Source organism: Bubalus kerabau, chromosome 9 (genome assembly GCF_029407905.1).
Source record: "Bubalus kerabau isolate K-KA32 ecotype Philippines breed swamp buffalo chromosome 9, PCC_UOA_SB_1v2, whole genome shotgun sequence".
NCBI classification, from domain to species: Eukaryota; Metazoa; Chordata; class Mammalia; order Artiodactyla; family Bovidae; genus Bubalus; species Bubalus kerabau.
Window position 1 is genome coordinate 107,019,647 of NC_073632.1, and position 288,358 is coordinate 107,308,004.

Here is a 288,358-nt window from a genome sequence, read left to right on the forward strand (position 1 = left end):
GGGACCCTTAAGAGAAACCACATCCGGTTTGCATGTGTGAGAACGTGTGCAGCTGAACACGCAGCCTGAACATTGAATTCCAGATTCCCAAGGAAGGGAGAGAAGCTAAGGCAGCGCATGGGAAAGCGGGAAAGCCTGTGCCCGTGGCCGCTCAGGTGGGCCTCTGCCTTCCTCTCTGCCCTGGCTGGCTTCATGGTTGGCTGCCCCCGGAAAATGGAATCTGAAACTGCCTCCCAAGCAAAGGGCGCTGCACCCTGCTAGGTCTGAAAATGAATAATGATGAACCCCGGGGCTTAGTCCTGGTTGGATAAGGATAAATACAATTTAAAATTGGAAATTCGTTTTAAATGGGCTGTTAATTGCTGTTGAGCTTTAAATATTTGAGTTTATTAATTTCTCCCTCACCCCCTGAATTATATTTCAGCAACATTCCCCTGTTATTAGGCTATTAAATCAGACATATCAAAAAGGAAGCATTTATTTATATCTTCAGAGACATGTACATCTAATTAAGATAGTGTTACTGTGCATATTTTATATTAGGCAAATGCCGCCTGTGCTTTGTCTCATCAGCTCTGAAGGGCCTTAATAAGTGTTTGGAAGATTTGGCTTGAGCCGGAGGAAGAAGACGCCCTATGTCTGTCTGAGCAGTGAATTCTTAAGAACCTTCACCCTGAAAGAACAAAGAACGAGCTGTTCCTAGACACTGTAATCCCCCTTTTAAAGAATCCAAAATGGATAAACTAGGAGTCTGGAATTAACGGATAAATGTGTGTGTGTGTGTGTTAGTCGCTCAGTCGTGTTTGACCTTTTGTGACCCCATGGACTGTAGCCCGCCAGGCTCCTCTGCCCATGGAATTCTCCAGGCAAGAATACTGAAGTGGCCTGCCATTTCCTTCTCCGGGGTACCTTCTTGGCCCAAGGATCAAAGCCGGGTTTCCTGCATCGCAGGTGGATTCTTTACCATCTGAGCCAGCAGAGAAGCCCTAATGTGTATATATATATACTACTGTATATAAAATAGGTGAACAAAAGGACCTACTGTATAGCATAGGGAGCTATATCTAATGTCTTATAATAACATATAGTGGAAAAGAATCTGAAAAATAATATATATATATAATACACACACACACGGGCTTCCCCTGTGGCTCAGCTGGGAAATAATCCACCTGCAATGTGGGAGACCTCGGTTCGATCCCTGGGTTGGGAAGATCCCCTGGAGAAGAGAAAGGCTACCCACTCCAGTATTCTGGCCTGGAGAATTTCATGGACTGTATAGTCCATGGGGTCCAAAGAGTCGGACACGGCTGACCAACTTGCACTTACCTTCACACCCACCCACCCACACACACACACACACACACGTATAACTGAATCACTTGGCTATACACCTGAAGCTAACGCAATGTTGTAAATTAACTATATTAATTTTTAAATGGCTATAGGGGAAAAAAGAGACTCAAAAATAGCAACCTCTAGAAATAAGAGGTTGGAAAATCGGCTGTAATGCCAGAATGAATGTGATGAAACCAGCCAACATCTGGAGAGCACCTAGTGCATGCCACAAGCTCTTAATGAAATGAATCCTCATCATCTCATGAAATAGTTTTATCCCCATTTTACATATGAGCAAGACAGACGCTTAGAGATGAAGCCTCCCAGGTGGCGCTAGTGGTAAGGAACCCACCCAGCCAATGCAGGAGATTCGGGTTTGATCCCTGGGTTGGGATGTTCCCCTGGAGGAGGAAATGGCAGCCCACTCCAGTATTCTTGCCTGGAGAATCCCATGGACAGAGGAGCCAGAGGGGTTACAGTCCGTGCGGTGGCAAAGAATCAGACGTGACTGAAGTGACTCAGTACGCAATTTGCCCAAGAGGCAGAGCCAGGACTAAAACTAAAACCTGACTGGAGCCGGTGCATGCCTTTTTGACTTCACCCCTCTTTGTTGCCAAGAAGAGTTAGTTCATTCTAGAACATTCTCAACCAAGGTGATATTACCCCTTCCCCCTACAAGGTGATGAAAATTGGTTCTTGGGAAGCAAGAAATTACACTGGTTTTACATAAAAGCACAGATATGCATAGAGCACGTGGTCAGGTAAACAGTGCATCTGTGGTACTAAAATTTCATAACATGTGTGTCCAGCTCTTTGCAATGCCATCAACTTAGCCCACCAGGCTCCTCCATCCATGGGATTTTCCGGGCAAGAATACTGGAGTGGGTTGCCACATCTTTCTCCCTGGGATCTTCCCGACCCCGGGATTGAACAAGGCGCTCCTGCGTCTCCTGCACGGGTAAGCGAGTTCTCTACCGCTAGCACCATCTGGGAAGCCCTTCAGCTACACTGGCCACATTTCGAGGGCTCAGGAGCCACAGGTGGTCGCCACCAGGACAATACAGATAAAGAACATTTCTACCCAACAGAAAGTTCTATGCCACAGAGCTGTCCTAGAGACAGGAAACAGGTACTTTTCCTGTAACAAATTTTCATTGCAAACCAGCTTTGTGTAGACCCTCTTATAAGCACGAGAGACGCAGCCCCAAGGCCCTGCGCCTAAAGGAGCGCTGCTATTATCCTTCCTACAGGTTTCTGTGGTTTCCTCAGCTCTGGGCCCTGAGATGGGTGTCCATTCAACACCACACGGCCTTTGAACCACGCTGCGAGCACTGGGGTGTCCATGGCGATGGTGGCCCCACAGCCCTGAAAGCCAGGGTGGCCGGCGGCCAAGGGACCGTCGGCCTCCCCTGCGTTGGGTGCTGTGGTGTTGTTACCTCTCCATCACCTCAGAATCTCTCCCCCAGGCGACAAGCCTGGGAGGGGAGTGGCTTTTCCCTCATCGTGGTTATTTTGTCCAGAGAGTGCCAGTTATCATCTAAAAGAAGGCATGTGTCAGAGTGACTCCTCTTACAGCACTGGATAGAAAAGAATCCTGTGCTTTCAAGAATGTTTTGTGACACACTCAAATTTTGATAGAAAGATAATTAACATTATGAGAAATCGCACATGGAAATCCTTGGACACAAAGAAAGGGCTATAACCCTCAGCCAGGTTTGAACTTCCCTGTCAGAAAATGAAATGTTTTACAAAAGTGATCAATTTCACTCCATGGGCAGTGAGGTTGTGAATAAAGAAGTCTTTTTTTTTTTTTAATAAAAAGGGCTTTTTCTTGTTTTCTTGTCCTCCAGAGTCCAGAACTTTGTTATATTCCCATCAGGAAACCCCGAGAATGAAAGTTACAGTCGACTTGGGATTATTCATGGGTCACCTGGATCGGTTCCATTTCCTGCCGCCAAGTGGGTCTCCGTCCAATTACTCAGTTCAGGCGGTGAGGGAGGTGGGCTCCCCCCTCCTTCCTTCCCCTCTGGCAGTGAGAGGAAAGGAGGGAGAAACAGCAGAGAGAGAGAGAGAGAGAGAGAGAGAGAGAGAGAGAGAGAGAAGGGAAGGCATCAGCATTTCAAAGCAGAATAACAGACCAGGAATAATTCAATCACCAAACGACCGGAATTGCTAATGCCTGTGAACCTCTGGATAGCTCTATTGTTGGTTTTTTTTGTTGTTGTTTGGTCAGAAATGTTTCTGAAAAATATTAAGCAATTTTATTTTTTCTAAACTTTTAATTTATGATGTTATTTTATTTGCGATAGCTCCAGGTGAACTGCAAAGGGACCCTGCCATCCATATCCTTGTATCCAAACTCCCCTCCCATCCAGGCTGCCACATAACATTGAGCAGAGTTCCCTGTGCTGTACAATAGGTCCTTGTTGCTTACCTATTTTAAATATAGTAGTATGTACATGACCTTCCCAAACTCCCTAACTGTCCCGTGGCCCCAAGGAACTAAGCAATTTAATGTCTAAGTAACAGGGACCAACATAGTTTTGCCTTTGCATGAGAAGGGTATGTAGTTATAACTCAATGCAACGTAGAAGCAATTAGGTTATTCTTGGGGGTTGAGAAGCTTTCTTTTTTTAAGGCCTGCAGTTGGTTTTTAGGATGTGATTGAACGTGTAACAGAAAGCCTGGCCCTGCTGCTTGGACTCTGATTTAGACCATCATAATGTGCTCCTACTTCCTTTAGGATCGTGGGGCAGTTGGGCATGTATGGAAACGTCGCACGGGAAGCGGAGGGAAGCAGAGGAAGTGTATGGATGGTGAGATAAAGCGTGGAAACTGTCACAAAGCAGCGTCTCCCCTCCCCTCTGCACGGGCATGGAGGGCATGAGTGAGCGGGCAATCGCAGCCTCATCCATAAGGCACAGTGTGGGCTTCCTTGCTGCCGGCTCGCCTCTGCACAAAGGCACTCTGCAGGGGGCTTCACGACAATGGGGGCTGATTCCTATTTGGATAAAGCTAACAGCTGGTGCAGTGGGAAAGAACCCGCCTGCCGAAGCAGGAGACGCGGGTTCGATCCCTGGGTCGAGAAGATCCCCTGGAGGAGGAAACACAACCCATTCCGGGTATGCTTGCCTGGAGAATCCCCAAGGACAGAGGGGCCTGGTGGGCTACGGTTCACGGGGTCGCAGAGAGTAGGACATGACTTAATGACTAAACAACAACATGAATAAACCTGAAATTGACTCTGCGTGTGTCACGGCTCGTTTGGGATTAGAAAAACAACGGGAGAGGGGAATTTCCGGCTCACCTGTGAAGAGCTGCATATCAGAGGCCAGAATTAACTTGGGGGTCCCTGGGGACACATGGAGCCCCCCCCCCCCACCCCAGTAACTGAGCAAGCAGACCCTGACTTACCACATCTGGGGGGCCCATTGCCTCCCTCCCTCCCTCTCCTCCTGGCGGCTCTGTGGCTCTGCACTGCTCGTTCTGGCTCCATTAATGCAGCCCCGGATTTCCAACACCTACTTTAATTTATGACATGGTTTGGACACACTCGCCAGCCGTGACCTTGGCCCTCACCCTGCAATATTATTTTCAGCGCTGCCCTCTGGCTCTCCCACTGCGACCATGGGCAGGAGGTGCTCCATCCCGTCTCGGCTGAGAGGGACAAAGGCCCACGCAGAGCAGTGCACGTCCCACCCCCAGCTCCTGGGCGGGCGAGGCGCCCAGTCGGGATGGAGCAGAGGGATGAAGTCGGCCACGCTGAATTCCTACTTTGAGGATGATAACGCCAAAAAAATGCTTTTTTTTTTTTCAGGTTGCACTTCTGTGAGCCTGACACTCACTCAAGTCTCACCTTTGCGGAGACAAAATCTGCACACGTAGTGACTTGAGAAGATGTGTAACGCTCTGCCTGAGAAGTGCCTACGGATAAGCTCAGGTCACACTTCACCCAAAATAGGGCCACACGCCTAAAGAGAGGGGATTCCCAGGGGGTAAAGGCTCCACCTGCCAATGCGGGAGATGTAAGAGATGTGGGTTCAACCCCCTGGGGTTGGGAAGATCCCCTGGAGGAGGAAATGGCAACCTGCTCCAGTATTCTTGCCTGGAGAATCCCATGGACTGACGAGCCTGGTGGGCTACAGTCGTTGGGGTTGCAAAGAGTCAGACATGCATGCCATCAACATCATCCTGATGCCTAAAGAGAGAGGGTCGAGGGAACAGCGGTCCACCCTGGAGCGTGACGTTTGCTCCAATCTTCAAGGACATGGTGGACACAGCCCAGGACAGGCGGTGGGGAATAAACAGACGTCCCGCCCAGGTGGACAGTACCCACGGCACCAACACAGAGAAGCTGGGTCCAGCTGACACACCAAGTAACTGAATATGGGATGGAAGTTCCCCATCACGGGGCCAGAAATAAACCCCATGCAACGGGCGACTGCCAGTCAGAACAGTTCCCACGGCAGACAAGAGTCACCAGAGAAAACCCGCTCAGGAACGGAAAAGCTCTACCAATAGACCCAAAAGGAACAGGAGGATCATTTAAACCAGTGTGATGTTAAAGAACCTATCTTTGTGTGGTTTTATCCTGCTGCTGTTTTCTCAGGTGATTCTCTAAAACACAGTTGACTACATATGCGTTGTAAATAACGTATCTGTAATTCACATTTTTCTAATTGAAAAAATTTCAGTCATAGCCCCAAGTAAATCATACGCATGATTTAACAGCAGATGAATAAAACTTGGTGGGGAAACAAAACAAAACAAAACTCTGAAATAGTGCTGTTTCCTAACAAAATACAGTCTGGTTTTGATCCTTGGTCCTGTAGTCCTTTCGTTAAGACTATAAACTGGAATGGTTTAGGTTACAGGCGCCAGAATAACTTGGTTTACCTTTTATTGCTGAGCACTTTAACTCGGAGGCGCCTTTCAACCTGTTCTGGACTGTGTTCCCCATGTCGGCCACATGTGGGTTTGACCACAAGCTTCCCCCTTAGCCTAGGGTCCCGCTTGCCAGGGAGTGAAGCAAGAAGAACAATGACCCCCTTTGCTTCGGTGTGAGCATGTATCGCTCTGACTGCCTCTGACCCCTCCTCATTTCTGGGGACCCCCCCTCTCTTCTTAGGGGAGACTGCTTCTCTCTCACTGCAGCCTGCTGCTTCCAGTGGGGACTGGATGACAGAGGGCGCGTCCCCACCCAGGGCCCCTCACCCCACCTGAGTCCAGGGGAGGCTTTCCCTGGGACTTTCCAACTGGCGTCAGGTTGGGGGCGAGGAGGTGGGCAATTTTAGTCAAGTGGCTTTTTTATCTTCTTCTTTTCTTCTTGTAGCAAAATTGTGAGATAGGGGACGCAGGAGTTGCCGGTAGCGGTGTGTCCAACCGCATGCAGGAAGTCTGTCTGAGGAAAGAAAGACAGTATTCAGTGAGAAAAGAAGAGAGGAAGTCTTGTTAGCATTCCGATTTCTGGCTCCAGGGGTCTGTGAGGCTCGACTGCTTCTTTTCATCTGGGATTTCCCCGATGGCTCAGCAAGTAAAAAAAAAACAAAAAACCAAAAAACCCACCTTCAATGCAGGAGACACGGGAGACGCGTGTTCAATCCCTGGGCACGAAGATCTCCCGGAGGAGGAAATGGCAACCCACTTGCGTATTCTTGCCTAGATAATTCCATGGACAGAGGAGTCTGTGTTATTTGAGACTGTCAGTAAAATTTTTTTATCCTTCAACTATTTCCAGTTGAGTTTATGTTTCTTAAAAAACCAAAGGAGTCGTAACTAACCTATCTGTCTGCAGTGTTACACAGCACACATTTGTTATAATTCACTCTCATATCTGAAGGAACAAGACTCAGTGAAGTTATCCCAAATCTTACACTGAGGTGTTGGTATAATTATGTCATTCCCCAGTATACGTTATTAGGAGCCTATATATGTAATTAATAAAGTTTCACGCACACCATCTCCTTTGATTTCTATAACAAGCCCTTGAAATGGGTTGGACTTGGACAAGCATTAGTGTGTTAGTCGCTCAGTCGTGTCTGACTCTTTGTGATCCCCATGGACTGTAGCCCACCAGGCTCCTCTGTCCATGGGATTCTCCAGGCAAGAATATTGGAGTGGGTAGCCATTCCCTTCTCCAGAGGACCTTCCTGACCCAGGGATCGAAGCCGGGTCTCCTGCATTGCAGGCAGATTCTTTACCCCTGAGCCACCTGGGAAGCCCAGGTTTCACAAGCCTTGTTAGCCTTAATTTTAGGTGAGAAAACTGAGATTCAGAGACAACAGGCAATTTTTCTCCTGTCGGACAATCAGCAAGTGATGGGACAGGGCTTGGACCCGTGCCTTCTGATCTAACATCCAGTGGTCTCTCCAAGCACAACTCACTGCATGTCCACACATTCATCGAGACACACATAGACGTGAATGCACACCGAGGTTCCAGTCAATCAAAAATGAAAACTGAATTCAGCCAAATAACTGTTCTAAGAATATTTTTTAAAATATTAAAAAATATCTTAATATTTTAAAATATTGCTGTTTATAATTATTTGTACTTTTATTTTCTGCCAAAACATTAGTTTAGAAACCATCTAACTTCTGCAGATCTAACTGTGATAAAATATATTCCATTATCTTGAGAACTGATAGCACATAAACAGCTTCTACTGTGTCTCTTTTGGTTTTGATACCTAATGAAATGTGAAAAAGCAAGATGACACATAAGAGAAAAGCAAAAGATAACTAATTCGGGGATTAACTTTGGAAAAGTTCCAAAATTAGATCATGTAATTAGTTCACAGTTTAGAAGACTTTGGTGGAATTAGATTTATGCAAACAAATTCAATTCACATAGTTTAGGAAGACTGAATGATTTTGTAGGTGAATTCTGCTTAAAGTTGAGGATTACGTAAGTCTTATTCCTCATATTCTCTATATATCAACTGGTTTAACAATCAAGAAGACCCAAGAACAGACATTAGGTTATTCACTGGAAAAACTGGTGGTGGACATGAAAATGGTAGAAGACAGGCCATAACAAGGCCAAATCACAGCCACTCCTAAAGACGTAAACAATCCTGGAAGGCAAAGTAGCCAAGGTAGGTAAGCTCCAAACTTGATTGCTTTGGTTTTCACATCTTTGTGCGTCACTGTACAGGGGTGAGACAAGTAAAAGGCTCGAGAGCATCACTGGTTTTTAAGTTCTATTTTTTTGTTGTTTCAGGAAATCTAACACAAAAAATAGTCAGCGGTAGGATCGCTGTCCTTGCAGGGGTCAGGGAAGGGAACACGGAAGCCCAGGGCGCTGTCAGCCCCTGTACGTGACAAACACTATGGGCCTGTCTCACCTGGAGCATTTGCTACTCAGTATGGCGTTGGTGGTCGACAACCCGCCTGCCAGTGCAGACAGTGGAAGAGGCGGGGGTTTGATCCCTGTGTCAGGAAGATCCCCTGGAGGAGGGCATGGCCACCCACTCCAGTATTCTTGCCTGCAGTATCCCATGGACAGAGGGGCCTGGGGGGCTAGGGTCCATAGGGTCACAAAGAGTCGGACACAACTGAAGTGACTTAGCACACAGCACATTAGCTGCATTTAACCATATGTTCAAATCTGGAATATGGTAATTTGATCATAACTTCAGACATTAATCCACCAAAATTCCTCCTTAGGTTATGAACATTCAGATCTAAGATGCAACTATGTAGATGACTAAGCAGTATAAACAAACCACCCAACGGAGTAAGTCAACTCATCAAATGTTAAAAAGAAAATGTTGACTTTTTTTTTTTTAACCGAATTGACTGGTTGTCTGTCTATATGACAAAATAAAATGATTATTTCACTGTGCAAATATTTTTTGGATGGTTTCCCCCCGTTTACGCAACCAGCTATTTTCAGACGAGTTGGTCCATGTATACACTGTCAGAGTGTGGAGGAAGAGACAGGTCAAGGAAGTTTTGAATTTGGCATTTAGCCAGAACACTTTGAATTCAGTCTGGATTCAGGCTCAGCTGTGAAGCGTGTGCCTCCGTGTAGGGCAGTAACAGTTTTAGGTTGAAAAAAACATCGTGATATGTAACAGCTGACACTCCCAGCGCTTCCATGAAAACAGTGGGCCGGGCTGCCAGTTCACATCACGTGTGCAAACTGTGTGTAAACATTCTGAGACAGGCTGTGTTTTTAAACTTTGAGTCGGGTGAAGGTTTCGAGGATCAAATATTTGTGAAACAAAACCCACAAACCTGGTGAAATGTGAGACTGGATGCGAGACTGTCGCTTCTAATATTTCAGTTCTGAGTTAAGACTTCATAGAGATGTTTTCATTTATTCCTGCTGTTTTAATACAGATTCAGATCAGTTCTGGTTTGAGAAAAGATGATGTTCTGCAATGCTTGTCTATTTGCATGAAACTCCGTGGTAATGAAGCTGAACTGGAGAGAAACAGACGTTTGATGAAGGAGGCGGGCTCCAAGGTTTTGCGAGGATGAAATGCCAAGAGCTGCCTGTATTTAATGTGTTATTTAGTTGTGTTTTAAAAAAAAAAATTAAAAATTATAAACTGTTTTCCAAACATATATGCATATATATTTGAATTAATCAAAAACTTCAAATTTTGCCTATATTTCTCCACACATGACCACTTCTCTGACCTTTTGCGTGCTTTGCTCTGATGCCAGGAGAGGTTTTGTCTCAGGATGATTTGCACACAGGTTTTCCACCCATCCTTGGACCTGAGCATTTCTGTGACCCTGGAGTAGTTTACATGACGTACTTGGAAGGGATCCTCAATTGATAGACACCAAAGAAGCTACCTAACCAGGGACAAACTATTTTTCTTATCAGATTTTTTTGCTGATTTCTTATTCCATAATTAATAAATATTTTCTAATTATCATAGAAATATAGCTCGGCAAGAATAAAATAACAACAAAATAAAAATTCTTTCTTCTAAATCAGCAGTCCTTAACCTTTTCATCCTCAGGGACTGGTTTTGTGGAAGACAATTTTTCCATGCACTGGAGCAGGAAGGATGGTTCTGAGATGATTCAAGTGCATCACATCTATTATGCATTTTATTTATTTTATTATTACATCAGCTCCATCTCAGATCATCAAGCATTAGATCTCAGAGGTTGGGGACCCCTGTTCTAAATCTTCCACATTAGAAATAATATTGCTGTATCTTTGCACATGTATGATTATTTACACAAAATAAATTCCCAGAAATTATGGCCCAAAGGCAAGCAAAATTCCATATCTGGTCTCATCACTTCATGGGAAATAGATGGGGAAACAGTGGAAACAGTGTCAGACTTTATTTTTCTGGGCTCCAAAATCACTGCAGATGGTGACTGCAGCCATGAAATTAAAAGACGCTTACTCTTTGGAAGGAAAGTTATGACCAACCTAGAAGCATATTCAAAAGCAGAGACATTACTTTGCCAACAAAGGTTCGTCTAGTCAAGGCTATGGTTTTTCCTGTGGTCATGTATGGATGTGAGAGTTGGACTGTGAAGAAGGCTGAGCGCCGAAGGATTGATGCTTTTGAACTGTGGTGTTGCAGAAGACTCTTGAGAGCCCCTTAGACTGCAAGGAGATCCAACCAGTCCATTCTGAAGGAGATCAGCCCTGGGATTTCTTTGGAAGGAATGATGCTAAAGCTGAAACTCCAGTACTTTGGCCACCTCATGCGAAGAGTTGACTCATTGGAAAAGACTCTGAAGCTGGGAGGGATTGGGGGCAAGAGGAGAAGGGGATGACAGAGGATGAGATGACTGGATGGCATCACTGACTCGATGGACATGAGTTTGAGTGAATTCCGGGAGTTGGTGATGGACAGGGAAGCCTGGCGTGCTGCGATTCATGGGGTCGCAAAGAGTCAGACACGACTGAGCGACTGAACTGAACTGATTATCTATTATTATTGAAAGACATAATAGAAATCTTCTATCAATTAACAGTATTATCGTTAGCATTTGAGAAAGCCTTTTTCCTTGCTTTGTTAACAGTGGCTTATATCATTAAGATGTATTTTTCAATTTTATGGGCAAAAAATACTTGTCCTTTTCTTGGACACTCTTCCATACTGTACAGGGTTTGTCTTTTAAAGGTTATAACCAACCGGCTATAAAAAAAAAAAAAAAGCAAGAGAGTTCCAGAAAACCATCTACTTCCCCTTGTCCTCTATGCTGTTAGATGTTTCCTTTATGTGTTAGTCTCTCTGCCACCACCAGATACAAAAAAAAAAAAATGTATTCCATTTCACATGAAACCCTGTTCTAGAACATTCTAGTGTATTCTTGTGCATTCTTCTACAGGACACTGTTGCAAGGGCCTGAATTTCCTCCCTTAGTGTATTCTGTGTTTTAAAATACAGCTTTTCCCCCCTCTGCACTGAGGTGAATCCAATACAATAATTTCAGTCAGGTCTTAACAACTGATGGCATTCTCCCAGGATACATATATGTTTTTTAAAGGCTATAACCAATAGGCTATTAAAAAAAAAAGAAGAAGAAGAAAGAAAGAGAGTTCCAGAAAACTATCTACTTCTGCTTTATTGACTATGCCAAAGCCTTTGACTGTGTGGATCACAACAAACTGTGGAAAATTCTTCGAGAGATGGGAATACCAGACCACCTGACCTGCCTCCTGAGAAATCTGTATGCAGGTCAAGAAGCAACAGTTAGAACTGGACATGGAACAATAGACTGATTCCAAATCGGGAAAGGAGTACATCAAGGCTGTATATTGTCACCCTCCTTATTTAACTTATATGCAAAGTACATCATGAGAAATGCTGGGCTGGATGAAGCACAAGCTGGAATCAAGATTGCCAGGAGAAATATCAATAACCTCAGATACGCAGATGACACCACCCTTATGACAGAAAGTGAAGAAGAATTAAAGAGCCTCTTGATGAAAGTGAAAGAGGACAATGAAAAAGCTGGCTTAAAACTCAATATTCAGAAAACTAAGATCATGGTATCCGATCTCATCACTTCATGGCAAATAGATGGGGAAACAGTGGAAACAGTGACAGACCTCATTTCTTTGGGCTCCAAAATCACAGCAGATGGTGACTGCAGCCATGAAATTCAAAGAAGATTCCTCCTTAGAAGAAAAGCTATGACCAACCTAGACAGCATATTAAAAACCAGAGACATTACTTTGCCAACAAAGGTCTGTCTCGTCAAGGCTATGGTTTTTCCAGTAGTCATGTATGGATGTGAGAGTTGGACTATAAAGAAAGCTGAACACCAAAGAATTGATGTTTTTGAACTGTGGTGTTGGAGAAGAATCTGGAGAGTCCTTTCGACTGCAAGGAGATCAAACCAGTCAATCTTAAAGGAAATCAGTCCTGAATATTCATTGGAAGGACTGATGTTGAAGCTGAAGCTCCAATACTTTGGCCACCTGCTGGGAGGAACTAACTGATTGGAAAAGCCCCTGATGCTTGGAAAGATTGAAGGCAGGAGGAGAAGGGGACGACAGAGGATGAGATGGCTGGATGGCATCACCGACTCAATGGACATGAGTTTGAAGAAGCTTCGGGAGTTGGTGATGGACAGGGAGGCCTGGTGTGCTGTAGTCCATGGGGTCACAAAGAGTCAGACCTGACTGAGCTACTGAACTGAACTGATAACAGATAGGAATTTTAAGAAATAAAGTAGACTTGTGAGGAGTGTATTTGTAGTCAAGGGAGCTCTGACTTGGAGAGCCTGAACTGACTGCAGGCAGACCATGGCCTTCTGTGGTGGCTGCACAGACAGTCAGTGGTCTGTTTTTGGTCAAGGTGTGACTCAGATGCTAATCTCAGTCTCAACCGGGTGGTGACTGTGGGTGGCTCATTACACGAGGCCTCCTTGCCGGGTCTCCTCAGAGCTTTCAGCAGCTTGAAGGATGGGCCTTAGTGGGCTTGAGCCACATACCACCAAGAGGGGTAATGATTCTGTATCTATTTATGCATAAATTAATGAAATTTCTGTGTGTTTAATTTTTTTGATCAAAGCCACGCAACAATCATTTTGAAACATTTCCTGAATATTCATACTGCTTTCCTGAGTTTTATACAAAATGCCCTTCTGAAATACTTTCTAAGCAATGTATTTCCCCCTCCCCTCAGGGGCAATTTGAAACACTTTTGTGACACTTTCATTAAATTTTTCTTTAAAACCTAGATACAGTTCCTTTAAACTTAGATATAGTCAGGTGCCTATGCCTTCAGACAAGAAATAAGTGACTATGAAATAATGCTAAGCTGATACAATTCCCTGTCTTTGCATGAGATGAAAGATTGTTAACAATTTCTCTGAACAGTTTTTGTCTTCATTTTTAATGATGAAACTGATTTTAAAAACACCCTGGTTGTGAGCTAAGCTAAGCATATGTAATGCTTAGATCATAAGAATAGTTACATAAATAGACCATGGTCAATTATTATTCGGACTTCCAATAACTAAGAATCAAGTAATCTGTTACTGTCTGATACTGTAATCTGATACTATCACTCCAGTGTGTAGGGGAGTCTTCTCTGTGTGAAAAGGGAAGTTGGAGACTCACACTGGGCTCTCTGTCCCCTCCCCTGGAGCTGCATCGAGGCTGTGAAGGCCCGAGACAAGATTTCTCAGCCTTCTTTACACCCTCTGAAGATAACTGACGACGAGAGCCAGGTCCGTACGTCTCAAATTCATCAAGAAGTTTCAAAGATAACAAACACGACCTTACTCTTTTTATATATTATGAATTACAAATAAATACCAAATGAGGGCTAATGTTTTTTACAAAAGAAAAAAAAAAAGTACACTTTTAAACCTAACACCTGAAGCAAACACTCAAGATGGTTACAGAGCCAGCAGTTGGTGCGAGCAGGGCCTTGACCCTCTGCCCTGGCATTCTGTGTTCACAGGAGGACAGAACAGAAGATGATTAAAGGTTGGAAAGATGACTGTTCCTGGCAGTGTGGTATTAAGGCCATTAATACATCTGCATTTCAGCTCCAGTGTGCCCACACATTATTCTATCTATTAAAATATCATAAGGATTCCCTATAATTAAACATGACTTAAGAGTCTAAGCAGTAACTAGATGTAATTTCATGCAATCACATTTAGGGTGAATTCACTTTAAAGTAGAATTTAGCTAGTCTAATGAAAACATTATCTACTGGGCACTGGGAAAAAAAAAAAAGATTCTATATGGTCAATGCAATATAAACCCCGAAAACCTTCTTATGCATTCATACTCAAATCGTCTGTACTGAAGGAATATGTACAGAGCACTGCCTAAAAGAAAATGTTGGCCAGTTCTTTGTTTTCCAATAAAAGATTTATTTCCAATATGGAAACGTTGTCCTTAATTTTCTTCATCGGGGGAATAGCCGGGCAGCCCGCCCTCATTTTTCAATCATGTTTTATTTCACATTTGTACCGACTTGACACCCCAGTTACATTTGCAACTCCTGAAAGCCAAGATGAAACTTTGTTCCTGCTTTTGTGTTGAGCTGTACAATCTATTTCTCTCCTGGCAACAGATTTTAAATCTCTCTTCCTCCCGCCACCCCCCCTTTTCTTCCTTTTCATGGGAACTGTTTGGTGAGCGCCGACAAAGCGCTGTGTGTGTTTTTTTCCCCCTTTGCCTGGTTTCTGTGTCGGTGTGTGCAGGCACGCATTCATTAACGTAATTCCTCAACGTCCAACAAGAGCGCATCATAAACCCGGGAGAAAAAAGCCTCATAAATATTTAGATGCTCCTTCTACCTTCCAAACGAGAGTGAAAAAGCCTCTTTAGCGAGGAGTTGGTCTGGGTTAATCTGCATGTGAATCAAGAAGAGGGACAAAAGGATGAAAAGGTGATGGAAACTCGAATACAAACCCTCTGGTCTCCAGGGGGTCATTCATCTTGTTCGTGTCGATACCCTGGCGAGGCTTGGCTTTTTTCTGCGCATGAGCAAACAGAGCGGTTTCCAAAGACAGCTGGCGCAGGGTGTGTGCGCTTTGTTCTGTCCTGTAGTTTTCTAAGCCACGAAATTGCTGGACACTTCATATTTGATTTCTTCATTCTTCGTCGTCGCTGCTATACATGGAACGATGCCTCTCTATTTAGTGATGTATGCAAATACACGCGGCGAGAAGTATGGACAAGATTTTTCTGCGTGGCAAAATATACGTGAAGCTTACCGTTGTAACCTTTTTTTTTAATGTGTACAATCCAATGGCATTGACCACAGTCACAGCGTTGTGTAACCGCCACCGCTGTCTATTTCTGGAACTTTTCATCACCCCAAACAGAAGTTCTGTACACATTAAACAACTCCAGACTCTCCCCTCCCCCAACATGAACAGCATTTTTTTTTTTCCCCTTAAACTCTGTCCCTAAAGTCCCCATATAGAGTTAGAACTGGCACTCGATTTGGAAGGGACTTGGGTGTGCAAAGCACGGAAGAATGGAAGATAAAGAAGTGACATAAAGCTGGAAAAGTCTTTTCCCTTCAGTGTGATTTCCCTGAGCCAATGAACTCAAAGCCTGGGAAGGAATATGAGGAAAGAAAAGTTGGATGCCAAATGGCCTGTCTAGTTTTCACCAGAATGAAAGAAAATGATAGTGAAAAGTTAGCAGCTTTTGAAAACGCTCCATTTATTTTTCTAAGAAATTGGTGTAAGTAAAAATTTCAAAATAAAAGACAAAACCTTGTACTACCCGATATTATTTGAGGCAAAAAACTGGATTTTATATTTTATAGAATTACTCCACCAAATATCGGGGGCATACTACACTTGACTGAAAACTGAAGTGAAGGCCAGGAAGATAACCAGCTGTAAAAAATTCAATTAATTTATGTTATTTCCCATTTTGCAAATCTCTGGGGTTGCAAATATGTTTCTTTAAATGAAAAACATATTTAGGTGTTATTGGTCAAATTCCGTTACAAGGTAACATATTATGCAGGAAATTTGCAAACCCAACCTCCAAATTCACCACTTATTTTAAGAAATTTTTAATATAAGTTCGGTGCAATTAAAAAAATACATCTTGTAATGACCTATAATGGAAAAGAACTGAAAAAGAACACACATACATAGTCTTTGTGTGTGTATATATGTATATATAAACTGAATCACTTTTCTGTACACCTGAAACTAACAGAAAATTGTCAACCAACTAAACTTAATTAAAAAAAAAAAAAATCTGGGCAGTCCGATTGAGTTTGTTTTAATGGCATCTTGTTTCTGTAGAACCTAGAGACAGTCTCCCTAAGAATGAGTATGATCAGTTGAGATCACATGAAAGTGACTAATATTCTTCTTTCCTTAGTGCAAGTCATGCTTGTTACTATCACTAATTATTTAAGGAGTTTTAATGTTTTATATAACGTGAAGATAGGATTATCAAGAGGATTTTCGAGGCCAATGTGGGTGGGGGTGGTTGGAGAGAACCTGCAGAGTCAGAGGACTCAGGGAACCAGGGGAAGGGGTAATGCTGGTAAATTGGGAACTTGCAGTCATTACTATTATTTAATGGGGGGAAACCCCCCAAAAAACAGCTTCTAATTAGCTTAAACAAAAAGGCTCACTGATCAAGGTGACTGGGAAACAGGAGTCAGACAATAACAAAGGCGGGAGCTCAAAGAGTGTAAGGAAGCGTTCTGCCATACTGGCGCACTCTCCGTGTGGGCATTTTTTTTTGACGAGCTCTCTCCATGTAGCAGTTATCACCGTGGCCACTACTTCCCTAAACTATCCTCACCCACAACCACCAAGAAGTCCTGTTTTCCTGACGTTTCGGTGGGCATGGTGGTGATGATTGATTAGCCTGCCTTGGGTCTGGTGGTTCTGTGGGAAGGATGGGGAGTCCTGTGTGCCCTGCTGAGGGTGGCAGAGGTTTTAAACCATACCAAAATCACATACATTTCCCACTCTAGGAGGGGATCTTCACGGAAAGGTGGAGATGGGGAGAGGAAATATGCTGAGTAGACAGCTATCGCTCCAATAGTTCACTACAAAATCGATCCTTCATTGAGCTCAGTATTCGTGAGCTGTATTGGTAAGGACGAGCTGGGATGCTAGCCAAATGGACATTAATTTAACTACAATAAAAATGTCTCCTTTCTAGGTAACAGAATTGTGCAGGTGAAAAGGTCTGTTGAAATGGCCCTTCTCCAGGCAGTGCTTTTGGGACGCATACCTTCAAGTGTCCATCCACAGGTCCCAGAGGGACAGACGATGGTGGAGGACACCCCTCAGCTCATATTCTAGAGACGAGAACTCAGTCATATGGCCACATGTAACTTCAAGAGCGGTGGGAAGTGTAGATGAGCTGTGTGCCCAGGAAGAAGAGGAAATCATTTTGATGAACCGCTGATCTCCGCCTCATCAGTCACCACTGTCCTGCACATGAGCTGCAGACCACAGACACGCGTAGTGACCTAAACCAGGCAGCTACTTAGTTCTTACTCTGTGCCAGGGGTCCTTTCAGGGGCTTTGCATGTATCAACTCACACCTTCTCCCTCATCAGCCTGAGACGAAGAAGCAGAGGCACAAGGGAGGCTAGTGACTTGCCCAAGGTCGCAAAACAAGAAATTGTTGGAACCAGGATTTGATACAAACAGGTTAACGACACGGGTGATGTTTGTAAAAGTTGTGCAGGGAAACAGTGCAAGTCATGAGGCTCCAGAAGGCTCTTTCCTACTGAGTCCACAGGACCGCTGTGGGGGCCTGGATCCCTTCGTTAAATCAGAGCACTTGTTGAACCAGCCAAGTTCACACCAGGGCGGGATGAACCGTTAAGGCTGCCTGCACAGGTCAGCTTTCCAAGGGACCACCTTCCCACCAGGATCTGCGTACCCTTCCCCTGTCCCGGGCCTCAGGCTGAGTTAGTCGCTCCCTGCTCCACATCCTGAAGGACTTCAATCATGATCCCACCAAAAGCCCATTGCTTTGTAACTGTTTACTCCTCCCTTTTGCCCCCATGTAAATTTCTTGAATGCAGAGACAATGACTCACTTTGTCTCAGCGACGATGCGTCGTATCAATGCATGAAACAGAGAAACGTGCCCTAATAGTGGTAACTGGATGTTGACAATAATTCTAATAGCCAAGACGTGTTGAGAGACACTTTCTTCCCAGCATGGCTGAGGGCTCCATCATCATTGTCTCCCTTTATCTGCGCGGTAATACTCTGAAAAGTGAAAGTGAAGTCACTCAGTCCTGTCCGACTCTTTGTGACCCCATGGACCACACTCCTCCGTCCATGGGATTTTCCAGGCAAAAGTACTGGAGTGGGGTGCCATTTCCTTCTCCAGAGGATCTTCCTGACCCAGGGATCAAACCCGGGTCTCCCGCGTTGTAAGCAGACACTTTACCGTCTGGGCCACCAGGGAAGTCCTAACACTCTGAAGGGGTATTGTCAGGGTCCTCCTTTTGCAGCCGAGGAGACTGAGCATCGCTGAGCTCATGGGGTCTGCCCAGCATCACAGCAGAGCTGGAGGTTGTCATCACAGCATCACCCTGCTGGGCTAGCTTGGGTCATGGAGATGCCCCAGAGAAGCAGGGAAGCAAGTGCAAGGTCAGTGAAGAGGGTCCAGCGGGTAGTCTGGGGTTTGTGTGTGTGTGGGGGGTGGTGCGGTAAGGCTAGATCCCCATGGCCTCCACCAAGAGGGGCTCCATTAGGGACCCCGGTGGCAGACTGAAAGTCAGAACCGGCAGCTTCAAGCCCAAGAGAGAAGACTTGGAGGGGAAGGAAGACAGGAGATGGCGGGGGTCAGAGAGTGGGCTTGGACTCCCCAGGCGCTAGGGCAGCACCCCCACAATGAGAAGGTGTCCCGGGGACTGCCCCTCTGGGAGAGATTAACAAGCACATTCTGGAAGTCTTGGAAATGGTTGACCCAGGTCTTCATTGAAATGTAAATGAGGTCAGGCTCTGAACTCCTGGTGGACTTTCCTGAGAGTCTCTCCCAACCTTGTAATTTTCCCCTGTTTGTAAGTTTTACGATGACCTTTCTGTAATGAAGACTCCTTCGGGCTTTTCCTAATTTGTTTGTTTTGGAGGCCGCGAGCCCAAGGGGAGGTTGAGGGCTGTGCTGTGCTCTGCGGGCCCCCGGGAGGACGGCTGGAGCTGGTGGAGGAGCAGGGAGGAGCTGAACAGGAGAAGTGAGCGGCCTCGATTCCAGGGGAGGAGACAGGGGGACAGGTGGGGCTGAAGGGCGGCTGGGGACACAGGGGATGGGGTGGGGGGGTGGGGGCTGGTGCTCTTCGGCCACTTCTAGGACTCACCTCTCAGACCCAGGACGCATCTGTATCACGGCGGATTTCATGTCGGTATCAGGCAGGAGCCAGAGCATGCACTTACCTCTTTATTACAAGTGCAGTTGACAGTAAATTAGGAGGGAAAGACACAAGCTTTGCAAATCTCCTTTGAAAGGATTTGGGGATCAGAGACACGGGACAGCTGAAATCACCTGAGGCTTAGCGTCACAAAGTGGGAAGTTCTGTTCTGTTTGCAGAGGTGGGGACGGGAGGCACTGTTCCATAGGAACTGCTGGACCCTGGATGCTTCTGGCTGCTATGCAGATGAGGCCCAGGCAAAACCAACAATGAGGTTTAATTAGCATGAAGATCTTCCTTTGGACGCTTAGGAGGGAGAACATATAGTGAATGACAGCATTTTTCTTTTTTAGTCTTATGAGGTTGATCACCAATTTAATAACTAGATTCCAATAAGAAATGACAGGTCTGAGGACCCTTTTATTTTTATCTTTTCAGAAATGCTTTCTAATATGTAGCTATCGTTAACCAGGACCTTTTCCTCAACAGTGTAGATCTCACCAACATTTTCAGTAACAGTACAGAATCTTAAAGCCCTCTGAGCCACTTCCAACCAACTTGAACTTGAAGGTCTATGGGAAGACCACAGCCACTGGGGCACTCTGGGGTTGAGAGTCGGATGGGCTGAAGACTGAGCTAGCAGGCAAGGACTGGTAGTTTTGTGTTTAGAACTTGAAAAATAAAACTGCTGTTCAGCTCATTTCCTGGCAGATTTGCCTTTTGGAAGTTGTTTCCTCGGTTTCTTTTCTTTCTCATGCAAGTGCCCTTTCCTGCCTTTATAGAATGACGTCGTTAATGAATGCTGTGCAAAGTTGAGACTCCTGAAGACGGTTCAAATGAAGGATCAATGAGAGTGACAAATCTTCCATTAAGGATTTTTTTTTTTTTTTAAAAAAAGCTATATTTGTTGGAAACCCAGCAGAGTTTCCCATCTAGAAAATGCAATGATAGACACCGAGAACACAGTTATGGGATGCACACAACAGGGTGCCAACATGCATAACTTAAGTCACGAATAGAAGATTCTATGACATTGTACCAACAAGTTTCACAATTAAAGTAACTCATGGCACCTCTGAGACCGTGTGGACAGGTGGCTGGGGTGATAGGAAGTGACCCTCTGACCAAGATGACAGAGAAAACAAGAGAAGGCACAGGCAGAAAGGCAAGATATTGAACTTGAGACTGAATGGGGCAGGGGGCCCACCAGAGAGAGGGCTGAGAGCCCTGAACCCAGATCTGTGTCATCTGCAGGACAGCTCAGTGATGTGGTCGAGATTTTGCCTTGGGAAAGTCTGGTCTGAAAATAGGAGACTTAAGTTTTTTGCTGTGGTCTATAGCTTGACCCTCGCTTAGTGCATAATTGTTGTATACTAGTTACAATAAGCCAGTTTTATAAAACTAGATATCCAGAGGAAAATTCTTATCAAGCCCTTATAACGTCAGGGATCCAGTTATAGTTCAGACTGACTCACACCCTCTAGGAATCTATTGATAATAACTCTGGCCCTCCTGGTAATAAGAAAACATGATGATGCAAATGTAAATTTTGTTCAGCATTAGTATCACAAGGGGCATGAGATTCACGGTGAAGCCAGACTCACAATTATAACATCGTCTATCTGAAAGATTCTTTTTTCAGCCACCTTGATTCATGTGTCCTGGCCTTCACTCTGAAATGATGCGCTGGAAACCATTTGGCTACATTAGGCTACCCTGAAAACCTCTTAAGAGAAAGTGTTCGCTCCACTGGTAAACTGCTTGGAGGCTATATACACAGCCTGGGGCTGAGTGAAGGTGACCGATCCATGGGATTCTCCAGGCAAGAATACTGGAGCTGGTTGCCATGCCCTTCTCCAGGGGATCTTCCCGACCCAGGGATCGAACCCAGGCCTCCTGCATTGCAGGCAGCTTCTTTACTCTCTGAGCCACCAGGGAAGCCCTACAGATCTCAGGGCAGTGGACATCCTGGTCTCAGAGATCTAGTCTGGCTGACGCTGAGGCTCCTGGAGGTTCACTTGCAGAGGTCAAGTTCACCTCCGGGAACCCAGTGCTGCCACGGTCTTCCAGTTGCTTCAAGTGTGATCGAATAGACTGGCTTGCAGTGGCCACCTGTGAGTGTTTGCCTCCTCCCACCCTACTTGGCGATTTTAAGTTCCTCAAAACATGAACTATTTTTTTTCCCCCTTAATGTCTGATTTAAATAATGAGGGTGGTATTCATTGCTTTGCTTAGCGATGTCTGCTGGGACATAAGGAAGCATGGTTTTGCTTAGCGGGAGGGTGGGGCAGACGCCCCTACTCCTTCACTCAGCTGTGCCTGCTGGTTTGAGCCACCCATGCTGGGCACCAGAGAAAGCCCCTGACCTGGCCCCGTGCATCCCAACAGTTGCCCAGACCTCACATTTTAAGCCCTGGGCCGGCCCTCAACTGTCAGCGGAATGGAGGTTGCTGCAGGTACCGTGGGAACTCCTGCACTTTCTGGCCAGAAGGCAGGATCTTCCCAGGTCCCTCCTCTTAACTCCAGCCTGAGGGGGGGGACCTGGAGACAGGGTGGGAGGGGACAGCGCCTCCTCTACCCCATCTGCCCCACTGCTGCAGAGCTGTTTCTACCAGGTCTGGGAGAGCATGGAGGCCCCGGGCCAGCTCTGGATCTCCTGGCTTACAGCTGACAACCCAGGCAGCCGGGGATCAAGGCTCCTTTGCATCAGGTTATTTGTCCTTTTGCTCCCTAGTGTCAGCAGTCCTGGGAACAGGAAACGTTTTTGTGCAATGGGAAGTGACAGGAAACTGGTGACTGACGACTTTTGAGCTTTGCAGATACAGTTTCAACATGCATGGAGATACTGACACACATTCCGAGACACTTGTGCATGGATAAATAAGAGCTAAATCTAGACTTTACTCTGCTCAGGTTTTAAGGTGGTGCTGTTTATTGACAGCTTCCTGTGCTCTTGGGACTCTGCTAGGCCCTTCAGTCCTTCACAGAATCCTGACAACCTCCTTGGGTTCCATGGTCCGCTTTTACAGGGGAGAAGAGAGTCTGAGGCAGCTGACGTAGTCGCTGGTAAGTGCCAGGACGTCCTCGGCTCCTGGTCTAGACGCCTGTCCTCAGCTGCCTCCTCTAAGGGCTGGCAAACTTCAGGCTGAATGTTCTGGGGCGTGTTGCACTGCATGGGGGTGAAAGAATTCCTCCAAATCATCCGTGAGAAGAGCGTTCCCGTGGCTTGGCAGGTCACTCCGTGGCCAGGCAAGGTATTGTGATTTCATATGTTCACTGTGCAGAAGGAAGTATTTCTCAGGCCACCACTGGCATCGTCTTGAGTCTAGAGATGAAAGGCCTCTATACCCCCACCAGGCCCAGAGCTCGCAGCCCAGACAGGGAGATGGCCATCTCCTCCCATTCTGCTTGGTGTCCGCTCTGAAGCTCCAGCTGAGTGGCCAGGCCCTGGTGATTAAGTGAAAGCATGCCTTCCTGGAATCAGGCCCTACACAGGCTGAAATGCAGAGACCTGGTCAGTTGCGGGGGAGGGGAAAGTCAAGTCTGGCCATCGGTCCTGGAGGTCAAGGAGCCTGGTGCAGGGAAGGGCCTGGGGCCTCCACTCACCAGCAGCCAGGCGGCTGGAGAGGAGGCTGGTCCCCAGGGTGGGTGGTGGATTACCGCTGTCCGCTGATGGGACAGCTTATGAGAATGCTGCTGATGGGGACAGCTTATGAGAGTGCCTCTGAACCCCGTGAACCCGAGTCTTTCTTCCCTTTCCTCATTTCACAATTTAACAGTTTCGTGTTCTCGATTCCCTCCTTATATTCTCTCTGCTTTCCTGATAGCGTTACCTGGATGGGGAGATGACGGTAGCCCCGCCCACTGTGTGCCACCGAGCCGGCCGGCAACTTCCTGCTCCCACTTCATTCCAGACGCAGCTAGAAATACAGGGCATTGGTTTTAGAACTTTGGGGACAAAACGTGTTACTCATTTCACTACGCTATGTTTTATTTCCACCTAGAAATGATGCCTCCTGCCAATGGATATGAAGAAAATGTCATTGTAATTAATGCCAGTTAATCAAGTTGGTGGCCCTTGAAGATCTATAAAAGGGAGCTGAGACACAGTTTTACACGTGGATTTGAATAGAGTATTTAGGAAACAGTAAATGCTGTCATCATCAGCCTGACTTTGGACAGTTTAGCCAGGGTATGTGAATGGCCCTATAGGACTGGGGAGAAAGCCAGGCAGCCTTACTTCTTTGGTGGGAAGTATAAAGAGTTCACCATAAAGAGAATGAGTCATCATTTTTCAGCTCTGGAAACCTGTTTCTGCAAGCATTATTTGGTGAAAAGTAGAAAATAAGACTGAAGACTTTGGTATTTCATTGTAACCCAGTAAATATGATTTCTAGAAATCTTCTAATTTTGGATATGTGCTCAAAGAACTTATGCATATTTTAGACAAAAAAACTATCCATTTTAGGTGCAGTTAGTAGAAACTAGCAAACTCAAGCTTAATGGACATGAAGATGTGAAGCAAACAACCAAATAAGCTGACACAAAGAGAGATAATATTGAAAATGTTTTTAACAACTGGTATGGCAGGTGTGCAGATGAGCTCAGAGCCTGCTGGCCAGGTGGGAGCAGGGTGCCAGGTGTCAGGATCAGGGGATTCTTGGGGGTTCTGGGAGAAGGGCTTGGTCGTGTGGCTAAGAGCTCAGAGCAGTAACTATGCTCTAATGGGTATTGAATATCAGTGTTGCCAATAATTGCTTTTTTTTTTTAGTGTATTAAAATTTTTTGTGAATAATTGCTTTTAATTTTACATCTAAATAAAGTTAAAGTGCCTCTGATAAAATATCATTGCTATACAAGTCCTTCAATATTAAATCAAGAGGTACCACAGATTCAGGGGATCGTGGATGCTATGGGCCCATTGTCCCAAGCAGTCTGTTTCTTGCAGACTGAGACCATCTCACACTCTAGGAACCATTGCATCACGTTGCAAAAGCTCTTCCCACAGTGGCAGACACTGTGGCCCCTCCCTGTACTTCTGTTTCCTTGGTCACCAAGGGCAAGGATTTTCAGATGCTACTGTTTACTTAGGTAATTATTCTGGGGTGTGAGGAGATTAACAGCTGCTTGCCTTCTCTGGAGCTCAAATATGTCTGTGTTTCTTTTTGTTTGTTTGTTTTATTCAAACAAATAATTATTGAAAGGAGATTACTTGTAAAGCATTTAAAAAGCAGAAAGAGCAATAGGCCTTGAAGTCTACCCTCTAGGAATTTTTATGTTCTCCTAGTATAAGTTTTCCACTAGGAACGCTAGATACAAGTTTTTAATGTTCTGCTTTTATTAAGTTGTAATACGATTTTTAAAAAGGAGAAGATTTGGTTTTAACCCTTTGGAAATTATAAAAATAAGGCTTTCAGTCAAATGCATTGTATTGTTTAAGGGAAACAAAAATCCATACATATAATTTTATTTCAACGAGGAGTACAAAATTGGACAGCTAAGATTTTAAAATACATTTTTTATTGCTATTGCGAGACTACCCATCTGTACACGGGGTTATCCTAGGCACAGAAATTAAATTACAACAAAGTACTTGTGGATGTGGATGAAAACGCCTTATACAGAGTCACAGGATTTCAGAACTTCTAAAGACTTCCAAGATCACTCAATGCAACTCTCAGGGACTGAGCATCTCCTTCAGTGCCACACAGCTCCTTCGGCTACAACTGAGAAAGCCTTTTTATACCCAGCCCAGCATTCCTTTCTCTATGTGACACCAGCAGTATTTCAATTAGACGGAAGAGCTTGACGTTTGAAAAGCTTCCGTATCACTACTGGTTAGAATACTGAAGAAAGACAGGCAGAGTTAGAAGACGACAGCATTTTAGCCATGAATAGACACACTTCTCAGGGCACCCAAATTTAAGTTGTAAGAGGGGGCAGCAGGGTGCTGGAGGAAGTCACTTGAGACTTGGAAAGTCTGGTTTGAACATTGTCCCCAGAATTGTCCCCTAGTTGTGTGATGAGTCATGTCGTTTTGTTAACTCTCTGAGCTGCTGGTTCTTCGCTATGAAGTGGGGGTAAGACTCAGTTCAGAGCCGCTATGGACTCAGCGAGGTAGTAACTGAAGTGCTTGGCACTCCCTAGGGATTCAGTAAACATCAGCCCTCTGTCTCCCTGGTCCCACTGGGAGCTTAGAAGATACAATACGTGGACTCTGTTGGGTGGGGGATGATTTGGGAGAATGGCATTGAAACATGTATAATATCATATAAGAAACAAATCGCCAGTCCAGGTTCGATTCAGGATACAGAATGCTTGGGGCTGGTGCACTGGGATGACCCAGAGGGATGGTATGGGGAGGGAGGTGGGAGGGGGTTCAGGACTGGGAACACGTGTACACCTGTGGTGGATTCACGTTGATATATGGCAAAAACCAATACAATATTGTAAAGTTAAAAAAAAAAAAGAAGAAAATACAATACGGAAGAGAGAAACTCTGGAAAAACAGAACATTTAGCCTACCATCAGTTGAATTTCAGTAAAGGATAATGGCATTTGACTAAACGGCTAGGATGTGAGTAGGCACACTTCCCATGCTCCTAAAATGTTCACTCACACGAGCTATTTAAAACTTAATGCAGAGATTAGGGGTTACACAGTATCCGTTCAATATGTCAAAAAAATTTAACCACCGATTCATCCCAAAGGAACCAGATCCTAAAGAACAACACATGAACCCAGTCCAGGGACACTACGGAAATCGTTTTGCAGTCATAAAATCTTGAAGGTCGGAAAGGTGATCAAAACATGACGGGTATTTAATTCACTCCCATAACCCTGTAATTAACAGACAATTGTTTTTTAGTTAGTGTCTGTCAAAATATGGAATGAAGATTGGATTTCATAGCACAACGGTCTGCATCTTGGCTGGGAATGGTTTTACCTCTAAAGTTTCCTTTAGGGTCAAATGAGTAGAAACCTAATACCACCGGCTAACATTTAACCCCAGCAGAGGTTTAAACTCAGTGTTAGTATTACATCTTGAAGGATCTTAGTGGTTTAAAAGGTGGCACAGTTAACATTAGATGGGAGTAGTGCCTTTTATTTTACAAATGCTATATTTATGCTAAGAGATATAAATATGCCTCACTGAAGGAATCCACAGTCATTTTATTGGTTTCTTTTTTTTTTTTTTTTTTTGGTATTAAAAACAATTCCCAAAGCTCTTCTCTAGGAACACACTCGGAGAAGGCAATGGCACCCCACTCCAGTACTCTTGCCTGGAAAATCCCATGGATGGAGGAGCCTGGTGGGCTGCAGTTCATGGGGTGGCTAAGAGTCGGACACAACTGAGCGACTTCACTTTCACTTCTCACTTTCGTGCACTGGAGAAGGAAATGGCAACCCACTCCAGTGTTCTTGCCTGGAGAATCCCAGGGACGGGGGAGCCTGGTGGGCTACTGTCTCTGGGGTCGCACAGAGTCGGACACGACTGAAGCGACTCAGCAGCAGCAGCAGCAGCAGGAACACACTAGCTTGATACTCAAGGCCAACCCCAGTCGGGCACCTCCTGTTTTTTATGGAAACTCCTACTGTAGTCTGTAAGTCTATACTTTCCCATTTTCAAAGTTTTTCTTTATGCCCTCCCTCAGTTCTGTTGCTCTGCCCCAAGCAAGACAGCAAACTCAGCTCCCCATGCTGCTGCTGCTGCTGAGTCACTTCAGTCGTGTCCGACTCTGTGCGACCCCATAGACGGCAGCCCACCAGGCTCCCCCGTCCCTGGGATTCTCCAGGCAAGAACACTGGAGTGGGTTGCCATTTCCTTCTCCAATGCATGAAAGTGAAAAATGAAAGTGAAGTAGCTCAGTCATGTCTGACTCTTTGCGACCCCATGGCCTGTAGCCTATGGGGACAGGCTCCTCTGTCCATGGGATTTTCCAGGCAAGAGTACTGAGGTGGGTTGCCATTGACATCTCCGCCCCATGCAAACTCACTTAGGTACTCATTTCCATTTGTAAGGCACCGTGTCTTAAGCGTCCACTCTGTTTTGGTAACTTTTCATATGTATGTGATATTAGCTCCCAGCTTAGTCTGTAAGCGCCTTAGGGTTAATGACAGGTATTCGCTCAGTCGTGCCCAACTCATTGTGACCCCATGGATAGTGTAGCCTGCACCAAGCTCTTTTGTCCATGGGATTTTCAAGGCAAGAGTACTGGAGTGGGTTGCCATTTCCTTCTCCAGGGAATCTTCCCAACCCAGGGATCGATCCCAGGTGTCTCTCATTGTAGACACACGCTTTACCCTCTGAGCCACCAGGAAGTCTCATTTAGATATAACAGGGACTCAAATATTTGTTAAGATATTCACGCTTAAAATGTGTCATTTTTAACCTTTTAAACAGCAGCTGATAAACCATCTCACAATTTAAAAGGATACTAAAAAAATCTATTCAGGTGATAAACTTTACAAAGATATTGGAAAAAGTCCATTCCCTTTTCGGACAATCTAAGGACTAAGACTTTTAAAAACAGAACATTTAGGACAAAAAGCCGTCAGAGACTGATGCTTAAAGTCCGAGAAGCATTTTCGTTCCTGTGAGAACTCCATGGTGAAAAAAATACTATAACTTTCTATTTTTAAACGTCAAGAATGGCAACAAACATTGCCAGTCAAATTTAAGAGAACAGAAAGTGTATTTCCACTCATGGTTAATTACTGATAGATGTGGGAACATTTTTAGTGTCAATATATTAGATGACGTGGGCCTCCAGGGTGGCTCAAACAGTAAAGAATCTGCCTGGCTTCTCAGGTGGTGCTAGTGGTAAAGAACCTGCCTGCCAACGCAGGAGACGCAAGAGACTCGGGTTTGATCCCGGGGTCGGGAAGGTCCCCTTGAAAAGGAAATGGCAACCCACTCTAGTATTCTTGCTGGAAAATTCCACGGACAGAGGAGCCTGGTGGACTATGGTCCATGGGGCTGCAAAGAGTGGGACACGACTCAGTGAGCAGTAACAGTATTAGATGACATTTCTCACAGTGAAAAAAGTTTTATAAGGATCTTCAAATAGGAGCTCACCCATACATATATTGTAACTTTCTGTGTAACATACGAATATGTTGTATCTTATTATGAATATCAAAAAGATGTTTTTGTAATAATAGTCTTTTCCACTGGAGAAGGCAATGGCACCCCACTCCAGTACTCTTGCTTGGAAAATCCCATGGACAGAGGAGCCTGGTAGGCTGCAGTCCATGGGGTCGAGAAGAGTCGGACACGACTGAGCGACTTCACTTTCACTTTCATGCATTGGAGAAGGAAATGGCAACCCACTCCAGTGTTCTTGCCTGGAGAATCCCAGGGACAGGGGAGCCTGGTGGGCTGCCGTCTATGGGGTCGCACAGAGTCGGACACGACTGAAGTGATTTATCAGCAGCAGCAGCAGCAGTCTTTTCCACATTAAGTTTTAGCTGTTTAAGCTACTGCAAGGCAAACAATGTATTCCAGGAATTTCTGTTCCTCCCTGTACTTGTCATTTGTTGTGTAATTAATGGTGTAATACATACACGTCAAATATGCGCAAGATTGGAGTTTGAGATAAAAGGAAGAGCTACTGTGGATACTGGCGGACAGGTGGGAGGCCTCACCCTTGTCTGGACCCAATTCTGCCCTGTATGGTCCAGCTACTTACTGCTCTAAAGCACTCTCTCTCCTTTTGAAATCTGGCTATTCACACCCACCCCAGATGTTTGCTCTGTGGATTAGAAGAAATAATGTAGGTAAGGGTTTTGCATAGTTCCTGGTGCATAACAAGTACTTAATATTTTTTGGAACATATTTTTAATCTGCCTACACGTACATTCAGTCTTGAGGGGTTGGGAGTTCCAAACAGAATAAAGTAAAGTCTTTGCTCTCAAGGAGCTCACAGTGTAGGGGGAGGGGACAGACAAATTTAACCATAGGAAGACAGTGTCATGTAGGTATGTGAGAGTTGGACCATAAAGAAGGCTGAGTATGGAAGTATTGATGCATCTGAGCTGTGGTGTTGGAGAAGACTCTTGAGAATCCCTTGGACTGCAAGGAGATTCAATCAGTCCATCCTAAAGAAAATCAGTCCTGAATATTCATTGGAAGGACTGATGCTAAAGCTCCAATACCTTGGCCACCTGATGGGAAGAGCAAGCTCATTGGAAAAGACCCTGATGCTGGGAAAGATTGAAGGCAAAAAGAGAAGCGGGCAACAGAGGATGAGATGGTTGAATGGCATCACTGACTCAACAAACCTGAGTTTGAACAAGTTCTGGGAGATGGTGAAGGACAGGGAAGCCTGGTGTGCTGCAGTCCCTGGGGTCGCAAGGAGTCAGACATGACTGAGAGACTGAACAGCAACAAAGACAGTGTCAGATGGAAATAAAAGCCATGAAAAGAATTATAAGAGGGGTGGATGGGTAAGCAGAGAGCAAATGGCAGGTGTGTGTGTCTTAAATACATGCATACACTATTTTATACAGGGTGGCAGGGGAAGCCTTCTCTTGTAAGTCTTGAGAAACAGTGTATGCGGGGCGGGGGTGGGGGTGGGGGGGGCAGTGCTTAGAGATGTGTGGGAAAAACTCAGCAAGGAGAGGAAACACTGAAGCAAAGTCCTGGAATAGAAGGACCTTGAACAGAAGGGACTAGGGGCTGGAAGAGCCCAACACAAGGTTACCAAGGCAGCAGGAGCTGAGAGCACCTGGACCCACAGGCCTCTGTAAGATCTTTGGGCTTTTTGCATCTGTGGTGGGGGGACCACTGAAGAACTGTGGGCAGAAAAGTTATCTTCAAAGATTTGAAAAGGCAGAACAGAGTAGCTATTGTCAAATGGTGTAACCATAAGGGATTTGATACATAGGAAATAAATACTGTCTATCACTGTTCTTTAACTCTGATGTGGTTCATCTAGACTGTAAGAACCAGTTAGTCATATGAAACTGCAGTTTCTATGGGTCAAAAATGGTGGACATCATCAAAAGTCCCAACCTTATTGGATAGGGTTAGTAAAGGGGCACAGAACACAGGCTTTAGAATACAATATAACTGGATTTGAATTCCACACCTAGGACTCATGAGCAAGATATTTAATCTCCTTCTTCTTGGGTTTCCCCTTATGTAAAATGGGGCTAATAGCATAACCTAAGTTACAAGGCTGAACTAAAAATTAAATGAGATATACATTCAGCACAGGGCCTGGGAGCTTAATAAAGAAGTGAACAGATTTCGGAGACTGAACATTTTACACTAAAGTCAAATGAATAACTGAGTACCAAAACCCTTCCCAACTATGATTCTGCTGGCCACTAAGGAAACACACCTTACCTTAGTTTTTGAAAAGACAACAGGTTTTGATTAAATTACCATACCCTGCATTTAGAATATTCATCCTTTAATAGATAATTAGGTGAATATTCTTGGCAACCCACTCCAGTCTTATTGCCTGGAGAATCCCCGTGGACAGATGAGCCTGGCCAGGCTACAGTCCATGGGGTTGCAGAGAGTCGGACGGGACTGCGCGACTAAGCACAGCACAGCTCAGGTCAATCTTCAATAGCTCCACTAACAATGATGGGTGTTGGTGAACTTAAAATATTTCAGTTTAATGTTTACGACTTTGTCTAGCAAAGCAATTCCATTTCCTCTATCGACTTAGCTTGATTTTAAAAGCAAACTCACTTTATGCTTTTTAAATAGGCCAGAAGCTACTTGCAACTCTAGTTTTTGTTTGAAATTCATTTAATAGTTTCAATACAACTCAAAAAGTGTTCCTCAGAATCTGAAACAAAATTTTATGAAAGAAACAAAAAAACACGCAACAAACCCACTTATTTAGAACACGGTAGACATGACTGCGGCCATGAAACTATTTCAGCATATGTCACTCATACAATGGTCGGTTTTTGTATACATTATTTTGTACACATTATCAATTGAACATGTCATAAAGGGTTTGCAATAAAATGCAGATACACATTTGGTGGCTGACCACATTCTGCAAACCAAATTTTTTGAACTGCAGTGTGGCAGTTCAGAAAATTCCTTCCCAAAGAAATAAAAATGTTTGAAATGTACTCTAACCGCAGGAAAATCCTCCTTGCCCAGTGTACGGTTATTTCTGCATGTGTGCAAATACCAGTGTTGACTTTGCGCTTTTCCAACTCAGGCACCCGCTCCTCGGTTCGCCTCGCCATCGCGGCTGCATGGGATCATTACTTGACACCGAAGCCGTCGCGAAGCGCTGCAGACGGCGCTCCCGATCTGCTCCGGACTCGGCCCCGGCGGTGCGCGCGCCTCGCCGCAGCGGCTCAGGGGAGGGCTGGGGGCCACGGAAGCGCGGACGTCCCCCACGCCCGGACCCCGCCGCACCGCCCCGGCTACGCCGTCGGGGGGGCCACGGACGCCCACGGTGGAGGAGAACCCGCCGCGCAACCCCCGAGGCCGGAGGCGACCGCGAGGAGCCCAGGGGGATCGCCGTGCGCGCCCACCGTGTACCCGTCCTGGCGCAGGACGGCCCGGGGGCCGGGAGCGGAGACTACGCTACGTCGCCGCCTCCGCGGGCCCGACGGCCCGGCCACCGCGCGGTGGTGGCGATGGTGGGGGTTCCCCACACCTGGACCCCCCCCCACACCCCGGCACGCGGCCCTCCCCCTCCCCCTCCCGGGGCGCGCCCCCTCCCCGGCCCCGCCCCGCCCCGCCCCACGCAGGCGCGCGGCAGGTCCCGCCCCTTCCCCCTTGGCTCGCGGAGCCCTGGCGGGGGCGGGGCGACCCTCGGAAGGGGCGTGGTCGCCGGCCTCGACGCACGCACGCACGCGCTCTCGGGCCTCACGGCTACGTGTCGGGCCACGTGACGCCCACCCCGAAAGTCCCCCAGTGAAGCAACAGGACGTTAAAAAAAAAAAAAAAAAAATTTGTTTTGGGGGGGTGGGGGCGGGGAGGGTGGCTGAGTGGCTTTTAAAAAAATCTATAGTAACGGGGGAAGGGGACGGGGCCGTGCGGCGGCGAGCGCGGCCCTGACACGCCGTAGCCCGTCCCGCTGGGAAACCCCACTCCCCCTAACGCCAGAGCCCGACCGCGCCCGCCAAGAAGAGCCGGCCCGGCGGCACCCCCTTAGGCCCCACACGCCCCAGTCCAAAACACCGCCGCCGCCCTCCCCAGTCCAGCGGCCCCGCAGCGGCCCCTCCCTCCGTTCTCCGCTCGCCCGAAGCGGCGACCCTCCGGCCCGGCGCCCAGGCCGGGCTTGCCGTGCGCCGCCTCCGTCACGCCAGCTGCCGCCGTTCCCCTCAGGCCGCCTGAGGGAGACGGCGCGGCGGCGGCGGCGGTGGCGCCTGGGCCGGGGGCCGCGGGGGGCGGCGGGAGGAGGAGCGCGCCGGCCGGGCCCCGCTAACGGCCGCCCTGCGCGGCCCCGCCCGCCGCCCGCCCCCGGCCCTCCCCGCGCCGCCGCCCCTCGCGCCGCCGCCGCCGCCGCCGCCGCTGGCAGCGCCGCCTGAACTGAGGCGAACTCCGCCGCCAAGTGAGTGAGGAGGAGGAGGCGGCGAGGAGGAGGAGGAAGAGGAGGAGCGGAGTCAGAGCGCGGCGGCAGCGGCAGCGGAGAGGCGGCCGCGGCGGGGACCAGCCCAGAGAGACCCCGAGCCCGCGGCAGAGGCGGCGGCGGCGGCCGAGCGGGCGCGACCAGCCGAGCGAGCGAGCGAGCGGGCGGGCGACCGGCGGCGGCGGCGGCGGCCCGGCTCCTCCTCGTCCGGCGCCGAGCGGCCCCGCGCCCGCACTCGGCCCGCGGAGACCCGCCTCCCGCCCGCCGGCCTCGTGAGGGACGCGCCGAGCCGGCGGCCGAGGAGCGGCGGCGGCGGGCCGGGAGCGCGTCGGGCCGCGGGCGGAAAGTGCCTGCGGGGGCGGGGAGAGCGCGGCGAGCGCGCGGTCCGGCCGCCCGGGCGCCCGGCGCGGGAGCGGAGCGGAGCGGGACGCCGAGTCCCGAGCGGCCGGCGGCCGGGGCTCCCCGCCCCTCCCTCCCTCTCCGGCGGCGGCGGCGGCGGCGGCGGCGGGCGGAGTGAGCTGCGGAGCCTGGAATATGGTGGGGGAAATGGAAACGAAGGAGAAGCCGAAGCCCACCCCAGATTACCTGATGCAGCTGATGAACGACAAGAAGCTCATGAGCAGCCTGCCCAACTTCTGCGGGATCTTCAACCACCTCGAGCGGCTGCTGGACGAAGGTGAGTCCTGCCCGGCCCGGCCCTTCGCGGCCCGCGCCCGGGCGGCGGCCCCTCTCCCCGGGACCCGACGCCCGCCGGAGTGTGGGGAGGGCGGGAAGGTCGCGCGGCCGCCGGCGGGGGGACCGTGCGCCCGGGGCCGGCGAGGCCCGGGCGGGGCGCACGGAGGCGGCGCCGAGGCCGGGGGGCGCGGGGCGGGCGGGCCGGGGCCGCGGCTCGGGCGGAACCCGCGGGCGGGACGCTCCCCTTCTACCCCGGGCTCCCTCACCCCGGCCCGGCCCTGCGCCGCTGGCGCCCCGGCGGGTGCGCTCGGGGAGGCTGCGGGGCCGCCGGCTCCCGACCCGGCCTCGAGCTCCGCGACGGCCCCGAGCTCCGCGGGCCTCCCGGGGAGCAGCCCGGCCTCGCCCGCCCCGCGCCTCGCGGGCGCCTGAAGGACACCGGCCTCGGGGCCGCTGCCGGAGGGGCCACCCCCCCCCCCCCCCCGGCCCCCATCGGAGGTCCTGGCGGTTCCCCGAGTGGGGCTTGTGCTTTTGTTTTTGGAAGTTTGTGCAGCTTGTAAATACTCGAGGGGACCGAGGACCGTGGGGCTGGGTGAATTGAAAGGCATCCCAGAGTCGACCGAAAGTACAGTCGCCGTAGCCGAAGGCGAGGACAAAATGACAGCGGAAAGCACTTTTCTGTCCTTTTGTTTGGGGAAGCGAGCCCCGTCGGGGAGTTTTAAGTTCACTTTCGGGGTGGGGGGGTGAACGCGAAATACCGCGAGGACGCGTGCGGGCGGCGTCCGACTTGGAGAGAACTTGGGCGGAGAGCTTTCCCCCGGGGCCGCGGCCGCCTCGGTGTGTAGGACAGGAAGCCGAGGCGCCCGAAAGGGCGAAGACGAAGCGAGCAAAAGTTTGCAGCAGGGCTTCGTCGGCGGAGAGCTGCGAAGAGCTGCGAAGAGCGAGGACCTCCGAGGACGTTCGTTCCGGCCGACTCGAAGAGGGCTCGACCGAGGTCCGCCGGCGCGGCCGGGCCGGAGCGTCCCCGTTCGGGGACGTTTCCGTGGCCGCCAGGGGAAAGGCGACCACCACGAAGGGGGTCATTTTTGAAAATCGAGTAGCGTGGAGTTTCTTTCTTTCTTTTTTTTTTTTTTCCTGCTTAGAAGCATCTCCTTGAGGACTGTTTGAAGAAAACGGAAAACTGCTGCATAGCGATGAACATTGGATTGTAGGTTTATCGCAAGGATTTTGAGAGATTTTTACAACAGACCTGGGAGAAAGGAATCTGAAGGTTGGGGAGTTGGAATGTCACGCAAGAACAAAAGACCGGAAATATCTGCGTGATAAAAGGTGGTTGAAGAAGCATCCCAGGAGCTTTGGTTACCATGAAAGTCTCAGAAACAACTCGAAAGCTAGAAAACTGTTGGATATTACTATGTACTGTGTGTGTGTGTGTGTGTGCTTATATGTTAAACATACAGCAGTAGATAGATCTCATTGAGATGAGCTTTTTTTCCCCCATAGTTGAAACGAAACAGCAAATCTGTTCATATCAAATTGTTCCGGGGAAAACTTGAGCTGTACCTTTAAGGGGTTCTGCTTTTCCTATTTGTGTTGGCATTTGAAAGATTGTGGAGGCAGAAAACTTTCTGGAATGTCAAAAAAAAAATTGTTGGAACTCTTAAATTGAGTATTTCCAATTGTGGGCGCTAAGGGGCGCCAGTTATTTTTTTTTAAGCATAAGAGATGTTTGGAGCAAAATGTGTAACATTCTCAGTTACCTGACCTATATTAAATTTAGTTGAAACTTAAATCATAGGTTATTTTGTCATTCTATGTCCGTATATATATATTTGAAAACATTTCGGAACACTTTAATCACATTTCATGTGATTTCATGAATTCCACATGCGCTGTGGAAGTAATAACGCTATTTTTTCTTGGCACATTTTGATGCATTTAAAGTTTTAGTAGTATTCGTAAAAACTTTTGTTAAGCTTTTTCTTTAAGCCTAGTTTGTTAAGTTTTTTCTTTAAGCCTAGTTGTATAGAAGAAATCCTTTATAGTCATTAAAATGAAAATAGGCTTTGATTATATTAGGGTTAAAGTTGAAATCTGAATTAAAATGTTGGATTCAGTAAGACAGCATAGGAGATTATAAAAAGTTTGCAAATGTTTTCTCCTCATTTGTACTATTTGAAGTAAATAATTTGAGTTTCTCTGACTAGTTTTGAAAGATTTGTAGTGTTATGTTGGCCTGAAATCTCTAAATGGTAATTGAAGTTGGTTCTAATCTTTGGCGTGATAATTTTTAATCTTCTAAATCTAGAATTCCAGTTATGTCCATTATTTCTAACAAAGGTTGGTTTGTTCGTTTCTCTCTGTTTGGAAATAGTAATCGTTTGAGTTTTAAATGTTGTAAACCACTGGTTGAGGAGGAAACAGTCTGAGTAATACGTATTTTTTATTTTTATCATGGTTTACTTCATCTCTGTCTCAGTCTCTCTTGAATTTTAGCCTTTTCAACTCCCCAGCATAAAGAACGCTCCTGTATAGTAGCTAGGATGTTTAAAAAGGGACAGCATAATGACCAGGAAGTTGGATTGTTTTTTATCAGACCAGTACAAACAGGGAGGGAAGGGGCTTATTCCTTAGTGTGGAATAAGCTGCTTCCTGTAATTGTTGGCCTTATTATAAACTTAATTTGACTTAAAAATATTGGTTTCTGAAGTTCATCACGTTTTTATCTGTGCTGGATTGGATTCTCAATTTGGCAAGTTGTCCTTTACTCCTTTGTGGCCTATCATTGTCCAAAACAAATTAATCTACTTGTTTGTGGTTAGGAATTATAATTTCCTTTGTCCATATGATTGGCTGAAGAATTCTTTTTAAATTTAGTTAAAACTAAATTTTATTTCAGTGATTAATCAAGATATTGTACTTACTGACAGTAGTTGTATCTTCTGATAATTGGAAGTTTTGAATGAGTAGCAGTTTTATTTTGAAATATTTTTCAAAAGCTTTAAACAAATTTCTTGGTCAGTTTGAGAATATTTGGTCAGTTACACATTGGGGATTTCTGGGTTCTAGATTTTGTTTGGTTGATTAAAACTTGAATGCTTTAGAGTGAGCATTTTAATTTTATGCCAAGTTAACCTTTATATTTTGACTGTGGACTGTGAACAATCTTTTTTTGTTTACTGTGTTGGTTTTTTTGTTGTTGTTGTTGTGGGGCAGGGTGTCAGATTTTTCTCTGAAGTAACTTTATTTAGCATGGTTGTTTTTTTAGGTTGTTGAATGCATTCTAGGTTGGACCATGAAAGACAGCATCGGTTGATAATTCTGATACTTACTTAGTCTTCCATTGAGATAGAGACGATCACAGATAGGTTTGAGGTTTTAAAGTGTTAAACTGCTCTTCCTTTAAAGAGAAGTTTTCCACTGAACCACCGTGGGACTGTCCGTGGGAAAGAATAGGTTTTTTTTTTGGGAACCTTCCCTTGTCGTGAAAATGAGACTTAAGCAGGAACAGTATTTGAATACAAATTCTGTTTTAATAAAGTATTGCAATTTAGAATTGAGACAGCATAAAAGTAAAAATAAAGTCACTCCATTTAAAAATCCCAAATAGGGGAAAATGGAGATCTATAGATATTAAAATTAGATTCTGAGTTTTCATTTTTAGGCAGATATGAAAGTTAATGTGAATATATGGTATAGTTTTTGAGGAAGGCTAGCCTAAATCTTTTTATTGTGAATAACTAAAAAAGTAGTGCATGGTTCAGAAAAAGCAAACGTGTTAGAGTTCACATTAGTGATCTGAAAAATTTGTGTTCAGTTTTTCATGATCTTTTTTGGGGTTGGGGGGTGAGGAGAGATGTAAATTTTCTTTTTGACCTCAATTTATTTTTTCTCACTGTTTCCTCTCCCTTGAAAATGAGGGCAAAAAAATATTTTAAATTAAAACTTGTTTTGCTAGTTAAATGTTTGTTTCCATTCATTATGCATTCATTATTGAATGTATCATTTTTAGTTTTCCTACACTTTTTTTTTTTTTTGAGAAATCTTGCTCAGTTTAGAATTACATGTTTGTTTTTTTATTGAGAGGAATTGTGTTATATAAGTTTATTATAGTTGGTTGTTTTTTTTTTCCCCCTGACGAAGCATTGTTGACAATAATCAATATCTGTGACAAACTGATTTTAAGTTGAAGTAATTAATTTGTTCTTTAGGAGCAAAGGTTGTGTTTTTGTATGCACGGACCTTTGCATTATTAGTAATGAGAAAGAAGCTAGTTTTTGTAATCAGTTTTCTCCATTATCCTTTTTTCTCCTCACCCAGGAGGTGTCAGCAGCTATAATAAGGTAATAAAGGAAATGATAATTTGTATCATGGGTCATTTATTCAACATTTATTCAATACTTTTGAAGCTTAACTTCTAGACAGTGTGTATATAAAATGCTTGTACGTACTATGATGCAGATGATTTCTTTTTCTTAACTTTATCCAGTTTACATGATTTTTGTAGTAAATCTGTATTCTCAAGGCTATAATGTACTTGAGTTAATAGAAATAGGTCTCTGCTAATCACATTTGCTAGTGTGTTTGGTATGAGCACCTTTTCTTAAATGGCTTTGAGAATATCAAGTGAAAACAAGATAATTGTATCTTTTAATGCTTTGTACACATTTTATTCCTGTTGTTATCCCCCTACTAGTCACAATCCTGAAGTTGAAATGCATCCGTTTTTCATAAGAACAGATGGTTTTTGGCTTCCTTCTTAAGGGAAATAGATTCCTGCAACAAAAGACATGAAGTGAACCCTTCTTCCCTTTCCTGAGCATGATTCAGGTGCTCCTTTTTTGAGGCCAGTATAAGGTTTTTGTTTCGTTTTTTGACTTTTTTTTGGGTGTTAAAGAGAATTACACCAGTGTGATTATAAGGGCAACTTTTATAATCTGACTGGAACCACATTTTATTTTACTTGAGAATTTAATGCTGTTAATGTACTTTGTTTGATTTATGATGCAGTTATAAGTAAAACTTGGCCTTACTCTGTTGGAAATGTTGGAAGTGCTATCCTGTTGTTTTAGTTTTTGATTACTTAAAAGTTGGAGCCCACTGAGCAATTTTCTGTTACTTACATGTCAGCTATTGTGAGATATGTAAGGATCTATTTTAGGGTCAGCGGAAGCGGTCAGTGCATGGGCCCATGTGAAGAAGTCATAGTTAAAATTATGTGCTGATTTTTTATTTACATGATTGACAGGACTTTGTCATGTGCTCTGACCCCTCTTTTTTTGACATTGACAGTTCAGTGTGAATTCTAAGTGCAAAAATGTATTTTTCTCTTAATGAGAACTTTTAGAAAATGCTTATCCCTTTTTTGAATTGGCATTGCAGTGTTCAGACTCAAAATAGCTAGGTTGTTTGATGCCCAAGTAAGATTTTTACAGGTTTATTTTCATTTAATAGAAAGCAAAAATAGCATTAATCTTTTCATAGTGAGTACAGTTTGTTTTGTTAGTGTGACTCTGTTAGGAAATTTGACTATAAATACAACCCCCTGGCCTGTGTTAGGTACTACTCTCTATATGGTTATCAATATACTTAACATGGTAATATCATCTCTTTTTTTGTCAGTCCCTAGTTCGTAACGTCATCTTTCTCTTTTGTTTGTTAGAAATAGTTTCTTGAAAGTGGCCACCTCATAGCCTGCATATGTGCGATCTCAGATATTTGTTGAATTAATAAATAAGTTCACACTTCAAATTCTTTTTTCATTTCTAGTTTCTCTACAGGATTAAGCAGATGGTTTTGGGTAATTAGGAAAAAAAGGTACATGTTTTTCTTAAAAATTGTATTTTTTAGAAATCTTAAAATATTTTTTGCAGTACATGCCCTCAAGGAGCTTAATTTTATTTTACTACCATTGGTATGAATGAGAATTAGGAAGATGAAATTGCTTTACTTAAGCAGTAGTTTCTAGCCAGTCTTATACAAAGTGGATCAGTCCATAGGCAGAGAAGATCTGTCAGTGTTCATCTCAGCTTGTGCATGTTTTGGCATTTATGGAATTACATAGGTGAACCTTCCCCTAGTCAGTTAAGTATAAAGGCAACATTCAGCAGATACGTATGTCTTGTACTCTGTGCAAAGCACAGTGAATATGAAAGATTTCTTTTCCCTAATGCTTTGATGTGCTCAGGATAAATAAGGACTATTTGAATGGTTTTAGTTTAGAGGAAAGCTGAGTAAACATATGTGGCCGTTACAGTAATTTAACACAAATAGCAGTTTTTAAGACACAGGTGTTTATTGAAGCTAAGTTGAAAGTGTCACTACTTAGAAGACTGATAAATTGAAAATTTCAGTTAACTGAAATTTAATTCTCTTAAAAGGAGTCTACTTTTCTGCTTTATCCGTAACAGTGTTTAAAGTAAATCTGTCAAGAGTTTAACAATAACAAATACATAGCTTGTTGAAGTTAAGTGATTTATCCAAAATTCTTGTCATTAACAAGGTGATGACAGTACTTCATGTTCTCAGCATTTCCTCAGTTTCCTGAAGCAGAAACTCATTTCAAAACCTAGCAATCCTGGCAAGTCTTAATAAAATAAACAGAATTGTGTTCATGTTCATACTGTTGTTTCATATATTTGATTCTAAACTACATATTTTTATTAAACTAAGTTTTGAGGTTGGTGAAATGATTCAATTTACATTTAGCATTTCTATCACATTACTTTTGTTAAAGCAGAATTTATCAATTTGAATGCTATTCAGGGAGGTTGAAGTCTCAGAAACACATCAAAGTGCAGTTAAGTCCATGAAGCGGTCCTGTGCTACGCAGCCATGGTTGTAAGGAAAGGGTGTATGTGTTTGCATGTGTCCAAGCCTGCCTGTGTATAAAGGGAGCCATGCAGTGGATGTGAGCTGGCCTTGAAATCCTTGCGCATGGGTGCTGCAACTGTGAAGTTCAGAGCAAGGATGTTTTTCAAAGTAAAAATCTGTCTGGCCTCAGGATTGAAATGATTATATATCAACAGTGGAAAAGGGAGTGGATATTAAATATCTTGCTTTTGACTTGAGTGCAGGACGAGTTGTTGTAAAGATGGGGCATGATCACCTGGTCATTTGCAGATTCTTGGAGGAAAAGTACATAAGATACATATATTTATTACATTAAAAAGAAAGCACTAGTAAAAAGCAAACTTGTATGCAGTTTTTACTTGAAACTTTTCCATTAACTCAATGTCATAGTATTTTACAGGGTCTGAAAATTCATTTACAAAGAGTGTTTGAAGAGGCTTATGTGTGGAAAAAACTGGGAGAAATATGAAACATTTCTTAGATGCAGTTGAGTGTAAGGTGTGCTAAAGTGATGCCCGAAGATGATGGAATTTCAGAGCTACCAGGGACTGTGAGGTGGGGGATGAGGTTTCATTTCACAGGTGCAGAGACCTGTTAGGGACAGGTTAGGGAGCCTTGTGACTGGTCCAGATCACACAGCAGGGTGGGGGGCTTGCGGGTTGACCGCGCTACTGCCTACAAGGAACAGAGGAGGAGAACTGCTGATGCCTTGGGTTGTGGACATGACGGGAAAAAAAAAAAAACAGATGAGGGTTTTCCTGATTCTGTGAAATGTTGGGCTTCAGCAAAATGCTGGTCATAGTTTTGGAGCTAGAATACACACACACACACATTATTATTACACTATTACACTATTCAGTGGTAGATCTTTATGATAATTGAAGGGCTAATAATAAAGTAAACACATTTTTAGAGAATTTCAGCTCATTCACTTAAACTGATTAGTAGCCAAAGGATAGAGCTTTAGCTCTTAAAATAACATGGTGCAAATAAATCTAGTGAATATTGAGTATTGTTTCTACTCTTTATTACTGTAAATTCCTATTTTTGAAAACTACTCAAGAGGAAACTTGTGTCAGAGTTTACTATTGTTGGGCAATTCAAATCAGGACTATACAAACTTGTATCAGTTTCAGATTAGCATAGGGTGGTTACAAGCATAGGTAGGCAACTAATGGCAGCCAAAAGGTGGATGATAATAAATCCCATGGAAATAGAGCTGCACTAGATAGCCCCTGCATCCTGTTCCTGAGGCCCACATCTGGAGCTTTCACTGTTTTCAGTAGATACAAAGGAATTGAATATAAACCACCGTTACTTGCCTTTTTACGGTAATGTGTCAACTCTGATAGAATTGATAAGAAGAAATAAAAATTTCAAACTAAGACCATACATCAGTTGCTCTGAGAGTAACTTCCCCCAGTCCTTTGTTAGCGTCGCTGCTGCTGTCCCCATTGTGCAGTGGTGCCCCCGGTGTTAGAGCAGGCATTCGGGTGTTGACTGTGCATGGGCCTGTGTACACGTGTGTGCCAGCATGAACATGAAAATGAATGTGTGTTTCTGTCCATATGCTAATGAGACTTATGTTGCAAAGTGGTAACACTTCTTTGGCTTGGGAATCTGTTCATGACTTTACAGCTAACTGATTAGTTTGGTGATCTTGGACAAGATCTGTAACCTTTCTGAACCTTAGTTTCTAAATGGAATTATCAGCTACGCTGGTAACTTCAAAATGCTCAGAAGATGGGGAGAATATCATATGCAAGAGAGTTCTTTAGGCTATAAGGCAGCAGCATCTAACTTCTGTCAACATTTTCAGGTTGTTTTTCATAGGATGGGCAACCAGATAAGCAAAGCAGTTTGTAGAGAAGGAGAGAAGAAAACAAAAGGGAGAAGGGTAAATTATCCAAATGAATATCACTAGTTTTTGTGTTCAGGAGAGTCATTCACTTCTAGCATTCTGGAAGTTCAGAAGTCACTTTATGCTGAACTGTCTAATAAGGATTTTTTAAGAAGTAGTTGGTATTAATAGGTGAATGGTATTATTAGTTGGTTTTTAATGAGGTGAATGAGAGGGTAAAAGATATTCCAGCAGAAGGGAAAAGTGAAGTAGTATCAAAACAGTGGTGATGGGAGATTGAAAGACTTTCATAAAAGTGTTTTTCAAGGAGGTTAGTTGAGATGACAGATGCGTGAAGAGAAGCAGTGAGAAGGAAGAGACGAGCAGGGCCAGAAAGCCAGTTTACAGCTGTATTGTGCTGGGCTCTGAACTGGGGTGAACGTTCAGGTTTTACTCTGTCCTGTAAGGAACCGTTGATGACTTGGGTTGTATCAGGATGACATGATGAAATCTCTGGGGATAAACTAGCAAGAGTGTATAGAACAAATAGATTTAAGGAAGTAGACTTTGGACACTGGAGAATTAAGACAGTAGGGAATTTGGAAAGAATCTTGTATTTTCTCCAGATATTTAAGAAAAAATATTTTTTGACTTTTCTGTGTTTTAGATTTTAACTTTTTAGAGTTTTTTTAAAATGGTGTTTTAACTGAAAATATACATGCAAATTATTGTTTTCTTTACCTGTAAGTTACTGTATTCATATTAAAGTATTGAGAACACATGGGGCTCATGTTTTTACCTGTCAGTCCAGTTTTTGGTTACTTAGAGTTGAACTTTCATTTCTGTGTGAGTTAAAGAGAATTGAAGAAACTCTTGGTTTGGGGAATCTTGGGAATTTTTGACATAGTTTGACTTAAAATTTTTATTTCAACTGTACTTATCTAATACTGTTAAATATATGTGTTTTATCAAGTACAGTGAAGACTTGCTGGGAACTTGACTGCTTCTCATCCATTTTACTGTGTGTGTGTGTGTGTGTTGCTCACTTGTGTCCAACTCTTTTGCCACCCCATGGACTGTAGCCTGCCAGGCTTCTCTGTCTGTGGCATTTCCCAGGCAAGAATGCTGGAGTGGGTTGCCATTTTCTTCTCTGGGGATCTTCCCAATCCAGGGACTGAACCCAGGTCTCCTGCATTGCAGGCAGATTCTTTATTGTCTGAGCCACCAGGGAAGCCCACACTTTAATTTATTTAAGGTAAATTAGAGATTTTGGCATTCTATCTCTAAATATTTATGTATCTCTTTAAAAACTAACAAGTTTTCTACATAGTAAATTCACACTGAACAAAATGGATTAATCCTACAATTCATGTAATAAGCAATCTGTAGTCAGATCCCCTTGTGTGCCAAGTTGGTTTGATCCTGTCGAATGCTTTGCAACCCCTTGGACTGTGTAGCCTGCCAGATGCTCTGTTCGTGGGATTTCCCAGGCAAGATACTGTAGTGGGTTGCCATTTCCTTCTCCAGGGGAACTTCCCAACTCAGGGATCGAACCCCATCCTGCATTGGCTGCGTCTTGGGCACTGCAGGCATATTTTACTGCCGAGCCACCAGAGAAGCCCCTCAGATTTCCTTTTATCTCCAGAATATTCTTTATTACTGAACTGGCTTGTGGAAATCAGAATCTGACTCAGAATCACTCAGTGAATCTGACTGTTAGAGCTTGAAGCCTAAATCTAGAACCATCTATCTCTCTCTTTTTTTTATGACACTGATGTGACTTTCTTGTTACTGAGCTTGTTCCTTTATGTCTTCTGTATCTGTTACTTTGGAATCCCGATCTAAGGATGGACAGGTTCAAGTATAACACCATGGGTGTCTCTTTCCCCTGGGAACCCAGTTTTGGTTCTGCCTGAGGGAACCTAGAATATGTTCCCAATGGAAGAGTTAGATAGATTCTTATTAAAGAATTAATTCTTATTAAGCGTTGGTTTTCAAAGTAAAGTGTTGGTTTGCTAGCTAGCTCAAAAGATGATGAATGAATTTTTTCTGTGTTTCATGATAATTATTAAGGGCTCAAGAATCTTAATAAACTCACTGCAATTAATATTCTTTTTGATGTTCAAGTTGTCACAATTTTGGCCTGTGATAATCTTAACTGGCTTTTGTGTCTTTTGAAAATCTTCCTTGTTTGCTGGGACAATTTGATGCCCCAAACTCCCTTGCCCCACAGCTAGAATTAACCCTTTCTGCAAGGTGGTTTTTTTTTTTATTTAAGTGGAAATGGTATTAGAGATGTGAATTTAGTCCCTGAGCATATTGGTTGCTGTCAGGGTGAGGTTACTTCCAAGCCATTGGCCATTTTCTGTGAACAGAGCTCAACAGTTAATGAGTTCATGTTTGTACTTTAAATTCAATCTTAACATTTATTTAATTTTATAATCGTATCTTTCTTTTTCTGCCAACACCAAAATAATGTGGTTTCTGACAGTGACAGAATTTCCTATTTACTTTATGCTACAATATACTTCCAAAATAATATTGCTAATAATTGTAAAACTACTGAATATATTTATAACATTTTTAATATATTTTAGACATGTTACAAATTATAGATACAACCAGTGATCTCTTATTTTTCCAATTGATATAATTTTCTTCTTTCTTTCTTTGGCTTTATTCAATTTGTAATAAGTATTTTTTTCTGCCAAATCTTGTTTTTGAGTTTTTGATGTTGTCAGTTATTAGCTAAGTTCTTTTGCTGTTTTACTGACTGTTTCTATTAGTTTTTACCCCATGTCCAGCAGAAATTATGGGAAAATATATTTTATAATTAGGGGTTAGTGAGTGTGTGTATTTATGGAGATATGTTCTAGAGCGATAGAGAACTTTAAGATAACCTAAAAGGAAAAAGATTGTGCTGTTCAGGTTACTGCTTTGTATCTTAAGCCTAAGGATGGAGAGAGAAGAGAACGTAGCAGGCAAAGTGTTTTAATTTAGTGAATTTTTCTGAATAATGTTGGTAAAAGAATAAGGATAGGTCTAAGCTTTTAAGGTCCTTTGAGTTAGAGGGAAAAAAATCCCTAGGTAGAAATTAAGTATTGAATTTTATTTTTAAGTAGTTGCAAAATCTCTACTGCAGAGTTTTTGTCCTTAGGAACTTTGGTAGTAAGAAAGTTCTGTTCCAGCAGATGGAGATATTAGTACACAAAAGACAGTGTTTAGTGATTAAAATGTGTTGAGAGATAACTGTCTTGCCAGAATAGGAAATTTTTCTTCCTTAAATTGTAAGAGAAGAGTTGTTGTTCAGGAATATGACAAATATTAGTTGCTGAATTTAATTTGGGGGTAGTACTTAAATCAGTTGTGATATTTCTTTAAAGAGTTTTTTTTTTAAGAGACCATATGTTACTATGTTGACTATATAAAATATGAATGGTTTAGGACATTGGATTGATTACAGCAATATTCTGAAATATTCTCTGCCTTTACAGCTTCGTTGTTTGAATAGTTTTGGTTTGTTTTGGAAAGGGACTCTGTCAAGTCTCTTTAAACGTATTGTTTGTATGTTAGCTTTGCAATTCTAAAATCTTTACCAGGCAGTTGATTTCTGTTTGTTAATCTAGGTATGAAAAAAAGTGTGTGCCATAGTTTACTATTACATGTTGTATAAAGAGAAAGTTCTTTTGGAGATTGTAGTTTTATTATAGTAATAAAAAATTATCAGCAGTAAAAGGTAATTTTGTCTCACTTTATTATCGTTTATAGCATTCCTTATCAGCTTTTTTTGGTTGGGTGAGTATTATATATTTTGCTTTGAAAATGGCTTGCAATTTTAAGTTCCTTCTTAGGAACTTTTTGATTTGTGGAAATACGTGTTTTATTATTAGTTGCTGCATTTAAATTATGTTTCTAGTTGTTATACTGAGCGTTTTTTTTTTTTAATTGACAAGTCAGTTGTAAAATACCATTTTTCCTTCCATTACTTGAAGTTGAACTCGGCCATGAGAGAAGAAGGATGGATATGTTTTCTTTGTTAATATTTGGAGGACCAGGAAGAAGAGGTCTACTGTGGTGCCTTTGTAGAGTGGATAATAGCTTGCATTTTACACTCCCCTCCCACCCCCCACCAATTTTGCTCTTTTTTGTTATTCCTGAAATGTAGAGAATCGAAGATGCAAACTTTTTTTTTTTGGCCTTGTGGCATGGCTTGCAGGATTTTAGTTACGCTAAGGCTGTATATTGTCACCCTGCTTATTTAACTTATATGCAGAGTACCTCGTGAGAAATGCTGGGCTGGAAGAAGTATAAGCTGGAATCAAGATTGCTGGGAGAAATATCAATAATCTCAGATATGCAGACGACACCACACTTATGGCAGAAAGTAAAGAGGAACTAAAAAAAAAAAGCCTCTTGATGAAAGTGAAAGAGGAGAGTGAAAAAGTTGGCTTAAAGCTCAACATTCAGAAAACTAAGATCATGGCATCTGGTCCCATCACTTCATGGGAATTAGATGCGGAAACTGGAAAGAAACAGTGTCAGACTTTATTTTTTGGGGCTCCAAAATTACTGCAGATGTTGACTGCAGCCATGAAATTAAAAGACGCTTACTCCTTGGAGGGAAAGCTATGACCAACCTGGATAGCATATTAAAAGCAGAGACATTATTTTGCCAACAAAGGTTCGTCTAGTCAAGGCTATGGTTTTTCCTGTGGTCATGTATAGATGTGAGAGTTGGACTGTGAATAAAGCTGAACGCTGAAGAATTGATGCTTTTGAACTGTGGTGTTGGAGAAGACTCTTGAGAGTCCCTTGGACTGCAAGGAGATCTAACCAGTCCATTCTAAAGGAGATCAGCCCTGGGATTTCTTTGGAAGGAATGATGCTGAAGCTGAAACTCCAGTTCTTTGGCCACCTCATGCGAAGAGTTGACTCATTGGAAAAGACTCTGATGCTGGGAGGGATTGGGGGTAGGAGGAGAAGGGGACGACAGAGGATGAGATGGCTGGATGGCATCACTGACTCGATGGACGTGAGTTTGAGTAAACTCTGGGAGTTGATGATGGACAGGGAGGCCTGGCGTGCTGTGGCTCACGGGGTCGCAAAGAGTCGGACACGACTGAGCGACTGAACTGAACCAGGAATTGAACCTGGGCTCTGGGATTGAATATGCTGAGTCCTAACCACTGGACCACCAGCAAATTCCTGAAAATGCAAAGCTTAATTCACCTTTCACAGTACGGTGCTCTGTGGTCTCTGAATCCTGGGAAAGGTGGTGCTGTGAAAGCAGAGAAGTATCCTAGCATGCTGTCTTTGAACCTTAATGTGAATTATTTTTTTTTTTGAAATAAATTATGTCATGAGTATTTCCCCTCCCATTTTATATCATTTAACAATACGGTTTTTATGGTAACAGTTCATCTTATAGAGGTATATTTATCAACTTTTCGCTATCGTACATATCATTTTGTTTTCAGGAAGCTTGAATGATGATATATCAGTGGTTTCAGAAGTTTAATTCTTAACTGTTTAAGAAGCCTTAGGTTACTAAGTGTTGTAATTCTTTTATTTTTGTAATGTGGTACTTGGAAAGCAGTGTTTTATGCTGCATTCCAGTAGGAAGTGATTGCTATTATGTGACATGCAATTTTTGAGTAATGTCAGTTGCAAATTCCACATAGTAGCTTTTAATGGCAACATATTTATTTGAAGTTTTTTTATTCTATTTGCAAATATTTGAATGCATACTATGTGTGACATCTTAGGAAAAATACAGCAAAGCTTCAGATTCATTCCATACCTTTAAGTTGTTTGAGTAGTAGGGTAGGTCAGTCAGTTCAGTCGCTCAGTCATGTCCTACTCTTTGTGACCGCATGGACTGCAGCACGCCAGGCCTCCCTGTACATCACCAACTCCTGGAGTTTACTCAAACTCATATCTATTGAGTCGGTGATGCCATCCAACCATCTCATCCTCTGTTGTCCCCTTCTCCTGCCTTCAATCTTTCCCAGCATCAGAGTCTTTTCTAAGGAGTCAGTTCTTTGCATCAGGTGGCCAAAGTATTGGAGTTTCAATTTCAGCATCAGTCCTTCCAGTGAATAGTCAGGATTGATTTCCTTTAGGACTGACCATGTGCAGTGATTTTGGAGTTCAAGAAAGTAGAGTCTGTCACTGTTTCCGTTGTTTTCCCATCTGTTTGTAGAGTAGAAAGAAAGTGAGAGTCACTCAGATCAGATCAGATCACTCGATCAGTCGTGTCCGACTCTTTGCGACCCCATGAAGCACAGCACGCCAGGCCTCCCTGTCCATCACCAACTCCCAGAGTTCACTCAGGCTCATGTCCATCGAGTCAGTGATGCCATCCAGCCATCTCATCCTCTGTCGTCCCCTTCTCCTCCTGCCCCCAATCCCTCCCAGCATCAGAGTCTTTTCCAATGAGTCAACTCTTCGCATGAGGTGGCCAAAGAACTGGAGTTTCAGCTTCAGCATCATTCCTTCCAAAGAAATCCCAGGGCTGATCTCCTTTAGAATGGACTGGTTGGATCTCCTTGCAGTCCAAGGGACTCTCAAGAGTCTTCTCCAACACCACAGTTCAAAAGCATCAATCCTTCGGGGCTCAGATTTCTTCACAGTCCAACTCTCACATCCATACATGACCACAGGAAAAACCATAGCCTTGACTAGACGGACCTTTGTTGGCAAAGTAATGTCTCTGCTTTGGAATATGCTATCTAGGTTGGTCATAACTTTCCTTCCAAAGAGTAAGCGTCTTTTAATTTCATGGCTGCAGTCACCGTCTGTAGTGATTTTGGAGCCCAGAAAAATAAAGTCTGACACTGTTTCCAGTGTTTCCCCATATTTCCCATGAAGTGGTGGGACCGGATGCCATGATCTTCGTTTTCTGAATGTTGGGCTTTAAGCCAACTTTTTCACTCTTCACTTTCACTTTCATCAAGAGGCTTTTGAGTTCCTCTTCACTTTCTGCCATAAGGGTGGTGTCATCTGCATATCTGAGGTTATTGATATTTCTCCCGGCAATCTTGATTCCAGTTTGTGCTTCTTCCAGCCCAGCGTTTCTCATGATGGACTCTGCATATAAGTTAAACAAACAGGGTGACAATATATAGCCTTGACGTACTCCTTTTCCTATTTGGAACCAGTCTGTTGTTCCATGTCCAGTTCTAACTGTTGCTTCCTGACCTGCATACAGATTTCTCAGGAGGCAGGTCAAGTGGTCTGGTATTCCCGTCTCTTTCAGAATTTTCCACAGTTTCTTGTGATCCACACAGTCAAAGGCTTTGGCATAGTCACTAAAGCAGAAATAGATGTTTTTCTGGAACTCTCTTGCTTTTTCCATGATCCAGCGGATGTTGGCAATTTGATCTCTGGTTCCTCTGCCTTTTCTAAAACCAGCTTGAACATCAGGAAGTTCACGGTTCACATATTGATGAGAGTTGCTCAGTCATGTCTTATTCTTTGTGACCCCATGGACTATAGAGTCCATGGAATTCTCCAGGCCAGAATACTGGAATGGATAGCCTTTTCTTTCTCCACGGGATCTTCCTAACCCAGGGAATGAACCCAGGTCTCCCACATTGCAGGCGGATTCTTTACCAGCTGAGCCACAAGAGAAGCCCCTTTGTAGGGTAGGTAGCATGAAACAAAAGTAATAAAATTGGAACTTCCACAGCCATCCGATGGTTAAGACTTTGTGCTTCCACTTCAGGGAGTGTGGGATTGATCCCTGCTTAGGGAACTAAGATCCTATAAGCCTCACAGCCCATCTCCCCCACCTTAAAAAAAAAATAATATAAAGTCATATAAACAAGAGAGGACTAAAGACTGTTGTTAAAGAGGTAGCTAGGACATGCCAGGTAGGATCAATTCTCTACTGTAGATAAGCTTAAGTGCCTGGAGTTTAGCTTCTGTCCCGTTGATAGTGAAGGGGCTTCCCTGGTGGCTCAGAGGTTAAAGCGTCTGCCTCCAATGCTGGAGACCCGGGTTCGATCCCTGGGTTGGGAAGATCCCCTGGAGAAGGAAATGGTAACCCACTCCAGTATTCTTGCCTGGAAAATCCCATGGACAGAGGCTACAGTTCACGGGGTCGCAAAGAGTTGGACACAACTGAGCGACCTCACTTCACTTAGTGTTTAGCTTCTGTCCTGTTGATATTGAGAGACCCATTTAAGGGTTTTTCCTTTTATATCTTACTCTTAGGATTTTTTCTTCTCTTTTATATGTCTCCATATTTATGTTCAGTGTGTATTAATGTGATAGATTGCTATGCTTGCTGCATATTTTCATATTCTTGAATTTACCCCCTTCCCACCCCCATTCCAGTATTTTGCCACTTCAGTTCAGTCACTCAGTCGTGTCTTTGCAACCCTGTGGACTGCAGCACACCAGGTTTCCCTGACCATCACCAACTCTCGGAGCTTACTCAGACTCATGTCCATGGAGTCAGTGATGCCATCTGACCATCTCATCTTCTGTTGTCTCCTTCTCCTCCTGCCTTCAGTCTTTCCTCAGCATCAGGGTCTTTTCAAATGAGTCAGTTCTTCTCATCAGGTGGCCAAAGTATTGGAGTTTCAGCTTCAGCATCAGTCCTTCCAATGACTGTTCAGGACTGATTTCCTTCAGGATTGACTGGTTTGATCTCTCTGCAGTCCAAGGCACTCTCAAGAGTCTTCTCCAACACCACAGTTCAAAAGCATCAATTCTTCGGCACTCAGCTTTCTTTGTAGTTCAACTCTCACATCCATAAGTGACTACTGGAAAAACCATAGCTTTGACTAGATGGACATTTGCTGACAAAGTAATGTCTTTGCTTTTTAATATGCTGTCTAGGTTGGTCATAGCTTTTCTTCCAAAGAGCAAGCGTCTTTGAATTTCACGGCTGCAATCACCATCTGCAGTGATTTTGGAGCCCCCCAAAATAAAGTCAGCCACTGTTTCCACTGTTTCCCCATCTATTTGCCATGAAGTGATGGGACTGGATGCCATGATCTTAGTTTTTTGAATGTTGAGTTTTAAGCCAGCTTTTTCACACTCCTCTTTCACTTTCATCAAGAGGTGCTTTAGTTCCTCTTCCCTTTCTGCCCTAAGGGTGTTGTCATCTGCATATCTGAGTTTATTGATATTTCTCCCAGCAATCTTGATTCCAGCTTGTGCTTCATCCAGCCCAACATTTCTCATGATGTACTCTGCATATGAGTTAAATAAGCAGGGTGACAATACACAGCCTTGACGTACTCTTTTCCCAATTTGGAACCAGTCTGTTGTTCCATGTCCAGTTAGAACTGTTGCTTCCTGACCTGCAAACAGATTTCTCAGGAGGCAGGTCAAGTGGTCTGGTATTCCCATCTCTCTAAGAATTTTCCTCAGTTTGTTGTGATCCACATAGTCAAAGGCTTTGGCATAATCAATAAAGCAGAAGTAGATGTTTTTCTGGAACTTGGTTACTTTTTCGATGATCCAATGGATGTTGGCTATTTCATCTCAGGTTCGTCTGCCTTTTCTAAATCCAGCTTGAACATCTGGAAGTTCATGGTTCGTGTACTATTGAAGCCTGGCTTGGAGAATTTTGAGCATCACTTTGCTAGTGTGCGAGATGAGTACAATTGTGCAGTAGTTTGAACAGTCTTTGGAATTGCCTTCCTTTGGGATTGGAATGAAAACTGACTTTTTCCAGTCCTGGACCATTGCTGAGTTTTCCAAATTTTTCTGGCATATTGAGTGCAGCACTTTCACAGCATCATTTTTTAGGGTTTGAAATAGCTCAACTGGAATTCCATCATTTCCACTAGCTTTGTTTGTAGTGATGCTTCCTAAGGCCCACTTGACTTCGCTTTCTAGCATGTCTGGCTCTAGGTGAGTGATCACACTCTTGTCGTTATCTGGGTCACGAAGATTTTTTTTGTAGAGTTCTTCTGTGTATTGTTGCCACCTCTTAATATCTCTTGCTTCTGTTAGGTCCATACCATTTCTGACCTTGAGTGTGCTCATCTTTGCATGAAATGTTCCCTTAGTATCTCTGATTTTCTTGAAGAGATCTCTAGGCTTTCCCTTTCTATTGTTTTCCTCTATTTCTTTGCATTGATCATGGAGGAAAGCTTTCTTATCTCTCCTTGTTAGTCTTTGGAACTCTGCATTCAAATAGGTATATTTTTCCTTTTCTCCTTTGCCTTTTGCTGCTTTTCTTTTCCTAAGTATTTTTTTGTAAGGCTCCTCAGACAACCATTTTGCCTTTTTGCATTTCTTTTTCTTGGGGATGGTCTTGATCACTGCCTCCTGTGCAATGTCATGAACCTCTCTGTCCATCGTTCAGGCACTCTATGTCTATCAGATCTAATCCCTTGAATCTATTTCTCACTTCCACTGTATAATCCTAAGGGATTTGATTTAAGTCATATCTGAATGGTTTAGTGGTTTTCCCTACTTTCTTCAGTTTCAGTCTGAATTTGGCCATAAGGAGTTCATGATCTGAGCCACAGTCAGCTCATGGTCTTGTTTTTGCTGACTGTATAGAGCTTCTCCATCTTTGGCTACAAAGAATATAATCAGTCTGATTTCAGTATTGACCATCTGTTGATGCCCATGTGTATAGCCTTCTCTTATGTGTTTTGTGGTTTTTTGCCACTTCTTTTTTTAATCTGTGCATACCTGCTTTGGCTTTTTGTTTTGTTTCATTTGGATTTACTTACCCTTTTATTATGATGCCTTTTAGTTACTGTGTGTGTGTCTGTTGGTTATTGTTTTAGGGTTAGGTGCAGGGAGGAGAGGGACATCTGGATTAGTGAATGTGTAGCTTTTAGAATGGTGAGTTTCAGCTGTGTACTAAAGGTGAGTTGCTAGCCTCTCTTGGTCTGCCTGTGTGGTAGGGGCTTCCCTTATGTCTGGTTTTCATTGGTCTCCATTTGCTTGGCTGTAATGGCTTGAGAGATTGCACTCTCATGTTGGAGGGGAGATGTGGAAGATATGCTAATTTAATTGTGGTTTGTGAGAGGCTTTAGGAAAGTGTTTTTGAGGCCTGTTTCTTGTAATGCTGGCTTCTTCAGGTGGTCTGAGAATAGAAGGGTTCTGTAGTCGAAGAAGTGCTACATATTCTTTTGTGAATTCAGTATGTGTTGATACATTAAATATACAGGACCTGCAACCAAGAATTTTCTGAAATTGGGTAAAAGAATGCTTTTTTTTTTTTCTTCTTGAAACAAACGGTCTGAGGATATATTATGGGAAATACTAGAAAGAGGATTATAAAGACCTGTGTATCTAGAGAGAGGAAAGTTTATATAATAATTGTTTGGGAATCTTGATTTTAAATGAGAATGCTGATTCAAGTCAGATCAAAGTACCCTTTGAAAAGACAGTTAAACTTCATTCAGTTTGGGACTATTTCAGATTCCATCTTGAAGCAAGAAAAGTGTCCTTTCTGGCTTTATATAACAACTGAGACAGAGGGTTTCAATAGTGAATTTTATTTGAATCAATGCATGTTACTTCAATAACAATGTAGATACGGTATTTAAAAAAAACTAAAGTCCTGAAAGTAAAAACAGAATTTTGACAATTTAAATAACAGAGTAAAACATGTTTTGAAATAGATATGCATATAGAAATATGTTGGTGTACTAATATATGACTGGCTCAAGTGTAAAATTTTTAAATTTGGAAACTACTGAGTTTTAAGGTGAAGAAGAAGTGGTACATTTTGAAAAGAAAAATATTTGAATTGTTTAATGAACATTGAGATGCAGTGATGTAATAGTTTTTTGAGGTCTGTAAATCAGTAACCTGTTGAGTGTTTTCTGGGATTTCAATTTTAATTTATGCATATAAGATGGTAGCTCGCTCTGTTGTTTCAGTAGTTACTCAGTCTTATAAAAATGACATTTTGATGACATTTATAGTTTGCAGCAGCCTTTCAAAAGGGGGAAATACAAGGGTTGGATTTCACTTGGAAGGCCTGAAGGATTTTTATTTAAAAAATTTTGTCCTTGTTCAAAGAAAAACACTATTATTCAGATTTTAAAGCTGAAATGAATATTAGAGATCACAGTTCCATCTTTTCATAGTATAGTATGTAAATACATTTCATTTACAAAGGATATGAAGACATTTGACAAACTAAAAACTACTGGTTTCAGAAGTGATAGCTCATTTGGCTCTTGCGGCAGAAGTATATCTCTAAGTTATGTTAAGTTATATTGCTGGCCAGAAAGTACTTTTGGCCCTGATCCCCTCCATGGAGAATTATATCAGGACTGATAATTTGCATAAGGTGACTCCCTTCTGATGTGAGTAGTCTTAATTATTTTAAATTTTATTTTAGTACTTGAAATATCTGCCTACTGTGTTTTAGCTTTTCCGCTGAAGAGTAACGCTAAGCATCTGACACACACAGTGATGTTGTCATTAAACTGATGTTAAGTCAGAAGGTTCTCTTGTTTGTTGTAGTCTCCTTCAGCATTTTCTTGCAGGCTGAACCTAGGTCTGGGAACAGTTTAATGTGTATTTCCATAAGAACTTTCACTGTCCATATTTTATACAAATCTTTTAAAGTCATTTGTTAAAGTTATTCCCCCTTGCTGTTCCCCCCACCCCACCTTTCATTATAGATCATGTGTCTTTTGAACAACGTGATAAAGTCCAAGATAGAGATAAGGGAAAGTGAGAAAGCCATGTGGTATGTTTTGAATACTCAGTTCAGATTCGCTGTCATCGCTATGCTAATACTTAGGAGCATTTGCATTGATGTTCTGTAGAGGTTAAAAGAGGTGTCTGTAAGAAACTTTGTCTTAAGTTAAAGACCTAAAGGGTAAGTGAGTAGAGGGATGGATAAATGGATCAGTTAGAGAATGCTGGTAATGAAGGAAGGTGAAAGTAAAGATCTGAGCTAGAAAATCCTAGGCTTCTGTCTAGGTTATAGGAAAATGTACAGTTGTCCCTTAAGTGATACAGTTGTGAATTCCACGGGACATTTATGTGGACATTTTTCAACAGTAGATACTATAGTATGGCGAAGTCCATGGGTGACTGAATCCACAGTTGTGGAGAAACTGGATGTGGAGGGCCAATGTAAACTAATACTGGCTTATTAATCTCTCTGTTCAAGGGTCAGTTTTGTTTATTTTACAGAGTGGTAGGGGGTGTGAGAAGTTAAAATCTTTGACTTTGTAAATTGAGTCTCTTTTGATTGTATACGTTATTTGTTGAATAGCAAGTATATATAGACTGACAGTATAAAAGTGAATTAGAATAAATGGTATAAATATGAACCAGAAAAGGTATATATCTTAAATTTTTAAATGTTTCCTAAAAAGAGACATACTTTGTTATGTACACATACATATATATTTATATAATAACTGAAATGAAAGCTTCATGAAATAATTTTTATTACCTATGGTATAATGTAGTATTTTTGTGTTCTATTCCATTAAAAAGATACTGGTTTTGACTAATACTGTAAATTTAGTGGATTGTGATCTGTGTGATTTTAGGAAAACTTATGTTGACTCCTGCTGTAATTTAGTTTTCAGTACACTTAAAAAAAAATCTAGTACTTTGCTGGAGATACAAAGATGAAGAAGACATAGTCCAGTTTTTAAGGAGACATACAATGGAATGAAGATAGAAATGAACTGAGAAGTGCAGTACACGCTTTAACTGCCGAGGCAAAGGTACACACAGGTTAAGATGGAAAGGGACCACATTTCCTAGCAGGAAAATGAAAATTTTTTCTAGGTTCACATTGTGTGTGCGTGTGTGCTAATTTGCTCAGTCCTGTCCAACTCATTGTGACCCCATGGGCTGTAGTCTCTGCTAGGCTCCTCTGTCCATGGAATTCTCCAGGCAAGAATACTGGAGTGGGTTGCCATGCCCTCCTCCAGGGGATCTTTCTGACCCAGGGATTGAACCCGGGTCTCTTACATCTCCTGCATTGGCAGATGCAGTTGTCTCCACCACTGAGCCACCTGAAAGTCCAGGTTCACTACGTATGATCTGATAATTTCTCTTACTACAAGCTTCACTTAATGTGAAATTGAGTTCTGTTTTTTCCCTGTAAATTCTAAAATGAATACTGTCAAATTAACTTGAAAATAAGAAATTTCTGAACTTTTGGTGTACAGGCCAAGTTTGTAAATGTTAGTTTTATAGATAATATTTAAAAAAATTTAAATCTCACAAGTGAGTAGTATTGTTGTCCTAAATATGATATGGTAATTGTAATGCCATTATTTTGGAAACATTTTTATTTTTTTTCCTTTGAAGTTTATGTTGTGACTTATTAAGAAGGTAAAGTTAGATAGAAGTGTTCTATAAACAGATATATCTTATAAATTATCTTTGACCATTGGTTGTTTGCCCAGATAGTGAAAGTTAAACTACAATACAAACCATGAACTTTTAAATGATAGGGTAAAGATAGATACTTAATTATCCAGCACTTAAAAAACCATTTTGTCTCTGTATTGGAATTTGAAAATATTCTGTATATTGACTTTTGTGGTTAATTTTTGCAATAACATTGATTGTGAAAGTTAGGAAATCGGTTGCCTTTTATTTTAAAAACTGAAACCATGGCATTTCTGTAGAATCGTGTTGTTTTTGTGGGTTACACGGCTGTTTCGCGTCCTTCGTTGAGTGACAGGCTACTGCACCTGGTTGAGGGCGCTAGTGTCTATGGGGCTGTGGTCGTTGCCTTAGGATGAATTCGCTGTTAGCAGTGAAAAATGTTTTCCTTACAGTTCTTGTGCAGCAGGCCATGGAGTAAAGCACATTTTTATAATAAAGGTGATGAATTTAATCGCAGACTGACAGCCAAATGGAAATTGCAGACCTTGATACTGGGAGAAAATTGCCTATAAAGCAACTCTTGAGAGAACAGGCTTTAAATTTATCCACCCATTTCGACATTGAGGAGAACATAGGAATCACAGAATATTTTGCTTGGTCTGTTTAGTTCAGATGAATGACACTTGAGTGTTCTGTAAGAGTCAGAGATAGTTGGTTTAAAGTTGCTTATGCTTTATACATAAAGCCTTTAACACATTTTTGTATTTTATTAAAATTCTAAAATATTGCTGCCTTTTTGTATATCAGCACATTGCTAAGAAAGTGAAGTCGCTCAGTTGTGTCTGACTCTTTGCGACCCCATGGACTGTAGCCCACCAGGCTCCTCTGTCCATGGGATTTTCCAGGCAAGAATACTGGAGTGGGGTTGCCATTTTTTTCTCCAGGGGATCTTCCCGACCCAGGGATGGAACCTCGGTCTCCTGTGTTGCAGGCAGATGATTTATAGTCTGAGCCACCAAGAAAGCCCGCACATTGCTGAGAGTAATGAATTGAAATCCATTCACCACACTTCCTGTCATGTGCCATGTAATTCATATTTCGGCCATTTATATGGTGGAGCACACTCTTAAAGGATGCAGAAAAATATGGGTTTATAAGTAACGTCGGGCCTCTCCGGTGGCTCAGTAAAGAATTTGCCTGCAGTGTGGGAGACCTGGGTTGGGAAGACCCCTGGAGGAGGGCATAGGAACCCACTCCAGTATTCTTGCCTGGAGAATCCCCATGGACAGGGGAGCCTGGCGGGCTGCAGTCCAAGAGGTCGCAAAGAGTCGGACTTAACTGAGTAACTAAGCACATAAGTAACATTGAATTGATAGAATGTCTCTCATATAAACTGTCAGTCTTTACTATTTTATATTTAAACAGCTTATATTATAAAATTTAAGCACAGAATGGTAGAATTTGTATTATGGGAAATCTGGACTTTGTCATTTTTTAAGTAATTAATGATTGTCATTTCTTAGGAATAGCTTAACCCTTGATCCAACGTGCAGTATTTAAAGTGTTTAACCTTGAATCTTGGTTTTATTGTTGCATGTATTTTGAGGTGTGCTTTCCCCCCATCGTACACATATTGTTAACAGATATGTGTCCAAATTTAGAGAATTATTTGTACAATTGAAGAGTGAGAGGCCTGTCAGAGGATGGTAAATGTTTAGAATGTAAAGGGCCACTGGAAAATATAAAAATATTTCTTAATATACTTATGGAAATCACTGGGTTCCAGAAGGAAATAGGAATTACCTCTAGGAGGTTATCAAATTTTGCTTGGTTGTACAACCCTGTTCTGATAGATTTTATTTTCTGGATAGTATGGTACATTATATCATAAGAGTATAGCTGTAATAAGTGTGTGTAATTTGTGTGTGTGTGTGTGTGTGTGTGTAGCAGAGTTTTATTAAAGTATGCAAAGGGACAGAGAGGCTTCTGACATGGACATCAGAAAGGGGATGGAGGGCGCCCCCCTCACTGTAGTCTTATCAGTGTGTTCTCTTTAGGTATAGAATTATGGAAGTGTTTACTTTTAAAGTAAATATGGAAATTTAATATATTTTGATAGAGCAAGAATAGAAGGAAGAAAAAAGTCTTAGAAATTTTGTTTTTAGACAACAACTTATTAAAGTTGTGCAGATGAGACTGAGGGTAAGAAAACAAGAAATAAGAGTATTGTTTTTTCTTATTAAAACAAGTACCAGCAAGTGTGTCTTTGCCATTGGACGTAGTTTCATTTAAATTACTTTAGTGGTAGATTGATTGTAATAACATCCGTATGAGAAGTAAGCTTCCATGAATGTTGAAGGCGGTAGAGTGCTTAACCATCTCTGAAGTTTGCAAAGTTTAAAATAAATCAACTTCTCTCTTCTCTTATCTGTGATGTATGCTTGATCTTTGGTTTATTTGGTGGAAGTAAACTGTGATAGACCCTAAAGATAGTATTTGTGCTATACGTTTGTGAGAGAAGTATTAAGTATTTTAACTCTTATTCTCCTGGTCCAGTAAATTAGTATATGGAAAACTGCATTTTCAGTTTCAGAAAAAAACTATAAAGTTTCATGCACTTAACATACAGGATAAAGTTAGAATAAGGTATATGGACCATATATAACTTGTGTACATATATAATATGTTTGTTGATAGAGTTCAAAAATATATTTTGTACATATAATATTTGTATATAAAAATATAATGTATGTATGTAACATATATGACTTTAATGATATATAAGCATTGTGTATGTATTTGCCCACATGTGTAATGTGTGTGTACATACCTGTATACTTACAGTACTTCTTTGAAACTGTACTATTTGTCTGTAGTAGGTTGAGTGTAATTAGTTATAAGCTGACATTGAATTCAATTTCCATAGACACTGATGGTGGTTTATTTTTTAAAAAGGCTTTTGTTTGTCTTACTGCTGTGCTTCCATTCATATATAAATCTATTATTGTGATGAAGGTAGTCGGAGTTTAGCTCAAGATTATCTATTACTGTGATAAAGGTAGCCACGACTTAGTTCAAGATTGTCTATGTCAGAGTCTGAAACACCTGAGGCATCGAAGATTATGAGTTCCAGGTGAATTTTAGAATTACATGTTTGAAGAGTCATATCACTGAATTAGCTCAACATTGCAGGTTTGCTAGTGGAGTGAAGGAAGGGGAGTGTCCACAGTAGCATTGTGGTTTCAAGACGACAGTGTAAGATACCATCCTTTTATGTTGTGCTGTTTTTGTGTAGATGACTATTTTAAGGTATTAAGTTGTAGTTACATAAAGATATATTACAAACTAGAATGTCTCCTCAACTTCCTTCCCTCAATTTATTCATTTGATGTTAAAATAACCTTAAAGCTCCTGCTGCTGGTGCTGCTGCTAAGTCATTTCAGTCATGTCCGACTCTGTGCGACCCCATCGATGGCAGCCCACCAGGCTCCCCCGTCCCTGGGATTCTCCAGGCAAGAACACTGGAGTGGGTTGCCATTTCCTTCTCCAATGCATGAAAGTGAAAAGTGAAAGTAAAGTTGCTCAGTCATGTCTGACCCTTAGCGACCCCATGGACTGCAGCCTACCAGGCTCTTCCATCCATGGGATTTTCCAGGCAAGAGTACTGGAGTAGGGTGCCATGGTTAAACCTAAACAAGTCAGATCCTGGAGCAAAACCTTTTTTAAAGACAGTATTGTGGGAAAGGTGCTGTAGAGGACGGTCACTCCAAGTATTCAAGAGTCATTTCTATAAGCCAAGTGTACTGTGGGGTTTTTATTCGAGTAGTTTGTAAGAGTTTCCAATTATATGTTTGACTCTTTGAGGATCAGATCAGATCAGATCAGTCAATCAGTTATGTCTGACTCTTTGCGACCCCATGAATCGCAGCACGCCAGGCCTCCCTGTCCATCACCAACTCCTGGAGTTCACTGAGACTCATGTCCATCGAGTCAGTGATGCCATCCAGCCATCTCATCCTCTGTCGTCCCCTTCTCCTCCTGCCCCCAATCCCTCCCAGCATCAGAGTCTTTTCCAATGAGTCAACTCTTCACATGAGGTGGCCAAAGTCCTGGAGTTTCAGCTTTAGCATCATTCCTTCCAAAGAAATCCCAGGGCTGATCTTCAGAATGGACTGGTTGGATCTCCTTGCAGTCCAAGGGACTCTCAAGAGTCTTCTCCAACACCACAGTTCAAAAGCATCAATCCTTCGGCGCTCAGCCTTCTTCACAGTCCAACTCTCACATCCATACATGACTACAGGAAAAACCATAGCCTTGACTAGACAGACCTTTGTTGGCAAAGTAATGTCTCTGCTTTGGAATTTGCTATCTAGGTTGGTCATAACTTTCCTTCCAAGGAGTAAGCGTCTTTTAATTTCATGGCTGCAGTCACCATCTGCAGTGATTCTGGAGCCCAGAAAAATAAAGTCTGACACTGTTTCCACTGTTTGCCCATATTTCCCATGAAGTGATGGGACTGGATGCCATGATCTTAGTTTTCTGAATGTTGAGCTTTAAGCCAACTTTTTCACTCTCCACTTTCACTTTCATCAAGAGGCTTTTGAGTTCCTCTTCACTTTCTCCCATAAGGGTGGTGTCATCCACATATCTGAGGTGATTGATATTTCTCCCGGAAATCTTGATTCCAGTTTGTGTTTCTTCCAGTCCAGCATTTCTCATGATGGACTCTGCATATAAGTTAAATAAACAGGGTGACAATATACAGCCTTGACGTACTCCTTTTCCTATTTGGAACCAGTCTGTTGTTCCATGTCCAGTTCTAACTGTTGCTTCAGAGCTTAGTAAAAATGAATTGGAAAAATTAAAATGTCGCTTTATTACTCTGTCTCCTTTTGCCATTTGTGGTGAATTAACCTGTAAGAAGTCATTTGCAAACAGTATTTGGTAGGTGCCTTTTCTAGGTGTCTTTTATGCCTATAGCTTCTGCAAAGAGATCCATTACAGATTTTATGTAACAGGTACTCGTCAGATCAGCAAACACTGTCTTTCAGACCCACCTGTCAGGATACAGCATTTCCAGAGCATATCATTTTGCATCACAATCATCTTTGATAGAGATGATGATATGGACATGCTTAACATCAGGCATGTTTGCTTCTCCCCTCCCTCCCCCTCCTGTTTCTTTCTTTGCCCTTCCTCCCCTCTCCATCTCCCTTCCCTCCCTCCTTCTCTGCCTCTCTCTCTCGCTTTCCATTATCTCCTTTAATCTTCCCAGCAATCCTATGGAGCTTCTAATAACTTCATTTTATAGATGATGAAATGGAGGCTGAGAGACTATAATTTTTTTCCCCAAAGATTGCACTTTGAGCAATTTTTCTATTCATCATAGAGTTTTATTTACAAGTCTTTAGTCAGCTGTTCTGTAAATTTCTTAAAAAGTAAAGTTTAACTTGTTTAGGTTAATTCTGGATAAAGACCTGGAGAAGCAAAGTTTTTCTTTTTAAGTTGTCCTTAAGAGACAACTTTATATGCACATTACATTATCTTCAGTTCAGATCAGTCGCTCAGTCATGTCCGACTCATTGTGACTCCAGGAATCGCAGCACCTCAGGCCTCCCTGTCCATCACCAGCTCCTGGAGTTCACTCAAACTCTTGTCCATCGAGTCGGTGATGCCATCCAGCCATCTCATCCTCTGTCGTCCCCTTCTCCTCCTGCCCCCAGTCCCTCCCAGCATCAGGGTCTTTTCCAATGAGTCAACTCTTCGCATGAGGTGGCCAAAGTACTGGAGTTTCAGCTTTAGCTTCATTCCTTCCAAAGAAATCCCAGGGCTGATCTCCTTCAGAATGGACTGGTTGGATCTCCTTGCAGTACAAGGCAGTCTCAAGAGTCTTCTCCAACACCACAGTTCAAAAGCATCAATTCTTCAGTGGTCAGCTTTCTTCACAGTCCAACTCTCACATCTATACATGATTACTGGAAAAACCATAGCCTTGACTAGACGGACCTTTGTTGGCAAAGTAATGTCTCTGCTTTGGAATATGCTATCTAGGTTGGTCATAACTTTCCTTCCAAGGAGTAAGCGTCTTTTAATTTCATGGCTGCAGTCACCATCTGCAGTGATTCTGGAGCCCAGAAAAATAAAGTTTGACACTGTTTCCACTGTTTCCCCATCTAATTCCCATGAAGTGATGGGACCGGATGCCATGATCTTAGTTTTCTGAATGTTGAGCTTTAAGCCAACTTTTTCACTCTTCACTTTCACTTTCATCAAGAGGCTTTTGAGTTCCTCTTCACTTTCTGCCATAAGGGTGGTGTCATCTGCATATCTGAGGTTATTGATATTTCTCCCGGCAATCTTGATTCCAGCTTGTGCTTCTTCCAGTCCAACATTTCTCATGATGTACTCTACATATAAGTTAAATAAGCAGGGTGACAATATACAGCCTTGACGTACTCCTTTTCCTATTTGGAACCAGTCTGTTGTTCCATGTTCAGTTCTAACTGTTGCTTCCTGACCTGTATACAGGTTTCTCAGGAGGCAGGTCAGGTGGTCTGGTATTCTCATCTCTTTCAGAATTTTCCACAGTTTGTTGTGATCCACACAGTCAAAGGCTTTGGTATAGTCAATAAAGCAGAAGTAGATGTTTTTCTGGAACTCTCTTGCTTTTTCCATGATCCAGCGGATGTTGGCAATTTGATCTCTGGTTCCTCTTCCTTTTCTAAAGCTAGCTTGAACATATGGAAGTTCAGTGTTCACGTATTGCTGAAGCCTGGCTTGGAGAATTTTGAGCATTACTAGCATGTGAGATGTGTGCCCTTGTGCAGTAGTTTGAGCTACAACTCTAAGGAACGTAGTGGTGTGTTGAATGCGTAAATAGCTTGCTTGGCTTGAAAGTGTTATTCTTTTCATAAGAAAAGAAAACTGTACAACATGTTCAGAATGCAGGAAGTATATTAAGTTTCCTTCAAAACTTGTTCCATTTAATATTGACCTTTTGAAAGTGGGTTTACTTTATAAGTCTTGATACTCTGATGTCTTACTGAAGGTTCCTACCAGTGTCCCCAGGCACCTGTGAATTGACCCGGTGTTGAGAACTTGTATGGGCTTCCCTCATATCTCTACTACCACTACCACTACCACAATGCGGGAGACCTGGGTTTGATCCCTGGGTTGGGAACTTATATGGCCTTTTCTACCTTGTTGTTGTTTAGTTGCTAAGTTGTGTCCGACTCTTTGCAACCCCCTGGACTGAGCACCCCAGGCTTCCCTGTCCTTCACTATCTCCTGGAGTTTTCTCAAATTCATGTCCATTGAGTTGGTGATGCCATCTGTCTAACCATCTCATCCTCTGCTGCCCCCTTCTCCTTTTGCCCTCATCTTTTCCAGCATCAGGGTCTTTTGCAGTGAATTGGCTCTTTGCATCAAGTACTTTAAAAAAAGGTATACTGAGGGGTTTTAGTGTACATATTATCTTTTTCTTGTCAATGAAATTATTAGTCTTCAAAGGGATTTGGCTTCAAACCACTATTAGGTAGGGTTTCCTCTTTAGTGACAGAATTTCACTCATTTTTCAGTGTGATAAGGGTGGTACAGTGTAATTAGAAATAAGGTTGTTTTTTTGATTTTGGTTTATATAAGTAATTTTCCACTTGTCCCTATCAAGGCAGGCTTTGGTAAAGACAGAACTTTGTTCTTAGAAATTCTGATCATTATGAACTTTGCATGGGGAAAAATACATATAGTTTTCAAGGAACAAATACCCAATTTGGTAACTTGCATATCTTTAAACCTTAGCGTGGCTACTCTATAATAAATAACCTCTGTATTTGAGACGTTTTTCAGTAAATGAAGTACCTAGAGCAAGAAAAACAGAACCACTTGCCTGAATAATCATAGATATTACTAAAAATAAGTCAGAAAACTAAGATTTGGGGGAAAAAAATCCTTAAGTGGGACAGAAGAATATATTTTAAGCTTTTTTCATGTATCACATCCATCAACATAATTATGTATCGTAATAGTGATATACATGTCCATGCTTTTTCACTTTTATTCTCCTTTTCTTCATAATGATTAAGGTGAGAGTTTATGTATCTAGAATCCAGTTTCCCCTCGCTTGGTCTTTTCCCACTTGTTCAGTCGCTAAGTCGTGTCGGACTCTGCGACCCCATGAACTGAAGCATGCCAGGCTTCCCTGTCCTCCACTCCCTGTCCTCCACTGTCTCCCAGAGCTTGTTCAAGTTTATGTCCTTTGAGTTGGTGATGCTCTCTAACCATCTGATCCTCTCTCGCCCACTTCTCCTTTTGCTTTCAATCTTTCCGACTATAGAACCAAATGAAACCATAGAACTTGGGCTTACTCTCCAAAAAGTGCTTTGTCTATTGTTCAGGCCCAGGTATTTATATCCCAGAACACTCAGCCGCATCCATCAATCAGTTCTAGCAGTCTATAATTTGTTTAAGTAGAAACCAGTTCTTACTGCTGGAGTGCCCAGACCATGCTGCTTACCGTGTGTCCCCAGCACGGTGCCTTTACCGCAGAAGGAGGAGTCGTGTTCAGTCAGAAATAGTTTCTTGAGCATTTTTTATGTGTCAGATACTCTACAAATGTTTACTTGATTGAAATAATTTTTCCTAACTCAAAAGCTTAGAGCTAGATGTCTTTATCTTAGATGTCCTTAGAGGTGAAAGTCATCGTAGGCCATGGAAAGCTTGCATGATTTATTGGTGGATATGCAGCCAGTTCCTGGCAGAGATTAAACAAGAATCTCTCCTTTGACTTTCATTTGGACTGTACATTCTTCCTGTCCTTAGTTATTATTGCATATATATTTCTCTGTGTTTCCCTCATATCTCTGATTTGTACCCTCTTTACCATCTTTTTTTTTTCCCTTTTCTGTCTGGCTCCTACTGTCAGCCATCACTGCTTTTCCCATTATTCTAGACCATTTATTCTAGTAGCAGCTAAATTTAATTTTGGGAGATGGAGCAGTAAGGTATGGAGACAGACCTGGGTTTGAATACTGACTTTAACTTTCAAGTTATGTGATGTTTGGTGAAAGTATTTAATCCTCAAATCCCAGTCTCTGAACTACGAAGTGGAGATGAGAATAGTGTGTATGTGTAAGGAAATCCCCCTACCCAGACTGGAGTCATAAGGTGCTGTCCTGCAGGGCAGACTTTGTAGGGAGATGCATCCTTCAGAAAGGATCTGATCTCATGACTCCCCTCTCCTCCCACATGAGGGAACTCTGTTTCGTCCCCAGTGCCTTCGTGCTGGGGCATTCCAGGCAGCCCTGGAGAAGGTCTGGATAATGGGAAAGAGAGACTGAGTAGCAGCTGGCTAATTTGTTTACAGAGGAGAGTTCATTTTAAACTCTTTCCTGTAGGGAGGTGATGCTTCTTTGTCCAGTTCTGGTAGGCTCCTTTTTCCTGGGGGTTTTGTCAGTATGTCTACTCTTGGGAGCCCAGTCTTGAGCAGAATGTGAAGCCTAGAGGAAGCAGGAGCTCCCAATCATAATTAGATTATTGTGCATTTTATCTCTCATTTGATCTAAAAATACAGTAGGGGAATTTAACATTGGTGTAATAAACATGTTACTAAGCAAGTGCTGCTGTTGGTGGTGGTTTAGTCGCTAAGTCGTGTCCAACTCTTTGTGACCCTGTGGACTGTAGCCCACCAGGCTCCTCTGTCCATGGGATTCTCCAGCGAGAATACTGAAGTCGGTAACCATTCCCTTCTCCAGTGAATTCTCCTGATCCAAGGATTGAACCTGCTTCTCCTGCTTGGCAGGCAGATTCTTTACTACTGAGCCACCTGGGATGCCCAAGCTAATGCTAGATTCTCACAAATCCAGAATAAAGAGAGCTCATTAGAGAAGGTGAATACGTTCCTGTTACTTTAGAAAGAAGAGGAATAAGTTGTCAGCATATAACCTGTTGATGCTTTAGTGAAGTTTCAGGAATGTATTGTAGCTTTGTATGCCAAGAGCCCTAATGAGGTTTGCTTAGTCTCTGTTTTTTCCAAGGATTTAGATGTTGGGAATATAACAAATGGCAAAAATGAAGCTATCTGCCCTCCAAGGGTTTACATTTCTTTTGTAGGAGACAGGCAATAGGCAGTATATACTTTTATGGTATATTAGACAGTATGGGAGAAGGTAATGGTACCCCACTCCAGCACTCTTGCCTGGAAAATCCCATGGACAGAGAAGCCTGGTGGGCTACAGACCACGGGGTCGCTAAAAATCAGACACGACTGAGCGACTTCACTTTCACTTTTCACTTTCATGCATTGGAGAATGAAATGGCAACCCACTCCAGTGTTCTTGCCTGGAGAATCCCAGAGACGGGAGCCTGGTGGGCTGCCGTCTATGGGGTCGCACAGAGTCGGACACGACTGAAGCAACTTAGCAGCAGCAGACAGTATGAATTATAGGGATACATTGAACAGGATACAGTGAATCAGAGTGTTTTGGGTGGATTGGCAAATTGCAGTTTTAAATAGAGAGATTGGGGTGAGCCTCATTGAGAAATTGACGTTGGAGCAGAGATTTGAAGGAGGTAACGGCGTGAGCTGTAGTGCTGTCTGGGGAGAATGGTGTTCTAAGGGGAGAGAAGAATCCGCGCAGAACCGAGGCCAGAACCAGCATCTCTCTGCATGGGCACAGCTGCGTCTGTGAGTGCGGGACGGTGGCTTGGTCAGGAGAGGAGGGTGGAAAGGTTGAGGGGGAGCGGCACAGTGATTGAGAAGGAAAATCCCAGCAGGGTACCTATAAACCTGGTCTGGCCTAGGAAGTCTCTGAGGTCTAATTATTTACGATAATGTTATCTGACTTTTTCACTTGTCCTCCTTGCTTGAGTGTACATTGGAGTGTTCAGAGGCTGCGTGATACTGCAGCCGATTGAATTGAGAAGAAGCTAGGAGAATCCCACTGTCTCCGTTAAGAAAGACATTTAAACCATTTGCAGAAGTATAAAACAGTGCCTCTCCTCACTATTTTGTTGGAAAATAAGAGTATTTTCTATGAAATGTTTTCTGTTAACATGTAATAGAGTTCGCTGTTTTTTAGAGTAAATCAAAATTAATTTAAATACTTCACTTTTTTTGATTTCTAGTATAGTAGGTATTAATAGATATAAATCTCATGGACATAAGCTCTCCAGGCTCCTTGTGGTAATATTTTAAGCCTGGGGTCCTGAGACCCAAAATTTTGAGAACAGCTCCACTAGAGAGTTTTGAGCAGAGGAGTGACATATCACTTGGATTATTATAGGCTAGCTCTGGAAAATAGAGAATAGATTGACAGGGCAGAGGTGGAAGCTGGGAGACCAGTTAGGTTATTTTAGTAGTCACAGTGGGAAATGCTTGAGGCTGGAACTAGGTGGTGAAAAGTGGAGTTGTGTATGTATTTTAAAAGGTGAGCATGTAGTACTTGCTGGTGAATTGGATATGATGTGTGAGTGAATGGACTTGCCACTTTCTGAGATGAGGAGGAAAACGTCTAGGGGAGGCAGACACAGAATCTGATTCTGAATGTGTCAAGGGTGTGTGTTTAGAAGGTGGTTAGAGACAGGTGTCTGGAGCTCAAGGAGAGGGTTCATCTGAAATGTCCTCCACCTCCACTAGATTTTGTTGGATTATATCAGTAATGTTTTTATATGATAGCACTTTAGCTTCCATTGCATGTGCGTGCTAAGTCGCTTCAGTTGTGTCCAGCTCTGCAACCCTATGGACTGTAGCCCACCAGGCTCCTCTGTCCATGGGATTCTCCAGGAAAGGATACTGGAGTGGGTTGCCATTTCCTCCTCCAGGGGATCTTCCCAACACAGGGATCGAACTCATGTCTCTTACCTCTTCTGCATTGGCAGGCAGGTTCTTTACCACTAGCGCCACCTGAGAAGCTTCCGTTATAATGAGTTAAAGCTATATGATGCAAAAAGCATGCTGTATTCTGCATTTTAAAAGTTCACATTAAAACTGCTTTCCAAGAATATTAAATGATAGTAGAATGTGCACTTTGAGTTAGTAAAACTGTAATACAAGTAATTATGTCAGTGGCATATATAGCATTACTTAGATTTTCTGAGTCTAGTTCTTTGTAAAGTAAAACAACTTTGGTTTAAAAAAAGGGGATCATATTGTTTACCATATTAATGTTTTTAATACCCATTATGTTGACATGTGAATATGTTGCTCTTGTTACAAAGATGGAAGTTTTATTCTAATTCAGTTTTGATACTTGATATAAAAGGACCTTTTTGAATATTGCGTATAGTAGATTTTTTATTAAGGCTTAAAAAACTCAGCTTTTTCATCGTATGAGGCATTTCTCTCGTATATGGGCTGCTGTAGCACATGTGAATGTCGTGTAATGTTAATTTGCTTTAGTTTGTGGGAGTAGGGTGATGCACGGTAAATGTAAACATGTTGCATTATTATACATCTGAGGCTTTTCCTACATTGAGCTTAGGTGGAGTTTAGAATACAATTAAAAAAGAATTAAAAATCTAATTGTCCCCTGCTGCTGCTGCTGCTGCTAAGTCGCTTCAGTTGTGTCCGACTCTGTGCGACCCCATAGACGGAAGCCCACCAGGCTCCCCCGTCCCTGGGATTCTCTAGGCAAGAACACTGGAGTGGGTTGCCATTTCATTCTCCAATGCGTGAAAGTGAAGTTGCTCAGTCGTGTCCGACTCTTAGCGACCCCATGGACTGCAGCCTACCAGGCTCCTCTGTCCATGGGATTTTCCCTAGGAACAGCAATTAATCTCTCCCCCTCACACAGACATAATTCCTTCGAAATTTGGGGAAGTTCTGTTTCATTTTCACTCTGATTTAACAAATTCCCTTTAAAGCCCTCAGAGACTTGGAGTTTGAAGAGGCTAAAACACAGAGATGGACATCTTCTCACCTTCTCAAATACGACTGTGGTAGAGCCTGCTTACCTGAGGGTTTGGTGCTTTATAAGAGTATCATTTAAACTGAGTCTTGGTGCCTAGGAGTTTAAGACATTTTGGAATGTGTAATTCTGACAAAAGTAGCATTGTTTGGGCTTCTTAGTTGGTCATTGAATTTATTATTAGTCATTTCTTGTGATGTATTGATACAGAGAGAGCACAGAATGGGGTTCTCTATGAAGAAACAGGAGGATGCACCCCCAAACAATTTTAGAGCTGGCAAAAACTATACATGTGATCTGGTCTAACCTCATTTCACAGAGGAGGAAACTGAGACCCAGAGGTTAAGGTCAAAGCCACACAACTACAAATTGCAGGAAATCAGAAATAAAGTCCAGGTTGTATAAACTCAAGGTCAGTGTTTTTTCTCCTACTGCATGTAGTTCTTGGCTCTTTGCGACCCCATGGACTGTAGCCTGCCAGACTCCTCTGTCCATGGGATTCTCCGGGCAAGAGTACTGGAGTGGGGTTCCCTTCTCCAGGGGATCTTCCAGATCTCCCATGTTGCAGGCAGATTCTTTACCATCTGAGCTACCAGAGAAGCCCATTTCTACAGAAAGGTCATCATTTATTGATTGTATTTTTCCTTGTTCTTAAAGAGCATTTAAAGTACATATGTTTTTTAAGCAATATCTGATAAAATTAAAGAGATTATTTAAAAATTTTTAGTTATTTTGAATTAAAGATGATATTGAATGATTTTGAGATCCTCAGTGTTATTGCTAAACAGATGTTTTCTTTTTCGTTTTTTTTAGATACTAGAAAAGTAAGACGTTTGCATGGCTTTCATTCTCTCCCACAACTATCCTCCTCCATTAGAATAAGTAACTTCGAAGGCTAAAGCAAACAGTTTTCTGAAAAAGTGAGTTTAGACTTACTTATAGAGAAACAGGAAAAATAGTGCAGACGTTAATGTTAACTCACATGACTAGGAAATTAACATTGATTCGAGATTATTTACTCATTTGCAGATACTTCCTCAGATTTCACTGGTGTTTCTACAGGTGTGCTTTTCCTGGTCCAGGATCCAATCAGAAATCCCATATTGCATTTGGTGGGGATGTCTCTTTAGTTTCCTCCATTCTGTGACAGCGTCACATTCTTTCATGATACTTTTCTTGACACTTTGGAAGGCAGCTGAACATTGAAGAACATTCTTGAACTTGGACTTGTCTGAGTTCAGGCAGTTTGGACCAGAAAACCACAGAAGTGCTGTTGGACCCTTCTGAGCACATCACACCAGAGCACATGTCTTTCTCTTGATATTGACCATCATCTGGTTAAGGTGGTGTCTGCCAGGTTTCTCCACTGTGCAGTTTTCTTTTTTCCTTTGTAATTAGTACATGTCTTGTGGGAAGATACTCTGAAACTGTGCAGATAGCCTGTTTCTCTTACTTTTGTTCACCCATTTTAGCATCCATTGAATAGTTTTCTTGCTTGCAGTAATTATTACTCTGGTAGTAATCTATGATGATTTTTCTTATCCGTCTTTCCTACTATATATATTATTGAAATTCTACAAGGAAAACTTATCTTTTCTCCCACTTACATTCATTATTCAGTTATTTATATCAGTATAAATGGATTATGGATTATAATCCATTATTGTATTACAAGTAAAAGCTTCTTAAAAATGTAATTTTGAAAAGTTAATACATGGAGATGATTCAGAATTCAAAGGCCTGTTAAGAGAGTATATGGTGAAAAATCTCTCCTCCACTCCTGTATCATGGTTACCCATTTTCATTGCTATGAATTTATTTTTATTCTTCCAGAAATATTCAGAGGATTGGGGAAAGAGTTCTTAGTAAAAATTGCTAGATTCTCAAGTATTAACTATTTATCTGGATTCTGATAACACCTACCATTTTACCATTACATATTCTGCAGATATTCATGGAGAGATGTTTCTTAACTAGCTTTCTTAACTTTTGGATTTAAATTTTAATAACAACAAAAATTAATATAAAGACTGGTTTCTCCTGCATATTCTAAAAAATAAATGACAAGAAGGCAACATTTTTATTAAATAATACTTGATATGTAATAGGTAAAACTCACCAGATTTAAAAGTAACTAACCTCCATACAAAATTTAAATAAGTTTCAGTTTTTTTTCAGTTGATTTTTATTCACTTAAAAAATGCTTTCCCTTTTTTGTGATGGACTGTTGCCATTTTTCAGTTATGTATCCATTTACTCATTTAGAATTGTCACTTTTCTGGGAACCAAGGCCTAGAGTTCATTCATAAAACTGCTTTCTTTTAACGTGGCGTGAAAGAGGAGGGCTGCAAAGACTCTTGGTAGTTGCTAGTAAACAGTGAACATATTGGACTATGCTTGTTACAGTATGGCTGTAGCAATAAACCAAAAATTGGTTTATTCCAGTTTGTTGTTTTATATTTGTAATTATTATTAACCATCTCTTAAAGTGAGTTTTAAGGGCTTCTTGTTCCAGAAGTCCTTTCAGTTCAGTTCAATTCAGTCGCTCAGTCATGTCCGACTCTTCGCGACCCCATGAATTGCAGCATGCCAGGCCTCCCTGTCCATCACCAACTCCCGGAGTTCACTCAAACTCATGTCCTTCTAGTTGGTGATGCCATCCAGCCATTTCATCCTCTGTTGTCCCCTTCTCCTGCCCCCAATCCCTCCCAGCATCACAGTCTTTTCCAATGAGTCAACTCTTCGCATGAGGTGGCCAAAGTACTGGAGTTTCAGCTTTAGCATCATTCCTTCCAAAGAAATCCCAGGGCTGATCTCCTTCAGAGTGGACTGGTTGGATCTCCTTGCAGTCCAAGGGACTCTCAAGAGTCTTCTCCAACACCACAGTTCAAAAGCATCAATCCTTCGGGGCTCAGCCTTCTTCACAGTCCAACTCTCACATCCAAACATGACCACAGGAAATACAATAGCCTTGACTAGACAGACCTTTGTTGGCAAAGTAATGTCTCTGCTTTGGAATATGCTATCTAGGTTGGTCATAACTTTCCTTCCAGGGAGTAAGCGTCTTTTAATTTCATGGCTGCAATCACCATCTGCAGTGATTTTGGAGCCCCCAAAACTAAAGTCTGACACTGTTTCCCCATCTGTTTCCCACGAAGATGGGAAGACCAGATGCCATGATCTTAGTTTTCTGAATGTTGAGCTTTAAGCCGACTTTTTCACTCTCCTCTTTCACTTTCATCAAGACGCTTTTTAGTTCGTCTTCACTTTTATGAAACCCTAAATAAAAGTTGCTTGGGCTATCTGTGATCTTGGGCAAATTCTTTAATTTCTGAACCTTTTCTTCCTTCCTGCTTTCCATTCTCCTCCCCCCCCCCCTTTTTTTTTTGAAAATGTATATTATAATAAATACTATCTTAGATTCTGGGAGGATCACATGATAATTCATGTACCGAATTTTAACATGGTGAGGTGCTCATATTTTAAAAAATAGGTAAGTGTGGTTTATTTTTAGACTTGAGAGTCAATAACTTAATCCTCATTATAATTTTATATGGGGAATCCTATTCTGCATTTTGATTTAAATGAGTTTCTACCATCCTAATGAAAATAACTATCATTTTCTAAGTGTTACTGTTGTAAAAAAAAAAGTTCATGAGGTAACATGAAAACTAAATTGTCCCTGTAAACTTACCTTTTAGAGATGACTACTCTTAGTCGTTGTTATATCCTTTTGTTGACTTCTGTGTGTCTGTCTGAAAATTCACATACTTCGGTTGTGATCATATAATAGACTTTCTTTTCTGTAATCTTTGAAAGGGCCTTTCCAGGGAAATGCAGCTACTGTTAAACACCTTTCATAATACATAACTGCTGCTGAGAACAGTCAAGGAACTAGGACGGACTATTTCATATTTTTATGTGAAATTTACCAACAATTTGAACAGTTAATTTTGGGCAGTTTAAAGAGGGCTGCTGAATTTCATTCATCATTTTTCTTTTTGTACTTCCAGTTCTGGATTGATTAAAGAGTAAAAAGGGCCCCATCTATAGCATTGGCAGTAGCTTGATTCCTGCCCCACACCCTGCTAGTTTCAGTGTAGTTGACTCAAATTTAAATCAGATATATTGGGTTGAATAAGCAAAATACGTTCCATTAAGTAGTGGATATTCTCTAGTAGCCTGCTTCTTAATTCATTTCTTTTCTTTACCTTGTGGCTGTGGCTTTTTAAAATTAGAACAGTGAAGTTATATTATTCTGTGGGTTTTGCTGTGCTTAAAATATGTTTAAAACCCTCTGTATTTAGTAAACCCTGAATTAGAGGTTTCTTTTTTTAGAAGAGATGTTTGTTGCCCCTACGTGTACAGGGCACATAACAGCCATCTCGTTGTGTGTTGGCAGGTGTCTTTTAGTTATAAGTAGACTTTTAATATTATTGTTATAAGATTTAATGAATTTCATGTGAATAGAGACTGGCGATTTGTTAATTAAAACCTAAAACAACTAAAATCTTACTTTGCCCTTTGTCTCACTGTACCAGTTTAGTGTCCAGCAAGAGATGGATGCAGATAGTGAAGAAATCATTGATCCCATTTAAACTTCATTTGGAATGATCAAAGCTGTCATTTTAATTTTGTTTATAAAATCTATACTGTGTACCTCAAAGCATATATATATTTATAAGTAGTTGACTCTTTACTGAATAAATTAAGGGAAAATGTTAAATTAAAAAGCTTTAATGGTCAGATGATACAGTAACCTTTTCATTTCTTTCTGTATTTTAACTCCAGTTATATTAATTATAATACAGATAGTATTTTTGATGAATTTAAGTGTAAAGGTCAAAGAAAAGCATGTAGATGCCCAAATAAAGTGTGAATGTCTGTTGTTTGATTACAGCCAGTTGTTGTGCAGTTGCAGCTGTGTCCGACTCTTTACGGCACCGTGGACTGCAGCACGCCAGGCTTCCCTGCCCTTCACCGTCTCCCGGAGTTTGCCCAGGTTCGTGTCTATTGAGTTGATGATGCCATCCGACCATCTCATCCTCCGTCGTCCCCTTCTCCTGCCTTCTCTCTTTCCCAGCATCAGCGTCTTTTCCAATGAGTGGCCAAAGTGTTGGAGCTTCAGCTTCAACACCAGTCCTTCCAGTGAATATTCAGGGTTGATTTCCTTTAGGATTGACTAGTTTTATCTCCTTGCAGTCCAAGGGACTCTCAAGTGTCTTCTCCATAACCACAGTTCGAAAGCATCAGTTCTTGAGTGCTCAGCCTTCTTTATGGTCCAGCTCTCACATCCATGTGTGACTACTGGAAAAACCATAACTTTGACTAGACTGACCTTTGTCGGCAAAGTAATGTCTCTGCTTTTTAATACACTGTCTAGGTTTGTCATACCCCTTCTTCCAAGGAGCAAGCATCTTTTAATTTCATGTCGGCAGTTACCGTCTGCAGTGATTTTGGAGCCCAAGAAAATAGTCTGTCACTGTTTCCATTGTTTCCCCATCTATATGCCATGAAGTGATGGGACTGGATACCATGATCTTCGTTTTTTGAATGTTGAATTTTAAGCCAGCTTTTTAACTCTCCTCTTTTCACCTTCATCAAGAGATTCTTTAGTTCTCTTTGCTTTCTGCCATAAGGGTAGTATCATCTGCATATCTGAGGTTATCAATATTTCTCCCAGTTCGTAATTCCAGCTTGTGATTCAGCCAACTCAGCATTTCGCATGATGTACTCTGCATATTCCTGTGTGTGTTGGAAAAGACTCTTGAGAGTCCCTTGGACTGCAAGGAGATCCAACCAGTCCATCCTAAAAGAAATCAGTTCTGGGTGTTCATTGGAAGGGCTGATGCTGAATTTGAAATTCCAGTATTTTGGCCACCTGACTCATTTGAAAAGACCCTGATGTTGGGAAAGATGGAAGGCAGGAGGAGAAGGGGCTGACAGAGGATGAGATGGTTGGATGGCATCACCGACTCAATGGACATGAGTTTGGGTAAACTCCAGGAGTTGGTGATGGACAAGGAGGCCTGGCATGCTGCAATTCATGGGGTCGCAGAGTCGGACACAACTGAGCACCTGAACTGAACTCTGCATATAAGTTAAATAAACAGGGTGACAGTATGCAGCCTTGACACACTCCTTTCCCAGTTTTGAACCAGTCTGTTCCATGTTCGGTTGTAACGGTTGCTGCTTGACCTTCATACAGATTTCTCAGGAGGCAGGTCAGGTGGTCTGGTATTCCCATCTCTTGAAGAATTTCCCACAGTTTCTTGTGATCCACACAGTCAAAGGCTTTGGCATAGTCAATGAAGTGGAAGTAGATGTTTTTCTGGAACTCTCTTGCTTTTTCTGTGATCCAGTGATGTTGGCAGTTGGATCTCTGGTTCCTCTGCCCTTTCTAAATCCAGCTTGTACATCTGGAAGTTCTCAGTTATACTGTTGAAGCCTAGCTTGGGGGATTTGGAGCATGACCATGCTAGCATGTGAAATGAGTGCAATTGTACAGTAGTTTGAACATTCTTTGATATTCAGTGAAAACTGACCTTTCCAGTCCTGTGGCCACTGCTGAGTTTTCCAAATTTGCTGGCATGTTGCATGCAGCACTTTCACAGCATCATCTTTTAGAATTTGAATAGCTCAGCAGAAATTCCTTAGCCAGTTGAGCAATTAGAATTAGCTGTCACAACGTTAAGTTTAACATGTGGTTTGCATCAGATTTTGTTCAGTGTTTTGAAAAGTCATCCTTAAAAAGTATTTCTTTTTGGCTGTGCAGGTAGGTCTTAGCTCTGGTTTGGGGACTCAGTTGCCCATTGGCATGTGGGATCTAGTTCCCTGACCAGGGATCAAGCTTGCATCCCCTGCATTGTAAGACAGATTATTAACCACTGGACCACCAGGGACATCCCCCTGAAAAGTTACATTTTAATCTGCATTGTTAACAGATTCTTAAAATAATTTTTTAATCCTTTTTAAAATGTATATTATTAGGTTTTTTTTCCTTCACTACTGAGGTGGTAAATTTTTTATATTTCCTAATCTTGTTTTCTTGGTTTAAATTTTTTGTTAAAATTCTAAATCAGAAAGTAAAATAGGGCTATATTTTATTCTTTATCTAGTTTTTCATTTTTGCAGCATTGAATTTATACATAGCATTTTCTACTGATCTGGAAATGACTACTTGATTTTGTAATTTAGATTTCTCAGTCTGTATTTTTCTGTTCTCCAGTATTTTTTTTTCATGTTTTTATTTCTGACACTCTATTCTTCCACAGAGTGGTTAGCTGTTAATTTGATAATTCAGATTTTAAAAGAATGTGCTACATTACTATGTATAAAATAGATGACTAATGAGAATCTACTAATAGCACAGGGAATTCTACTCAGTACTCCGTGGTCACCTAAATGGGGTGGAAATCTTTAAGAAAAGTGGATATATGATTTACTTTGCTGTACAGCAGAAACTAACACCACATTGTAAAGCAACTATACTTCAAAAAAATTTAAAACTGTGCAAAATTGTAAGGTGGCAGTGGATGGGATGCATGTACAGCAGTTCAGATACAGTCAAAGTGGTGGTAATGGAAAAACTGAAAGCCAAAGTTAGATAAGGCTTAATGAAACATAAGAATGATTTTAAAACAAAGCTTTTAGTTAAATCCATAGGTGAATTAGGGGAAAGGGAAATGACTCAAGGCCAGTGAGGTATTAGTAGGTTGCATAAAACAGAACTGTGTAATAACTGCTTTTCCTTTTAGGAGCATAATTCACTGACTGATAATTGAGCTTTAGTTTGGAAAAGGAAAATATCAGGATAATTAAAGCAGAGAAATATGAAGAGACAAAGCAGTACAGCCAAAGCAGATTTTCAGGACTGGATAAAAGAATAGTTTTTAAGGTATTAGAATTTGAAAAAAAAATGTGAGGACTGAGTATCAATTCAAGAAAACATGGAAAATGAGAGGAGTCTGACTGCTAAAAAGGTTAATACTCCCCAAAGCTGAAAAAATTATAGCACAGCCTTTAGAGTCCAGAAGTGATTGTTTCCTGTTTAGCTCTCGTGGATCCAGAGGAAGATTCCAGTTCTAGTGTAGCTTGACATGTCATCAGATAGTTGATAAAGCGTGCCTGAAGTCTTAATATCCAGGTTGGAGAAATACGTGTGGTGTGAACTCGCAGTTAGTTGGATCCTTGCCTCACAGAATAGTTATCCCTTAAGAATGTCAGCTGATAGATTCTCAGTCTGAAGCTATTAGTCTGGTAGAAAGCAACCATGAAAAAATGTTAATTTGTCTCCTGCTAAGGAAACAGCCGTAGAAGTATGGAACGGTTGAAACTTAGCTTTGACCTTGTCAGCAGTGCAGTTTGCTGGCCAGAGCAATTAATATTCTTGAAAGGTGCAAAGGAAGCGGAGTGTTTGGGACTGGAGGTAGGCAGCCTTAGGCTGCGTACTCATTGGTGGTCAGGGAAGGATGTGTGTGGTACAGGGTTTTCCATTTTAAGAGAGACAGACGAATTACACCTAAATGAGTAAGAGAGTATGAAACTATGTCATATAGCTTAGAGAAGAGGGCACTTAGATTTCAGAACTTTTTTATGAGCTTTGGAGTGTTGAGTGGGGGTGAGTGGGAGAAATTTCAGGACAGAGAAAATTCAGTAAATTTATAACGTTTAAGAACTTAATTTAGAGATGTCTAAAACAAGTTTTCTTGATATTGGGGTTATTTTGGGGTAATTATAAGTAGTAGGAATTTGTATACTTGGTGAGGAAGCAAATGGCTCTGAACTTTTACTTCTGTAAACCACTGCGGTAGTTTGATGAAGGTAGTGTGGAGATGGGGACATTAATATCATTGTATCTTGTAATGTTTGATGCAACAAAAGAATGTATAAAGCATACTAACTATGAGGCGTTTGTATGGTTCATAAATGAACACCTGTGAGCCCACCACTTAGGAAGGAATTAGAGCATTACCCATGCCCATACCTATGACAAGTTTCTGTAATACTTTGCCTTTGATCATATCAGCTTGATAGGATAGCATTAACAAAAGCTCTTCTTGCTATCCTTAAGAATGAAGTGCTTTGGAGGCAGCTTTGAAAACCATTGGAGTTACGGGGAAAATAACAAATGAGTTTTTGCCTAGTGAGGTTGGAATCCAGTGGATTCAGTCACCATCATTCGATAAGCAACCTTTAATTATATGAAGTACAGGCTACCCACTCCAGTAGTCTTGGGCTTCCCTGATAAACTTTTGGTAAAGAATTCGCCTGTAATGCAAGAGACGCCAGTTTGATTCCTGGGTTGAGAAGGTCCCCTGGAGAAGGGATAGGCTACCCACTCCAGTGTTCTTGGGCTTCCCTTGTGGCTCAGTTGGTAAAGAATCCGCCTGGAATGCCGGAGACCTGGGTTCGATCCCTGGGTTGGAAGATACCCTGGAGAAGGGAAAGGCTACCCACTCCAGTATTCTGGCCTGGAGAATTCCATGGAGTGAATAGTCCATGGGGTCGCGAAGAGTCAGACGCGACTGAGCGCCTTTCGCGTACGCTTTTCACAGGCACCGAGAGGTTAAGTAAGAGACTCTAAAATGACACGGTTACTGTTAGAACTGGCATCAGGACTTGTTCTGTCTTGAGTGTCCTAAGTAATGTGCCGAGAAGTGCTCATGATTTTCTGGCTAGAAAGGTGCTATTGATAAGGTGTAGTACTCAGCTGGTTGTACTCCACAGTGAAAATTCTAAATATCTTGTGAACTCAAACTGTCTTAGTCGTCTTTTCATTTCCATTAGTGCTGTCTTGTATGTAATTTCTTTTCTATTATTAAATTGAGTGATATATTTTAGAGACTGAAATAAATAATTTCATTGTAATTTTGTTTCACATACTCCTGTCATTAGAAAACAAAGTCAGAGTTCTTGTCCTCTTGACTTCTTTCTTGATCCTGATACCCTGTCTGTAGCAGAGTTGACGATGCCTGCTTTTGTGTCTAATCCGTATCTCTTACTTACTGTTGTTCTACCTTAGAGTGCCTCTGTATTCATAGACCTCCCATATTAGACTAAATTTTTTGAGAGCTGGGACCATGACTTGTTTAACTTCAGTGCCCTAGAACCTGGCTCATTCCTCTCTCCATTCACCCATCCATCAATCCCGTTTACTGAGTATTAATTGAGGACCCACTGTATTCCCAGCCGCTGTTGTAAGAACCAAGGATATAATAGGTAACAAAATTTCATGGAACTTTTAAGGAATTAAATAATCACAAAAATGTTTCTAGAAATACAGCTTAAGTGGTAAATGTATCTTTTCTTCCATTATATCATCTGGTCAGATAGATATATGTTACTGGGTTTTTTTGTATATTGTTTTTAAGTCTAGTCATCTGAATTTTTTAATTTATAATTGATTATTTCAACTTTTCTAAGTTAGATAAATGTATTTACCTGAAAATCACTTTTTCCTCTGCAGCCTATGTATTACTATGTTAATAGATTAAAAAAATACTGACTTATTGTTGCATTCATGGTGTAAAATCCACCTTGTCTTAGTGCATTGTGCCAGTGATGTCTGTGCATTTAGGGTATTTCCATCTCTGTCTGTAAGCAGAGTTTGTCTGTGGTTTCCTTTTATGCTATTGTCAGCTTTTTATTTGAGTGTTATTAGCTTCATAATAAGAATTGGGCAGCTTTTGAAGAGGAAATTTTAATGGAATAAACTAATGTCGGAAGTGCTTCTACATAGAGACCTGGACTGAAGGATAGATGTGCAGTTTTAATTAGATTAAATTTTTCTCATGCCCTCCATTTAATTATGTGCTATAATTACATAATTATGTAAACAACCATTTATATTTAAATTGTTGGTCACTAGAAATTTGAGAATTGCTGTCATATGCTAATTTTAAGATAAACATTGATTTGATACTGGACATCTTTGGGGATGAGTTCATTATGAAAGCAAAAGTATAAAAAAGAACTTAAAGAATCAAATGTTGCCCTTATCATGTAGTTAAATACAAGGTACCTTTTGATTTTCTTTTACAAAAGTTCACCTGCTATAAGACATAAACATTTGGTAAACTTTGACAAGCAAATTGTTAAAGAGATAAGATTTGTCATAAAATGAACATTGCCATCAGTGAAGCAGAAAATATACTGTAGTGCAGAATTCTCACCAGTTGGACTAATAAAGCTGGGTAAAAACATCTTTGATCATGCCTTTTTACTGTAGTGGATTTTATTTAACTGAAAGCAATTTAAATAACTAAGAAAATTAAAGTGTGCATTGCTTTTGATAGTTCCTTAATAGCAATAAATTGAAATTCAATGTTTGGAAGGGATACAAATACAACAGGAGTGGTAAATGTATCTCTCTCTCCAGGTGAAGTTGTTTTTTTTTAATATGTATGTATTCTTTAACCTAGTCATCTTATCTAAATTTTCTTATTAATAATTAGTTCTTTTGGGATCTTATTTTTAAATATCAATACTAATGGACCCAAGCCTCTTCCCAAAGGAGGACATGGTCTGTATCATTGAGAGTTGGTTACAGAAACATTCAGCTAAATTAATAATGACAGCTGTTAGTAGTGTATTGCAGTAGGCTAGGGCCTGTCCTTCAGCACTTTGTAAAAGCTACATAAAGAACTCTTGAAAGAAGTGATTTCTTTGTATAGGACTTGATCCATTATAATAGATTTCTCATTTTTTTTTAAGAAGTCATAGTTATACCTGAGAGCTGTCATGATAATTGTTTTTAAAAATCATTGACTTTAGGTATCTCTGGTTTCTTGTATTTCATTCATTAACTCAGTGTAGTTTGATCTCCATACCGTCTTTTCCTCACAACTTCTGGGTCAACATTGACTTAATGGTCAAATCCAAGGTACCCTCTTTTTGCTCTTTACCTTATCACGCTTTTGTGGTATTTGATACTGTTGATGACCCTGTCCTTGAATCTGTCATTTCTTAGCTTCTTAGATGCCTCTCTTCCCTAGTTCCCCTATCTACCTCCTTTACTTCTTGGTTTGGAGCTTCTTTTCTTACTCCTTAGAAGTTGCTTTTCCTAGGGTCATTCAGTTCTTTCTCCTCCCAATCCCCCCTTAGGACATCTTTTTTGTTCTTGTAGCTTTAACCAGTACGTTTGTGTATCACACTCAGACTTCTGAATCTCTCTATCTATTGGACATCTCTGTTTGGGTATTCCAGAGATACTTAAAATATCTAAGGAAGTGGTCCAGTTTGAGTTTCATTCAGATGATTTCTGAAGTATAAAGGAGCCTTTGGCATTAGTGTTGTCTGCTAGGCATTCTCGGGGAGGTATTTGGCTGAAGCTGTCATTTGTTTAGGCATGGAGAAATTAGGTAAAATAACTGGTTTGTATTATAGTGAATAGGAGTGTGGGCTCTGAAGTTATTTTTAATAAAATATATTATTTGGTGTAAATTTGGTTTCTGGTAGAATTTACTTAAGACTGTAGTTTGGTTATACGCAGACTTAATCCAGAGAATGACAGTATAGGTCAACAACTCTTGACTTCTTTGAGTTTTAACACTTAATCAATGAAATCCTCCCTTACCCTCTTATTTATTTTTTTCCTGGACTAGTAAGAATATTTTTTTGTCTAACACATTTAAAATTTTTACTTTTAACAGAAATTAGCAGAGTACGGAAAGACATGTACAATGACACATTAAATGGCAGTACAGAGAAAAGGAGTGCAGAGTTGCCTGATGCTGTGGGACCTATTGTTCAGTTACAAGAGAAACTTTATGTGCCTGTAAAAGAATACCCAGATGTAAGTATATTTTGTTTATATTCAATGTTTTGTTTTGCTTTTTTCCTGATTCACATTCTTTGGAAAGAGATATATCTGGTGGTAAGCATTGGCAGCTGCTTTAAAAAAATTTCACACGAGGGACTAGACGTGTGAATAATATAAAATTACTTAAAAATATATATTTTTGTTTGGATGTTGCTGTGTCACTTTGGAAATGCACATAGTAAAGACTTAGTTCTAGATTTCAGAATTATGGAAAGAACTTTGGCTTGAATGTCAGAAAGCACCAAGTACAACTTAGTGCTTGTCTTTGGCCCAGCCTCTGAAGCTGCATCACCCTCTCAGCAAAATGAGGGGCTAGGCTCTGATAGCTAAGGTTCCTTGCAGTGCTTAAATTTTTATCATAACCACTATTTATAATTTTTTTCATCTTCGTTCCTTGCTCAGCTATTCTCTGAGTATCCTGTCCTGGATAGCCTCCTTATACTATACAATTAATTTATAAAAGGCTCAAAACTCTTTGCCTTTTGTTACAAAGCCCTATGTGATATGGTACTTTCTATCTCTGACCTCATCCTAAACGATTTTCCTTCTTCCTCAACACCCTGTAGTCACATTAGCTGTTAAGAATAAGTCTATTCCTAGCCCAAGTACCTTTATGTTTTCTCTGCATTGATCTTAACCGGCTGGCTTCTTCTTGTCATTAAGATTTTAGCTTAAATGTCACTTTAGAGAGGCCTCCTCTGACCTTTTAATATAAAAGCAATCTGGTTACTCATTATTTCATATACGTCTCTATTTTTCTGCAATAGCACTTATTATCTAGTTGTTTTTTGTTTTTGTTTTTAATTTCTTGTCTCACCCCAGCAAAATATAAGGTACCAAGAACCTGTTTTTGTTATTTACTTCTGTATTCCCAGTGCATGCAATATTGGCACATAATAGTCATCCAGTAGCTACTGAATATATTGAGGCAAATCAAATGTCTTTTTGCTGAGCTTCAGAGGACTTTTCTGAAAGGAAGTACAAGAAGGAGTTGATACTATAAAGTCAGAAATGTGATGTGCAGTCTGAGATGGATTGATTATGTGGGTACTATCGTAGTTTGGAGATTGGAAATAAATGGCGAGTTGATGGGGGAAAATGTTGATATTACATAAGGTGCATTTCTATTAATAATACAGTTTTCTTACAAGTTAATAATTTACTCTTTTTTTTAATAAGTATTTTTGTTGCAAATATATAAACAATTCTGGATGATTTAGGCAAAAAGGAGTTTGTTGGAAGATAATTGGGTGTAGTACTAAGGGTTAAAGGAATAGCTGGAGAACAAAGCTGTATATAAGACAGGAACCAGGGCAGGTTTGAGAACCTCAGTAGTGAAAGTTTAGACCTTCCCTGTTGAGAGCCTTGCTCTTTTTCTGTTTTTAACTTCCATTTAATAATATTGTGGTAGTTCATACAGATACATGTATAAATTCTCCTTCAAACTCCGATTCCATCTAGGCTGCCAGGTAACATTGAGCAGCATTCCATGTGCTACATAATTTGACATCATGCCTCTCAGATTTTATTTTCAAACTTCATATTCTTAGGAGAGAGAATGTATTTTGGGCCAGTTTGCCATGAGTAAGGCCTGGGATTAACTGACATAACCTAGACCACCCTGGGTATTGGATTATTTTTAGGGATGGTAAATTGTGATTTGGGCAGCTGTCCATCCCGGTTGGTGTCTACTACTTTTGTGTTTCATTATCTCTTTAAAAGATAGCGACGTTCTCATCTGCTTGTTTAAAGGATAAAGATCCAGCAGTAGTCTTTAACGTAGACTGTGTAAGAGCATGAGACTGTGTTAGAGAATAACCTTAACTTGCCTGATCCCCATTCTTAAAAAAAATGCCATGTACGGAGTGATGTTTATAGTGCATTACTTAAAAGACACAAGTCCTGTATAATCCTCTGAGTCAGAATAGATGTGTTTTATGTTGTGGATCCAAAGCGGGGAGGCACCTTTTTACTATATTCCTGTCCTTTTCCACCAGTTGAGATTCATTGTCATGGTCAACTTCAGTTGCTGACAGGTGTGTTGGAGTGAAACAATGTTTAGTTCACTGATTCTCGAAATGTGGTCCTGGGACTGTAGTATCCACACCTCCTGGGAACTTGTAAATGTTCAAACCTCAGCCCAGACTAATTGAATCAGCAACTCCGGGCCACAGCTCAGCAGTCTGCCTTCCAAGCCACGTGGACAATAACCATGTACGCTGAAGCTTGAGAAGCCCTGCTCTCATTTGTGTAGGTTGTCATCCTAGGCCAGGCTCAAAGGTTGTCACGTAGGGTGCTTTTACCAGGCGTTGTTTCAGGAGGCAGATGGGGGCAGTGAACTCTTGAGGAGCAGGCATTGCAGTAGTAGAGACAGACAAGAAGCAAGAGGATGTTTTCTTTAGGTCCTGTCAGTGCTGTGGGAAAAAGGAGATGCACAGTGGCTATGTGTTTACAGTCAAGGAATCTCTTATAAGATGAAGGGAGTGCAGAGACAAGAGTAGAGTGATGGGGGGAGGGCATTCAAATCATCTGGGGAAAGGCCGTTCCAGGCAGAGAGATCAGCAGCAGTTCAGTGCACGCTTGGCAAGTGTGGTGAGATTCGAGGTTAGAAAGTTAGCAGAGTGCCTATCATGTAGAGATTTTGGATATTCAGTTCAGTTCAATTCAGTCGCTCAGTCGTGTCTGACTCTTTGCAACCCCATGAGTCACAGCACGCCAGGCCTCCCTGTCCATCACCAACTTCCTGAGTTCACCCAGACTCATGTCCATCGAGTCAGTAATGCCATCCAGCCATCTCATCCTCTGTCGTCCCCTTCTCCTCCTGCCCCTAATCCCTCCCAGCATCACAGTCTTTTCCAATGAGTCAACTCTTTGCATGAGGTGGCCAAAGTACTGGAGTTTCAGCTTTAGCATCATTCCTTCCAAAGAAATCCCAGGGCTGATCTCCTTCAGAATGGACTGGTTGGATCTCCTTGCAGTCCAAGAGACTCTCAAGAGTCTTCTCCAACACCACAGTTCAAAAGCATCAATCCTTCGGGGCTCAGCCTTCTTCACAGTCCAACTCTCATGTCCATACATGACCACAGGAAAAACCATAGCCTTGACTAGACGGACCTTTGTTGGCAAAGTAATGTCTCTGCTTTTGAATATGCTATCTAGGTTGGTCATAACTTGTCCTTCCAAGGAGTAAGTGTCTTTGAATTTCATGGCTGCAGTCACCATCGGCAGTGATTCTGGAGCCCAGAAAAATAAAGTCTGACACTGTTTCCACTGTTTTCCCATCTATTTCCCATGAAGTGATGGGACCGGATGCCATGATCTTAGTTTTCTGAATGTTGAGCTTTAAGCCAATTTTTTCACTCTCTGCTTTCACTTTCTACTGAATGTGAAATGGAAAGCTGCGGAGTGCTGTGGGGTCATTTAGGTTTTAGTAGCTTATTTCTGGCTTCTGTGTGGAGAAAGGCTATGGGTGATACTGACAGCAGGGAGACCAGCTGGGGGCAGAGGAGGAACTTGAACAAGAGGACTTCGAAATACTCAGATCCTACATAATTGATAACCTAAGAGCCAGTAAGATTTGCTGGCAGATTGGATATGGAGGGTGAGGGAAAACTCAGAGGAGTAGCTCGGAGGTTTTGATTGGTTGAAGTAACAATCACCAATTCCTGAGCTGTGAAAGACTGAGGGAAGAGCAGGTTTGGGGTGGGGCTTCACATTTCTGACTTCTAGCTGAGTTTGAAGTTTGAAGTTTGAGATTCCCTGGTGGCTCTGCCTGCCATGCGGGAGTTTGAAGTTTGAGATTCTCTGGTGGCATCTGCCTGCAATGTGGAAGACCTGGGTTCAATCCCTGGGTTAGAAAGATCCCCTGGAGAAGGAAATGGCAACCCACTCCAGTATTCATGCCTAGAAAATTCCATGGATGGAGAAGCCTGGTGGGCTACCGTCTATGGGGTTGCAAAGAGTCGGACACGACTGAGCAACTTCACTTTCACTTGAAGTCAGACATCCATATGTAGGCGTGTCAGTGAGGCAGGTGGTGTATGAGTTGTGGGTAATTACTGACACCCCAAAATATCTATTTTATCAAAGCTTTTTAAATTAGAAATTCAGTGGTTTATTTTGGTCCTCCAGACCAGTTTTTTCATACCTTGATTTTAAATTTCCTTTGAAAGTATTTGGCAGAGTTGGAGTCTGCATGTAGTTTCTCTTTGAGGTTATCAGTACATACCAAATGAATAGTAACTAACTGTGCTGTAGTCTGTACTAGGAACTGTATCTCATCATTTAAAAAAAAATATAATTAAAATGAAACAAGAGTGTCAAAATTTGGCAGTATAGAAAATATTTTTATTTCAGAATTACGAATTAGGTATTGGTCACAATGAAACAAGTATGTGTTTTTCTTGTTCCCGTTTTTCTTAATATATCTTAGAGATCATTACATATGTGTTTGTCTTACCTCCTCCTTTTGTATGAGGAATTGATTTTGTGAGCAAACTCACGCTCTTTGACTCGAAAATGCTTTCAGTAAAGCTGCAAAGGGGCAGTGTAGTGCAGTGGTCCACATGTGTGAACTCGGACTCCTGGCTGGCCCTAGTGCTTGTATTGTGCTTTGGGCAAATCCAGTCATGATTTTCTTTGTCTCTGTATAGAGGTAGTCTCTAACAGGCTTGTGAGGACGTGTAGGTGAATTAGTATGTGTAAGACATTTGGAAAATGCCATAATGCTGTGTAGGTGTTGCCAGGATGTAAAGCTCCAGGAGGGTGGTGGTGGTGTCCTTTTTTATAGTCTCACTGCCTGGCATAATGTCCAGTAAACGGTGGCTGTATGATAAGTATTTGTTGTGTGTATCTGTATGAAAATTTGTCTTTTAAATATTGCTGAACTTTTAAAAAAGTTGTCTTTTAAGTTTACATATAGCAACTTATTTATAAAAATAAGTGTTAACTTGGAGATACTGTTTTGGGTTTGGCTGTGTATAACTCTGGGACTGATAAGAGAAGGAAGCCTTAGATTCAGTGTTTGAGAAATGAGATTGTGCTGTATTATGTCCACAGTGTTTTTTGAATTAGTGGCTTAATGGTGTGGGAATGAGAAGATAATATGAGTAGCTTGTTGAAAATATATTGAAAATTTTTTACAAATTTAACTTTTAGTATTTATACTTATTAATAAAGTGGATTGTATTGCATCTCTGTTAGTATTAAGCATAACCTTGAGGTGGGAATATTAATTCAGTAAAGAAAACTGCTTGATACAGTTGAGGTACTAGTGGGTTTTTGAGTCAGGTTTTGAATCCTGGCTTACTCCTTTAGTGGCTGTATTTGTCAACAATTGCCACAACAGTGCTCTATGTAAGCTGTCCTAAAACTCAGTGGCTTAAAATAACAAGTATTGATTTCTGTGTTCTTTATTTAGTCTACACTGTGTGGGCTGCAGTTCTGCTGATTGGGTTTAGCCAGCTTGGGATAGCTGGGCCAGCTGTGGGTGTTTCGGTTACCTTTATGTTACCTTTATGTTCCTGCTAGGCTCCGCCCAAGGGGGCAGCAGCTGCTTGGAGCAAGCCCTTCTCCTGGCAGGTCACTGGAGCGTCAGAGCCGAGCCAAATTGCTTAAGCACCTGAAGGACCTCTGCTCTTTCTCCCTCAGCCAACATTCCCTTAGCTTGGTGGTTGTCAGCTATGGATTGATCTTGCCCTTCGGGGGCATTTGACAGTTTCTGGAGCTATTTTTGGTTGTCACAACTTGAAAGGAGTACTAATGGCATCTGGTAGAGGTGCTACGGATGCCCTTAGACACCCTACAGTGCACAGGACAGCCCCAACAACAGAGAATTCTGCCCCCAGTGTCAACAGTGCTGAGGTTGATGATAAACTGTGTTACCAAGTCACTCCGTCCACATGAGAAGGGACTGGAAATTGAGACTATCACATTGACTTTGAGCCCATGTTAACTTTAGAATGTTTACTTGTCTATAAGATCATCATAGAATTATTTAAGAGTAATGAAGATAACAAATATATGATATATGATGGAGCACTCAGTAAGGTTCTTGTGATCATGAGGAAGGAAAAATTCCCCATCCTTGAAGGAGCCCACAGTATTGTATGAAAGAGAAAAGCTGTTGCATTAAATCCTTTAAGACTATTTATCATACTTTCATAAAAGGACAAACAGGAATGAAGATTAAAGTTATACATAGGCCATCATAGTGTTGGTTTGGCCAGTTATTAAGGAAGGACTTGTTTGAATCCATGACGATCTTATAAACAGTACGTGAATGGAGTTAACTCTGATTGATCAAAGATGTTGTGTTTCAGTGAGTCAGTGATAATTGTGTCATTAAAGTTGCCTGGTTATCATTTCTGTGCTCTGAGAAATGGCTTTATAGGATGTGCCAGAGTGGTAGAGCAAGTTCCAAACATTGGCAAGGGCTAGCTGTCAGGTGCCTTAGTTAGCCTAGTGTATATGTAAACAGAGATTGCAAAACTGTTTTAGCTTCGGGCATGATTAAGTTGTAGTGAGACTTTTCCCAGAAATATTTTATGAAGATAATTTGACCTTGTGATGTTTTAAAAATGGGTCTTAATTTTGAACAGTTAAGAGTCTTGAAAGGTTTGTCTTGGATCTAAGCTGTCATGAGGACATATATTGTCAGTGTGTTTACACGGATTGTAAGATGGGTAAATGCCCTTTCAAATATTTTTTCCAGCTTGTAGGACTTCAACATGGCAACGCTAATTAATAACGTGGGTTTATAATGTTTTTCACGGTACTCTCTATGGAAAGTGAAAGTGGCTCAGTTGTGTCCAACTCTTTACGACCCCATGGACTACAGAGTCCATGGAATTCTCCAGGCCAGAATACTGGATTGGGTAGCCTTTCCCTTCTCCAGGGGATCTTCCCAACCCAGGGATAGAACCCAGGTCTCCCACATTGCATGTGGATTCTTTACCAGCTGAGCCACAAGGGAAGCCCAAGAATACTGGAGTGGGTAGCCTAGCCCTTCTCCAGTGGCTTTTTCCTGACCCAGGAATCGAACCGGGGTCTAGCTCCTAATAATAATCTATGTTAATGGTGGAACGTAATTTTTAAATTCCTTTTCAGTTTATTTCTCCTGGGCTTGCAGATAAAATTTGGCTAGTGATAGCTTCTGAGTTGGTATGGAGTTATTGGTCAGATTCAGTTTCTTAAGATTGTCACCTGCAGAATGGCTGCTGAGCTGACTTTTGTTTTGGAGGAATTATGAGAGGAGAAAAGAGATCAATGCAGTTGGTTATCTTTACTTAAGCCTTTGTCCTTTGACTTTTGTGACTTTCTTGTTGTGTTGAAAGACTCAATATAAACTACTTTGGTCGTTCGTTGTTCTGAGAAACTGATGGACAATAAGTAAAAATTTAACGATCGGCCAAGTCTCTCTTTTCAATGCCTAGGTTAAACCTTGATATTTGGCAGGATATGATCTTAATTACAAGTGAAAATAAAAACATCTGCACATCTCTCTTTGATATTTTATACAGAAACCTCTTAAAGATAGGTTGTTGATTTGTAGAAGGTTAGATAATATATTTTTATTGAATGGTGTGAAATGTTTCAGATTACATATTAACCTATTGGAGTTTGTAATTTAGCAGTACAATTTGATAACATAGAGCATGTCTTTAAGTTTTAGGAAGAGAGACTGTTATTGTTGACTTAGAACTTTAAACAGATCAATTCAGTGAAGGTCCGTTTCATGACATTTGGTTTTTAAGTTTCATTTTTATTTTACTCTGCAAGGATATTTCAAAGGCCTGCTGGGTACCAGATATTTAATAGGCTCTTTGTGGTCTGAGATATACTAAATTTCTTAGGGTGTTAATAGAAATTATTCCAAAAAAGACAATCTGAAAACTAGTTTTTTTTGGTTTAAATTTTTTCAAAGTTTAACGATTTTTAAAGTAATCTCGTCTTAAAATAGGAATGCTTTCTTTTGTAAGTAACAGTTTGATATTAAAAAGGACTAGTGTGTAGAAGAACAAGCTAAAAGATGGAGTTAGTTTTTAGGGAAGAATAATTACTTGTAAGCAAATGTTTTCCAAACTCAGTTGAGATAGAAAATTTTGCCTGTGATTTATCTTATCCAAAAAGAGATTATTAGGATCTGCTTGGTTAAAATTACTGTGACAGAGGTCTTAAGGAATTAGATGGTAACCTCATCACAGGCTTTAACCTCCATATCTCTAAGATTCTCACTGAAGTAATCAAAGGAATAGAAAAATTAGAGAGAAACCTGCTCCTCAGGAGTATTGGGTGTTAGATGTTAAAGGAAAGGTCAAGGTGCTGATCTTTTTTGGCCCATTTTGGGAGAACAGTGTCTCCTGGGAGTGAGTGAAACAGTCAGTAACAGAAACTTCTTAATCCTTACTCTGTCCCCTCCAAAGTTGGTAAAAATGAAATGGGGTGTGGAGTAGTCTACAGTTATACCCCTTGAACTTGGCCACCCGTTTTTGTGCCTGCTTAACATAGGTGATCTAAGTTTATTTTGTGAGTGAATGAACTCATTATGTATACCTTCTTTTGGTTTGAGTGTGAGCAGAAAACTATTGTAGCTTTTGATAGAATTTGTCTTAACTTTTGGGCTTCCCAGGTGGCGCTGGTGATAAAGAACCCGCCTGCCAATGGCAGGAGACGTAAGTGACGCGGTTTTACCCTGCGGGCATTGAAATAGAACTTTTTAATGATTAGCCATAGAACTAAATTTAATTATTTCTTTGGTATAAAGTATGTTATATGTCTTAGTAAACCCATCTCTTTAGAACTAAATAGTTTATAATAAATTAGGAAATTCCTGAAATCTAACTTTTGATTACAATGTGTGTGTTGCTCAGTCACTTCAGTTCTTTGTGACTCTCTGTGATCCTGTGGACCGTAGCCGGCAGGCTTCTCAGTCCATGGGATTCTCCGGACAAGAGTACTGGAGTGGGTTGCCTGTGCCTTCCTCCGGGGGATCTTCCTGACCCAGGGATGGAACCCCGGGTCTCCTGCATTGCAGGCAGATGCTTTACTGCTGAGCCACTGGGGAGACTACCAGGCTGCTCTGTCCATGGGTTTTCCCAAGAAAGAATACTAGAGTGGGTAACCATTCCCTTCCTCCAGGGGATCTTCCTGACTCAGGGATCGAACCCTGGTTTGCTGCACTACAGGCAGATTATTTAACTGTCTGAGCCACCAGGAAGCTTTTCCTAAATTCAGAATCAATATCAATAAGTAGCCTGCTTACCATGAACTTGGCCACGTCCATGTTTCATATTGGTATGATAATTTTTTCTTCATTACTTGGTAAGGAATTGATTTGAGTTTAAAAAATTTATCACTGTTGTATTGCTTGGGGTTATAGAACAGTGATTTATTACTTTTTTGCCTTTTTATTTGTAAGATTATATAAGAGCAGTACAAATTTGCAGTTTTAAGGACAGGTTAAACAAAATAAAAAAGCAAAATTTGAGAAATGAGTAGAAACATGAAGAGATATGAGTATAAAACTGTAAAATTTTGATATCGTTCAGTAGCAAGGGCCTGAAGAATGGCAATGACAGTTGGAACAAAGACAGGGAACAGATTAAAATTAAAATCTTAAGATTTCGTAGTCTGTTACATGTGGAGGATAATACTGTAGAGGAACCAAGAGTAAGAGATGGTAAACGTACTGTATTAATAGAATTTAATAATTGAAAATTATTAGAATTTTTACTTAGAATAATTCAGAATCACTGTGAACTGAGTTTGTTCTTAACAATTTAGGAACATTGAAGCAAGGGTAGTGTAAATTACCAGTAAGTCAAATGTAACTAAAATTTATGCCCCAGAAGAGCAGGTTTCTTTAAGAGCTGAATTAGTACTTTTGGAACAGTTATGAGAGTGATATTTATGCAGCAAAATTTAAGAAACCAGTTTCAAAGAGCCTTAGGCTGTATTCATAATCAATACATGGTCAGGATTACTAAATATTTGATATCTCAGACTTAACTGCAGGGTCTGAGGTAACACTTGTAAGATCAGTCTTGATTCAAATAATTGTGCTGTTCTCTGTGTGTGTGTCTGTGCTGAAGTCTATGCATATTTGCCATTGAATCATGTGAATGAAGTAATGATCACGTACAAGTTTTCATTCATGTGAAAGGTTTGGTTAAGGAACAAAGGATGTGGATGTTGAGCCTAGTCAGTAACAGACAGATGAGGATATTGAAAAGGGGTGGTCATGTGAAAGGAGTATGGTAATGGTATGTTCTGTGATGTATGTGGAAAATAAGTTACATTTGGGCTCATTGTGAAAGTCAACTTAAATCTGAAGAGGGTTTTTCTAGACTTTGTGCTAAACGTTTTGAGCTACCCATGAACACCGGGTGGAATCAGGGTCTTTAGAAGAGAGGCTTTATGCTATACTGATGAAGTGTCTGGACTTGAGGTGTTGTAGGATTGGGACTACTTTTGTAACCTCAAATGTGTTAAATGGAGATGATAATGGTAACTACCTTCTAGTGTGTTGTGAGGATTAAGTGACTTAATAATGCAGGTAAGTCTTCCCTGATAGCAGAGTTGATAAAGAATCCACCTGTAATGCAGGAGACCCCGGTTTGATTCCTGGGTTGGGAAGATCCACTGGAGAAGGGATAAGCTACCCACTCCAGTATTCTTGGGCTTCCTTTGTGGCTCAGCTGGTAAAGAATCTGCCTGCAATGTGGGAGACCTGGGTTTGATCCCAGGTTGGGAAGATCCCCAGTGGCTACCCATTCCAGTATTCTGGCCTGGATAATTCCGTGGACTATACAGTCCATGGGATCGCAAAGAGTCGTACACGACTGAGCCACTTTAACTTTCTTTCACTTTTCAATGTGGCTAAAGTGCCAAGCATCGAAGTTCACTTTTGAGGAACACTCATAGTAGAACATACTTCATAGTACTCAACATCTAAGAAATGCTGAATGACATAGTCCTTGTGCTTATGATGCTTCCATATTGAAGCATCATTAGAGAGAGACCTGCTCCTCAGAGCTACTGGGTGTTAGGTGTTACAGGAAAGGTCAAGGTGCTGATCTCTTTTTGTCCTGTTTTGGGAGAGCAGTGTCTCCTGGGAGTGAGTGAAGCAGTCAGTAACAGAATCTTCTTAATCTTAACCCTCTCCCCTCCAAAGCTGGTGAATGAAATGGGGTCTGGAGTAGTCCGTGGTTATACCACTTGAGCCTGGCCACCCATTTTTGTGGGTAGGAAATAACAGTTGTTTCTGTGACATCATTAACTCTCATTTGAATTTTATTCTGAAAACAGTCAGGCGTCCATTTAATAAGTTTTTGGGATGTGTAAGCGTTCCTGTGCTGCCTGTGTTCATTTCTTCTCTGTGCTGTATGTCGTGTGAGGCACTGTGGATTCACATACACGCACGTACGCGCGGTGCTGGTTTCCGATTTCAAAAGAATGCGCTGTAAAAGACATGCAGATGATTGCAGACGGTGAGACAGGAGGGCTTTAAGAGGTGGGTCCTCACTTAGGGGAAAACAGCAGTCTCTAGGAGTTACCAACCAAGGAAGTCACTGAAGGACTACTTGAGCTTAATACTATGAAATGAGAATTGGACGTGTTTGGTGAGAAGAAAAGAGAAAGAAAGGTATTACAGGGAACAAAAATTCAAAGTCCCTGCTGTTTTAGAGAACAACATGTTTCTGAACAGAAGGCTAAAAGCAAAGATAAAGGTTTGAAAAGTAGCTAGGGATCTTTGAAAAGGCCTCATGTGTAAGTGTTTGGGCCTTACACTTTCAAAGATACTGTCTTCTGTTTGTGTCATCAGACCCTTGTTGGCTTTCATTGCCTTCATATCTTTTATTTTAATTGATAATTTCTTGTTTTTCTAAGTACGTGTTGTTTAGCTTCCTAAAGAATAATCATCTTATTAACCTGAGTTTGTTTTGAATGGTTTCCTCTTTTTTGCAAATTATATTTATACTCAGAAGAGAAAGACTTGACATGATTTAGGTTATCCAGATTCATATGCTATAAATTTAATATTTTGGTTATTATTGGTTACTTTTCTTCACTTTTGCATCTGTTGGTGTAACTGCTGCTTCTTATATGTCCTGTGCCACCAACAGAAGACGTGTATGAAGGCCTGATATACGATTGGTTTGCAGAATGGTTCCTATAGTAATTATGTACCTTAAGAAGACATATCTGGCTGCTTATCTAGAATTAACATGAAGATAGAGAAGGGATAAGACATCTAACTCTCCAAAAGTACATGACATTTTGATATATTCATTTTTTTCTTAAACAGAAGACTTTTCGTTGATTCCCCCGCCCGCCCCCCCAAACTCTAATATCTCTGGCCATACTGGTTTCAGTTGGTTTAGTTCTGACATGAATATTGATTGGTGTTTTCATTTATGTTAGTGAGTAGATGAAAGTGAAAATCACGAGACATATGTCGAAACTTTATTGTTCATAAATGTCCAGGCAGTTTATTTGCTAAATTGGATAATGACTTCAAATATTGGAAGAAGGCTATGCTATTCACAGTGGACTTTAGATGTAGCAAACTTTTAAATTTAACCTGCATTGTTAACCTTTTCTCCTTTACTGTCATCAGTCGAGTCAGTGAAACTAGAAATCAAATCAAACAAGATATTCTGGTATTTTTAATTAAAAACAGTTGTGTTGCTAAGTAGTCATAACTTTTCTCTCATCTTACATACTTGCATAAGATGGCTTACTAGTGTTGACTACATTAGAAGTGGTCCATTTTTATCTGCCGAACAGAAGACTTTATCAAGAAATACACATTTGTGTGTATGTGTTTGATACTTACTATGTTGCTTACATGATATGATGTAACATTTATAAATATCTAACTTAAAATTGGAAAAGACCCTGAGGAGGAGAAGGGGATGGCAGAAGATAAGGTGCTTGGATGGTATCACCAACTCAATGGACATGAGTTTGAGCAAGCTCCTGGAGTTGGTGATGGGACAGGGAGGCCTCGTGTGCTGCAGTCCTTGGGGTCACAAAGAGTTGGACATGACTAAGCGACTGAACTGAACTTAAAATCACCTTAGCTATACTAGACAAAATATTTAAAAACAGAGCATCAGTTTATTGTGCGAAAGACAATCCAAAGAAGTGCATCTTGTTTTTAAAATTGTTTTTCCAAAATTTTAAGCAGAAATTAAACATGTCTTAGAAGCATTTCACTGAAATGAATGCTTTTGGAAATCATTTTTTAATATGCTTTGATAGTGTGCCACAAAACATTTTATCTTTGATTGTACATTTCTTAAAAGGTTAGTGGAGAGATTTGCTATAATACTTTATGTTCTGTCATTGAGAGAACTAATTTCTATTTAAAATTAAGTCAGCAGCATCAAATAGCATTAGACATGATTATTGTTGACCTCTTCTTTAGAAATTAACATGCCACTTGAGGGCGATATAATTGGTAAGCCACAGAGAGGTCTGTACATAAACAGTAGGATTAATAAATGTCTTTTTTTCTTTTTTTCCTCTTTTCTTCTTTCTTTCCCTTCTTTTGGCCTTTAAATTTTGCAGTTAGCTTAGGCTGTTTGAAATTATTTTCTTTGAATGTGTTGTGACATTGTTTTAATTGAATGAAGCTGCAGAACTAGCATGATAAATCAACACAGAATGAATTTTAATGCAAGGCAAACAGTATTAACTTGGAAATTGGTTGCAGTAGTCAAAGCAGCTGCTGTGATTAATTTTTTTCATTCTCTACTTACACCATTTTGAGAAGGATGACCTTGATGGTTTCGATTATATTTGAGTCCCAGTGGTATGCACTTGAACACGTTTGAGCTGTTTTTTTGCTGGTTGTGGTGGAGTAGAGGTTGGTTCATTTTTAAGATGAGGAAAATTTTGTTACGAATTTAATGTTTGACTGGCTTTAAAACATTTTTTATTTAGTAAATAATAATTGGGAGTATTAGTAGTTTTCTGCTATGGCAGAAAACCTTTCCTGTGTAATGCTGTGGTTTTAGCAAAAGAGATTTAATATATGAAAAGAAAGAATGTGCCAAAGATGGCCTCTTTGGGGTTTGTGTATCAGGAGTGGAGCCAAGCACTTTAACAGAGGGCACAAATTCAGACGTTACATACTCGTTATATGATGTCCTGAAGTACCTTCATTCATGCTGCATTTTTCCACACATTCTTTGGCTTGTTTCAGATACATAAGGTATATTTTCTGTATGAATTATTTCAGAAAAAGATCTGTATAGAGCACAACTGTAATAGAGGAAAAGCTGGCAAAAGTTACTTATTTTAAGAAACAGTCAAGGTACCAAATAGAATAAAGTCATTTTCACAGATTTCTTGAGAGCAAGGAGAATTTCTCCTTTCTCCTCCTCCCCTTTCTTCTTAAAAAAAAACAAAACAAAACAACAACAACAACAAAAAATTATAGCATCTATTTCACTCTTTACTGAGTAGCAGACCATGGATACATACATATTTCATTAGGTTGAACTTGAAAATAAAAGGTTGTTTCCTATTTTACTGAAAAATACTCAAAGTCAGTGAGGCATGGAATGTGGAAATTCTTGTCTCTGTTCAGGTTGTTTGAGGAGAGGAGAGGGAATGAATTTTACAGAATCTGTGCCTATATATAAAGATAGGGGTTAGCAAGGCCTGTTGATAGATTTTCTGTGGTAGGTGTCTTTTTCTCTTTCTCAGACCCTCATTCTAATATATTCTTATCCTGTACTGCCTGAAATTAGTCACTTCTAGATCTACTTAGATTTAAAGGCAGCCTTTTTAAAAATTTCATGGACTTTTCTGTTAAGTACTAAGAGTAATTCAGACCAGCTGAACAATTTCAGTAAACTAGGATACAGAAGGGAAACAGACAAACAAACAACAGACAGACATCTGCTTGAATGCATCAGAGACCCAGCAAGATTGTGAAGAACTGCTAATTCAGGATTCCTGTGAGGACAAAGAATCAAGGTTGGATGTAAGCCTGGCTTTGTGAAACTGCTTCTCCTCTAGGTGTGTTTGCTGAACCTGGAGAGGACAGCGGCGAGGCTAAGCTTTGGGGGACATAGGTCTAACCTATGTAAGCTACTTCCCATCTCCAGTCTGTGCTTTGGGTAGGAATCTGATGGGTGTGCATTCAGGGGTAAGAGGGAACTAATTTCCTAGGCCTTTACAGACTTTGCATGTCAGCATCAAAATTGTGTCAACCTCAATAAGCGAAATTGTATTGAGATGATCTTAGGTTGCTAGTTAACAATAGGTGCCTGGCAGAAGCTGACATATATTCCCTCTGGAGAAAGATAACATCACCTTAGGCCTTATATTGTTTCTGTAAGCTGTTTAGTAAATACGTTGTCTGGCACACGCTAGAAAACAAGCAAACACACAAAGAATACAAGATGATGTTAAAAAAAATCTGAAGAAATAAGACAAAAGAAGCACATTCATTAAGACTCTAGATATTAGGATTATTAGACCCAGACTTTATAAAAGTTATGCTTATTGTGTGTATGGAGACCAAAGACAAGTCGGAGAAATATGGCAGAATTATGGGAGTTATGAAAGAAGAGTCAAACTGAATATGTCAGAGAAATAGAAAGTATAAAAGAAAAATCAAACTGAAAAATTCCTTAACTGGGATTAATAGATTTAACAGAAGACTCAAAGCTTTTGAAGAGGGAATTAATGAACTGAAAATTACCTCAGTTGAAAATTCAGTATGAAAATAAATTTAAACTTAGAAAATAAATTTAAATATCTTATAAATATCTTTATATCTTAATATATGTAGGCTTAAGGGCAAAAGGTACTACTGTAGAAAATGCCACTTCATAATGACAGAAGAATATAATTTTGTATATACCAACAACACAGTTTCTAATTGTATAAAGCAAATAGAACTGAAAGAAATAGACAAAAGTTAGTCACAGAGGAGTTTGCCTGCTCTTTTTTCCTAAGATTTTTTTGATATGGACCATTTTTAAAGTCTTTAGTGAATTTGTTACAATTTTGTTACAACAATTTGCTTCTGTTTTATATTCTGGCTTTTTGGCCCCAAGGCATGTGGGATTCTAGCTCCCTAGACAGGGAGCAAAATTTAACTCCCTGCATTGAAAGACGAAGTCCCAACCATTGGACTGCCAAGGAAGTCTCATGAACACCCATGGAATATTTAGAAAAATTGATTATGTACTGTGCTTAAAAGTCTGAATAAGTATTCAGTTCAGTTCAGTCGCTCAGTCGTGTCCGACTCTTTGCAGCTCCATGGACCGCAGCACACCAGGCCTCCCTGTCCGTCATCAACTCCCGGAATTTACACAAACTCATGTGCATTGAGTCGGTGATGCCATCCAGCCATCTCATCCTCTGTCGTCCCCTTCTCCTCCTGCCCTCAATCTTTCCCAGCATCAGGGTCTTTTCCAGTGAGTCAGCTCTTCGCATCAGGTGGCCAAAGTATTGGAGTTTCAGCTTCAGCATCAGTCCTTCCAATGGACACCCAGGACTAGGATGAACTGGTTGGATCTCCTTGCAATCCAAGGGACTCTGCAGATTCTTCTCCAACACCACAGTTCAAAAGCATCAATTTTTCGGTGCTCAGCTTTCTTCACAGTCCACCTCTCACATCCATACATGACCACTGGAAAAACCATAGCCTTGACTAGACAGACCTTTGTTGGCAAAGTAATGTCTCTGCTTTTCAACATGCTGTCTAGGTTGGTCATAACTTTCCTTCCAAGGAGTAAGCGTCTTTTAATTTCATGGCTTCAGTCACTATCTGCAGTGATTTTGGAGCCCCCAAAAATCTTTCCACTGTTTCCCCATCTATTTCACATGAAGTGATGGGACCAGATGCCATGATCATTTTCTGAATGTTGAGTTTTAAGCCAACTTTTTCACTCTCCTCTTTCACTTTCATCAAGAGGCTTTTTAGTTTCTCTTTACTTCCTGCTGTAAGGGTGGTATCATCTGCATATCTGAGGTTATTGGTATTTCAGCTTGGAATACTTAAAGCTTTAAAAGTATAATTATTAGAAAAGAAGAAAGGGTGCAATAAGCTGAGCATTCGTTTCATAATATCAGGAAAAGTACAGCAGATTAAATGTAAAAGAAGTAGAAGGAAGGAAGTAATAAAGGTAAGAGTAGAAATTAATTTAAGACCCCTGAAAACCATCACAGAATGAAGAAAATCAATGTATTGGCTGGCTACTATTGCATTTTAATGAGCTACCCCAGAAACTTATGTTCAAACAACCACCACTTACTTAGCTCCTGCTTCTCTTGTGCATGCTGGTCGCTTTTGTTCAGGCTGGGCTCACCACAGTGGTTCTTCTGATCGGCATCTGCAGTCAGCTGTGGGTTAGCCAGGCCCCTCTGCTCTTAATAGTTACCTGGGTGTGGGCTGGCATGGATGCCGACTAGATTGCTTGTCTTTCATTCTCAAGTGGGTTAGTCTGAGACTGTTATATGGGAATAATAGGGCCTAAGAGAGGAAGTACACATAAGACTGAGACTTAGGCTTTTAACACACATATTATTCTTTTCATACATTGTATTGGAAAGCCAGTCAGCATGCTAACCCCAGATTCAAGAGGTGAGAGGAGCTGCAGAATTACACTGCAAATGGCGTAGGTTAAGGATGCATGGGTAATTGTGGTCATTTTTGAATGACCTGTCTACAAATTTAATTTAAAATTATTTTCATCAGTCTACCCCTCTCAACAATAGAAAAGGTACATTCTTTGTAAAGACTGGAAGACTGATCAAGAGAAAGGACAACATAGATAGCCAATCAGAATTGAAGTGGGACCATTGTTACAGATCCTGTAGATACTAAGACGAAAAGTCCATGAAAGCTTTATATCAACAAATTTGAAAATTTAAACTACATTGACATATTTTTAGATAAACACAAGTTACCAAAATTGACATATGAAGGAATAGGAAATCTAAATTAGGTAACTGAATCCATAATTGAAAACCTGAACTGAGAAAAAAATACTCTAGACCTGGGTGACTTCACCACTGATTTCTCTTCAATATTTAAAGGAGAAATAGTACAAGTTAGCTTCTATGAGCCATTCCAAAGAGCTGAAAAAGGGGGACTACATCCCAACACATTTTGAGTCCAGAATAATCTTGATGCCTAAGCCCTAAGAAACATATTATGAAAAAGGAAAATTACAAGGCAGTTCCATTTGTGAATGTAAATTAAAAAAATAAAATTGTCGCCAAATTGCTAACAAACTGAACCTAGTGATCTATAATAAAAGATAATGTCATTAAGTTTATTGTAGAACTAAAAGCATGATTTAACATTTGATAATGAATTGTAATCCATTGCATTACCAGAATAAAGGAGAAATATTATGATTGTCTCGATGGTGAAAAAATGTGATACATTTAAACATCCATTCATGACTAAAAATAAAAACTCTTAATGAATTAGGGAATAGAATGGAATTTTCTTAATCTGCTGAAGTATACACAGATTACTTCAGACTTCATAGTGTACTATTGAGAACTTTATTCTTGGAATGAGTCAAGGATAATACACTTGATTTGACTTTGAACCCATGATGTGCTGGCCAGTGGTGTAAGGATGGCCAAAAAAAGAAATTAAAAATATGATTGAAGTTAGGTATTTTTTCTTTTCTCTTATTTGCAAGTGATATGAATCTTTACCAAAAGAATCCAAAAGAACCTATGGAAAAATTAGAATGAAGAAAGAAGAAACAGGGTTGCTGGGTATACTGTATGATACAAAAAGATGAATTATGATTTCACATGTAAAAAAACAAACATGAAATAAAAACATGATTTACAGTAGCAAAAATGAAGCCCCAAATGTCTTGGAATAAATCAAACAAAATCAAGTAAAGGCACACCAAGAAAGCTTTGTATTCTTGAGAGAAATCGAAAAACACCTAACCAAATGACGAAATTATACCATATTCATGATCCTGAAGATTGTTCTAACATCCCAGTAAAAATTATTGCTAGTATCATTTTAGAAATTAACCAGCTATTTCTGAAATCTGTATAGAGGCACAAAGACTGAGACATCTTTGAAAGAGGAGCAGGGTGAACTGACAGCTATCCTGCGTATTAAGATTTTGAAAATAAAGTTACATTAAATGACAGTGAGATACTAAGCCAAGTAGCTTAATAGAGAACCCAGAAGTAGACCCATATGTATCAGCATGTATGGGTGTTACTTAGGACAAGAAATGACACTGCACTGTAGGGCAGGGGAAAGGATGGTCTCTTCAGCAACATTGTGGCGGGACAGTTGGGCAGCCACGGAAGGGAACAGAAGAGAAGGTTGTTCACACATCATGGACATCACTTCCTGGCACACTGTAGATATAGATAAGGAAGTCATAACAGTAAAGCTTCTGCAAGTTAATACAGAGGATATCTTGATGACCTTGGGATGGGGAAAGACTACCTTTAAACAGGACACAGAAAATATTGTTAAGGGAAGACATGAGCTGCATTAAAATTATATATGATTTAATTCAATTCAGTCTGCTTAAATTAAGTCATCTTAAGACACCATTAAAGATGAAAATGGTAAGCCACAGAAAGGGAGAAGGTATTTGCCACACGTGTGACCGCAAAGTCGAAATCAATAAGACAGCGAAACAACACAATAGAATGGTCTGAAAACTTCGCATGTGCTTCAAAAAACACACATCTGAATGACCAAAAGCGTAAGTGTTGAAATGTATCAGAGCAAAATCCTCTCCTCTTCTGGGAATGTAACTGTGTATGACCGATTTAGAAAGTAGTTTAGTGCTGTCTACTGAAGGAGTTTTGGGGGAATTTTCTGGGAGATGGTGAAGGACAGGGAAGCTTGGCATGCTGCAGTCCATGGGGTGGCAGAGTAGGACACGACTAAGCCACTGAACAACAATCTCCTTTACCAGCAGTCTTTTCCCTAATGGGACAGTCCTTTGTCCTGCTTCTTTATAGTTTGTACACTCTTGCATGCAAGGGCCTTCCTCAAGTTAGAGCATTCCTCAAGTCTTTGGTGAACTTTGTCTATACATACTTAAGAATGAAGCACAGAATATGAATTAGAAGCTCATATTCTTGAACGGGGCTAGCTCATTGCAGGGTTCAGTGGGAGCTGATCACCTGAAGCTAAGTGTCAGCCTTTGAGAATGGAGCCAAATGCTACAGTGTGAGAGTCTTTTCTTAGGGCATCTTTTCTATAGATGAAAACTCAAGCCTGATACCTGCAAGTTAGATGCCTGGCTATTGCTCCTCTTTAGCAGGCTTTGTATCATTTCCACCTTTTCTTTCTGGTTTTCTGCAGAACTCAATGTGTGAGTTTCTGGTCTCGCTGGAGTTTTGTAGGTCAGATTTGCCATTTGATCATATCCCCTTCTGTGGACATTCTGAGCTTGTTGATTGAGGGCCTGAGGCTTCCTAAAGTGAATTTGTAGTAGACTTCATAGACTGTGACCCACTGTGTGGGGGACTTTGTATTGGACGTTTCATATATATTGTGCTGTACACACGTGCAGTTCCTCATCACAGCAGTTCTGGAAAGCGTTGTCTCCATCACTTGACTGAGGCTTGTTTTATATGACTTCCCGATTCTTAATTATTGCTTAATATTGGAGCTTGAATACCAGTTGGGGTCTGTATGCTTTCCAAGTATAGACATGTAATCATAATACAGTCCTTCAAGTACAGTACAGTACTTCAGTTTACTTAGATGGGGGATATGAGAGGAGGGCTCTTGACTGGATGACTGCAAGGGTTTAGTTGGATGAAGAGGTAGTTCAAGTCCTATATGCCAAAAACTAGGCAAGGGTAAAGGGTTTTATTTGAATGTGAAGACATGGTTCAGGCAGGTTTCAGAATTTGGAATCTTGTATAGCTGGGTCAAGGACCTGAGAGTCTTTGCTTGGGGTGGAAGAACTGATGTCGTAATCCCCTAGGGAATAGGACTTTCTTCCATTCTCAAATGTGTACGCACACACGTTTCATTTGGGAATCACTTCTCTAAGATGTGGCAGTGCTGGTGAGCAGCTGAAGCAAAGCAGGCAGCCTCTGGAGCACAGAAGACTGAGGAAGTGCCCTCGCTTCTTAAGCCCTGAGAGCAGTGAATTCTGGCATGTTAGTGTTATGTAACGATACACTAACAGTAGGAATAAAATGCAGGAAAAAAGTAGGAAGCATAGGTATCAGTAACCTGTTGGAATAAGTAGATAAAAACCACCCATGGATCTTTGTGGAACTGATGATATTCATTTTCTTGTCTTTTATATAGATGACATATTAATGAAAATTTACTTTCCAGTGTTCATAGTCAATCTGTTCCTCTCATTGGCCTTTAAAAAAAATTAACTTCTATGTGTGAATATTAGAAGTTTCTGTGGAGGGATGATAATTATTTATACAGTTATTTCTTATCACTGTCCTTTTTGTGACAAGAGTTAAGGTTCTTTGTCAAAGTAATAGTTTGAACTAAAGGTAGAGATGGGAAATAGGAAAATAAGGATGCAGATACAAAATTGTGCAAGGATTGTAGGGAAAAAAATGTAGACTCCTACGTCTTAAATAGTTAGTATAGTGTGGAATACAATTTTGGCCATCAGTGTTCTGGCAGCCAGTCCCAAAACACAATGCTTTCTGAACAGTCGCTGAAGTATAACTTAGATCAATAAGATAGGAATTTCCCCCAGGGATTTCTGTATAAAAGGCAGCCACTATTTAACATAATAAATAGCTCCTGGAACCCTGTCATAGAAGGGATTTGTTGAACTTTTCATGTACACTTGTTTAGAGTGTGCATGTTGATGGGCAGTTGAATACAGCACCTGTTTTAGGTAGATTCTGCTGTTCCTAATCCATGGTTTGTATTAATGCACATGAAAATTTCAAGCTAAACCATGAACTGCTGTCATTACACCCTCAAACTTGGCAAGAAATTAATAAGATTTTATTTCAACTTAGTATTTTTAAAAATTTAATTAGCGAAAGTTAAGTATATACTTTAAATGACTAATGCACGATGTTGGTTTTTTTACCCCCCAGTTTAATTTTGTTGGGAGAATCCTTGGACCTAGAGGACTTACTGCTAAACAGCTTGAAGCAGAAACAGGATGCAAGATCATGGTCCGAGGCAAAGGCTCAATGAGGGATAAGAAGAAGGTAAGTCCTTGAAAATGGGGCCGTCCTTTATGTGAATAATATACTTACACTTTTGAATTTTAATAACAAAATATCTAGATCTTAAGCACTATATGTTATTTCATGTCAGAAAATTTTTAACTTTTTAAAGGTGGTGTCATGATTTTCTCTTTTTGATTATCATTACTTTTCATTTAGCTAGCTAATATCAGTTAATCCATCATATTCATGTTGGTTTTTACACTTGAGAAGCCTCCAGTTTGGAAGTTAGACTATTCAGTGTTTTATGTATTAAAGATGTAACTGAAACTTTGAAAAATCTAAAATGTTTCTCTTGATGAGATTTGAATGAGAAGAATCAAATGAATTACTGTGGATTTATGTCATCTCATCAGGAGAGTGAGTAAGTGTGGAGGAAGGCTTAAAACTAGCCATACAGGAGTCGTTTTGGTTTTCACCAGCATTTCACGTTGAGTTTGTTTTCCAGCCATTTTACTTTAAAGTATATTGTTGTTGTTTTCTGCTTTTCTTCCTTTTGCCACTTCTTACTTTTCTAGTTTAATTGATGAACACCTAGTTAACTGCTTTAAAGACTGTGTTTTCAGAAGGTTTTATTTGCCTGTTTCCTTTTATCCAGTGATGCTGTGAGGCAGAATACTTTGAATTCTATCTGTGTGAAAAATGTTTGACTGATTTTTTAAGAATAACATAGGTTTTGATTGCCAAAGATTAAATGTATTGTTAGGAAGGGTTTGTTGTGTGTTTGATTTTTAAATACATTACCTTGAAAGAGACATCAAATGATGGAGATGTGGGTGGCTTTGCTAGAGCGTGTTGTGCATTGAATCCCTCTGTGGAGCTTACAGAGTGAATGCCAGACCTGTAGGTACTCTGACTTCATTTTGACTTCTTTCTAAGCTCTCACCTCATTTCATTTCAACTTTCTCATTAGCTGACTGGGGTCTCAATCATTTTCTCTCCTTACAGATAAATAATGACTTAGTAGTTAAGCTGAGCACAGAGGCCGTCAATAATATTAATTATCTGTAAATTTTATTTTAAGCTGTTCTTGTCAGATGAGTATAAAGATATTTTGAGACAAGCATGTGAGTTCTCCCTGAGCATATTTAGCAGTTGTATTTAAAACAATCTTTTGTATTAGAATCTTAAAATAACTTAATCACTTTGTGACTCAGCCGAGGGGCAGTCTTGTATTGCCATGCAGTTTTGGTTCCCATGTTTGCGCTTGTGGTTGCTTTGCTTCAAGCAATGCTGATTTAATAGCCTAGGTACAGTAAGACAAGCTCTCAAAACTCATAGTGTATTCATCCGTTAAACAAGTTGTTATGTCAGTTTACAAAGCCTGCTTTGCCCTCTCCTCAGCGTCTTGTCGATTCTGCAGTAGCAGCCCTCCACTCACACACAGACACTGAAGAGTGGAGCTCGGAGCCCTGTAATGAGGCATCGCCAGTTCTGCTTTCAGTCAGGTTGAACTTGGAGCCTGAAGAACAGCTTCCTGCCATCATTTTGGCATACATTAGAGTGGCTAAGAGTGTAACCTCTATAACCGTCTTGCTTTTATTTGATTCTTGCTTCTATCACTTAGCAGCTTTGTGATTTTAGCGGAAGACTTCATCTCTTGGTGGCATGTGAAGCGGGAGTAGTGAGATCACTGTGAGGTCACTGATGGCGTGAGGATTACAGAAGTTGTAGAGCGCTTAGCATAGTGTGTTGACATATAGTGATCAATCAATTAATGTTAATGATTGCTCTTTAATAAATTTTGTTTACATTGTTAGTGCATTTCCTGTTTAAACTCTACACTGTATCATGGGGGAGTACTATAGTTTTTTAAGCTTTGAAAATGACAATGCTTTGTTGTTGCTTTGTGACCTTTGAATATCCCATATTCTCATAGCTTTTTTGTTTGGTTCTCTGGTGGTTGGTGTGTCCATCTTCTGTCTTGTCCACTTTGTTCTTAAGCACAAACAGAAGTAGTTAACACATAATATTTTTTTAATTTGTCCTGTTGCCTAATGAAATAAAAAAGTTTACAGATTATACATAATGCATGAAAACAATGATAGATTAAGACACCAACAACATTTTGACTGTAGATTGCATTTTTAGTTTTATTAACTGCTATAGCAGACATCCTGGAATGTGAAGTCAAGTGGGTCTTAGAAAGCATCACTACAAACAAAGCTAGAGGAGGTGATGGAATTCCAGTTGAGCTATTCCAAATCCTGAAAGATGATGCTGTGAAAGTGCTGCACTCAATATGCCAGCAAATTTGGAAAACTCAGCAGTGGCCACAGGACTGGAAAAGGTCAGTTTTCATTCCAATCCCAAAGAAAGGCAATGCCAAAGAATGCTCAAACTACCACACAATTGCACTCATCTCACACACTAGTAAAGTAATGCTCAAAATTCTCCAAGCCAGGCTTCAGCAGTATGTGAACCGTGAACTTCTGATGTTCAAGCTGGTTTTCGAAAAGGCAGAGGAACCAGAGATCAAATTGCCAACATCCGCTGGATCATGGAAAAAGCAAGAGAGTTCCAGAAAAACATCTATTTATGCTTTACTGACTATGCCAAAGCCTTTGACTGTGTGGATCACAAGAAACTGTGGGACATTCTGAAAGAGATGGGAATACCAGACCACCTAATCTGCCTCTTGAGAAATCTGTATGCGGGTCAGGAAGCAACAGTTAGAACTGGACATGGAACAACAGACTGGTTCCAAATAGGAAAAGGAGTTCGTCAAGGCTGTATATTGTCACTCTACTTATTTAACTTATATGCAAAGTCCATCATGAGAAACGCTGGACTGGAAGAAACACAAGCTGGAATCAAGATTTCCGGGAGAAATATCAATCACCTCAGATATGCGGATGACACCACCCTTATGGCAGAAAGTGAAGAGAAACTCAAAAGCCTCTTTGTGAAGGTGAAAGTGGAGAGTGAAAAAGTTGGCTTAAAGCTCAACATTCAGAAAACTAAGATCATGGCATCCGGTCCCATCACTTCATGGGAAATAGATGGGGAAACAGTGGAAACAGTGTCAGACTTTATTTTTCTGGGCTCCAAAATCACTGCAGATGGTGACTGCAGCCATGAAATTAAAAGACGCTTACTCCTTGGAAGGACAAGTTATGACCAACCTAGATAGCATATTCCAAAGCAGAGACATTACTTTGCCAACAAAGATCTGTCTAGTCAAGGCTATGGTTTTTCCAGGAGTCATGTATGGATGTGAGAGTTGGACTGTGAAAAAGGCTGAGCGCCGAAGAATTGATGCTTTTGAACTGTGGTGTTGGAGAAGACTCTTGAGAGTCCCTTGGACTGCAAGGAGATCCAACCAGTCCACTCTGAAGGAGATCAGCCCTGGGATTTCTTTGGAAGGAATGATGCTAAAGCTGAAACTCCAGCACTTTGGCCACCTCATGCGAAGAGTTGACTCATTGGAAAAGACTCTGATGCTGGGAGGGATTGGGGGCAAGAGGACAAGGGGACGACAGAGGATGAGATGGCTGGATGGCATCACTGACTCGATGGACATGAGTCTAGGTGAACTCCGGAAGTTGGTGATGGACAGGGAGGCCTGGCGTGCTGCGATTCATGGGGTCGCAAAGAGTCAGACATGACTGATCTGATCTGATCTGATAGATGAATATGCTTTGGGAATATCCAGTTAATTTGAATGGCTACCGTATGTTTGATACTACGATGAGGAATTTATGTGTAGATTTGTAATGCCAAGGGTGTCTTCTGTAATATTAATTTAAATCTATGCATACTAAACTGTCAACCATGTCATTTTGGTTTACTCTGCTCTGCTCATTGAGTTCTTAAAAATGTCAATAGAAGTTAAGTCACAATGGAAGGTGCTATCACTTGTTGCTTGGCTATTACTTCGAAAAAGAACATGAAAAATATATGGAGACCAAAAAGTATTGAAATAAATAATAAGGCTGATTGAAGCATATTCTGTGAGTTTAAAGGAAAACTAAACTTTTTCGTGCAGAATTGTCAGTTTATGTAAAAGCTGAGAAAGCTAGAAAAGCTTAATTTGTTGACTGTCCATAGTATTAATGATGGAATGCTGTTTGCTCATTTGTCAGTCACAGCATGCCGTGTCTGTTTTATGGAGTGTTTCTCTGCTGTTTGATGAGTACTTGGCATAGAGTAGACACTGGAAAAAACCATCTGAGAAGGGATGAATGTGTAGGTAGTAAATGAAAGACATAGATGTCCCCTCTGCTTTACGTTCCCCAAAGTTTTTATGAATAGAGAAAATGATAAATTCTTTGTGTTTTCAGTTCTTTGGGGAAGATAGGCAGTACTATATCATCCTACGCTGTTGGTTGTAAGCAAGGGAATGAATATGCTACTTTATATTTTTCATTTTCCTGGATTGCTGTTACTTCAGAATTATTGATGGGCACAGCAGCATTGTCGTTGTATATAAATACCCAGAGGAATGGTACTGGGTAATTGCAGGAGCCTAAGGACAAGAACTTCACTCACACTTGATAACTGACTGGGGAGCTGTACTTGTCTTTCTACTTCCCACGCCCACCTGAAAATGTTCGTGTGTGCGATGTCGGCTGCTGCTGTGGTTCAGTCGCTCAGTCGTGTCCGACTCTTTGCCACCCCATGGAGTGCAGCATGCCAGGCTCCTTGTCCTCCACTCTCTCCTGGAGTTTGCTCAGATCCATGTCCATGGAATCAGTGATGCTATCTAACCATCTCATCCTCTGCTGCCTCCTCCTATTGCCCTCAGTCTTTCTCAGCATCAGGGTCTTTTCCAGTGAGTCAACTCTTCCCATCAGGTGGCCAAAGTATTGAAGCTTTAGCATTAGTCCTTCCAATGAATATTCAGGATTGATTTCCTTTAGAGTTGACTGGTTTGATCTCCTTGCAGTCCAAGGGACTCTCAAGAGTCTTCTCCACCACCACAGTTCGAAAGCATCAATTCTTTGGTGCTCAGCCTTCTTTATGGCCCAACTGTCACATCCATACAGGACTACTGGATGCGACAAAGCTGTGATCCATGAAAGGGGTGAGATGTCTACAGTTGATCAAAGTCAGGTGTTGGGTCTTCTGAAAATGTCCAGTAGGACTCAGCAATTCTGGTTAGAGCTCTTTGCTTGAAATGAAGGGATGTGCACTCAGGGGATCAGATGGCCATTGGAGGGCTGCTAATAGCAGTGGCCAGATGGTATTAACCACATTTACGATCTGTTCAGTGTCATATTCAGACTGTGCAAAAATCTCAAAAGATAATTTTTACTCTTCTAACAGGAATGAAGACTTAAAAGAGGTCAAGTAACTTATCCAGTCCCTATTTCTAACTATTAACTGCACTCGGTATAAACATATATCTTGCTGGACATTGACATTCAGCTCTATAATTCATTCTCTTCAGAATATGAACTTTGAATTTAAAATTAGATAAATCTGTTATACAGTTTTAATTTAGATTTTAATATATTTCCCCAATATATTTGACCACAATCTGTCCATTCTGAGAGATGTCTTAACTTCTTGAGGAGCTACAGTGTTGTATGGACCATGATCTCTGAAGTATTATTAGAGGGACATACTGCACAATTGCAAACATAGGTAGAATTGCATAACTTTTTTATTTGCCACTTTTCATATGCTTACACATTTTTCTCCTATTCTTACAGTTCATAGATGTTTTACCTAGTTAACATGTGATATTTTTAGAAAAGTTTAAAAGTGTATATGATGAGAGAAAAAGTGTAGCGAGGCACCTGATCCTGTCGCTTTAGAAACTCCTTTTGGTGACAGTTCCGATGTGTCTAGTAGATCATTCTTCCTGTGTTGGTGTATACACTTTCACATGTGCTGTACAAAGTGAGTCTTCCTATTCTGGATGCTTTGTAATTAGCATTTCCTGCAGTTCTGTATCCTGTCCTGTCAGTTTAATTGACAAATAATTGAGCTTTATAATGTCTGAGACTTTGTGCTGTGTGATAGGAAAACTTAAAAGATAGCTTAAGGCAAAATTAGCAGTATATGCAAAAATTTATTTGCTTGTATGGGGGAAACTTAGACTTTTATTTTTATGAAGGATGTTATTACTTTCTCAACACTTTGAAAATGATCAAATTGATATAGTTTTTTTGGTTTCACGTACTAAAGTGGTTGTGATAGCCAGTGACATAACATCAGGTACAAACATGGTCTAGACAGCCCACTTAATAGTCTTGTTGAATGCTAGATTTCTGACAACCTGGAGCATAAGTGTAGTTTATTAAAAAACAAACAAACAAAAAAACCCAAAGAACCCAGCTTTGATCACGGCAGTGTTTATTCAGCCCCTAGTGCCGCGCTGCCCGTCTCCTCCCACGTGTGCCTGGTGTCCCCTGTCCTCCTTGCCCCTGTGTCTGCCAGATGGTCTGGGGAGCAAGTTCCGGACAGCATCTCAAGTTGGAGATACTGTATTAGGTGTTTCTAAAATAGAAGGGCTCTTCAGTGCTATCATATTTGTGTTTTCTTTCATCACCAGAACAATTTCTTTGTGTTGTTAAATGTCTGGTCAGTGTTCATAGTTCCCCTCTTGTCTCATAAATGTGCTTTTAAGAGAAGCTTATAAATGGTGTCCGTGTGAGGGGCTTACACATTGCATTTGATTGATTGATCTGTTAAGCCATTCTCGCCCTGGCCCCCATTTCTCTTTTGTAGTTTATTTGTAAAGGGTCTGAGTTGCTTGTACCGAAGAATTCCCGTGGCCTTTGCTGATTGTATTTTCATGTATTTTCATGGTCATGGCCATGTTTATTAACGCTTACTGTGTCCCCTGTAGTTTTGGCAATTTGGTAGTGAGAAAGGTTGAATAAGGTTTAGTTCTCCTGCCCTTCCTTCCTCATTTCCTTTCTTCATTTTGAAAGAAAATTTTGTAAGTAAATGTTGTGGTGATACCGAAAATCTAGTGTTCCTTTGATTTTAGCAATCATTGTCGATTGTTTTTAAGACCTTTTACTTCAGTGGGAACTGCAAAACAGTTATTACCCTGTTTCTTTGATATTATTAGTTAGATTTAATTTTTATAGGAAAGGCTGGATAAATGCTCAGGTTTTTTTTTTTTTTTTTGACTCAGTTCCTTATTTACTAGGTTTAAAATAGTGGATTGATTCCTAGGAATCCTCCAGAGGTGTAGAATTTGTTTTTTTGTCTTGTTTTTATTTGACTATAATTATGAATGCATTTAAACAGTTTTGATGTATTTCAGTTCATTGCACCACGGTTTGAAGGCATCAGTTCTTCAGCGCTCAGCCTTTTTCATTGTTCAGCTCTCACATCCATACATGACTAATGGAAAAACCAAAGCTTTGACTATACAGACCTTTTGTTGGCAAAGTAATGTCTGTGCTTTTTAATATGCTGTCTAGGTTTGTCATTGCTTTTCTTCCAGGGAGCAAAGCGTCTTTTAATCTCATGGCTGCAGTCACTGTCCACAGTGATTTTGGAGCCCAGGAAAATAAAGTCTGTCACTGTTTCCATTGTTTCCCCATGTACTTGGCCATGAAGTGATGGGACTAGATGCCATGATCTTCGTTTTTTGAACGTTGAGTTTTACATTATATTGTTTATATTGTAGTAAACTTGTGGTTGGGCACAAGAAATGAATTATTGTTTTAAATGTTTTCAAGAAGAAAAGTGCTATAATTTTCTATTAGTTTACACAGCCTTTCTCAGCTAGGGTTCCTCATCTTAGAAGTTCTTCAGTTTCACTAAGAGTGGTTCAATAATGAGTACCATTCTAGATAGGAGAGAAGTGAACTATATATAATTTATGCCTTGGGCCAGGCACTGGGTACTTGATTCCCTTGTGGAGTCCTTAGTTGAGAAAGACTGTGCCCTGTGAGGAATGGGTTTTTTTCTCTATTTTATATTCCTGCGTTAATCACCTGCTCTGACCCCTGCTCTTGGTACCTTCAAGTCAATGAGTTGAGAGTAGGAATTTTTTTGGATTCTCTCTTAAAAATGTTACTTTTATAAACTGCATGCTTAGAAACTTTCATGAATCTGATTTGAATAGTGCGTGTGTGCTAAGCCGCTTCAGTCAGGTCTGACTCTTTGTGACCCTATGGATCATTGCCTGCCTGGCTGCTCTGTCCAAGGGATTCTCCAGGCAAGATCACTGGAGTGGGCTGCCATTCCCTCTTCCAGCTGAATAGTAGTATTTAGCTAAGAGTAATTATGAAAATTATAGTATTATATATCTATTTGGAAGGAACCTTATTAAAGCTATGAAGTCTAATACTTAATTCATATTTAATTCTGTGATATTTTAGTTCCTATGGTACACATGGTTGTCACTCAGTTTTCCCAACCCCCCACCATAGTCAGTACCTTTTCAGGCAGTAAGTAGTTTTGAATGCTATGAATTTTGTCCTCAAAGATCTTTTCCCCTGAGAGACTGATATGTTGACGGTAGAGTAATGCGCAGTGCGGCGTAAACAGCAGTTGGTACGCCTTGTGCAGTGGAGAGCCAAGGAGGTGATGAGCGCTTTTACAGGTTGAAGACTTGAGGGAAAGCTGGAGAAGACTGGACTGGAGTCGGAATTGACAGGGCAGATGAGTGGAATGGTATTCTGCTTGGCATGTTGCTGTGGAAGTTACAAGGTTTAGTGGGAAAAGTGGTATTGGAGACAGGCTTGGACCTGAGGATATAGGGCCTTGCTGCTAAGCCGCTTCAGTCATGTCCGACTCTGTGCGACCCCATAGACGGCAGCCCACCAGGCTCCCCCATCCCTGGGATTCTCCAGGCAAGAACACTGGAGTGGGTTGCCATTTCCTTCTCCAATGCATGAAAGTGAAGTCGCTCAGTCGTGTCCGACTCTTCGCGACCCCATGGACTGCAGCCCACCAGGCTGCTCCGTCCATGGGATTTTCCAGGCAAGAGTACTGGAGTGGGGTGCCACTACCTTCTCCGTATAGGGCCTTGAATACTATATTAAAATCTTTTTCTTTGGAAAGCAGTGTATTGGCACTCATATTTTTAAAGTAAGAAGTTATATGAGACATTGTTTTTTAGAGAAGGTGGCTATAGAAAGGATGGTGTAGGGAGGAGAGAGCAGAGGCTGCAGATAGAGAGCCAGGCCTCAGACAGCTTGACTCAGAGAGTCCTGTGTGTGCAGGAAAGCTTTGAGACTCAGAGCCTCTGATCCTAACTCTGAATACAAAACGAAATAATCTTTTAACCTTAGGGCCTTTGACATATTTAATGTCCAGTGTCTCAAAGATGTCCTACACTAGCTATAAACTAATACCCTAGGAACTTCAGTCCTCCTCCACCTTTTTTTTCTTGTTAATGTCATGGAACAGAGCACTGAATTCAGCCTCAAAAGTGATTGATTGGTTTCTTTTTAAAGAGAAAAGAAAGCCTGCATTTCTGGAAGAATTTAAATCAGTACTTTTCAAATTGTCTGTCACAAAAGACCATTACAACAAAATTGTAATTCATCATAGACCATTTCTTTTGTAAAATTATTATACAGTGAAATAAATTATCAGAGAAACAATTTTAAATGACAGTTTTCATCCTGTTTAAAACTTTATGTCAGTGGAGGAAAATATCTGGTAGATTGCTGTAAAAGTTTCTAAATACCCCAAGAACTATATAGCGCACAAGGCTCCTCTGTCCGTGGGATTTTCCAGGCAAGAATACTGAAGTTGGTTGTCATTTCCTTCAGGGTATCTTCCCGACCCAAAGATCGAACATGAGTCTTCTACACGTGTCTCCTGCATTGCAGGTGAATTCTTAACCACTGAGCCACCAGGGAAGCCCTAATGGGCAGAAGTATCCAGTCAGAGTGCTATAGAAGTTTCTAAACACTTGATTCTGTCCTGGGAGCTGCACTTGGGGCAGCACTGGCTTAACTGTTGCTTTCTGGCTGATTGATTTGGTGGGCCTTCAGGGCTGGGAAGGGGCCGTCTGCTGTCCTCTCCTCTGCTTTTCTTCTTTCTTCTCATACCCTCATTTTTACTGTGAGTGTGTTTTAAAACAAATTTCATTTTGGAATAGGAAATTTCATATGGAATTTTTAGTTCTGTTTCTGGTTACATGTTCATTTGGGACTTAAGCAACGTAGCTTTAAGGTAGTATCAGATCAGATAAGTCGCTCAGTCGTGTCCGACTCTTTGCGACCCCATGAATCGCAGCACGCCAGGCCTCCCTGTCCATCACCAACTCCCGGAGTTCACTCAGACTCACGTCCATTGAGTCAGTGATGCCATCCAGCCATCTCATCCTCTGTCGTCCCCTTCTCCTCCTGCCCCCAATCCCTCCCAGCATCAGAGTCTTCTCCAATGAGTCAACTCTTCGCATGAGGTGGCCAAAGTACTGTAGTTTCAGCTTTAGCATCATTCCTTCCAAAGAAATCCCAGGGCTGATCTCCTTCAGAATGGACTGGTTGGATCTCCTTGCAGTCCAAGGGACTCTCAAGAGTCCACTCCAACACCACAGTTCAAAAGCATCAATTCTTCGGCGCTCAGCCTTCTTCACAGTCCAACTCTCACATCCATACATGACTCCTGGAAAAACCATAGCCTTGACTAGACAGATCTTTGTTGGCAAAGTAATGTCTCTGCTTTTGAATATGCTATCTAGGTTGGTCATAACTTGTCCTTCCAAGGAGTAAGCGTCTTTTAATTTCATGGCTGTAGTCACCATCTGTAGTGATTTTGGAGCCCAGAAAAATAAAATCTGACACTGTTTCCACTGTTTCCCCATCTATTTCCCATGAAGTGGTGGGACCGGATGCCATGATCTTCGTTTTCTGAATGTTGAGCTTTAAGCCAACTTTTTCACTCTCCACTTTCACTTTCATCAAGAGGCTTTTGAGTTCCTCTTCACTTTCTGCCATAAGGGTGGTGTCATCTGCATATCTGAGGTGATTGATGTATCTCCCGGCAATCTTGATTCCAACTTGTGTTTCTCCTAGTCCAGCGTTTCTCATGATGGACTCTGCATATAAGTTAAATAAACAGGGTGGTAATATACAGCCTTGACGAACTCCTTTTCCTCTTTGGAACCAGTCTGTTGTTCCATGTCCAGTTCTAACTGTTGCTTCCTGACCTGCATACAGATTTCTCAAGAGGCGGATCAGGTGGTCTAGTATTCCCATCTCTTTCAGAATTTTCCACAGTTTCTTGTGATCCACACAGTCAAAGGCTTTGGCATAGTCAGTAAAGCATAAATAGATGTTTTTCTGGAACTCTCTTGCTTTTTCCATGATCCAGCGGATGTTGGCAATTTGATCTCTGGTTCCTCTGCCTTTTCTAAAACCAGCTTGAACATCCGGAAGTTCACGGTTCACATATTGCTGAAGCCTGGCTTGGAGAATTTTGAGCATTACTTTACTAGCGTGTGAGATGAGTGCAATTGTGCGGTAGTTTGAGCATTCTTTGGCATTGCCTTTCTTTGGGATTGGAATGAAAACTGACCTTTTCCAGTCCTGTGGCCACTGCTGAGTTTTCCAAATTTGCTGGCATACTGAGGGCAGCACTTTCACAGCATCATCTTTCAATACAAATTAAATATTTATTTCAGATTGGATAGTATTTTAATACATTTTTATAAAATAGAGTCATTCCTTTGCCTTTATTGATTACTGAGAAAGCTCAGGAAGATTTGAAATAAAACTTTTGCTACTGTTTTTTAAAGTACAGTTTTTGTTTTTTTTTCTTTTTAATTTGTAAGACTCTTTAAGGGATAAAAAGATGGATCCAATGAAAGTAAACCTGTTCTCATTACTAAAGTAACTCTTTAAGTAACCTGTAAAACTTAAGCTAATTACTCTGCTATAGATCTAATACCACGATGAATTAATTGTCCATGTCTAATGAAATGAGACATGAGTTTCAGTGAAAGGGAGAGTCTATTTTATCACTGGATGCTGTTAATGAGCCTTTTAAAATTCAGTCTTGATTGGATTGTAGTCAATTTAGTTAAGGAATCTTTGAGTATCTTATAGTATATTGTGTATAAAGAAGTTTTTTTCCCTCAGAAAGTTCAGTTCTCTGTGAACAGAATTAGTAGTGGAATGTTGCTTATGTGTTTATCATTATGCTATATCAGTTGATTTTCTTTTTCAAAACCCTGTAACAGAGAAATTCAATGGAAACCTTTTGTCAGTTATATTAGTGACACATTATCAGACAATTTCATAAGCATAGTGAGCCATCTTACTCTGTCCTGCTTTTACTTTTCTTCTGCAGTTATGAAAGATAACAATTTAAAGAAATTATAATGTTGCTCTTTGAATTTTAAACTGTTTTTCTTTTTAACTCATGTGTACTTGTTAACTCTTTGACTTTTAAAGACATGTACAGTTGTTAATTCACAAGTTGTCCTAGGACCAGGATGATATCATAGTCTTTGGGTCCAGAAAATTTTAAACTTATGATTCTTCATTTTGCAAATTATTTATTACTTAAAAGAGAAAATACAAACTACAGCAGGTAGTTAGCACTGCTTTTAAAAGGTCTTAGTAAGTTTTTAAGTTTTTGCTTAATTCAAACACCTATGCTGCTGCTGTTGCTGCTAAGTTGCTTCAGTCGTGTCTGACTCTGTGCGACCCCAGAGATGGCAGCCCACCAGGCTCCCCCATCCCTGGGATTCTCCAGGCAAGAACACTGGAGTGGGTTGCCATTGCCTTCTCCCCAAATACCTATTCAGTTCAGTTCAGTCGCTCAGCCATGTCCGACTCTTTGCGACCCCATGAATCGCAGCACGCCAGGCCTCCCTGTGCATCACCAACTCCTGGAGTTCACTCAGACTCACGTCCATCGAGTCAGTAATGCCATCCAGCCATCTCATCCTCTGTCGTCCCCTTCTCCTCCTGCCCCCAATCCCTCCCAGCATCAGAGTCTTTTCCAATGAGTCAACTCTCCGCATGAGGTGGCCAAAGTACTGGAGTTTCAGCTTTAACATCATTTCCTCCAAAGAAATCCCAGGGCTGATCTCCTTCAGAGTGGACTGGTTGGATCTCCTTGCAGTCCAAGGGACTCTCAAGAGCCTTCTCCAACACCACAGTTCAAAAGCATCAATTCTTCGGCACTCAGCCTTCTTCACAGTCCAACTCTCACATCCATACATGACCACAGGAAAAACCATAGCCTTGACTAGACAAACCTTTGTTGGCAAAGTAATGTCTCTGCTTTTGAATATGCTATCTAGGTTGGTCATAACTTTTCTTCCAAGGAGTAAGCGTCTTTTAATTTCATGGCTGCAGTCACCATCTGCAGTGATTTTGGAGCCCCCAAAAATAAAGTCTGACAGTGTTTCCACTGTTTCCCCATCTATTTCCCATGAAGTGATGGGACCAGATGCCATGATCTTCGTTTTCTGAATGTTGAGCTTTAAGCCAACTTGTTCACTCTCCACTTTCACTTTCATCAAGAGGCTTTTGAGTTCCTCTTCACTTTCTGCCATAAGGGTGGTGTCATCTGCATATCTGAGGTTATTGATATTTCTCCCGGCAATCTTGATTCCAGCTTGTGCTTCTTCCAGTCCAGCGTTTCTCATGATGGCCTCTGTATATAAGTTAAATAAGCAGGGTGACAACATACAGCCTCAATGTACTCCTTTTCCTATTTGGAACCAGTCTGTTGTTCCATGTCCAGTTCTAACTGTTGCTTCCTGACCTGCATATAGGTTTCTCTTTTAAGAATTTTCCACAGTGTATTGTGATCCACACAGTCAAAGGCTTTGGCATAGTCAGTAAAGCATAAATAGATGTTTTTCTGGAACTCTCTTGCTTTTTCCATGATCCAGCGGATGTTGGCAATTTGATCTCTGGTTCCTCTGCCTTTTCTAAAACCAGCTTGAACATCTGGAAGTTCACGGTTCATGTATTGCTGAAGCCTGGCTTGGAGAATTTTGAGCATTACTTTACTAGCGTGTGAGATGAGTGCAATTGTGCGGTAGTTTGAGCATTCTTTGGCATTGCCTTTCTTTGGGACTGGAATGAAGACGGACCTTTTCCAGTCCTGTGGCCACTGCTGAGTTTTCCAAATTTGCTGGCATATTGAGTGCAGCACTTTCACAAGCATCATCTTTCAGGATTTGAGATAGCTCAATTGGAATTCCATCACCTCCATTAGCTTTGTTCATAGTGATGTTTTCTAAGGCCCACTTGACTTCACATTCCAGGATGTCTGGCTCTAGGTGAGTGATAACACCATCGTGATTATCTGGGTCGTGAAGCTCTTTTTTGTACAGTTCTTCGGTGTATTCCTGCCACCTCTTCTTAATATCTTCTGTTTCTGTTAGGTCGATGCCATTTCTGTCCTTTATCAAGCCCATCTTTGCATGAAATGTTCCTTTGGTATGTCTGATTTTCTTGAAGAGATCTCTAGTCTTTTCCATTCTGTTGTTTTCCTCTATTTCTTTGCATTGATTGCTGAGGAATGCTTTCTTATCTCTTCTTGCTATTCTTTGGAACTCTGCATTCAGATGCTTATATCGTCCCTTTTCTCCTTTGCTTTTCGCTTTTCTTCTTTTCACAGCTGTTTGTAAGGTCTCCCCAGACAGCCATTTTGCTTTTTTGCATTTCTTTTCCATGGGGATGGTCTTGATCCCTGTCTCCTGTACAATGTCACGAACCTCCGTCCATAGTTTATCAGGCACTCTGTCTATCAGATCTAGTGCCTTGTATTCTAAATATAAATTCCTAATCACTTCACATAGGAAATACTAAAAAAGTTTTCAGATTCTGATATGAAGAGAGTTTTGTAACATTTCACCTTTGTAACTGATAAGATTAATTTCTGACTAGCAACCTTCTTTTCATTCTTGCATATTTGGCAAGGGTATTTAAAAAAAAAATGATGTTGTGTCCCTCAGTTCAGTTCAGTTGCTCACTTGTGTCTGACTCTTTGTGACCTCATGGACTGCAGCACACCAGGCTTTCCTGTCCATTACCAACTCCCAGATCTTGCTTGTCCATCGAGTCCGTGATGCCATTGTGTCCCTAGCACATTATATTAGTTTAGCCCATATTGATGATATTAACTTTCATAATTTGGTTAAAATAGTGTCAGTCATATTTTTTCATTGTAGAGATACTCTTCCCTCTTTTAAATGAACTGGTTTTAGGGGAGTACTGTGATACTTTGTAAATATCCTGCTCCCAGGAAAATTCTGCCCAGTGATATAAGTGTTGGTTAATGACCTATCTAAATTCCTTATTACTGTAATACAGTGTTTGCAAAACTGTTATTTTTCTGTCATTCCCTTTACATTTATTAGTTGACATTGAATTATAAGAAAGATACTGCCTGCCTGTCATTTCTGATAGGTTCAGATCTCTTTCTGTGTGTGCATGTTTCCCCCAGGCCCCTGTGTGGACTTAGATGTCCACTGAATTCCAGACAGCTTACCCAACATGTGAACCTGGTGAATGGCTGGGGTGGCTGCTGAAAGCAATGCTGAGCTGGTGGGGGGTTGGTGGTGAGAGTGCAGCTCTCATTGTTCCTGTGAATTTGTTCATTAACTGTCACACAGCCCTGTGAGGTAGCCGCTGTTGTCCTTCTACTTGTAAGACCATGGAGGTACGGGGGAGGTTCTCTTCACCTGGCTAGTGAGCTGCCTAGTCACAATTTGAACCCAGGCTGAGTAAAGGGGTTTAATCCTTACATTGCCATCTTTTGATCGCCCTATTTCCGTTCTTCCTCTCTGTCTCCCTCTGGCAACCAGAGTGATTTTTAAAAAGTAATCCTGCAGTACATTTTTCTGTGTTCAGTGAGAGTCAGCTCTTCACTGTGGGTGACGAGGCCCTGCTTGGCCATGAGTCCTACTGCTGTCCAGGCTGCTTTTCTCTTTGCTGCCTCTGTGCCAACTATGTGGCTCACAAGAGACTGGAAAATTCTTCAAGAGATGGGAATACCAGACCACCTGACCTCCCTCCTGAGAAATCTGTATGCAGTTCAAGAAACAACAGTTAAAACCGGACATGGAACAAGGACTGGTTCCAAATTGGGAAAGGAGTACATCAAGGCTGTGTATTGTCATCCTGCTTATTTAACTTATATGCAGAATACATCATGGGAAATGTGGGGCTTGATGAAGCACAAGCTGGATTCAAGATTCCTGGAAGAAATATCTCAGATATGCATAATATTTCAGATATGCAGATGACACCACCCTTATGGCAGAAGGCAAACAAGAACTAAAGAGCCTCTTGATGAAAGAGAGTGAAAAGTTGGCTTAAAACTCAACATTCAGAAAACAAAGATCATGGCATCTGGTTCCATCATTTCAGGGCAAATAGATGGGAAACAATGGAAACAGTGACAGACTTTATTTTCTTGGGCTCCAAAATCATTGCCAGTGGTAGCTGCAGCCATGAAATTCAAAGATGCTTGCTCCTTGGAAGAAAAGCTGTGACAAACCTAGACAGCATAATAAAAAGCAGAGACATTACTTTACCAACACAGGTCTGTCTAATCAAAGCTATGGTTTTTCCAGTAGTCATGTATGGATGTGATAGTTGGACCATAAAGAAAGCTGAGCACTGAAGAATTGATGCTTTTGAACTGTGGTGTTGGAGAAGACTCTTGAGAGTCCCTTCAACTGCAAGGAGATCAAACTAGTCAATCCTAAAGGAAATCAGTCCTGAATATTCGTTGGAGGGACTGATGCTGAAGCTGAAACTCCAGTACTTTGGCCACCTGATGTGAAAAATGGACTGACTGGAAAAGACCCTGATGCTGAGTAAGATTGAAGACAGGAGAGGGGGACGCCAGAGGATGAGATGGTTGGATGGCATAACCAGCTAATTGTTCTTTTTCCCCTCAAGTAATATGCACAGTGTCTATTAATCTTTCAGGGAAGTCACTTTTTCTGTTATTGCTAATATCTTGTATACTTATATATGTATGTGTCTTTCTGTCTAGGTATATGCAAGGTTGTAGTACTCTGTGTCAGAAAATAAAGCAAAAGTTCTCCACACCCACTGCTAAGCAGTTCAATGTACTGTGTCCATTACCTGATTTACCTTTAGTTACTATAAACTTTTTAATTTGACTATTTAAGTTGTATAGATAATTTATACAATAAAAATAATTTTGCCTATCAACTTTTAGAATTCCAATTATGTATAGGGCACTTTCTTTTTACTTGTTGATATAAAACAGAGTGAGATTTTTGTGTTCAGGCTGTCTTAAGTATTTGTTCAGGTCTTTCACATATCTTAACCTTCAGTAGGTGCTCACAGGTGTTGAGCAGCATCTTGAGTCACACATGTAGTGGCCGAGGGCTTAGGGCTTTAATGTACTTTTGATAGCAGGCTATAGTAGTTAACCAGCCTGGCGTGCTGCGCTCCACGGGGCCACAGAGTCAGACACGACTGAGGGACTAAGCTGCTTGATAATTATCAAAAGAAAATAAAGTCACCATGGAGAACAGTACATGAAATTTGTTTAGAGCACTATACATTTGTAGAACTAACTGATGAAAGAATTATAAATTAAAAAAAATTATGATGTATTTGGTATGAGGGCAGAAATCAGTTGGTAGGAAATAAACATTATCCTAATACAATGTCTTTCATAGAGTCTTTTTCCACATGGAGTGTTTTCCTGTAGACAAGGTCTAGAGGCACAGGTACCCCACAGTGATCTTTCATGTCCTCTGTCACCACCAATTAGAGGATACCTTCTGGGAACTTCTGCAGTTGAGTTCAAGGTGCTCACCTCCCTCACTTGCCTCAAGGCTTGTTTAATTATGCTTTAAGGTATACCCCAAAGCATATCATCATTTTCCATTAGGGTTTCCCAGGTGGCTCAGATGATAAAGAATCTGCCTGCAAGTGGAGGAAACTTGGGTTTGATCCCTGGGTCAGGAAGATCCCCTGGAGAAGAAAATGGCAACCCACTCCAGAATTCTTGCCTGGAGAATTCCTTGGACAGAGGAGCCTGGTGGGCTGCAGTCCATGGGGTCACAAAGACAAGAATGAGTGGCTAACAGTTTCACTTTCTTTTCTCATTAAACTCGTCTTAGCTTGGGGGTTTCCTGATAGTGCAGTTGGTAAAGAATCTGCCTGTAATCCGGGAGACCCGGATTCAATTCCTGGGTCAGGAAGATCCCCTGGAAAAGGGATAGGCTACCCAGTTCATTATTCTGGCCTGGAGAATTTTAGTCTGTGTGTTTGAAGTCAAGTGCCTAGACCTGTGGTCTCCTCAAGAGGGTAGCCATTGGCCTCTGTGGTTATTACAATGAAAGCTGAATGAGAGAACAGCTGAGCTGCAGCGTCACACAGTCAAGTTGAAGTGCTCGGTGTGGACCTGTGACAAGTGGCTGTCCTTTTGGACAGCAGATATAAATCATTCTCACTGTTGCAGGAGTTCTTTTGGTTAATGCTGCTTTAGGCAGAAATGTGTATAGAAAATATGGAGAAGCAAAAAGTGGGGAACAAATTATTCCTGTTTTTAGCTTTGTATTTTGAAATAATATTAAATTTTACAAAAAGAATACAAAGATCCTGCCCCATATACTTTTCATTATTCACCAATTTTTGATGTTTACCAGTTCAGTTCTCTCAGACCTCGATGTTCACGTACCTCACCTCCCTTCCCTCTTTTTCTCTCTCCCTTCCCCTTCAAGTTGGAATAATTCTTCTTTCTTTTTTCCTGACCTGGATTATTTTGGGGAAATAAGTTTTTATTATTAAAAATGCTTAAGAGATGATTGTGAATGTTTGGCAGGTTTGTATATTTTTCTATTGGAAAATAAACCAGATTCTAAGGGTGCTCATTTTGTTTCTTAGGTTTTTCTTTCCATTGCCATTGATATAATTTGTGTTTAATTAGGTTCATTTGGGAGTCACTGATTTCCATGCTTTTTCCCTTTCTGAAAATCTCTTTAAACTTGTTATAAGAAGTATTAAAAATAATTCAGAAATATGCTAATGTTTGAGCTCTTAACTTGTATCCATAATCCCCTAGATACATGATTTCTTTTGGACCAATATGTGGTATATGAATCGGCCAGTGATAAGCAAAACCTAGGCTGGACATAGCAAATGATGAGTTTTATGGCAGTAAAGATAATAAATACTGTCCCTGACATCACTTTTGAGCAGTTCTCCTGAGATGGAATGATTGGATAAAAAAAACACTTAATTAAGCTGTCAAGGAAGACCAGGACCCATTGTGACGTAAGTGCCAGGCTTGATGAAAAGTCTGAGAAGCAGTGATAATGGTATCAGCATGCTCAAATACAAAGTCTTGTCTCATTGCCGTCACCAACAAGGCACATTTAATTTAGCCTTAAATGGCAAAGGAATACAACCAAGTCCATTATCTCCTTCATATAATAGTGTTTTGTTTTCAGTTTCATTCTCTGATCTGCTCAACAAATCAGACCATTTCCAACTGCTCCACACACATTTATTCACTTTTTTTTAAAATCTAGAAAATTATTTCTTCTTCTTTTCAAAATTTGTTAACATTTAACCAGTATTTTTTTATTTTCTACTTTGGGCCACACCCAAAACTGGGTGGGGGTAGGGGTTGTTCCCGTGTAACAAAGCTAGAGAGGAAGACAGAAAATAAATGGTAAAGAAATGAACTAGATAATATAGATAGTGATAAGCGCCGTGAAGAGACTAGCATGAGATGGTGTGATGGGTGTGGAATGCTTGTGACTTGAGTGGCCAAGAAAGGGCTGTGTGAAGAGACATGTGACACGTGACAGGACAGTGGAATGAGAGCAAGTGTGAAGGCGCTCAGAGAAGAATCCTGGAAGACAGTCAGGAACAGCAAGGGCGGCGTGGGTAGGGAGCGTGGGGAGGGAGGTGGGAGAGCACCTTCCGTGCTGGCAGGGGAAGGAGTTCGGATTTTATTGCAAAAGCAGTGGGAAGACAATGGAGGGCTTTAAGCAGAGTGGTGTGACCTGGAGCCTTGAGAGTGGGTTTGTAAAGGGATGTGTGTAGAGAAGACTGAAAGAGTTGAAGCAAGGGACGTGAGAGTGAACTCCTGTAGTTTTAGGTCTGAGTTCCTCAGTGAAGTGTGAGCATAATTAGTGCCCATGAGAAAATTATGTTGTCTTACCACAGAATTTCAGTCATCCAGTTTCTTGAAATTGGCATAGCATAGGAGCCTCACATAGAAAATGCAGAAGAAACTCTTTAAAAATTTACTTAAATACAAACAACTGTCAAGACTTAAATTTACAAAAATGAGGAAGAAAGAGAAAGCCAAGAAGCACTTTATAAGTTAATTGAGTAGGACTTAAGGTTAAGAAGCAAAGTTGTAATTTAAAACCTGTAAGTAAAATTAATTCCCCGGGTAGAGACAGTAAGTAAGTATAGTTTGCAAGAACGCAAGTGGCCATTTTATCCAATCATACCCAGACATAGGTAACAGCTGTTGATTTGTAAGTGTAAACGTTTCCCTTCTCCCCAATGTACATGATTCTCTACCATACTAATGCTTACATACAGCTTTAATGTAAACCTATTAAGTGAGATGAAAGTGGTTTTCTCAGTCAAGTGTTTGGAATATTGAGGAGTAATAGGTATCATTTAACAGAAAGTTTTAAATGGTACATTTAAACAATTTGTTGACCAGTATTGAATAACCCTAAACGGACAGTGTGAAGTAGGGTGTTCTTTTGGTCACTTAGCATGCCTTCCCACTCAGCTCATGAACTAGATTGTAGAGAGGTTTATTCCCTAGGGTGTTAATGTTTTTAACATTAAAAGAAACTCAAGGCATTTGAGGCAGAGATTTTTTTTAGACAATAGTTGTTTAATGAGTTGCTTGTATATACAAGAGAAGAGAATAGGCCTGATTGCTCACAATCTGATGTTTGGAAAGTATTTTCCTGGATCTTATTTATTTGCATATCTAATTGCTGTGTAATCAAAACTAAGTGAACTGTAGCTACTTGAAACCCTACAATGAAAGGCAATCATCTGTGTGGAGGGGATGCTTCCGTGCAGGCTAGCCTGAATATTAGCATTAAAGGCTTCTTGTGTTTAATTATAGGTGTCTGACTGAGCAGTAAATGTATGCTTGTGTAATAAAGAAGTGAATGTGACCCTGAAACATGAGCTCTTTTTTTTGGTAACAGAGCCTTGGCTTTGAGAGAACTTAGCACCCTTTGTGTATTTTGGTGATAAGGGATTGTGCCAGAATGGTTGTTAATTACCTGCTTTGTTTGATATAGAAAGTAGTGATTTCACACTTTTCTTCCTACCAGTGACAGCACTCAATTAAAATGGGTATTAAAGCAGCTGTAATGCCCTAGGTTATCTACTGGGAAGACATGAGGTAAAGAAAATTAACTTGACTTTTTCCTAGCTGCTTGTTGGCAGCTTTGTTTTTCGTAAATGGAAAACAAATAGAAAACTGTTTACTCTAGGATGTACCCTATATCCATTTATAGACTAACATTATTTCTTGCTGCCTTATAAGTGGATTATTAAATTAAGAGGGATATTCTTAAATGTAATTTTGGGGTAGCCACTGATGATCAGTTAAAGCTCTCTGTAAATTTTAACTTGTTTGAACTTCTAAATCTAGCACAAGTTTAAGGCTTTTTTTTTTTTTTTTTTTTTTTTTTAAGTTTCCTTATTGTCAAATCAGTAAATTCCCTGTTAGTTTGTGTGGCATCAGTTGACATTTCTAACTTGGGTCTCTAATCAGTGTACTTTGGATAATGAATTGCTACTAAGAATGGCTGTGGGGAGATGGCAGGTAATGCATGTAAAGGATGTGCAAGCGCAGGTACACCCTCTGTACATTGTTTGAGGCTGCTCTACTCAGCATCATTTCTTTTAATGTTTTTTCTCTATTTAAAAAACTGTAAGTATATTACAGTAAACTTCCAGTGTGCTACGTTTTTCTGTGCTTGGCCTGCTGTCGTGTACTCTCAGCCAGTGAATGCTAGTAGAGAGGAACACGTGCTTGCTTACATAACACGTTTCTCATTGAGCATAACATTCTATCAGAGTAGTCTCAGCCAGTTGAATGTTCTACATTATGTGTGGTTTTACTCTGCTCTGAGAAGGAATCCCAAATTCTGGCTGACCCCTGAATCACATACGTGCAAAACAGACTTAAAGGATCTCAGCTGAAGATCTGAACTGAGACCAGACTTAGCACCTTAGAAAGTTTGCAGTTATATGAGTTGTCAACCACCTTGGCCCCATTGGCTTCCATGGTGGCTCAGACGGTAAAGCATCTACCTGCGATGTGGGAGACTTGGGTTTGATCCCTGGGTTGAGAAGATCCCCTGGAGAAGGAAATGGCAACCCACTCCAGTACTCTTACCTGGAGAATCCCATGGATGGAGGAGCCTGGTGGACTACATTCTGTGGGGTCACAAAGAGTCGGACACAACTGAGCAGCTTCACTTTTGCCTTACTTTTTCACTTTCACTTGGCTCCACTGGTGTTTATGAAACTTTACACATGACAGCTGGGGGATTCACATTTTTTTCAAGTGCACATGTGCACTCACCTGGGTAAAAACATGGTAGGCCATAAGGTGATAAAGATTGCAATTATATAGAGGATGAGCTCTTCCCAAAATGAAATTAAACCCCAAATATTTTCATATTGAATACACATCTGTATAATCCATTGGTCAAGAGATGTCCCAGGAGAAAATAGAAAATATTTTAAATTAAATGATAATGAAAATACAACTTAAAATTTAAAGTATGAAGCTGAAGCAGTGTTTACAGGGAATTTATATTTCTAAAAGTTTATATTTTAAAAAACTCAGTTACTTGGTTTTCCACCTCATTAAAATTTTAAAAATATACCAATCTAAAATTGGTAGGTAGAAAGAAGAAAATAAAAGAAAATTAATTACTGAAATAGAAAATGGACAATAGAAAAAACTTTTTAGAAAAGATTAATAAAATAGAGCTCTAGCTTGACTGATTTGAAACAAAAGAGTGAAGACACTAATTACCAGGATCTGTAATAAAATAGGGGGCTTCCCATGTGGCGCTAGTGGTAAAGAACCCACCTGCCAACACAGGAGACCTAGAGATATGGGTTTGATCCTTGGATTGGGAACATCCCTTGGAGAAGGCCATGGCAACTCACTACAGTATTCTTGCCTGGGGAATCCCATGGACATAGGAGCCTGGCAGGCTACGGTCGATAGGGTTGCAAAGAGTCGGACACAGCTGAAGCAGCTTAGCATGCCATGCATGCACATAGTAAAATAGGGAACATCACTATAGATCCTACAGATATTAAGAGACTTTTAAGGAGTATTATGGGCAACTTTAAGCTATTAAACTGGACAACCTAGATGAAAAGTCTTTGAAAAACATAAACTATTACCAAGAAGTAACAGAAATTTGAATAGATTAAAGAGACTGATACTGATTAAAGAGACTGAATTTATAATCGGAAATATCCCTAAAAGAAAATATAAAGCCTAGGTACTCACACTAAAGGATTATTATTAAACGTTTAAGAAATAGAATGAATCCTATATGAGTTTTTTCATAAAAGATACAAGAATACTTAATTTTAACTTTAATTACCTAAATTGGTAATTACTAGCTTTAGCATGATACTACCACAAAAAGAAAATAAGGATATAGGTTTATCACTTTAACATCTGTGAATTGATCAGTGTCATTCATTGTGTTAATATAGTAAAAAGTTATATGATTATTGCAATCAGTTCAGTTCAGTTGCTCAGTTGTGTCCGACTCTGCGACCCCATGAACCGCAGCACACCAGACCTCACTATCCATCACTAACTGCCGGATTCTACCCAAACCCATGTCCATTGAGTCGGTGATGCCATCCAACCATCTCATCCTCTGTTGTCCCCTTTTTCTCCTACCTTCAATCTTCCCCAGCATCAGGGGCTTCTCAAATGAGTCAGCTCTTCGCATCCGGTGGCCAAGTATTGGAGTTTCAGCTTCAGCGTCAGTCCTTCCAGTGAACCCCCAGGATGGATCTCCTTTAGGATGGACTGGTTGGATCTCCTTGCAGTCCAAGGGACTCTCAAGAGTCTTCTCCAACACCACAGTTCAAAAGCATCAATTCGTCGGCGCTCAGCTTTCTTTATAGTCCAACTCTCACATCCATACATGACCACTGGAAAAACCATAGCCTTGACTAGACGGAGCTTTGTTGACAAAGTAATGTCTCTGCTTTTTAATATGCTGTCTAGGTTGTCATAACTTTCCTTCCAAGGACTAAGCATCTTTTAATTTCATGGCTCCATTGAACAAAATTCAGTATACTTTCATGATAAAACCATCTAGCAAACTAAAAATAGAAGGGAATTTCCTCAATTTGATAAAGACCAAATGTGAAGATAGAGCAACATCGTATTTAACATGAAGACGCAATGCATTTCTCCTAAGATTATGAACAAATCAGAGATGTTTGCTTTCATTATTTCCATTCCAGTTTGTACCAAACGATAGTCGTAGCAAGTTTAGTAAGTCAAGAAAAAGGAATTAAAAGGCATACAGACTGGAAAGATGTGGAACTCTTTTTCCAGACTGCCTGATTGCTTATGCAGAGAATTCTAAGATTTTTAAAGGGTGAGTCCAGCAAGATGAGATCTTAAATTCTCATATACCAAATAGCATAGCTTGAAAATATATGAAGTAAAGATGATCAGAACTAAAAGAAAAACACAAACCCGCAGTTATAATTTTAGCATCTCTCTAAATACCTGATGGAATAAGCACGCAAACTCAGGAATATAGAGGATCTGAACAACACAACTAGCAGACTTGACCTAATCAACAATAAAAAAAGAACTTTGCACCCAACAGTGCCATAATTCATTCTTTTAAAGTACTTGTGGAACATTTTGCCAATAGAGAAAGCCTTAGCAAAGTTTAGAGGTCTGACATTATTCACAGTTTGTTTAATCACAATGGAATTGATCTGGAAATCAGCTGGAAATTTAAAACTAAGCGTTGATCGTAAATAGTTAAATTATATGTAAGGATTTAAAAATAACAGTGAAATAGATCAAAATGAAAGTGAAAGTTGCTCAGTCGTGTTGGACTCTTTGGCACCTCATGGACTGTGCAGTCCATGGAATTCTCCACGCCAGAATACTGGAGTGGGTAGCCTTTCCCTTCTGCAGGGGATCTTCCCAACCCAGGAATCGAACCGGGGTCTCCTGCCTTGCATGTGGAGTCTTCACCAGCTGAGCTATCAGGGAGACCCCTTATCAAAGCAAAATTTAATAAATAGAAAACATACTGAATAGAAAACTTTAACTAAAATGTGTTTCTTTGAAAATTCACGGAGTAGATAAACTTGTATAAAAGTGATTAAGAAAAAATCAGATCAGATCAGTCGCTCAGTCATGTCCCACTCTTTGCGACCCCATGAATCGCAGCACGCCAGGCCTCCCTGTCCATCACCAACTCCTGGAGTTCACTGAGACTCATGTCCATCGAGTCAGTGATGCCATCCAGCTATCTCATCCTCTGTCATCCCCTTCTCCTCCTGCCTCCAAGAAGCAGGGCAAAGACTTAATAGAGTTTTGCCAAGAAAATGCACTGGTCATAACAAACACCCTCTTCCAACAACACAAGAGAAGACTCTATACATGGACATCACCAGATGGTCAACACAAAAATCAGATTGATTATATTCTTTGCAGCCAGAGATGGAGAAGCTCTATACAGTCAGCAAAAACAAGACCAGGAGCTGACTGTGACTCAGACCATGAACTTCTTATTGCCAAATTCAGACTTAAATTGAAGAAGGTAGGGAAAACCACTAGACCATTCAGGTATGACCTAAATCAAATCCCTTATGATTATACAGTGGAAGTGAGAAATAGATTTAAGGGCCTAGATCTGATAGATGGAGTGCCTGATGAACTATGGAATGAAGTTCGTGACATTGTACAGGAGACAGGGATCAAGACCATCCCCATGGAAAAGAAATGCAAAAAAGCAAAATGGCTGTCTGGGGAGGCCTTACAAATAGCTGTGAAAAGAAGAGAAGTGAAAAGCAAAGGAGAAAAGGAAAGATATAAACATCCGAATGCAGAGTTCCAAAGAATAGCAAGAAGAGATAAGAAAGCCTTCCTCAGCGATCAATGCAAAGAAATAGAGGAAAACAACAATGGGAAAGACTAGGGATCTCTTCAAGAAAATCAGAGATACCAAAGGAACATTTCATGCAAAGATGAGCTCGATAAAGGACAGAAATGGTATGGACCTAACAGAAGCAGAAGATATTAAGAAGAGGTGGCAAGAATACACAGAAGAACTGTACAAAAAAGAGCTTCACGACCCAGATAATTACGATGGTGTGATCACTGGCCTAGAGCCAGACATCCTGGAATGTGAAATCAAGTGGGCCTTAGAAAGCATCACTATGAACAAAGCTAGCGGAGGTGATAGAATTCCAGTTGAGCTATTCCAAATCCTGAAAGATGATGCTTGTGAAAGTGCTCCACTCAATATGCCAGCAAATTTGGAAAACTCAGCAGTGGCCACAGGACTGGAAAAGGTCCGTCTTCATTCCAGTCCCAAAGAAAGGCAATGCCAAAGAATGCTCAAACTACCGCACAATTGCACTCATCTCACACGCTAGTAAAGTAATGCTCAAAATTCTCCAAGCCAGGCTTCAGCAATACATGAACCGTGAACTTCCAGATGTTCAAGCTGGTTTTAGAAAAGGCAGAGGAACCAGAGATCAAATTGCCAACATCCGCTGGATCATGGAAAAAGCAAGAGAGTTCCAGAAAAACATCTATTTCTGCTTTAGTGACTATGCCAAAGCCTTTGACTGTGTGGATCACAATAAACAGTGGGAAATTCTGAAAGAGATGGGAATACCAGACCACCTGACCTGCCTCTTGAGAAATCTGTATGCAGGTCAGGAAGCAACAGTTAGAACTGGACATGGAACAACAGACTGGTTCCAAATAGGAATAGGAGTACATCAAGGCTGTATATTGTCACCCTGCTTATTTAACTTATATGCAGAGTACATCATGAGAAACGCTGGACTGGAAGAAGCACAAGCTGGAATCAAGATTGCTGGGAGAAATATCAATAACCTCAGATATGCAGATGACACCACCCTTATGGCAGAAAGTGAAGAGGAACTCAAAAGCCTCTTGATGAAAGTGAAAGTGGAGAGTGAAAAAGTTGGCTTAAAGCTCAACATTCAGAAAACAAAGATCATGGCATCCGGTCCCACCACTTCATGGGAAATAGATGGGGAAACAGTGAAAACAGTGTCAGACTTTATTTTTCTGGGCTCCAAAATCACTACAGATGGTGACTACAGCCATGAAATTAAAAGACGCTTACTCCTTGGAAGGACAAGTTATGACCAACCTAGATAGCATATTCAAAAGCAGAGACATTACTTTGCCAACAAAGGTTCGTCTAGTCAAGGCTATGGTTTTTCCAGGAGTCATGTATGGATGTGAGAGTTGGACTGTGAAGAAGGCTGAGCGCCAAAGAATTGATGCTTTTGAACTGTGGTGTTGGAGAAGACTCTTGAGAGTCCTTTGGATTGCAAGGAGATCCAACCAGTCCATTCTGAAGGAGATCAGCCCTGGGATTTCTTTGGAAGGAATGATGCTAAGAAAAAATAAACAGGACTAAATTTGATGTCATTAATTGTAGCACTATTATTTTCTGTATCAGCAAGGGAGAAAGAGCAAGCAAACAAACTGAAAGCTTATTGTTCATGTAGAAGTTGTTGTGTGTAGACTTAGTTGTATCTTTTTTACTCTGTTCTGTGGTATATGTTAAAAGGGAAATACAAGTGAAATTATTAAATGCATTTTTAAGACCTTCTCAGAGAGTTATGTGTCAGTTTTTTACTCAGTCATGCTGTATAGTACTCTAGTCCAGGAATTTCAGTGATGTAGCATTTTTAAGGAGTGCTTCATTATTCTTCCCTATAGTTTTCCCCAAGCTACTGAGAGTTTTAATACACATTCTCATCAAGGAAATCAAAGTCTGAGATTTTTATCCTACTTGTAATCTAACAAGTTAACTTGCCAGCATAGTTTCGAGGATTCTGGTGGAAGACTCAAGACTTCTGAATCAGAGGCCAGAGTTTATTATTCACAGTAAAAGCAGTAGCAGACTCTCTGCATATTTGCACTGATTCCCTGAGCCTCAGTTCCCAGCCTGACATCTGTACTCTTAGAGTGCTGCTTTGCTGAAAAGGGGCCACGGTCCCAGCACTTGTGAGCAAGCAGCAGACAGTAGTCTTGTATGCCAGGATTCAAGATGGGATCTCCCTGTCCTGCTTATTACCTGTGCTCGGTTTGAGAAGATAGATGAGATTTGCACCCTTGAACAGCCCATGGGAATATGCGGGGATGTTCCAGGCTTGTGGGAACCTCTCTCCCCCAAGAGAGGTCAGGCAGGGACAACTGTGTTCTGCTGACAAGCTTACAGTGTTAGTAAGACACTGCAGGTTTCAAAGATGTTAAACTATTTTTTAAAAAGATTGTTAGAATGGGTGATGTTTTATAGATTAATGTTAAGAGTGGAAATGAGGGTCAAATAAGAAATATTGGAGATTTTTTTAAATCAAGGAAAATTCAGTGGACAACTTTAGAGTTAAAATTTGAAAATGTACTAACTGAAATTCTATATTTCATAAATTTTTTCTGAGACAATTTTAATAGTAAAATCGAATAAATTCTTTTTTATTACTAGAAAGTAATGAAAGTTGTGTGTGTGGAACTGAATTGACTGGTTTTAAAGTTGTGAGGCTAGCAGAACTAACCTTTGGCGCCTGGGACAGTTAAAAAGGAAAACAAACAAAAGGGAGGCGTGCCTTGAGTACGTTTACTTTCTGTCATTTTGCTAATTGTGTGTGTTACTGAGGGACGGCTGGTAGGCTAGTGGGGTTAGAGTAAGAGCTATGTTAGTATGATATATGTGTGTATATTGTGGAAAGAGGGCTTCCCAGGTGGCGCTAGTGGTAAAGAACACGCCTGCCAATGCAGGAGACGTAGCGACTTGGTGTTGCACGTTGTGAAAAGAAGGGGTAGACACGGGAACGGCCCTTGCGAACTGGAGATACGGCTGTTCAACAGTGATGTTGGGAAAGTTGGGTTTGCATATGTAATAAGAAATTCAGAAGAATTAAACACATAAAAATTAAGAGCAAAACGGTTAACGGAAGAAACTGTAGGAGAATATATTTGTGACTTCAGAGTAAGAAAGGAATACTGAGAAGAAAACTCCAATAAACGTGAATCCTTTGGGGAAAAAAATCTTGTTATGCCAAACACACAGTGAACTACTAAAGAACCAGCCACCAAAGTGTTTGTATTCAGGATATATAAAGAATTCATTCAAAAACAAAAATAAGACCACAAATCCAGTAGATAACTGGGTAAAATGTGTGACATGACAACTCAGAACAGGAAACTACAATCAACAGTGAACCCATGGGAAGGTACTTGGCTACATTAATACTTAGAGGAATGCATGTTATAGTGAGAGTGATATATATACCGTTGGATGCCCACTGAGTTATCAAAGTTACCAAAATTCCTATGTGACTCTCGTGGAGAAGGAAATGGCAACCCATTTCAGTATTCTTGCCTGAAGCATCCCATGGACAGAGGAGCCCGACAGGCTACAGTTCGTAGGGTCGCAAGAGCGGGACACAACTTAGCAACTACACCACCACCACCTGACTGCAGAATGTGGAGAAGCACACGCTGACTCAGTGTGGTGGGGGGGTGTGTATCGAGACAGCTGCGCTGGAGAGCAGCCTGGCAGAGTCTGTTTGGCAGTGGGTGTTTATTTTTAAGATCTTGTGTTTGAAATTCTTTTATTCGTCAGTTCCTTAAGAAACTCTAAAACGAGTACATGTATTCTGGAAGATGTGTGTTTATGAAGCATTGTTTATAGTGATAAAAATATTGGAAAACATTGATGGGGAGATGGAAGTTCTGGTTTCTCTATGTAATAGAATTATTATGTGGTAATGAAAAGGATCAAACATGCTTGAATTCACATAAACTCAATCTTGATATTAAGATGTTTAAAAAAGAGCAGAGTTTTTATTCTAGGTACTTTTCTGTTTTAGTGTTGAGAAGTATATTGATGTATTCTTTATGCATTGGGCAATTTGAAAATGGAGCCATATCACACAATGACACGATGGCATTGTTCCTTATGTGAGACGGGACTGCAAGAGACTATGTCTCATTTATTAAACTATTAAGAGACACTTTAACTATTGAATACTTAATATTTTGGGGAATGGGGGAGATCGGTAGTTAGCTACTGTTTTCTGTTTGAGATATAAAATTGGTCTAGCAATTGATGTTTAATAAGTAACCAAAGTTTTTCACTTTGCTTTTTAATCTTTTCTCAAATCTGTCACCTCACTGCACCCTAATCTATTTACTTATGTAGGAAATTGTTTTCTAAGACTATCCTCTTAAGATTAAATACCAATAAACTAAATTCATAATATTCCTGAAAGTTAAGTTAAAAATGAGAATAATCTTTCAGTAGGTTATTAATGTTACAGGCTCTTTGTGTAAAGTTAAAAATATGTATGTATACCCGCAACACACGTACATTGTACTCTGTTTCTGTTGCTTGAAGGTCTTTTTTGGGTGAAGTGCAGGATTTCTAAAATTTCATCTTGCATTGTTATATTTAGTTAAGGGGAAGGAGGGGGGCTTGTGGCCCTTTTGATATACTTTAATGCCTTGATTAAAATGTGGCTTCCCTCATAGCTCAGTTAGTAAAGAATCTGCCTGCATTGCAGGAGACCCCGGTTCGGTTCCTGGGTTGGGAAGATCCCCTGCAGAAGGAAATGGCTACCCACTCCAGTGTTCTTGCCTGGAGAATCCCATGGACCGAGGAGCCTGGAAGGCTATAGTCCATGGGGTCGCAAAGAGTCGGACAAGACTTAGCGACTAAACCACCACCAGTGCCTTGATGACTTATTTAAGAAGTCTTTTCATTTTCCCTGTCCTAACTCCTTTCCATCATGTTTATTGAGTAAAGATTAATCAAGCAGGTTTAGTAAAGAAATTGTTTTTTCACATAAAAAATAATTATCTCTCAGCAGTGTGGGTTTGTTACCAGCGCAAGTTCATGTACTTATCGCAGTGAGGCCAAATGAACCGAAATGTCAGTGTTCGGAGCAAAGAAAGGCTTATTGCAGAGCCAAGCAAGAAGAATGCTGCTGCTGCTGCTAAGTCGCTTCAGTCGTGTCCGACTCTGTGCGACCCCATAGACGGCAGCCCACCAGGCTCCGCCATCCCTGGGATTCTCCAGGCAAGAACACTGGAGTGGGTTGCCATTTCCTTCTCCAATGCATGAAAGTGAAAAGTGAAAGTGAAGTCGCTCAGTTGTGTCCGACTCTTAGCGATCCCATGGACTGCAGCCTACCAGGCTCCTCCATCCATGGGATTTTCCAGGCAGGAGTACTAGAGTGCGTTGCCATTGCCTTCTCCGAAGCAAGAAGAATAAGTGGCTTAAAAACCCTGTACTCCCTGATGGTTCTGGGAGAGGTTCTTCTAGGCACAGTGTGGGGGTGTGTGACTTTCTTCTGATTGGCTGGTGGTGAGGTGACAAGGTGGCCTTCCAGCAATCTAATGGTCAGCTTAGATTTGCATCCCCAATGTGGAGGGCATGCCTTTGTTTCCAAAGAGAAACTCAGATACTGTTCTGTGTATTGCATCCCTTAAGGAAGAGCCAGGACCTGCCCCAAGACTGTACTGCAGTTTTTCCCTGAGTGCTCTTCCTAGTTTCTGCATCCCCTCTGCTCCCTCATCAGCAACTGTTTGAACCTGCCCTTTGGAACTCTGGGAAGGCTGAGGAGGCTGAATAAAATAAACTGGTATTTCCTACAAACAAGAAACCTGGGGCCATGAAAAGACTTTTGTGCCTCTTTAGAGTCCTGCTAGATTTTAGGTTTGGTCCAAATTCTGCAATAAGCTTTAATCTTTTTCAGCTTAAAAATACTCTGTAAACCTATTTTGACTACTTTGAAACACATGTTTACCAGTGGTTAGCCTCTTTACATTCATACCAAAATTATGGTTTTGGTGCGGCTACTTTAAATTTTATTGTATAGTTTTTGTGAAGGTGAAACTTTAATGACAGTATAAGTCAAGGGTTAACCAGAGAAGTGGCAGGACGCGCGCGCGCGCACACACACACACACACACACACACACAGATTTATGATGAGAAGTTGATGTTTACACCTGAGTAGTCCTAGTCCAGAGTCCAGAGCCCATAGTCAGGAATGACAATCTGTGGGGAAGGGAGAGCAGTTGTAGACCCATTGGGTGTTTGGAGTAACTTGAGTTTAGAAAAGGCCTCATCCCCAAAAGTTCCACGTGAATAACTTAGGCCCACCTAGGATAATCTCCCTTTTGAATAAAGTCCCCTGAGTAATGGCTTTAATTACATACACTGGATTCATTGCAGAACAGATTGCTGCTTGGTTGGATAGTGGAGAGAAGGTGTATATATGCTACCAAATGGCCATTGCTTCTCTTTTGTTTTCTAAGATCTTGGGAAGGAATGTACTTTTGCTCACTCTAACTGGAAACACACTAGAACCCAGACAACTAACTGTTCTTAAATAGTAGCTTGCTTTTTTGGTTATTGACATTAAAGATTAATTTCATAGATGAGCAAGGAATATGAATTTATGTTAGAAGATACGTAGAAGATAAACAGCTATTTCTAGGTGGCTAGGATCAGAAAACTAAGATCATGGCATCCGGTCCCATCACCTCATGGCAAAATAGCTGGGGAAACAGTGGGAACAGTGGCTGACTTTATTTTTCTGGGATCCAAAATCACTGCAGATGGTGATTGCAGTCATGAAATTAAAAGATGCTTACTCTTTGGAAGGAAAGTTATGACCAACCTAGACAGCATATTGAAAAGCAGAGACATTACTTTGTCAACAAAAGCCCATCTAGTCAAAGCTACAGTTTTTCCAGTAGTCATATATGGATGTGAGAGTTGGACTATAAAGAAGGAGGAGCGCTGAAGAATTGATGCTTTTGAACTGTGGTGTTGGAGAAGATTCTTGAGAGTCCCTTGGATTGCAAGGAGATCTAACCAGTCCATCCTAAAGGAAATCAGTCCTGAATATTCATTGGAAGGACTGATGTTGAAGCTGAATCTCCAATACTTGGCCACCTGATGTGAAGAGCTGAATCATTTGAGAAGACCCTGATGCTGGAAAGATAGAGGGCAGGGGGAAAAGGGGACGACAGAGGATGAGATGGTTGGATGGCATCACCGACTCGATGGACATGGGTTTGGGTGGACTCTGGGAGTTGGTGATAGACAGGGAGGCCTGGTGTGCTGCGATTCATGGGGTCGCAAAGAGTCGGACACGACTGAGCGGCTGAACTGAACTGAGGATCAGTCAGGAGTCACCTGGTCCATTTGTGGTCTGTATTTAGTTTATACTTAATAATAGGTTTACCTGCCTCTGTGAAGGAAAGTGGGAATTCAGAAGATTTTTATCTAAGCGAGATTATAGTTTATTAGAATTCAGTATGGATGTGAGAGTTGGACTGTGAAGAAGGCTGAGCGCCAAAGAATTGATGCTTTTGAACTGTGGTGTTGGAGAAGACTCTTGAGAGTCCCTTGGATTGCAAGGAGATCCAACCAGTCCATTCTGAAGGAGATCAGCCCTGGGATTTCTTTGGAAGGAATGGTGCTAAAGCTGAAACTCCAGTACTTTGGCCACTTCACACGAAGAGTTGACTCATTGGAAAAGACTCTGATGCTGGGAGGGATTGGGGGCAGGAGGAGAAGGGGACAACACCAGAGGATGAGATGGCTGGATGGCATCACCGACTCGATGGACGTGTGTTTGAGTGAACTCCAGGAGTTGGTGATGGACAGGGAGGCCTGGCGTGCTGCAATTCATGGGGTCGCAAAGAGTCGGAAACACGACTGAGCGACTGAACTGACTGACTCAGGTAATCTCGAGCAATGTCTAATTCTTACCTCAAATTGAAAAATAACTAGAAACTGACTTGAGAATCCCATTTCCAGGAAAACAGGTCACATCAACTGAAAATTAATTCATTTCTTGATTCTTTTATTCAGCAGACTTAATAGTTGTATATGTATATGTGGTAGGTTATATGCTAAGTTGTGAAGATACAGTCAAATACAGAGATACAGTGCCTGCTCTTTTATAGGCAGGATGGACAGGTACAGGTTTTATTTAAAAGGGGCTCAGAGAAACAGGGTTGGAAAATACTATGTTTTACATAGAAATAATGTTTTGCTGGCCTATAGACCTATAAAGTTGTGAGGTTTCCTGGGTATATTTTTCAAAATGATTGCAAACTAGTTGAATAGAGTATCTTATACTTTGGTGGCAGGAATGTCTTTATTACTGATGCTCTTGGCCTTAAAGGATATGAGCAAAGGATATAAATTCAGGTTGTTAACTGTTAACAGTAAGGTTAGATCTGTACATGAATATCAGTTGTTTGCAGTTCATGAGCTGCTAACTTTGCGGTTTAGGGTTCCATTTGTTGTATCATAGCTTCTATTAAGCGCAGAAAAGAAAATCAGTTGTTCTTGTAGCATGGAACAATTAGGAAAAAAACACTCTTGTTTTTCAGAGAAGGTAAAGGTAAATCAATTTGTAAATACATTTTTTTCATAGGACGTCAATTTTGTGTTTTGTCAAGACTCAGTGAGGTAAGCCTGGGAAGACAGCAACAATTCAGCTGCTTCCAACTCTCCCAGATGCACCCTCTCCCAATAGGTGTTTGTAGAAGCTTGCATTTATATTGACTGTGTGCATTTATTTATTTAGTATTTATTCTTCCTCTTAGCGTGAAAGTAGTCGTCTAACTTTCTGTTCACGATGACATTATTTGGTTCGTGTTCTGCTCTACAGGTAAACTTAGCTGAACTGAACTCCCATTGTTGGATAGAGTCGGTGTTACTGAACACGGTATTTTCTCTCCTATTTTCACCAGACTTTTCACTAGCTAAACATTTGAGTATGAAGCATGCTGTTAAGATTTGTCAGGCAAGAATCCTAATCCTGAGTAGAAACCTAACCCATATTAGAAATGAAAAGATGAAATACATAGACATGCAGAGTTGCCTTATCAAACCTGCTGGTAGTAACAGTCCGATGACTAGGACTGCGAGAGAGGTTCAGAATGAAAGAGCTTTTGACACAGCTTCACACAGAGCCTTGGGCTCCCCTGGTGGCTCAGCTGGGAAAGAATTTGCCTGCAATGTGGGAGACCTGGGTTCGATCCCTGGGTTGGGAAGATCCCCTGGAGGAGGGATGGCAACCCACTCCAGTATTCCAGCCTGGGAGAATTCATAGACTGTACAGTCCATGGGGTTGCAGAGTCGGACACAACTAAGCGACTTACACTTTCACTAAGAAGAGTAAGGGTTCACTGATACTTCTGGGGAGAGAGGACACGAGAGAGTCAGATTTGCATACCGTTTTGGATCTTTTACTTCAATCTGTGACCATTTTCAAAGAGATGTTTTCTCAATTATAATGATTACTATTAACATTATTTCAATTGAACTTTGTTCTCAAACTTGGCCACTGTTGCTGCTGCTAAGTCGCGTCAGTTGTGTCCAACTCTGTGCGACCCCATAGATGGCAGCCCACCAGGCTCCTCCATCCCTGGGGTTCTCCAGGCAAGAACACTGGAGTGGGTTGCCATTGCCTTCTCCAAAACTTAGCCACAGTAATTGTTAATTCATAAGCATTGCAGTGATTTCATATGGTTGTTACAAAGTTTGTCTTAGTCCTGGGCAAATGTTTTCCATCACATTCATATTTCATTTAGATGGTACATAACATCCATTACCTCCATTCCTTAATTAAGAGGAAGTGGAGTCAAGGATACTGTGAAAGAGAGTAGACTTGGGTGTCTTGTCCAAGTACATTTTATTGTGTTTAATTGTTAGTGGACAAGAAATGTATTCTTCCTTGGTCAGTGAAAATACTTTCCTTGGTCACAAATGAAACATATATATATATATATATATATATATAAATGTGTGTATGTATATTTTAATTGAAGTATAGTTTATTTACAATATTGTGTTAGTTTCAGGTGTACAGCAAAGTGATTCAGTTATAATAGATTCTTTTCCAGATTCTTTTCCATTATAGCTTATTGCAAGATATTGCATATAGTTCCCTGTGCTACATAGTCAGTCCTTGTTTATTTTATATATAGTAGTTTGTATGTTTTCCTTCCCCACCCTTTTCTTCCTTGGTAACTATAAGTGTGTTTTCTGTGTCTGTGAGTCTGTTTTTGTTTTGTAAGTAATTTCACCGTAGCTTTTTTTTTTTAGATTCCACGTATGTCATATCATGCAATATTTATCTTTCTCTGTCTGACTTCATTTAGTATGGTGATTTCTGGGTCCATCCATGTTGCTGCAAATGGCAACATTGCCTTCTTTTTTATGGCTGAGTACTTTGCCAACAAATGTCAGTCTAGTCAAGGCTGTGGTTTTTCCAGTGGTCATGTATGGATTTGAGAGTTGGACTATAAAGAAAGCTGAGCGCCGAAGAACTGATGCTTTTGAACTATGGTGTTGGAGAAGACTCTTGAGAGTCCCTTGGACTGCGAGGAGATCCAACCAGTCCATCCTAAAGGAGATCCATCCTGGGTATTCATTGGAAGGACTGATGCTGAGGCTGAAACTCCAATCCTTTGGCCATCTCATGCAAAGAGTTGACTCATTGGAAAAGACCCTGATACTGGGAGGGATTGGGGGCAGGAGGAGAAGGGGACGACAGAGGATGAGATGGTTGGATGGCATCACCAACTCAGTGTGCGTGAGTTTGGGTAAACTCCGGGAGTTGGTGATAGACAGGGAGGCCTGGCGTGCTACGATTTTTGGGGTCGCAAAGAGTCGGAAACACGACTGAGCGACCGAACTGAACTGAATATTTATGAGTGTGTGTATCCCACATCTTTATCCTTTCATCTGGTTGATGGACATTTAGTTTGCTTCCATGTCTTGGGTACTATAAATAGCGCTGGTGTGAACATTGGGGTGCATGTATCTTTTCAAATTAGAGTTTTCATCTTTTCAAGACACAAGCTCATAAGTGGGGTTGCTTGATATATAGTAACTATTTTTAGATTTTTGAGGAACCTCCATATTCTCATGGTGACTGCTTCAGTTTACATTCCCACCAACACTCTAGGAGGCCTTCCTTTTCTGCTCATCCTCTCCAGCCCATCTCTGCCCATCCTCTACTTTATTATTTGTAGTCTTTTTGGTGATGGCTATTTTGACTGGTGTGAGGTGATACCTCCTTCAAGTTTTGATTTGTGTTTCTCTAATGATTACTGATGTTGAGCATCTTTTCATGTGCCTATTGGCCATCTCGATGTCTTCTTTGGAGAAATGTCTATTTAGGGCTCCTGCCCATCTTGTGATTCAGTTGTTTGATTTGGATTTTTTCTTTTTATATTAAGCGGTATGAGTTGTTTCTATATTTTGGAAATTAAGCCCTTGTTGGTCACATTATTTTTAAATATTTTCTTCAGTTCCATAGGTTGTCTTTTCATTTTGTTTATGGTTTCCTTTGCTTAACAAAAGTTTGTAGGTTTAATTGGGTCTCATTTGTTTATTTTTGCTTTTATTCTGATGGAACATATTTTAAAGCTGTTATTAAGATTTTTGAAGCAAATAGTAGCTGATTATACACTTATATAGATGTCAGTTGATAACAGGGAGAGGAATATAAGAATTTCACTTAGTTCCATATCTCTGGAACTTGAGCATGTTTGAAATGATTTCAAATAAGAAAAAGCATCTGAACTTTTATTTATTTTTTTATTTTTTGTTCTACTAAGAGATTATTCCTTTTTTAGGTGATAAAATTGAATTAGGTAATTAGCACAAATTGTAATAATAACAATAAAATAGTTGAGCACTGATTGTAACACTGGATAATGTGTGAAATATATGAAAAGTGATGATTTGTAGTGCTGAAAAATCTTATGTATAACAGGCCAGGTTTTAGTTGGCAAAAGTTCAAGATTTTTAAAAACGTTTTTCCGGGAAATTATAAATGTTGGCTGCATAATTGTTATTATTGAAGGAAAGCATTCATGTTATTATTTTTGCCTAGTAAAATCTCTATTGAATGAAAAAAGAAGGTAAGAGTTTTAAAACTGACTCTCTTTTAGCTTGACCACCACCTTGGGCTTCCCTGGTAGCTCAGATAGTAAAGAATCTGCCTGCAATGCGGGAGACCATGGTTCGATCTCAGGGTTGGGAAGATCCCCTGGAAAAGGGAATGGCTACTCACTGCAGTATTCGTGCCTGGAGAATCCCATGGACAGAGGAGCCTGTTAGGCTGCAGCCCATGGAGTCACAAAAGAGTCGGAGGCAACTGAGCGACTAACACTTTCACTTTCACCACCTATTAGATGCAAATGTTTGAAGTGTTCTGTTAACTGTGTTCATACTTACATTCAAACTCTGTTGAAACCCATTGAAATCAGGCTAACAACATCATGGAAGAATAGTTTTGATGTTTTTAATTTATTAAACATCTTTGACATGTCACAGTCTAACTCCGGATTGGTTATATTTCAGAAATACCCACAGGAAGTGAAAGTTATTCAGTATCTTTAAAAGGAAAATTTTGTTTTGCACTAATGAGCTATATGATTTTTATGGTTATGTCTTGTTAATCAAATTATACTAAAGGATTATAAGAAAGATGTCACTTCTTATATTTTGTTAACCAAATTTTAATAAAGATTATAAGAAGAGTCTTAGATTTTTATAGATTTGGAGTGATAGGCAATATAATGTGGGAGAAACATGAAATCCTGGATTCACCTGGTTCTTTAAGTTAAGTGACTACCCCGGACTTCTCTGGTGACTCAGACAGTAAAGAATCCGCCTGTAACGCGGGAGACCTGTGTTCAATCCCTGGGTTGGGAAGATCCCCTGGAGAAGGGAGCGACTACCCACTCCAATATTCTGGACTTGGAGACCTCCATGGACAGAGGAGCCTGGTGGGCTATAGTCCATGGGGTTGCAGAGTCAGACGGGACTGAGCAATTTTCACTTTCAATTAAGTGAAGTTAACTTTGCTTTTTAACCACTGAGAAGTATAGGTGTGTGAAATATACATTAACACTTTGAAAATACAAGGAAAAGAAAGAAAAGAACACTGCTGATAATACTTGAGCTATTTGGACAATTCAGTATTGTGTTTTTGATCATCATCAGACATTATATCATCCAAATCATTAGCCAAGAAGTGCTGCTGCTGCTGCTGCTAAGTCGCTTCAGCCGTGTCCAACTCTGTGTGACCCCATAGATGGCAGCCCACCAGGCTCCCCTGTCCCTGGGATTCTCCAGGCAAGAACACTGGAGTGGGTTGCTATTTCCTTCTCCAATGCATGAAAGTGAAAAGTGAAAGAGAAGTCGCTCAGTCGTGTCCGACTCTAGCGACCCTATGGACTGCAGCCTACCAGACTCCTCCGTCCATGGGATTTTCCAGGCAAGAGTACTGGAGTGGGGTGCCATTGCCTTCTCCACGCCAAGAGGTGAAGAAGTGTATGCATTTCACAGTAATTATACCTACTAATATCTGGCTGTGTATTAGAAGCATCTGTAGAGCTTTTTAAAAACGTATATGTTTCCAGCACATCCCTACAATAATTCCTGAGATATGTGGTGGGTTCCTGTCTATGTTTATTTTGGTTGAAATAAGAAATATAACCTTAAGATACTTAAATATACCAAATAATGTTAAATTTACAAACATTTTGGATAAACACACAGACTGTTAACCATGGGTTTTATTTACTAATTCTGATCTTAATTCCAGAACTTTTCAAGGGTGATGGTAACTACCCAGAAAAGAATTATGACATTCGAGGTATTTGAGGGTGGGTAAGAACTGGACATGGAACAACAGACTGGTTCCAAATAGAAAAAGGAGTACATCAAGGCTGTATATTGTCACTCTGCTTATTTAACTTATATGCAGAGTACATCATGAGAAACGCTGGACTGGAAGAAGCACAAGCTGGAATCAAGATTGCCTGGAGAAATATCAATAACCTCAGATATGCAGATGACACCACCCTTATGGCAGAAAGTAAAGAGGAACTAAAGAGCCTCTTGATGAAAGTGAAAGTGAAGAGTGAATAAGTTGGCTTAAAGCTCAACATTCAGAAAACAAAGATCATGGCATCCGGTCCCATCACTTCATGGGAAATAGATGGGGAAACAGTGGAAACACTGTCAGACTTTATTTTTGGGGGCTCCAAAATCACTGCAGATGGTGACTGCAGCCATGAAATTAAAATATGCTTACTCCTTGGAAGGAAAGTTATGACCAACCTAGATAGCATATTGAAAAGCAGAGACATTACTTTGCCAACAAAGGTCCGTCTAGTCAAGGCTATGGTTTTTCCAGTGGTCATGTATGGATGTGAGAGTTGAACTGTGAAGAAGGCTGAGCGCCGAAGAATTGATGCTTTTGAACTGTGGTGTTGGAGAAGACTCTTGAGAGTCCCTTGGATTGCAAGGAGATCCAACCAGTCCATTCTGAAGGAGATCAGCCCTGGGATTTCTTTAGAAGAAATGATGCTAAAGCTGAAACTCCAGTACTTTGGCCACCTCATGTGAAGAGCTGACTCATTGGAAAAGACTGTGATGCTGGGAGGGATTAGGGGCAGGAGGAGAAGGGGACGACAGAGGATGAGATGGCTGGATGGCATCACTGACTCGATGGACGTGAGTCTCAGTGAACTCCAGGAGTTGGTGATGGACAGGGAGGCCTGGCGTGCTGCGATTCATGGGGTTGCAAAGAGTCGGACACGACTGAGCGACTGAACTGAACTGAACCTATATTTTTTTTAATCAGGAGGAATTGTTCGTTGATTCCCAATTTACTTTTTTTATTTACTTTTTTCTTTCTTTTCTTTCCTTTTTTTTTTTTAGTGTGACTTTAATTTAGAGTCTTTTGTAATTGAGGAACTGGTTCTTTCCTGAAGGTTGTTTATGTTAACATAATATCAGGAAGGAAGTCCTGCAGTGGAGTTAAGGGAAATCCCTGTTATCTGAAAAGCCGTCTTTAAGAAGACTTAGGGAAGGAATAGGAATAGTAGGAGTTACATAGCAGAAGTATGAGGTACTGTGAGCTAGTCACTGCCTTCAACATCCTTTTTTTCATTCAGTCCTAGCAAAATGTTTATCATATAACCTAGATCAGCCAGGCTTCTGTCCACTTATAGCAGAGTGAACTTTGATGTCTGTCACTTATCTCAGTTGTAAGTAGTTATTATGTTATTACTTATTTCATGTCTTTCTTCCTTGCTGGCCTCTAAGCTTTTCAAGGGCTAGCATGTTTGTCCAGTTACCTGTTATAAACCTTGTGCACTAGGAAAGTATCTTCTGTGTAGTAGAAAAGCTTAATAAGTATTTATTGAAAAATCAATGAATGTATGAGTGAGTTAGTCCAGGTTATTACTGAGATAACTGAAATATGGTCCTGAAGTAAGGCTTGCATTCAGGTTGTGTTCTCTCCTCACTGTATTATGTGCCTTGTTCACTTCTGTGGGTAGAGAATGTTTTATTCCAGGTATTTCTGCAGTGCTTCTTGTTGTTGTTTAGTCGCCGAGTTATGTCCAACTAGTTGAACACAACTCCATGGGCTGTAGCCCTCCAGGCTTCTCTCTCCATGACATTTTCCAGGTAAGAATACTGGAGTGGATTGCCATTTCCTTCTCCAGGGAATCCCGACCCAGGGATTGAACCCATGTCTCCTGCATTGGCAGGTGGACTTTTTACCACTGAGCCACCAGGGAAGGCTTCTTCAATGCTTATTACTGTATACAAAACCTTTTGCCAGATACGTTAGGAAAGTGATTTCTAATATAGATGAACAGTAGTTTAGCGTGTGTTGAGTAAAGAAAAGACATAATCGTGGTAAACAAGCCTAGTATGAATTTAATAATGTCCTTTAAATGACTTTGTATTGTGTTTATTATGGTAGCATGCATATATGTTGAGAAACTAGTAGTAAGTTTGTGTGTGATACAGCATTTAGTTTATAGAATATATATACATATAAAATAAGACAAATGCAGATAAATATTTGAGGAGGAGTTGCTGTTCAGTGGCTAAGTCATGTCCAACTCTTTGTGACCTCATAGACTACAGCGTGTCAGGCTCCTCTATCCTCCACTATCTCCCGGAGTTCGCTCAAATTCATGTTCATTGAATATTTGAGAGACCTGATTAAAAATATCATAAAAGAGGTACAAGTTCATATCTGTGCAGAGGTGTAAGAACAGAAAAATAGTAAGCTACTGCTTAAATATCAAACTCTTATTTAGGCATTTAAAAATGCACTGAGCAGGAGAAGGGGACGACAGAGGATGAGATGGTTGGATGCATCCCTGACTCAATGGATATGAATTTGAGCAAACTCTGGAGATAGTGAAGGACAGGGAAGCCTGGCCACGGGATCAGAAAGTTGCACATTACTTAGCAACTGAAAAACAGCACAGATGCATTGTGCATAAATTTTTTAAAAAGATACCTGTCTTGCTTTCTTGAGGCTTATTATTTTATATTGGATGCAGAAGACTGTATTACAATATTAAAAGTATTATTATGTAAAGCCATAAAGTTCTATGGAAGGAAGCAAAGTGGAGGAGATTAATTCTAATAGAGGGAGTAACTTAGGAAAATATTACTAAAGAAGTAGTATTTGAACTTATTCTTCAGTTATTTAATTTTTTATAAATTCCTCTTACTGCTCTTAGTCTCTCTGTGTAGAGCTGGTGGACAGATCATGGCTTATTCCTATTTCTGGGAAACTGTGGTCGTCCTCCTTTATATGTTGTTTCAAATCTAAAGCATACACGGAAGGCAGTCCAGTCCTGTGATCAGCTGAGCTCTTCTCCAGTCTGCAACCCAGAGATTACAGGTGGATCTTTATTAAGCTTCTTTATCCTAAAAACTGTATTTTGAAACAATCTCTCATGTTTTATTTAATATGTTTAATATATTTTTATTGACAAAATTAATTTTCTTAGGTTGGTACTCTTTATCCCCAAAAGTTTTTTTCAGCTTTTTTTTTTTAATTATAACTTTAGTCATGCTATTTTATTTGCTATTGTTCAGTCATCCCTACTCTATATTCCTAGGTCATTTCCTGTAATTTTCTATTACTCTTTGATTTTATTATTTTTTTCACTTTTTATTTTACTTTTTGATTTTAAATAGCAGCCTGTTCAAACCATGGTAACATCACTTAGGAGATGCTGGCAACTATTCTATGTGCTGTACAAACATAACACAGTTAGAACTTACCTCTGTTTTATAGATGAGGAGACCAAGGTTCAAATATTTTGTCCAAGATTAAGGGTAATATCATGAATTCCTAGGAATATCATCAAATGGATATAAAAATCATATTTTAAAATAATCTAGAGAAATAAGAGGCTTCCCTGGTGGCTAGGACGGTAAAGACTCTGCCTGTAATGTAAGAAACCTGGATTTGATCCCTGGGTCAGAAAGATGCCCTGGAGAAGGGAATGGCAACCCACTGCAGTATTCTTGCCTTGACAGTTCCATGGACAGAGGAACCTGGTGGGCTACAGTTCATGGGGTTGCAAAGAGTCAGACACGGCTGAGCAACTAATACTATAACTACTAAACAAATAATTGTTTTGTTTTGAATATCTGTAGAATTTGCTTTCTGAATAACTTCCCTCAGGAAACAGGAGCTCTGTGATAGGAAACCAGGCATTGCCACTCACTCGCTGTGCCCTTAGAGTGATCGTCCAGCACAGGCCTGGGAGTGGTCTTTGCTTAGGGCAGCAAGGTATCCTGTAGGTGGTTTTATCAAAATGTTCACCTTGTTTCTTGTTACAGTTTTGTGTGAAATAATTTTAATCTTCTTTCATTGTTGTTCTTTAAATATTACAGTTGTTAACCTTTCTTGTCTTCTTAATATACTGTTAGTTGTAAAATCTTTAGGGCAGAAGTGTATAATGAGAAGTTTAGCCGCATGACATTGAGTAAGTCAGATTTCTGCCCTTTAGTTTATGTCATTTGCAAGTGAGAAACAGGTATTATAATAATATCTACTACCTCTACTAAGGTTTAAAAAGTTTTTTAACTTTATGTTGTTTTTGTTCATAATAATATTAGCTATGACTGCATTTTTGTATCGTGCTTGCTCTGTGAGCATGGTTTGATATTGAGTGGTTATGCGGCACTTATTATGGTCAGTGCTAAAAGATAGGAGTAGAGTCTGATTCCAGATTCCTTGGAGCTTTTTGGATAGTAATATACATAAGACTTGAAAGATTGAAAGTGGGAGAAGGGGACGGCAGAGGATGAGATGGCTGGATGGCATCACTGACTCAATGGACATGGGTTTGGGTAAACTCCGGGAGTTGGTGATGGACAGGGAGGCTTGGCGTGCTTCACTCCATAGGGTTGCAAAGAGTTGGACACGACTGAGCGACTGAACTGATAGTAAGACTTCAGTCAAAAGAACAAACGATAAGATGTTTCCTATACTCCCATTTTGTCTGAGAGGACCTGGAAAATTTTTCATTCAAAGGCGATTTCCGAAATTGAGTTTTTGCCGATTTTGGAAATAAAATGGGTATGAGTAGAAATGGTAATCTTTAACTTTTAATCTTCTTTTCTGATTTGCTGTCAATAAGTAAATACTTAGATTTAACACTTTAAAACATCACATTCTAAGACAAATGGTTGTTTTTCTCTGCCTTTAATAATCTTTATGTCTGCTAGATGGGGGAAGAAATAAATCTAGTACAAGGTTTCATGTGAATAGTGAAAGGGTTCTGTTAATGCTTTGTGGAAGCACTTCATGCCTCCGTGGACAGTAACTACTTGTATGTGAGTGTTCGTTAGCAGCAGAAACGTAGCCAAGTTTCCAAAAGGATTTCCAGCCAGTTCCTCAGAGTCTTTTTTTTTTTTTTTTAAGCATTAGGCAGCCACTGATATTTAAACTTGGGGAAAATGAAATTAAAAATCACCCGGTCAGTTTTGTCCTTCTGTAGGAAACTGTTTAGTTCGTTCTTTTCAGCCTGACCTATGGCATCATCAGGATCATATTTAGCTTCCCAAATTGGGCATGGATACTATAAACAGCTCAGCTCTAGTGAAAGTTTACTGATTTTGATCATGATGGGGACAGACTAGTATTACTTGGCCATAGTTTGGCCATAACTGGTGATACTTAAGTTTGGTCTTGACACACGGTAATTACAGTTAAATTAGAGGAATTAATATATGAGAATTGGAATGAGGACTTAACCTGACACTTTTTTGAATTTAGCAAGTTGTTTCACTGTGCTAAATTTAATAAGCCTTTGTAGAATACCTACTGCCTATAAAGACATTCCTAGATAATGATTTCAACAAACTGAATAAAAGTATGTACCCTTGCCTGGAAAATCCCATGGACGGAGGAGTGTGGTAGACTACATACAGTCCATGGGGTCGCAAAGAGTTTGACGCAACTGAGCGACTTGACTTTCTAATCTCTATATATTATTAGAAAATAACTTGCTTTGAGAACATGATTCCTGTTTTACTCAAGTTAAAAATTTTTTTGAAGTCAACTTTATAACTGGAGTTAGTCAGTGAGCAATTATATATAATATAATTATATATATTTCATTATATATAATGAAATTATTATATAATTATATATATATCAATATATATATCAATAAATATTCCTCAGTGTACATTTCTTAAACTGATACTGATTTAAGATTGTATGTACAACTGGAGATAGTTATGTTAGGCTTTATCACTTGGCTTAAAATGTATTGTTTATAAATGGGTTATTGAAACCTTGGTTTGTTTAAATACGAAGCACTTTCCAGAATTCCTTTCTAGGAGATTTTGGGTATGAACTTCCACATTAAGAGCGCAATAGGGAGAGAAGTCTTGTGCTCATTTGCCTGACTACGAATGTATAATTAAAAGAGTCTTTCAGCAGGGCTTGGGGCAATCATTGTGTTCTGATTCTTCATGTTATACAATTACTTTGTTGTTCAAACAGATACTGTAATTAGAGCATAATTTTAAATTTCAGAGGTCAGTGACTCATTGAGGTTTTTTTTTGGCTTTGTTTTTAATCAAAAACAAAAGTAGTTTCTCAGGTTTTGAGGAATTTTTTTACTGAATATTTTTATATCACTGTATACAGCAAGTGAAATGGGTGATGTTTTATTGAAAAGTAATGCTTAAAGCTTATTTCACGATGGTGATTTAATCAGCCCTAACTTAGGAATGACATTGGGTGTATATGTGTGCATTGTATATTAAGACCAAATTTTCATCTTCCCCTATTGAAAACTGTAACGATTAGAAGAATTCTGTGTAAGTGGCCACAGGTTTATCATTTTTGTGTATTTGTGTCATTCAAATTTGGTAGGCATTTCTCTTTTCTAGGAGAAAAGCGTATTTGTCGGTGTAAGAAATCTGTTTTACTAGCTATTCTCTGTTATTTATTGATACGGTGTGTGACTCAACCAGGAATTCATTGATGGAGAAAGAGCATATGACTTGGAATTAGGGGGGAAGAACACAAAATAAATTTACCAAGTCATCTCTGTTAATCTGTTTCTTTATCTGCATCCAAATTCCCTACCAGCTCTAAAATTCTATGAGAACAAGCTGTGCTTAAAATACATGCTCCCCCACTCAAATGTTTAAAGGTAAAATGATCAGAGTAGAAAAAATTCTTAAGTGTCAAGACTTGAGTGTTCTGTGTCTTTCACTAATCTATCACTCTTGCACTAATTTGTGGTGCTATTTTAAGGCAGTTTACTTAGTTGTAGGGCTCTCGTGTAGGCGATATCATGCTCTAGGAAGCGTAGCAGGCTCTGAAGCGCTCCCTGTAGAATGTGTGTCTGTGTGGCTAGGGCAGGCCTTACCGCCTTAACCTCCTCCTGACCTGTGAGGGAAGGAGAGGACTGGGACCGCAGTCTCAGGACTGCTGGGATGACTAAGTGAGGGGACATGTTTGATTGCTCAGTGTGGCACTTGGCCAGCAGGAAGGTAGGTAGTATCATCATCATTTTCATTCCTGAATTTCTTTGTCATCACATGAAACACTCAGAGCTACTTGAAATGTGTTTTTTGATAGTAGACTTGCCAAGAATATAAACCAAAGTAAAGTATTGGTAATTGTGTCAATGCTTCATAGTCAGGTGTGAATGATATTATAGAATCGTTTTATATGTTACTAAACTTTAATTTACCGTATAAATTAAGATGCATTCCATTTCCTTGAATGCTGTCTTGTCATTTCAGACTACCTTAAATAAAAAAACCAAGATCAGTGATTTGAGCTTTGTTCTTATTTGTACACGTTGTAATTGTTTATAAATAACTTGCCTTTGCTCTCATTTTGCTTTATTATATTAAGATATATAAATTTAGTCTTGCAGTTGCAAAAAGACTGACTTTTTTTGTTAATTGCATTCTTCTGATATGTTGTAACAAGGTAATATTGAACTGATAGAATAAAGGAAAAGCGCTGTCTTTTGTGGGATATGAAAATCAGACCTCATGAACATCATCCTAGAAAATCTGAGTGAGTTGACTAGAAGAAAAGTAAGAGACCAAGAATAAAATTTAGGGCTGTAAGGATTTTCAAATGTTAGCTTGCTACTTAAATAGGAGGTCAAATAGAAGCAGGCCCAGAAATAGACAAATGATCAAGGGAAACTGGAGACTTATTTGGGCAGACACAGTAGTAATGAATACAGCAAAGCACTGTGAGGAAACAATATGATTTTAGTGATGCTCATCAACAATAAAAGCTCAGTTGTTCATTTCAGTAAATCTAATAGCTAGAGACAGTGCACAGATAACTATCAGTTATAGTACTACACAAGTAGAGTAGTACTATAAACAATAAAGGATAAAAGTAAGTATTAAAGAAAACATTCTGGACGTGGGTGATCAATTGCATAAAGTTTGTGGGTGTGAGAATCTGTGTTTGTAAATAGGCCAGCTTGTTGACAACCTGTAATCAGGAAATGGTGTCTGAAGTTAGTGTGGATTGAAATGCACAGGTGAATGCACAGCAGCTCTCTGTCAGGACCGAAGGAAGCTTATAACTGTGTTTCAGACTTCCCACAAAACCAGTTAGTTGGTCCTTGTTCTGAAGTATTAAAAATTCACACAGAACTCAGAAAGCTCATTCGGGATCAATAATAGCTGAGACGAACTGTGGACTAGTTTGGAGAAAAGAATGAGCTGGACATGTTGAGTGCTTTACAGTCACTGACAGACACTTGTCAGCGGGCAGTTGAGTTTGGAGGTCTAGCAGTAAGGAATGGACTGGAAGTATAAGTTTTGGAATATGTGGATACAAAAAAATGCCGTATTATTGTATATTGCTGAAGATTTGGTGGCAAGTTATATGAAATTCTTTGGGTGAGTATAAAACAGAAATTGTAATAATTTGCAATGAGCTATTTTTTTTTCACATCAGTTTCTCAGCTGTTTATTTCTGAAATACTATTAAAATATGACTGTAAAAAGAAATTAATGCCTCAACCACAGTTTCTAAGAGATACACCACCTTTGGTGTATCTCCATTTTGCCATCAGTCCTCTCTGCTTCATTGCATCCCCTTTTTTCTTTTTTTTTTTTTTTTTTGGTCCCAAATTAGGAAAGTGAGAGACTTTGGGAGTGGCTTCTTAACTGCAGGTACACTAGGGTATAAGAGTAGACACTGTAATTTTACACTCTCTCTTGTTTGTCTATAGTAAAAGAGAACCTTTTTGGGTATCTTTTATGACTTGCCAATCCCAGATTGCCTTTGTTATCTGTTTGAGAAACAAAAAGAGAATAGAGGGAGAAATTATATTTGTATTGAATAATGACTTGGCTCAAATTCACTGTTGACAGAATTTACTTCACTCTTCCTGAGTTAGAATGGATTACAATTGTATAAAGGTGGCTTCTGCATAGAATGATCTTAAAACCTCTTTAAAAATGAGTTTAATACACTCATGGATTAAAAGTGTGCAATTCTATAAAGCTTGATGTAGAAAATACCTTCTCTGCTTTCTAACAGCCACCACTGCTCACAGTCACTTTCTACTGTTTAAAGAGATTCTTTTGGTATTCATTCTCTGTTGCTGCATTTTGTGCTCACCTTACCCCTAGTTGATTTTTTTGCTGTTGTTTTGTTTTGATCTCACTTTTTCATTGTGATGAGACATTACTGGGCCCTTTACATTTGGAAACTGTTATCTGTTTTGTTTTAAAATATGTATTATGTTGATGACTTTTCTCCCTTCTGCTGCTTTTCTTTTTTCATGGTGAGACATCAGCCATTCATCGTTGTGACCTCTTGTGTTAGTTCCCTAATCTTTATGTTACCTATTCTCCTATTGTTCAGCCATTTTCCACCTCTGGCTTTACTCTTTACTTGGAAAGAAAATTCAATTTTTATCTTCAAGCACCTCTGCCATACGTTTTTGTTTGTTTGTTTCTACTGTCATATTTAAGTTTCAAGAATTCCTTTAATAGCATTTTTTACTTGTTTCCAGGATGCAGTGTCCTTTCTTAACTCGGAGGACTTTTGAGTTTTTCTTCTCCTTGCCCAGTGATTGCTTTCTTCAGGCAGTTTCTGTAGTTGGATTGGCCATACTTTCCAGAGAAGTCTTCTGGTCTCTGGCCCCCAGTGTGCGGGCTGGGGGTAGAGTGAGAGAAGGCTAGACACCTCAGCCTTCAGTGTTTTGAAGGGTCCTGTCACCTGACCCTCAAAACGCAGTTCCAGAATATGGAAATCTTCAGGGATACATTTCTAGTCTGCAGCTAGAAATTAGGAAGTGCTGGATTGCCAGCTATTTAAGGAATGGGGATGTGGAGAGAGAAGTTAGCCAGTTTTCCAGTCTTAGCTCCACCCTTAAACCACTTCCACCGCTGCCGATTTCCTGAGGCTTTATGGAGGCTCTAGAGTGTAAGTGAATTTCTTCTTGCCTGGGTCAGCTAATACCCTGACTACTTAGTCATCTGCTTTCTAGTATAGTTTCCAAATTGTTTCCTTTCCCATTTTCTTCTTTCTTATAAGTTAGTTCATGCATTTAAAACTCTACAGTGTTTCAGAAGAATTTTAGGAAGGAGTGAAAGTACACAACTCCATTAGTTTCACGGTTTTTGTGTCTCAGTGTTTTAGAAACCATAAGCAAATCTTATAAGTATAACTTTCTTTTATTTTAGTAGTTTTAACTGGTACTTACATTGTTGAATTTATTAGGAGTATCATTTACCAAGTGTAGTTTTCATTCTTAGGCCTTTCTGAAATATTTTGGATTATAATGTTCCTCAGTTGTCCTTGTATTAGTATCTGTATACATTAATAATATACACATACATATGCTTTTTTAGTGTCTTTGTCTACTAATTATAACATTATGTCAGTGGTAGGTTTTGGTTAATTTTTTTTCTTATATGTTTTCCTTTTTCTCTTACTTTGCCTGTTAATTTCTGATAAGATGCCAGATAGTGTGAATTTTAGGGTTTCCCATGTGACTCATTGGTAAAGAATTCGCCCGCCAATGCAGGAGCCACAGGATATGCAGTTTCAATCTCTGGGTCAGGAAGATCCCCTGGAGAAGGAAAGCAATCCACCCCAGTGTTCTTGCCTGGAGAAGAATCCCATGGATGGAGGATCCTGGCAGGCATAGTCGATGAAGTCACAAGAGAATTGGACACAACTGAGTGACTAAGCACACACAGTGTGGATTTTACCTTGTTGGGTGGATATTTCATATTCCTATAGCTGTTCTTGGACTTTGTTCTGGGACACAGTTAAATTGGAGACAGTTGGATCCTTTTAGGTCTTGCTTTGAGTATTTATTTAGGCACTACTGGCACGGTACTGCTTAGACTGCTGACTAATTATTTTCCACTCAGGAGGCGAGACCTCTGTGTACGTGTCCCAGTGTCCTGTGTATCATAAAGTTTTCTACCTTGAATCCTTTGATCGGTTCTTTCTCGCCTCTGGTATTTCCTCCCACATATGTGCTGAGCAGTGTTCAGTTGAATGCTTGTGCAGATTTCCACTGTCAAAGTGAAGTGAAGTGAAAGTCGCTCAGTCATGTCCAACTGTTTGCAGCTCCATGGACTTTAGCCTGCCAGGCTCCTCTGTTTATGGAATTTTCCAGGCCCAGGATACTGTAGTGGGTAGCCGTTCCCTTCTCCAGGGCATCTTCCCAACCCAGGGATCGAATCCAGGTCTCCTGCATCGCAGGCAGACTCTACTGTCTGTGCCACTAGGGAGGCCCTCCACTCTCTGTGCAGCTCCTTTTCCCAGTACTGGTTTAGGTGAGCTCTAGCTGCTGTGCCCTCCTGGGTCTCGAAGGTAGTCTTCTCCACTCAGAGAGGCAGCCTGGCACCCTTCCCAGGGCTGCAGCCTCGAGCTTCCCAGGCCAGGAAGCCTGGACAATCGTGTGTTGGCTTCCCATCCTCAACCTCACTATCCTCCTCCTTTTTGGTTGTTTTTAGACATGAGAGTGAATATTGTTGATGTTACTTTATCTTGGCCCAAAGCAGACATTGCTTATTTGATGGATGTGGAGATACTTTTAGGTTCATTAAAACATAAACACACAGAACTTTATCACTTTTATAAAAAGTGATCACTTTCTATAAAAACTTCTATAAAAAGTTTTATTTAACTTTTTATAGAAAAAATTGATCAGATATAAATTTCAGTGAGACGATATTGTCAGTGTTTTTCAACATAAAAATTAAACTCTGGATTTTAAAATTTTTTTATTGTTACAGTAGAGGTGTGTCTGCACACTTTGTATTTGGCACACAGATAGCCATGAGGTTCCCAGTTCTTTAAGTCTCTCAGTTTTTCATGGTGTCCCCTTGGCAAAAAAAACGCTGAAGAGTTTTTCTTCCCATTTTTAAATGGTTACTTCCAAACAGCTTAGTTTATCAAAACAACTTAAATTGAAATTTTTGTTTAAATTTTATTTATAAACAACCACATTATTTATTAATGGATTTGTTTTTCTCTTGGATACTGTTCAGATTCTCAAACTGGACACTACCACCCTCTTCCTGTTCCACACTGATTTTGCATGGACATGGCTTTTTATTACAGCAACCACTGAAAACCTAGCATTGCAAAGATAAGACATCATCAAAAGGAATGTAGCATGATCTAATATTGATAAAGACAAATATTTTAAACTCAAAGGTTGCATGGTGTCTGACAGACATCAGCTATTGCTGTTTCCCTTGAGGCTTCAAGTACTTTGTGGCACCTGGTGAGTGTGCTGTGCTGTCTCCTTGGATTCACTCCTTGGGAGCACGCAGGTGGCCCACCACAGGCTGCTGTGCTTTGTTTGGTTTCCCATTTCCCCTCACAACACTTGGGTGCCTTTTCACACTTAATGATATTCATAGAAAATAAAGAGAAGCATAAACTTTTTTTAAGAACTCATTTCTATCCTTATTGTCTTGAGTTTCATATATTTCTTTTCCCTGGCATGACCTCTGCAAACATGTGAGTTGTGGTAGAAAACTTTTTTTTTGTTTGTTTTTAGTAACCAGTTTATTTTTCTTTGATTGGAAGAATTCAGTAAATAGTATTCACAATTCAGTAAATAGAATACTTAAAGATGAAACTTCAAAAAAAAGTATTGTTCATTGTTTATGTGTGGTACATTGCACTGAACCATATGCATTTATTTATTTATACCATTTTGATATTCATGTTGATATTGTTTTTAATTATTAAAATTATATTTATGAAATACTTACAAATATATTTGTGTATTATCTCTAAAGCTTAAGGCAAGAAGCAACTCTGAAATGATTATATTTTAGCTGAAAGGAAAGTATGGCCTATCTTTCCTGTAGCTTGACAGTGTTTTCCACCTGGGGATCACTGGGTCATCTGAAGACACCAGGGAAATGAAATGTAGATGTTCTCTGCTGAAACTAGTGTTTATGATGGTATGGTTAAAAGAGTGACTGTACACCTCACCGTTTTTAAAGTAAGGTCTGAGAGAACTACAGTTAAAAGTATCGTTACATTTATTCCTTGTTATTATTTTATGATGAAATGTTTCCATAATCACTACTTGAAATGCTTAAAACAAATGGCATTTGTCTACACAATAATGTCTGTTGGCAAAATACTTTTCCTGTTCTTGAATTCAGCCAGTGTTACTAAAAGCAGTTGCAACAACATGGGAAAACCGCTGAATTTGAGAATGAAGATGTTGATTCAGTTCCTAAATTTGGCAAGTTACTAGCCACATGGCCTTGATGGGTGACTTGCTTAAATTTACCTCAGTGACCTTTTATTTACTCATAGCAAAACAATGCAAGCATAGCTTAATGATTGCAGCAAGTTATTATTATGGCTAGAAAGATGTGCTGTCTCTTGGAAAGAAAAATTTGTAATCGTGTGCTTTGTAAATTTTTTAGGAGGAGCAAAATCGAGGCAAGCCTAATTGGGAGCATCTCAATGAAGATTTACATGTACTGATCACTGTGGAAGATGCTCAAAACAGAGCAGAGATCAAACTGAAGAGAGCTGTTGAGGAAGTGAAGAAATTACTGGTACCTGCAGTAAGTAATAATTTCCAAATCTTAAGATTTAGACCCAAGATCTTTTTTAGTTAATGTTTTAATTATTATAATGTTTATGTTAATAAAGAATAGGTTATTATTTGTTCAAAATTTTATTTAAGCACAAAATATAAAAATAATTTGCAAGTCATTTGCTATAGAATAAGAGACAGACACTGCTCCATTTCTTAAATGGGAAAGTCTGCTCCCTGTTTATTTTTTGTGAAGTGGAGCAAACCGAATCAGTGGCCTGTTTTTCAAAAGTGTGGTTACCTTTGCATCAGTCTGTTACGGAGTAAAAATGTAGGTCCATCATCAGGTAGGGCTGATGAAAGTTTTGTCTCTCTTTTAGATCAGTTTCTCATTGCAAACAAGCAGTGAGTGTACATGAAGTCCACACGAGCTAATACTTCTGTTGGGTGATCTGTGTTAGTAGGAGCGCATTACCTGTGTTGCCTATGGATTCCGTGGGCTTCGCAGGTGGCACAGTGGTAAAGAACCGACTTATCAATGCAGGAGACACGAGAGACCCGGATTCCATCCCTGGGTCAGATCAGGAAGATCCCCTAGAGTAGGAAATGGCAACCCACTCCAGTGTTCTTGCCTGGGAAATTCCAGTATCCTTGTACCTATATTCCTTGTGATTTGATTCTAATTTTTCTAATTTTGATAATTTGAATGTGTTTCCATCAGTTTACATAACACCACACATAACTTACTATTCAGCGTTCAAACCTTTTAAATTCAAATTGGGGTTTCAGAACAGCCTTGCAGTAAGTTCCTTCCCACCACCCAAGCTCCCTCCCGACCCCCCTTCTCCCAGCAAGCACAGGAACTCAGACAAGCCTTAGCAGTTTTTAATTTCACTGCAAAAGTATTGTAATAGGGGTTTTGAGATGATCACACTAAATCTGTAGTTGTAGTACTTTACCTGACAGAATTGTTTATCCTGGATAATAACTTTTTTTTTATTTCAAATGTTTCTTTGATTTGAATAATTAGTTTGTTTTAGTCTCTTTTGTTTCTTCAATCACAAAATAAACCATGCATAACTAGAGAAAAGTCATTTCTTCAGTTACATACAGTGTAACCAGTCTGGCAAGTCTTCATGTGTTACTATGAAATATCGACTAAAGATGTTCTTTTTATCATAGGTACAGTTAATTAGTTGTTCAGTCTTGTTTCCATAAATCTGAACTATACCTCCTTTAGATTCTTGAGATCTTCAATATACTTTTATAAATACAGTGTAACATTTTGTGGAAATCACATCATCTTCATTGACAGATAAGGACTATTGATCAGTGCCCTGATTTTGCTCATCTTTGGGGACTTAGGTCATCCTTGACAGAAAAGAACTATTGATGTAAATCTGCCTCCACTGTATTTCTTGAAGACAAATTCTTGCCAACCCAGTTAAAATAAATCTCTCTTTTCACTTTTAGTCTTAACCCACACAATTGATTCTCAGACATTAGTAAGAGTGATTTTTTTTGTTTGTTTGAAAAAATTGTATAAAGATAATCAATGATTGGACACATCACTCCTGTGGAAGCAGGGTAACCAGTGAGTTACCTTGTCTGGAACTCCTTGTTGTACGCTGAAGAAGTGGCTCTTAATTGTAAACAAAGTATAGGTAGTTGTGAAAACTTTAAAAGTCAGAGAAGGAAAATGTTTGTGAAATAATTAATTTTAGGATTTTACTAAGCATATAGATAGAACATTAAGCAGAGGTTTTATAGGAAGATATAATGATAGCCTTCGTATTTTAAGTGGCTCCTGTGAGAAAATTAGTTACTTGAAATTGTTAGGAACTTGTGATTCTTATTTGTGGTTTGTGTTTTTTTAGTTGGGTTAAAAAAGCTATAGTTCGTATGCTGTTTACGGAGTTTTACACTGTAGACGTTAGTTTTAGCCGAGTGTTTCGGCTAGGGTGTGTGGTCATAGGGTGTGTGGGTCATTCCTGTTTATTAGGCCATGTTGCCGTGTGCTGCTGCACGCTCTCCTTTACAGTTTTGTTTCTTTAAGCGTCTATGAGAAAGTTACTAATTTAATCTAACCCTTTGATAAAATACTATTTTGTAATTAGACAAATGGTATTTTAATAGATTAATTGTTAATTTTATATATGTAAAACTTAGGCTTTTAGATATGCGTGTTGAACTGGTTTATTGTAATTAGAAAACTCAGATGACATTTTAGTGCTTGTTTTTTTATTCAGATAATAATTCGCACACTTTTCCTGTGAGCCTTTCAAAATAAATGAGGCTGTTAAATTTCTTGGCTGAACTTACAGTTTTTGCTTAGCATATTTTGGGAAATTATGATCTCTTATCTTTATATGTTCAAATCACTTTAACATAGATTTGATCCTTACAGAGAACTTGTGTATTAATTTACTCATGTTCTGTTATCAGATGTTTTCATTTCCTTTATTCCCACCACACTGATACCGTAATGTGCTATAAATTTCCATTTCTCCCATTCAAGTACCAACCAGGCCCAACCCTGCTTAGCCTCTGAGATCAGACAAGATTGGGCACGTTCAGGGTGGTATGGCTGTAGACTAAATTTCCATTTCTTTTTGCCTTTTTTAACAGAATATCTGAACCTGCTTTTAATTAAATTTGGTCTTAGTATCCTCATGTATATATTATGACAGTTGATTAATTATTGTACAGGGCCTTGTTAACCATTTTAAGAACTTTGGCTTTTGGTCTAGAATGGGTGGCCTTCCCTGGTGTCTTAGATGGTAAAGAATCTGCCTGCAAGGTGGGGAACCTGGGTTGGGAAGATCCCCTGGAGGAGGGCATGGTAACCCACTCCAGTCTCCTTGCCTGGAGAATCCCATGGACAGAGGAGGTTTGTGGGCTATAGTCCATGGGATCGCAAAGAGTCAGACAGGACTGAGCTCTCTAAGCAGAAACCATTGGAGTGCTTAAGGAGAAGGGAATGACATGGTCTGATTAATATTTAGTAAGGATTAGTGGTCTGCTCTGTTTAAAACAGAATAAATCACACAAGGTGAAAGAAAGGAAGCTCTCATAGGAGTTCACAAATTAAGGCCCGTGGGCCAAAACCAGCCTCCCACCTGGGTTTGAATAGCCCATGAACTTAGCATGGTTTTTACATTTTTTAATGACCAGGGGGAAAAAAATCAGAAGAATAATATTTGAAGAAGAATAATACTTCATGAAATGTGAAAATTATATAAAATTCAAATTGCATTGTCTAAGTTTTATTGAAGCGCAGCCATGCTTATGCTGCTTCGTTTACATATTGTCTGTGGCTGCATCTGAGCTCCAGTGGTGAGTTGAGTAACTGCCACAGAGACCATATGCCCAGAAAAGCCATTTACTGTCTGGTTTATTACAGAAAAAGTTTGCCAGTTCCTGGACTCTTGCATTAATTCAGATGAGAGGTGATGATGGGTTGGGTCAGTGTAGCCACAGAAGTGAGTCATGGTCTCATTTCTAAGCATATTTTTAAAGTGAAACTGGCAGGATTTGCTAATGGATCATCTATGGGATGTTAGAAAGCAAGGCGTCAGGCATGATACCAAGATTTTTAGCCTGAACAACTGAAAGGATATAATTGCTGTTACTCTGATGAAGGGTGTGTTAGGAATAGATTTTGAAGAGATTACTTGGAACTCAGTTTTGAATCTGGTAAATTTAAGATGCCAATAGCTATCCAAGTGTAACTCTTCTAGTATTCTCTTCAGATTAACAAATATTTATTCCAGGTTGACTATATTTTAGAGCATTAGGGGTAGAGAAAGTTATTTAAAGCAGGATGTTTAATGTTTAGGACAGTGGCAGTTCCATAACTATATTTCATAAGATACTTTTCATAGGTATTCTGGATAAAAGAAAGCCTTAAATATAAGTATTGTGAATCTCTGGTAGAAACCATTTCCAAATTTAATTGACCATCAAACTTTTTTTTCTGAGAGTGTATTCACCATCTAGTGTTATAGAGATACTTGTTTGAGGAATGATCTGTAAACTCATGAGTCTGATTTGAATACATAAGAGCAGTCTTTTTAACTCTGAAGCATAGCCATTTTGAAGCATGAAAAAAACGCTCTTCTTCAGGAACTTTTTATTTTTTTACACAAATAAAAACGCATTAATTTTGAATGTACAGTTTGGCCCTTGACAGTTGTATATTCTTACAACCACTACTGCAGTCAAGGTTTCGATTACCCCGAAAAGTTTTCTCTTAGCCCTTTTGCCATCAATTCAGATTAACAAGTTACCATCACAATCAAGTTAGCATCCATCATCTCATACACTCATTGTTTTTTTGTGTATAATCCACTCTTAGCAAATTTCAGGAGTACAGTGTATTAATTAAATGTAACCACTATACTGTGCCTTAAACCCCCAGAACTTATTCATCTCATAACTGAGAGTTTGTGCCGTTTGATGGACATCGCTTCTTCCCTAGCCCCTGGCAACCAACATTCTACTCTCCGGTTGTATGAATTTGCCTCTTTTAAATCAGTTCGCTTTGTCTAGATTTCCTTTCTTTGTACTTTCATGCAGCTTGGCTCTTTTGAGTTTCATCCATACTGTTGCATGTATCAGTGGGTTGTTCCTTTTGATTGATAATTAGCATTCCATTGAATACATAAGCCACAGTTTGTTTCTCCTTTCACTTGTAGTTTTAATTTTTATTTCTGTGAATACAGATGATATGGAGCATCTTTTAATATGCTTCTTGAGAATTCATATATTTTCTTTGATGAAGTATCTTAAATCTTTCTATCATTCTTCTTGGCTTGTCTTTTTTATTTTTTAATGTTAAAGCAATTCTTTATGTGTTGAAAATGAATCCTTTTTTGGACAAATATTCTAATCTGGGACTTGTATTTTTCTTTTGGTTTTGTGGAAAGGCTTTTCATTACAAATCCCATTTCATTCATATTAATAAATATTGAACTTAGTTTATTTCCCTGTTCTTATATTTTTCAAGAAATTTGTCTTTGTCATCTGAGTTGGTAAATTTTTCATCTTGAAGTTGGTCACAATACTCTATCTTTTTAAGGTCTACTCTGTTCATATAGGTTGTGTGAGCTATACATGCACACATGTGCACACGTCGAAACTGCCATTTCAATGCCTTCAAGGAGAACACGCTAGGATACATACACATTATTACAATGAATGGAGGTCTTTACAGTCTTTCAGTAATTCAGGGGGAAAATGGGAAAGAAGACTTGAACATTATCTACCACCTTCATCTAAATGGGGCTTCCCTGATAGCGCAGTTGGTAAAGAATCTGCCTGCAATGCAGGAGACCCCAGTTCGATTCCTGGGTCAGGAAGATCCCCTGGAGAATGGATAGGCTACTCACTCCAGTATTCTTGGGCTTCCCTTGTGGCTCAGCTGGTAGAGAATCGGCCTGCATATGGGAGACCTGGGTTTGATCCCTGGGTTGGGAAGATCCCCTGGAGGAGAGAGAGCCTACCCACTCCAGTATTCTGGCCTGGAGAATTCCATGGACTATACAGTCCATGGGGTCGCAAAGAGTCAGACATGACTAAGTGACTTTCACTTACTTCATCTAAATGACATTTATAAAACACATAAACAACTACCGCAGAATACATGTGCTTTTTAAGTGTAAAAGGGATAGTCACCAAAACAGACAATATGATGGAATATTACAAAAATGTACTCTAATTCAAAGAGAATAAAATCTTAACAGAAAGCATTTTTTGGAAACAGAATTCAGTTACCAATCAGTCACAATAAGATAAATTTAAAAGTCCCAAATATTGGGAAACATTTGGAAATAACTCATAAGTCAAAGAAGAAATCATAAAATAAAATAGGAAATACTGTGAAGTGAATGGTAATAAAAATACCACATAATATTATATTTGGGATGCAGTTAAAGCATTATTCAGAGAAAATATTTTTAGCATAAATAAAAGGTCTCAAAAGTATAAAAGAAAGGTCGTAAGTCACTAATAGTCCACCTTTAAGAAGCTGTGAAAATAAAATTAAAAACAAATCAAGTAGAAAGAAGATGATAAAGCAGAAATCAGTGAAACAGAAAAGGAACAAATAGAGAAAATCAACAAAACCAAAAGCTCGCATGTAGCACTAAAAGATGAATAAAACTAAATAAAATTCTAGAGAGGTGATGACTTTGGAGATAGCACAGTCTGTTCTTAGAGTGCGAGTTTTAAACTCAATTGTTAATTTAGTTCTTGACCAAAGGATCAATAATTGAAGTCTGTGGTATCGTTGGCCTCCTTTTCGTGTTATTGGGAAAGAAGGATTAAAAGATCCTGCTGTAATGCACTCGCCCCTTGATAGAGCTGTAATGTGAGAGACCGTCTCTCATGTACGGAGGGTGTTGCTGCTGTTTTTCTGCCTTGCACAACCATTTTAATCTGAATGGGGAATCTGTCTAGGGACCCAGAGTACAGTAATTAGCAGTCTCTTCAGAGTGTCAGAGCAGAATTACCATTGTAATGGTTTAGCTGCAGGATAAAAGGATTGAATTTGGGTCTTCCTGTCTGCCAAACTAAATGAGTTGCCATGGGAATTTTTAAATGTGAGAGGCGTTTACGTAAAACAATTTGGCGGGTTTGAATAAACTCATAAATTACAGGTTTGAAAGGAACCAGTCCTTGCTTCCTCTTATATAGGCAAGACTGTACAGAAGGCTGATAGCTTCTTAAATTCTTCATGAGAATAAGCTGATCCATGCTGCCATGTGGATGATCCTGTTATTAAGGCTTGTATTTTCACTAAATACAGTACAGTAAACAAATTTAAGGAGAAATATTTTGTTCCAGATATCTGGAGAAAAAAGTGAAAATTGTAAACATAAGTTTGTCTTCCTAAGTTAAACATATCTTCAAGTAATGCTATTAAGTGTTTTGTTTTAATAAACATTAAGATTAATTTTTTGCTTAGGGCATATAATAAAGAGGTATCTTTACACTTCTCATATTTGTCACACAAAGATGAACATTTAAAGCTTTTTGGAAAACAGATGAGGTACTCATACTTGTAAATAGGATTATTTAGGTTGCATGTAAAAAACTTGCAGAGAGAGCTCTGTCTTTCCCTGTCTCTCCACAGATCTGGGTTTTAGTGTAATGACTTTTTAGTGAGGAAATGTTGCCTTAAACGCCTCAGGTGATGAATATCTCTCTAAGCGTGTATAACCTCATTCGTCCTCAAGGTATCAGTAATAGTGATAGTTCTTGCATTTGGTGCTTTATATCTGCTCTCCAGAAAAAACATTCAGTGAAATTTAGGTATTTAAAATTTTTAAATATGAGACTTACACAATGAATAGGTTCCTCTGGGTGATCGGGGGACGTCTGTTAACATTTTCAAGCCACAAGATTATAGTTTTGTAAGGAAAGGGAAAAATTGGTTGCTGTTAAATAACCTTCGTGGCCTGAAATTGTAGATGCAAGTTACACATGATGATTGTTTAATTCAGATGAGAAAGTATAAAATAAATATTTTTAAAGTATAATAAATGAATTTTATAGTTTAATCTTTACTAAAGATATAAATTGTATTAATATATCAAAGTAGTTACCTGAATCTGATTTTGTGTTTCTGAGATTGTTGTTAAACCTTAATTAAACTAGACCCAACTATAAGTAAGACTTTCCGAAAATCTCATTTAAATGTGGAATACAAAGACCATTGTGGAAGTGCTAGAAGTCCTGGAATCACAATGGCGTGACATGAGGCTGAGTGTAGGGCTCTCTGATGGGAGTCGGTGTATACTTCTTGATAAACGTGGTGAGAGAGAAAAGTTCTTTCAGGAATTGAAATGTGCTTTTTTTTTTTTTTTTTTCCAGAGTAGAACTACTGAATACATTTTAATAGGATTTTACATCAGTTTCCCTGTATGCCCCACCCACAGTGTTAGCTGTGCTGTTTGTTTATTCTGCATTAGACCAGCTACAGGAACATTGTTCCAGCTAGAGTTTTCACAAATAATTAAAGCGCTGTGTCTTTGGATAGATAGCAGACTGTCAGTTCAGTTGCTCAGTTGTGTCCAGCTTTTTGCGACCCCATGGACTGCAGCATGCCAGGCCTCCCTGTCCATCACCAACTCCCGGAGGTTGCTCAAACTCATGTCCATTGAATCTGTGATGCCATCCAACCGTCTCATCCTCTGTCGTCCCCTTCTCCTCCTCCCTTCAATCTTTCCAAGCATCTGGGTCTCTTCCAAGCAGTCAGTTCTTCTCATCAGGTGGCCAAAGTATTGGAGTTTCAGCTTCAGCATCAGCCCTTCCAAAGAATATTCAGGGCTGATTTCCTTTAGGACTGACTGGATCTCCTTGCAGTCCAAGGGACTCTCAAAAGTCTTCTCCAACACCACAGTTTAAGAGCATCAATTCTTCGGTGCTCAGCTTTCTTTATAGTCCAACTGTCACATCCATACATGACTACTGGAGAAACCATAGCTTTGACTAGACAGACCTTTGTTGACAAAGTAATGTCTCTGCTTTTTAATATGCTGTCTAGGTTGGTCATAACTTTTCTTCCAAGGAGTAAGCGTCTTTTAATCTCATGGCTGCAGTCACCATCTGCAGTGATTTTGGAGCCCAGAAAAATAAAGTCTGACACTGTTTCCCCATCTGTTTCCCATGAAATGATGGGACCAGATGCCATGATCTTAGTTTTCTGAATGTTGAGTTTTAAGCCAACTTTTTCACTCTCTTCTTTCACTTTCATCAAGAGGCTCTTTAGTAGTTCTTCGCTTTCTGCCATAAGTGTGGTGTTCATCTGCGTAACTGGAGTTACTGATATTTCTCCTGACAGTCTTGATTCCAGCTTGTGCTTCCTCTAGTCCAGCATTTCTCATGATGTACTCTGCATAGAAGTTAAATAAACAGGGTGACAACATACCTCCTTGATGTACTCCTTTCCTAATTTAGAACCAATGTGTTGTTGCATATCCAGTTCTAACTGTTGCTTCTTGACCTGCATACAGATTTCTCAGGAGGCAGGTCATACAGTCCATACATGCAGATTAAATTAAGAAAGCATGACAAAGTGTAGATTTTAAGACTTCAGTCACTGTCACTCACTGTCACTGAGGTCTCTTTACTCCCCATCCAGCCTTAATGTTGTCTGGCAATGGGGTCAGGCTTTTTTAAACAGAGGAGCTTTTCCTCAGACTTGAAGCTTCACTTTTAATGAAGCTTCTAGGTGATAATAAAATGTGTCTTATGTACAAGGTCTCATAAATAAAGACTGAAGAAACACCCTCCTTTTTATTCTTAGAAGGATTTGTTGAGGGATAGCTTTTCTAAGTACAGATTCTGTGGGAGTTGACTGTTTAGATAGCTTGTAACTTTTAAAGCAAGGGATTCTAGGCTTAGAGTAATAGGGCAGTGTATGTTTACTCTCTAGGAAATATTTTTACAGTTTATATAGGAAGTCCTTCCGTTTTAATCTCTTGTTCCATGCATCCCTCATAATTTGCCTGTTGAATCTCCTGTGTAGCGTTTTACACTTGCTTGAGCCCATTTATTTTTAAATTTTAATGTTTTTATTCCGTAATTAAATATGCCACTCACTGGCTGGGATAATGCATTTTAGTTTTTTTATCTGTTTCCCTATTAAATGTATGATACTCTACACAGATCTCTAAAACTAATATAAAATATATTTTATTAAAGAATTTAATTTAATAGAAAAATAGGTGAGTAGTGTCTCAGTGTGTCTTTAGTTCAGTTATTTTCATACATCCCTTTAATTTGTTTGCATGCCCTTCTGATGGTTGGTAAGTAGCATCATGTTCCTTTTATATAGGTGAAGCGTTTGTAATCCATTCACTCTGTACTAATGTACACTGAAATTGAATTGCAAAAATGTTAAGAAAACCAAACACCCTGTATTTTATTTAATTGCTCCTTATTTTTTTTATCCTTACAGTCAATTTTTCTTGACAACATTTCAAATGTCTTAGAATTACAGTATTTATAAGTAAAATTCAGGTAGCTACCATTGAGAGATTTAAGAAGTATATTAATGATTCAGTCATAGCTCATGGCTTGAATTGCCTTCTGTATTTTTGATAACTGAATTTTGAAAATTTAATTTCAAAAGTGATACTTTTTAACAACAAGATTTCTCCTTTATGGGAATTTCTCTAAAGCCTATATTTATACTGCAGGGTTATGTAAGTGGATGTGTTTTGTCTATTATTTTCTTAATTTTTAATGCCTTTGTGGAAAAAATAATCTTTAATATACATTAAAATCATTTAAGTATATTAAAATCAAATATAAATTAAACTGACATAGCATATGTTTTTTAATTAAACATCTTTATCAAATATAGTATCTCCAAATAAGTTAGCAGATTCGTGAATTCACTTACATTGTGATACTGTTTTATGAATTCTGTGAGGGATGACAGTATGCTCTGTTTAAATAAAATTCCTTGATTATTGAATTTAGCACCTGTGGAATTACAACATACTTGTTATAATTTTTTTATATTAAAAGACTCGGTGACTGTCAGAAGCAATTCATTTCACAAACTTACATTGAGAAACTGCTATTTACCAGGCTCAAGACCAGAAAGGTTTAGATTTAGTAATATACATGAGAATAGGACAGAACTAATTAGTTTCCCAGTTACCTTTTTGATCACTCAGTAGTTCTCAGAAATGTCATGCTCTCACTAAAAGTGAATACTTTTTCAGAGTGATCTCTCCCGTTTGTTCTTCTTGGGCAGTCTCATCAGTAACTGTGTCTCCGAGGAGTACTGCCATGGTGATCGTTTTTTATTATGCTTTTGATCTTCAACTCCGGATCACCAGTGTTTTCAACACCTCCCTGTGGATGACGTCTTGGCATCTCAAACATAAAGTGTCCAGACCTAAAATCACATCATTCCCTGTCCTCCTCACACAGGGATTGCTCCCTCGTGTTCTCTGTGGATGGCATTAGTTGCCTGGAAGTCAGGTGTCCTTCATTTCCCCTCTGCTTACCTGCAGACCCCCTCCTTCCCATCTGCTTTATCACCAGGTTCTGATCCTGTCTCTTAATAGCACATGACTCTTACCTTCTCTGACTTTTCTCCTGGGCTAGATGCCTGGTACTCCCTCAAGTTGCGGCTGAGTTTCCTCTCCCATACCTCTGTGTGACCGTGCACACTGGAAAAGCCTGTTTAGGACACTGTTTAGGAAGATGTGTGCATCTTCTGGAATGAAGTGGGGAGTAAATAAATGCAATTCATCTTCATGGTATTTATCCAAAAGAAATAATCCCCAATCAGGAGAGCAGTTTATAACAGTGTTCTTTATAAAACAGGTTAATGTTGAGCCGTGGGGAACCGTTCAGCCCCACCTGACACACGTACAGTTGGTTTTATCCTCTGACCCTCTCTCCTTCCTATTTTTAACTCTCCATCCCCACTGGAATTAGCTCAGTTCACACATCATTATGTGTTGCTTGGATTAGGAACCTATAATTGCCTCTTAATCTTTATGATCTTGCTGTATTTTTCCAAATATTCTCCTTACTGAAGCTAAAGTGATGCTTCTAAAATAGAAACCTAATCATGACTCTCCTTAGGTTAAAACACTTGAATGACTTCTAATTATTCCAGGGAGTACATCCAATTGCTTGAGCATGACTTGCAAACTGTTATTAACCTTACCAGCTTCGTTATTTATTTCATACTCTTGATTCTAAATTTTTGAACATGTTCTTTTTTTCAGAACCAACTTCATTCTTTTTCCTCTTTATCTCTTTAACTCTTACTCATCCTTTGAGTCTCACATTGTGTATTGATGCCCCAAAGCCTTCCCTCCCCTGTTCATCACTAACCCAAATTTAGTTCAGCACTCTTGCACTGTGTTTCTGGAAAGTCCTTATTGTCAGTTTGTTTTAATTGCTTAATTTTATGTGTCTGGCTCCTTTCCCCACTCCTCCATCCCCACCCCCACCACCAGTTTTCTCGAGGGCAAACTATTTGTTAGATAAAAACTATCCAAGAGATAGTGTTTCAGTAAGCATTTATGTAACGAATATAATTTTATTTTAGAATTTCAGGAACTATAATATAAAAAATTTTGGTGGAATATTTTATAAAAATAGTAGGACATAAAATTGAATAGCAAATAAGAAAGGAAAAATTCCATTCATAGTGAAACCTACATAGGAATAATGATGTTTTCATATAGTAGTAGATTATGGATAATTTTAAATTACAATTTTAAAGCAATATAGAAGCACCTAGATTTTGTCTGACTTTTTGCAACGCCATGGACCGTAGCCTGCCAGGCTCCTTTATCCATGGAATTCTCCAGGCAGGAATACTGGAGTGGATTGTTGTTCCCTTCTCCAGGGGATCTTCCTGACCCAGGGATCGAACCCAGGTCTGCTGCATTGCAGGCAGATTCTTTACTACAGAGCCATCAGGGAAGCCCAAATTTGAAAAGACAATAATACCTGAGTCAATTTGTTCATAAGTCTCAATCATTTCAGTGTTTTCTGCATACAGTTCTTGGGCATATCCTAGTAAATAATGATCCTGCTTAAGATATTACTGTTTTTGCCTTCCTTGGTGGAACATCATTGGTACTTTTTTCAAAGTAAATCAGTTTAGTGTGTATGGAAAGCAATCTATGAGGCAGATGCCTTTCTTCCCTTTTTGTTTTTGTTTTGTTTTGCTTTTGTATGCTTCATGAGGCATGCAGGATCTTAGTTCCCAGACCAGGAATGGAACCTGTGCCCTCTGCAATGGAAGCACAGAGTCCTAACCACCAGACTGGGAGGGAAGTTGGTGCCTCCCTTCCTTGATAAACTCATCAGGTGTCATAGGGAATTTCTTGGCAACCTGAGCAGACCTGTTCCCTTCCAGGTGCTCCTGTTGGTACTACGGTACAGTTCAGTCACTCAGTCATGTCCTACTCTTTGCTACCCCATGGACTGCAGCAACGCCAGGTTTCCCTATCCAGCACCAACTCCCAGAGCTTGCTCAAACTCAGTGTCCATTGAGTCAGTGATGCCATCCAACCATCTCATCCTCTGTCGTCCCCTTCTCCCGCCTTCAATCTTTCCCAGCATCAAGGTCTTTTCCATTGAGTCAGTTCTTCACATCAGGTGGCCAAAGTATTGGAGTTTCAGCTTCAGCATCTGTCCTTCCAGTGAATATTCAGGACTGATTTCCTTTAGGATTAACTGGTTTGATCTCCTTCGAGTCCAAGGGACTCTCAAGAGTCTTCTCCGTATGTATGGTTTAAACATTCATCCAAGCCCTTGGGGCTTCCCAGGTGCCGATAGTAATAGAGAATCCACCTGCCAGTGCAGCAGATGCAAGAGATGCAGGTTCGATCTCTGAGGTGGGAAGATTCCCTGGAGTAGGAAATGTTAGCCCACTCTGTATTCTTGTCTGGAAAATTCCATGGACAGAGGAGCCAGGCAGGCTACAGTTCCAGGGGTCACAGAGAGTCGGACAGGACTGAACGACTGACAGCATCAGGTCACAGTACACAGCTGTCATCTGCAATTTACAGTAAGATTTGTCTGCTCTTTGAAGAAAATAACTCCTGGGTTCTTATAACGCTTTTCAGCATTTATCATTTTTTTCCACTACTTTTCAATTTTGTTTCTGTTAGTAATTTTGTGTTACTAATTTATGGGTTCATTATTGGATATGGTGTGATTCTTACTATTCATAAAACACCTTAGAATAGCAGCCAAGCCCAAAATGAAGAGCCCAAACCCAAAATGACTGTGCATAATCAGCTTGCTTAAGCAGAGTGGATTTATTGTTCAGTCACTAAGTCGTGTCCAACTCTTTGTGACCCCGTGGACCACAGCATGCTAGACTTCCCTGTCCTTCACCATCTCCTAGAGTTTGCTCAACTCGTGTCTGTTGTGTCAATGATGCCATCCAACCATCTCATCCTGTCACCCTCTTCTCCTTTACCTTCAGTCTTTTGCAGCATCAGAGTCTTTTCCAGTGAGTCGGCTCTTTGCATCAGATGGACAGACTGTTGGAGCTTCAGCTTCAGCATCAATCTTTCCAATGAATATTAAGGGTTCATTTCCTTTAGGGTTGACTGATTTAATCTCATGCTGTCCAAGGGACTCTCCAACACTGCAGTTCTTCAGCAGTAGCCCTTATTTATGGTCCAGCTCTGTACATGACAGTGACTGTAGCCATGAAGTCAAGACACTTGCTCCTTGGAAGAAAAGCTGTGACCAACCTAGACAGCATATTAAAAAGCAGAGACATAACTTTGCCAACAAAGGTCTGTCTAGTCAAAGCTGTGGTTTTTCCAGTATGTACGAATGTGAGAGTTGGACCCTTAAGAGAGTTGAGCATGGAAAAATTGATGCTTTTGAATTGTGTTGGAGAAGACTCTTGAGAGTCCCTTGGACTGCAGGGTGATCAAAACCAGTCCATCCTAAAGGAAATGAGTCCTGGTATTCGTTGGAAGGACAGATGCTGATGCTGAAGCTCCACTGATGCGAAGAACTGACTCATTGGAAAAGACCCTGATGCTGGGAAAGATTGAAGGCAGGAGGAGAAGGGGACGACAGAGGATGAGATGGTTGGATGGCATCACTGACTTGATGTACATGAGTTTGAGGAAGCTCCAGGAGTTGGTGATGGACAGGGAGGCCTGGTGTGCTACAGTCTATGGGGTCACAAAGAGTTGGACGCAACTGAACTGAACCATACATGACTGCTAAAAAAACCATAGCTTTGATTATATAGACCTTTGTTGTCAAAGTGATGTCTCTGCTTTTTAACATGCTATCTAGGTTTGTCATCACTTTTCTTCCAAGGAGCAAGCACCTTTTAATTTCATGGCTGCAGTCACCATCCTCAGTGATTTTGGAGCTCAAGTGACTAAAATCTGTCACTGTTTCCACTTTTTCCCCATCTATTTGCCCTTAAGCAATGGGACCAGATGCCACGATCTTAGTTTTATGAATGTTGAGTTTTAAGCCAGCTTTTTCACTCTCCTGTTTCACCTTCATTAGGAGGCTGTTTAGTTCCTCTTTGCTTTCTGCCACTAGAATGGGTATCAGCTGCATATCTGAAGTAGTTGATATCTCCTGGCCATCTTGATTCTAGCTTTTGCTTCATCCAGCCCGGCATTTCACATGATGTACTCTGCATATAAGTTGAATAAACAGGGTGACAGTATGCAGCCTTGATAAGCTCCTTTCTCAGTTTTGAACCAATTTGTTTTTCCATGTCCTGTCCTAACTGTTACTTTTTTGACCTGCATACAGGTTTCTCAGGAGACAGGTGAGGTGGTCTAGTATTAACCATCTCTTTAACAATTTTCCAGTTTGTTGTGATCCACACAAAGGCTTTCATGTAGTCAATGAAGCTGAAGTAGATGTTTTTCTAGAATCCCCTTGCTTTTTCCTGATTTATGCCTACTTTAATGCCTACTTTAAAATGAGGTTTTTAGATTGCTTTATAAGTTTCCACTTAGGAAGTAAAGTATTTGCAAATTACTTCAGAAGTGAAATATTTTTCATTCCCAGAGGAATGTGTTGTTTCCAAGTTTTTATTTTGTATTATTTGAATCTTCAGGTGTGACTAAAGCAAACCCTGCTTCCTCGCTTTCGTTGGATGGCTGAGTGTAAGAAGTATTTTACACTCAGAGTAAGAGTGCTTTATCTACATAGTTCCTATCTTTTGTTTAATTTTACCCTAAAGTGCAGCCAGTGAAAGAGATAACAGCTGTCTTATATACCTTTAATTAAGTAATTAAGAGGATTAAGCCAGATAACAAAGGTTAAATTCTCTGTAAACACTTAAAATAGAAAAGGTTACTCAAATTTCAGGGGAAACAAATCTTCAAAAAATGAACTAATTATTTTTTTCTGACCAAGGAAAACTGTTCAGTGTCTCCATGATCTGAAACAGTTACAGTGCAAACGGCGCCCTGATCTGCCGCCCCTGCCTGTGCTGCTGTCGTGCCCCTGGGAGGTCAGGCGGCCGCCTGGCGTTTGAGGAGAGTCACCGTCTCTCTGCTGTCCTGCTCTGCTTTCCTCTGGCCTTGAGTTTGCTCAGAGTTCTAGTCAACAGTGTGTAATGAAGGTGTACCTTATGAAGCAACAAAGGAAAAACATTAAGGTGGGAATCAACCAAAATTAAGGACCTCACCATAATGACTATATCCAAAAGTATTCAGTATTTTGAATATAAGGAAAACTGGTAGTGGTGACCTCAGGTTGCTCTAAGGACCATGTGGCTTTCTGCATCTGCTCTCATTGAGGTCATTAGACTGTGCTTGATAACTCAGAAATAGGATGAATATCTCCTAGTAAAAAATGAAAGAATTCCTGTAGATGATTAAAACTGAGTGGCAGATTCTGTCCCCGTACTGCTGTGTGTATTGTAGGCAGTCCGTAGTCATCGTCGGATCCTTACAGAGGTTTGTGATCCTTGCCCACGCTGTCCACCTGGTCTCCATTACACTCTTGCGTCAGCTTCTGTCACAGAATAGTGTTTCCCGCTTCTTCTGTATACCTCTCATAACAGATTTTCAGACCGCTGTTTTCAGGTTCCCACTCCTTGCCTTCTCCTATCGAATAAGGCTCTCCTGAGTTCACGGTTTGTAGCCATCCTTCTATAGCACCAACCATATAGTTTGATAAAGTCCACCTAAAATACAGTCAACCTTAGGGTTTTGGGGTTTTTTTTTCCTATAAAGGTGTGGATCTACTGATACTAGTATGCTGCCTGAGTTGTGGGTCATGGAAATCTTTCAAAAGGTTGTCATTTATGTTAAGCTTACTATAAAAAGTAATATTTCAAATTATACAGTATTTGATATAGAAAGGAATAAATGCTTTCTAATGAGACATGGCTCTTCTGAGGTTGTCAGAACTTTTAGATGAATCTATAGCTTGTCAAAAAAAGACAATGTATTATCCCAAAAGTATTTGTTAGTCTTATATAATAGTTTATGGAGCTTTGTGTATAGGTCTTTGACAGTGAGTGAGTGAGTGCTTTAAGCTTTAAAATGAAATAAAATGCCTCATGCTCTCTCAGTGTCTTACTTTGCTTTATCAGTGTTAAGTTGTTGCTGCTAAACCAGGGATTGTGCTTAAATGGGAGAATGGGAAATAGAAAAATATATGCTAGGGTTTTTCCCCTCTTAACTGCGTCTCTAACATTCTGACCCACAAATTTTTCAGAGGAACAGTCTTTTTTGCCCTTATTTGAACTAAGGGCTTGCTTTGTAAAAGACAATCAGGCTGTATTACCCAGGTGAACTCTTTCTGATACTGAGTTTCTGTTACGATTCTGGAGATCCCTCTAATGTGCTTCAGTTTGTGAACATCATTCTTTTGGTGTGTTGGGCTGGTTAGCAGAGTATCTGCATCCTAGCAGGTACTCAGTTGCCTCTGTTAACTGAACAGTGGGAGAAGGAAAGACATGGAATTAGGGAGCCTTAAAATAATCTAAAGAAATAGCAGATCATCTGCTTAAATTTTTGACACAAAATAAAGTTGGTGACATAAAAAGGAAAGGAAGCTGATGTGACCATAAGTATCAGACGGAGAAATTCAGATTCTGTAAAGTAGTGCTGCAGAGCCTCCTCTTCAGTCAGGAAAACAGAGACCACACTAGATCTTTCAACAGAGAGAATAAAGTAATTTGTTAAATGGGTGTTGAAGACTAAAACAGGAGAAAGGAGACAGAGTGTAATACAGTTTTAGAAGCTCTAGGAATTGACTATTATCCCAGGACTGGGAGATAAAAGAGAGAGAATGGTGCTGTTATCGCCATATTACCATCACAGAAGTGGAGAGAGTTCTGTGCAGAGGCAGGATCTCTGACAGAGCTGCCCCTTGGCTGACACAGAAGCTCAGCAGCTCACAAGAGTGTGTACACTGGTTGTGCCTGAGGGGTGGGGCTGCTCTGTGAGGCTGGTTCTAGAAGTGCTGGGGAAGAACTCAGGAGCCTGGGCGGAGCTGCCCTGAGAAGGTGCAGGGCCGAGAGCAGCTGGCACAGGAGGGGCGCCCCTTCCACCCTCAGCCAGCACTTGGGTCTCCCTTTGATGCCGCTTGATGAGTCTCATTTGTGGGCACCTAACTCACCAGCTGGCCTGGAAGACAGAACTATGTAGAGTCCTAAACCCAGCCTTTGGAAGCGTATAGCAGGTCAGCTTGAAATTGAAGAAAAATACTGTGAAAATGGAGTGGGAGGTAATTTTTCTGCTAGCTCTTTATATGCTAAGTTAGGAAGTAGACCTCAGATTTGTATTAGCCATCTCCTTGGCATCTCCACTGGGGTGTTTAAGCATTTCAAGCTTCATATTTCCAAACAGAACTTTTGATCCCATATCCCTTAGCCTTTAAACCTGAATGTCATTCTTTAACGTTGCCTTTTCCCTCCACTCTGTCCAGTCAGTCATCGAGTCCTGTCGCTTTAACTCACTTCTCTGTCAGGGTTGGTACCTGCCCCCAGCCCCGCCCACCGCCCAGTTCTTCTGTCCCCTGGACTGGGTTAAAGCTGATGGCTGGGTCTCTAATCATACTTGAGCCCCAAACCGTCCATTCACAAAATACCAAAGCAAGCCTTTCAGGCCCTGTACGTCACTGCCCTGTGTAAAGCCCTCTGTTTAAATTTAAGTTAGTCAGGTTCTTTGTCAGACTTTTTAGCTGACAGAAACAGATGCAGGTAATGATTGGTATTAATTCTTTATAAACTTTGTCACTCGTTCTCTTTATTACTTGTTCAGCCCTGTTCTCCTAGTGAATTAAGTTACGTACTTTTTATTTAATGCTTGGAAAACCTTTTCTACTCATTATTTCAAATTTATAGAAAAGAATCAATTTTTAAAAATGTATTGAGAAGGTTCATATTTGTGAGGCATTGCAGGCTAAAAGAAGACTGGTTTATTGGCTGTTCGTTGATTCATAGCTACAAGTCATGAGATTTCCTAAAAAAAAAAAAAAAAATGAAAAAACAGAAGAGATACCTTCTTCCTCATGGCTGTATGTGATTGATTATCCCAAAAGGAGTAGCATGAATTTAGAAATGTTTAGGAAAGGTTGAACTCTGGAGAGGCCAGTGATCTGCCTGGGCTGCAAGAAGAGGCACGCAGCATGCTTCTGGACCAGGCCTCCTCTCGCTTAGAGGCGGAAAAGCTCGAAGTATATTCCAGGAGACAGTGGACAGACGATTTCTACTAGTGCAAAACATTTGCAGAAAGGCCTGCCTTTAGAAGTTACTCAGCGCCTTGAATGCTAAGCTAGAAAGTTCGGGCTTTTATTACAGGCAGTAGTTCAAATTATTGGGCTAGTTGACATTTCAGTTAGTTGGAAATATTCACATATTTGTTTTAGCTCTCTGTTGTAATTAATTACATTACGTTCATTTTTCTTATGTGAATTCTTTCATGAATTCAAAAGATACTTCCACTTGAAGTCACCATAAATTACATTGCAGAAGGTATAATGAGGACTTTGGATCAGGTACTCTGGTTGAAAGCCAGTTTGGCATTGTGACATTTGGTAAGCTACCTAACCTTTCTGAGCTTTGGGGATAATGAAGTACCAGTGCCATAGATCTGTTATGAAACGTAAATGCTTAGATGATGAGGATTTAATATCTAATTCTAATAAGGTAGAACAGTGTATAAATTGTTCTACTTTAAAATGTTACTCTGATCTAATACTAACCATGAACTATTTCTAGCACTTTAACATAGCTGTTATATATAGCTGATAACATAGCTGTATGTTAAGTAATATATGCAGAAGTTATATATATTTGTATAGACCCATAATTTGTCATCCTTAATTGCAGAACCCAAAAAGTTCAGAGAAGTATGTTTATAGTCTGTTGTTATCCCACTGAGTTCAAGTAATCTTTATATAATGTCTTCCATGCAAAATACATTTACCCCATGACCCAGCAATTCCACTTCTAGGTAATTATCCAAGAGAATTGAAAACTGAAGTTTACCCAAAAAAGCCTTGTACAAGAATTTTCATAGCAGCTTTATTCACAGTACCCCCAAAACTAGAGTACTCAAATATCCAGTGTGTCTTGAGACACAGAGCATCATGTTCTGTGAGTGCAGAGTGGGTGGGAGTGCTGAGGATGCAAGAGAGGCTGATTCTGGGCTGTTCTGCCAGGAGACGTCGGGGTGGCCTGCCCCACGCCACGCGACGCAGTGTATACCGTGATTTGTCCCTTGTGTCAGCGGCCTCCGGTGACTGTCACCAGGGCGCACGTCACTGACACCACCCAGTGCACACGGGGCTGCACGGGTTCTTCCTCTCCTCTGCTGACGTCCCTAGGTGGGATTTTCTTGTTTCCTACACCGTGCGAATGTGCATGCACACACCTGTATACACGTGCCCTACACATGCACACATGTATTTCTTCCATCATCTTTTTCTTTGTCTTTCTCCCAAGTTTGACACTGCATCACCAGCTAATGAGTATGGTTATACTGTTACCCAAAAGAAACTGTTCAGTGAAAACATGTGTTCAAGCACCTCTTCTTTGTACAGCACTGTGTGTGAGGCATTGTGACTCTTCATTTCTTTCATCTTTATTTCTGCTTAATTTTCAGACATTTTCAAATATGTAGCACTTTTTCACTATGGAAGATGACTGAAGGTATACTTACTGTCTTTCTTTCTATTTAAATAAGGTATAGTTTATATACTTCTTTTAGTATTCTGTTGCTGTTGTTCAGTCAGTCAGTTATGTCCCACTCTGCGACCCCATACCAGGCTTCCCTGTCCATCACCAACTCCTGGAGCTTGCTCATAATCATGTCCATTGAGTCATGTCCCTCCAACCATCTCATCCTCTGTCACCCCCTTCTCCTCCTGCCCTCAATCTTTCCCAGCAGCAGGGTCTTTTCCAGTGAGTTGGCTCTTCACATCAGGGTCTAAAGTATTGGAGCTTCAGCTTCAGCATCACTCCTTCCATTGAATATTCAAGGTTTACTTCCGTTAGGATGGACTGGTTTGGTCTCCTTGCTGTCCGGGGGACTCTCAACAGTCTTCTCCAGCACCAGTTTGAAGCATCAATTCTTTGACACTCACTCTTCTTTATGGTTCAACTCTCATATCTGTACATGCCTACTGGAAAAATCATAGCTTTGGCTGTATAGACCTTTGTTGGCAAAGTGAGGTCTCTGCTTTTGAATACACTGTCTAGATTTATCATAGCTTTTCTTCCAAGGAGCGAGTGTCTTTTAATTAGGTTTAAATTGGAAACAACTTAAGTTTTAATTTTCAGTATTGTTAGCTTTCAGTGGACAAGTTAAAGGAGTTTTATCATAGTATATTTCTAATTCTTCTCCTCCAGTGATAATGCTTACTATTTTTCTTTAGCAAGTAATTGTTGTATCTTTCAAGTAAATCATATTACTACTTTTTTTTAATTTATCTGCTCACCTTCACAGGAATCAGGAAGAGTAGTTCCACAGAGTGCAAGTATCTTCTTCACTTTCTATAACTGCAAGTAGGTTTCTGAAAAGTCATCAGTGGCACACTAAAAGTTGTTCATGCTGTTTTCACTTATCTAAAGAAACTTTTTTTGTAGTTTGTTAAAAGTCCCCTTAACAGTTCTTTTTGTTACAAATTATGGTACCCTATTTGCTGTTACAGTGCCAGGGACAGAGTTTTGTATAATAGGAAAGGGCTGAGAAGCTTGTTACCTGCTCCTTTCTTGACTCAAGAAGGACCAATGTTACATCAGAAAAACGTATCATTGGGTTTCTTTCATTTTAAAATGTTAAGGCCTGGGAGTATAATGTGTAAAATATGTGAGCAGCACATAATTCTGTTTCTACCACTTCTTCATGGGTGAACCTCATTTTTCTGTGGCTTAAGTTCACTCTGTAGGATTTAAACATTTGAGATTTCTAAATAAAGTTAAAGATATCTCATAGTGATCATTTAAAAATAACTCCTAGCAAATGACTTGGGGAGATGAGGTGGATCAGGATGATAGGCAGTGATAAATGGGAACTAGGCTTTGCACTCAGGTAGCTTGCTCGTTTCTTGGTAGTTGTGGTATACAACAAACTTTAACTCAAAGCAGAAACATATGCTCTAGGGATGACCCTCTAAGAAGGTAGCATTTAGATTGAAGTCTGCAAGGATAAAGTAGGATTTGAGAAGAGGGATGAGGGGTAGCGTGGAGTGCAGAGAAGCAGTCAAGATGGAGGCAATAGGAGGAGGCACAGAGATGAGTAACAGGAAGTGATTTGGTTTGATTTATGCCATAAGATAACAGATAGTAGGAGATTCATTGATTTAACTTGAGAAGATTTTTGGGATCAGACCAAAAGTAGCTTAAATGTATTATTATTATTTTTTTTAGCTAGTAAGAGACTACAAGGGTTTTAAGACATGAGCCTATCAAGAAACATTAAGATGGAAGTTGTGATTTGTGCAGTTAACTGGCCATTAGGCATAGATTGATTGGAGAACAGATACTCTTAACACATTATAGTAGTTTTGGTAATAAACCAATAATGCCAAGAGCAAGAGTGAATAAGTAAATAAGTAAATAAGGAGGGTGGGGCAAGTCCAAGGTTAAGGAAATGGCCTAACAGTTTGATGTCAGAGACATCCCTGGTTTTTGCCTGGTGTATACTTATTAATATTAGTAGTGCTGCTTTTCGCTGTGAAGTTTTACATGGCTTGGATAGTGTATCAGATGATCTTAAAGACTGATTTGCTTTAGAATTGATAGCATTTCCTAATTGAGGGGAGAAAGGGATTTTGGGATAAGAAACCAGAATGTAGACCAGATTTTTAGAAATTCTTATGTTTATGATTTTGTTAAATTTTCCTTTTTTGGAGAATTAAAATTTCCTTACCTGAATACCACAGTTGAATCTTACATGTTTAAAATCCCAGTTTATTTTTGTTTTTTGTCTTTTAATGAAAATTTAGACTCTTTAAAATGGTAGATACTGTAGAGACTATACTATATTTAATTTACCTAACATTTTCATTGATTCCATTTAAAAGTAAAGCTTTTTAAGTGATTGTTAATACATCAGTGTAGCTTACATAGTGAAATCACTCAGTCACGTCCGACTCTTTGTGACCCCATGGACTCTAGCCTACCAGGCTCCTCCGTCCATGGGATTCTCCAGGCAAGAATACTGGAGTGGGTTGCCATTTCCTTCTCCAGGGGATCTGTCTGACCCAGGGATCGAACCCAGGTCTCCCGCATTGCAGGCAGATGCTTTAACCTCTTGAGCCACCAGGGAAGCCTTACGTAAGAAGTGTCCAAATAGAAATGGAGCTGGTGGCAGTTGAGAGCATCTTGTGTGTTAATATCCCATTACTGAATGGGCTTTAGCATGTAGCACCTTTTGTTTCCTCTGGAGAAGGAAATGGCAGCCCACTCCAGCGTTCTTGCCTGGAGGATCCCATGGACAGGGGAGCCTGGTGGGCTACAGTCCATGGGGTCACAAAGAGTTGAACATGACTGAGTGACTGAGCACTCACTCACTCACTCACTCACCCACTCACCTTTTGTTTCCTGGATCTTTTTTCCCCGGTTGAAACCAGTGGCTGTAGTGACGTGACACCTGTTCTAAGGTTTTTGCACCGATAGGGCTGTAATGTGTACAGACTGTTCCAGGTGCTTAGTGCTCTTGTCTTCTCCACGTATAGGCAGAGGGAGAAGACAGCCTGAAGAAGATGCAGCTGATGGAGCTTGCGATTCTCAACGGCACCTACAGAGATGCCAACATTAAATCACGTAAGACCAGAGCGTACAGCTGTCTCAGCTGTTTTGTCCGCAGACCCCTCTCCTTTTGGCAGCACAATGTACAAACAGTTAAAGTGAAGAGTTGAAACAATTGTCACTTGATATGGGGCTCACTGTTCCATTTTTGTACTGTTTTCAAGAATGAGGGCACTCTTGATTTTATTTTACACCAGCATGCCTAAGTTTTGAGTTTATAAGCTTTTTCTTTTATTCTTTTGTTGAAATTTCAGCTTCTGAATTCAAGAGTTTCAAAAAAAGTTTTGTTAACTACAGATTTAAGACTTCTAGTTTATTTTGTTACATTTATGCAAAGGAGAAGTTTTTTCTAAAAACTAAAAGCTAATTTGGAATATATATGAATGCAGTGATTCTTCTGTTGAATTCTGTTCTTTCACCTTGCTTGCATGGTTTTCCTCCAGTATTTTTTTTCTCTATTGATTTCATACATGAGTTCACAGAGAGCAGTAGATGATACTATTTTTAATCCTGTTTTCCCCTTAATGTATTGTGCATGCTTTTGTAAACTGTAAGAGGATTGCTTTTTTATATTTAAAATGAAATAATGCGAAATTTATATTTTGAGACCATCTAAGTTTTATTCATCATTCATATGAACATAATATCATTTAAATTACAGGTATAGAATTTTAAAGACATAGCCAGCTTTCCAAAATATAGACACCCTAGTGTGTTTAGAGTGATTACTTTTTATAAATGGTTGGCTTTAATTTACTCATGAAAATGAGTATATCATTAATAGTCATGTGTTGAGGAATGTGACTTTTTTTATATTTTCTATGAAGAAGTTAATCACTACAAGTGCAGGAAATTAATAACTATTGGTTATTTTGGCTAAGTTAATAGAATGAAAATTACTGTTTCCTTCATTTGAAACTGAAGCTACTCTTTAGAAATACACTAAAACTGTTATTTCTGTGGACTCCAATTACAGTGTTTTTAACATCTTTTAATGCAAGTGTTTTCTTGTGCTTCTGCATGTACCTTTAGTCTCATGAGATCTTAAAAATATAGACATACCAAATACATGAAGTAAATAAATATAACCTATTTTAATGGTCTCATCCCCGCCCCTCCCCCCCCCCCGTGGCTTTTTAAATTTTTCACATTTATTCTTAATCACTTTGGGAAAGGGGAAGCTGTTTTGCATTTGATTGGTGTGCTTTGGCATTTTTGTGTGATCAGCGCATGTACTAATGATTTCCTTTTATTTTTCTTCTTTTCTGCTTTTTCCTTTTCCTCCTTCCCTCTCATTTTCCATGTTTTACACTGCTGTCTCTGTACTTCCTTCTAAATTTCTTTGCTTACTGTAGCAGCCCTTGCCTTTTCTCTTGCAGCGACGGCCCAGGCTGCTCCGAGGATTATCACTGGGCCTGCGCCCGTGCTCCCACCAGCTGCCCTGCGCACTCCGACGCCGGCTGGCCCTACCATAATGCCTTTGATCAGACAGATACAGACCGCTGTCATGCCAAACGGAACTCCTCACCCTACTGCTGCAATAGTTCCTCCAGGGCCCGAGGCTGGGTTAATCTACACACCCTACGAATACCCCTACACATTGGCACCAGCTACATCAATCCTTGAGTATCCTATTGAACCTAGTGGTGTATTAGGTAAGTTGTTCTCCCTGTATGGTTAACAGCATTTTTCTTCATCACTTTTGCTACCCCAGACTTTGAAATGATACATCCATTTTAGAGAGGCAAGACAAGCTTCCACTGGAAAGACTAAAAATTATTTCAGCCTCTTATAAGGGTTCCCCCTTTAAATAATTGTACCTGAAATTTATTCAGATGTACTTTGGTGACTGATGGTCACTTTGGTTGGGTAAATTTGCAATGAACGTTTTAAACAGAAAATGCTTTTCATGTTTGACATCACCGAGGTCGTTCTGAGTGTTAGATCCCACCCAGAGGCCTATCCCTTCATCAGCTCCACCACCCAGAGTTTTTAGATTGCTTTTGTGTCGGAAATTGATTTGTCTGCTACATTTTCAATTTTTGTGTGAAAGTCTTTTGAGACATTTTAAACCTGATGTGTGTTCTCTGATATTTGTGGTCACTTAAAATATGAAAGGGACCAGATAAATGGTTGCATTCTTCAGGTTTCTTCAGTTTTTTTCTTTTGAAGTCCTAGTTAATAGTAAAGATAAGAGACGTTCTTAGTTTCAGTAGTACAGTATGGAATTGATAAGTAATACTGTCTCACTGAATTAGAATCACAATTGAGGCAAAAATTAAGAAACAAAAAGTAAACAAAAAGTGGTGTGCTTGAAAAAGACATTACTGACGCCTTTTTTTTATAGAGTGGATTGAAATGCCAGTCATGCCTGATATTTCAGCCCATTGACTGCTGGATGAAGGACTAGAGCAGCAGCTGTTCTAACACGACCAGTCAATGTGGACACACTGTTTCTGCGCTGCCCCTTTGTTTTACCAGACAGAATTTGAGTTCTTTTTTCTTGAATTGTACATGACTTTGGTGCTGTGTGCATGCTGTTGACTTTTAGGACTTTGATCTTTTAAAGTTATTTTTTCCCCCAGAATTAATATTGATTTATAAAAATTTGAAAGTTTTTAATGAACCTGGACACTAAGATGGAAACTTGAAAATTCATTGTTCAATTAAAAAAGCCACAGTGCTCTGTATGTTATCTGTGTGTGTGCATGCACTCAGGTGCGTTTTGTTTCATGAGCAAATACATTTTATTGTACATGTTTTCCGTTTATCTCTAAATCATTGTAAAAAGTATTATAGGTCAGAATCATACAATAGAACTGTTTCTGAGAGGCTTGTTTCTGTTGCACATTTCTTGAAGCATTTTTTAAAATAACATGTAACCTGTAACCTGTTTACGTTTTCCTTTCTGTTAACGCTCTGTCCTGTGGCCCCATGCTGCTCCTTTCCCCAGAGCTCCTCTCTGCTGCACGCACAGCGTCTATTCGAGGAGTTTGACTGTTGCTTCCCGCAGGGCTGGCACTCTGAGCCACCAGCTGCTGTTCCAGCACTCTCAATGCAAGATCTCACTGATTTTGCCTCAGCGAATTACACTTATATAAGATTAGTTTTTCCAAAATGAAAAAGGGGTGATGGACCAGTTTACTGCTTAGAAACAGCAAGAGGCACTGCAGTAAAATTTCCTGTTTTAAAGCAATGTGCTTTTGTTGTGTTGGAAAATTTTTATTTATAATACTTAATTATTAGACTGACAAAATTGAAAGTAAAATACACAGATACCTAATTGACATGCATAAGGTGAATAATAATGAGCACTAAATGACAAGATTCCATTATCAGTTTTATTTCTCACTTTGCCACCTAAGCAGTGAAACATGATATTGACCACTTGGAGAACTGAGAAAATGAATTTCAAGTTGCTATGTTATAATCAACTTGCACACAGATAACATGCATGCTATATATCAAGTCTCACATGAGTATTTTAAAATAAGCAGTGCCCTTCAAAACAGATGCAGACATGTGTGTTGGTGGTAGTGAGGAGATTGGTATTAGCCTCAAATCTTCATTGATGACTAATTTTTAATTCCCTTCCTTTTATCTTTAGGTATGGCTTTCCCAACGAAAGGCTAAGAATTCAAGAACGGTCTTAACTGAACCCTCATCAGATCTGAATTTAACAAATGCTTAGTCTCAGCAGCCTCCAGGGGGGTGGGAGGGAAGCTTAGCCTAGCAGTCAGTGACTTACTTGCACTTTTTGCACACTGATAGAAAATAAAAGTATGTTATTAATTGGTTTAGTCTGTAATCTTACAAAGTAACGGTAATTTATAAAGGAGTGTGTAGTAGTGTGCTGACTGCTAAGTGTACTGTACTGTTTGCTTTACTAATCACCTAATTCATTGCAGTTCATACTTATTGACTCGAAGTTTAGAACCACGATCTGTAGGCTTTAAGAATTGCATTTAAACCTTCTTAAGTGATAGACTCTGGAAGTGTGGTCTTAAGGTTAGCAAATAATTGTCAGTATTAAACATGGCATTATTTAAGTAGTCCTGCTGCAAGAAAGGCACTTCAGTGAATATGTGACTAGTAAAGCCTAACTATGTTTGGATCTAATAGAGTTCATGAAATCTGTAACTTGGGATTATAAATGAATGGATAAAATAGGTTAAGGCCAAGATGAATGAAATGAATGCAATATTAATAGATGCATATATACGCAACATATAATGGTTAAGTTTAAGACTACTGTGCCTTAACGTGTTTCCTAAAACAAAACTTTTGTAGTAAATGAACATTTGAAATCCATTATGATAAACCTGCTGTTAATGTTTGTTTTCTTTTCCCTTGTGAATGTTTTCTAACTTTGTCTTGGTAATTGCAATTTAACTAGGTGCGGTGGCTACTAAAGTTCGAAGGCACGATATGCGTGTCCATCCTTACCAAAGGATTGTGACCGCAGACCGAGGTTAGTTTAGTTCTGCAGTTCTTGTTTATGAGAAATGCGTTGGGTGTTCATAAAGTTTGCGACACCACACCTGATGGGAAAAACATCACTGCTTGCCTGCCATCGTTTCTTTTCCTTTTCTAAATTAATTCATAATAATTGAAAGATTTAAGGGTTGGGTTTTTTGGATGTTTTCTTTTCCTCCCTTCATATTTTAATTTATTAAATTCTATTTTAGTATGTACAATGATTTATTTCTACTAAAATGTAAATTAGTCCATCTGGGGAGCTATTAAATTTTGATATTGCCTTATTTTTCAGGAATATTTTTTGCCCAAATTTACCTTTTAGTTGTTCTGAAATTTTGGGTTGGTTTTGCAAAAAGAACTAAGCAGATGGTGCTTTAATGAGAGAAGTAAAGGAATATGTTCCTCCTGTGTCCTCTTGGAGAAAACTGAAGATTTAGTTTCCATTTTCCTTTTTAATAAGATACTTGAACCCCACTGTATACACACAAGGATATACATATCAGGTCCTTAGCTGAAATCAGCAAGGGCCTGTGAAGATGACTTTGATGAAGTAGGATTTTTTAATAAATGAGAAAATCATTTCCCTTTTATTCTTACATTCTTGTCCCAAATCGGATCCTTTGATTTTTGTCATTTGCTGCTAAAATGTATTAGCTGAAGGTAAACATTTGTGGTGACATGAATCCAGCTGTTTGAAAGTCCTTTTTTGACTAACCCATGACTGGAAAATAAGTCTTCATTTTTCTCCTTTTCCACATGTATAATTTGTGTCCTATATATGCCCTTGGACCCTTCTATAAAATTATTTATGTTTATTGAGGAGTGATGATTTTGGTTTATTGACATTGTTTTCTGAGTTTGTCATTACAAGGTAGCAATCCAAACCAAGATTTTAAAAAGGATTTTTTTTTTGCAGACTTCTGTTATAGCACATCTTTACCTACTAATTAATTTGATGAAGGTCTCTAATACTAGTGGTGGAAAGTGATGTATTTACACCCCAATCCTACATTTTCTATGAACTTGAGAAAGACCTATCCTGTCAGTTTCACATAGTTATCTTAAATACTGATGGACGCAAATGTTGTCCACATCAAAATAAAATACCTTTCCAAAGACATTGATGATATTTATTTAGCATCATACATAATTAAAGAGTTTTAAGACTTTTAACTAATACATATATTACTCACAGAGATTATTGAATAAACAGATCCCCCCAAGGTCAGCGGTTATCTATGAAGATAATATAAATGTAAGTACATCATGCACCACAAGGAAATAAATGACCCTTTTTGTGTCAGAAAGTCTCTTAGTGAAGGAGGAAATTTAAAAAATCTTTTAAGTAACTTTTCAATTTAAGGAAATTGAATAATTCCACAAAGAACTGGAAGTTTTTCACATTGTTAATGTCTAAAACAGTTTTAAAGACTATTTTAAAGTAGTTTTTTCTTCTGTTAACCTTTCCCTGCATGCCCTTTTAAAGAGATTTCTCATAATTTTATTTTAACACATTATTGGTCTACTCAACACTCCAGTGCCTTGAGACAGTTGAAAATATTAGAAAGATTATACTGTATTTGAAATTGACAGCACATTCCATGAGAAGCTCTTTGGTAGTTCATGTGTTTTCATTAGTCCTGTCACTGTTTTTATTCAAAATGCAATGTCAGCAAACCGAAATTCTCTTTTTTTCTTTTCCTTTTTTTAAATAACAGATACTTGTATACTGCTGTTACTATCACTGTATGCACTCACTGGGTCTAAGGGAGAGGTCTGAAGTCCTTCACTTAAATTATTTTATGATACTACTGTTTTCTCTATTTTTTGAGGTTTTTTAAATGATTATTTTTTAATCTTTTGAAGGGAAGATTATAAGTATTCATTTATGCAAGGAAACTCAGCCCTTAGACATATAACCATGTAATTCTTTATGAGCATTTAGAGTACTGCATGGTTGACAGACATCTAGTTCTTCACTAAAAATAACCCCCCGTACACGTATTTTGAAACTGAATATGAAGCCTATAAAAGACCAACTGACTTTTTAGTTGTAATGAACCGTCAGTGATTTTGCACGGTTGACACACCTGTGTGTACTGCAGGCCAGGACTCGGCAGAGGACATATTCTAGGTTTACTGGTATATATAGAAACAGTAGTTTGCTTGTTTATATATTCCACACTCAAAAAGGCATAATCAGAATGTTTCTAAATAATGATTTTACAAAAACCATCATTTACATAATTTGTATAAAAAGCTTAATACAATTTTAATCAAAATTTTAAGTAATTTAAAAAATGCTTTAAGATTCTGTATTTCTGGAGTACCTATGAAGTGGTATGACTACATCATGTGAAATATTTATTTTCTTCTTTAACTTTGGAGTAGCAGTTTTTATTTTAATTAAATAAAATTCCAATTTTTTCAAAAAATTCAGGGAAGATTTGGTCACATTGAAGATACAGTATTTTTGTAGTATTTATAAGCTGTCCTATGTGATAGACTTTTAGAAAGCATTTTTTTTATATGAAGGTAAACCAGTCCATTATATAGCTCGTTCAGACTCTGTGAACATTACACCTACTAGGTTTTGATTTATCAAGTGGCACAGAATCTGCCTTTGCACTGAATATCTTTTCATTCACATCTCCTCTGCCTTAGTCACAGTGGCAACAGTACAGAAAATTCTCTCAAACCTCAGAATATAGTAGAAATAATTAAAGCTGTTGAATGAGTCTTAAAAATCATACTACTGTTAAGTGGACCAAGTTTGGTGAAGCGGAATGTGACAGAGGTTGGTTAAGGAAGGAGTAACTCAAGGACATTGGGAACGATAACTTTCCACTTGAGAACTACTTTATGTTTTACTGTAATTTTTTTTTTTTTAATTTTTTTGTTCTGTTTGTTATTTTGCAAAAGAAAATAGTATTTACAGGTGGCTTCTTTTAAAATATAAAATATAAAGCAGGAATGTATATGAAATGTCAGATTTTATTGTATTTGCAGAGTATTAGCTTTGAAATTGAATAAAGAAAGCTGTTTGTAGTTTTAAAATGCCTTATTGGTATCAATTAGAAATTTCTTCTATTTTTTGATGTACTTAGAGCTTTTTGAGTATAGAATTTTAAATGGCAGGATTTTACAGTGTTTACATGCAAGTGCATTTTATAAGTGTTCTATATGTGTAAAATAGTATTTCCAGCTGGAAAGTGTTGGCCGGCACAGAAGGCCTGGCCCTTTTCTGGTTCCCATGATGTTGCCCACACTGCTAGACTACAGTTTAGTGTTGCTTTGTATCATGAGGCCAAGAAATTCCATGTTGTTGTAAATAGAATAATTGAAAAAGCAATAAACATTTATTGAACAAAAGAAACTTTGTTTGGCCCAGAGTTTATGTTGAACCAGATTATTCATAGAAATTTAAATTTCTTTAGATTCATTTCTGTTAATCATTGATTATTAATAATCACATCCATCATTAATAGTTGCTTTAATGCTTGCATCTGAGAGAATACTAATGCTTAATAGCAGTCAGATACTGATAGCTGCACTGACTGTTTCAGAATTCTGTATACCAAACCTATTCATTGATGTTGTTTTCCAGTTTCCTTCATTGACTGCTACTAACTATTAGTTGTTAGTTGTATTTTATTTCTATTTTTCCTGTTAACAGTTTTTGTTTTTTTTTTTGTGGGAGTGGGCTCTCCTTCATTTGTTCAAATCATGATATGGAATTGTCATGATTTTTATTGTATTCTGTAGATGGTGTCAATCAGTTTGTCAGAATTAAACATGCTTTTTTTTTTATTAGTTGTGATTAGTTTTTCATGTTGTCATTAAGCCGTCACTAGCTGAAACTAATCTCTTCTCTATCTTTTCTTTTCTTTTTTTTTTTTTTTTTGTTTTTTGTTTCTAACCACCCAGCCGCCACCGGCAACTAACCTATGACCTTCTGACCTCTGAACTCTTCACCCAATGATGACCTGACCATGCCTGCCTGCTGATCAGTTAACTGGTAATCGCCTTTGCTTGCCTGTCGTCAGTGCAGCGAGCTGAGGCACTTGTCCGTTCGTCTTACCATCTAACCAAACAAAAGACAAAGAAATCGTTGTCCTCCAACTCAGCTTTTGTTTGTTTTGTTTTTTCTTTTTCTGTTTGGGTGAAAGTGGTTCTAGAACCTGCACTGAATAGTAGTAAAGCAATAAGGCCCAATTCATCCCACAGCACTGATCATCTTTTAATGTCCCACCCTAAGCGAACGGTAAGAAGGCCTCACTTCAGGAGGGGAGACAGATGGCCCTTAACTACTCAGTGACAGAGGCAGTTACTGTGAGAGACTTCTAGGAACCTCTCTTCATAGCGAGTCAAAGCTCTCTGAATGTACTGTGTGCTGATGCATCATGCATGAACCTTTGGTCAGGGATGTCATTGGTGAAGCGATTTCAAAAAGTATTCAAAATTTGATATGCTGTTTAGTCACTACAGTGCCCTCAAAGGGCAGAAGTTGCAGCCTTTTTTATATTGCCTGCCAAAATTTGAAGTATTAGAAGTGCGCCATGAGAGAAAAACTTAACAAGGAATTTTGGAAAGTAATGCAAAGAACAAAACTGCAACACTATTTTTAAAAAGATAAATATCTGAGTTAAAATTACTGAACCTTTATTTTACACCTCCTTTAAAAAATATATGAGAACAAGGTACATGCATTATGTGTCACATTACTGGGCAAACTGTTCAAATATTTTTTTTAAACCTCCCTGTATAGAAAAAAATCATTAAGGATGTAAAAGCCATGCTTGCCTATTTGCTGTATACATGTAATGAAATTGTAGATAAAGTGTAGTGCATTGAAACAAATGAACAAAAAAAGTAGATACTTTTACTATACAAGGGTGCTGGTGCAGAAAAAATATATATATTTTTGGAAATGTAGCATTTTATACTTTCAAGTGTTATAAAAAAAAGAAAAAGAACAAAGAAACCCTTTATTTCATTAAATGATTTTTTCTGGTGGTTGTCAAGAAACAAAAGACCAAAAGAGCCTTTTTGTCTTTCTTTTTTATTTTTTAAGTATTGGAATAAGTCTAAAGAAAAGAAAGTGCCTTATTTTCCTTCATGGTCATTTAGTCAAGTGTCTTGTAAGATCAGCTCCTCCCTCAGAATACAAGTCAATGCCTGTCACTCAGTCGCCCAGTATGTGAAAGAAGATGTGAGGGGAGACACATGAGTTGATGGTTTGAATTAAATGATTTTTTGCCACATTACCTTGATATCAATTTGCCAAATCTGATACTGTGAAAAAATTTGATAACTTTTCTGATTCCTAACAAGTAAGTTTAAAAGCATCCTTTTAAAATAATAATTGAGTGCTTTTGGTAATTGGTATACTTAATGTTAGCCCAGAGGATTCTGAAATAAAAATTACGTGTGATCAGAACACCATTTATTTCATAGACAAAATTAGAACTTTATTTGGTGGGCGTGTTGTTGGATTTTTCTTTATTAATTGGTGGTAATAGTATACACAGCTGTCTTTTTCACAAAAATGAACCTGTGATTTTCATTCTGGATAACAGTGATTCTAAATGACCCAAATTTAAATCAGACTCATTTCTTCCAAACCAGATCACTTGTGTAATCCATCTCTGCTGGTTTTAGTGGCCTAAGCTGCCACCACACACACAGAATCCCACCCACCCACCTGCACACGCGTGTGCACACAAACACACACACGCCCCCAGCCCCAGTTTAACTTTAAAGGAATGTGAGAAACTAGCATCGTTGTGCACATTACACTCAACTACATGTGAATATGAACTTGCAGCTTCTCCGGACGTTCAGTCAGTTTTGTAGCTGAAGTGCTTTGTGCACAAAGCTCTACATCTGAACTCTAGCCTGCAGATCTAAATGATCTGTAAGTGATCATTAAATGCCCAGTACCAGATGTGGCAAATGCCGAGTGGCCGTAGGTCCCCAGCTCATCAACTCCTGCCCTCTACATACCTTCACAGCTTCACAGTCAAAGGTCAGCAGTAAGCTCAGTAAGCACCTTCGCGGTGACCTCCATCATCTTGTCTCACTTGGAAACCGTTTTCAGTTTATTTACTATGCAATAGACATTCATTGTTTTGTATTCAGCTAGCTTTGGTTTAGTGTGCCACTGCTTTGTCTTTCTGTTACACATACAGTTGTTCTGATTTATTTACCATATGTGCTGTGCCATTTTGATTTTTATTTTGTTTGGTTGGTTGAATAAATTTGCGACACTCAAACACTTGAGGTGATAGTTTAAAAACGATACCAGTATTTGATCCAGTTTCATCTCAACTGTGTTATACCTGGACATTTTAGATGTTTATCAAAGGTCTTTTATGGGGAAGAAAGTAAATGTATGAAATAAATGCGTGACATTTATGAGTAATGTTGGCTCTGAACAAACGTTTGAAAACTTAGTTGATAAAATTTTGGATCAACTGAAAAAAAGCATGACTTTTGAAATCTCTGAATGCCTTGGTTCTCAGTATTATCATTCTTTATTGAATTTCTTTCTTATTAAAATATGTAGTTTTTAAGACTTTTTTTTTCTGACAGTATTATGTAATTTTTTAGCGCGGGTAGATGGGAGTGTCGCTTGTATGTTACCGTACAGCTGACATGTATTTTTGTCTATTCTTTATTATCTCAGTAGTTTCATGCTATGTATGTACCATAACCAACCTATTGCCTATGAGAAACATGTAAGATAATGTATTTACAGCCATTGTTACAAGTTTATAATGTATTTTTCTATCTTGTTTTATATGTATGTTATATAACATTCAAAAAGAATTTTTTTCTTGATTGAGAAAAGGATACAAAATGCAAAATCCACAATTTTGATAACTGAAAATTGCCAATTGTTTTGCAGTACTTTATTATATTGGGTGTCTTGTCTTTCTTGGGCTTTTAGTTAGCTAATGAATGAATACATTAGACACTTTTGGGTTTTAGTTGGGATTTTACATAGCTTGCATTTTAATTCTTTGGTTCTTTGCTGTTTCTATTAACCCATAGCATTATTTTAATAAATGTTATAATATCAACCTACTAACTCTGGACTATGTCTGTTTATTAACCTTTACATGTTTAATTAAAGTAAACAAATAAAGACAAAAGAATGTAAAGTCTTGAATTACTGGACTAACCCTGAAGGAAGTGACCACAGATAACATAGCGTGACGTGTTTGTATGTTGTTTGTCAGCTGACAGTTCCGCACATGCTGTACAGCGGCTTTGGTTATTCTGGCCTTTACCTTGGGGGGAGGTGCCAGGAGAGACGGGAACAAAGTAGTGTTGGTTTGAGGCGTTCTTCTAGTCTTGCCACCTGCCTTTCAACTTCTGCATTACTAATTCCACACTTTCTTATTTTTCCTTCTCCAAAATAATCACTGTCTGCTCACAGCGTAAAGAGTAAAGAGATTTATCGTAATGATATACCCAAGAAACCAGTTTGATTCTTTGTTGAACCATTTTTTAAATTTCTATAAGTAGATAATCTAATGGTCACATTATAAAGCAAAGCATCTGGTGACGTTTTACCTTTCTTCAAATTGGTGTTTTAATTGGACATTTTTCCAGTATACAGTTATGAACTGTTTTGGCTAGCTGCTCCCGTTAAGGAAAGCCAAAGGTAGAGTGGCTCCGTGTCTCAGGCCAGCCCGGCGTCGCCATTCATGACGACCACAGACGCAGGCCCCTCAGCACGAGGCCAGACAGCATCGCTGAGCTTTCTCTCTCGCCCTGTTCCACAGTACAGTCAGAATACTTCAGTACAAGAAGTCTGAGGGGGAGGAACAGTGCATTTGAAAAGTAGTGTATATATCGTGGTTTGCATGGGAGTTAGAGAGATTTGTTAACTTACCTTCATGCTTTTCTTAGCTGCAGCCTAGGTGAACTGACCTCTACTTACCGATTCTTTTAACTCTTCAGGTGCATTTATGTTTCACAGATACTGGTATTTCCTTTTCTGTGAAATGGTCCTCCTGGATAATAAAAATTCTCAGGACAAATTTTTGCATTTGCAAATAATGCCTTATTTCTGTAAATTGCTTTTTATTTATTTTAAAGTTCTAAAATTTGGGGCTGAAATGAGTCACATTGTTCCAGAAGACATAACCACACCAATATGGTATTAACCAGACTGTCAGAACGTAGCCCCATAGTATATATACATACATGAAATACATAGAATAGCCAGAGCATCAGATTTAATCATAATTGAGATGGTTCTTTTGATCAAACAAATATATTGTTTCTCTGATGGGGAGGGGGCAATCTATTATTGTTAGGTAGACAGCTTTAATATGCTACTATCTTTAAAAGTTCACATTGCCATACAGTTAATATATATTGTTTTGTAAAACTTTGAAGATAACTTTCAAGCTGCTAGTATACAAGTCATCGTGGTACCATGTACTGAAGTTGATGAAGAATTTCTATGTATTTTATTCTACATTTTCTGAAGCCTGTGAATGCAGTCTCATCTCATTTTCCGTTAAGAGTACTTTTATGTATAATTACGTTGTATTGCCACCTTTTATGTTGGAAAAGTCCAGTTTTAAAAGGCAAAAATGACAAAACCCATTTTTATACAGGCTATAATAGTATTAAACTTGAAATCACCAAATTGTCAGAATGATAAAATGCCAGAGTCAGCTTATTGTTTTATACTACTAGTATTTGACAAAGCAATTGGAAGTTAAGTTTTCAGTTGAGAAGTTGGTAAAGTTATGTACTTGCAGTCAAGCATCTTTTTCTTTGGGAAAATGGAGCATGAAAGTCGATATTCACCAACACACTAGTACACTCTGTGTGGGAGAGCCCACCTCGGTCGGGGGCGGTCAAAGCACCCTGTCCATAAAGCCAAGATATGTGAATGTTCACACAAGAGGTGGTTAAGGTTTCTCAATAAATACTGAATAAATATAAAGGGCTGTAAGTTTTTTAGTACACCAAAAGCAGACAGTAGGTGTGATTTAAATTACATTGATTTGCTCATTACCAAATCAAGACTCTTCTTAACCAGCTAACTTTTATAAATGACAGTCTAAAGTTTCTCCATTTTGAGGGGGAGGGGTTTGTGTGTTTGAAATAAGATGTCTGTTATGTCTTGGTAACAATTAGCAATTGTAGGGTTACCAGCAAGTGATTTTTAGTAGAATGAAATGTATTGCTGGATTATAATCCATTATTTAATAGCAAAAATTATCCAGAGAACTTTTTAGACTCATGAAGTTTCTAAGTAAATGTAGTTTTTAAACATCTTCAAAAGTTTCTGTTTTATTTCAAATGGAAAAATGATTCATTTTATAGATAATTTTACTTTTAGAAATATTCATATGGTACACACATGTAATTTTATCTGTGGTTTCTCTTAACATTTTACCTATGCCTTTGCTATGAAGACACATAACAAAATTACATGCCTCCCTGGTACTCAATGCTGAATCAAACTGGTTCACCCAAGTGTAGAACTCTCCTTTCTGTGTTTCTGCTGCACTAATTGCGAGGGGCTGGCCGAGGAGGAGGAAGCGTCAGTTCACAGGAGGCGTGGCCGGTGGGCGCAGCGAATAGCACAGCGTGGGCTTCTCACTGCTTACAGTGTCACTGTCCCTTCATGGCAGACCCCGCATTGCAGGCAAAGCGCAGCTCCCAGAGTAAAAAATACATATCTTTTTGAAAGTGCTGTTATTGAGAAATTTTGATTACCAAATACATCATTTATGGCTTATATTGTAGTGGTGTGTATGAAACATTTAGAACTTGTGGAAATTGTATATACAGAGAAAAGTTGAAATAGGTCTTTCCAAATCGTATGTGAATGGAGAACCACGTATGACTGTACATGACGTGCAATAAACCAACTGGAAAAAGTGCAAGTGCTTCATCCTCTCAAGCCGACTGCAGCTGAAACGCTGCTCGTGCAGACCCACACGTGTGTGAATATGCTCATGTCCCATGCCCCTCTCCAGGCCCACACGTGTGTGGGTATGCTCATGTCCCATGTCCCTTCCTAAACCCCACACGTGTGTGTAAATCCAAACCCCACACATGTATAAATATGTTCATGTCCCTTCCCAGAACCCATATGTGTGTAAATATGAGAATAAAGAGTGCACGTTGCAGTTTTAGCTTCTATTGGTGCCTTTAACCCTATTGAGAAGAAAATAGAAGAATCTGACATTCTGGAGCAACATTACCCCTGATGTCAGTGATGAGAATAAAGGAAATCACTCAGCTGATTTAGCTACAGTGTTGCTCAGTTCAGCGTGCGTCCAAAATGCTTGTTTCTAAGAAATGGAGGTACAGTTGTACGCAGTTTTGCTTTTGTTTTGGTGGCCCTGTGGGACCTTACCTCCCTGACCAGGGATGGAACCCGCAGGCCCCACCCTGGAAGTGCGGAGGCTCAGCCACTAGACTGCCCAGGGACATCCTCGTATATCGTTTTTAGATGGAAGAAGAAAGGAGTGCTGACAAAATTTTGATCCTGGGGGCCACGTGTCAAGGATTACTGTTACCAATTTCTTGAGCACGGAAGAATTGGTTAAAAAGAAAGAAAAAAATCAGTGATGTGAAACCTCTTCTCAGAGATCTTACCTTGACATCTAAGTTTTAGGACTCCCTGCACCTTAAATTTCCCAGTCCTCACTATTCATGAATGTATTCACCAGGTTTCTTTTCCCGCTTTCTGATCACTCACTAGAACCTCTTGTCTCCTTGGCAGGGTTCCCTTCACACGCTTCTGAGAGCAGCTGTCAGAGGTAGGACCTGAGCCCAGGGTCCACACCAGCCGCCCACAGGTGGCGCTTAGCCTGGCCGACGCAGGGTTGCTGTTGCTTTAGTTACCTGCCAGCTTCAAAGCCTTGATAGACGTTTTTTAAACCCTCGTCATAAAGTCGACCCTTCAGAGACCAGATTACCTAGAAAACTTCGGCCTGCGTGTGCCTCAGATAGCCGTCAGGTGAAACACAAGAGTTCCACTACCCCTTCTAAACCCAGGTCCCACTGGTTAGTCACGCCACCACCTCCATATGGCCTGGAGTGTGTGTGTGTGTGTGTGTGTGTGTGTGTGTGTGTATATATATATATATATATATATATGGGTCACACCTGGGCTCTTGGTGGCCACACTTCATCTTGGTTTAGCCTTCTCGCCTCCCTGGTGCCTGTAGACACCAGTGCTTCCCCTTCAGGTTCAGAATGGTAATTCCAACCCTTCACACACCAAACTAGCTTCTCAAAGGGTATAATGTAAAACAGGTTTTGAAGTTTTCCTCCTAAAAGATCAGATGAGTATGGTTTCTATTTAAAGATGGCTTTCATAATTCATCTATTTCTTAATATTTAGGGAGCAATTCCTAAATTGCTTGTGTGCTTCCTTGTATGAAGGGACAGGATGAATTTGGGTTTCCTTCCAGATGTCACTTTTTTTATGTAATTATCTACTACCTCTTTGTAGGAACTCTTATTGGTCTTGTTAGAAAGCAGTTAAGCTAATTGAACATTCAAAAAATATACCACACCTAAAAGAAAACATTAGTGAGTTCATGTTTTTCCAGAAGAAGTACATTAAAATCCGAGTCTGCAGTTATACATAACTGTTTTGTGGAAAACACGGGGGTCTGTTTTTATGGTCTCTGCAGCGGTTCCAGTTCGAGGGAGCATCTCAAAGTGAGGATGGAAAGTTTTAACGCCTGTGGTTCTGATTTCTTCGTGTATGCCCTGGTTACTTAGCTGAATACCAAGGAAAACTAGGGTGAAGTGATTACAAGTAAAATATTAGAAGAAAATACTCGCAAATTAATCCAGAAGTATTTTCTTACATATCTTCGAGTTGATACTAAAAATTCCATAATCACTCATTTAACTTCAAACGTCCATCAGTGTTAGGGGGGAGGAATAAAGTGTCTTGCCCATACCCAAAACCTGAATTTTAAAAACCTCTTGTCACAGTGTTTTAAGTGATTTAGCTTAAAAATTAGAACAGACTAACTGCAGGTGAGAAGCTGCCCTGAACACTTTGAAGTAAATTACATAAATGATGCTTTTGCCCAGTGGTTTTTCACTTAGGTGAAAGAACACTGGAAAAACTGTTCAAAAGTTAAACTTACTCTAAATTTCTAGAGGGTGAGAAAAGGGAAAACTTGATAGTGGGTGGAGCGCTGTACATGTGAAAACACCAGTGCTAAGCACTCCGAGAAGCTGAGGTCTAAATTGGTGCCAGGGAAGAAAACTGCATCAGCAAGTCAAACGCCCCACCCTAAACTCTTAATATTTTTTAAGCACCAGTTTGTGGGGCTATTAGGAACATCGGTTTTTAAGTCAAAGAAAAAAAATTAAGAAACTGGGAGCATATGATATCACATCTGAAAGCAGCCTGTCATCACTCACTGTTGGTTTCAAAATGAATTAAATCTCTCTCATAGCTCCCGGAGCTTACCATGAAAGCAACCTGACATAGCGAGACGCAAAAGGGAAAAAATGTCGTTTATACTTCTGGTCTTCCAAAGAACAATGCATTTTCATTGAATTCTACATGAGTCTGTGTAACAAAGATTCTGTCCTGTGCAAAGGGAAGACCACCAATATGAACTCTTATCAGTTACCCGTACTAATAAACACCAAGAAAGCCTTGTAAATACCTTAACTCCTTCAGAGGTGTTAACCCAAATTCTTCTAAATTGCTTGTTATCCTCTTCTGCCAAAGATTGTCCATCTCCACCATGCTAGAGGATTTATAGCAAAGAAAAGCTGTTGAATCAAAGTATAGATTGGTATCTGAACTAAAACTAATGAGAAGTCATTGGTGGGAGCTGCAGCTTGTTTTAATTACTGAAATACACGTGACATATTTTTATCTACAGAACTCTACATCTAAGTAAACATGCAGCAAGTTGTGACTGGAAAGCATGTCATTAAGGGAAATATTGGGAAGCTCAATCGTTTCCTTACCGCTGTCTCCCCCAAATTCAAAGAGAGGTGCTCCTTTCTTCAAAACCCCGTTGGACAGAGCTAGTGGAAAAACGGAAAAGAAAAACATAAATTTAATCTAAAAATAATGCAGACTTGAAGGATGGAGCTGGTTACCACACCAACTCCCATTTCTTAAATGTTTTTGTTTATCTGCTATCCCACTAGACCCAGAGGTGCTGATGAGACAATGCAGGCTGCGAGTTCTGTTTCCTCGCAGGTTCCTAGCTGAGGATTTGGGTAAGAAGGTCGAGATGAGCCACCTCTAGGAGAATCCTCTCATGGGGGCAAGGAATGCCTTGGGTTTGGATGCCCAGGAGGCTCTCTGCCCACTCCTTTTCAGCCTGAGTTACCACCTGTCCCCCCATGAATGTTTCTGAAGAGTAGGAACTCTTTGTAGAGCTGCCGTAATGAAATTAAAATTCAGACATAGCGGGGAGAGAAGTTGTCGGGCTATATGTTAGAAAGGGATTGTTGTGGTACCTAGTTGTATACTAGTGGCTTTAACTATCAGCTAAAAGACACTGGGAAGTGTCCCAGCAGGAATCGTGTCTGTCTGGCACCCTGTGTTACTCATATTGATGAATTATCAGCCCCACAGTCAACTTCTGAGCCCTTAGCTTGATTGGACACATGGTGTTTATCAGATGCAACAATCAATCAGTACATGATTCAATAAACTCAGGAACATGCAATGAACAAAAATAACCGTTTCTCTGCATATCGGAATGCATTAAAACCAAAGAGCTATGCATCAAACTTGTGTTGCCCAAATATGGTAAAGCCATGTTATAAGATAGATTAATGGTTTAAAATCAAACACATTTCTACTGCCCATGTCCTTTCAAAAATGCTCCCTTGGTGACCAGTTTGGGAGATTTTGCTATCATTATTCTTGTTACATATAAGCCTCAAGTATGTGGTCTGGGTAGACAGCAAAGATAGGAAGTTTCAATAGAAGACATCAGTTGCACAGGTAATTTTTAGCCTCTTTCTGCAATAAAATTTATCAAAATTTTCTACCACGCATTAGTTATGCTCTTCAAATGAAGCAGCTCTAAGAAGTTGTTAACAAATTTGTGAGGCCGTAAATTAAAAACCGGAGGGACAAGTGTATACTGTGTATGTTGTACATTTAATTTTGTCGGTCAGTGCAGTATGAGCTTGCTCTCCATAGGTGCACTGTGGAGCTTGGCCACAAGCATCCAACTATCTAAAAACTTGGTGTATTGCAAAGCGAACTCGAAACATACACCTGCTCCTTGGGAGTGTGTGTGGTTTGTCAAAAGGAATTTTAAAACCATATGTCCATTATCCAAATAAGGATTTCGGTTCTGCGTGTGTTACAGTGTAATATGCCAAGTTATTTTAGAACATGTGTGTTCTCAGAGATCCTTCGCTTTATTGAGGCTGCTTCATCCGTTATTTTTCCATGTTTCTTCCATCACAGAAAATGCCACAAATAAATAGACATCATTTTATCTTCTCAATTTAATGCCCTGGTGATTCTGGAAAATTTTTGTCTTATTTTGTTTTCAATAGACTTTATTTTTTAAAGCAGCTTTAGGTTCACAGCAAAATTGAGCAGATGGTACAGAGGCTTCCCATATATTCCCCTGCCTGTCACTTGAACAGCCTCCCCCGTTATCAACATCTTGCACCAGAGGGGGCATTTGTTAAAACTGGTGAACTTGCAACGACATGTCATAATCACCCAAGTCCATGGATGACACTACAGTTCACTGGACGCTGTACTTTGAATGAGTTTGGACAAATGTATACCATCATTAAGACATCATAGGGCTTCCCAGGTGGCTCAGTGGTAAAGAATACACCTGCCAGTGGAGGAGACTCAGGTTCAATCCCTGGGTCAGGAAGACCCCCTGGAGAAGAAAATGGCAACCCACTCCAGTATTCTGGCCTGGAGAATCCCACGGACAAAGGAGCCTGGAGGAGTCCATGTGGTCACAAAGGGTCACACACGACTTAGTGACTAAACAATGATAGAGTGTTTTCACTGCCTTAATAAGAGTTCTGTGCCCCATCTAGTCATCCCTCTCCAACCACTGATTTTTCACTGTCTCCACAGTTTTGCCCTTTCCAGAATGCCTTGTAGTTGGAATCATATAGTACCTAGCCTTTTCAGACTGGCTGCTTTCCCTTAGTTATATGGGTTTAGTTCCTCTATGTCTTCATGACTTGATGGCTTGTTTCTTTTTAGTTCTGAATACCATTCCACTGTCTGAATGGGCCATAGTTGATACATTAGGTTACTGAAGGACATCTTGGTTACTCCCGTGTTTTGGCAGTTATATACTGCTATCAACATGTGTGTGCAGGTTTTTGTGTGGCCCCGGTTCCTTTGAGTACATGCCAAAGAGCACCATTCCTGGGTCATATGGTAAGAGGACACTGAGTTTTGTAATAAATCTTCAAACTGTCTTCCAAAGTAGCTGTATCCTTTTGCATTCAGAATTTAACTGGAGGATGCTGATTAAGAAGGCTAATATATAGATACATGAAAGTGCAAGTCACTCAGTCGTGTCCGACTCTTTGTGACCACATGGACTATACAGTCCATGGATTTCTCCAGGCCAGACTACTGGAGTGGGTATCCTTTCTCTCCTCCAGGGGATCTTCCCAACCCAGGAACCGAACCAGGGTCTCCTGCATAGCAGGCAGATTCTTTACCAACTGAGCAATCAGGGAAGAAGCTCGTATAGATAGATATAGATATATAGATATGTAGGAATTTTGAGAGTGAACTTTTCAGTTACTTTGTTTCAATAGACAAATCCAATTTGGAATCCATGCAGATTTATTAAAATCACAAATCTAAGTGAAAAAAGAGCTCCCCAAATTCCTTATTTTATTCACTCAAAAAGTACTTACGAGTGTTAACAACTGTGCTGAATACTCCTGCCTGTCCTCCTTGAGACAAGAAGAGACAGCCCTTGCTTTAAAGCAGCCCACAGCCTAGGACAGGGGAAGACAAAATCATGTAATATAAGACTAGTATGTTAATTATCCAGCCTGCAGATCAACGAGCATTCCAAGCCCTAGATCTATCCAGAACATCTAGTAAAGATGTGATTCTCTCTCGTGAAGAGGGAAGCAAAGCAAACGTTTATGGTTAAAGATGGTTGGATTTTAGTAGCAAGTCTTGCTTCCTGGTGTAGCCAGATCTGAAGTAACCTCATTTCCTCAAAGCCCATCTTATTGAATTATTATTCAATAAAAAACATCTTCAAAAGCCAATTCTTTTTGGCCTTTCAGTCTTCTGGGAAATAAGCTATTTGTCCTCCTCCTCTGGCTCCTTGTTGGGAAAGGCGTTTCTTAGACCCATGTGCCCAGCAGCTCATGCCCTAACCCTCCGTGTCCCAGGGAACAGGGGTCTCCTCTGGATCCAAAGGCAAGCCCTCGTATGATGTAGCCCCCACCTCAGGTAGGATGCTTATGGCCCTGTACTCCTCACTCCATCACCAAGCGCAGAAATCCCTCCTGTTCCCATAGGATATGTGAACAACAGCATCAGCATTAAACAGCTCTCCTCGAATCCCTTTCCTAGGGTCCTTGTCTGAGAAGAGGCATTTTGTGTAACCATGGCAGCCTAGCTTTTAATCTCAAGACAGTCTATGGACTTTCAGAATAAGAGTATTTTTTTTTTTAAGTCTTTTTGCTGGATCTGTTTTATGAAAGCAGCCTCAGATAGGAGTGGAAATACACCTAGAGTGATCTTGAAGATAGAAGCGCTGCGTAGGGTATACTGTCAGTTTCATATCTCCTTGCATTTAATTGTGATTGGAACCTAAGTGCTTAATAAGTATTTGCAGAGTGGATAAACGCCACCATATCCCCCTTTCCAAAGCTGATGGCTAGAGAACTGTCAGTTCAAAGGTAAGCTGAGGCCTTGAAACTGGCATGGGAGCCAGTGGACTGGCTGGTGGACCCCCTGTGACGGCTCCAAGCCAGGGGCATGGAGGCGGGCCATCTCTGGCTCTAAAGTAAGCTGGGCCCGCCCGTGGATGGTGGTGCCAATGGGCCAGGACCATCCTGTGCCATCTCCTCCATCTCCAGGACTTAGACGGTGCTCCCCACTCACACTCTGGTCTTCAGAGCTGCCCTTGCTCATTGGTTTAAGCAAACACTTAAGTCATAGACGGGATCTGGAGAGCAGTTTATTAAAGTTTCCCTACAGGGACTTCCCTGATGGCTCAGATGGTAAAGTGTCTGCCTACAATGTGGGAGACCTGAATTCAATCCCTGGGTTGGTAAAATCCTCTGGCAAAGGGAAAGGCAACCCACTCCAGTACTCTTGCCTGGAAAAATCCCAAGGTAGGCTATGGTCCATGGGGTCACAAAGAGTTGGACACGACTGAGAGACTAAACTTTCTAAACTTTAACTCAGAAATGGCCTAGCATCCTTTTATAAGCATCATCAGATCAGTCGCTCAGTCGTGTCCGACTCTTTGCGACCCCATGAATCGCAGCACGCCAGGCCTCCCTGTCCATCACCAACTCCTGGAGTTCACTGAGACTCACGTCCATCGAGTCAGTGATGCCATCCAGCCATCTCATACTCTGTCGTCCCCTTCTCCTCCTGCCCCCAATCCCTCCCAGCATCAGGGTCTTTTCCAATGAGTCAACTCTTCGCATGAGGTGGCCAAAGTCCTGGAGTTTCAGCTTTAGCATCATTCCTTCCAAAGAAATCCCAGGGCTGATCTCCTTCAGAATGGACTGGTTGGATCTCCTTGCCATCCAAGGCACTCTCAAGAGTCTTCTCCAACACCACAGTTCAAAAGCATCAATTCTTCGGGGCTCAGCCTTCTTCACAGTCCAACTCTCACATCCATACATGACCACTGGAAAAACCATAGCCTTGACTAGACGGACCTTTGTTGGCAAAGTAATGTCTCTGCTTTTGAATATGCTATCTAGGTTGGTCATAACTTTCCTTCCAAGGAGTAAGCATCTTTTAATTTCATGGCTGCAGTCACCATCTGTGGTGATTTTGGAGCCCAGAAAAAAAAAGTCTGACACTGTTTCCACTGTTTGCCCATCTATTTCCCATGAAGTGGTGGGACCAGATGCCATGATCTTCGTTTTCTGAATGTTGAGCTTTAAGCCAACTTTTTCACTCTCCACTTTCACTTTCATCAAGAGGCTTTTGAGTTCCTCTTCACTTTCTGCCATAAGGGTGGTGTCATCTGCATATCTGAGGTTATTGATATTTCTCCCGGCAGTCTTGATTCCAGCTTGTGTTTCTTCCAGTCCAGCATTTCTCATGATGTACTCTGCATATAAGTTAAATAAACATAAAAAGAATTAGAGAAAAACAATGGACCAAAGCCCCTTAGAAGCAAAAGCCACTTTGTGGTCACACAGACTCACACCCTACTGCTTGCAGATGAGGAAACACGCCCAGAGAAAGACCTGGAAACGGTATTCCTAAACTCATACACTGAAGTGATGGAACTGGGAATGGAACTTTTGATTGGTTTGAACCTCTGCAGTATTCCAAGAAGTGGCCCCTTTCAGAGTTGCTGCTGCTGCTAAGTCACTTCAGTCGTGTCCGACTCTGTGCGACCCCATAGACGGCAGCCCACCAGGCTCCCCAGTCCCTGAGATTCTGCAGGCAAGAACACGGGGGTGGATTGCTATTTCCTTTGAAAGTGAAAATGAAGTCGCTCAGTTGTGTCCAACTCTTAGCGACCCCATGGACTGCAGCCCACCAGGCTCCTCTGTCCATGGGATTTTCCAGGCAAGAGTACTGGAGTGGGGTGCCATTGACTTCTCTGCTTTCAGAGCTGCTGCTACTGCTGCTAAGTCACTTCAGTCGTGTCCGACTCTGTGTGACCCCAGAGACGGCAGCCCATCAGGCTCCCCCATCCCTGGGATTCTCCAGGCAAGAACACTGGAGTGGGTTGCCATTTCCTTCTCCAAAGCATGAAAGTGAAAAGTGAAAGTGAAGTCGCTCAGTCGTGTCTGACTCTTAGCGACCCCATGGACTGCAGGCTCCTCCGTCCATGGGATTTTCCAGGCAAGAACACTAGAGTGGGTTGCCATTTCCTTCTCTAATGCAGGAAAGTAGAACCATCCAAATTTCAAGGCATAGTTTTCTCACGGGGCTTTGCAGAATATGAACATCTGTACTGTGAGTGAGCCTCAATCTTCTCACCATTTTTGGTGGCATTTGCTGAAAACAAAACTGAGAACCTAGGAACCACATTTTCCTTGCATGCATCTGATGGAATCCCACCATAACAGGCAACCCGGTGCCCGGCCCAGGGCTGAGGGGGAGAGGGGAGGAGGTACATAGGTGGACGATTCTGGCCACCAGCTCTCCTGGGTCCCCGACGGGCTTGGCATGTGAGGGGCTTGACGGTGGTGTCCGGACGAGGAGTCCTGAAACTCGGAACCCCCAGGCCCTCGGGTCTGGAGTCCTGAGATGGCCTCTTTACTGTCATCCCCACCTCCAGCTTATGTCAAAATCCATGCAACATGTGTGTGTGCTAAGTGGCTTCAGTTGCGTCCGACTCTGTGCGGCCCTCCGGACGGTAGTACCCTTTCCGCCAAGCTTCCACACCTGATGAAACCCCCTCTGTGCCCCCCAGCCCATTTGAGACAGCACATGCCCCTTCCTCTGCGGAGAGGAGAGAGGAGGAGGAGAAGGCGATGTGTCTGGGTACCTGGCTCTGGGCCCAAGACCCTGGGGGTCAGGTTGGCTCCCCAGAATGGGGCTTCCCACAGTTTTTCCATTAGGACACGTTTAGAAAACCATGGAATAGGTGACTGGAGCAACGGATGAAGCTGCTGACACTCTGAACCAGACCTGGTTCGGGAGTTCCATTTCGAATCCCCCTTTGCTGCCCAGCAGAAACTGACCCAGCAGTGGAAAACAAATATACTCCAATTAAAAAATAATTAAAAATAAAATAAAATCCACTCCCTTTATGGCAAGGGTAGGGGATGGGGTGAGAAGCTTTCACTCTGGGGGAAGTTGTAGTATGATGGCACTGTGGCAGCCCACTCGAATGAAGGAGCTTCAGAGTGAAGAAACATGACAGCTGGGAGGCCGGGGCTGCCAGCTCACCTGCTGGCTTCCACATGGCCGTGCCACCTCTTGCTATTTGAAATTTATCTCAACTTTCTATTACCAAGTATCGTTATAATCTGTTTATTTTTCCTATCAAAACATAAGTAAGGTATTATCTACAAGACATGGGTTTTGGTCTTCCTGGATTCTTTTCTCCATCACTGGTCTCCTATTTCTGAGCCAGAGCAGAACATTTTAGCAAGCTTTGACCTCTGGGAAGTTATTTTGCACCGCTGTCCATGTTGATGAAAAAGCTATAGAGGACTCGAGACTTAGAATATGCTGAGTGGGATAAAAACTAGCTTTGTTCTCGCCTTGACCTGGAGTAATCATGTTCACATTATCAGGAACTTGGAGTTCTCTTCGAATCTGCTAATAGTTTGAGCCTCAGCTGCTTCTAATCTCCTTTTGAAGAGACTTGTGAATCACTAATGGAAGATTTCCACTTGGTTTCAATGATTCTGAAATCCAGTTGTTGTTGTTTTCTTTTCTCCTTTTTTTCCTCCCCCAGAGTAACCTGAGTCAGATTTACCATTTAATTTTGTGGGATTTCAGTTTCCTTGAAGTAGGCACAATTTGACTCGTTTCCCACAGAATTTAGTTCCCTGTGGATCTTGTGATCCTACAGCATGGCCAGCAGGGTGGTTCTTAACTACAGAAAATGTTCTGTAGACGCTGGCGCTTTACTTCTTAAGGAGCTGTTCTCGTTAATGTCTTCATCAGAAAGCTGTCAACTGGTGGGGCGTGTGTATTTGCAAAGTTCTTACACCTGACGTGGGCTTCTCCAAACTGTCGAGTTCACCACTGAAATATCTACTATTAGAACACTACACCACATCTAGGTTGAACCCTAGTCTACAAACTCTTAGATGCTTCTGCTGGCTCAGGGTAAAGAATCTGCCTGCAATGCAGGAGACACAGGAGACATGGGTTCGATCCCAGGGTCGGGAAGATCCCCTGTAGGAGGAAATGGTAACCCACTCTAGTATTCTCGCCCGGAGAATCCCATGGACGTAGGAGTCCGGTGGGCTACCGTCCATGGGGTTGCAAGGAGTTGGACACGTCTGAGCACTCACGCACCTATACTCACGCACCTATAAACTCATGTTTATTTAACCTAAAAATCGTTTATAGCGGCAGTCCCCAATCTTTTTGGAACCAGGGGCCAGTTTTGTGGAAGATACTTTTTCCACAGACCAGGTTTGAGGGAGGTAGAGATGGTTTTGTGATGTTTCCAGCATATCACATTTATTTGCACTTCATTTCTATTATTATTACACCAGGTCCACCTCGGATCATCAGGCATTAGATCCCAGAGGGTGGGGACCCCTGGTTTATAGCAGTAATTACTAGTGAATACAAAGGCCTCATCCTCTATAACAAAACCTAAAAAAAAAAAAATCACCTACTGCTAATACTTGAAATGATACACCGAAGACTAAAAATGCTCACCAAAACACGTGTCTGACAATTGTTGCCTTAAAATGTGAGTGCTTGGGCTTCTAAAGGGAGTTAGTTCTGCGGTTGTTTTCACCACAGAAATCAATTGGTCTTGACTTACTTTCATTGATAAATCCTTGGAAAGTATAGACTTAGATCAGGACTCTCGGAGAAGGGAAATAACCCAGTGTTAACCACTTTTCAGTCATTGTGGAGTGCACGGCGCAGACTGAGGGGCTCCAGTCTGCACGGGGTGCCCGGTGAGGGGGTGAGGCAGCCCGAGAGGATGCTGAGACCGGCTCTGCTCTTTGACCGGCGGGGCCGCACCCAGGAAACCTGGGGACTGCAGCTAGGATTTTGGAGAAAGGCTCGTTCTTAGGCATCCCTTTGGGGGGCATGTGACATAACTTGCAAACCTCTTTCTCCACATGATGCTTGATTTCTCCTTGGGACAGAGCAGGGAGGAAAAGCACCCGAGTCTGTTGAGTCCCTGATCCAGTTTCTTCACCTGGAGTCTGTCCTACAGGGGGTGTTTGTTGTTTAGTCGCTAAGTCGTGTCTGACTCTTGGTGACCCTATGGACTGTAGCCTGCCAGGCTCCTCTGTCCATGGGATTTCCCAGGCAAGGATGCGAGTGGGTTGCCATTTCCTCCTCCAGGGGAATCCTCCTGACCCAGGGGTCGAATCTGAGTCTCCTGCATTGCAGGTGGAGTCTTTACATCTGTGACTGGGAAAGTCCCCCCTCTTTCCCCGCTGGCTTATGGTGTCCTTTTGAGCCATTTGTATTTTCTCAAATGTTAGCAGTAATGTGACTTTCCCCATCCCTCTTTCAAGGATGAGGCCCTTGTTGCCCTTGTCGTGATTGCTGTAAAGGGATTTTAGGGTGAAGAGGGTCTGAGTATGTCACCGACCTGGCCCCAGGGGGCCAGGACAGACCTGGGGAAACCCTGCTTTGCTGACCTGCAGGGTCACCCCAGCATCCTCCCCAGTTTGTACAGACTCACCGTCACACCCGAGAGTAATGTGAACTGCAGCCCGGGTGGAGAAAGAAGGAGGTTTTCTGTGGCCAAAGAGCAGCTTATTCTCACATCCCATAGAACAGGGTTGAGCTCTTTTTAAAAAGATGTGATTTCTATTTTTTTTTTTTTTTTTTTTGGAGTTAGAACATACTTCTCAGTCACTCAGAATCTCCAATTAGAGTCTGACGCCTGTAAGGTTTTATATAAATATCTTTCTTATATCAAAGCAGTTCCATTCATCGGCATGACGTGGGCCATCTCGGTCTGTGGTAACTTCCCACATCTGGTGATTTTGGACAGGTTACTTAAACCTCGCATCTCTGATTTCTTATCTATAAAATGGACGAGCAGTGCCCACCTCACGGGGCCCTTCAGAGGATTCAATGAGCTAATGAATCGAAGCTTCTGAGCACGGGGCCTGGGGCTGCTATATTTTCAGCAAGTACGTGTCATTTTTGCTTTGTGTGTTTCCTGGTGCCATGTGCAGACGTATTTAAACTATTTGGAGCCACTGGGAGGGGGCATTTCCTACCGCATGAAGGTCTGGAAAGTTGGGCACCCAGGCCCTCTGGGAGTGCTGAGCACCATGTTTTTGCACATGTTCTACATGATTTCAAATAACTGTCACCTTTTATAACCAGACCTGGGGTTTCCAAATAGAACACAGCTAAACTCCTCCCACAACTGTAATAGTTTAATAGGGAGCTCAGCTTGGTGCTCTGAGATGACCCGGAGTGGTGGGGTGAAGGCATGGGAGAGAGGCAATATATGTAAATGTATAGCTAATCTGTGTTGTTCTTCAGTGCAAACGCACACAACATTTTAAAGCAAGTATACGCCAATTAAAATATAAAATAAAATAAAAACATTGCTATACTTGGCAGAAAAACAAAAAAAGGCCACTAGACCAAGGCGGTTCTAATAGCTTGGCAGTCTGCATAAGCAAATCCAAAGCCCATAATGCCTCAAAGTTAAAACACTGAGACCTGAGGCCCGCCAGTTGCACACCGCCCACGAGGCTTTCCCAAATAAGGCAGCTTCTTAAATGTTCACCAGATAATTTCCTTCCCTTGCCTTCAGGTCTCCTTGAAGAGGTCTTGGCTCCACCTTCTGTCAATGGGGCACTGCTATTCCCTTCTAATCTGTGTTGCTTGACTCAAATCAACTTCTGCTCAAATAAACTTTCAACATTTAAAAAATGATAAAGTGAATAAAATTCAACTCACACAAAAATGAATTACTGAAGTAAAAACCTCTACATGCATAGAAAGATACAGTAAGAAAGAAAAAAGAAAACAAAAGCTTCTCAGCAGAAGGAAAAAATTAACAACAAAAGCAAAGAACCCACAAAGCAGAGGATAATTAACACTGTCTTTCAAAATGGATTTTGAGAGAAAGACATTCCTGTAAAGCAACTGCAACTCTGAAAGAACATCACAGATCACAATTGTTTAAAAATTCAGAGACGGATGGGACTCAGGGGAAATTTTGGAAAAAATGCCAAATCATTTCATATTGCAAGGTACACAAGGGAGAATGAATATCATGGAAATAAAAATAAGAAAAAGGAAGCAAAGAAAAAGGAAGAAAGTTGATTAAAGGAACTAGAAAAAAAAAATTGACTAAACACAAGCGAAAGTTGGTACAGAACCAGGTTCCTTTGCCAGGAGCACAGGCCAAACGCTGATAGGCCAGCAGAGAAGGGACTTTCTCATGAGGCCACCAGGCAAGGAAAGGCAAGAACGCATCCCAGATCCACTTCCTAAAGGCAGCAGCTCGGGCTATCGGTCAGAGAGAACTGAGGCATGGGGAGCGTGGGAAACGGGGATTGGGAACCAAAGAAAGGTGATTGTTAGCTACAGGGGTCTTCAGGAGACTCACATCTTATTTTCTGAGGGTGGTGTTTTTGGCCCTCTGACATCAGAAGGTCCCTGGGCAGACACTCACACAGGCCCGGTTACAGGCTTGATTGTCCCAACCGTTCTGAACAGACATGTCAGTTCAGAGCTGAACACCGCTGATTTCAAGTTTCTGAAACACAGCCCTGGCGAATATCTTATTATTTAGGCTACTAGATGCTTGGAGGACTCGCAAGTGTTTTATATCAACAATCGAAGCCACATTGAGCATGAGACAGGTTACAGGTCTAATGGATCTGATGATTACCCTCAGTTTCAAAGAGACACAGTATTTGTATAATTGATATGCACAAGGATATAAAGCAATAAAATAGGAAAGATATTCTTAAACTATCATTCAAGAAAACTTCTCTAATTTTTTTCATGGTGTAAACTGCCCCTAGTGTTTCTATGGGAGCAATCTATACCTGAGAATAGGCAAGAAAAAGGAGATACGGAGGCAGGGCATGAGACGCCTTCTAGTGGGTTTAGGAGTCAGGGTGTTTGGGTCTGTCTCAGAGCTGCTTAGATTGTGTGTCAGGGGAAGGGACAGCAGGCCCTGGAACACGAATAAACTTTCAATTATATGAGAAATTAATTCACAACAAGGTGGTGTTTCAATTCAGTGGGCAAAGAATGGACTACTTAATACACATTGTTCTGGCATAGACAGCCACCAAGTAAAAATCTATGAGACTCTTATCTTGTCATTCAGTCGCCAAGTCATGTCTGACTCTTCCCAACCCCATGGGCTGTAGCATGCCAGGCTTCCCTGTCCCTCACCATCTCCTAGAGTTTGCCCAAGTTCATGTCCAATGAGTCGGTGAAGCCATCCAACCAGCTCATCCTCTGTCACTCCCTTCTCCTCCTGCCCTCAATCTTTCCCAGCATCAGGGTCTTGCCCAGTGAGTAGGCTCATCACACCAGGTGGCCAGAGGACTGGAGCTTCAGCTTCAGCACCAGTTCTTTCAATGAACATTCAGGGTTCATTACCTTTAGGATTCAAAAAACTAACATCATGGCATCTGTCCCATCACTTCATGGCAAATGGATGGGGAAACAATGGAAACAGTGACAGACTTTCTTTTTGGGGGCTCCAAAATCACTGCAGATGGTGACTGTGGCCATGAAATTCCAAGATGCTTGCTCCTTGGAAGAAAAGCTATGACCAACCTAGACAGCATATTAAAAAGCAGAGACATTACTTTGCCAACAAAGGTCTGTCTAGTCAAAGCTTTGGTTTTTCCAGTAGTCATGCGTGGATGTGAAAGTTGGACTATAAAGAAAGCTCAGTGCCGAAGAATTGATGCTTTTGAACTGTGGTGTTGGAGAAGACTCTTGAGAGTCCCTTGGACTGCAAGGAGATCCAACCAGTCCATCCTAAAGGAAATCAGTCCTTAATATTCATTGTAAGCACTGATGCTGAAGCTGAAACTTCAATATTTTGCCCACCTGATGTGAAGAACTGACTCCTTAGAAAAGACGCTGATGCTGGGTAAGATTGAGGGCAGGAGAAGAAGGGGATGACAGAGAATGAGATGGCTGGATGGCATCACCAACTCAATGGACATGAGTTTGAGCAAGCTCTGGCAGTTGGTGATGGACAGGGAAGCCTGGCGTGCTGCAGTCCATGGGGCCACAAAGGGTCGTACATGACTGAGTGACTGAACTGATACTGATACTTCCTTTAGGGTTGACTGGTTTGATCTCCTTGCTATCCAAGTGACTCTCAAGAGTCTTCTCTAGAACTACAGTTTGATCAAAATACACTCTATGTTAATTAAATATTCAATTAAAAATTAAAAACAGTATAACTCTTCAAGAAAAATAAATGATTATATTTATAGTCTGGGGTAAGAGACTCTTTTTGGCAGCCTGGAAACAATGTAATGACAGGCTGAGACACCATCTAGAAGCCGGAAGGTTTGTGTGGGAGAAGAAGAGGTAAGCGTACTTAAACAGGAACAGAAATACAGGCATTGTCGAAAGTAGAAGTGATAAGTGAAAGCGTCAGGCACTCAGTCGTGTCCGGCTCTTTGTGACCCCAGGGACTGTAGCCTGCCAGGCTCCTCTGTCCCTGGGATTCTCCAGGCAAGAATACTGGAGTGGGTTGCCATGCCCTTCTCCAGAGGATCTTCCCGACCCAGGGATTGAACCCAAGTCTCAAACCCAGGTCTCCTGCATTGCAGACTGATTCTTTACCATCTGAGCCACCAGGGAAGCCCATCGGGCATGGCAGAGAAGGTAAAAATTCACAATTGCTTTGGAAAACAAATTGGGAATATTTAACATGAAAATACACTGACCCTTTAACCCAGCAGTTCACTCCTGAGAATTCAGCTCATAGAAACAATGCATTGGACCTTAAGAATATTTGTAAAAGACATTTATCACAATGTCGCTCACAGAGGCAAAACCAAATGTAGATGCAGAGTCAGGGAAATGGTTACATAAGTTACTGTATGATCAGAGTATTAGGCAGCTGTCACAAAAATAATAATTAGAATGATACAGAATTGCAGGAACTGTACAGCATATTATTGCATGTGAAAAGAGAAGCTATATAATATGATCTTTCATTCATTAAAAAAATACCTGACCCCTTTGTGATCTCTGTATAGGTGTGTGCATATCATAAATATGGGTGCGTATGATTATCTGAACACTGAGGAAAATATTTAAAAGCCTGTGACGTCATTGACATCATGTGGTGGAGACCTCTATGCCCCCAGCGTGCTGCGTGGACCTTCCTCCACCTGTGACTCGACCGTCATACTCACACCGCACATCTTAGCTTTTGGCACATCTCAGCTCAACAACTTCTGTGCTCACTGGGGTGACGCATGCTGCTACAATGAGAAACCAAGGATCTAAGAGCTCAAATTAGGTGGACATTTACTTCTGCTCACGGTAAGTGTTCAAGGTTGACTAGCAGCTCTCCTTCAAGTGGTAATTTGGGGAAACAGGTCACTGGAGAGCTGGTGACTTGTTATACTACAGCAAAACATTTGGGAAAACTATGCCTGTGGGTGGTTTTTCCCTGATAGCTCAGTTGGTACAGAAGCTGCCTGCAATGCAGGAGACTCCAGTTCGATTTCTGGGTCGGGAAGATCCACTGGAGAAGGCATAGGCTACCCACTCCAGTATTCTGGCCTGGAGAATTCCATGGACTGTATACCATGAACTTCCAGATGTTCAAGCTAGATTTAGAAAAGGCAGAGGAACCAGAGATCAAACTGCCAAGATCCGCTGGATCATCAAAAAAGCAAGAGAGTTCCAGAAAAACATCTACTTCTGCTTTATGCCAAAGCCTTTGAGTCTGTGGATCACAACAAACTGGACAGTTCTTAAAGAGATGGGAATACCAGACCATCTAACTTGTCTCCTGAGAAATCTGTATGCAGGTTAGGAAGCAACAGTTAAAACTGGGCATGGAACAACAGACTGGTTCCAAATCGGGAAAGGAGTACGTCAAGGCTGTATATTGTCACCCTGCTTATTCAACTTATATGCAGACTACATCATGTGAAATGCCAGGCTGGATGAAGCACAAGCTGGAATCAAGATTGCCGGGAGAAATATCAGTAACCTCTGATAGGCAGATGACACCACCCTTATGGCCGAAAGTGAAGAATTGAAGAGCCTCTTGATGAAAGCGAAAGAAGAAAGTGAAAAAGTTGGCTTAAAGCTCAACATTCAGAAAACTAAGATCATGGATCCAGTCCCATCATGGGACTTCATGGAAAATAGATGGGGAAACAATGGAAACAGTGACAGATTTAATCTTTTGGGGCTCCCAAATCACCGCAGATTGTGAGTGCAGCCATGAAATTAAAAGACTCCTTGGAAGAAAAGTTATTACCAACCTAGACAGCATGTTAAAAGCAGAGACATTACTTTGCTAACAAAGGTCTGTCTAGTCAAGGTTATGGTTTTTCCAATAGTCATGTATGGATGTGAGAGTTGGACTATAAAGAAAGCTGAGTGCTGAAGAATGGATGCTTTTGAACAGTGGTGCTGGAGAAGACTCTTGAGAGTCCCTGGGACTGCAAGGAGATCCAACCAGTCCATCCTAAAGGAGATCAGTCCTGGGTGTTCATTGGAGGGACTGAAGCTGAAGCTGAAACTCCAATCCTTTGGCCCCCTGTGCAGAGAACTGACTCATTTGAAAAGACCCTGATGCTGGGACTGAAGGCAGGAGGAGAAGGGGATGACAGAGGATGAGATGGCTGGATGGCATCACCGACTTGATGGACATGAGTTTGAGTAAACTCCAGGAGTTGGTGATGGACAGGAAGGCCTGGTGTGCTGCAGTCCATGGGGTCACAGAGACTCGGAGATGACTGAGCGACTCTCACTTGCTTTCCTCACACCTGCAGCACCCAGAAGGCAGACTGTACAGCTGCCCAGCCATCAGCTCCAGGAAAAGGACTGTGTCCTGACTTTCCCCACGGGTGCAGGTGGCCCACGTGTCCCGGCTCACGGCCGCCCCCTCCATCCACAAGTCGTCGGCACAGTTTTACTCTCCTCCCTGACCTCTCCTTTCTTGGTCACGTTTCTCCCTGACTCTGACCCTCTTGCCCCTTGCTTATAAAGATCCTGCGATTACACTAGGCCCACTTGGCTAACCCATGAGCTTCTCCCCACCCATGCCGAGGCCCTTAATTAATCACATCTGTAAAGTCCCTCTTGTCAGGTAACATACTCGTGAGTTTCAAGGGTTAACATTATTAAAATCTTTGGGGGGGAAATATTATTCTGCCACCAAGGAGGGAAAAGAGAGAAAGGAAAGGAAGAGCAAAAAAAAAAAAAAAAAAAAAAATTAGCCAAAGCACCAACCACTGGTATACTATGCAAAATTATGGTTTTCGTTGAGCATAAACAAGCAACTTTTATTCTTTTTAAAAAAAAAATTAAAAATAATTTTTATTAGCATACAGTTGATTTAACAAGCAAGCTTTAAAGAGGATACAATATTTGAAATAAAGTCACGGAGGAAGAGGCAGAGAGCGAGGTGGCAGAGAGGAGGAGTAGGAAGTGGAGACAGCAGTTTTCGAGGCGCAGTTTAAGCTGGTGTATCCATTCATGCCTCCGGGCAGGCAAAGATATTTCGTAAGAAATCATTTCAGAATTTGATTTTACTTCTTGCCATATGAGTTTCTGTTCCCTTGTCAGAAAAGTGAGTGAGGGTGTGAATGGAGGTTTTCATTTATGAAACGGCCCCCAGGTGCTGCCTTTTAAGGACAGAAACTTGCGACTCTCTCTTCATTATAGAATCACAATCCCTTTTTCTTTTTCTCCTGGACTGGTGTTCACGGGACCGTCCATCCATCTGAGCGACAAGCCGGGCTTCATACAGTGCCTGTCTGTTGGTAGATGCTGGGGAGACCCTTGGGAAAGCCAGGTAACTGAAAAAGCACCTAAAATAAAGTTGTTAGAGCATCCTTCGGAGAAGGCAATGGCACTCCACTCCAGTACTCTTGCCTGGAAAATCCATGGATGGAGGAGCCTGGTAGGCTGTAGTCCATGGGGTCACTAAGAGTTGGACACGACTGAGCGACTGCACTTTCACTTTTCACTTTCATGCATCGGAGAAGGAAATGGCAACCCAATCCAGTGTTCTTGCCTGGAGAATCCCAGGGACGGGGAGCCTGGTGGGCTGCTGTCTATGGGGTCACACAGAGTTGGATACGACTGAAGTGACTTAGCAGCAGCAGCAGCAGCAGAGCATCCTTTGGAGAGGAATGAGCTGAAATTAGATGTGATACCTATTTTTATCCTCTTGAAATTCACTTTTTGGAACCAAGAGTGAGCTTTCTTTCTTTCATTTCTAAGGAGTTTTAAGAATAACCATGCCCTTTTCTTCCTTATCTTGCTATCACACTTAATACTGGATGTATCCTCATGGAGGCCACCAGGGAGCAGACGGCAGCCCGTGGACATCCCAGAAAAGGAGGGGCGGGGCATGGGCAGTGCCCAGGGAGTGGGCACAGTGAGGGGCATGTGGGGCGTCAGACACGGATCAAAACTTCAGCACAGTTCCAGTCTGCAATGCCCGAGAAGGCCAGATCCCCACCCCTGACAGGCAGACCCTCCGAGAGCAAGTTAGCAGTGCAACTCAGACCCTGCCTTTCCTTCTCAACCCGGAGGCTCCACCCACCCACCTGTGGTCCGTCCGGAGGACCACGTGGGTTTGCAGGTGAAGCCGGGCTGGGGCTGGCAGGGGCCGCTCGGTGATGATCCGTTTCGTCCACTGCGCTTGCAGCCCTCACTCTGCGGAAAGTAAAGAGACAGATGAATCCTCCACGGACGCAGACCCTGCCGTCGGCGACTACTGTCCACGGGCCTTAAAAACCACGGCTGGCTCCAGAGGTATTAGAGCTGAAGCATCATTTGTGTTGGTCACAGGGGTTGCGAGTGTGTAGTAACATTCCAGAGCTCACGTTTTGCATGAAGCACTTAGGAGCCAGGATGAAGCTGCTTTATAGTTCTGATGTGGGGCTTCAGTGAAAGTTTGTAATCAAGGGTGGAGCAAAGGCTGTTGAGACAATGTCAGTTCACAGTCCGATTCACTGGGGCAGCCTGCGGGGAGTTCCTGTTGTTAAGAGAGAGGGAGAGAGAGAAAGCGGGACACAGAGAGGTAGATGGACAGAGAGATATAAGAGATATAGAGGGATGGACAGAGAGACAGAGGCACAGAGAGACAGATGGACAGAGGGGGAGAGGAGAGACTGAGACAGAGCTCCAGTCTTACTGGGGAAGCCTGAGGGGTCCTGTCTGGAGCTCGGGGCCCCTGCACCCTCTTCCCGGAAAGGCCCTCCCTTTGGACAGAGACGCGCTGGAGCGGCTGGGCGGGTATCCGGGAGGCGGGGGCCTGAGGGGAGCCCCCGGGACTTCGGAGAGGGAAGGACGCTCTGCTTGCTCACTGGCGAATGGTTGTCTCTTTTCTTTTCTGTGAGTCACGCAGGAAGCCTCTGAGCTGCAGAAAAGCCTCAGAAAAGGTGACTCGGTGCCCCCTGAGCGCCAGGAGCCCTGAGTCCCCGCAGGACCAGGTTTCCAGCCCCGGCCGCGGCCCGCCTTCCCGCCGCGCCAGCCTCTGCCCGCGGGTGGCGGGTCACACGGTCCGCGGACACCGACGTCTCCGCAGGTCGCAGGTCGGTGGAGCAGCGTGTGGAAGGCGGCTCTTCTGTCCGCACCCGGAGGCGGGGCGCGTGGGCGAGAAGGCGGCTGGTCCCGCCTGGATTCAGCTCTCGGTCCTCCTCACCTCTGATCGCGCTCCCCGCCTGAGTTCTTACTCCACGGGGTCCAGGCCCTAACTGCAGCCAGAAGCATCTTTCCAAAAACGAACAGAACCAGGTGACTCTCTTGCTTTCAACTCTCTGGTTCAGTTCAGTTCAGGCGCTCAGTTGTGTCCGACTCTTTGCGAACCCATGAACCGCAGCAGGCCAGGCCTTCCTGTCCATCACCAACTCCCGGAGTTCACTCAAACTCATGTCCATGTGTCAGTGATGCCATCCAACCATCCCATTCTCTGTCGTCCCCTTCTCCTCCTGCCCTCAATCTTTCCCAGCATCAGGGTCTTTGCAAATGACTCAGCTCTTTACCTCAGGTGGCCAAAGTATTGGAGTGTCAGCTTCAGCATCAGTCCTTCCAATGAATATTCAGGACTGATCTCCTTTAGGATGGACTGGTTGGATGTCCTTGCAGTCCAAGGAACTCTGAGGAGTCTTCTCCAACACCACAGTTCAAAAGCATCAATTCTTCAGCGCTCAACTTTCTTTATAGTCCAACTCTCACATTCATACATGACTACTGGAAAAACCATAGCCTTGACTAGACAGACCTTTGTTGGCAAAGTAATGTCTCTGCTTTTTAACATGCTGTCTAGGTTGGCCATAACGTTTCTTCCAAGGATCAAGTGTCTTTTATTTCATGGCTGCAGTCATCATCTGCAGTGATTTTGGAGCCCAAAATAATAAAGTCTGCCACGGTTTCCATTGTTTCCCCATCTATTTGCATGAAGTGATGGGACTGGATGCCATGATCTTAGTTTTCTGAATGTTGAGCTTTAAGCCAACTTTTTCACTCTCTTCTTTCACTTTCATCAGGAGGCTCTTTAGTTCTTCTTCACTTTCGGCCATAAGGGTGGTGTCATCTGCCTATCTGAGATTATTGATATTTCTCTTGGCAATCTTGATTCCAGTTTGTGTTTCTTCCAGTCCAGCGTTTCTCATGATGTACTCTGCATATGAGTTAAATAAGCAGAGTGACAATATACAGCCTTGACGTACTCTTTTTCCTATATGGAACCAGTCTGTTGTTCCATGTCCAGTTCTAAGTGTTGCTTCCTGACCTACATATAGGTTTCTCAAGAGGCAGGTCAGGTGGTCAGGTATTCCCATCTCTTTAAGAATTGTCCACAGTTTGTTGTGATCCACACAGTCAAAGGCTTTGGCATAGTCAATAAAGCAGCTTCTGCTGCTGCTAAGTTGCTTCAGTTGTGTCCGACCCTGTGTGATCCCATAGACAGCAGCCCACCAGGCTCCTCTGCCCCTCGGATTCTCCAGGCAAGAATACTGGAGTGGGTTGCCATTTCCTTCTCCAATGTAATAAAGCAGAAATAGATGTTTTTCTGGAACTCTCTTGCTTTTTCAATGATCCAGTGGATCTTGGCAATTTGATCTCTGGTTCCTCTGCCTTTTCTAAAACCAGCTTGAACATCAGGAAGTTCATGGTTCATGTATTGTTAAAACCTGGCTTTGAGAATTTTGAGCATTACTTTACTAGTGTGTGAGATGAGTGCAATTGTGCAGTAGTTTGAGCATTCCTTGGCACTGCCTTCTTTGGGATTGGAATGAAAACTGACCTTTTCCAGGCCTGTGGCCACTGCTGAGTTTTCCAAATTTGCTGGCATATTGAGTGCAGCACTTTCACAGCATCATCTTTTAGGATTTGAAATAGCTCAACTGGAATTCCATCACCTCCACTACCTTTGTTTGTAGTGATGCTTCTGAAGGCCCAGCTGACTTCACATTCCAGAATGTCTGGCTGTAGGTGAGTGATCACACCATCATGGTTATCTGGGTTTTGAAGATCGTTTTTTTTATAGTTCTTTTGTGTATTCTTGCCACCTCTTCTTAATATCTTCTGCTTCTCTTAAGTTTCTGTTAACTCTCTGGTGGTTTCTTATAACACTTGGAGTAACAAGAGTAAGAGCAAGGGCAGGCCTTTGCTGAGACCCCATATGGAACCTCACCTGGATCCACCTGGGCCCACCTGGACTCTCACCTGGACCCATCTGCCCCCACCTGGAACCTCACCTGGACCCACCTGGAACCTCCCCTGAACCCTCACCTGGAACCTCCCTGGGCCCACCTAGACCTGCTCCCCTCTCCACCAGGGGCTCTACACCCCTTGGCTCCCCTGTGCCTCTGTGGGGCCACACCCCCTCCCCTGGGACTTCCACCACCAAAGCCTAGACCAGAACCTTCTCTTGGGGCTCCCTCCCCGCCATTCAGCCTCAGAGCTCCTGTGCCCTCCTTCCTGTGTCTAAGGCAGCCTTTGGCGCGAGCCCGAACTCACCACCCAGCGAGGCCTCAGGGCACTCCCCTCTATCTTGTTCCTGACTTGCTCGTTCCCTGGGTCTCTTCCCACTGGGATGCCAGCATCGGCAGAGCAGGACCTTGCTTGGCTGTGCCCCGGGGCGCTCCCGTCCAGGAACTGCAGGTGAGCTGCCTGGGATCCGTGTGTCCTCCATTCACGGCTGCTTCCCTGCTGTGGACCTGAGTCCTCCCACCTGTACACGGCGTGCACTGCTCAGCACAGGTGTTAGAAGACGTGTACAGGTGGGAGACAGGACTCTGCTTTAGGTTCCTCCTGAATTACCTGAAAAGACATGGCTCTTCACAGTGGGCATCTTATTATCCCGGCTGCTGGAAAGGCCACAGCTGCGGGTTGGCCCCACCTGTCATGAGGGCCAGGTGTCAGCAGGTTGCATAGTATCAAGGCAGATACCGACTTTATTCTCCAAACTGGGAGCTGAGAGCTGGGGAAGTGGCAGACAGGTATGACCTACTGCAAATCTGCTAACATCCAGGGGGCAGTGAGTTTGGACATGCTTTGTGGACGGTGAGGAGAGCCTGGCGCTAACCACGCTGAGAGCTTTGTTCCAAGACAACTGTGTGTTGCTATTTTCACCATCTCCTGGCCAGCGCTCCACTGACCCCTGCAAGGACATGGTGAGCTGGGGGTGGGGGCTGGGGGCGCCCCGGGCTCCAGGCTCCCTGCAGCATCACTTAAAGCAATCACATTAATGGGGATTTCGTGTTAGCAGAGTGAAGGGCTGATGTGAAACCACAGTGTCTGGGCAGGAAGCGGCCAATTGCTATCTGGGCACAAGCTCCCATTTCATTAAGTCTGCTGCTGTGAAGCCAAATGAAAGCTTATGAAGTTAATTGAGTAAAACACTGAGAAACTGGCATCTTATCCTAAGGTTGCAGCGACTAGTGGGTCCTGCGGGAATCACTAAGACATTATTTTGAAGGAAATGATTTACAAGGATTTCGTTCAATATTTAAAAACATAAATGAAAGTTCTAGGGGCCTGTCTGGTCATTCTGTGGCTGTTGTAGACCAAAATATATCCTGATACGCTTTAAAAATTAATTTTCATTGGTATATCACAGAATAATAAAATGTCAGGGTTTTTTTGTTGTTTTAAATCCAGGTCTCCGCCCTCCTATTTGTTTATGTCATAATAATTTTACTATTAATTTACATTTACTAACATCAGTGCAGGCACAATATTTGTGTGTGAGTTGAACCAGTAGATGTAAGTGTTGTTGAAGTAAAAATTAACCTACCTCTGTCCTTCTCTTTTCCGTTCCCCAGTCCAGGGAAGGCAGTGGATGTGGGATGGTCTTCAGGGAAGCAGGGGTCCTGGATTGTTTATACGGGTCAAGGCTCTGCCTGATCCCCTCCTCTCAAACCCTTTATCCACTCTGCTAACGTCTTGGTTTTCTGGCCCCTAAAATTCTCTTGCTGTAGCATCCACTGCCGTGGAGTAAAGTTAGTTGTTGTCATTGTTTAGTTGCTAAGTCATGTCCAATTCTTTGCGACCCCATGGACTGTAGCCCACCAGGCTCCTCTATCCATGGGATTTCCTAGGCCAGAATACTGGAGTGGGTTGCCATTCCCACCTCCAGGGGAATCTTCCCAACTCAAGGATGGAAACTTCCTCTCCTGATTCATCAGGCAGGTCCTTTACCATTGAGCCACCTGGGAGTAAAGTTTAGTTTTTCATTAAGATGGAAATTCCCCAAGAGAGGACACATTTTGAGCATTTGTTGCTGTTGTTCAGTCACTCAGTCATGTCTGACTCTTTGTGACCTCAGGGACTGCAGCACACCAGGCTTCCCCAGCCTTCACCATCTCTCAGAACTTGCTCAAACTCATGTCCATTGAGTCGGTGATGCCATCTAACCATCTCATCCTCTGTCGTCCCCTTATCCTCCTGCCTTCAATCTTTCCCAGCATCAGGGTCTTTCCCAATGAGTTGGCTCTTCACATCAGTGTCTAAAGTATTGGAGCTTCATCTTCAGCATCAGTCCTTCCAATGAACATCCAGGACTGATCTCCTTTAGGATGGACTGGTTGGATGTCCTTGCAGTCCAAGGGACTCTCAAGAGTCTTCTCCAATACCACAGTTCAAAAGCATCAATTCTTCGGCACTCAGCTTTCTTTATGGTCCAACTCTCACATCCATACATGACTACTAGAAGAACCATAGCTTTGACTAGACTGACTTTGTTGGCAAAGTAATATCTCTGCTTTTTAATATGCTCTAGGTTGGTCATAGCTTTTCTTCCAAGGAGCAAGCATCTTTTAATTTCATGGCTGCAGTCACCATTTGCAGTGATTTTGGAACCCAAGAAAATAAAGACTGTCACTGTTTCCGTTATTTTGAGGCTTATCTTCACCATATACCCTTGGATCGTTCCTATGAACAGACTTTAGCAGAGGGGGCAGACAGCCGCTGAGGTGGGGAAATGCTGCAGAAAGGCAAGGCGGGATCCAGCCTGGCTCAAAACTGCGTGGCTGCAAAGTTGCCCACGGCCACGTCCATCCGACTGCCTCTCACATGCCTTTGTCTGCACGTCCAGACTTTGTTGAACTTTCACTTTGAAGCTTCAGTCATAGGATAACATCCCTTTGAAACTGCATCTTCTATTTTAACATGTTTTGATTTGAATCACCTTTTTGTCATTTTATCTCATTTGTGTTGTTTTCTTACAAAAGTCAAATAATTTTTCCGTCTTCATGCAGGATAGTCACTAAGATTATTTAGCTGCATAAGTTAATAACAGTCTGCCATCCAGAAAACTAGTTTGCATTTCATTTGCCAAGAAGATTTTAATAATTAAACACAATCAATAGTGGGATTATCATTCTAGCAAATATGGGAATCTGAAAGAGACGCTGTCAATTTGCACTTAGTGCTAGCTCCATGGATTCCGCTAATGGCTCTCATTTTAACAAGCTTAATCATTTTTATAGGTTTGTCTCTGATTCCGTCTCCTTTCCCTGTTTAATTGCTTGGTTTGTATAAAGGCTTCCGTAATTTAGTTAACAGGAGTCGGGAGGGAGACTTCTGTATTTCCCACTTGATATTGACATTAGATAAGATCCTTCGGAGACCTTTTAATTATCCATATCGTGTGTGGGCTATACTTATATTTTTAAGGGCCCGTTTAATCAAAGAAAAATGGGAAGTTCCTCGGTCTTAAATTCCAGACTTGTTTGTTCTTTGCTAAGCATTCATTTCCTCCTGTCCCTTTGGTTCTCTGGTAAAGGCTGAGGGAGGCTGCAAGCTCCTGAGGCCAGATGCTCCCTGCCGCGTGGAGATGGTGACGCCCGGGGCCGCAGCGCTCGTGTTCAGCATCGAGACACACTGCTGATTTCCCCAGGCCGGTTTTCATGCCAACACAGCAGTGGAACCCTGGTCACCTCCGTCTGAACCGTAATTCTGTGAGGGTCTCTGCTCCTCTCCCGGAAGGGTAGCTGGTCCTCCCTTTGGGCGGGGCTGCCATAGACGGTGACCGGAGTTAGAGGCGGGTGGACAGGAGCCTGGCCCCCAGGGTGACACCTCACTCTCACCATCACTGGTGTGCCCTGAGGCAGGCAGAAGGAGGAGGAGGAGGAGGAGGGTCCCTCCCCCCTTCCCGCACCCCCCACCCCCATCTCCCTCCCTCCCTCTCTCTCCTCTCTTTCAGGCTCAGGACATCTGCAGGCATAGCTAGAGGCTCAGGGCAGTGCCCCGAGGGCTCGGGGAAGCCTGGTGGGCTAGCCCAGTCAGTTGTCCCGGGGTGGGGGCTTTGTGTGGGGGCTGTGTCGTGGAATGTTCCCCAGCCCCTGTGGGACGGTGACCCCTTTGTCCTGCTGGGGTAGCCAGCCTGGCGCTGCATTTCAGGGCCAGTGACTAGAGAGGACACGCCTGGGACCCTGCCTGGAACTCAGCCTTCCTGGGACTGCTCTGCACTTTCCACGGTCTCCAGGAGAGCGTGTGGCTGGTCTGCACCTTTACAAACAGTTTCTTGTTGTTTCTACTTATGTTGTTGTTCAGTCGTTAAGTCATGTCCAACCCTTTGCAACCATCTCCTGGAGTGTGTTCTCACCATCTAAAGTGAGAAAACTAAGATCATGGCATCCAGTCCCATCACTTCATGGCAAATAGATGGGGAAACAGTGGCTGACTTTATTTTTTGGGCTCCAAAATCACTGCAGATGATGACTGCAGCCATGAAATTAAAAGATGCTTGCTCCCTGGTAGAAAAGTTATGACCAACCTAGACAGCATATTAAAAAGCAGAGACATTACTTTGCCAACAAAGGTCTGTCTAGTCAAGGCTATGGTTTTTCCAGTAGTCATGTATGGATGGGAGAGTTGAACCATAAAGAAAGCTGAGTGCCGAAGAATTGATGCTTTTGAACTGTGGTGTTGGAGAAGACTCCTGAGAGTCCCTTGGACTGCAAGGACATCCAACCAGTCCATCCTAAAGGAGATCAGTCCTGAATATTCATTGGAAGGACTAATGCTGAAGCTGAAACTCCAATACTTTCGCCACCTAATGTGAAGAACTGACTCACTAGAAAAGACCCTGATGCTGGAAAAGATTGAGGGGGCAGGAGGAGAAGGCAACGTCAGAGGATGAGATGGTTGGATGACATCACTGACTCAATGGACACGAGTTTGAGTAAGCTCCGGGAGTTGGTGATGGACAGGCAGGCCTGGTGTGCTGTAGTCCACGGGGTCGCAGAGAGATGGACATGACTGAGCTACTGCACTGACTGCCTGAGGAAGCCCGTGTTGTCCTTCCCACTGGAATCCGCGCTTCCAGTGTTCAGCCAAGAGCCAGCGGCAGGCAGCCCACAGGTGTTGAGGGCTGTGGTTGTGGGTGGATCCCTGGAGGAGCGTCCACCTCAGTCCTCCCTGGGGGGAGGCAGCCAGGCAGGACTGTGGCCTTTCTCACTGCATCTCATGCACCACGATATGCAAATCTTTAGTAATCAGGATGTCACGCATGAATGAAAACAAGAAAAGAGAACCTGACTCTGAGGACCTGACTTCAGCGTCCTGACGCCGCAGCTTGCTGTTGGTTCTGCACGGTGCTGGGGAACCTCGGGGCTCACTCGGGGGAGCCTGTGGCCGTGGGCTTCGTGAGGTGCTTGTCTACAGGGGCTCATCTGCTTGAGGCGGGGCAGGCAGGCCCCAGCGGCCTTTCCAGAGCAGCTATGGGCTGGATGTGATGGATGGGCAGAGGAGGGGTCACTCCTACAAAAATAAAAAGTGAACAGAGTGGAAGCTGCTTTTCCTCATTTTATAGACACATGGCGGGGGTGAGGGGTGGGTTGCAGACTCACTGACTCCCATCTGCTTTTTCTTCCCATCTGGGGACCCGGGGGAGGGCATCTCATGCAGCATCAGGCTCCCTTTGGGGATGAAGACTTTATCGAATTTCTGTCCAGTGTCTTCTGCCTCGGGGAAGCGGGTGGGGTGGGGGGAGAGGACCGGGGTGTCACACATGGAGCCAAGTGAGGTGACAGTAAACTGTTCTTTTTGTCTCGATTGGGAAACCGTGTCTGAGCTGGAATGAGACTAGTGTCCACTCTGGAGCTGGCAGATGAACCCACATCACGCTTTCCAGGGGCCGAGCCGCTAGGTCTCTGTGTCCGTCAGCGGCTCATCCCCGGGACCAGTGGCCCCCTGCTTCCCTAGAAGGATTGTGAGAATGAGGAGCATAAAAACACTCATGCCAAGATGGAGTCACAAAAACACAACAAACGCTCAAGACAGATGAAAAAGTTCCTCCCTGATCCCATAAACAGGGGCTCCCCTTGGCTCAGGCACAGTCCATGGGGTTGCACAGAGTGGGACACAGCTGAAGTGACTAAGCAGCCACAGCAGAGCATGAGAAAGACGTGCAATACACAAGATGTTAATTGGAAGAATTGCCAAAAAGAAAAAGCAGGGTATGTCCCTCCGGGGGTTGATACTGGTGTGAGTTTTCCAGGAAGGACAACAAAATCACAGATCTCAGCTCTGTTCATTCAAATGCTCCTTGAAGCTGATTTCCCACCAGGTTGGATTTATTTCCTGGGGCTTCTGTGACAAATCACGAAGCCCGATGGCTCAGAAAGCAGACATTTATCCTTTCGTAGTTCTGGAGGCTGAAAGTCTGAAATTGAGATGCAAGCGGGGCACACTCCCTCCAAAGTCTAGAAGTGGATCGTCTCTGCCTCTTACAGCTTCCAATGATTCCAAGTGTTCCTTAGCTGGCAGCCACCTCAATCAAACCTCTGTCTCCATCATCATTGGCTTTAGGGCCCACCTAAAATCAGTTCTGAATATTCATTGGAAGGACTGATGCTGAAGCTGAAGCTTAAATACTTTGGCCACCTGATGTGAAGAAGTGACTCGTTGGAAAAGACCCTGATGCTGGGAAAGATTGAAGGCAAGAGGAGAAGGGGACGCCAGAGGATGAGATGGTTGGATGGCATCACCGACTCAATGAACATGAGTTTGAGCAAGCTCCGGGAGTTGGTGATGGACAGGCCTGGTGTGCTGCAGTCCATGGGGTCGCAAAGAGTCGGACATGACTGAGTGACGAAAGTGAACTGAGGCCCCGGCTGGACAATCCAGGATCTGCTCATCTTTCTTCTACAGCCTTTCTGAGATGTAATGGACACGTGACCTTGGGACATATAAGAAAGTGTCAATAGAATACACTCATGTATTTCAAAATGGCCACCACGGAGTAGCAAATACCTCCATCATGTCATGTATTTACTGTTTCTCTTTTTGTGGGGAGAATATTTAAGATCTGCTCTCTTAGAAACTTCCAAGTATTTAATACTACTGTCTTAAATTGTTGTACTGTGTGGTATTAAGATATTGGATTGTTAACAATAACCATCATGCTCTAGGTTAGATCCCCAGAACTTATTCATGTTTTTGCTGAAAGTTTGTACTCTTTGACCAACATCTCCTCTTTGCCTCCACCCCTCAGCCCTTGGTAACCACCACTGTATTCTCTGTTTTGATGATTTCAGGATTTTTACATTCCACATCTAAGTGATATCATACACTATTTGTCCTTCTCTGTCTGACTTACTTCACAGCCTAATGCCCTCAAAGCCCATCCATGTCGTCACAAATGGTAAAATTTTGTCCTTTCTCATGACTGAATGATGCTCCACTGTTGCATGTATCTCTCACATCTTCATCTATTCAAGAGACACTTAGGTTACTTCCATATCTTGGCTATTGTGAATAATATTACGGTGAACATGAGGATACAGGTATCTCAAGGAGATCCTGTTTTCATTTCCTTCAGCTACATGCCCAGAAGCAGGATTGCTGAATCCCATAGTTCCAATTTTAGTTTTCTGAGAAAATTCCATACTGTTTTCCATAGCAGCTGTGCCAACCTACATGCATACCGATTGTGCAGAAGCGCTTGCTTTTCTCCGTATCTTGGCCAACACTTGTCATCGCTCGTCCTTTGGATGGTAGCCCTTGTAATGGGTGTGAGGTGATACCTCACCGTGGTTTTGACCTGCATTTTCCTAATGACTGGGGGGTGTTGAGCACCTTTTCACGGACCTGTTGGCCAACAGTATGTCTTCTTTGGGAAAATGTCTGTTCAATTTCTTTGCCCATTTTTAATCGGATTTATTATTATTATTGAGTTGTATAGGATAATTTCAAAATCTTTAACTTAATTACATCTGCAAAAACCCTTTTTCCAAATAAAATCACACTTAAAGGTTCTGGGGGTTAGAAAACAGACATATCTTTTGGAGGACCACCCTCCAACCTCCTGCACAGATATAACTGAATGGTATTTATTTCAGAATAGCAAGTAACAGAAATCACAGCTCAAAACTAGCTTAGACAACAAGGAATTTCATGAGCTCAATAATTGGAGATACAGAGAACCCAGGTGTGGTCAAGCCAGTGGAGAAGACTTCTCAGAGCCACCCCAAACCAAGAGAGGCTCCATTCCGCACTTCCTCCTGGTGTCTGGTCGAGGTCTTCTGCCCTGAAGGGGTGGAGCCTGGGCTGAGCAGTCGTTCCCTCTGGGGCCCCAACCACACCCGTGACACAGAAAAATCATGGTCTATGTCAGTTCATGTGACCACATCCTGAACCCAAAGCCTAAAAGGAGCTAAAAATGGAAAAAAACAAAAACAAAAAGCAACCATCCAACACAAATAATTTCATTTAACTCCTTTCCAGCCAATGCTGAGATTTTTCCCTTTAAAACCATAGATGTTTTAGTAGGAAATCATTCCCAGCTTTAATATCCTATAGCCAGAACTCGTGTATCCTAATTATGGTAAAACTGAAATCGATGAAGAGCAGTCTCCTTCAGCAAATTTGCTCACTACTCGCTGTGAACTGAGTGGAAATACATCAAATGAGCCCACATTCGGCAACCTCATCAACCTCGAGTGAGATTTCTGCAGCAAGAAAACGACTATTAAGAAAGTTAAAACTATGCAATGACCAATTTGATTTATTTCCCCTTAAACTGATTGATTTTTTTTTAATGGAACTACAAGACAGAGTGAGTTTGATGGTATAGGTTATTGTTCAAGGAATGTTCTCTGCCAGCCCTTTCTGCTGCAGGAAAGAATTCTGACCATTTGGCTGACCTCAGCCCTGCAACTGTTCCTCTTGACTTCAGCGGATGCGATGCAACCAGTCTTATACCCACTGGTTTGCCTGCCTTGTGTTGAGCTGATCCTCCAGGAGAACGCCCTTCCACTGTCTGGCCCAGCCCAGGCCCCATGCAGACCTGAGCATGAAAGTGAAAGTGAAAGTCACTCAGTCATGTCTGACTCTTTGTAACCCCATGAACTATATATTCCATGGAATTCTCCAGGCCAGAATACTGGAGTGGGTAGTCTTTCCCTTCTCCAGGGGATCTTCCCAACCTGGGGATCGAACCCAGGTCTCCTGCATTGCAGGCAGATTCTTTACCAGCTGATCCACTAGGGAAGCCCAAGAATACAGGAGTGGGTTAGCCTTTTCCTTCTTCAGGGGATCTTCCTGACCCAGGAATCGAACCAGGGTCTCCTGCATTGCAGGTGGGTTCTTTACCAACTGAGCTATCAGGGAAGCCTGATAGAGCATGAAATAAATGTGAAATGAACATGAGCCATGGAAACAGTGGTGTTCAGGGAGCCTTCTTCACACAGGGAGTCTTCTCTTTATTATAGCTGCAACTGATGAAGAAATTCCTATCTGTGCCTCTTCTGCAAAATCAGAAAAGTCACCCCAGCTAAAAGAACATCTCTGCTCGCCAGGTGAGCCATATAGAAAATCTGGGCTCTGACACATGGGAAATTTCAGAGTTATTCCCCCTCAAAGAGAACGAGAGGTTATCATCTGTTTGAAGACCAGATTCAGAGTCAGGAGAAACAAAACCCTTTGTGAACACCCAGTGAAAGTGATAAGTGAAACTGTTAATCGTTCAGTTGTGTCTGACTCTTTGGGACTGTAGCCCACCAGGCTCCTCTGTCCAAGGAATTCTCCAGGCAAGAATACTGGAGTGGGTTGCCATGCCCTCCTCCGGGGCATCTTCCAGACCCAGGGATGAAAGCTAGGTTTCCTGCACTGCAGGGGACTCTTTAGTGCTGAGGCACCAGGGAAGCCCTTCTCACACTCTGCCTTTCTCTAAACAACCATGTGGAATTTTGACGCTTTGCTTGCCAAATCGCTTCAGTCATATCGGACTCTTTGCGACCCCATCCATGGACTGCAGCACTCCAGGCTCCTCTGTCCATGGGATTTCCCAAGGCAAGAATGCTGGAGTGGGTTGCCATTTCCTCCTCCAGGAGATCTTCCTGACCCAGGGATCAAACCCACCTCTCTTCTGTCTCCTGCATTGGTAGGTGGGTTCTTCACCACTAGCGCCACCTGGGAAGCCCCTTTGAGGTTTTGGAGACACATACTCTAAAACTTGATGGGTTGAGAGTTTTGGTTGCATCTTTGGCAACCTGTTCATAAGAAGAAGGTATGAGCTGGTCCAAAAAGGGGAAAAAAATCTACAAAATCTATGGCATTATTATTCAGAGAAGATTTTTCTGGTAGAGTTATGTGTACATTTTTTCAATAAATTAATTTTACAGACTTTTAAGGGGTAGCTTTTAGATGAATGGATATATTACTTGAATTTAAATTCAGCCCATTAAGTCATCAATTATGTTGTTGTTGCAACATCATGTCTTTAATGTTAATGACACACACAAATAAAAAAGAAACGACACAAGAAAGCTATTTGCTTTACTGTTTGGGGTGAGCTGAGCCAAATGCTTAATAAGATTTACCCTTTACAGTCAGAGCCAGGGCTGCCAGAAGGGAGAACACACAGAAGAGACAGACTCTCCTAACAGGAGTCATTTCGCAAAGTGACAAGACGGAAGACGCAGCCGTGGCCACAAGTCGGGAAGGGCACAGCCTCCTTGGCTGTATCCGCCTGCATTCTGCTCTTCTTTCATTTCCCTGATCTACGAATCTGTCCCTCTGGTTCCTGTTCCGACTCCTTTGCTCCTAATTTTATTTACTTCCTTGTTTCATTCTTCAAATACAACCCAGTTCCACTGAGTTTTTGCTCTAACCCCCCAAAACTTGAAACCTGGCTTTCTCTGATCACAACTCCATATTTCCTCTCTCTAGCTCTTTATTGTGATCTTTAACTCAAACTATGGAGTGCTAACAGTGGAAAGAATGATAGACTTTATTTTTCTGGGCTCCAAAATCACTGCAGATGGTGACTGCAGCCATGAAATTCAAAGACACTTGCTCCTTGGAAGAAAAGCTATGACCAACCTAGACAGCATATTAAAAAGCAGAGACATTACTTTGCCAACAAAGGTCCGTCTAGTCAAAGGTATGGTTTTCCAGTAGTCATGTACAGATATGAGAGTTGGACTATAAAGAAAGCTGAGCACCGAAGACTCAATGCTTTTGAACTGTGGTGTTGGAGAAGACTCTTGAGAGTCCCTTGGACTGCAAGGAGATCCAACCAGTCCATCCTAAAGGAAATCAGTCCTGAATATTCACTGGAAAGACTGATGCTGACGCTGACACTCCAATGCTTTGGCCCCCTGGTACAAAGAACTGACTCATTTGAAAAAACCCTGATGCTGGGAAAGATTGAAGGCAGGAGGAGAAAGGGACGACAGGATGAGATGGTTGGGTGGCATCACCGACTCAATGGACATGAGTTTGAGTAAACTCCAGGAGTTGGTGATGGACAGGGAGGCCTGGTGTGCTGCAGTCCATGGGGTCACAAAGAGTTAGGCATAACTGAACTGAACTGAACTGATGGAATGCTTTTGTGCAAATTAGAAAAAAGGTATCCTCCTTTGGAGAAGCGCTTTGGAAAATGGTTCTCTTCTGCTTGGTCACAGACCACAGGCTCAGTACTTCAACAAGATGTCAGCATGGATTTCTACCCGCTTTGGGTGGACATCCCTTTGGGTGAACTTCTGTGCAGTGAGGAAATGGCACAGCCATGTGGGTACCCAGTGCGAGCCGCCTCACTGTCCCCCTTCTCAGCCCCCCAGGTTGTGCTGGTCCTCACTAGTCTGTCTACCACCAGACGCCTTGGTAAATCTTCCAAATAAGCTCTTTGGGCTGACTCTGATCCCTCTTCCTCCTGGTCCTTTCCTGGACCACACCCAGAGAATGTGTGTTTGATATGCCACTGGGTCCTCGGCCTGGCATACGGAGCTGGTAGGATGGTGCTACCATTCACAGGAGTCCTTGGCCAAGAGCTTGGAAAGTATTGAGCCAATGAATGCATTGTTTCCTTTCAATCAGTCCATTAATCAGTCTCACAGCACTTTCTGTCTGCTGTTGCGTTTTGCAGAGAAAGTCATTCATCTCAGAAGACTAAAGTCAACTCAGACTCATGCGATAAGACTCAGTGCTGCTGGGAACTGCTTCTGGTCATCTGGAACGGCATCTTCCCTTAGGTCCCACAGAACGTATTACAAAACCACCATCCTTCTCAAACTCCCACTTGAGTGTCCGTTTGGGGAACCACCTTACTAAATCACCTGTGAAAACTCATGGCCGTTTGGGTTTTCCCAGCTTCTCATTCTCTGTTTTCTTTCCGTCTTCTCTCAAACTCACCATGTCCTTCATGCCTCAGTAAAAGAGGTGTCTTTTCTTCTCTCCCAGGCTCCACTCTGACCATTAATCAAAGCGTTGGCCATCTCCTCTGCAAATCCACTTTGCCAACTTGGCCTTTGCCATGTCCTAGAGCTATAATTCTCTTGCTTGCTCCTTTGCTTCATTTTCTTTGAACTGGCACCCCAATTCTAATCCCCACCACCTCTTACCTGGGGTTATTTCATCAACTTCACAACAGTGTCCCTTGTCTAGACGCCCCCCTTTCAACCTTTATACAGGCTGCTAGACCAGTCCTTCAGAACTTTGGCCTCTGGTTGTAGCACTTCCCCTCCACATAAAGCCATCCGAGGTCTGTCGGTAGTCCACACAGAATCAATTCCTAACGCCTTAGCCTGCTCTTCAAGGGTCCACATACTCTGGGTTCAATGGAAAACTACAGCCTCAATTTCTATAATTCAGGCTACCCATTTTTACTACAGTAAATGGAAATGTTTTCTTTTCTGTAATCATCAATGGTTTGAATTTCTGATTTTACTCAAGAGCATGTGTTATATTAAATGGTTTTCAAATTTATTGCCAGCTTTCTACAAGCTGTTTTGTCAATGCTTTTTTTTAAGTATAAATGCTACCTATATAATAATTTTACTTCTAAGAAGTTATTCTAAGGAAATAATTGTGGATGAATACAAGATTTACGACACTTTTAAGTGTATCTCTTTTTACACTGTAACCTTGTTCCTAATGGTGTTAACAATTATTAAATTTATCCTTAGTATGTATATGTGTTACAGAATAAGAATAATATTATAACCAACAAAAGATAGAGACAGCAATTCAGGATGACTTTCAGATGTTTTTGACCTTAGGATATACCTCATTAAAGATATAATCAAAATGTTGTACTTTAAGGTTATTATAATAATTCTTCTGTGTGGATAAGGTACCATTTTGGATATTCTTTTGGCTTATTTTCAGTTTTTTGAGAGATATTTTTATTTTTAAATTAACTTTGCTTTTTAAAATTTATAAAACATTATGTCAACTTAAAAGCCAAGACCATCGGATCGGGAGTGTTCGGTAAGATCTACCTTCTCACCTTGGCCCTCGCTCCCTTTTTAGTTACACAGACCAGCATCCTAGTGATGCTATTCTGCAGCGTGGCTTTTTCCACTTGACCATTTATCCTATATGAGGGTCACCTCATAACCACAGAGAGATTCCCTATTCCTTAGGCAGCTACAGTTCTCTGTTGCCTTCAGGTTTAATCGGCTCCATCCCCTATTGATGGGCCTTTAACTTGTGGGCCGTCTTTGCTACTATGAACAGCACTGAGGAAATGGCTATATGAATACGCCATTTGAGTTTTTGCCAGTGTATCTTTGGTGCAGGCACCTACATATGGAATTCATGGTTCAAAAGGGTGATGCGTGTGTAATTTCATCAACTCCTGCCAAACCTCTTTCTACTGGGACTGAATTCTATTCGTTCCCCCAGCAACGTATAAGAGTGCCTCTGTGTGTGGTCAAACTTCTGGATTTTTGCTAATTTAACTGATGAAAAATGGCATCTCAGTGTAGTTTTAATGAGCAATTCTCGTATTATGAGCAAGGTTGAGCATCTTTTCCTAAATGCAAAATTTGTGTTTCTTTCCAATGAACTGACTTTTTATATTGCTTGCCATTTTTCTATTAGGGCACACTGTTACTTTTTTATATGGCTATAAATTCTTTTTTATTTAATTAACTTCTATTTATTTGGCTGAATTCGGGTCTTAGTCGCAACATGTGGGGTCTTTGTTGTGTCGTGTGGGGTCTTTTGTTATAGCACACAGGTTCAGGAGCTGTGGTACGTGGCCTCAGCTGCTCTATGGCACGTGGGATCTTATTTCCCCAAGATCAAACCCACATCCCTTCATTGCAAAGCAGATTCCTCACCACTGGACCACCACGGAAGTCTCCACACTGTTATTGTTAAGGATGAAAGCTGTTTTGGGCTTCCCTGGTGGCTCAGTGGTAAAGAATCTGCCTCAGTGCAGGAGCCACAGGAGATTTGGATTTGATCCCTAGGTGGGGAAGTTCCTCTGGAGGAGGGCATGGCAACCCACTCCAGTATTCTTGCCTGGAGAATCCCATGGACGGAGGAGCCTGGTGGGCTACAGTCCATAGTGTTGTAAAGAGTTGGACATGACTGAAGCTACTTAGTACCAGCGCATGCATAGCCTTCAAAACAGAATCATCATCTTTACATAGTTATCATTTTCCTTTAAAAAATTTCCACCATGCTAGAGTCCACAACCGTCAATTAGACCTACTGACTAGTACTTCATGGTGTCGATGCCCACCCCACACCCCCAGCCAAAGACCATCAGGGACACACACCTGTGCTTGAACAAGTTGTGTTGATGACTTGCTGTTTTGAAGAGCAATGTCCATCACTGAGAACCGTGGGGGTTTCAGTAAGATGGTGTTAAACAGCACGTAATGGGTTTGGGCTTTAGTTGGGTGATTTAGGTGAGGAGTTAAGCTTTGCTCTGGCTTGGACACAGTCAGGAAGTGGTGGTAATTCTATGACTGGGTCTTGGAATAAATTTATCTAGAGAGAAGGCTAGGTCAAGGTCAGGCTATCTCTGGTAAAGAACAGTCATTCATTCAGCCAGGATGGGGGTGTCCAGGATTGCATGGCCTGGACACCGTGTGTGGTTTGTCTCTGTTTAAGCATGACTGCTTTGGTCTTATCTTCGTCCATCACGGTCACAGAGTAGCCTTGTCTGATGTGACATTTTGTGAAGTGGTCTGTGTCCACCGGGAGAGCACTGAAGGCTGCCAGGCCAGCTTGCAGCAGTACTGGCATCCAGATAACAGAACCAAGCCAGGCCCTGGACACCTGGACTGTTTTTCTGTGTCCCACAGGGCACCAGAGCAGAACCTCAGGCCCTGTAGAGGCAGGTGACCTCCCTCATGATGGTCAGTGATGGAAACTCTGGGGGATTGAGAGTACCCATATTTAGGTGTTTATTTCACATGGTATTGTGTAATACCTCAGCACACAGGCCTGTGATTCTATTCTGGGCCAGGGTCCAGAACTATGGTCTTCTTTCTGGCTTAGCCTTTCCATGTCCAGAAGGTCTTGTTAAAAATGATGGAGCCTCAGGTAGGGGAAAAGACCTTGATGCTGGGAAAGATTGAAGGCAAAAGGAGAAGGGGGCGGCAGAGGATGAGATGGTTAGATAGCATCACCAACTCAATGGACATGAATCTGAGCAAACTCGGGGAGTCTGTGGAGGACAGGGAAGCCTGGCGTGCTGAAGCCTTTGGGGTTGCAAAGAGTCAGACACGACTTAGCAGCTGAACAACAGCAGCAACAGGGTAGGGGGGTCTGGCTCTGAGAAGAGGAATTTTGACTCAGGGAAGAAGGAAAAGGCGGATGAGTTGGGGAGGGTGAGCAGCCCAGGGATGGGGGTGATCAGCTCCAGGACGGGCAACTGGAAAGATTCAGAGTGGTCCCACTTTTCTCCAGTTTTTCTTAAAATTCCCACTTCTCAGTCTTCTCACCTCAAACAGGACTTCTAGAAGTGGATGTCTCTGGGGTAAATGCAAGTGGATAATAAGCAAGAGGAAAGAGGGTTGGCCACGTTTGGCGTATTAAAGCTAAAAATCATCAAGCTGTGTTAGGAGAGCCTAACAAGGAGGGTGTGGCTGTAACACTTCAGAAAGTGCACACCTGGGTTGGATCAGAAATTCTAAGGCAACATCTAAGTCTCTTGAAAATCTCAAAATGCAAATGATTCACACTTCAAGTTTTAAAAATAACATATTAGACCAACAAGAAAATAGGTATTTAAGTAATTAGAAATAGCACTACATATCTGAATATTGAAAGCAGGTTTGCAACCACCTGGAAAGCTTTATTGCTTTTCTGAATTTCACCATTTTCATTTGCAAGAGATCCTTCCCTAAAGTTGTGATGATGATTGGATGTGATAATGTGTTTTCACAGCATCTGGTACACTTCCTGACACATAGCAAAGACCCACAAATCATCATCAACTGTAATAATAATGAATCTGTATTTTCTGCCTTAAAATATTTTGTGCACCTCTATCAAGCTGATATTACCATATTTTCTCTTCATAAAGCATTTTTAAGTTATAATTTGAAGGTCATTTAAGTGGGCTTGTCTACACTGCCAGGATGCAAAAAGTTGAAAATAATTAGATTGTACAAATCTTTGCAAGGAGATCCAACCAGTCCATCCTAAAGGAGATCAGTCCTGGGTGTTCATTGGAAGGACTGATGTTGAAGCTGAAACTACAATACTTTGGCCACCTGATGGGAAGAACTGACTCGTTGGAAAAGTCCCTGATGCTGGGAAAGATTGAAGGCGAGAGGAGAAGGGGACAACAGAGGATGAGATGGTTGGATGGCATCACTGGCTCAATGGATATGAGTTTGAGTAAACTCCAGGAGTTGGTGATGGACAGGGAGGCCTGGCATGCTGCAATCCATGAGGTCACAAAGAGTTGGACAAGACTGAGTGACTGAATGGAACTGAGGGGTCTTTGAAACCATGGGGAGGCTGCAAGCTCTCTCTTTCTTGTGGAAGAAGTTGCAACCTGCCCAGCTGCCCATGGACCTCTGCACGTGGTGTGGAAAGCCACTCTCGGGTCCTCCAGGAAGTTGCAGAACTAAATCTTAATGACATAGGAGACTAACCCGAGCTTGGTCCCACCTTGGCTTAGAGTGTGTCTGAAGGAAAAGTCTTACCCTGTGTGTCTAACCTCACTCCTCAGAGGTGCTTCCTCTGCACTAAAGATGCCTGAGAGGTAATGTAGTCCCAGAGCCTCCAGGGAGAAGGCAGAAGGGGGTCGGTCCCTGCACGGTGCTGAAATGGACAGTGCCACTCTGAGCAGCCGGGTCCCCAGGCTCCAGGGAGGCAGCTGCCATCAGCCCTGTCCGTTCCCATGAGCAAGAGCAGCCTGGTGGGGAGAAATACCACTAGGCAAGGGAAAGGTAGGAAGCTGTGGATACTTGGAACTTAGCTGGTTAGATCCTGCCTTTTCCACTGGAAAACAACTTAAAAAGTAACAATACTTCTCTCTAGGCCACCAGCAGCTATAGGCCTGTTATTGTTGATGTTCAGTTGCTAAGCCATGTCTGACTCTTTGCAACCCCATGGACTGCAGCACGCCAGGCCTCCCTGTCCTTCACTGTCTCCCAGAGTTTGCCCAATCTTACGTCCATTGAGTTGGTGATGCCATCCGACCATCTCATCCTCTGTTGCCCCCTTCTCGTCCTGCCCTCCCTCTTTCCCAGCATCAGGGGCTTTTCCAATGAGTTGGCTATTCGCATCAGGTGACCAAAGGATTGGAGCTTTAGCTTCAGCCTCAGTCCTTCCAGTGAATATTCAGGGTTGATTTCCTTAAGGATTGAGTAGGTTGATTTCCTTAAGGATTGAGTGGTTTGATTTCTTTGTTGTCCCAGGGACTCTTGAATCTTGTGTAAGCTTGTGGTCCCATTTAAGCCTTCTTCCCAGCACATGGTGTCTTTCATGTTAATTGGAGGGGCTGTCCAGAGCTTATTGAGCAGACCCACAAAACCAGAGTTAAAAAACAAACAAACAACTTTTATGGCTTCTGTTAAGTGGCATTAAGAACAACTTAACCAATAACATTTCCTGCCACTTTCCTCTGGACTGACTGGCTGTGCCCTTAGTCTGAAGCACTGATCACTTGATGATGTAGTTAATCACCAATCATAGTCTTAATATGGCTGTAAGTTGCCAATTATTACCTTTGGGGGTGATGTATAAATGGACAATACTTTGGATAGCTTTTTTTCCTTTTAAAATATGAAATGCTTTGAGGTTGGAATAGTTACCTATTGGCCATGTGATTGTCCTCAATAACCAGAATTATCCATTGACTCAACACTAAACACTTATCTATTGAGCATTATGGTATGCAAAACAGCAGTCGTCCAAAGAGGTCCACGGCCATATGCACAGAACATGTAACTACGTTAGGCTACATGACAATGGGGGTTGAAGATTGCAGATGGAATTAAGGTTGGTGGCTAGACAACCTTGAAATAAGGAGATTATCCTAGATTATGTAGGGGAGGCCCAAGGTAATCATGAGCTCCCTTCAATGCAGAAGAGGGAGGTGGCAAAGTCAAGGTCTGAGTGATGAGAAAGACTTCCATGCTGGCTTTCGAGATGGCGCAAAAGCGGCCATGAACCAAGGAATGGGGGCAGGAAAACCAAGGAGACCATTTCTCCACTAGAGCGTATGGAAGCAACCAGCTCTGCCAGGGTCTTGATTTCAGCCCCGTGAGATGTGTGTCAGACTCAAAAGTCTCCAGAACTATACCAAATGTATGCTTTTAAAGGCCAGTATGTTTGTGATTTGTTACAGCAGCAGTAAGAAACTAATACACCACCTTCCATGATCCGGGCCCTGTGTTGGACCCTGAGCATAAAGAGTGGCAGCGATGTGGTCCTGCCTCAGTGGGCTCAGGTGCACCCCGGTGAGAGGGGGCAGGGTCTCCCCATGGAGCAGTGACTGTTTCAGTCCATGTCTTCTGGCTCACCCCGGTCCTGTCTCCATGGTGACAGCCCCTCAGCCCGTGGGGAGGGAGTGGCTGGAAAACCACTGAGCTCAATGAGAGTAGTGCTTGTTTGGAATCACCCAACTCTCCCTTTTCCACTCCAGTAAATTACATTACTGCCTCCAGGAGGGTGGGCGTGCCCTTGGCCTTGGGGAGCTTGTCACCTGTCGGAGGATGGACAGCCCCTCCTTTTTGGTTACAGATGCTCTGGCTCTAAATCGCGTGGCCTTGGTTTTGTCATCATGGCATTGATGGGAGAAGGGGCAGAAAGGCGCAGCTTAGCATCAGGACAAGAAGCTAAGCGGGAAATGCTGACTTTGGGGAAAGGAGACAAGCAGAAGGTCGGTGGCAAAGCCCTACTTAAGAACCCAAAGCAGAAATCGCAGAAACCCCTGGCTCCGCTGGGACCCAATTCGAGCCGCACTGGGTGGAGGTGACGGCAGCGGGAACACTGAGCGCTCCCGTTCTGCTGGCAAGGGCTTTGTCCTGAAGGCAGAGAAGGGCGAGGGTGCCCTTTACTGCACTGCAGCCACTTTCCAGGCCAAGCCTGAGGCCAAGCCATCCGCCTGTTCGCTCCATCTATGTGGATCGGGTGGCTTCTTCAGGGACAGGAAACAGTGAAATCAGTACATCACTGTTTGAGGATCCCTGGCTGCCATGTGGGCCTTGGAGCCTGAGCTGAACTCCCGGAAGGAGCCATGGTTCCAGTCAATTCAACACAACTGCCATTTGGGCTCAGTTACAGCCTCGGCTCTCATTACCCCTCAGCTCCCTGGTTGTCACCACCTTGCGGGACAAGGAATACGCAACAAAGGGTGCCTTTTTCTTGGCTCCTTGTGGCTGTGCCTTTCAGGGTCGACATGGGAGGGGCGGACACAGAGCTGGCTGGTGGGCACGCATCCCAGTGGAGGGCTTCATCCTTCCCACGTGTGTGAGGGCGCTTACTCCTTGGAAAGAAAGTTATGACCAACCTGCTGCTGCTGCTGCTAAGTCGCTTCAGTCGTGTCTGACTCTGTGCGACCCCATAGATGGCCTCCCAACCAGGCTCTGCCATCCCTGGGATTCTCCAGGCAAGAAAACTGGAGTGGGTTGACATTTCCTTTTTCAATGCATGAAAGTGAAAAGTGAAAGTGAAGTCGCTCAGTCGTGTCCGACTCTGTGCGACCCCATGGACTGGAGCCCAGCAGGCTCCTCTGTCCATGGGATTTTCCAGGCAAGAGTACTGGAGTGGGTTGCCATTGCCTTCTCCGTATGACCAACCTAGACAGCATATTAGAAAGCAAAGACACTAGCTTTGCCAACAAAGGTCCATCTAGTCAAGGCTATGGTTTTTCCAGTAGTCATGTACGGATGTGAGAGTTGGACTATAAAGAAAGCTCAGCGTGGAAGAATGGATGCTTTTGAACTGTGGTGTTGGAGAAGACTCTTGAGAGTCCCTTGGACTGCAAGGAGATCCAACCAGTCCATCCTAAAGGAAATCAGTCCTGAATATTCATTGAAAGGACTGATGTTGAAGCTGAAACTCCAATACTCTGGCCAGCTGATGCGAAGAGCTGACTTACTGTAAAAGATCCTGATGCTGGGAAAGATTGAAGGCAGGAGCAGAAAGGGACAACAAAGGATGAGATGGTTGGATGGCATCACGGACTCGATGGACATGGGTTTAGGTGGACTCCGGGAGTTGGTGATGGGCAGGGAGGCCTGGCGTGCTGCAGTCCATGGGGTGGCAGAGTCGTGTGCACGACTGAGCGATGAACTGAACTGCCCCTCTCCCTGTGGCTGAGCCACAGACCCCACCTGCCCCCATCACTGCTCCTGAAAACCATCCGTGGACATTTCCTCTGATGCCTTGTGTTGAAGGATGACCAATCATTTTCCTTCCCATGTTTCCAAGATTTCAAAAGCTTCCTTCTTTGACGGCTTCAGAATCGAGTTACTTGGGTTGCTGGTGCATCGTATATGCACTTTTTTTTTTTTCAGACATCTATCTTATTTTTTTTTCCCTCAGCAACCAGATTACATTTGCCCACTCATGTATTCAATCATTATTGTGACTTGATGACTATGTGCTTGACATTTTCACATTCCAAGGGAGGAGAAATCACGTGCAAAGGAGTCGGCAAATATGTAATTTTAGGAAGGAAGAGGTGCCCAGAGAGAAAACATATCAGGACAAAGGGGATGGAGATACTAGGCAACAGGAGCGGGAGCAGCGGACATAAGGCGTCAGGAGGCTGCTCCGAGCAAAGGGAGAGCTTCGTGGGCAGAGGTGCGCTGGGACCCTGCAGGGACTCAGCACGCGGGGAGGAAAGTGACGCCCACTGAGTACTCCCAATAGGGCCCCGTGCCCCGCTCCCACAGAGAAGGTCCGCCTCGCCTGCCCAGCAAGGGGACTTAGGACCACACGATGGTTAACTAATGAAAAATCCCCCCACCCCTGCACAGTCTTGTATAAATTATCAATATATTTGCAGCGAAGGTAGATTTTGCTGGAGAAGGTGCTTGAACTATCCAGAGTTGCTTCTGTTTCCAGGTTATTTTGTAGATGGAGACCAAGTCTGAGTCAGGTCTTCTCTTACGAACACTGCTGATGACTTACCTTCTGAAGCACTTAGCTTCAGATGACTTAGCTGAAGCACCCACCTCAGATGGCGAATATTAAAGACTGCTTTAGAGCCAAGTCTTGACTCGGCTGAACTGAGTTGAGATGTCTGGCGGTGTTCGATGCAGCCACCCCAGGAGGCAGGATAAGCGGAATGCCACAATCCCATAATATGCCCACAATAACCAAAGCATGCATTTACGAAATAATGGGTGCTTCATATTTTGCAGAGAGATTGCACGGTCAGAGCAGCAAGAGCATAAGATACGAAAAGGAGCAATCTTTCCAGGTAATGTAGGGAAAAATGTAATTTTGCAACACTTGATAAAGCAGGAGGCTAGAAATTGAGATTGAGGGAGAATGTTGTTTTGTTTAAAGAGCATGAATACTATTTGCGGAGGAAATATCTGGCTTTCCTTTTTTTTTTTTCCTTTCATTTCTAAGAGTTAAAAATATAAAAATTTAAAATGTAAGGGGTGTGTCTTCAGGTCCTGTTATAAGCACGGTAGAGAACGAAAGAGGTGATTTGAATCATAGAGGCTAAATTTTGCTTTTTTTTTTTTTTATGTGTGACTCATAAAATATCTTACTAAGAAAAACTGAATGAACACAGAGAAGGTAATTCTTCTTCATCTTAGGGGACATTTGAAATTATTTTTAAAGAAAATAGCACACAGGCAAGGTCTTGGTTATCTAGCACTACGTAACAAACTACCCCAAAGGTGAGTGAGTCAGTGAAGTCGCTCAGTCGTGTCCGACTCTTTGTGACCCCGTGGACTGTAGCTCACCAGGCTCCTCCGTCCATGGGATTTTCCAGGGAACAGTACTGGAGTGGGTTGCCATTTCCTTCTCCAACCCCAAAGGTAATGGATTTAAATAAACCTTTATTACCTCAGGGCTTCTGAAGGTTAGGAATTGAACGCTGCTTGGTGCCTTGTCCCGGAGTCCCCGAGGCGGCCACAGGGTATCAGCCGGGGCTGCTGTCTCATCCGGCAGCTCAGGCGGCATGGGAGGGTCCACTTCCAGGCCTAGGACACACGTGCCGGGAGGATTCAGGCCCTCACGGGCTGTTGGCCGGAGCTTGTCCTCAGCCTTGTGTGCCTCTCCTGAGGGCAGCACGTGACAAGGCAACCAGCATTCCTCAGAGAGAGCGTGAGAGGGCAAGACATGGTCACAGTCTCCTCAAAGCCTAAGCTCAGAGGTGCCATCCCACACCTGCTGTTTTCTGTTCACAAGAACTTTCCCCAAACCCCAACCCACTCACGTTGCTGAAGCAGAGATACGTAAAGTGAGGCCATGTCATCCCACTGGAGGCCAGGAGCTCGGCTTGGGCAGAAGGATGTGTTTTTTAGTTAAGGAAGCGCGAAGAAGGGAGGAGGGGGTCTTTGTGGGATTCTGGGGTTCGGGGCTGAGCTTTAGGTTGACCACACCCTGAATACGTTCTTTACAACGGGGAGTCTTAAAGAGTAAGTCTTCTCCTCTTCCCTGGCTTTTCCCAGGCCCTGGGCAAGGCCACACGGTCCCCGCAGCCCTGTCCTCACCCGCCGGCGGAGCCTGGTACCGTCACCGTGTTACTGCCCAGGTTCTGCTCCTGCGGCTTTCATGAGAGCCAGTGACCAAGGGGCCATTGCAGGAGCTCTGAATTTTAGGTTATAGACTCGGATGATTGAGAAAAGTATGCTATTTGCTTTTTCTAAAACTTAACTCTTTTCTGTTTTTCTAAATTTCAGTCTGTTCCTGAATTTCTTGGTGCGTGGTCTTTCCATCCTACTTTAAACTGGGCAGCTTTTCGTCTGTTGTCGTCACATGGTTCGTCTGTGGATGTGACCAAGTCGGGTGCTGGTGTACAGTGTCTGACCGCATCCTCAGGGCAGTCAGCGCATCCCCCGCAGTCAGCGCATCCCCCGCAGTCAGCGCATCCCCCGCAGTCAGCGTATCCCCCGCAGTCAGCGCATCCCAGGCAGTCAGCGTATCCTCAGCGCAGTCAGCGCATCCTCAGTGTAGTCCCCGCATCCCCCACAGTAAGCTCATCCCCCGCAGTCAGCGTATCCCCCGCAGTCAGCTCCTTCCCGTGCCGTCAGCCCCATGTGGCAGGTGTTCTGATCAGCGCTGTGCAGACGAGGAAACCAAAGCTGAGGCCGAGGAAGCAACCTGGCTGGGTCCTCCCTGCGGGGAAGGTGGGGAGCTGGGATTTGAAGCCTTGGCTTTTTCCTTCCAGAGCTTCCTCTCCTCTTGTCTTGCTGACTCTCCTCTGCTTTAAATAACGACCATTTGCACACACATCATATTTCCTTTCCAGAATATAAACTTCTGAGGAGAGGGACCTGAATACATCAGATGATCAATAGATAATTTTTTTGAGTTGAATAATTAAACATATAGGAATTGAGTAATGTGAGTGATGAAGTCTAAAAACAAGTGGTTTTAGGTCCGGGCAGAAAGATTATTATTATTATTATTTTTTTTAAGTGTAGGTTCTAGAAAAACCTGATATTTGTTAAAAAAAAAAAAAAAAGTCTTAGTTCTTAGGAATGTAAATTCATGACCTACCACAGACAGCACTGTACTTCTGATAAGCAGTGTTTGTTCCAACAAGAGTGGTTTAGTGTTATGAATTATTTAATTTCTCCTTTAACATGGAAAATAATTCAGATCTGATCGCCTCTTTTGAAAATGTCAAGTGTGATATTGAACTGTTTTCTTAGCATCTCTGCTGGCTAACGGGGCATCACTTCCTCGGCGGTCCATTCTAGACAGGCCCAGGGGCTAACGCCCCTTCAAAGTCAACTCAGGAATGTTTCTGTGGAGGAACTAAGAAATGAAATGGAGGTGGGATGAGAAGTTTACTGTGCTCAGTATCTGGATATTGGAAACACCAGCCAGTGGTTTATTGAGTAAGAACAGGGTCCCCAGCGTCTTAGGAGCAGAGAGAGCTCGGGAGATATGGGTGCCATCCTTACGGAGGCTGGAGACCTGAGACACAGGCAGCAACTCATGTGGGGAGGCCTGTCACAGGCCCAGGCGAATTCACCCTCCTCCTGACTCTTCAGCCCATTTTACAGATTAGTGAACCTAGTCTCAGAGAGCTTAGGTAACTTCCTCGAGGCTCAGGAGGAAGCCAGAATTTGCATCCAGACTCAGTGGACATCTGCTTGAGCACACTCCGGGAAATAGTGGGGGACAGGGAAGCCTGGTGTGTCCATGAGGTCACAGAGTCGGATGCCACTTAGCAAGTGAACAGCAACAGTTCTGATGTTAGGAAGTACACGTGCTCATTTTCTGTAGAACAAGTGTGTCGTTTGACTAACTTCAAAATCTTGACATGATCCAGTGCTCCAGAGAGAAGGTCCACGTTAATTCTGTGGAACACACACTCGCTGCCACTCAGCCTCCTTCGTGGGGGCACTCGGGGCTGGAAAGCTGGGCCTGTGGGATGAGCTAGGTGTCTAGGTCATGACCTGGGGGCGTGCACAGAGAGTGAGGCTAACTCAGTTAACTTGCTTCTGCCATGAAATGACTCCCCTCCACTAAAGACACTGCCTAGGTCCAACATGTTGTTTATGTCAGGACATGTCTGATGAACCCTCAGAAATACGGGGTCAGGAGGACCCTGACATTTCCACTGGGCCCACGGGGAGGCTTGGTGCCACCCCCGTGCTTCATTCATCCCCCGTTTGGAATCGACTCACACACGACCTCTGCGTATGTGGGAAAACCACCCGATTGGCCGCGAATTTTCCTACTTTCCTTGAATAGCTTCAGATCATTTCATTTCCAAATGGGGATTTGCTGTAAGCCTTTCCAAATCTCCCCTTGGAAGTATGTGGGTGTTGAAATATAAATGTGAACGCATAAATATTTCACTCTGTACACAGACCTCCTCCCACTATCCGTGTGTAATGAGGCCAGCCCAGGTGGCAGCGTCAACATCCTGTGTCCACAGGCATCCGACAGAGCAGGCGCTGGCAACCGCCGCACGTGGGCCCAACCCGGCCCACCTCAGAGTTTAATAAACACAATTTAACTCGAAAGACAGCCACACACATTTTGTTTCTGTACTGTCTATGGCTGCTTTTGTTAAAATTATAGATTTGAATAGTTGTGACAGAGACCATATAGATAGCCTCCAGATCCCCAAAACATTTACAATGTGACCCTTTATAAAAAAAAGTTTGCTGACTCCTGAAATAAGATGCAAAATAACATAATATTATAGAAATTCATGTTTAAAGATAGCTTCAGCTGACCCTCATAGCTCAGTTGCTAAAGAATCCACCTGCAATGCAGGAGACCCCAGTTCGATTCCTGGGTTGGGAAGATCCGCTGGAGAAGGGATAGGCTACCTACTCCAGTGTTCTTGGGCTTCCCTGGTGGCTCAGCTGGTAAAGAATCTGCCTTCAATGCGGGAGACCTGGGTTAGATCCCTGGGTTGGGAAGATCCCCTGGAGGAGGGAAAGGCTACCCACTCCAGTATTCTGGCCTGGAGAATTCAGTCCATCGGGTCGCAAAGAGTCAGACACAACTGAGCGATTTTCACTTCAGCTGACCCACATAGTGCTTCCCTGGTAGCTCAGATCGTAAAGAATCTTCCTGCAATGCAGGAGACCTGGGTTCAATCCCTGAGTTGGGGTTGCAAGAGCTGGACACAACTGAGCTACTAAACCACCAGCATGGAGGCAACAGGGGAGCACTTTTTGGGGGTGCTGCGACCACATGCAGGGGTCCCCAGCCTCCAGGATCTAATGCCTGATGATTTGAGGTGGAGCTGATGTAATAATAAAAGAAATAAAATATATAATAAATGTCATATGTTTGAATCATCCTGAAACCATCCCTCCCTTGCCCGGTCTGTGGAAAAATCATCTTCCATGAAACCGGTGCCTGGTGCTGAAAAGGTTGGGGACCACTGACGTGGGGGTTAGTAAAGACTTCTACTAAAACCCACTTCATCTCATGCATAGTGTAGTGAAGAGTCTGGGTTCTGGAGACAGAGTGGGTCCCAGTAGGAGTCTTCTCACTAGACGTGTGCCTTTAGGAGGCTGCTTTTCTTCTTCAAAATACCCAAGCAGTTGAGAGGGTCAGAAGCAGCAACAGAAGTGAATTTCCCTGTGCTATTTTGTGGGTGGTTTGGTTTCAGAGTTTTGTTTAGCCCTTGAACTATGATAGTTTTCATTCAAAAACAGTGTGTCTAGGAGTCGTTTTAATCCAACCCCTTGCTACACCCTTTCTTGGCCCATCCTCATGTAGATTCTGGGAGTAGTTTGTTAAATTACATATTCATTATAACTTTCAACCCACATTATAACTGTGGGAAAAAATTATACTCCACTCACTCTGAAACTTGAAGGAGGAGAATTTACAATATAGATTCTGAAGCCATTGAAGGAAAAATACTGAAGAGTTGAAGCAGGACTGTATGTAATTAGAAAAAATTTATTTTTTAAAACACTTGAGTTGGCCAAATAATTTTCTTTTTTCCTACTTTGCCTACGTGGACCTATCCTTAGTTAACTAAACTCATAGAACGTCACTGAGATGAGAAAACTCTGTATTAGAATAACATTTAAATGAATTTTCAGTATGGATTGAATACAAGAACCTGTAAAGATTTATGGCTATTATTTCAAACATCATGGAAATTAGACTTAATTATCCGTGCAATTTGCTGGAAATAGCATTTTAGCATTTTTGATCAAGTATATGTCATTACTTTAAAAATAGAAATGTACCAAGCTGCTTGTAAAAAAATTTCCCCAAAAGCATAATTGCTAAATCGCCCATTTGAAAGAGCCTGTCTTTTTCCTTTCCTCATCCCTAAGGATTTCGCCACCCCTGCCTCTTAAATTGCAAATAGGTCCTCTGTGTCTATTTGCTTCCTTTCTTGACCGTGATGATTCTGAGGGCCAGCTGGGCTCTCGTGGGTACCCAGAATATTCCCATGGAGGGAAAAGGGAAGCTATCTATTCCCTTTCCAGGAAGTTTTAGACTTTGAAAGGACTTAAAGAAAGTGGACGTGTTAGTCTCTCAGTCATGTCTGACTCTTTGCAACACCATGGACTGTAGCCCACCAGGCTCCTCTGTCCATGGAATTCTCCAGGCAAGAATAAGGGAGTGGATTGCCATTGCCTTCTCCAGGGAATCTTCCCAACCCAGGGACTGAACCCCCTGTGTCCCGCATTCCAGGCAGATTCCTTACCATCTGAGCCACTGGGGAAGAGTTGGAAGGACCTAGGTGAAAGGCTTTTTACTGCTCGGCTTCTCCTTGGGGAAAAGGAACCTTGTATTTTCTCAGTGTGCCTCTGTCCACACTGCACGGAGGAAATTTGAAATTTATCAAGTTAATGAACTTAGGTATTTCAGCTGAGTAATCGGGCTCGCAGTCGACTCTTTTAATGGCTCCTTTCCATCAGGGTGACAGTGTTAAGTGTGTGGAGCTTCCCTGGAGGCTGTGATTTGTTCCTCATACTTGGCCCCTTCACGGGAGCCTGCATCACACAGGTAAGATGCCGTGGCTTCCCGGGGCTGCGTAGACAGAACGACCTCTCTTTGTGAACGACACCATCTGGGCTTGGCCCTGGCCTGGTGGTGCCCTCAGACTCGATTTCTCCACGTTTGCTCAGGGATCCACCCCGAGGCTCACCAACCCCTCCTGAATCTAGCCGACAGCTCAGCGAGCTGTCTGCACCCATGCCTGCGCGTGCACCCTTTTACTCCAGGGCTGGTTTTCTGCTTGGTTCTGTTCACCGCCCACCCGGCCAAGTCCAGGTACTATGATGTCAGGACCCACTGATTTGTCCCTGACTCTCGCTGGCCCCTGGCATCCGAATGTCCCTGTGTAGGAAGAAAAGGGTACCACGTCCAGTGCCTGGAGACCTTCGGTTCGGCCCAGAGAGGGTCACAGAGCCTTGGTGTGCACTGACTTTTTAGCAGGACCTACCTCTTGAAAAGCAGCTCCATGTGGAAAGCCAGGGCTGACCCAACTTTGAGACAGAAGAGACCCACTTCTTGGATTTAGATGTGCCAGGAAAGCAGAGCCGCTTTGGGAGCTGAGAGCCCTCGGAATCGAGGCATTTAAGATGAGCGTGGGCCGAGAACCAAGGGCAGAGCCTTGAGGAGCCGAGCTGCTCTGGACACAGGTCTGTCTCCAGTCCAGGGCCGGGGACTGAGGTCTGAGTCTTTCAGTGTATGTGTCTGTGTGTGTGCCTGTGTGTGTCTCTGTGCATATGTCTCTCTGTGTGTGTATCTCTGTGCATGTGTGAGTGTGTCTGTGTGTGTCTGTGTGTTTGTCTATGTGTATGTGTCTATGTATGTGTGTGTCTCTGTGTGTGTATGAGTATGTGTCTGTGTGAGTGCGTGTGTGTGTCTGCGTGTATGTGTGTGTGTCTGTGTGTGTGTATGTGCCTCTGTGTGTGTCTGTATGTCTCTGTGTGTGTGTCTGTGTTTGTCTGTGTCCCTGTGTCATGTGTGCGTCTGCATGTATGTGTCTGTGTGTGTGTCTGTGTGTGTGAGTCTGTGTGTTTCTCTGTGTGTGTCTGTGTTTCTGTGTATGAGAGCAAGACAGGGTCAGGGAGAAGGAGAGAACAAGACAGAAGTGCCTGCTGGGAGGGAGAAGGTGAAAGATGCGGTCAGCCCATCCAGGCGGAGCTGCCTTTTCAGGAAGCGAGTTCCTATTCCTCCCCTCCAAGACCCATGGCTCCCTGTCCCCCGGGGCACTCCCTGTCCCCCAGGCGCCCCCCTGTCCCCCGGGGCTCCCCTGCCCCGGGCACTCCCCTGTTCCCTGGGCGGGTGCTCCCCTGCCCTGGGTGCTCCCCTGTCCCCCTGGCGCCCCCCTTTTCCCCAGCGCTCCCCTGCCCCAGGTGCTTCCCTGTCCCCTGGGCGCTCCCCTATCCCCTGGGTGCTCCCCTGCCCCTGCGGCCTTGTGGTGACTTGTGGTGACGCGCTCTGACGCAGCAGACACAGGGGGTGACTTCTGCCTGGGCTTTCAGGGGCTCAGGGACTCCGTTCCCTCTCAGGAGGCTGCACCCCGCCCCAGCTTCCCTGGGGAGACAGGGCTGCAGGAAGGCTGGGTGTTGGCTCGGCTGCACGATCCCAGGTGTGCTGGCGAGGCCGTCCCGCCCAGGCTAACCGTCCCCTCCACGCAGATGCACAAATGAGTACGGGGAAGCAGCCTGGTCAGATTTCTCAGAAACGTGACAAATAATAAGTCAGCGTTGTTTCAAGTCCGTGAGTTCTAGGATCGTTTCTTAGGCAGCAGATGCTCAGTCAAGCTGCTTTTCACAAATGCTATAAGATATTTTGGGGTCTCCCTCCACTTCTTTGGGGGAACACAACGTGCCTCCGATGTGCCCATCCTAGCAGCTGGCAAGGGAATTCCCCTTAAAAAGAGAATATTCTTTGCAAGTAGGGTGGTGCTGGGGATGGGTGAGGCTTCGAGAGCTTCTCTGGGGAAGAGAGAACCAAGATGTCAAGGTAACAAAACTTCTGTGCTTGAGACACACACAGGGGCCTGGGAGTTCGGGGGAAGGTGGGGAAGGCTGGAGCTGAGCATCGCTTTGCTGTTGTTCAGTTGCTCAGTCGTGTCCAACTCTGTGACCCCATAGACTGCAGCACGCCAGGCTTCCCTGTCCTTCACTATCTCCTGGAGTTTACCCAAACTCATGTCCAATGAGTCAGTGATGCCATCCAACCATCTCATCCTCTGTCACCCCCTTCTCCTCTTGCCTTCAATCTTCCCCAGCATCAGGCTCTTTTCCAGTGAGTCAGCTCTTCACATGAGGTGGCCAAAGGATTGGAGCGTCACTCTGGTGGGGGCATTTGTACAAACGTGTGAGGGGCTTTGACTGGGGTCATCAGTTGATTTGCTGCAGACTATGCACCTCTATGCTTTACACACAAGAGCCTATGGAGGCTTTTACTTGGATGCTCAGGGATGTCTGGGTTATCTACAGTTTCAGTACATTGAGGACCTGAGAGATTCTCACATGCCGTAGGTGTTGGTGAGGTTGATGGTGGGGAAGTGGATTCTCTGGGCACCCAAGGGAGGTTAAGCAGTTTCATTAACAGGTCAGAGCAGACAGCCAGGAAAACGGTGGACTCCGAGAACTAGCCTATGGGTGTCTTGGTTCAAACCTGTGTGATGACTCTGGAGAAAACCAGGACAACCTGAGGTGGGGACCACACTGGGGAACTGGGATCTGCTATCGAGAAAAGGTTAGGAAACCTGACCAAGCAGGTGAAAGACTTAAACTATAAAACATTGATAAAGGAAATTAAAGATTTAAAAAAATGAAAGCTATCCCATGCTCTTGGATCAGAAGAGCTGATATTGTTAAAATGGCCATACTATCCAAAGGATAGCAATCCACAGGATTAGTGTGATCCCTATCAAATTACCCATGATACTTTTCACATAACTAGAACAAATCATCCTAAAATTTATATGCGACCATAAAAGACCTAGAATTGCCAAAGTAGTCCTGAGGAAAAAGAACAAACTAGAAAACATAACCCTCCCAGACTGCAGACAATACTACAAAGCTACAGTAGTCAAAACAGCATGGTATTAACACAAAAACAGACATGGCTCAATGGAACAGAATAGACAGCCCAGAAATAAGCCTGCACACCTATGATCAATTAATCTGTGACAAAGGAGGAAAGAATATACAATAGAGAAAAGATAGTCTCTTTAGCAAGTGGTCTTGGGAAAGCCGGACAGCTGCAGGTAAATCAATAAAGTTAAAACACATCCTCACACCATACACAAAAAATAAGTTAAAAATGGCTTGAAGACAACTATAAGACATGAAGTCCTAGAAGAGAATGTAGGCAAAACATTCTCTGAAATTGTACCAACGCTTTCTTAGGTCCGTTTCCCAAGGCAATAGAAATAAAAGTAAAAATAAACAAATGGAACCTTATCAAACTTGTTAAGTTTTTGAACAGGAAAGGAAACTATAAGATGAAAAGAGAACCTATGGACTGGGAGAAAATATTTGCAAATAATACAACCAATAATAACTTAATTTCCAAAATATATGAATAGCTCATACAGATCACTACCAAGAAACAGATGATGCAATAAAAAAATGGGCAGAAGACATAAATAGATATTTCTCCAAAGAAGACACACAGATGATCAACAGGAACATGAAAAGATGCTCAACGTCACTGCTTATTAGAGAAATACAAATCAAAACTACAATGAGGTATCACCCCACACCAGTCAGAATGGCCATCATTAAAACCTCTACAAATAATAAATGCTGGAGAGGGTGTGGAGAAAAGGGAACCCTTCCACACTGTTGGTGGGAATGAAAATTGGTATAGCCACTGCGGAGATCAGTATGGAGTATGGAGGTTCCTTAAAAACCTAAAAATAGAGCTACTGTATGATTCAGCCGTCTCAGAAAAGACAAAAACTCTATATAAAAAAGATATATGCACCCCAATGTTCATAGAAACACTATTTATAATAGCCAAGACAAAGCAACATAAGTGCCCATTGACAGGTGAATGGATAAAGAAGATGTGGTATATATGCATACTGGAATATTACTCAGCCATAGAAAGAACGAAATAATGCCATTTGCGGCAACATGGATGGACCTAGAGATGATCATATTAAGTAAATTGGACAGAGAAAGGCAAATATTGTGTGATATCATTTGCACATGGAATTTAAAAAAAATGACACAAATGAACTTATTTACAAAACAGAGCCATAGACATAGAAAACAAACTTGTGGTTACCAAAGAGGATAGCGGGGTGGGGTGGGATAAGCTGGGCGTTTGGGATGAGCATACACAGACTACTATATACAAAACAGATAAACAACAGGCACTTACTATGCAGCACAAGGAGCTATATTCAGTACCTTGCAATAACCTATAATGGAAAAGACTCTGAAAAAGTACATGTATAGATATATATAACTGAGTCACTTTGCTACACACCAGAAACTAACATAACGCTGTAAATCATCTATACTTTTAAGAAAGGAGAAGAGCCAGGAAAAAATCATCATCCTGCTAGGGAGACTGTGACTCTAAACTCTGCTTTAGTGAGAACGGGGAGCTCAGACGCTTGCCTGTGTGGGAGAGCCAGGGACGTGAAGGCTCTCCGTGGGTGTCATTGCATTTAGATGAATGGTGAGCGGATGGGAGACGGGACTCTGCAGGGCTGTTAATTTCCAGGGAGAGAATTTATAGTGTGGTTTTCTGGCTGACTCAGCAGATCAAAGTACTTTCAAGTTAACTTTTTTTTTTTTAAAGGGTGCTCCAATTAAGTAAATAACCACTTACTAACACTCTTCTGAATAACTTTATGCAACTGTATTAGTTTCAGTTATTTAAAAAAAAAAAAAATGACCACAGCTCGAGCAGCTAACAACAGAAGAGATCATCAGCAGGGCGTTTCTGTGCCCGGGAGGTCAAGGGGGCGGTGTCTGCATCCTTAGCTCAGGGTCTCCAGAGGCTGCGCTCAAGGTGTCAGCTGGGGCTGGGGTCTCTTCCAAGGCTCTTCTAAGCTCTCGTGTCCTTGGCAGAATTTACTCCTCACGGCTGCTGCTGGGGGGCTGTCCTCAGCTCCCTGAGGCCCCCGTGCGTGGTTGATAGCATGGGCGTTTGCTTCTCTGCAAGCCCAAGAGCAGGGGTCCCTATGGTGTTTTCTTTCAAAAGCCCCCTCTGCTTAAGTCAGGCCCACAAGGGACAATCTTTTGATCACCAAACACCAGGGATGGGTAACCTCACTGCAGAGCGATACCCCGTACGTCCACAGGCTGCACACCAAAGGCATGTGCACTCCGAGGGTGGAGTCGGGACCGTCTCAGAGCCCTGCCCCCACAGCATCTGTGTTTTTCAGCAACTCCCTCCCACCTCTGGAGGGCCTATCGCGGGCTGTGCTCCTCTCCTCGCTTTGTCCTGCCTGGATGGTGACCTCCCTGTGTGACTTGGATTTGCATGTGCAGCAAAGCCAACTTCTCTGTTCCTTTGACCGCAGGGCTGCATCTACCTTCCCCCACAGAAACGAGGGTAAAGAGGAAAGATTTCCTCTCTTCTTTGGTTTTCCAGGGAAAGTGAAAGTTGCTCAGTTGTGTCCGACTCTTTGCCATGCCATGGACTATCCAGTCCATAGAATTCTCCAGGCCAGAATACTGGAGTGGGTAGCCTTTCCCTCCTCCAGGGGATCTTCCCAACCCAGGGATCGAACCCAGGTCTCACGCATTGTAGTTGGATTCTTTACCAGCTGAGCAACCAGGGAAGCCCAAGAATACTGGAGTGGGTAGCCTATCCTTTCTCCAGCAGATCTTCCTGACCCAGGAATTGAAACAGGGTCTTCTGCATGGCAGGAAGATTCTTTACCACCTGAGCTATCAGGGTTTTCCAGAATATATTTTAATTCAATTAAGTTGAAAGGGAAGAACTGGAGTAAATCAGGAGAACCAGGAAAAATAATGTACCAGTGTCTCATATTTAGAAATCAGATTTTAAGTGCCAGGAAAGGTCTGTCCTGCATAGAGGGTTTTCACAGAGATGGTGTTCACCAGACACGTGCCCATCTTCCATGCCAGCCCAGCTTCACGGAGAAACCAGCTTGATGATCAATGGGAAACCAAGGGTCAGTGGGTTTGCATTCTGCTGGACTCTCTCGAGGTGTCCAGATGATGGTTTTACCCTCCTCTCCTTTGTTCTTGGATGTACTCTGCTCATTCAGAGCAGGACTAAAATCAACCTCTGCGGTGTTTCTGCAGCCAGCGTTCTGTGCACGGAGGTGACTCAACAAGGTAATTAATGCCAACACGAAACCATCAGCGTGTGTGGGTGATCAAGTCTAAATAATTCAGAAAGCAACACCCGATGTGTCTGGCATGTTTACATACAGACTCTCACCTGGTTTGCCTTTAGAGCAGCTCCCAGATTCCAGGTCGGGTGGTAGATGATGAATAATGAGAATGTTACTCATGCCCCGAAAGCATGGCATTTGCAAATCACATCATCGTTTTGCTCTTAAGAAAATACCACATGATTCTATTTTGACATATTTTATTTTCAGGAAGAAGGGCAGTTTATGTAGACAGGCTCCCCTCAGAGCGCCTACAAAGGATGGAGCCTTAGCACATTAATAATTGAGGCATGAGTGTTGTCACAGGTATAAATCAAAAGGGCACATTATGCTTCCAGATTTGCCGGTGCTTGCAAATGTATGTTGAGCTTAGTAAGCTGGTGCGTCACCTGCAGGACTATTCAGATGGCTTCAACCTCACCAGCTGTTGGAGCTCAGCAACCAACCTAGAAGCTGTGACTTTGTTGGCTGGTATGACACAGGCCGAGGTTTACCGTGCGCATGGAGAGGGAATCTGCTGAAAAGCTGTGCTCTAGAGCAACGGTTCCCTGACCTGAAGGTGCGGGAGACTCACCTGGGGAATTAAAACACGGCTGGTGCAGCCACTCCCAGTTCCTGATTCATTGCCTTTCCGACAAGGTCCCAGTGACGCTGACCACACTTTAGATTAGAACCAGTGCACTAGAAAAACAGAGGGTTTCTTGTGGAAGGAAAGCTGGACTTTGCTTTAAGGAAACACTTTGATGGAGCCTTTTGGTTGACAATTTCAGCTAGTTCTGACTCAAAAGGACTCAGCACAGAGGAGAAAAGAAAAGGGAAAATGAAGTTGCTGTGTGTGTAAAGCAGGAGGTTTGTGGCTGAACGACAGCCAGAGAGCAGACTCAGGGCTCTGTGATGAGAAAGGATGAAAGAATGGGGATTCGGTCGAGAGTAACATAGTGGCTTCCCTGGTAGCTCAGCTACTAAAGAATCTGCCTGCAATGCAGGAGACACCGGTTTGCTTCCTGGGTTGGTAAGATTCCCTGGAGAAGGGACAGGCTACTCACTCCAGTATTCTTGCCTGGAGAATTCCATGGACAGAGGAGCCTGACAGGCTACAGTCCATGGGGTCGCAAAGAGTCTGGCACGACTGAGTGACTTTCACTTTTTTCAGCATGGTGGCTGGCTGAGCAGAGACAAGGCTCAAAAAGAATATCCTGATAGGGAAGGGTCGGTGAATCCTCAGAAACACCGGAGTCTGTTCTGAAGTCTGGTGTTCAGTTGGAAGTGGCCTGTGAACCTGTGGCATGCTAGCGTCCCTGAGAGCTGCTTAGAAATGCCCAGCTAGGGGGCTTCACTGGTGGTCCAGTGGCTTAAAGGCCACACTCCCAATCCAGGGGGCCCAGGTTCCATCCCTGGTCAGGGAGCCAGGTACCATATGCTGCAACCAAGAGTTTGCATGCCCCAAAGATCCTGCAAAGAAGACGGAAGATCCTGTGTACCACAAGACCTTGCACATCAAAATAATAAAACAAAGAAAAAAGAAATACAGACTTGCAGGCTCCACCCCAGAGTGACAGAATCAAAATCTGGAATTCAACAAGATCCCCAGGCAATGTAGGGGTTCCCAGGTGGTGCTAGGGGTAAAGAACCCACCGAGGCAGGAGACAGAAGAGATGTGGGTTTGATCCCTGGGTCAGGAAGATCCCCTTGGGAAGGGAATGGCAACCCACTCCTGTATTCTTGTCTGGAGAATCCCAGGGACAGAGGAGCCTGGAGGGCTATGGTCCATAGGGTTGCAAAGAGCAAGACACGACCTGAAGCGACTCAGCACACACACCAAGTCATGTGATTGCACGTGGAGGCTTGGGAAGCCCCAAGGCAGAGCTGCCCCGAGTTTATGATGTCAGCACCTCCTGGGACACGTTTAACATACAGATTCCAGGGCCCCACACACCCCTGAGTCAGGGTGTCCAGAGAGAGGCCTGAGAAACTGCATTCAGCAAGAAGGTGAGCTCATTCTTATGATGAAGAAAGTCAGGGGAAGACAACTTAAGGGAATGAGGGAGAGATATGTCCATGCTTGGAGCAAACAGAGGTGGGACGGGACAGGAGCCCCGGGGGCACAGGGCAGGCAGGGGTAAAAAGTGAGCAGGCAAGGAGAGTTCATAACAAACGTGATAGGGACATGCAACCTCGCTGCCAGGAACCCTCAGACCGACTTGCCAATATCAGAAGGCCTCTGGTTTCCTCTAGACCAACTGCCTTCAAATGGGTGGGGACTTGGTCCATCAGGGACATTCAGCAATGTCTACAGACATTTTTGGTTGTCACACGTCAGGGTGTTACCCAAATAAGTTCATTTAGCCCCGACCCGTAACAGCCCAAAGGGCTGAGACACTTTGCAGCAAAGAGAGTTTATTCCTAAGAGAGTCAAGTGAGGAGACTTTGTAACTAGTCTCAGATTTATCTCCCCAAAGGCCAGGGGCTTGGGGTATTGGCGGGATGAAGAATAAAGAGGCAGGTGGTCTGATGCATGGGGAAAGGTGATTGGAAAAAGGCGGATCCCTGCTATTCTGCGCAGGCGTAACTAGGCTCCAGACCTCTGTAGGTGTGAAGATGGAGGTGCTCAGTAAGATCTGTTGGTGGAGTTTTCTGCCTTGCAATCTCAGAAAGTCACAGAGACACAACTAGACACAGCTGATTTTAAGTTCCTGGAAAACAACTCTGGCTGCTTGGAGGACATGCCTTAAAACAACCCTGTGAAGGCAGGTGAAATGGATTTAACCCACTGTGTCAAGGACCGCTGCTGGCATCTAGCAGGTAGCAGGCAGGACGTTATTAACCATCCAGCAATGCACAGGCCCTGTCTTATCCACCCCTGGGTCTCTGAGGTGCTGAGGCTAGAATCCTGGTCTAGGGCAGCAGTTCTCAGTGGGACCCCAAGCCAGCAGCCGCAGCATCACCTGGCAACATGGGGTCTGCTCAGACATGCACACTTGGGGGTCTGCACGTCAGATGCTCTGTTCGGGGCCCGGTGATCTGTTTTAGCAAACATTCCAGGTGATTCTGATGCAAGCTACGGTCTGAGAACAATGGTACAGCTCACAACACACACACACACACACACACACTGCACCTCATCACACGAAAGGGTAGCCCTAGAAGGCTTCCATACCGGAGGACACCTGAGTCTGTTTCTGAAAGAGTAGTCTGAGCTCCGATTTCCTGGTGTGCCATCAAAATGCAGGGGCCTGGCCCCACCTCGGACCTGGACATGCACAGCCCCTTCCCCCCAAACCCTCCCAGACCCTGAGTGGTTCATCCATTCTTTCAAAGTTCAAGAAGCATTGCCTTGGACTCCTCACTCATATGAAGGTCACACTTTCCTCCATTTCCTTCTCTGGCTGCAAATGATTTTCCTTTTTTTCCCATGTGGAAGCTGTACTTGATATTCAATTTAGCCTGATTTCATGGGTAGGTCACGGTGGATATACACACCCCCAGGGCTCCCAGACCACGGCCTGGTGGGGAGGCCCCAGGGGCCTGGGCAGCCGCAGCTGACACACTGACTTCTGCATGGGGACTGTGCCTGCTCGTCCTTCAACCAGGAAAGCCCTGGCTTCTGGGGAAACAAAGGTTTCATTCTGCCGAAAAAGGAGAGAACTCCCCAGCTTTCCTCACACCCTGGCACACGGAGAACGAGCTGTGGATGTGTGGAGGGATCAGCTGCGGGGCCTCGGATCCATGACCGGCTGCTCGGAGGCCCAGGGGCACCCAGCGGGGGCCGCTCGGCCGCTCGTGAGGCCGGGGGTCAGCGTGTCCGGGGGAGATCACAAGCCCCGCTCGGAGAGGCGGTCTCCTCCCTGGGCCGAGGTCAGCCCCCGGCTGATTCCACTGACAGACTCCTCGTCTGGGAAGCTGTGTGTCTTTTGCTTGTGAGGACCTAGCTCTCACCCAGATGTGTTTGGGGATTTCCCCGATAACGTGGCCAGGTTTGGATTGCTCTGGGTTGCTCCAGATGCTCCAGATGCTTCTCTAGCATCTCGTTTGATTTCAGGTCAGTTCAGTTCAGTAGCTTTTGAACTGTGGTGTTGGAGAAGATTCTTGAGAGTTCCTTGGACTGCAGGGAGATCCAACCAGTCCATCCTAAAGGAGATCAGTCCTGGGTGTTCATTGGAAGGACTGTTGAAGCTCCAGTCTGTTGGCCACCTGATGCAAAGAGCTGACTCATTTGAAAAGACCCTGATGCTGGGAAAGATTGAAGGCAGGAGGAGAAGGGGATGACAGAGGATGAGATGATTGGATGGCATCCCCGACTCAACGGACATGGCTTTGGGTGGACTCCGGGAGTTGGTGATGGACAGGGAGGCCTAGCGTGCTGCAGTTCACGGGGTCGCAAAGAGTTGGATATGACTGAGCGACTGAACTGAACTGAACTAGTTTGATTTAGCATCGGTTTATTGGACATCACAGTCTGGCAGATCAGAGTCATGTGACTCTGTAGCAAAGCTGCAAAACATCACGGGAATGTATCTCCCTCCATTCTCCTAATGAGAAACGGAGGCCTCGGAGAAGGGAAGTGAGTTACCCAAGGTCGCCTGCTCACAGCACAGTGGGGGTGGGGTGGGAGTTACCCCTTCTCCTCCTTTCTCCCTCCCATCACCCCCAGATGGGAGGCACAGTCAGGCTGGGGAACCAGTTGACTGGAGAGTGGATGGAGCCACTGGTCCCAACCCCTTCAGCCCGATAATCAACTCCAGGGCCACTTAAATCCTTTTCAGGAAACGTGACTGCAGGCTTAGCTGAGTGCAAAGCTCTGTATGAGAAATAATGAATGTCAGGGAGAAGCTGGGTGTTTTATCAGGTCAGTCCATGTTCTGGTTTTAATCTTAATATTTCAAAAATTTGAAACCTCAGTGCACAGGAGATATATTTTCAACCACAACAAGGACAATATCGGAGAACATGAATCATTTCTGCATAATTTTTCAGGAGCAGGAGGGCACTAGAGCTGTCCGCCCCTCTTGCTACATAGCACACTGCTGGACTGCATCTACCAGCTTCCCTGGCGATTGGGCTCTGTAGCCATGCTGCCAAGTTCTTGCCACTTCCAGGCCTGCCCTTGAAACATCCCTGCAAGAGAGGCTTGCTCATCCCCCTGCCTCTGTGGGCTGGACTGGGTGACTTCGAAGCCATGAGTGGAAGATGGGAGAGCCAATGCCAATCAACAGGGATCAGCCAGTCACAAGTTTTCACAACAAAACTAAAGCATCACTTGCCGTGATGGGGTGGGGGGAGCCTGCCCTCCCGCCTGCTGTGGGCTTCTTCCAGGGAGCCAGCAGCCAGGCACAGCCCACGTGATGCCCCAGACAACATCGGACCCTCCTCGGGCTGGGTCCTGGCTCTGCTCCATTAGCTGGGAGGCCCTTGTGAGTCGTTAGCTGTTGTGAACTCTGCTTATGCTTTTGTGAAGGGACACACGCTCTCTGCCTTCATTTAGGACCATTTCGTTTAGGTTACTTGCTGGCCACTTGATGGGAAGAGCTGACTCACTGGAAAAGACCCTGATGCTGGGAAAGATTGAAGGCAGGAGGACAAGGGGACAACAGAGGATGAGATGGTTGGATGGCATCACCGACTCAATGGAGATGAGTTTGAGTGAACTCCAGGAGATAGTGAGGGACAGGGAAGCCTGGCATGCTGCAGTCCAAAGAGTCGGACATGGCTGAGGGACTGAACAACTTGTTGGACCTTCGAGCATCTGAATTTTCAACTCTTGTTATTACCCATATGGATCCTTTTATTATGAATGTAGTAGCTTAGAATTTATAAAATGGAACAGTGACTGTTCAAAGAGTCAATAAGAAGAGAAGCCATGAACTTTCAGGGGCCGGATGCATTGTTGTATCTGCTCATTGTTATTCAGCTGCTCAAAGTCTTAAAACATTGTGGGATTAGTTGCTAACACTTAAAAGCCAGAAAATTTTACACAAAAATTTTATTTTCCCACTTTTCTAGAAAAGTCAGAGGAATAGCGAGCCAATATCCCCACATGGCCATGACTGGCTGGAGCTGGGTCACAGCTTCCCTTAGACCCACCCCAGGGCCTCTGTCTGACAGCTGGGCCACTCCATTTAGGTTACTTGCTGGCCCTAAGAGCATCTGAATTTTCAATTCTCATATGACCCCCATGGATAATCTTATTATGAATGCAGTAGCTTAGAATTTATATAGTAAAACCTACATTAAAATAAAAAGAGCACAACCTGTAGCATCTGGCTCAGTGAATTGAGCTCAATTAGAATGCATTACCGGAGAAGGCAATGGCACCCCACTCCAGTACGCTTGCCTGGAAAATCCCATGGATGGAGGAGCCTGATGGGCTGCAGTCCATGGGGCTGAGAAGAGTCGGACATGACTGAGCGACTTCACTTTCACTTTTCACTTTCATGCATTGGAGAAGGAAATGGCACCCCACTCCAGTACCCTTGCCTGGAAAATCCCATGGATGGAGGAGCCTGATGGGCTGCAGTCCGTGGGGTCACACAGAGTCGGACATGACTGAAGCAACTTAGCAGCAGCAGCAGAATGCATTACGAACCCATAGTTGAACATCTCCCAGCAACAGCCAAAAATGACAGGCAAAGATGCTGCTTTGCAGGGGAGACTGAAGGGGAGCCCCCAATTATTTGGCATCCTCTGGGTCTAGGTCCTTGGGTTCACAGTCCTTGGTTGACCTAAGGCTCTCAAAGGAGCCTTAAGCTTCTTTGAGAGAATACTGTCTTGCCCAATCCTAGGGAAGCTGAGAAACCCACTTGGAAGTCCCGTTACCATCTGTTTCTCTGACCCATGGTTTTCTCCAGTTTCTGCTAGGCCAAAGAGCAAGGAGTCATCACTGACATTCTAACTGCCTGCTATGTTTAGGGAAGGACACTCAAAACCTACATTCTCAGCTCTTCTAATGAGGTCAGTGGTGCCATGCTAAATTGCTTCAGTCGTGTCCGACTCCGTGCGACCCCATGGACTATAGCCTGCCAGGCTCCTCTGTCCATGGGATTCTCCAGGCAAGAATACTGGAGTGGGTTGCCATGCCCTCCTCCATGGGATCTTCCTGACCCAGGGATCGAACCCATGTCTCTTAAGTCTCCCACATTGGCAGGTGGGTTCTTTACCACTAGTGCCACCTGGGAAGCAGGGGTGCCGTCATCCCTTGAGAACCATGAGAACCACTGCCGTACAAGCAGCACAATACCCTCCAGCCTAAGGGTGTTAGAAGTAGGGGTTTCCCTGGAAAGAGTTAATAGCTCTTGCAAAGCACAGAGCTCACCATTCGGGACTGACTCCAGCGGCCCCACAGGGGAAAACAGCTTGCAAAGCAGTTAAGAGCCTGAAAGGCAGGAGAACAACATTTGAGAAACGGATCCCTGAGAACAGTTATGTTTAAAACAGAGCAGAGCTGGAACGGCCCTGGTACTGGGAGAACCGTCCTTGCCACTCCGAATACAGCTAGAGGCTTGGTTTTGTGAAAATGAAGACTCTCCCTATGCAGGGACAGAAAACAAGATGAAAACATTGGTATATGGGGCGTCAACGAATGGATTCCAAGGCATTTATTTCAATTCAATTTCATTCAAGAGATCAGTAGTCATTTATTGTTCTCCCTGGCTCAGAAATGGTCTGTGTTTCATATTCCCCCCTGGTTATGAATAAAAAGTCACTAAGCAGGAAAATATGAAAAAAAAAATTCTTCTCGCAACAGAAAAATGTTCCGGAGTCGTTCGTGTGTGTCCTTCTTGGGTGTCATGTGCGGGGTGGGGAAGGAGGTCGCGTTGCGTGACCAGGGGTCGTGGTAGATGGAGGCTGAGTAGGTACCACCAACAAAGCCACACAGGCGCTGCCCTGAGGGGGACTCCAAGCGGGCTGACCCAGCAAAACTGCAAAGTAATCCTTCTTTTATGCTCTGTGCCGGGCGGTCTGTGGAAAACGTGCTTTGCAAATAGGGCTTTTCATTGAAGAGTCCACCGGGAGGTCAGAAGAAGGTCACCAAGGTGGTCCAAATTTGGAAAATAAGAACCACAAGGAAAGGGAAAGATGGTGCAGAGAGCTGCAGCAGCAGCGTCCCCCGGGGGCCTTAGAAATGCAAATGCACCCCCAGTCTCCAGAATCAGACATGCCAGCCTGGCACCCAGCACTCCGGTTTGTAATGAGCTCTCCAGGTCATCCTGAGGCAGGCTAAGCTTTGAGCTCAGGAGGGGAAGGGGCCCAAACCTCACAGGCAGGAGAAGAGAAGGTGCAGGGGACCAGGGCATCCATATGTCTCTGCCTCAGACTTCTTTCCCTCATCTTCCAATCTTTTCCCTTTCAGGTCCCTGGCCAACCAACCAGGCCATCCACAATTGCCTGCAACTTCATTTCCCAGGTGGCACTACTGGTAAAGAACTCGCTTGCCAATGCAGGAGAGGTAAGAGACTCAGGTTCCATCCCCGGGTTGGGAAGATCCCCTGGAGGAGAGCATGGCAACCCACTGCAGTATTCTTGGGCTTCCCTGGTGGCTCAGATGATAAAGGATTTACTTGCAAAGTGGGAGACTAGGGTTTGATCCCTAGGCTGGGAAGATCCCCTGGAGAAGGGAATGACAACCCACTCCAGTATTCTTGCCTGGAGAGTTTCATGGACAGAGGAGCCTGGCGGGCTACAGTCCAGGGAGTTGTGGAAGTGGACATGCCTGACCGACAACATTTTCATTCTTTTACCCTCTCATCTCAGGGAACTTCTCTTGAGACCCCAAAGAATGATCAGGTGCATTGCCCAAGGCTCTGACCATCAGGAGAGCTTTCCCTCAACAACAGCTTTTAGACACCCAGGTTGTCATCACGAATCCACACACCTAGCTGACTCAACCGTAAACCAAGCTCCTCCTCTGGCCTCAGGCGTGGCTGCAGGAACAGGTCCTGGTGTGACCATGGTGGGTGACCCTGGGTGACCTCATGCAGTTGTCTTGTCCTTCTGGGTCTACTTGTGTTGGAACACACACGTACTACTTTTGTCTTACAATAAGTCATACCGAAAAGCACTTTTTATTTCCCCTAGTAGCGTTGGTGCTTCTCTGCAGTGGTGACTGACAGCCAGGACATCCAATCACTGGCTCCCCTTCCCTTGTTCCTGGTGGTCCTCACGCCCGCCCCTGCTGGTATAACACACCCCCACTGACCTGCCATGAGTTACAACCCTTTGTGATCAGCACATGCGAGTGCTGCAGAGTTGAAGAGGAATTATTCACTCTTAAAAGAAAACACATAATTTCAAGAGTTACTGGCTGTCATCTGTACAAATCCATAATGATGAAAAGAATTTATGCTGAAATCTTTTGTCTTATTTATTTTAGTTTTATCTCTTCAAAGCTTACTTTCTTATGTCAGAGTCTGGTTCTGCCATAGCAGAATAGAATAAAATCTTAGCTTTCACGATTAAAAAAATACATAATGTTTCTTAAATAAAAACGAACTGTTACAAAACAAATGCTACTTTGAAGCATAGAATTTATGGTAATTTTACCTTTTAATATGACTTCCCAGGTGGCACAGTGGTAGAGAATCTGCCCACCAATGCAGAAGATGCAGGTTCAATCCCTGGGTAGGGAAGATCCCCTGCAGATGGAAATGGAAACCCACTCCAGTATTCTTGCCTGGAGAATTCCATGGACAGAGGAGGCTGGCGGGCTACAGTCCATGGAGTCGCAAAGAGTCAGACATGACTGAGTGACTGAGCACACACACCTTCTAATATAAATAAGGAATCTGCTCCTCAATTCTATTTTTTTTTTAACATTTAATGGTATTAATTAAGATCATAGTACCTTAACCAGTAACATACTTTTCTTTCATTTTCAGAAAAAAAAATCTTTCTTATTCCCCTAGAGGAGCCCTGAAATAAATAGAAATGGGGCCAAGACATAATTTCCCTGATTCACTCACTCGGCATTTGAAATTCCACTAACTCCCAATAGTATGTGTTTGAGTATGTTTCCGTGTTCACTCCATTTTTAAAAAGATGAACTGATTGCCGTTGAGGCTAGAGCAACTCTATGAAAATGAACTCTTCTTAGGCAGGTGGTTTACTTGGAACCCAAGATAAATGTTGAAGTTATTCTTTTCTACTTGACTACCCCCCCCAAGTTCTGATTTAATGATATCCTTGTTTACAACTTGATTTGGCCTCTTTGACTGACCCCTGCAAAGGTGCAAATGAGCTGACTCTTAGCAAGACGAGATTGCAAGCCGCAGAGCGAGCTGTTTCCCTCCCACCCCTGCTTCCCGTGCTCCATCTTGTAAAGCTGTGCTGAAAAGGGCAATGAGCGACACCACACCTCAGGGGATCACGGGGTCCTGAGGCCAGGTTTCTGCTCTGCTTTGTGGGGGCAGGCTGGGGCGTTGCCGCAGTCAGCAGTGCCTGGAAGGAAGATGCATCGTCCTGCGGCAGCTCCAGAAATTCCCATTTGGTGGGTGGAGGGTAGGGGGGACAGGAAGAAGCAAGGACACTTATTTTGAAACTGTCTCATACAGTAATGTGTCAGCTGCTCAGCTGTGTCCCACTCTGTGCGACCCCATGGTCTGTAGCCCGCTAGGCTCCTCTGTCCATGGGATTCTCCAGGCAAGAATACTGGAGTGGGTTGCTGTGCCCTCCTCCAGGGGATCTTCCTGACCCAGGGAAGGACCTCGGGTCTCCTGCATTGCAGGCAGATTCTTTACCAACGGAGCTACCAGGGAAGTCCCGACTCATGTGGGGAGAACAGTATTTTTGTTTCGGTGCCATGCTGACTTGAGGGGATTTGCAAGTGTTGCTGGAGACTCAGGGAGTTCACCTCTCCTAATGGCATCACATTTGATGCCCCCAGAAACTGGGATCCAATGAAGAAAAGTCCCAGAGAGGCAGCTGAATCTGAAGCCTCTGACTCCTGCCCAGAGTCAGATTGCCTCTCTCAGGCTCAGGCCAAAAGAGGCGAGGCACAGACCTGCTTTTGTCCTTGAGGGTGAGGGAAGCTTAGCAGAAAATCAGCTTCTTTCCGTATCTCTGAATCTCCTCCCGTTGCTATGCCTGTTGTAACTGGAGCGAGGCAGCGTGGGTCTGGCTGATTCAGGATTTTATGGCGAATGAACTAGAACAGATATGGCCCTGCTGGCAGGAATCCCAAGCTCATATACTTTCTTCAGACCTCTGACTTGAGTAATGAAAATTCAGCCGTGCAATCCAATTGGGAGCCAGGTAAACAAGAGAGAGAGGGGGGAATAGGAAAAGGTAAATTAAATCATGAAGCAAATGTCAGGTGGAGGGCAAGGGAGAGGCCAGGCCTGAGCTGGGGACGATCTTTGATCTGCAACCAGGATCTCTCACTATCTTTCTGACGGGATCAAATTAAATGCGGTCAACAGGTGGCTGCATGGCAGGGATCTGCAGAATCGACTCCCCTGCTAAAGAGGGGGCCGTGTCTCCTGCTCGAGGACTCGTGTCCTGTCGCGCCCATGACCTGTGAATCCCTGGCCATCAGGCTGGGACCACCAGAGCTCATTTCTGCCAGGGGTCAGGACTCGGCACAGATGACCAGCAGCTGCGGCCTCTGGAGATGTGGGAACACAGCGCTTTTGTTTGCTTACTTCCAGCTCCAATCCTGACCAATGGGCTTCAGCTTGGATCTGGCCAGGTCTTCATGCTTGTGCAGATTGACTTTCTTCTCAAAACTATTTCTTGTTGTTTAGTCGCTAAGTCGTATCCAACTCTGTGACTCCACGGACTGTAGCCCACCAGGCTCCTCTGTCCATGGGATTCTCCAGGCATGAATACTGCAGCGGGTTGCCATTTAAGGTCTCCCAACCCCAGAGGCGGTCTCCTCTGCTCATGTGGAGAGCCTGTCTGCTAAGAAGGCGCTCATCTTTGTGTGCAAAGGATTGGAACCCACTGCTAGCAGCAGCCCTGATGTGGATGGACAGATTCTGTGACCTTGAGTTATTTCACCGTTTACTCCTGGCCTCAGGAATAACAGATTTTAGGGACCCCCTAAACAGAAATATTGTCTATGTTGTGGATTCAAAAACAAAAAACAGACAGCTGGCTGAGCCCGGGTCCTCTGGATGCTCTGAGGCAGGAGAGCGGGGACCCTTGCATCTGCCAGCTTCATTCTAAGAAGTCTGCCTTGTGGTCCCCTGCTTGGCAGTCTGGTTGGAGCAATAACACGGCACATAAACTCACAAAGTCAAAAGCAGATGCAAGGCTTTGCCAGGCCGTGTGTCCAGCAGAAAAGATCAACAGGAGCACGATCTCGGGAATGTTTGGGGTGAGGGTATAGAAGGCAAACTCTTGGGCCCCTGTGCTGAGTTTGATCCCAATTGGTGAGTTATCAGTGTTAACCTGGGCGGGTTAACTGTCCTCTTCGTGCCTGGGTTTCCTCTAACGTGCATGGATTAGCAAAATAGACAAGGAAGATTAAATTAGTTCTATGTCCAAAGCACTTGGAGAAGCATGTTGCTCACAGGAAGTGAGTGCCCTGGTTTTATGGGGCCAGCTGATCGTGCCTTTTTCCTGATCAATGGGGCTTGTAGGGATTCATGGGAATGAACCGCCCTGTCTGGTGGGGTTCAACAGGCAAGGCTTTCCAGAGAGGGAAGATGTAGGTGGAGCCTCAGGAGACAGTAAGCTTTTGGCAGAGGAAACAAGGGAAACTGCAAGAACGCAGGCCAGGAGACTTGCTTTGGAGTCGGGGTGTGGGACCTGGTCCTATTTCATGAGTCACCCCTGATGGTCAGTACTCCTTGGGTGAGAAGCTGGTCTGGATGGATCTTGAGAATGATTCACAAAAGGCTGCAGCAGTATATCATCAAAACCCGCTGACTCCCCGGCTCACGAGCTGGGGTCATCTGTCAGGGAGGAGCGGCCAGCTCTGGCTGAAGCAGGTGGTTTATTTTGGAGAAACTCAAGAAACTCTTAGAGCAAGACTGAGGCAAGAAATGGCTAGTGGAAGGGAAGGAGGACTTTATTAAAGTGCCATCACTGGGTTGGAACGACAGCTCGATACCAACTGGACTCAGATCAGCATGGATCTGTTTTGAGGATATCAAAGACGGATCTGTGATGGGAAGCAGCTGGAAGATGGAGGCGCTTTTGACTCCTACATTCAAAGGGAGTCCACTCTTGATCATGTGTTGAGACTTTGTGTTGGCTCTGAGAAAAGCAAAATGAACTCTTACATTTTTACTAATTTTTTTAGGTGTTTCGTTCTTATTTTAGAAAGTTCACACAGCTTTCCCAGCTCTGTCCCAGCCCTGGCTTCGGTGACCCCATCCATCCCTAATGCCCTACGAGGACAGTAAGAGGCCAGAGGGGAGGCTGGGCCGCAGGGCGGCAGGAGGCCGTGGCTTGGGGGCCACCTCTGACTCCATTGCAGTCCCAGGGCCGCGGCGACAGCGGTGAGGCAGCCAGAGGGAACGTGGGTGGGGGGCCAGGAAGCATCTCGGCCCTCCTGGTCCCGAGAAGGAGCGGGAAGCAGGGGGTGGGCACAGGAGACATCTCGGAAAGACTTGCTCGAGGGTCTCTCTCTCCTCAAAACGTTTCCTTCCGCCGTCCCTTACTCCTCCTTTCCACTCGCTCTGTGTGCTGGGGCGTCTTAGGAGTCCATCTTAACCCCACGGCATCCTGAGCCCCTGTACCGGCTGGAGACACCTCCTCTTTCTCCTGCTGTAGACGTCCTCCCTCTGCGAGGTGATGAGTTCCCGCCCGCGTGCATGGCCTCCGCATAAAGCCTACAGCCCTTAGCGTTTCTGGGCTCCTCCCACAGACTGCGCCCTGCCCCCCCCCCCAGGAGCAGGACGCCTCCTTTTCAAGCTGGAATCCCCAGAATTCAGTCCCTGTAGAGTTTGCCCAGTTTCCTGAGGGATCGTGGCCCGGAGTGCCGGGCTAGGAGTGGCCCTGGCTTGAGCCCCTGAGAATCGGGGATCTTGAAAATTCGATCACGGAATCTGATTTTCAGCTGAAATTACTGAGGACTAAATGCAACACAGAATTAGCCTGTGGTGGTGGCCCGAGGTATTCATTAGTCACAGAGATCTGGGAGCCCTGGAAGACTGCTGCGAGTTCTAGGGAGACGACAAATGCTTTACTGAGCATCCTTGGAGATACCTGAATCTTTGGAAGGTTAGAATGAGGCCTGATGAAAAAGCTTTCCCTGGGACAGACAGACATTATGGAGCAGTCTGTACCATGTTCTGGCCCACACATGTGGGTCATTCACATGCTCTGTTGGCCTTCATGGGTGAGTGTCTTCTGTTGAAGGACCGCCTCTCAGGTTGTAGTTCAGTCACTCAGTCATGTCTGATGCTTTGTGACCCGCCCCCTCAACCCCCCACCCCATGGACTGCAGCACACCAGGCTTCCCTGTCCTTCATCATCTCCTGGAGCTTGTTCAAAGTCATGTCCATCGAGTTGGTGATGCCATCCAACCATCTCATCCTCTGTCATCCCCTTCTCCTCCTGCCCTCAATCCTTCCCAGCATCAGGGTCTTTTCCAATGAGTCAGATCTTTGAATCAGGTGGTCAAAGTGTTGGAGTTTCAACTTCAGCATCAGTCTTTCCAGTTAGTATTTAGGGTTGATTTCCTTTAGGATGGACTGGTTTGATCTTCTCTCAGGTAGATGGAGGTATTCTGGATGAAACGTGGTTCTTCACAAACTTTAAATGCACAAAGTTAAACATTGTCTGAGTTGGGACTTCCCTCGCGGTCCAGTGGTTAAGAATCCACTTTGCAATGCAGGGGACATGGGTTTGATCCTGGAGAAGGCAACGGCACCCCACTCCAGTACTCTTGCCTGGAAAATCCCATGGACAGAGGAGCCTGGTAGGCTGCAGTCCATGGGGTCGCTGAGGGTCGGACAGGACTGAGCGACTTCACTTTCACTTTTCACTTTCCTGCATTGGAGAAGGAAATGGCAACCCACTCCAGTGTTCTTGCTTGGAGAATCCCAGGGACGGGGGAGCCTGGTGGGCTGCCGTCTATGGGGTCGCACAGAGTCGGACACGACTGAAGCGACTTAGCAGCAGCAGCAGGGGAACTAAGCTCCCACGTGCTGCAGAGCAACTAATCCCAAGAGCCACAACTAGAGAGTCTGTGCCCCAATGAAAGACCCCATATGTGGCAACTAAGACCCAACGCAGCCAAACAAACAAAGTAAGTATTTACAAAGTAAACTAGATCTAAATTTTGTTAAAAAAAAAAGATTGACTGGGTCAATTCAAACCAGGTTTTAGTTGGCTTAAATAAGCATATTGGACTCCAGGTGGCCCGGAACCCCAAGAGCACTCGTACACACAGCGAAGTGATGAGGCATTCTGTCCCCTGAACCTTAGGAGTCGGTTGTTTAAAGCATATCCAAGCTTTCATCAGCCTAGGTTTTTCTTGGGATTAAAGATAAATTAGATAGTGGATTTTGAGTGTATGGTCTCCAACTCCCTGACTAATTTATCTTGAAGGGAGAGAAACTATCCAATAGGAATGGAAATTGACAAAAAGCCTGCATTGAATCCATCGGTTAATCAACAGGGATATATTGGCAAAATGATTAACTCTACTAGAAGATCACGGCTCTGGCTGATTCTTTTTGCAATCTGGGTGAGTGTGGTAGGAGGAATGTGGGTTCCTGTTTGGCCCAGAAGTTACTCACATTTCTCAGGCTGGTGCCAAGGGAAGGTGTCTGGGGAGGGGGGAATTTGCATCACTTATTTATTCCTTGAAAAGTTGTCTGTTATGTCTAAGATGCAGGTTTTAACTTTTGAAACATACACGCTCCATACAGACGCACAGAAACACAGACTTCAGACACACATACAGAGAAACACACACACACACACAGATGCATACACACACAGACCCACACTTACACTCTGCCCTCAAGAAATTTTACATAGACGCCTTCTTGACCTTTTGAAGGAACATGTAACATCAATTTAAAACAATTTGGTTTTGGGCAAGAAAATGATCTGACTTTGGCAAAGACAAGAAGAAAAGTACTAAGACCATCTATTAACATCTATCTGGGCTTGTGTTCAGTATTCATTCAAGCTAATAACCATCACTCCTCTCCAAACCCCACCCCATGATACTACTGGATTATATAATAGACCTCAATAACTCTAAATGAGCTATTATATTCTGCCATATAATTATATATTTAGGACACATGTATGGTTAAAAAAAGAAATCCACAGAAAAACAGTGAAACAAATTGCAGAGCAATTTCAGTGACTGATTATATTTAAGCTGTAGTGTGTCAGCTGTTCTCATCTCTTTTTTCAGAGTTCCCAAATTTGCTAGACAATATTCCAGAGCTTTCAAGTGTTAGTCTTTATTTTGGAATCAAAATCATTTTGGAAATGTAAAAAGCCTGCTTTCCTGATCTTTTATTTTTGGGACTCATAAAAAAAAATGGCACCTTATTTATTTTTCTTGGCCAAGTCTTTTATTTGCACGTCTTAGTCAAACAATAACAAGGAGAATAAATATAAAAGCAGTTTTCATTAACTGAGTGCTTACTTCTTGCCAAGTACTGTGCTGTGTATTTCATCTCATCTTAATCTTCACAACAAACTTTTGAGCCATGAGTTGTGTGAAGACCCCAAAGTATTAAGGATACAAGGGTCATAAACAGTGGAGTCATGATTAAAGCAGAGTGGGCTGGTCCATTCTGATTATTTGGAGTGATAATGACAATGTATTTTCATTTCATAAAGTATTTTCACACATGCTCTCTTACTGAGGCTCACAACAATTCTGAGAGTACAGATTTTGGTGTTGTTCCCATTTTACAGAGGTGGAACTTGAGGATCAGAGGGACTGTGATCCTCCCAAACTCAGCTCACTTCCCAGGAGGGCTGCTGGGGGCCACACGGAGTGTGAAGCAAAGCCAGTATGAAAACTGGGTCATCTGAATTCAAATCTGGTGCCACTCATGGTTTCACACTGAAGAAACAAAATCTCTGAGCAAACCAAGACAAACACACACACACACATACCATCTAGGCACTCTCTCTTTCTCTCTTTAGTTGCTAAGTCGTGTCTGACTCTTTGCAACCCCACGGACTGTAGCCTGCCAGGCTCCTCTGCCCATGGAATTCTCCAGACAAGAATACTGGAGTGGGTTGCCATTCTCTTCTCCAGGGGATCTTCCCGACACAGGAATCAAACCCGGGTCTCATGCATTGTAGGCAGATTCTTTACCAACTGAGCTACCAGGCACTAGGAGAGTCTTTTTCCCTCAAGCATCAGTCAGGCTAGCAAAGACATCTCTGTGAACATGGGCAGCGAGGAGCCTGCCCAGCTGTATGCCCGAGCTTGATGAGGCTGGCGGGGCCTGATGAAGCAGTCCAGCCTCAGCATCTCTGGACCTCAAGCTGACTCTTCTCGCCGTGATGAGGGGTAAGAACTGGGCAAGCCCAGAAATGCAGAAGAGTGCAGGAGGTTGGCCTGGAGGCCGGAGGTCTAGGGGGCTGCGAGGCAGAAGGCCTGGGGGTCGTGGTGAAGAGCAGACCTCGTGAGCATAGTGTGTGTTGGAAGAATCCTGAAGAGGTCCTTTTCATCTTGAGGATGTGCGCCGGGGGTCTACAGGCGTGCACACAGCAGCTCCTCATTCATTTAACGCACGATTAGATGTCAAGGCTGTTGGAGCCTCATTTTAGGAAATGACTATTCATAATGGAAGTCCTGGCAGGGTTTCCTTATAATCAGCATAACGGGGCGGAGGGCTCAGCTGCGGCACCCACGCCAAAAGGCTCTTAATTTACGAGTGATGTGAACTTACTGCCGGCTGCCAGAGAGTCAGATACGGGAAGCGATACAGTAAGTCATCGGGGGATGTGCTAGTTTTTCTCTTTTCATTTGACAACCACAGGAAGTGGCCATTAGCCAAGCCATCTGAGGGGGAGGCATCTGATTGTTCTGCTACGTGCTCGGTTTCTTGAATAACTCGAAGGCCTCACGGGAAAGGCTGCTGGGTGGGGTTAGGAATGCGTGTCCCCAGGTTGGGTCCCCGACATCAGCCCCGGGGACTGGGGCTCCGCACAGACTGGCTGCTGAAGGGCTCCTGGGACGTTTCCAGGTTGGGCCGGGCTCACTCAACTTTGTCATAAGCCTTGTAAATCTAGTTTGGGGTATATGGGGACGGGTGGGAAATGGTGCATGAAGAACTTATATATATCCAATTGCTTTCTTTGCTCACTTCTAGAAAGAGCAACTCAGCATGATGAGATGTCCCATCTGTCTGTCTGCATGAAGGCAGATGGAGGCAGGACTTTGTCTCCTGGCCTGACTGCTGGGTGCACGGTGTCGCCTGCTCTCCTTTCTGAAGCCCAGACTGAGATCTGAAAGTGGGGAAACCACCAGAACTCTCAGCTGATGAGCCAAGGCCAAAGGACCTGCGGAGAACCCCGGGATACCCGTGTTTGGGAAAGTTGTCTCTGATAAAAGTGATTCCAAAGATGTTGTCATATTTTGCTGAAAAGAATCCTGGGGATGCTATCAGGTAACTAAAGCCACAGACAGTGCGTTTGTGCTCAGTCGTGTCTGACGCTTTGCACCCCCCTGGACTGTAGCCCACCAGGCCCCTTTGTCCATGGGCTTCTCCAGGCAAGAATACTACAGTGGGTTGCCATTTCCTTCTCCAGGGGATCTTCCCAACCCAGGGATAGAACCCTCGTCTCTTGCATCTCCTGCATTGGCAGGCGGATTCTTTACCACTGAGCCACTGGGGAAGCCGGAAGCCACAGACAGTGGGTCCCTTACATATGGACTGAGCGGGCATCACAGGAGCGTTTGGGGGGAGGACCTCCTTCCCTTTCTACCCCTGGGGTGTGCTTTGCTCTCTCAGTTAGAGCTCTGTTTCATACCTTCCTTTTCCAGCATGGCCACCATTGCTCTTTGACTTCCCTGAAATAAATATTTTGAAGTTCATCATAAAAGTTTTCTTTTTTTAATTAAGATAAAAGATTTTGATGGAACAGTTCCCAAACTTTTTTGCTCTTGAGAATTACTTGGGGATCTTTATAACATTCCGATGCTTGGCTCTCACCCCCAGACACCTGATTCAATTTGTGTGGGTGCTGACCTGGGAGTCAGGATTATTCAAAGCTCCCCAAGTGACTGTGATGAACACCACAGTCTGGGAAGCACTGCTCTGGTCTTTTTACTCTTCATGACATTGCCCAGCATATCCGCCTAAAAAACCCTTTAGCAAATTTTCCATCTTTTCATAAATCCTTTTCTCCAACTTGATATTCCTGAATTTTCTAGAGCTTGCTTATTATCATGATGTAGCAGTCCCCCAGGACAAGTTCTGTTGCTGTACAAACAGTATCATCTGACATCAACAATGCAGGTTTTATCCTCACTTAGGCTGCACGACCAGCGTGGCTCCACAGGGGGACTGCTTGTGGTAGGCTTTTGGGGACCCAAGTTGACCAGAGGCTTCATTTTGACCCATGCGTCCCTATCACCTTAGAGGAAGAGAACATGGCAAACGCACACTGGTTCTTAAATCTTCAGCTGGGGAATGACCCTTTATTTGGATTCTCATGGCAATGGCCAAAGAAAATCATATGGTTTTGCCTCCCGTCAAAGGGGCGAGGAAGCACGATCGTACCACGTTCCTGAGAGAAGGAAAGCCAGAAATATTTGGAGAATAGCAACAGTTATGACCCGTGGATTTCTGATGTTGCATTCAAAATTCTTTCAGTTTGGCCAATTCCGTCAAGACTTTTTTTTTTCCCTTATGATTTTGAGAAATTAAGAGATTAAATTTGCTTCAAAATGGAAATACTTCCTTGGCTGGGACCCAGGAGGGAGGGTACTCTGCTTTTCTCAGATCCTCTTGTGATTATATTCTTGGTTTGATTACTGTATTATTAAGATTGCATCTTTACCCCAAATAATGGCAAATGCTCCTGATGGGCTGAAACAGCCTGTGATTTTTATGTCTCATGTATGAGGAGTCTGGGTGTCAGCAGTCTAGGGCGGGTTCTGAGCCCTTAGGGACTTAGGTTCTTTCTGGGTTTTTGCTCAACCACCCTTAGTATTTATGCCTCTGTTTTCATGTTTACCGACCCACTGTTATCAGATGGCAGCTGCCACTTCAGACAGCCTGCTCCAAGATACGTGCAGAGAAAAGGCCAGGGGAAGGACGCAGAAGGGCTCAGTGGCTTCTCTTTGTAAGGCTTTGCCTTTTTATTTGGGAAGGGACCCCCTCAGAGGCTTTCATGTCTGTCCTAATTGGCCAGAGCTGGAGTTGCCCAAGAGCCTGTGTTATAGAGGAAGGCAAGGAGACAGACCCAGCCTGCCGTTTAAATCTCCAGCAGTGAGCTGAGTTTGTGCTGGAATCTCCAAATCTAGCCCTTGGGCTGTCACCCCTGAGAAGTCCATAAAACTCCCAAGTTAATTTCTGATAACTTTGTGACCTCAGAAATGGAGTCCAGGCTCCAAGCTGTAAAAATAGTTAAAATACCTTCTATTACAATGTAAGCCTTTATTGGGTAACCTGGGTGGCTCTTTACAATTGACTTCCACTTAGATTTTGGGTCAGGTCACGGTGAGCTACTCAAGAGTAATTGTTGCTGTCATTTAGTTGCTAAGTCATGTCGGTCTCTTTTGTGACCCCATGGACTATATATAGTTCGCCAGGCTCCTCTGTCCATGGGATTTCCCAGGCAAGAATACTGGAGTGGGTTGTCATTTCCTTTTCCACAGGATCTTCCCCACTCAGGGATCAAACTGGAGTCTCCTGCTTTGGCAGGCGGGTTCTTCACCACTGAGACACCTGGGAAGCCCACTTAGAGTAATCAGTTCAGTTCAGTCTCTCAGTCGTGTCCGACTCTTTTTTGACCCCACGGACTGTAGTGCGCCAGGCCTCCCTGTCCATCACCAACTCCTGGAGCTTACTCAAACTCATGTCCATTGAGTTGGTGATGCCATCCAACCATCTCATCCTCTGTCATCCCCTTCTGCTCCTGCCTTCAACCTTTCCCGGCATCAGGGTCTTTTACAGTAAGTCAGCTCTTCGCATCAGGTGGCCAAAGTATTGGAGTTTCAGCTTCAACATCAGTCCTTCCAATGAATATTCAGGACTGATTTCCTTTAGGATTGACTGGTTGGATCTCCTTGCAGTCCAAGGGACTCTCAAGAATCTTCTCCAACACCACAGTTCAAAAGCATCAATTCTTCGGTGCTCAGCTTTCTTTATAGTCCAACTCTCACATCCATACATGACTACTGGAAAAACCATAGCTTTGACTGTATGGATCTTTGTTGGCAAAGTAATGTCTCAGCTTTTTAATATGCTGTCTATGTTGGTCATAGCTTTTCTTCCAAGGAGCAAGAGTCTTGTTACTGTAAGTAATGTATTACTTAGAGTAATACTGAATATGAAAAGTGGAAAACATCTCTACTAAAACAATATATCTGATGCAATTATAGTTCAGAGACTTTGAATGCCAGAGCTTTAGAATACTGAAGCTGGGTGGGAATTAGGAAGCAGAGCAGTTGAAGTCGAGCATCCCCCATTGAAATGGAGAATTAAGACAATTACCCAGCACTTCAGGCAAGAGGAGGAAGTACTTGTCTTTCTGAGAGTGACCTTCTAGAATCCCGTTCCATAGCATTCCCCAGGCCACCGAAGAGCCACAGGGTTATTGGCATCTTTTCCCTGGACTATTGGTTTTTTTCATTTTGGAGAAAAGTGGTTCTTAGGAGTTAATGGCATTAAGATGTGGCCTGGGCTTTTGGTTGGTAGATCTTCAGTGAAAGCAGATGGCCACAATGGTATTAAAATCTAAAGACTGCAGTAAAGCTTTTAATTGAAAACAATTGGACCCTGCTGGATGGTAATTACCTTGGCTGCTTGCAAATAATACCCTGCCCCTGATGCTGTGAAAAAAAAAGCTGAAACCCAGTGAGCAGGATCTGCTTGATCTGCCTCTAATAAGGATGGAGCTCCCCCAAACTACTTTCTCCAGGGGTCCGCCAGTAAAATGAGTTAGAAACGAAGGGGAGAATTTGCCATGGCAAGAACTGTAAAAGCAAAGCATTCATTTCTAAAACAACCTAATAGATCCACATTTGCTTGGGGAAGATTGAAATTCCAGCCACCTTCAGGAGACAAAACATTAAGATGCTTTACATGCTTCTTTCTTTTCTCAGTTAATGACAGTCCCTGATGAGGAAGCTGTCTCATTTGGATGATTACCTTTAAGATGTTTGCACAGGAGCTGCTACTCGCCCGACAAGTTGCAGGCCTTGAAAAGCCTAGGCTGAATGGGAATGCCGACTTTCCTTACAGCTCTACCCTATCAAAGCTGCCATCGACTCAGATAAGGTTTACATGTGGAATATAAAACTCAGGAGGCATTGATGTAATAATGCTCTTACGGACTCAGCCCTGGGGGTTAATGCACAAGCAAATTTTGGCCACAGACTCCCTTCAAAATCTAGATAACAGACTTAGTTAGAAAGGATGATTTGCGGGAAGTGAGGTGGGAGAGGGTCTTAGGAGGCCATGGGTTCAGTGGGTCTCCCCAGAAGCAACCACCTAAGATTCCACCCAGGGACCTTGGTGGTGGTTCCCCGATTACTGTTCTTTAAGGGGCTTCAAGTGGTTCTGTTGAAAAGCCCTGATCTAGCCTGGTCTGCAATGTAGTCAGCATCAGGATCTACATTCCTGGTGGTCATTCCCGCACATCTGTATCTCCCTTTAGTGAAGCACTTAACTTCACATAGACTACAGGCCAGGTAGGTTAGAATCACTCCTTCTTGGTAGCGCTCCTTAGGGCTGCTCACAAAGACTGTTTCCCCTTACTTCAGTTCTGTTCAGTCACTCAGTCGTGTCCAACTCTTTTTTGACCCCACGGACTGTAGCACGCCAGGCCTCCCTGTCCATCACCAACTCCTGGAGTTTACTCAAACTCATGTCCATTGAGTCGGTGATGACATCCAGCCATCTCATCCTCTGTCGTCCCCTTCTCCTCCTGCCTTCAGTCCCAGCATCAGGGTCTTTTCAAATGAGTCAGTTCTCTGCACCAGGGGGCCAAAGGATTGGAGTTTCAGCTTCAGCATCAGTCCCTCCAATGAACACCCAGGACTGATCTCCTTTAGGATGGACTGGTTGGATCTCCTTGCAGTCCCAGGGACTCTCAAGAGTCTTCTCCAACACCACAGTTCAAAAGCATCCATTCTTCGGCGCTCAGCCTTCTTCACAGTCAACTCTCACATCCATAAATGACCACAGGAAAAACCATAGCCTTGACTAGACAACTTGCCTCCCTTTGAAGTCAGCTGTGGCCACATGACTTGCTCTGACCAATGAGATGCAAAGGATTGGTCACATGACTTGCTCTGACCAATGACATGCAAAGGATTGGTCACATGATTTGTTCTGAAGTGAGATTTGCCTCTTCAGTGACTCGCCTATTCTCTTTCCCTTTGCCTCTGCAACTGGTGGTGCTCTAACCCCATCAGCCTGGCTTCCTGAGTGGCCAGGCCACAGCTGACCTCTGTGGGCTGAGCATAACCTGGATGTCCTGTCCTTCCTAAATCAATGCTTAGCAGAACTGGGTGGGCTCCTGAGGAGGACCTCGACTTCATGGTGAGGCTGGAGTAAAGTGAAATAGATGAGTGCAGACTACTGAACCATTGAAGATATTGTGGGGAGGTCTGTGCACCTGCCACCACCCTCATAAAGCTCCCGTCAGGGGGAGCATGGGGCCTTAATCTGGAGAGACTTCTTTCCACCTGCAGACTTCCCTCACTCCTAGTCACAGGAGTCACTTTTGGGGGCAGCGCAACAGTGTGAGTGCTTTAGGCAGCCTGTGGAAACAAAGCCCACACAAAGCCGGTGAGATGCTACGGCTCTATTAACATGACATGGTTATTTAGTCATGGAAAAATTAAAACACCTCCTTTAGCTTCAAGTATATTGTGATAGTTTATAGAGCAAAAATGAAACACAAAAAGCCCAAACAGAAGAGAGAGAATGGATATAAAAGATTTCTTAAAAAAAATGTTTCCAGTTTGCTGTGGTGCCTCTGGCTTGGCTATTTCCTCCTTGGAATATTCTCAGCTGTTTTCAGCAGTTAGCTTCAGTAGTTGTGTGCCACACTTCCAGGTGGACAGTTATTTTTTTATGCATTTTATTTAATAAGGGCACAATTCCTTGGATTGTCCTGTGTGACTCCTTCTTGGTTTTCAGGGCAGTTAGCTCTGTTCCATTCTGGAATATTCTCTTTCTAGAGCAGCCAGGATATTTTCCCCTCTCTGATGAAGTATTGCCTGAGCAGTCCTGTTCTCTCCCAAGAGAGAGTGTGGAGGAGCCATGGGTGTCATCAAGCTCCTTCTCCAAAGGGCAGGCTTCTCTTCTGTCCTGCTGGTAGACATCTGGTCTTCGCTGTCTTCAATGGTAGGAGCTCTCTGAGGCCTGAGATGACCAGTTTCTGTTGGGGGCAGGCGTGGTGGTGCACTTTTTAGGAAATCCTTCTTTACATTGAAAACAGTTTCTCCCAGTAGCTCCCACTGTTCTGACCATGGGTCCTTGGAGTATGAATCTAACCCTTTTCTATGTGACACCCGTTGAAGTATTTGAAGGCACTATTTTAAAATACTGAAGACACTATTGAAGACACTATTCCTTTTCATCTATGATGTTATTTTCAGGCTACACTTAATCATTTTTTAATTCATTCTTCATACAATAGAATCCCTAGCCTTGTAAATCATTCCATCATTCCATCAAAGGGTGACTTGGCTATCGCCCTTTTAAAGATCCAGCTCTCGGAACTTGAGCCCGTGCCATTTAGAGTCTCATCAGTGTCAAGTAGCATCTTCAAAAATGGGTGTTCAGAGCTCCTAATACAGATTAAAATGATTTTCAAACTCTTGGGTTGTATTTCTTTTCACTTTAAAAAATTTTATTTCTCCTGGTGCCTCTATTTTTTTCCCCATTTCCTTTTTTTTTCATTTCTTCTCTTCCCCTTCTCTCCCCTCTTTTTCTGTTTCAATCTGTTGACCACACAAGCTGATTTTGGGATCTGGGGGATGTGTCTGAGGCTGGGGGATCAGGCTCCATTGGGAATCTCCAACAGCAGAAGTTCTAGAGACAAAGGAAGCATAGGGTCACCTGAAGATATGTGTCCAGATACTTCCTCACATGTGCTCAGGGACAAGGAGGAGTAATGGGGTCCCAGGAAAGGATGCAGCTAGGGTTCAGGGTTAGACAAGGGAGCATGGGTCACTTCACTGAGACTGAGGAATGGTCTTCTGCAGCCTCAAGCAGTGTCCTCTTGGGGTTCAAACGGAGCTCAGGCTTTGAATACAGTTTTTGAATCATTGCCTTAGTCTTATTCAGCACTAACAATTTCAATTTTGGTGACAGTGCCAGAATATGTGTATAAAGGCCTATAAAAGATACTCCTTGATATTGGATTTTGTTTGAGAAAGATGTAATGGGAAAGCCAGTCAGCTTCAAACATCCCATAATTTTTCATGGGCAGTTAAGATAACTACTTGCTGTTGGTATTATGCTCTATAATTGTACGGTGTAATTGCTTCTTGTAGTCCCATAGTATCTGTTCAGTAGATTCTATTTTATAGGTATTTTTAAGGTGTATTTTTTATTGATTTGGCCTATGCACAGCAGTAAGCTGCTCTTGGATTGATTAGATTCTAGAGTGAAGCCGAAACATTTAGTGCATTGATTCTTCATCTATAAAGCTGTTTATTTGCAGTTCTGCATATATTTATTATCATGGTGTAAGTAATGTTAACATTAAAAAGAATATTGGGGGTTGTGTGTGTATTCCTAGTGATCAATTCAAAATTCTGTGGTTATCTCTTTCAAGATGCTGCCCAGGGGCTTCCCTGGTGGTCCTGTGGTTAAGAATCTGCCTTGCAATGCAGGGGGCATGGGTTCAATCCCTGGGCAGGGAACTAAGATCCCACATAAGTCGGGGCAGCTGAGCCTGTTGGCACAACTAGAGAGCCTGCACCGCACCAATGCAGTCAAATAAATAAAATTTATTCAAAAAAGATGCTACTCAGATAAGTCTAGGTCAGTGATAGAAGACATAAAGCTTTGCCCGGTGGATTACCTTCTGCTCAGACACTGTGTGTGTACACCCTTATCAGGCCTAGAACAGGGCTTGATTAACATTTGTTGGTTGAGTGATTCCGAGGCCGGGCGGGGGTTATTGTTGAATCTTCCAGAAATGGACACAGCCAAATCCTCCCCCTTTATTTTCCTTGAGCAGAAATGGGATGATTCTTGTCGCCTCTTGGAGAAAAAGCATGGAGTCCTGTAAGAAATGATTCTGGGCTGTCTTACTCATTCCTTGACAGAGACCTCTTAAATTTCCTTCGTGGTCTTCTTCAGTGTTTTATCCGTGATGTTCTGGGGGCGACTACAATTTATATACGCAAATAGTGTCTGTCTTTAGACGTTAGCTTATTTTAACCAATGGCTATTCCTTTCTTCCCATTTGGCTCCTGTTTTTGGTGACCAATGGTAGTATGTAGGCGAGCAGACTGCAGTTCATTTGGGGATGAACGGCAGGGGGAGGCTTTCAGGATGGAATGGAGCCTTATTCTTGGAAATGGCATTAACATTTCAGAGCAACTGGGGGCCGTTTAGTGCACGGATTCTTAAATGTTTGAAATATTCTCATTTTCTTTCTCCGCATTTTGATGTGCTGAGTAAAAATCAGAGTGAAGAGGGGAAGCTGGTTTTTGATTGAAGACAGGAAAGATGGATGGAGGCAGGGCGTGGGAGGCAGATCCAGCCTCTCTGGTTTCATCCAGATGGATGTGGGCCCGTGACTGGCTGGAGGAGCCTGATTTAGTTTATCACTGTTAGAGGTGGTTGACCGAGGAAGCCAGGAAGCATTATTCACAGCTCTCTATAAAGTGAATAATTTACTCCCTTCCCTCGGATAGAGTGAAATCTGTAAAGCCTTTGGGACTTTTTGAATAAAGTGCTCCACAAACATGTCAGATGAGTTTTGGTTTTATTACAGAGGAGCCTGGTTAGGATGGAAAGTGGGAGTTGAGTTAAACATAAGGATTTATTGCCTGAGGGAGCCTCTTGGAATGTAATTGCTTTAAGAAACAAATGTGTGATAAAGAAGTGAAAATTACCTGCATGTTATAAATTTTATTTGATATAGTTACATTTGAATGCAGGTGCAAGTCATTTTTTTTTTTTTTTTGGTAAATAATTAATATTGTATCTGTAGCCTTCCAAAAATCCCCTGTTATCACTTGAGTGTAGTGATTTTCACTCCTGATCTCCAGCTAAGCCTCTAGCTACTGGGCCTGACAGGTGTGTGCACAGCAAGCCCCTGCAGCAGTCACTAAGTTCTCCTGGAAATGGGGGAGGCGGGTGGCGTGCATGCGCATGCCTGGTGCACGCATGAGTGTGTGTGTGTGTTGGTGCATGAGTGTGACTGGCTGCTACAAAGGGAGGGAGAAGGAGGGGAAGTGGGGACAAGGAGCTAGGGGAGAGGGCTGGGGTTCTACAGATGCTCTGCTCTCCAAGGTCTGCATTTCCTCCTTCAGGAAGAGCAAGCCTGTTGCTGTGGGCACCATGAGGGATCCCGACACGCCGGCTATATTGTTGAAGGGGACGGGAGTGGATGCTGAACCAACGGAACATTCTGTGCTCCGTGGAGGGAGGGCTCATTCTGTTGATGTCATCCAAAATGGAAGTGGGCTTCAACTGCAGGGAATGAGAGGAGTAAGAACAGGAGACGTCTTTGAATGAGTTTAGCGCCACGCCTGGCAGCGTAATTCCGAGTGCCTAGGACAGCGTTCTTTCTTTCTTTCCCACCCTCCCTCCCTCTTTCTTTCTTTCTTTCTCTCTTCCTTTCCCTTCCTTCTTTCCTCTACTCCCTCCCCAATCTTTCTTTCTTTTTTTAAAAACTGTGATTATCCAGACGTGGGTGTGTGTCAAGCATTTTCTTTCCTTTTTTGTAATTTCATTAATGTATTTATTTTAGGCCATGTTGCTGTGTGGGCTTTTCTCTAGTTGCCGTGAGCGGGGGCCACTCTCGCGTCGGTGTGTCTGGGCTGCTCATCGCTGTGGCTCCTCGTGTTGAGGAGCATGGACTCCAGAGCGTGGGCTTCAGCGGTTGCAGCCCCTGGGCCCTAGGGCACAGGCTTGCTAGTTGTGCTTCCCGGGCTTACTGGCTCTGCGGTATGTGGGATCTTCCCAGCCCAGGGATCGAACCCGTGTCTCCCGCATCGGCAGGTGGGGTCTTTCCCACTGAGCCACCAGGGAAGCCCACTTTCTTTCTTAAAATGTTTCCCTATGGCTGCTTCAACTGACCAGTTACTGTACTCAATCAGATTCTATTCTTAGAGGACACCAGGTCAGAGTCCACAGTGGCCAGTAGGGGCAAGTGAAGGGAGTGTTGTGACCCACAGCTCAAGGCATTTTGGTACTTAAATAGGCTAGAGGAATTTATCTTCTAGCTCTCTTCTTCTCTCAGTTTGTTATTAAAGCAGCTTTGGATCTACCACTATACATTATATATTACATAATATATAATTACATATTTATATTATTTATTTATATGTAATTATGTATGCTTTTTATATAGAACTTTGTGTATGACGTATAATGTATTAGTTATCTACTGTTTATTGTAGTCATAAGACTGGGTGTAGAAGGCGATGGCAGCGTTGAACCATTCATCCGTCTGGCAGCTGCTGACAGGCCCGCTCCTTCACTGCCTCCCAGGGGTAACAGAATACTTAGACAAAATATAGACATGCCTCTTTCTTTTAGGGCAATAATTATTATCAAGCAATGTATTTTATTTACTCATAATGCACGCAAAGTTGAGCAGCAACAAAGCAATTAGTTAGTTTTGGAAAATACCTTAAACATGTCTTCCCCTTATAACCTCTCCATGTTGGTGGCTCAGATAGTAAAGAATCTGCCTGCAATGCAGGAGACCCGGGTTCGATCCACTGGTCAGGAAGATCCACTGGAGATGGGACTGGGAACCCACTCCAGTATTCATTCTTACCTGGACAATCCCATGGACAGAGGCGCCTGGTGGTGGCAAAGAGTCAGACACGACTGAGCGAATAAGCAGGATGTTGTTGTCTCATGGGAGAGCTGGCTCCAGGGCGGTTGATCTAGTTTTGATCACAAGGGTCACTCTCATGCTGCCCTGCTGGATAATATGTGTGGTGACTTAAGATTTGGGTTCGTTTAAACTGATTGAGAACTCCTAGGCAAACGGTCATCTGCCTGAGCTTCTGAATCCCAGATGGCTAACCTGAGAAATGCTTCACGTGCTCCAGGGATGCCAGGGGTAGGGGGACTAACCCAGGGTGCAGGCTTGTCAGCCTTGCACTGTAGCTCTGCTTGCATGCTGGTAGGAAAGCTCATGTTTGCCCTGACATGCTCACAAACGGTTTGCTGTTGAAGCAGGTTTCCCCTTATCCTGGATGATTTTTAGAACAGGAGAGCTGTGCGTCTGTGCTTGGGTAGCTGGTTCAAAACAGATCATTATTCTCACTAAACACAGAGCAGGTCAGAGTGGTTTCCTGAAACATCTCGTTTGGGCATTGGCCTTGGGTTCCAACATTCATGCTCATTATAAAACGAGGCTTAATAGTCACCTCTGTAGTCCTGCTAGAGGCAGGTTTTAGCAGGAAAGCATCAAGTAATGTAGCAAGGTGGTTGACTAGGAGGTTGACTAACAAAAGAGCGACTTGACTCTGCTCTTGTGAAGCTGACGGGACAAGGGGTCATGGTTGTGATGTCCTCATGAACAAGGACTATTCGTTTTTGCATACCAGCCCTCAGTGCAGCAGCAGGATGCTGTGGGCAGGAGGAAAATGTTTTCTGAATGAATAACTAAAAAGGGCAGAAGATGAAACAATAAGCTATATTCTAGGGGAGACAGACTGCTCATTTCCACATTGCAATGCACGTTAGCCATAGGCCCAGGGTGGGAAACGTATGATGGCTTCCTTGCTATTCTGCCACATGAAGAGTGGGGTGGGCAGAATTCAAAGCCCAGTGACCCACTCCCTTGTATAATTCCCTCTTCTTGAGGAAATCTAGCTTGCTTTTAACCACAAAATTTGGCAAAGGTGAAGGGATTTTGCAGCTGTAGTTTAGATCCCTAATCAGTATACTTTAAGTTGATCAGAAGGGAGATTATTTTGTGTGGGCCTGACCCAATCAGGTGAGCCTTTTTAAAAAGAAATTCTGGAGGCCAGAGACCAGTCCTCATGGAAACTACCTTCCTTATTTTATCATGGTCTTTATTACATGGGACATTGTTCTGCATACAAAACATTTGCAAAATGAAATTGGGGGTCTTGCAATAGAGGCAGGATTATATAAAGTCAATGACAGTGATGTTGGTGGATGTTCCAGTCTTTTGATGCCATTGAAAAGTGAGCCTCTGATAGAGGTATTTCAGCCAATGAGTGAAGAGTAGGCAGTTGACAAGGACAATGATGTGTACACGTTTTAAAATATTCGGAGGGACACTCAGGAGCAGTGATGAAGTGTTCTGACTTTTTGTACAACGGAGCCTTTTTCATTGCACCAAGGAAATGAATATATTAATAGAATGTAAGATAGGTTGTGACCTCACCCCCTGTCGATACTTGGGGTGTTGTTTGCTTAATAATAACCCAAAATGATGTTAAATATAAACAAAACAAATTCATTTTTATGGTTTTCAATTCAAGATAAACCCCAGTCTACTGGTTTTTATCACTATGAAATACTGATTTCTGTTCTATGTGAATTCACTGTGCCAGATTTTCTTCCTAACAACTTAATGATAACAGGACTTCCTGTAATAAATCATACATAATGCAAGTCTGATGTAAACTCCAAAATCCTTTATTCCAAGGAACTGGTGAAAGCTAGACTGGACAACGGTACATGTCCGCTGGTCTGAATTCCTCTTCTTTTCCTTGTCTGGTCCAGATTAAGGTGGTCCTTTTCTATGTGTTCCATGCGGATCTGCATTTGGCTACTTTTTATCCAAGAATCTTCATGACCTTTTAGGGGGAAACCAGGGTACACGTTGGTAAGTGTTCAGCATTCATTCAGAGTATTAAACCTCCCTCGACATTCTTGAGGCTGTTCCTCTAAAGATGGGATGTAAATTGTTCTACTTGTTGTTTAGTCGCCAAGTCGTGTCTGACTTGTTTTTGACCCCATGATCTGAAGCCTGCCAGGCTCCCCTCTGTCCATGGGATTTCCCAGGCAAGAATGCTGGAGTGGGTTGCCATTTCCTTCTCCTGGGGATCGTCTAGATCCAGGGATGAAACCTGTGTCTCCTGCATTAGCAGGTGGATTCTTTGCCGTCTGAGCCACAAGGGAAACCACAGCTGTCCCACTGCTTCCTGTTAGCCTTGGGAATGCTCTTTTCTCTGCACTGGGCTGTGGAGCTAATCCAGCACGTTGTCAGTGTCTGCTTGTCGAGTTCTCTGTCTTGCGTTGCCTTGCTCGGGTGATGGAGGACACTCTCGGATTCACAGGTTGATGGGAGGAATAACTGCTGTTGGGATTCAAGCTGAGAACAGACTTGCCAAACTGGGCAGAGATTCACCCAACGTCTTGACCCTTCCCGATCATGTAGCGGAAAAGCTTGGGAACCCCTGGATGCCTCTGTTACTCTTCTCACAACCAAGGTGACAGGGGCTGTGATGGATAAGGGTGTAGACTCAGCGGCCAGACGGCCAGCATCCGAACCCCGGTTCTTCCTTTCCTGGAAGCGTGACTTGGAGAAGTGACTCTGCCTCCCAGGGCTTTTGTTACCTCATTTGCAGCAAGAGTTTCATTATTGTTCCTGTCTGAGGTTTGTTACAAGGACTGCTGCTGTTTAGTTACTAAATAGTGTCTGATTCTTTGCGACCTCAGCGACTGTAGCCTACCAGGCTCCTGAGTCGATGGGATTTTCCAGGCAAGAGTGCTGGAGTGGGTTGCCATTTCCTTGACGAGTTATTATCTGGGCTGTGCTAAGTAAATGTCAAATAAGTGTTTGTTACAATACCCTGGACAGATGCCATTGTGCTGAAAAATGAATTAACTCTGAGATTTTAGGCGTAAGGTGACACAGAGAAACCCGGAGAAGCGTGGTCACATGTGTGTGGGTGAAATGATCCCGAGTTAAGGTGTGCTCAGCACCATTAAACCTCCTTCAAATGTCAGCGCCCGATATTGGCACATGGAAAGTTTGCTAGGATTGAGGGTTCTAAATTATTCATGAAGGCTCTGCAATCTTGAATCCTTTAATTCCATCACAGCTCTAGTACAAAAGACAAAACCAATGTTTTCTGATTATAGATTTTGTAAAATAAGATCCCTTCAGCTGTGCCAGACTGGTGAAGCTATTTTTTTTTTTTTTAATATAGGGCATGGGCTGCTGTATCTGTTGCTTCAGTGAAAGCCTGGAACTGGAGAAATACCAGGAGAAACCTAACTCCCTGAAAGGAAAAATCATGAGCAGAGGTGTTTTAATCTCTGGATGTGTTATCAAGCTCGTGAGACTATGCTTTGGGGTTTCTATACAAAGACAAAGGCTGAAGATGGTAACTTAACTCTTTCCTAAGTGACGCAGTAGCTCTCTAGTGTGTGTGTGCCAAGTCGCTTCAGTCGTGTCTGACTCTTTGTGACCCCATGGACTATAGCCTGCCATGCTCTTCTATCCTTGGGATTCTCCAGGCAAGAATATTGGAGTGGGTTGCCACTCCAGTATTTCCTTATCAAGGGGACCATCCCAACCCAGGAATCAAACACACGTCACTTATGTCTCCTGCATTGGCAAGTGGGTTCTCTATCACCAGCGCTACCTGGCACTTAGAGTCAAAGGCTTGAGTTTGGGGGCCTTTCTTGTTGACCACGTGCCGTTGTCAGGTCCCCGGCCTTGGTGCCTTTTTGCCCACTTGGCCCCCTGCTACCGTTTCCTCCCCTTGTTCTCCTTTCTACCTCTCTGGTCCAGCCCATTCTTTAAGCCCCAGAACTGAAACACCCCTGTACAGGGTGAAACACCCCCTCCCAGGGCCTCTCTCCAGACTGCCCCAAGGGGAAGCGATTTCTCTACTCGGACTTCCCAAGTTCCATCTTCCGTCCCCTTCCTCCTCCATGCGGATGTATTGATGGCCACTGTCTGCCTCAGATTTTCAGCTAGAATGTAATTTCAACAAGGAATGAATTCTATTCACATTTCTTTAAATCCATGCACTGCCAAGCCCAACAGATGCTAAATAAATAGCTACCAAAGGATTGGGTCCTTGGACCTTCAAATTCTAATCCTGGTTCTGCAGCCAACTTGCCAAAGTAGCTTTCGGGGTGTTAGCCACCTGTACTCTCACACAGATATGCCTAAAATAATAGTAATAACATCATAACAATAGATTGCACTTAGTGAATGCTTGTTAGTTTCGAAATTGTTCTAAGCACTTG

At 42.2% G+C, this 288,358-nt stretch overlaps 1 protein-coding gene and 1 non-coding gene across 12 annotated transcripts; both read left to right on the top strand.

Annotated features, from left to right (window-relative positions):
* The first annotated feature begins 33,500 nt into the window (after positions 1-33,500).
* Positions 33,501-193,734, top strand: QKI (QKI, KH domain containing RNA binding). Of its 11 annotated transcripts, none has more exons than XM_055536171.1 (9): positions 33,501-33,891; positions 74,680-74,781; positions 82,433-82,575; positions 104,674-104,790; positions 158,290-158,433; positions 182,094-182,181; positions 183,522-183,821; positions 186,563-186,637; positions 190,573-193,734. In XM_055536171.1, the coding sequence occupies exons 1-9, from the start codon at positions 33,750-33,752 to the stop codon at positions 190,587-190,589; spliced, it is 1,128 nt and encodes a 375-aa protein (XP_055392146.1). In that variant the 5' UTR covers positions 33,501-33,749; the 3' UTR covers positions 190,590-193,734. The 11 variants fall into 11 exon arrangements, 10 of the variants coding, with proteins under 10 accessions (XP_055392146.1, XP_055392147.1, XP_055392149.1 ...); XR_008698456.1 differs by having other exon boundaries at positions 33,617-33,891; positions 185,774-186,637; XM_055536164.1 differs by having other exon boundaries at positions 33,617-33,891; positions 183,546-183,821.
* On the top strand, positions 50,530-50,601 carry TRNAW-CCA (transfer RNA tryptophan (anticodon CCA)). Its single transcript has one exon. It is a non-coding gene; the product is annotated as a tRNA-Trp (tRNA).
* Positions 193,735-288,358: the final 94,624 nt, after the last annotated feature.

Excerpts from the sequence above, each read along its gene's own strand:
- QKI (XM_055536171.1), top strand. The coding sequence starts at position 33,750 with ATGGTGGGGGAAATGGAAACGAAGGAGAAGCCGAAGCCCACCCCAGAT. Across the intron at positions 82,576-104,673 it reads CTGTAAAAGAATACCCAGAT|TTTAATTTTGTTGGGAGAAT; the intron begins GTAAGTATATTT and ends TTTACCCCCCAG. Across the intron at positions 104,791-158,289 it reads CAATGAGGGATAAGAAGAAG|GAGGAGCAAAATCGAGGCAA; the intron begins GTAAGTCCTTGA and ends TAAATTTTTTAG.